General features: G+C 43.2%; 1 protein-coding gene and 3 long non-coding RNA genes across 11 annotated transcripts; 2 read left to right on the top strand and 2 right to left on the bottom strand.

The window, feature by feature from the left end:
- Positions 1-82,336: 82,336 nt before the first annotated feature.
- Positions 82,337-92,439, bottom strand: Gm33592. The gene is made up of 4 exons (XR_374032.2): positions 92,398-92,439; positions 90,577-90,689; positions 87,404-87,572; positions 82,337-82,725 (listed from the first exon to the last, which is right to left on the bottom strand). It is a non-coding gene; the product is annotated as a predicted gene, 33592 (long non-coding RNA).
- Positions 92,440-99,451: 7,012 nt separating this feature from the next.
- 4930426L09Rik (RIKEN cDNA 4930426L09 gene) lies at positions 99,452-100,937 on the bottom strand. The gene has a single exon (NR_024323.1). It is a non-coding gene; the product is annotated as an RIKEN cDNA 4930426L09 gene (long non-coding RNA).
- A 27-nt stretch (positions 100,938-100,964) lies between these two features.
- Pip4k2a (phosphatidylinositol-5-phosphate 4-kinase, type II, alpha) lies at positions 100,965-257,001 on the top strand. 8 transcript variants are annotated; one of them, NM_001355149.1, is made up of 11 exons: positions 101,135-101,404; positions 191,104-191,201; positions 192,931-193,027; positions 196,900-197,010; positions 210,052-210,204; positions 226,826-226,972; positions 233,106-233,144; positions 246,330-246,443; positions 251,579-251,822; positions 253,278-253,381; positions 254,796-257,000. In NM_001355149.1, exons 5-11 carry the CDS (start codon positions 210,175-210,177, stop codon positions 254,871-254,873), a joined length of 756 nt encoding a protein of 251 aa, NP_001342078.1. In that variant the 5' UTR covers positions 101,135-101,404; positions 191,104-191,201; positions 192,931-193,027; positions 196,900-197,010; positions 210,052-210,174; the 3' UTR covers positions 254,874-257,000. The 8 variants fall into 8 exon arrangements, with proteins under 8 accessions (XP_006497457.1, XP_006497459.1, NP_001342078.1 ...); NM_008845.4 differs by lacking the exon at positions 196,900-197,010; XM_006497394.4 differs by lacking the exons at positions 196,900-197,010; positions 226,826-226,972 and having other exon boundaries at positions 100,965-101,404; positions 254,796-257,001.
- On the top strand, positions 220,263-225,872 carry Gm33534. The gene is made up of 2 exons (XR_374031.3): positions 220,263-224,406; positions 225,016-225,872. It is a non-coding gene; the product is annotated as a predicted gene, 33534 (long non-coding RNA).
- Positions 257,002-288,358: the final 31,357 nt, after the last annotated feature.

Below are 288,358 nucleotides of genomic sequence, written 5' to 3'. Positions count from 1 at the left end.
CCAATGTGTGATCCCATGCCTAACCTGTGTGATCCCATGCCTTTTTTAACAAAAGCAAAGTTATTGTGACAGGTGACAGAGCTGTGGTTGCTAGGCTCAGGGCTGCAATGGAGGTGGAGGAGATTGATTCCAAGGGACACAAAGGAAGGTCCTGAGGTGACAGGAGCAGCTTACATCTCATGGGGGTGACAACACAGCTGTGTACTGTGACCAATGCTCAGCAAGGTATATGACCAAAACAGGAAACTGTAAGGGAGCTGAACCTCAAGGGGGCTATAAAAACTCCGTTATGTTCTGAAGCACTTTCTCAAGCAGCTCGTAGACACATGGCTCCATTTTCTAGTGTTAGATCAGCTTTATATTGCTTTCAATTCAAGTTTATATGCGATTCTGTGTGCGTGTTGTGTGCCTTTATCCCAGACATCTTTTTTTACCTGAGATCTAAGGGCATGCTTAGCTGTACCACTGTCCTGTTTCATGGGCGGGTATTCCACCAGGCAGGGGAGTTTCTAGATGTGCTGGGTTCTATTTGTTTTCTCTTTTCTTACCTAGGATTGGTTTTTTCCTGCTTTTTTCAAAGAGCTTGCAAGGCTGGCAGGAGAGGCTGGGTGGAGAAGAAAGGGTATATGGAGCTTAGGGTGAAGGCATGCCTGGAGATGTCTCCACAGACAGCACAGAGCATGGGCTGGTTGTGGCAAGAACACTCAAGCCAGTGAAAGAAGAAGAAAGAATGGAGTAGTGAGATACCATGATGCCAGGACTGTGAGATGGACCTGTCAGAGGGAGGACAGGAGGCTTCTGCTCCCAGGTATCCCAGCCTCCTCTGTGGGCTCCAAGAAGCATGTGTGCCATGTACATTAGGCTTGTCTCTGTAAAAAGAGAAAAGAAATGCATGGGTCTCTAGAAATGTTGTCCTTTAATTCTCTTCAGAACAGGAATATATCCTTAATAATGATCATGAAAGACAGGAAGACATCCTTAATTCAAAATTCCAAATTGTTCCAAAAGATGTAACTTGTTGAACACCACCAGGATGCCATAAGAGGGAAAATATGTTTAATGAATAAAATTATTTTTAAAAAGTACCCTTCAGACTGTATGTCTAAGATGTGTATGAAACGTAAGTATAATTCCTGTTTAGATGTGAGTCCTGAGATACATCCTTATGTGTGCACAACTATTCTAAACCTTGAAAGAATCCAAAATCTGTAGTACCTCAGCCCAAACTATTTCACAAAGGGGTATTAAACGTGTAAGTGAATTTTGGAGTTGTACCTAGGGGAGTGTAACTGCTATGAGAAAGGGTTAGTTAAAAATCCAATCCTTAGCCAGGCATGGTAAAGGCAGGAGATCAAGGGGGGCAGGGTTTCAAGCCACCCTGAGATACGAGAGGAAACCTTGTCTCAACAGAAGATGAACTCAATTCTTCTAAATTCTATCTTCATGTGCCCTTCAGGAATTCTCTTTATGTCCTTGAGACAGGGTGTCTCTCTCTCTCTCTCTCTCTCTCTCTCTCTCTCTCTCTCTCTCTCTCTCTCTCTCTCGTGTGTGTGTGCGTGTGTGTGTGTGTGTGTGTATGTGTGTGTGTGTGTGTTTGTGTGTGTGTGTGTGTGTGTGTGTGTGTAAGTTGAAAACTACAAGTCCTGTCTCTGTCTCCCAGACACAGACATAGTCCTGGAGTTACATCATACACTACTACACCCAGTTTCTTACCTGATTGGTGGGGATTTGAACTCAGGTCTTCATGCTTTTGTTGCAAGCCATCTCCCTAGCCTCTGTGCTAATTCCTATCCCAAATAATTGCACATTTCACCCTGATATTTGTCTTTTCACTAAGAGAGTAGGTCTCTGGAAGATAGGGACAACATACAAGAGTGTCAATGTTTCCAGTGGCCACTGGGACATCTTACCACATTCACTACTACCCCTAAGCTTTTTTTTAAAGGATCATCTAACTGGTTGTAGATATAGCTCAATGAAAGTGCCTGCCTAACATGTGTAAGGATTTAGGTTCAAATCCAAATACACCAAAAAATACTCATATCTCAGTCAAGTGGTGATGGGACACACCTTTAATCTCAGCACTTGGGAGGCAGAGGCAGGTAGATCTCTTAGTTTGAGTCTAGCCTGGTCTACAGAGTGAGTTTCAAGACAGCCAGGACTACACACAGAAACCCTGTAACAGATAATCAAAAAACAAATAATGACCAACCAACCAACCCTTATCTCTCAGTGGATTGATCTGGAATGACCATTTATGAGGGTCAGAGAGAACAGTGTGCATGGGAAAGCCTCTCTTTAGCCCTTCCACTAAATACCCAAAGGAGAAATATGAATGTCTTGAAGAGTAGATAATTCCCCAAAATAAAAGGGAACAAAAGATTTGAAGAGTCAAAGAGACAATTTGCCTTTGCTGTAGAGTTCTGGGGACTGCTTATTATCAGAAGGCTCAGAAGCCTGGAATGCCATTCTGGTCCTGCGCCAGGTGCCATGATGTTCTGGCTGGGATCTTCAGAGTTCTAAAGCATAGATCATAGTATGCTGAGGACATGTTTTTTCTCTGCATTTGAGGTGAGAGACATCTGTGTCACATGATTTTCCTTCTTCTACCAGGGCCCCAGTCAGGCAATAAACCAAACCATCGATCAGTCTGTCAGCGATGTGGATTCCCTAGCTAGCTCAACAAAATATTTCCAGAGTGTGGGATATAAACCAGGTCCCCACTGTTAGCAATTCCATGTCATTGACGTGTCTTTTATTTTTATTTTAAGTCACACTTAAATTCACTTGTAAACAAATCAGAGATATAGATTCGAGCTGTAGCTGATTAGTTTTCTGTGACAGTATTTGTGTAGCTGGAAGGAGGGGAGAAAATCTATTATGCTCCTGGGATATTGCTTCTCCACGGGAAATTCAATTGTGAAAAGGGTTTTAAAAGCAATGACTTTCATCGTGTGTGTCTCCTACACCATGGTTACAGTAAATGCTGCTAGAAAGTCCAGGCAAAGCCTCAGCCTGGGCTCACATGATATGGCTTCCCAAAGCAAAACAGGTGACAGGTCTGAGGGGGGAACCCTATAGTCACTCAGCAGCAGCCAGGAATCACAAAATGTGGGTCACAGTATTGTGGGTGGTCTTTACGGAAACAGCTTTTCAGATCCTATATGTTCTATGGCTTAAAAGGAACCATCTGGCCTGTGGGTGATGGTTCAGTAGTTAAAAGCACTGGTCACAAAATCCTGATGACTTGAGTTCAGTCTGGAGACCCAGGGTAGAAAGAGAGATCTCACTCTCCCCAAAGTATGTATGTCCACACTCACATACAAAGAGAGAGAGAGAGGGAGAGGGGGGAAGGGAGGAGGGAGAGACTGTAATAATAATGTTTAAATTTGCTTTTTTTTAAATTAAAGAAAAGGTGCAAAATTAAAATTAAAAAATAAAAGTCTCAGGTACAAGTTTCCAAGTAATAAAGTTTGCGCCTGTCCTCTGTATACTGATTGATAGTCCAAATCAACATCTGCTTTTGTTTGTTCATTTCCTGAAAAACAGTCTATCTTCCCAACCAACCAAATAAGGCATTTAAAAAATCGCATATTTATCCCTAAGCCTAGACCAGTGTTTTCTCAGTGCCACGATCTGTGAGAACATTCTCTAAAATGTTCACAGTTACATTGCCTGACTTCTTTTAGACTATTTGGAAGCCAGTGGGATTAAATTAAAATTAACTGTTACACATTTCTTTGAATATTTTATGCTCTTTTGTGAACTGAGGCCAAGTAACAATCCCAGGGTCCCCAGGAGCACCGCAGACACAGCCCTCCTCCGAACCGTACCACATCCTTCTTCTCTCCAAAGTAATTGGTTTCCAATTCATTCAATTAGTCCCGTCTCACTTTCTTAAGCGATGCCAGTTGCATCATGATTAGCAGAGACTTCTCAGAATAAAGTCAGGGGGGATAAGCTGGGATGCCCTCCCTGCGAGTTTAGGCACCTGGGGAACGAGCAAACTATCACAGCAAACCACAAATTAGCTGGATCAGTTGGCAAAAGGAAAAGTAACTTCCTCTCACAGGTGGGAACGCAAAGTTCTTCACATGAGAAGAGAACCTGATAGCTCAGGAAGACTCGGGGCCTGCCCAGAGCTGAGAGGAGCTAAGGCATACTGTAAGTTGAGTAGCTCTGTGGATAGATTTTGGTTAAACAGCTGGGCAGTCTGACAAAGAAGCGGGGAAACTTCTGAAACCCCAGAAACCTATCACCACCACCATCCCTCAACCATGCCACTACACCACCTCTCTATATCACCACCGCCGCCACCCCACACTTCACCCCTCACTTGCCATTCCCTGTGGTCCCCACAAGAACAATGGAAAAGCTGACTGCGATCAGGCATCAGCTTGTGAGCCTCCTCCCAAGCGCTTCAGTGAGAACTAACTGTTTTCACGGCAACCAATTGGAAGAATTCTTCCTGAGGGAAGAGGCCTTCTGAGATCTAACGTGAATCTCCTTGATCTTAATTAAAGCCATGCTTGTCTGCTTCACTATATGAAGTATTGCTTCCTCCAACCCACAACTCCAACACAGTCTTTGGAGGAAAGGGCCTCTACCTTCACCCCTGGTTAAGGAATGTAATTTCTGAAGACCTTAGCTTGCATATGGGCACATTTCACACAGCTGAAGGACCACTGTGTCTGCCTTGGACCAACCTTCCTCCATAGGGAACAGCAGGGCTCTTTGCTGCGTTCTGCCCTCCTACTAACTGAAATTCAGCCTGTGCCTTCCCTCCATGGATGCTTTAGAGCCTGGAAAGCCAAAAAAACTGAACTCAGAGCACTACTTTGGACCGCAGTTAAAATTACATTCTCCAGCACAGCTTTCCCGCACGGGAGGGGGGATCAAGCCATCGGACTGGCTATTTGAAAAGTGTCTATTGGTCCCCACAAGGTAATTCTTTATTTTAAATATTTATTTTTATTTTATGGGTATAGATGTTTTAGTTGTGCACAATGTCATGCTCAAGGAGGTCAGAAGAGGGCATGAGATTCCCTAGAACTGAAGTTATACGAAGTGGTTAGCTGCCATGTGGATATTGGAAATCAAACCCCAGTCTTTGCAAGAGCAACAGTGCTCTTAACCATTGAGCATTTGTCCAGCCAAGTCCACATATGGTAATTCTTGGGTCCTTTATAATGCCAAAATACCTAGAAAGATCAGTTTGGGTAAGGAACGGTTATTTTAGTTCACTGTTGATGCATTAGAGTCCATCAGAGCAAGGAAAGTGTGTCAGCTTGTCACATTGCAGCTGCAATCAAGAAGCAGAGAGAGAGAGATGAGTGTTGGTGTTCTGCTCAGGATCTCATCTAGAAGACAAAGACAGAAACACACACACACACACACACACATGAACTTATTTCCCAGTTGGTTCTAAATCCCATCGAGTTGACAATGTAGGTTAACTACCACAGGCCCCACATCTGCTATCAGTATACTCCTGAAGTAGTGTTTATTCCTTTTATGGTCTTATGGGCAGAATAAGGCTGCCTGCAATTGTCAGTCCTCAGGACAGTGTGGCTGCTGTCCTGTGGCATGGACACTCTGAGGGATAGGAAGCAAACATGCTGTTTTCTCTCTTTCCAGGAAGTTCGTTTTATCTCTGTTAGCAGGATGGCTCAAACGACATGTTTTTAGGCTCTATTTTATAAGTAATAACTTTAGTCTCCCTTCTAGATATTCCTGGTTTCTCAGCTATGATCCAAGGCTGCACAACACATTCTATGTGGTCTCATCCAAATGAAATGCTGATTCCCGTCTTACAGAATCCCAGATGTCAACTACAAAAATAGCTTCTTTGTCTAAACAACAGGCACCACTCTGGCTGGTCACCGAGCATGTGCCACTGTATGGGGAATTTCTCTTAGTCTCACACATCTAGGGCAGCCCAACTGAGTCTTGCTCATAGGTCCAAGAACAGATGGGGTACAAATTTTGCAATTTGATCCATCTTTTCTTGTCATTTAGATAAAGAAAAGAGTGCAGGTTAGGGGGCCTAGCTGTTAAAGAACTTTAGATCCAATGACTTTATTTCCTGCTGTACAGAATTTGGGGTGTTACTATAGTTCTGGATTTCTATAGTAAAAGCTTGAAGTTCTCTTAATAACGCATTGCAAAGATTATCTTGTTCCAACTTCTGGAAGTCTTTTTAAAATAAATTTATTTATTTGTATATTTGCTTATTTATTATTTTAATTTTATGTGCATGAGTATCTTGTGTGCATATATGTATGTGCTCCACATGCACATCTGGTGCCTTTAGAGGATGAATTATGTGAAGCAGGAAATGGAAAATGAGGAGGGTGCTGCCAACTGAGGGGGGCGGTGTGAGAGATCAATACAAAAGGAAAGAGAAGAGGGAAACACAACACAAAGATTGTTCGATAAAGCCTTAAGGAATCTTGTTATATTTACCTAAAATCATATACAATACATAGAAGTATATGTGTATACATGAATGTGTACATGTATGTGTATGGAAATTGTGCCACTTAAGCTGAAAACAACCCCCACTAAGAACTATAGACTAACAAAACTCCAGTACAAGGCACAAGAAACCTCCTTTAGCTTTGGTCAAAGCAGAACAAGCAAACTCCAAAACAAGATAGAGTGTGGCTGCTTGAAGTACAAAACATTTGTTATTTTATATGCATGATTTCCTTGCCTGCACGTATATATGTATACCATATGCATACCTGGCACTCTTAGAGGCCATAAGAGGACATCAGATACCTGCAATGGAGTTAGAGTTGTGGGTACTGAGAAATAAACCTGGGTCTGCTGCAAGAGCAACAAGTACACCTAGCTGCGGAGCCATCTTTCCAGACCTCTTGTAGTGGTCGGAAAGTTCCTTCCTTTTCCTTTACCAGCTATATATCTGACAGAGGACTAGTCCCCTTCTCAGCCTCTACCAGAGATGTTTATTTTTTTGCAGCATATAGTGATTGATATAAAACCCCACAACTGATCAATTTGTAGAAAATAAGAGAGTATAAAGTGCTCAGCTCTAAGTGTAGCAATTATGTCACTTCTCATCATCGCAAGGTCTGAGGATCATTATAGAAGGGAAGAGTAGAGAAGTTGCAAGAGCCAGAGGTAGTAGACAGTTGCAGTGAAACTGTGTTTTCTGAACATGACAAAGCTGTTGCTGACATGCTCTCAGAACAGCTACAATTCATGCACAAAATAAGTCAGCTAGAATTCCATCTGGGATGGAGGAGGGAGGGGCTCGCAAAGTCCCAACCCCAGCTAAGGAATTCTAGGCAACTGATGACTGCATAGGGAAGGGAGAGTCACTTTTCTCTTCCCTTCTCTTCTTTTCTCTTCTCTTCTCTTCTCTTCTCTTCTCTTCTCTTCTCTTCTCTTCTCTTCTCTTCTCTCCTCTCCTCTCCTCTCCTCTCCTCTCCTCTCCTCTCCTCTCCTCTCTTCTTCTCTTCTTTTCTCCTTTTTCTTTTTTTCTATTGGACATTTTTTATTTACATTTCATATGTTATCCCCTTTCCTGATTTTCCCTCTGAAAAACACCCTCCCCCATCCCTCTCCCTCATACCCCAGCTCATGAACCTACCCAATCCTGCTTCCTGGCTCTGACATTCCTCCACACTGGAGCTTAGAGCCTTCAGGGGACCAAGGGCCTCTCCTCCCATTGATGCCCTGGGGAATGCCTGGGCCAGGAAGCAGGAGTGGGTGGGTTGGTGATCAGGGGAATGGGGAGGGTATAGGAGGTTTTTGAAGGGGAAATCAGGAAAGGGGATAACATTTGAAATGTAAATAAACAAAATATCTAATAAAACCAAAAAAAGTAAAGCACACTGAAGAAGGCAGTTATATAGACAAAACACACTGAAATATAGTTTTGCCTGTTTTTCTCTTAAACCTAATTAAATGCTGAATATGAACATAATTAGGAATATCAGGAACTGAATATTGTCTGGGGATTGTCTAGGACTATATAAATAGTAATATTGGGGGCTGGAAGATAAATGGAGTTATCTAAAAAAGGAAGAGGAGGAGGAGGAGGAGGAGAAGGAGGAGGAGGAGGAGGAGGAGGAGGAGGAGGAGAAGAAGAAGAAGAAGAAGAAGAAGAAGAAGAAGAAGAAGAAGAAGAAGAAGAAGAAGAAGAAGAAGAAGCAGCAATAGTCTACACTTAAGAGGAGTAGACTGTAGGAAATAATCAAACTCAGGGCTGAAATCAACCAAGTAGAATCTAAAAGAACTATACAAACAGTCAACAAAACTAGATTGTGATTCTTTGAGAAAATCAACAAGATAGACAAACCCTTAGCCAGACTAACCAGATGGCACAGACAGTAGCCAAATTAACAAAATCAGGAATTGAAAAGGGAGACATAACAATGGAAACCGAGGAAATTCAAAAAATTCATCAGATCCTACTACAAAAGCCTATACTCAACAAAACTGGAAAACCTGGATGAAATGGATGATTTTCTAGAAAACTACCAAAGTTAAATCAGGATCAGATAAGCCATTTAACCCCCAGAGAAATAGAAGCAGTCATTAAAAGTCTCCCAACCAAGAAAAACCCAGAGCCAGATAGGTTTACTGCAGAACTCTATCACAACTTCAAAAAAGATCTAATACCAATACTCCTCAAACTATTCCATAAAATAGAAACAGAAGTAACACTGCCCAATTCTTTTTACGAAGACACAGTTAAACTACAAAAAGACCCAACAAAGAAAGAGAACCACAGACCAATTTTCCTTATGAATATCAATGCAAAAATACTTAATAAAATTCTCGCAAACCCAATCCAAGAACACATCAAAATGATCATCCACCATGATCAAGTAGGCTTCATCCCAGGGATGCAGGGATGGTTCAATAAAAGGAAATCCACCAATGTAATCCACTATATGAACACGCTCAAAAAAAAAAAAAAAAAAAAAAAAAAAAAACATGATCATCTCATTGGATGTGGAAAAGGCCTTTGACAAAATACAACACCCATTCATGTTAAAAGTATTAGAGAGATCAGGAATTCAAGGTGGATACCTAAACATACTAAAAGCAATATACAGCAAACCAATAGCCAACATCAAACTAAATGGAGAGAAACTCAAAGCAATCCCACTAAAATCAAGGACTAGACAAGGCTGCCCTCTCTCTCCCTATCTATTCAATATAGTACTTGAAGTTCTAGTTAGAACAATTAGACAACAAAGGGAGGTCAAAGGGATATGAATTGGAAAGGAAGAAGTCAAAATATCACTGTTTGCATATGATGTGATAGTATACTTAAATGACCCCAAAAATTCCACCAGAGAACTCATACAGCTGATAACCTCAGCAAAGTGGCTGGATATAAAATTAACTCAAGCAAATCAGTAGTCTTCCTCTACTCAAAGGATAAAAGGGATGAGAAAGAAATTAGGGAAATGACACCCTTCACAATACTCACAAATATCTATAAAATATTTTGGTGTGACTATAACGAAGCAAGTGAAAGATCTGTATGACAAGAACTTCAAATCCCTGAAGAAAGAAATCAAAGAAGACCTCAGAAGATGGAAAGCTCTCCCATGCTCATGTAGTCGCAAGCAATCTACATATTCAATGCAATCCACACCAAAATTCCAACTTAATTCTTCATAGGGTTAATAAGAGCAAGTCTCAAATTCATTTGGAATAAAAAAAAAAAAACAAAAAAACAAAAACCTAGGCTAGTAAAAACTATTCTCAACAATAAAAAACTTCTGGGGGAAATCACCATCCCTGACCTCAAGCTATACTGTAGAGCAATAGTGATTTAAACTGCATGGTATTTTACAGAAACAGGCAAGTAGATCAAGGGAATAGAATTGAAGACCCAGAAATGAACCCACAACCTATGGTCACTTCATCTTAGTCATAGAAGCTAAACCCATCCAGTGGGAAAAGACAGCATTTTCAACAAATAGTGCTGGTTCAACTGGCAGTCTGCATGTAGAAGAATACAAATTGATCCATAACTATCTCCTTGCACAAAGCTCACAATGCCTATAATACAACCTACCAACCATATGGAGAATAGAAAGAAGGAAGACCAGGGGGTGGATGCTTCAGACCTGCATTGAGGGGGAACAGGACGATTATAGGAGATGGAAGGAGAGGGGGACAGGAGAGGGAGAAAGGAGGAAGAGGAAATAAAAGTGGCAGTACCAGAAATAGGAAGAGATGTGAGAGGGGTACAAAGGGTCAGGAAATTGAATAAAAATAGGTAGCAGGGAGGATGAGGAACTCGGGATAGCCACTGGAAGGTCCCAGACACTAGAGTAACATGAGGCTCCCAGGATCCGATGGGTTTAACTTTGGCCATAATGCATAGAGAGGGAGAAATAGAACCTGAGGAGACTACTCCAGTAGATAGGCACGTCCCCTGGTTGAGGGATGGGGCCACCCACCCATCTCAAAGTTTTTTTAACCCAGAAATGTTCCTGTCCAAAGGAAGAACAGGGACAAAAAATGGAACAAAGACTGAAGGAAGGGCCAACTGGGAACGGCCCCACCCAGGGACACATCATGTCTGCAGATACCAAACCCAACACTGTTGCCGTGATCAAGAGGCACTTGCTGACATGAACCAATTTTGGCAGCTACTGGGAAGGTTGGGCCAGCAACTGACCAATGCATATGTGGATAATTGGGGCTAACCATCAGACTGAACTCAGGGAAGCTGGTGGAGGAGCTGGCAGAAGGACTGGAGGGGGATTGCAACCCCATTAGAAGAACAACACAGGAGAATAGACTACCCGGTTCTCCCGGAGACTAGACCACCAACAAAGGAGTGTACCTGGAGGGATCCATGGCTCCAGATACATACGTAGCAGAGGATGGCCTTGCCCGACAACAACGGGAGGGAAGGCCCTTGGTCTCAGGGAGGTTGGATGTCTCAGAATAAGGGGATACTGGAGTGGTGGGGCAGGAGAGTATAGGTGGGTGGGGGAGCACTCTCACACAGGCAAAAAGGAGGGGGAGGGCAGATGTAGGATGGGGGGTTTGGTGGAGGGGTAACCAGGAAATGGGGTATCATTTGAGATGTAAACAAATGGAATGATTAATTTAAAAAAAAGATGAACACATATTATTCACATAACACTTAAAATTTTAAAACCTCTGAGTTTAATAAAAGCAATATATAAAATACATATATTAATTCTAGATTGTTAACTAATTAAAGGACAGCTGGCAAGGTGACTTGGCGGTCACTCGCTGTTCTACCCGAGGACCCAGTTTTGATTGCCAGTACTCACAAGGTGGTTCACAACCATAAGATACTCCAGTTTCATGGGTTCAATGCCCTCTTCTGGCCTCTGGCCTCAGGTAGATATATGCAGACAAAATGCCTATACCATAAAATGAAAATGAAGCCTTTTTTAAATGTAGAAAAAGAGGATTTTAAGCAATAAATTAATAAAAGACCCACAAAGGGAACTCTCAGAAGATAGAAAAAAACCAAAAGGAAAGATCAGATGGTGACAGAAAGTGAATGCCCCTATCCACACACATCCACACATGCACACACATGTGCACACACATACACATAACCACATACACGCACATAGACACACTTAATACAACACACACACTCTCACATGCACGCACTAACAATATACACACATGCACACATACATCCACACTCACACACACACATGCACTCACAAGCACAGGCACACACACACTTAATACAACACACACACTCTCACATGCACACACTAACATATACACACATGCACACATACATCCACACTCACACACACACATGCACTCATAAGCACAGACACACACACACACACACACACACACACACACGAAAGAGAGAGAAGGAAGGTCATGGCATAAACTTTAAAAGATATCAACTGCAAACTATGTCTTAACTCATACTAATTGTGAGAACCAGTAATTAGCTTATAGGAATTTGGCACACCATGAATAGACACAACTATTACTAAAAATTAAGTCACCTGAACACATAATTAACCAATTACATTAATATCAAAGGTATTAGGTACAGAAAATGAATCATTTATTCATGTTTCCTACCTGAGATAACCACCTGCGTTCTTGTATTACTTTCTCCATTGTCCCTTTGCAATAGACATTTGGCAAGCAACCTCTGACCCCATACAAGGGATATCAGATTAGTGGCATATAAAGCACTGAGACTATTTACACCACGGAATCCGCTTAGTGTCTCAGAAAACAGGTGGTTAAATATTAGCTTGCCGTGGGATGGAGAGGAGAGACAAGCACCTCTGGGAGATCACCCAAAGAATATGCAGTGCGGTTACCACAGAGAGGCCACGGAGCAGCCCGCAGTATATTAAATATTAAATAGCTACTGGGAGCACCTCTGCCACAGCCTGCACTCACGGCAATTCTACTGTCTGTTGTGCCTTGTTGGTTCTCAGCCCTTCTGGCAAAACAAGCCCCATGGCCAGTCCAGAGTGCACACAGGATCTTATGACCAACCTGGTGTCAATCCTAAACCCATCCAACACTGCCCCACTTACTGCCACAAGAAATAACACCACAGTGCTCCCTGGGTCATGCTTCTCAGATGCCCTGCTCTTGTAGAATCGCATGACTGTGGATTTGTGAAAAAAAGCCAATGATAAAATAAGTCTAATAATATATATGAAGTAACCTATGTAAAATATTAATTTCAAATGGGCATGATATGATAACAGGCTCATTTTGTCCCCTACACCTATCCACCACGCTTTCTAAACATCTCATACTCTTCAATTTTTTTTTCCTTTTTAGAAACACTCTTTATTTAATTACCTCTCTATAAAGATATAATTGGCCAGACACACTAGAGAAATGGTTGATAGGTTGGTGCTAGATTGACACGTGGGTATTTGCCTCACATAGATAAATATTTTTACTCACTTTATCTCAATAGACTCTGAGCTCTCAGAAAGACTTCATAGAGAAGAGGAAGAAGGGGAGGGAGGGGGAGGGGGAGAGAGAGAGGGGGGGGAGAGAGAGGGGGAGGGGGAGAGAGAGGGGGAGGGGGGACTTAAAAACCCTGGACCCAGTACTTCATAAGGTGTTCCATCTTATTTATGAGACAGAGTCTCTTGTGGAACCTGGAGCTGAGGGATCATCAGATAGACTGGCCACCCCCAACCCCCATCCAACCCTGTCTGCTTCCCAGTGCTAGGATTAAAGATTTGTGCCCCTTGCTGGCTTTTACTGAGGACCACTTCGGGTCCCCATACTTCCACAAGATGAGCTATCTTCTCAGCTCTTGGTGCTTAGCAATTTTATCTTTACCAAAAATAAACAAACAAACAAATAAATAAACGTTTGCCTTAACTGAATTCAGACCTCAACTAATGACAGGTAAGCTAGGTACCCAGAAGGGGGAAAAACAAGAATGTCAAAGGAAGAGAAAAAAAGATTGAAAGAGCTATGTGGGGTGATTTTTTTTTTAGCGTCAACTTTTAGTTATTTTAAAATTTAGCTGAAGTTAATTTGCAAATTAACAGATAGTCTGCTACGTGGCACAAGCTTTCCTGTGGTGCTGCCCTCAAGCCTGCAGCATCACCGAGTATCCCAGGTTTGATGCCCACCCTACAGCTTGTGTGGGGTCTCAGAGGTGACAGCTGTGTTGAACTGTGCTTTTGGAAGCATGGTTTTGTCCAGTCATGACGTTTTAAGACATTGCAAGGAGAGCTGGTGTTTATCTCTCTTCAGGAGGAAGACTGGGCTATCAGCTGTAGTTCAGACTCCAAAATGTCCTGATGCCCATACAAAATTTAAAGAACAGGATCGGGGAAGATGACTCGGTGAGTAAGAAGACTTACTTTGCAAGCACGAGGCCCTGAGCTCAAATCTCTAACATGTTGATAAGAAGCTGGGCATAGAGGTGTGTGTCTTTAACCACAGCATTGGAGGACAGATACAGGCAAATCCTGGAAGCTCACTGGCCAGCCAGGCTAGCTGAAACAGCCAGCTTCCAGCTCAGTGATAAACACTGTCTCCATCCAATAAGGCAGTGTACACTAGACAAAGACACCCAATATTCTACTCTATCCTGCACACTTATGCATATGAGCACACACATCCCACATGCACATATACACGCAATACACACCATACACAATAAACAAATAAATAAAAATAAAAATTGAAAAACAATTTGGGAACCATATTACATTTTCTCTTAAAAAAAATAAAAGTTATATTCTTGGGCCAGTAAGGTGTCTTAGTGGGTTAAGGAGCTTGCTGCCAAGTCTGATGACCTGAGTTCAATCCCCAGGACCCACATAATGGAAGGAGAGAATCAATTCCTGCAAGTCGTCCTCCACACTTCCACTATCTGGCACATGTGTGAAAATGCAAAGTACATAAATAAATTCAATTCAATTTTGTAATGAAAAACTTGTTTTAAAAAACTTTAAAAGAAACATTGACTTCTTTGCTTTCTCAAAATGTTAGTTCATCAGCTTTAGGCAATTTATCACCTAGCTCTTTTCCAAGAACTTACTCCATACTCTCTCACCTCCTGCCTTTCCATTGGAGAAAACAGTAAATGGCAAGTCTAGGTGTCTGAAGCCAGGCATGAGGGTTCATGGAAGGCAGAGGCAGGAGAACTGACACAAGTTTGAGGTCACCCTGGTCTTACATAAAAATCCCAGACCTGCCTGGACAATAGAGGGAAACCTCGTATTAAAAAAGAAATGTAGGGCTAAGGCCAAGGCTTTCCTTAGCCATGTTACCTATTGCTCTCCACTTTCTACTAAGGAGAGGAAATAATTTGGCTCTCTCTTCTCATTGTGTTAATTCTGAATGAGAACTTATTTTTATCATAAATTACTCACATGAAGAAAAAGACGGTTTAAGTAAATAATGAAGAAAATTTCAAATAAGCTATCTGGCTTCCTAAGGATGTTCAGCGTTTTATAAAAGCAACATTGACTCAGACTGGCATGACCACTGCAGGAAATAGTTTGGTGGTTCCCAAAAAGCAGATTTTCACTGAGTGCATGCCCCAGACACTTCTGGAATCTCTCCAAAAAAAAAAAAAAAAAAAAAAATGAAGACATGTGTATCTGAGGATTCGCTTACAGATGGTCCCAGCAGAATTACCCATGCAAGCCCAGGAAAACAGAGACAAGTGGCAAGTCTGTCACCTTTAAATGATATACAAATGGCTGTGTGTGTCCACACAGCCAGAAACTCTCCTGTGATAGAATGAAGGAGTTCTCATGCATCCAATGACATGAACGGACCACAAGAGCACTGTGCTGAATATGTACGACCTCCTGATGTAGCATTTCATTTATAAGAAGCATCTGGGGTGAAGAAAACAGACTGATCAGTTTCTGTCTGGGAGTGGAGATGAGTTGAGCCCATCTGTGAATGGGAGAAGCTGTGGGATCGTAGTAAGGACCTAACCTGGAACGGCAGTACTTACTGTCTCATTGCCCTATCAGAATACCAGTCATTGGGTAATTTATAAACCAGTAAAGTTAGTTAGAGTTGTTCGAGACTCAGCCCAAGCTTGGGCAACCACCTGCTGAAGCCTTCATCCTATGCTGTAACCTGGTGGAGGTACAGAAGGAGAAGCTGTGAACCAAGAGAAAAAACACTAGGGTCAGCTCAGTCCGGAGCACTTTGTTCTCACACTAGTGAATGCCATACAATGAGAGATGGGATAAGCTGGAATACCCACCTAACTACCTCTTAAAGGACCTTTCTACCACCCAATATCCCACAGTGGCAATCGGTTTTCAACATGAGCTTCTGAGGGGCCACATCACATTCAAACCACAACACTACTTAGAGAGCTGTCAAAGCAAACATCCCAACAACATTCCAAATGTACTGTCACAGAGAAGAGAAGCCAAAGGGTGAATCCTGGAGGCCTAGGAGCTCCGTCTTTGACACTGCCCTCCAAGGCAGAGACCAGACAACGAGAACATTCCAAACAGTTCCTGAATTCTTTTCAAAGATTTGCTTTGTGTAGTGATTTTTAAAAAAAAATGAAAAAGTGATTCTGAAATGATTATAGATACATTATACAACTGAGCAACAAATTGCTTGTTATTGTGGAGGTTCAGGGGTCTGACTGAAAACATATATACATATATGAATATGCAAGAGAAGGCAAGAAGAAGGAAAAACCTGTATGTGGGGTGAGTAGAAGAAAAATATTGGGGCATGTGTACAACTCAGTGCGAGAAAATCCTACCTGCCTGCACTGGTCCCAGGTTCCATTCCTCACCCTGCGGAAACTAAAAGGAGACAGAACAAAAAGAAAAGAGGATGGGAAGAGGCCTCATTGCTTTAACTTCTAATTTGGAGAATGCGCAAACTCCATACGAATGCACACTTGCCTGTTGGTGGGGGGATTCACCTCCCCGCCATGAGAAAAGGGAAGCCAGTGAGTAGGGGCTTCATTAAATTTGGGCACTTAAATACTTCAGTATAATAGTAAATTATCAATTATCAATCTTTGGAAAACAGGTTTTTTTCTCATGAGTTTGTACCAATAAATATGTGTAACTATGGAAAAGGAAAGGGCTTCCTTTCAAAGTAACTTCCAAGTGTGCAGTGGTAAATGAGGAGAGAGCCGCACAGGCTCTGATAACTGTCACTGACCATGGCTGAGATCCAATGGGCAAGAATTATCTATAAGTAATAAGTAGGAAAAGAGATGAGGAAGAGGAGGAGCAGATGTTTGCTTGTGCCTCAAAGAGTGTGCCCTGGTGTGCTTTTCAGTTACAAGGAGAAACAGAACAAACAGTGGCGTCTTCAGACCAATGATCAAAATCAGCATCATAAATTCTGATTTTCAGTTCAGCACAAACTGTGTTAGCCGCTCGGAAGCTTGGATGTCACCATTCTGTCCTGACAATGAAAAAGTAAATTTTAAAAAATAACTCTCTTCTTATATTTTCAAGAGAAGAAGTTATCAAATCCACGGGGAACCCGGGCTCAGAGGACCCACAGGTATTTAAGAGTCTCACCACCTAGTGCTTTACCAGTTCTCACACTGAGTATAGGGGACACAAATCTCTTTGTGTATTCAGTAGGATGAGGGAAAAAAACATGAAACCTGCCAGAAAATTCTAATTTTAATATAGTTTGTCCTCTGAAAAACACATTGTATCAGAGCCTGCCTGACTATAGGGATAACCAGATGTAATGCCTCCAACCATCTCAAACACCTTGTCTTTCCTATGGGGATACTTAAGGAGTTGGGAGTCCCACAATCCGGGGACTCAGGCAGGGACTCAGGCTGGCTGTCCCTGATTGCTCTGCATGAAGCTGCCTCAACAGATGATAGTACTTCTCACTCAAACACACCTAAAGATACGTGTCAGCTCTACATCTGCCTTGCAAGAATTATTATTGTTCATTGAAATAAAGTTATGTAGGTTAGAGGCCGAGATCCACATAAAGAAAAGGCATTGAGAAAAATAAGTGACCTTATAATTAAAAGTTTCCCTGAAGAGCTTTAATGTTTTTCTTTAAGTTTGTTATACATGTGTACAAGGCATTGTACATTTGTTTGTGTCAGTATGTGTTTGTGTGTTTTTAAATATATATATTTAAATACACAAAGATGTGCATGCAGGTATGTGGAGGCCAGGCTCCTTTCCTGACCACTCCCCACCATGGATTTTGAGACAAGGTCTCTCCTGAGCCTAGAGATTACTGACTGGCTAGACTGGCTGGCCTTAGGGTTTGGGAATCCACCTAGCTCTGCCCCATCCCCACCAGAGTTGCAGAGTGCCACAGAATGCTTTTACCTTAGTACTGGATAGCTAAGTTCAGGTACCCATGCTTGCACCATGAGCACTTTACTAACTGAGTTATCTAGAGCTCTCTGTTACCTCATTTTATTAACATATTAATTATTAAAATAATAGTTTTTGTTATGGCCTATATGTACATGCATATGTGTTAATGAATCCCAGCACTGAGTCACAGGATGTCCGGAGCTAATTAGGATCATTTTATTATAATGGATTTTTACCACTTGTGAAGCAGTTCCCTTGGGCCTGTTGGCCAGCCAGCCTTGAAGTCCCAGGTTCAGTAAAAGATCCAACCTGAAAAGCCATGATGGAGCCTCATAGAAAAAGATATTGAGTTCAACCTCTGGCCTCCAAATGCACACACAGGAGCGAACACACCTACATGCACACATATATATACCACACACAAAGATTCATTAATAATTAATTAAAATCAAAGCAGGAAGGAAGATTATAGAAGTAGAAAAACATAACAAATAACAAATAGAGAACCAAACAAGTGTGAGATATAACCCAGTTATATCGATTATCACCCTGAATATCAATAGTCTCTTAGTTAGGGTTTCTATTACTGTGATAAAGTCCGTGACAAAAGAAACCTGGGGAGGGAAGGGTTTATTTTATCTTGTACTTCCAAGTAAAAGTCCATATCCAAGAAATGGCAGGGCAGAAACTCAAGCAGGGCAGGAACTGAAGCAGAAGCCATGGAGGAATGCTGCTTACTGGCTTGCTTACCGTGGCCTGCTCAGCTTACTTTCTCATAGACCCCAGTACCACCTTCCCACAACAGGGATGGCACCTCCCACAACGGGCTGAGCCTTTCTAGATCGATCATGAATGCAAGAAAATATCCTTCAGAATTGCCTGCAGGCAATCTGATGAAGTCATTGTCTTCATTGAGGTTCCTCTGCCCAGATAACTCTAACTTAAAAACAAACAAACAAACAATTAAGAGACAAGTGTATGTATAAAAAATGTGTATATATTTGTCTGAATAACAATCTTTAACATGTTTGCACCTAACAATAGTGCCAACATTTGTGATATAAAATCTGGTAAGACTAGAAGGGAAAAATAGATACATCCTCTGCTCTAGTTTGAGGCTCAGCATGTCCTTATCTGAGGTGGACAAGCCCAGTGAGCAAGATCAGTAAAGACATGCCCAGAATGACTCAATGCCATCAATCAACCGAAGGCGACTGTCTTCTAGAAACCTCTCCATTCAAGAGCAGAAACATGCACCTTCTTCTCTTCTCGTGTGAAACATTTACCAAGTTCAGCCGACATGGCACCATAAAATACACTCTAGCATAGCCAAAGCCAGGACACCATGCAACGTCTGCTCTCAGATCACAGAAAACCTCAAGCTAAACATCAATAGCAGAAATGCAGCCAGAAGGCTCAAATACGTGGAAAGGAAATAAGAAAATCTTATATAGCACCTGGGCCAAAGAAGAAATCTCAAAAGATTTCCAACTAGGTCCAAGCAAGCAGAAGCCGTGTGTGCTGTTGCACACCTGTCATCCTGGCTCACGGGAGGGGGAAACAGGACTGGGCTTAGGGACCCAGCCTGGGCTGCCTAGTAAGTTGAAGGCCAGCCTGATCTATACAGGGGAATCTGTCTCAAAATATCCAGGGTTGCAGATGTAGCTCGGTGATAGAGTCTTGCCTGGGGCGCAAAGCCCTGGGTCTGGCCCACAATACATACAGAAGGAGGAGTAGAGCAAGGAGGAAAACAGGAGAGAGCTCAAGGGAGCAAAGAAAAAGAAACACTGAAAACCAGGGCCAGAGGCAAGAAAGCTGAAAAGAAGCAGCTAGCAGAGAAAAGCAACACAACTGAAAGCTGGACTTCTTAATGAACTATATTTGTTCTACTTAAATCTATTCTTTTGAAGTTGACATAAAGTTGTATATACTTATGTATAAGGCCTGTTACTTTGAAATGTGTATCTACTTTCTAATGACTAAATTAAATCCATTAGCATGCGCTTTGCCTCCCATACTTTTTGTGGTAAAAGCACATAACACCCATCCTCTTAGCCATCTTCAAGTATAAAATTCCCTGTTATTAACTACAGTTACCATGCTGTATAATAGAGAACTTGAACCTAGGATTTCTATCTAAATGGAATTTTATAGCTTCTCACTGAAAGCTCCCAGGTTCTTCCTCACCATATAAAATCTAGTTCTTTGAAAATGTTAGTAAAATCACTAAGCCCTTAACAAAGCTAACTTAGACATATCAAAGGGAATGTGGCCAGATGTGGTGCCTCACACCTTTAACCCAAGCACTTGGGAGGCAGAAGCAAGTGCATCTCTGTGAGTTCAAGGTCAGTCTGGTCTACACAGTGAGTTCTAGGCCAGGCTATATAGTGAAACCCCTTTTAAGAGGAGGAGGGTAAAGATTACTTATGAATAAAAGAGAGAATGCCACATCAACACTAATGGACTTTAAAGGAGAAAGAAACATTATAAATACATCTCTGCCCAAAGCTTTTCTAACCCAAGTAAAACTGACCATCTCTCTGGAAGACACAATCCATCAAATCTCACATACAAGGAAACTGACAACTGACAATGTGAGCAGACTCGTATCTATTCAAGAAAATGAATTGATGCTAAATAACTTTCTCACCCTGAGGAAAAAGGGTTGCCATTTCTCTTGTCCTTTTCAGAAGGTATACAGAGTGATATGAACCCAGTGTACGGGACCAGCATGGCGTTGGTACCACAGAAAAATAAAACAACCACAGACATGCATCTTCTGAGTAAATGGAGAAGCTGGGTAGATGGCTCAGTGTATAGGCTGGCTTGTGTGGTCAGCATAAACTTAAGTAAGTCCCTAGCACCTATGTCTGTATGTGTCCACAGCATCAGCATCACTGGGAGGATGGAGACTGGCCTTGAGAACTCTCTGATGGGCTAGCCCTGTGAGAGTGACAAGTTTCTTCTTCAGCAAGAGACCTTGTCTTGAGCCAATAAGACAAAGAGCAGTAGAGGAAAGCCCCCAACACCCTCTTCTCACCCCTGCAAGCACACAGACAGGCACACACATCAGCACATCCTTGTACATGCACCAAACACACATGCACTATATACATGCACCACACATACACACAAAGAATATTGATGCCAAAACGCTAAAAACGTATCCATAAACCAAATTCAACCATGTGAAAGAACTATAAACTACAATTGGGTGAGATTTAGCTGATGAGCAGTCTGACTGATCGAAGTGTCTGAAACGTGATGGAGGGACCACACCAAAAAAATAAGAGAAAGAAAAATGGAGAGGTGCACACATTGAATCACAAAACTGGGGAGCAGGGGTGAACAGTCATAAGGAATGTAAGTTCAAGGCCAGCCTGTACTTCATAGCAAGTTCAAATCCAGTCTCAGGAAGAAAAAGGGATTAAGAAGTTCACATACTAAATTGTTTGCATTACAGGTGTCCAATAAAAAAGTCAGAATACAACCTACAAATGAAAAGAAAACCTATTTTTAAAATATTTATGTATTTATTTATTTTTAAAACCTTAAATGAGCTTTATATGAAACAGCATCTAATGGTCAACAACTATATGAAAAGATGTTCCATAACCTTACATTAAGAAAATGCTGGTTAGTTCTAAGAAGCCTTCAGACAGTTCATATCCACATGGTAGAGTTTGAATCGGCATAACCATATCGGAAAACTGTTTGGCAGAGTCTACTAAAGCCTTAGTACAGGTGTACTTAGTGCACAGCTACCCTGCCTCCTCCACATGAGCATCTACAGCAAATATGTTGCCAAATATGCTTAGCACCAGAAACCATAATAGTCCTGGGCAGGAACCCCCCAATGCCCATGAAGAGCAAAATGGATACATACTGTGGTGTCCACACACAGTGAGCACTGAGAAAAATAAGGAGGGCACACAACCACAAAAGCTCACAACAAAACCGCCCTGAGGGTGTCCAGGATGTGCGGCTCCATTTATGGAGAATAGAAAAGTGTCCAATCGAATCTTGACTGGTACTGAGCAGCTGGGGGAGGGCATGTTCATAGTGTGTGAAAGTCACATTTAAAACAGAAAGGAAAAACTTGGTGGATTGAAGTTGTGTAGTTCTACCAAAAAAATTAGAGGACAGAAAACACCCAAACCGGTTTTCTATACTGGCATTACACCAAAGTCAGACAAGAAAATTAAATTATAAGCTAGTATCTCTGACCAACTTAGATTTTAAAACCTTAAGCTAGGCAGTGGTAGTGCACACCATTAATCCCAGCACACAGGAGGCAGAGGCAGGCAGATCTTCAGGAATTGGGGCCTACCTGGTCTACAATGCTAGTTTAAGGATAGCCAAGGCTACACAAAGAGACCCTGTCTCAGAGGTGGAGACGGGGGGGGGGGGGAGAGGAAGAAAATTCTTAACAAAATACTGTCGAACCAAATTTAATGTGCATTAAGATGATCCTTCACGCCACTCCACTCGAGCCCCGGGCTACCTTGCCAGCAGAGTCTCGCCCAACACCTGCAAGGGCCCACACAGGACTCCCCACGGGATCCTAAGACCTCTGGTGAGTGGAACACAGCGCCTGCCCCAATCCAATCGCGCGGAACCTGACACTGCGGTACATAGGGAAGCAGGCTACCCGGGCCGGATCTGGGACACAAGCCCCTTCCGCTCCACTTGAGCCCTGGGCTACCTGGCCAGCAGAGTCTCGCCCAACACCTGCAAGGGCCCACACAGGACTCCCCACAGGATCCTAAGACCTCTGGTGAGTGGAACACAGCGCCTGCCCCAATCCAATCTTGCGGAACCTGAGACTAGGGTACATAGGGAAGCAGGCTACCCGGGCCTGATCTGGGGCACAAGCCCCTTCCGCTCTACTCGAGCCCCGGGCTACCTTGCCAGCGGAGTCGCCTGACACCCGCAAGGGCCCACACAGGATTCCACACGGGATCCTAAGACCTCTAGTGAGTGGAACACAACTTCTGCCAGGAGTCTGGTTCGAACACCAGATATCTGGGTACCTGCCCTGCAAGAAGAGAGCTTGCCTGCAGAGAATACTCTGCCCACTGAAACTAAGGAGAGTGCTACCCTCCAGGTCTGCTTATAGAGGCTAACAGAGTCACCTGAAGAACAAGCTCTTAACAGTGACAACTAAAAAAGCTAGCTTCAGAGATTACCAGATGGCGAAAGGCAAACGTAAGAATCCTACTAACAGAAATCAAGACCACTCACCATCATCAGAACGCAGCACTCCCACCCCACCTAGTCCTGGGCACCCCAACACAAACGAAAATCTAGACCCAGATTTAAAAACATTTCTCATGATGATGATAGAGGACATCAAGAAGGACTTTCATAAGTCACTTAAAGAATTACAGGAGAGCACTGCTAAAGAGTTACAGGCCCTTAAAGAAAAGCAGGAAAACACAGCCAAACAGGTAGAAATCATTAAAGAAAAACAGGAAAACACATCCAAACAGGTGATGGAAATGAACAAAACCATACTAGAACTAAAAGGGGAAGTAGACACAATAAAGAAAACCCAAAGCGAGGCAACACTGGAGATAGAAACCCTAGGAAAGAGATCTGGAACCATAGATGCGAGCATCAGCAACAGAATACAAGAAATGGAAGAGAGAATCTCAGGTGCAGAAGATTCCATAGAGAACATCGACACAACAGTCAAAGAAAATACAAAATGCAAAAGGATCCTAACTCAAAACATCCAGGTAATCTAGGACACAATGAGAAGACCAAACCTACGGATAATAGGAATTGATGAGAATGAAGATTTTCAACTTAAAGGGCCAGCTAATATCTTCAACAAAATAATAGAAGAAAACTTCCCAAACATAAAAAAAGAGATGCCCATGATCATACAAGAAGCCTACAGAACTCCAAATAGACTGGACCAGAAAAGAAATTCCTCCCGACACATAATAATCAGAACAACAAATGCACTAAATAAAGATAGAATATTAAAAGCAGTAAGGGAGAAAGGTCAAGTAACATATAAAGGAAGGCCTATCAGAATTACACCAGACTTTTCACCAGAGACTATGAAAGCCAGAAGAGCCTGGACAGATGTTATACAGACACTAAGAGAACACAAATGCCAGCCCAGGCTACTATACCCGGCCAAACTCTCAATTACCATAGATGGAGAAACCAAAGTATTCCACGACAAAAACAAATTCACACAATATCTTTCCACGAATCCAGCCCTTCAAAGGATAATGACAGAAAAGAAGCAATACAAGGACAGAAATCACGCCCTAGAACAACCAAGAAAGTAATCATTCAACAAACCAAAAATAAGACAGCCACAAGAACAAAATGCCAACTCTAACAACAAAAATAAAAGGAAGCAACAATTACTTTTCCTTAATATCTCTTAATATCAATGGACTCAATTCCCCAATAAAAAGACATAGACTAACAGACTGGCTACACAAACAGGACCCAACATTCTGCTGCTTACAGGAAACCCATCTCAGGGAAAAAGACAGACACTACCTCAGAGTGAAAGGCTGGAAAACAATTTTCCAAGCAAATGGTATGAAGAAACAAGCTGGAGTAGCCATTTTAATATCGGATAAAATCGACTTCCAACCCAAAGTTATCAAAAAAGACAAGGAGGGACACTTCATACTCATCAAAGGTAAAATCCTCCAAGAGGAACTCTCAATTCTGAATATCTACGCACCAAATGCAAGGGCGGCCACATTCATTAGAAACACTTTAGTAAAGCTCAAAGCATACATTGCACCTCACACAATAATAGTGGGAGACTTCAACACACCACTTTCTTCAATGGACAGATCGTGGAAACAGAAACTAAACAGGGACACAGTGAAACTAACAGAAGTTATGAAACAAATGGACCTGACAGATATCTACAGAACATTTTATCCTAAAACAAAAGGATATACCTTCTTCTCAGCACCTCATGGGACCTTCTCCAAAATTAACCATATAATTGGTCACAAAACAGGCCTCAACAGATACAAAAATATTGAAATTGTCCCATGTATCCTATCAGACCACCATGGCCTAAGACTGATCTTCAATAACAACATAAATAATGGAAAGCCAACATTCACGTGGAAACTGAATAACACTCTTCTCAATGATACCTTGGTCAAGGAAGGAATAAAGAAAGAAATTAAAGACTGTTTAGAGTTTAATGAAAATGAAGCCACAATGTACCCAAACCTATGGGACACAATGAAAGCATTTCTAAGAGGGAAACTCATAGCTCTGAGTGCCTCCAAGAAGAAACGGGAGAGAGCACATACTAGCAGCTTGACAACACATCTAAAAGCCCTAGAAAAAAAGGAAGCAAATTCACCCAAGAGGAGTAGACGGCAGGAAATAATCAAACTCAGGAGTGAAATCAACCAAGTGGAAACAAGAAGAACTATTCAAAGAATTAACCAAACGAGGAGTTGGTTCTTTGAGAAAATCAACAAGATAGATAAACCCTTAGCTAGACTCACTAAAGGGCACAGGGACAAAATCCTAATTAACAAAATCAGAAATGAAAAGGGAGACATAACAACAGATCCTGAAGAAATCCAAAACACCATCAGATCCTTCTACAAAAGGCTATACTCAACAAAACTGGAAAACCTGGACGAAATGGACAAATTTCTGGACAGATACCATGTACCAAAGTTGAATCAGGATCAAGTTGACCATCTGAACAGTCCCATATCACCTAAAGAAATAGAAGCAGTTATTAATAGTCTCCCAACCAAAAAAAGCCCAGGACCAGATGGGTTTAGTGCAGAGTTCTATCAGACCTTCAAAGAAGATCTAATTCCAGTTCTGCACAAACTATTTCACAAAATAGAAGTAGAAGGTACTCTACCCAACTCATTTTATGAAGCCACTATTACTCTGATACCTAAACCACAGAAAGACCCAACAAAGATAGAGAACTTCAGACCAATTTCTCTTATGAATATCGATGCAAAAATCCTCAATAAAATTCTCGCTAACCAAATCCAAGAACACATTAAAGCAATCATCCATCCTGACCAAGTAGGTTTTATTCCAGGGATGCAGGGATGGTTTAATATACGAAAATCCATCAATGTAATCCATTATATAAACAAACTCAAAGACAAAAACCACATGATCATCTCATTAGATGCAGAAAAAGCATTTGACAAGATCCAACACCCATTCATGATAAAAGTTTTGGAAAGATCAGGAATTCAAGGCCCATACCTAAACATGATAAAAGCAATCTACAGCAAACCAGTAGCCAACATCAAAGTAAATGGAGAGAAGCTGAAAGCAATCCCACTAAAATCAGGGACTAGACAAGGCTGCCCACTTTCTCCCTACCTTTTCAACATAGTACTTGAAGTATTAGCCAGAGCAATTCGACAACAAAAGGAGATCAAGGGGATACAAATTGGAAAAGAGGAAGTCAAAATATCACTTTTTGCAGATGATATGATAGTATATATAAGTGACCCTAAAAATTCTACCAGAGAACTCCTAAACCTGATAAACAGCTTCGGTGAAGTAGCTGGATATAAAATAAACTCAAACAAGTCAATGGCCTTTCTCTATACAAAGAATAAACAGGCTGAGAAAGAAATTAGGGAAACAACACCCTTCTCAATAGTCACAAATAATATAAAATATCTTGGCGTGACTCTAACTAAGGAAGTGAAAGATCTGTATGATAAAAACTTCAAATCTTTGAAGAAAGAAATTAAAGAAGATCTCAGAAGATGGAAAGATCTCCCATGCTCATGGATTGGCAGGATCAACATTTTAAAAATGGCTATCTTGCCAAAAGCAATCTACAGATTCAATGCAATCCCCATCAAAATTCCAACTCAATTCTTCAACGAATTGGAAGGAGCAATTTGCAAATTTGTCTGGAATAACAAAAAACCTAGGATAGCAAAAAGTCTTCTCAAGGATAAAAGAACTTCTGGTGGAATCACCATGCCAGACCTAAAGCTTTACTACAGAGCAATTGTGATAAAAACAGCATGGTACTGGTATAGAGACAGACAAGTAGACCAATGGAATAGAATTGAAGACCCAGAAATGAACCCACACACCTATGGTCACTTGATCTTCGACAAGGGAGCTAAAACCATCCAGTGGAAGAAAGACAGCATTTTCAACAATTGGTGCTGGCACAACTGGTTGTTATCGTGTAGAAGAATGCGAATCGATCCATACTTATCTCCTTGTACTAAGGTCAAATCTAAGTGGATCAAGGAACTTCACATAAAACCAGGGACACTGAAACTTATAGAGGAGAAAGTGGGGAAAAGCCTTGAAGATATGGGCACAGGGGAAAAATTCCTGAACAGAACAGCAATGGCTTGTGCTGTAAGATCGAGAATTGACAAATGGGACCTAATGAAACTCCAAAGTTTCTGCAAGGCAAAAGACACCGTCAATAAGACAAAAAGACCACCAACAGATTGGGAAAGGATCTTTACCTATCCTAAATCAGATAGGGGACTAATATCCAACATATATAAAGAACTCAAGAAGGTGGACTTCAGAAAATCAAATAACCCCATTAAAAAATGGGGCTCAGAACTGAACAAAGATTTCTCACCTGAGGAATACCGAATGGCAGAGAAGCACCTGAAAAAATATTCAACATCTTTAATCATCAGGGAAATGCAAATCAAAACAACCCTGAGATTCCACCTCACACCAGTCAGAATGGCTAAGATCAAAAATTCAGGTGACAGCAGATGCTGGCGAGGATGTGGAGAAAGAGGAACACTCCTCCATTGTTGGTGGGATTGCAGGCTTGTACAACCACTCTGGAAATCAGTCTGGCGGTTCCTCAGAAAATTGGACATAGTACCACCGGAGGATCCAGCAATACCTCTCCTGGGCATATATCCAGAAGATGCCCCAACTGGTAAGAAGGACACATGATCCACTATGTTCATAGCAGCCTTATTTATAATAGCCAGAAGCTGGAAAGAACCCAGATGCCCCTCAAAAGAGGAATGGATACAGAAAATGTGGTACATCTACACAATGGAGTACTACTCAGCTATTAAAAAGAATGAATTTATGAAATTCCTAGCCAAATGGATGGACCTGGAGGGCATCATCCTGAGTGAGGTAACACATTCACAAAGGAACTCACACAATATGTACTCACTGATAAGTGGATATTAGCCCCAAACCTAGGATACCCAAGATATAAAATACAATTTGCTAAACACATGAAACTCAAGAAGAATGAAGTCTGAAGTGTGGACACTATGCCCCTCCTTAGAATTGGGAACAAAACACCCATGGAAGGAGTTACAAAGACAAAGTTTGGAGCTGAGATGAAAGGATGGACCATGTAGAGACTGCCATATCCAGGGATCCACCCCATAATCAGCATCCAAACGCTGACACCATTGCATATACTAGCAAGATTTTATCGAAAGGACCCAGATGTAGCTGTCTCTTGTAAGACTATGCCGGGGCCTAGCAAACACAGAAGTGGATGCTCATAGTCAGCTAATGGATGGATCACAGGGCTCCCAATGGAGGAGCTAGAGAAAGTACCCAAGGAGCTAAAGGGATCTGCAACCCTATAGGTGGAACAACATTATGAACTAACCAGTACCCCGGAGCTCTTGACTCTAGCTGCATATGTATCAAAAGATGGCCTAGTCGGCCATCACTGGAAAGAAAGGCCCATTGGACACGCAAACTTTATATGCCCCAGTACAGGGGAACGCCAGGGCCAAAAAGGGGGAGTGGGTGGGTAGGGGAGTGGGGGTGGGTAGGTATGGGGGACTTTTGGTATAGCATTGGAAATGTAAATGAGGTAAATACCTAATAAAAATGGGAAAAAAAAAAGATGATCCTTCACTATGATCAAAAGGGACTTATCCTTGGGCTCAGGAATGTTTAAACATATACAAACCAATAAATGTGATATACTATACCAACAGAAACCACATGATCACCTAAATAAGTGTAGAATCGGGCATTGGACAAAATTTAAACCCTTTCATGATAAAAAAAAAACTTTAAAAATTACATATAGAAAGAATTCACCTGAACTATTAAAGAAAAGACTCATATGATAAGCTCACACATAATATAATACTTGAAGAGAAGAGCTGTGACACCTGTAACAGAAAAACGCAAGACAAAAATGCTAGTCTCACCATATCCACTCAGCACTGTGCTGGGCATCTTGTCCAGAATGACCAGACAAGGGAAAGAAATTAAAAGAATCCAATTTGCAAAGAAGAGGTCTAATTGTCTGTTTGCAGATGACATGATCTTATATATTAAAAAACAAAAAAACAAAAACTTCACGATTCCATAAAAAAAACAAAACAATGCAATAGTTACATGCTATAAAAATCAATTTAAGAAATCAATAGTTTGTATACACTGAGTAAACTATTCAAAAGAGAAATCAAGAAAGTAACCCAATGTACAATGGGAACAAAATTAACCAAGGAGCTAGAAGATCTATAGATTAAAACCTATAACACATTGATTAAAAAGAAATCAAAGAAGACATACATAAAAGAAAAATACTTTGTGTTCATAAACTGTCTGAAGAAGCAGTGTCAACCTGTCCACACTATCTGTGCTGGATAGTTTTATATCAGCTTGACACAAGTCATCTGAGAGGAAGAAACCTCACTTAAGAAAGGGCCTCCAGGCCATCAGAGGTAGCACATGCCTTTAATCCCAGTATCCAAGAGGTGGAGGCATGCCTACTGACAAGTCTATAAATAAAGAAGTGTCATAGGAGATAGAAGAGCAGAGCTGCGAACATGGATGAATCCACAGAACATTGCAATAGTGAAATAAGCCAGTGACCAGTCAAAAACTCCAGACAAAATAAGCAAACAGACACAAGATCCCCAAACAAAATTTTAGTGAGCTTAATCAAAGTACATATTTTTTTAAAAAAATCATCATTACTAAGTTGCATTTATCCTAAAAGTATAAAGTTGGTTCAGTATGCAAATAAAAAATAAACAAAACCCACCATGTTAACAGACTGAAAAGTGGTGTGGAATGAATAACTGCACAGGTGCAGGAAAACTTGGCATATTTCACATTCATCCATGATATTGAAGAACTCCCCTCAAACTAGGAAGAACAGTAACTCTTTTCAATCTGATAAAAATTCACAAAAAAAAAAAAAACTGGCTAACATTGTAACCTATTTTCCCCTAAGACTGTGGAAAATAAAAATAATTTCTTTTTTTTTTTTTTAAGGGATGTATTCTCTTGCCATTTGCCATAGGAGCTCCTGGTTAATGTGATAAGAAAGCAAAATAGAAGTCATGACATTTGGGAAAGGCCATCTAAACTCTGCAACCATCCATGTGGGAAACCTGGTGGAGTCTTCAAAAATGCCACAACTGCACATAAACAAGGCCATAGAGTGTAGTGTCAACCACACAAAAAAATAGTGTGTCTCTGTATACTAACAGCAAACAGCTAAGTATGAAAAAGTTTTAAATATAACACACACTTGTGTTATAAAATAACTATCTGGGAATTCATTTAACAAAATAATGATAATGTGTTCATGGAAAGTTTTCAAACGCTCTAGGCACTGTGGGTATAACTTGGTAGCTGAGCACCTGCCTAACATGAGTTCCAGATACAGTGCTGTGAAAGGAGAGGAAGCTGCACACAGCAGTCCAGCCCACATCGTTCAAACCTGGGTTCACTCAGCAGAATTCGGATGGCGATTGCCAGCCTGATGTAGTTCCAATTTATGCCAGCCATATTCACCTCCCTATGTTTTGTCTCATGGACTTTGTATCTCGATGGGGAGAGCACTCTACACTCTGGCTTCTGGAGACCAGGTAGTTGAGTTATGAGAGAGTTAAGAAAGCTCCTGGAAGTGGCTGTATGCATTTATTCATTCCTCTTGACCTCTGAGAGGTTTGAGATTGAGGCTCCCCCAGCCTTCCTGTAGGTTCAGACACCATGCCAGCACAAGCCCCAGGATCCAGTTCACTTGGTAGCTGGGCCAAGCTGTAGGTGCCAACATGCAATTTGGCTTTTGCAGTAGACCTGGCTCTTCATGCAGTTTGGGCTCATTAATATTCAAAGGCCTGTGAGAAGAGGATGCTGTCACTCTTGGGCACATTCCCCCTGGTCCCATGACCATGTCAGCACTAATAGACACCATCATCACTAACACCGGCCCTGATGCTTGCTATGTAGTCTGGGTTGGTCTCAAACTCACAAACCTCTTGCATCAGCCTCCTGAGAGCTGGGATTAAGGTGTGCTCCACTCTGCTCCACTCTGATGTTTTTGAGGTGTTCCTGGCTCCCTTCTGCATGAGCATGCTTTTCATCCTTGGGTATGGGCATTTAGCTTCCAGAGATGGAGACCTAGAATCCCCTGCTACCACGGAAGGCACGACATGTTTCGTAGGTACCTTTCATTTGGTTAAAAGTTTGTTCCCAGATCTAATAGCCCACAACAGTTACAAAGGACAGCAAGTCAGAAGTAATGCCCTTGTTAGCAGACGGTGGTGTGGTTCAGTGACCCAGGAGCCAAGCACATTGCTGCTTCTTGGGGAAGATTACTATTTCTGCTTGTGTGCTTTTTGTTTTGTTTTTCTTTCTTTGTTTTTTTCCATTTAGGTCTAGGTAGACTCATAATATAAACAAGCTGTTGATTTTCCTAATTCAGTAAATCCAGTCTTCTAGATAAGTGCTCTAGTTTCTTGCTGATCTTTGAGATGACATTAACTGGTATGTGTCTGTATATGCATGTCTATGATAGGTCAGTCTGCATGTGTATGTTGGTGTGCATCTGTGTGTGTCTGTATGTTTCTATGTATCTACATGTGTGTTTGTGCCTGTGTGTCTATGTGTGACTGACTGTGTTTGTGTCTTTGTGTGTGTATGTCTCTGTGTTTCTGTGTGTATTTGTACCTATGTGCCTGTGCATGTGTATGTGTGTATCTGTGTGTATGTCTGAGTGTGTGTATTTGTATCTATGTATGTGTATGTGTGTCTCTTATGTGTCTGGATGTCTGTATTCGTGTCTGTATGCCTATGTGTGTGTGCATGTGTCTCTCTGTGTGTCTGAATATGTGTATTTGTGTCTGTGCACCTATGTATATGTCTGTGTGTGTTTGAGTGTGTGTGTTTGTGTCTATGTGTATGTATGCCTGTGTATATCTATGTGTCTTTGTATCTGTGTGTGTGTGTGTGTGTGTGTGTGTATGCACGTGTGTGCACAAAAGCAAAGGATTGTGGGTAATCTCTATGGGACACACATTAGGGGGTTATAATATATGAAATTCTTGGGCTAGCTATGTAAAATCTTAATACCAGAATGTTCTAGAATAATCCAAAATAGCTCACATTTTCAGTACACGTTACATTACAGGCAATGTATTAAGTACTTTCCAAGGCTTATCTCCCTTACTATTACATACCCACATGAGGTCAGCTAACATGATCCCCAGGACACACAAGGATGAGCTGAGAATTTACCAAGGTGGAGCAACTATCCCCAAGGCACACCTCTGGGAGTAACAAGACTCTCTTCTGACCTCAGTAATCTGATACCAGAAGCAGGCTTTTTAATCCCTGCATGTGAGAGTAGGCATTAGTCCTAGGGCTGACACTATTAGATGAAGAGTGATAAATAATGACAACTCACTTCATATTGCTGACTATGAACAAGCCACTGCTCTCTGCAACAGCCAGAGTCTACACTCTGACTTGAGACACTGGCTCATTGTTTCTTGAAAGAAACCGTTTTGTCTTTTTCAAACATTCTCTAATCTTGACCCATATGAATTAAAGGAGGTTCCAATAAGGGTGAGAAAGACATTGGTGATTATCTAGGAGCCTGTGAAGAATGCAGCTCTGATAGGAACAGAGCCTGAACCATATCTGAGAATATCTAAGAACCCATTGCTTCAGTACACTGAAGCAGCTTGCTTGCTTTTTTGGTTCTTTTGTTTTGTTTGTTTGTTTGTTTGTTTGTTTGTTTTGAGTTAGAAAGGTAGCACCAGACTCTATATTCATGTAGCTCATTGTGGAAGAAGAAGGAAGGGACTAAGTCAGCAACTACAACATGGTAATGTGAGAGGGAAACAAGTCAGGGAGGAGGGTGTGCCACAGGCACACTGCACCTTAAGAGGACACTGTGGGCCAGATAATGTGACCTCAGGGTAGGAAGTCATAGAGAGAAGCACAGAATCAAACCCCAGGCTCAGTCCCACCCTCAAAACATGAGTAAAACTCAGGATGCAAAAAGCATACCTACCCCCCAACACACACACACACATACACACACACATATACACACACATATACACATACACACACACATATACACACACATACACACATACACACACACACATACACACACATACATACACATACACACACACATACACACACACACACATACACACACACACATATACACACACATATACACACACATATACACACACATACACACACACATACACACACACATATACACACACATACACACATACACACACACACACACACACACATACACACATACACACACACACACATACACACATACACACACACACACACACACGTAGAGGATATGCAGCTTAGTATTCATGTGGGTCCTCCAGAACTAGAGTGGGGGCTGTCCCTAAAGCTCTTGCCATCTGTGGATCTTGTCTAGCCTCAGTGGGAGAGGATGTGTCTGGCCCTGCAGTGATTGGTGTGCCAGGGTGGGGCATACCCAGAGGTGGCCTATACCCTATTAGAGGAGAAGGGAAGGGAGAGAGGGATGGTAGAAGGGGAGGATGGGAGTGGGTGACTGGGTTGTAAAGTAAATAACAGATTAATGGAACAACCAGAAAGAGAGAAAGAAAGAAGGGAGGGAGGAAGGGAGGGAGAGAGAGAAAGGGAAAGAGAAAAAGCGAGAAAGAGAAAGAGAAGAGAAAGAGAAAGAGAAAGAGAAAGAGAGAAAAAGAAAAGGAAAAAGAAAAGGAAAAGGAAAAAGAAAAGGAAAAGGAAAAAGAAAAAGAAAAAGAAAAAGAAAAAAAACCCTCAGGGTGCTGAAGAGGACAGCACTGTCCCCAAGGCCATGGAAGCTCTCTGGACACTGCCAGAGGAAAACACAGCGTGGCAGCCAGGATTCTGTGGTTTCTCTGACAGACAGCAGAGCCAAAACATTTGCTATTTCTCATTGCAAATGTCAACCATCGGGCTAGCTGGCTTATAGAAATGTGAGTGCATGCAACCATCCAGCTATTTAGAAAAAGGAGCCTCTTCACTTTTTTCTTACATGGACTCTGCTATATTGCTGGGGAGGGAAGTTCATTTCCAAAGTCGATTTTGCTACAAAGTAAACACTTGCTTTGAAAAGCTGCCACGGAGTGACTTGACAAATCCAGGAAATGCTGTAATAATTAAAACACTCGGCTCAGCTCAGCACTATCCATGTTGCTCCAGCACCACAACAGAAGGGGCAAAGCCAAGTCCTAAGAGACTCTGGAAGGTCAGTATGAGTATTCAAAAATCGCTTGGTAATGTCTCCTTGCAACTCGCTACATGAATTAGACATTAAGTGTATAATCTATCTGGAACTATTTTGATGCAAAAAGAGAACACTGCATCTGACTCCTGTAGCGATTACTGTGCCAGGAAAATGAGCAAGCTGTGCACACCAGAGCAAAAGAACTTCCCTCTGCACGATTACACATTGCCTTAAAAACACTCAATTTACCCAAAATTCACAGTGAAACTTGACAACATTCCACACAACACTTAACAATTCCTCCCTCCCTTTTGGCATAATGATCTCAAATCTAAACCAAAAAACTTGGTACTTGTCCTAGATCTCTTTGGATCATTTACTTTGTTTTTTTTCTCTCTCATAATTTATAAATTAGAAGCAGCAATATTTGCCACACAAGGATGCTGAGAGCTACACTGAGTGACTGTGCTTTCCATGGGTGCATTGCAGGGCAATTTAGAGGTCAGTTTAGAAGACCAAGATCTCTGCAAGTAACAACACTTAAAGTATAAGGGCTGAGGGTGTAGTTGAGGAGGACATAGCTCAGTGGTAGAACACTGGCCTCACATGCAGAAAGTCGTGGGTTCAAACCCAGCACTTCAAAAGCAAGATCAAACCACTCAATTTAGAGTGACTGTTTAAAGGTCTAGGGCTTCATCTTATGTTTGCGACCCCATGCTGATGTTACAAGTCATGAACAGAGTGTAGGGGGCTGTGTGAGTGTGCAGATGCGCATGTCATGATGAGAGTGTGCAGATGTGCATGTCATGGTGTGAGAGTGCAGATGCACATGTCATGGTGTGAGAGTGCAGATGCGCATGTCATGGTGTGTGTGTGAAAGTCAGAGGATATCCCACACTTCCACCCTCCCCTTCCATCTTGTTCGAGACACTGTCTTTGTTGCACACCACTGCATACTTCAATCTAGCTGTCCTGCAAACTTTCAGACATTCTCCTGTCTGCAACCAGCTTTGTGAGTTTCTGGGGATTTGAACTCAAGTTCACATTTTTGCACAGCAGATGCCTTTACTCACTGAGCCATCTCCTCACCTCCTAAAAGATAATGAATTATTGGTAGGCTGTGGTCTTTCAGCCCAAAGGTCGTAATAATAGTGCTAACTGTATGTAAAGTAAGACTGCTTTTAAAAAAAAAACAGAACAAGAAACAACAACAATATATGGTGCTGTGTAGTCCTTGGCCACGATTTTCTAAGTCCATTTGAGAAATGTGATGAGTGTTATTCGGATAGAATAGAGTTCCTCATCTCTTGGAATGTATAGGAAATAAGAGACAAGGTGACATAGTAGCCACTGAGCTGCAACAGGAGAAGAGCAATGCCCATAAAACCACTCAGCACATGTCTATACCACTAGCTAGGCCAAATGTTACCAAGCTAGGCCAGGGTTAGATATCTGATAAAAAACTCTTGAGTCCCCTTTTTAAATTTACAGAGCAGAAAGACTATAAAGGAAAGAAATGAGAATATGGTATTGGACTTCAAACCCATAGCTTTTTTTTTCAAATATTATAATGTGGAATCGTATATCCATAAATGAAATACAAATAGATACTCACTTCTTAGGTATATCAAAGGACATAAATATATATACCATTTTTAAAGCACAATAATAGCTTTAAAAGCTATTTGATATAAAAATTAAATATATTATGAGTATAAATGAATTAAATTAAAATTTAAATTTTATATTGCAAAATCTAGTAATGCTATCAACGAATTGAAACAACCCTTCAGGTATTATAGTAAATTATAATCTTTATCAAGGCTAAAATGGGGAACCATTTTATGTCAGTAACAGAGTTTTATTTTCTTTAATACTGTCTAATAAGCCCTTTGAAATATTCCTTTATTTAAAAATGATTCAAGATAGCATATAATGGGTACACTACTCTTAATAGCTATTTAATTCTCCTTTAATAAATAGTAGGCTGGATACACATGTTGACTGTTCCTGGTATTCACTGGATTCTCGTCAGCTATGTGCTAGCTGGCTTTGTGCCACAGATTACCTGTGTGTTTCGTCATCCAGTTTGTTCACTTGCTGCTTTTATAATGGCCCAGTGCCCTACCAGTGGATTCTCACAAACTGAATCTTTTATTATTAGATTAGAATCTTTTAATAGTACTTTCATATTTACTGGACTACGTGGGGGGAAAAACAGAGGAAAATTCTGGTATCAGATTGTCACGTGAAATTAAATCTATGTCCTTAAAAATGAAACGCTGTGCTTGACCTCCTCTTGTGTTCATTGTAGAATTCCATCTAACCTGGCCTCTGTTGGTTTTGTTGTTGTTGTTGTTGTTGTTGTTGTTGTTGTTGTTGCTGTTGTTTTGTTTTGTTTTGTTTTTCATGTTGCTAAGAACTACTTTTTGTTGCCTTGGAAAATTCCTTTCTGAAATTTTCTATGCACTGTTTCATTTAAATTTCAGACTTCCACATCTCACTAACGTGGCTAGAATTGCTATGTAAATAGGCAGACTTAGGACAGAACACGAGTTTCTATGTGTAGTAGCAGATAAGCAGACAAGAAGGTGCCATGACAATGCTCAGCCATCTCTTCCTGATGTGCATTTCAAGATCAGCACTCAGCTGATGAGAGCCGCTAACATCTGAAAATATATTTCCTGAAATTGGCTCCTGGTCATGAATATTAAGACATTGGGATCTCAAATAAGCCTGCAAGGACTAGCTGTTGGGTTTTATTGCCCTGCTTTTTTATTTGCTTTGTCTTAATTTGATTTACTTTGTTTTCCCTTTTTTGTTGTGGTTTGTTTTTTTGAGACAAGGTCTGCCACACACCCTTGATGGCCTTGAATTATCTGTGTAGCTCAGTCTGGCCTGAAGCTTCCTGCCTATGCCTTTTGTGCATTGAAAACATAGATGTGTATCACCACACCTTGCTACTATTTTAATTTTATAAGAATTAAAATTAGGTTGTCTCCATATGTGTTTGATATTGCATTTGGGTTCAACAGTCCTGTGCTCTCTATGTGCCAGGCCCCAACTCAGACTCATGACTTTAATCCTTATAACACTCTATGAGCTAACATTTATTATACCCATTTTGTATATGAGAAGACTGAGGCTTGGCACTATAAAAATGTCAGTTAGCTTTCAAATGCTGTAACAAATACTTAGACAACTTAAGTTATAAGAAAGAAAGACAAGTTTCAACTCATGATTTCAGAGGCTCCACCATTGGTTTCCTGGCTCTGTTGCCTTTAGCTCCATGGCAAGGCAACATATCATAGCGTGGCAGAGGAAATCATCCTTAATATCCAGGAATTAAAGGAAAAGGAAAACATTGGAATTCCAAATCCCCTTCAAGGCCATTCCCTTGATGATTCAATTTCCTTCCTCTAGATACTACCTTCTAAGGATCTCACCATCTACAAACATTGCAAGGGCCTGGAAATCATGACTTAAACATGCGGGACTTAAGGAGACTCTCCAATTCCAAACAATTACCCTACTCAGGGTTGTGTGTTCAGTGGAAGCCGATCTGAAAGGGGAGCCCTTCAGTTCTAGGCCTCATATATGCTACCATTCTACACTGAAATGTATTAAGGGGCCAGGGAGATGTCTCCACGGGGAAAGCCCCTGCCATACAGATGTGACAAGCTGAGTTTGAATCCACATAAAAACTGGCATAGTAGCACACAGCAGTAACCCCAGTGTTGTAAGGTGAGTGGGAAGCAGAGACAGGAGGCTCCAGTAGTTCCCAGGCTAGTGAGTCTGAAGTATTCAATAGCTAACAACAAAAGAGAACTGTCCCCAAACAAGACTGTAGGGGGGACAGGCAGGTACACCATGGCACACACACACACACACACACACACACACACACACACACACGACACACTCTCTCTCTCTCTCTCTCTCTCTCTCTCATACACACACACACACACACACGCACACGTACATGCACACACACATATATACACACATGCACACAATGCACACATACACACGCATGCACACACATAATGCACATATACACACACACACATGCACATACACATTCACATTTAAAAAAAATTGAGTGTGGCTTGGAAAGACTATGAGTAACAGATGCATAAGGAAAGTAACGGGGGATGGGAGTTTAAGTAGGGCCTGGAATTACCCTACTACCTGAAATGCACTGTGCCTGCTTAGACTGAGCTCTGAATCTATTCTAAGCTTCCCAGCAATCACTTCAAGGGCCCAGCAAGAATGCAGTGCCTACATTATAAAATAGAGCCATTTGCCAGGTGAAGTGCAATATTCTTCGTATAAATTAAGACTATGAAGACAGCCTCATAAGGATCTTCATAAAAAGAACACACTGCCACATAATGAAGGCCATTTCCAACAGTGTCCTTACAGTAAATGGATGACGAATTACACTGGGCTGCTTCTTACTGATTCGCTGACACGGGCAAATGGCCCAATTTAGTTAAGTCACAATGCAGTTAAAGCAATTGTCCAGGAGGCTGCGATGACATGCCAGATATACAAGGGCCATACGGAAGAATGAAGGTATTAGCAAAGCCCAGCAAATTGCTCAGGGAATAGGAAGCTAAGCCAAAAACACATCATAAATCCATCATAGCGTCTCCTCCCACTGAAGTTAATAACTGACTTTTGTCTGTAGTCATGACCTAGATCACAATATTTTTCAAGAAGTAAAAGTAATGAAAGGCAGACTTGCACCTCAGAAGTCTGTGTCTTTGTGCCAGGGCTTTTCAAGTGTCCGGCAGCTGTAGACCAAACTCGTTCTTCAATTTCATTCACATTTACTTCCCTTGTTATGATTTGTGCTCACTTTTCAACAAGATTTTCTTTCCTTTTTTTCCTCTGCCTGTTTTGATCTGGTTACATGATTCCTGTACAATGTGCTAAGCCCTGCTCACTACATGGAATAGATGGAGTCTTGTTCTGTGCTTCCATAGCACTGGGAAACAGTGACACAGCTTAGTGCACGCTGAACGTACAGTACTATACATGTGCAGTTTTGTCTTAGTCTTTGTGATTCCTGGGTAAAAAAGATGCTTGTAGTGTCTCCACTTTATGAAGATTAAGATACTCAAGGTAAACTTACATGTCCAACACCACACAGAGCAAGTGGCAGAGTCAGCGTTCATAGACAGAGAGCTTGCCTCCAGAGCTCCACATGTCAGCTGGAGCTCTCAACAATACACACACCAGTGGTTATCAGATGGCATTTAGTTGTTTATATTCTTATATCTCGCCTGTCAACAGCAGGCCGAGCTGCCCTCTGGCACCATTGTCAGCATCCACTTATTTATTGTGGTGATTTAAACATGAAAGCCTCCCCAGACGCTCATGTATTTGAACACTCGGTCCCCAGTAGGTGCTGCTGTTTGAGGAAGCTTGAGGACCTTGCTAGAGGAAGTCCATCACTTGGGGTGAGCTGTGAGGGTTTGTAGCCTTGCCCTACTTCCTGTTCTGCTCTCTGCTTCCTGCATCCTGTGTGTGATGATGAAAACGGGATCATCCCACTTCTTGCTCCTGCCGCCACACCATGCTTTGTCTGCCATGGAGTACTCAAACTCTCTGGACCATGGAGCCATAGGCCAAAAGAAACTCTTCCTTGAGTAGTTTTTGGTCATGATCTTTTATCACACTAACAGAAAAGTAACAAAGACAGTTGTCTTCCCACCAGAGAAGATGCTTGCTCCTTGTGACATTGGACACATTATTTGGCCTTGCACTAGAGCAATCACAGAAACGCAACCATAATAACAGCCATAACCTCAAAGTGGCCTGACTCCTCTCTCCCTGTGCACATAAACGTCTCTGCCCTGCCCTGGGTCTTGCCCACCTCTATTTTGTTTCTCTTTCTCTGCCATGGTCTGTTATTTCTCAGTCTCCTTGGTTCTGCTTTTCCTGCCTATCTTAGATTGTCACCTGCCCCTCTTCCTTCCCCAGTCCACACTTCCACTTCATTCTCCTGCATTCCAGGTTGCTCCTTTCCAGCCCTGACCTTTGTTCTGAGAGCAGAACCTGTACAACAGGTGCCCCCTTGCTTCCCAGCATCACCTGCACCCATAGAGCACATCTTCGTTTTCTTCTTAGCACCTGAAACAAGGTAGACACAAAATAAATGCTTTTTAAGAGATAGACACAAAATAATACTTTTTCTTATATGTGACCATTCAAAACAGGAATGCTTTCATGTCCAATCTCAGTGCTTGGCCCAAGCTTTGGGATGCTGTTTGACATAAAAAAACACATAGGTGGAGTCAATTCTTTATGATGTATGTGTGGCTACTTATTACTGTTCTTTGTTTCCTTCTAGTGGAAAGAGTTTGTTTGCTTTGACTAAAATCAACCACCACTTCCCTCCTAGGGCAAGGCTCCAAGCCCTAACATGGTGCCTCGGCATGAGGAGCGTTTGCAGGGGGGCTTTTCACAACTGCAGAAGAGAAATGAAGACAGATACATGAGAGATGATTCAGAAATGTTCCTCAAGAGACTGAGAGGAAAAATTAGAGGCAAGAACGGCACTCAGTATGTGATATGGAAAATCTGAATACTGATGCCAAGGGACGGCTGTACGAGGTAGATCTCAGAAGGGATGGATGCTTCCTTTCTGACAGACCCTGGAGTGGAAGAGGACTTGCCTGGGGCTGTGCAAAGCTCTGGATTCCGCCCCCAGCACTTAAAACCAACAGCAAAAGGGTGTGAGGAAGAGGTGCGGCTGTGCCTGACTGGGAAGAGGATCCAAAAATCACATCCTGCCATCATGTGCCTCCTCAGTGAATAGACCAGTTCAGACCAGCCAGCACCCCACACTGACCCACACAGGGACCCACACCTCATCTGGTGCTCTGTGGTGGGGATCCTCAGCCACAGTAGTGACGTGGGCTCCAGACAAGAGCAGAAAAGTGAATGGCTAGATGCAGTGGCTTCCTGTTGCTGCCTGCTTCTTCTTATAGATCCGGGGTGGGAAGGAAAGACGTGGTACAGAGTGAAGAGTGACTGGAGATGGTGTTAGCCTAAATGTAGTGAACCAAGGGACACCCTGGGCTATTTCTCTGTTAAATGAGTTCCTTTCTGAGACAGAAACAGAAAAAGAGAGAGAGACAGAGACATAGAGACAGGCAGGCAGAGACAGACAGACAGACAGACACAAACATAGAGACAGAGTTACAGAGAAACAGACAGAGACATAGAGAGGGAAAATGTTTAATATTTCTGTTAGTTTCTTGAAACAAGCAACTTGTTCCTTTTTCTAAGCACAAAGCCAAAAATAGGAATGGTTTGGCTTTCTCTTCCACAGCAGTAGGGTAAGTCTTGCCTGAGAAAATCCTCCTTGCCTATTAACTAACAGAGCTGTCAAAGAGGAATTCTGATATACGTGTATACAGAGTGTCTAAATGGGAAACAAAGCTTGACCATTTATTATTATTATTATTATTATTATTATTATTATTATTATTATTCAGTCACACATATTCCCACCCCTCTCAGTCAATCATCTCCCATCTCCCGAGCCTGTAATACCAGACTCTGAGGAGACTGAGACAGGTGGATCAGGAGTTTGAGGCCAGACTGGGCTGCATAGGGAGGTGTCACAAAGCAAACCAATAAGTGAACGAAGCCAGCTTGTAAAATTCACATTGCTCCCAGCTCCTAAACGCTCTGGCAATTTGAGTCTCTGAAAAGAACAAGGCCTGGGTTACGGCTGAAAGTGATGGCAGGTGTTCTGTCTTTGGTGAAAGTAAAAACCATCTTCCTTATCAAAATGGCAAGCTGAGAAACCCACTGATTTTGGCTGTAGCTCAGTGGCAGAGCTAAGCATGTACAAGGCCTTGAAATGCAAATAATTAGAATGATGGAAGAGGAGGGGGAGGAGGAGGGAGAGGAGGAGAGGGAGGATGAAGGGAAAAGAAGAGGGAGAGGAGGAAAAGGAGGAAAGGGAGGAGGAGGGAGGAGAAAGAGAGGGTAGGAAGAGGAGAGAGGGGGAAGAAGGAAGGGCAGGAAGGGAAAGGAAAGGAGAGGAAAGGGGAGGAAGAGGGGGAGGAGGGAGAGGAGATCGTGATGATGTGATGCTAAACTTTACTGTGTGCTTTCCCGGGTTTGTCACACTTCTAACTACTCTGCATACCCTCATTCAATCTTCACAGCAATGCTATAAGGAAGTATTATGATCACACACACACACACACACACACACACACAGAGCTAGGCAGAATCTTGGCGACATTAAGTACTGTGGCTTTGTAGTTAGCAGAAGAAAAACCTGCAGTGTTAACCTAGGCAATGGGCCTATAATCAGTGCTCTTGACCATGCAACTCAGTCTACAGAAGTAGGACACACATGAAATGAGTGAAATGAACCAGTAATGGTAACACAGGGAGAAAGATGCCGTCAACGGAGCAGAGACAAGACAGGAGGAGCCAGCCTCCAGGGAGGACTACTGAGTAGTGAAGAAATTATGCCTCATGAGCACTTTAAGCTGTTGCCTACTTTGAAGCCAGCTGTCTGAGCATGGAAGAGATCCCTGAAGACTTCTACAGAGGAGCCCAAGTCTGTTAGGTACAGTCACCAACCCTGCTTGGAATCAGATGGAGCCAGCTTTCACCAAGGCCACCACTGTCTGGACTGTTCATTTCTAAAGAGGACACCCCAGAATAAACATTACTGTTCACATATCCTAACCTAGCACCCCCACCCCAGCACACCTTCACTTAACATGGTCACGTCTCCGTCCCAGATTTTGGCAGATCTTTCAGGAAATACTAAGTTAGACTAAAAATGTAGACATCTGAGTAACGTTCTGGACTAATTTCAAACAGCCAGCCTACTACAAATATAACCAACATATAATTTAAAAACTGATGCTTCTTAATTTTTAGAAAGACAACAGCTGCTTAAAATATGAATTGAGAACAATAAATAAGAAAACAGATGGATTTTCACAGGAGCTAAAAGGAAAATGTCTGTGACAGACACATATATATCCACAAAGCACCGTATGACACTCTAACCCTGACTGCATAGGAGAGTGAGAACACTGTGCTGTATAACCGCCTCCTCCCTAACTTTCCACTTTGAATGCAAGACTCAAACCCGGCACCACTGGACAGGGTAAAGGAAATGCCTAGCATTGAGTGCTAGGACCTGGGCTGCAAAAGCCAGCTTCCTCTTCTCATGGTGCATTTAACCTATCTTTAGAGACCAGATTAGGAACAAAAGAAAAGGAAGTAGATGGGGACAACTTTACCTCCAGATGTTGCCACAAATTGCACATCACCAAAATGGGAACCCCAGAGGCCTTAGTACTACACAGAGAGTAGCACCCTTTGATTGGTGTTGGGTTTTGGTTTGTTTGGGGGTTTTTTTTGTTGTTGTTGTTGCTGTTTTGAGGAGTTGTTTTAATCCTTCCTTCCATTTATGCAAATATATTGTGATATCAGAATGGCCAGAATGTCAGACGTTTTAAAGTCAAGAATTCTCTCTCTGCATGAATTCAGGCCCATTTTAACTATATGCTTCTCTTTGATCTCTCTGTTGTGTGAATGTGGTGGTTTAAATGAAAATGGCCCCCACTGGCTCATAGAGAGTGGCATTATTTGAAAGGATTAGAAGGTGTGGCTTTGCGGGAGTAAGTGTGGCCTTGCTGAGGGAAGTGTATCACTGGAGGTAGGCTTTGAAGAATTCACACGTTCAAGCCAGGCTCCGTGGTTCATTCTGCAATTGATGCCTGCCAACCTGGATATGTAACTCTTGGCTCCTACTCTAGCACCACGTCTGCCTGAGTGTTGCCAGGCTTTCTGCCATGAAGATGAGAGACTAAATTTCTGAAGCTGCACACCAGCCCCAATTAAATGTTTGCCTTTATAAGAGTTGCCCTGCATTTTGTAAGTCACTAAGGTGACAAAAAAAAAAGTTCATACACTGTTTTCAGACACAGTATTTATAGAATTATTGAAAACACACTACTCTCATCTTCTCTCTTATAAGATGGAAATCAAGCAGTGTTATTTACACCATTGCGTAGAGGCAAGCACTTTGGGTCTGGAAGTTATTTGTATTTAAGACATACCATACTGCATCAGTTAGGTCCTTTTTAAGCACCATACATGTTTGGTCATCTTTTGGTAGCAATTCTAATTCTGTTTCACTATATAACCCAGGCTGGCCTTCAACTCATAATCCTCCTGCCTCAACATCCCAAGTGCTGGGACTATAGATGTGTGTCATCAAGCCTGCCTTTTTAGCTATTTCTTCCACAGAGTGGTGTAGAGGAAATAGACTGTGTCTTTATTGATTGGTACTATCAAAGTATTTGGTACTTTGAAGAGAGAGAGAGAAGGGGAGAGAGAGAGGGAGAGAGAGAGAGAGAGAGAGAGAGGAAGAGAAAGCTGATACACACATCTTCACAAATGTATACACATATACACACATGCACAGTGGAAGAGTGTCTCCATTTGGAATTAACTACCAGAGACCAAAACGTATACATTAGTTGGTGCTGTCATCCGTGCCCTAAAAGGACTTGGCTGCAGCCCTCCCTTCTCTGTCCTCACCCTTCTCTCTCCATTTACGCTGAAACAATGAGGAGCTGGGAAGTTCAATCTTTTTTTTCTTCGTAGAAAAATGAAGAGAAAGCAAAGAGGCACAGTCAAAATCAACTGAGTGTGCAACCAACTCAGGGTGGGTGAAAGAATAGAGAAAACTTCAGGCTTACATGTCCAGGTCAGGGTTGAAGGAGCACAGAGAGACATGTGACTGCTACCAGATATTGAAGGAGGGCTTACCTCTTCCTGACATTCCCCCATTCCAGCCCAGAGCCATTCTTTAAATAGGAGGGTTCCCCTTTTAGTACTGTTTACCAATATGTCATTGTCAGTGACACTTACACAAGAAGAGAATGGTGGGTGTATGAGAAATGTGAAAGAGATCTCAGGCCTCACTTTCCTTTTTAAAATCTCGGGATGAATCCAACATAGTGGCCCATGCCTGTTACTCCAGGCCACCAAGGAACCTAAGGCAGGAAGAACTCTTGAGCCCAGGTGTTTAGGACAACCCTGAGTCACACTCTCAACTCAAATTAAAACAACAAAAGAACGAAGCACAACCTCCTCACCTAAGGCTCAGAGAACATCTCAGAAGTAGGGGTGGAAAGGTTTTAAGAGCCAAAGGACCAAAAAAAAAAAAAAAAAATCTGCTGTGATATAGTATTTAGATATGACACAAAAGCCACATCCATGAAATCTCAACAACAAGGCTACAGAGACAAGACCTGAATAATGCTAACACCAGTTGACATGCCAACATGGACTGGAAAAGTCTCACATGGCCCAATCCCTCACATGACCCTACCCCTTCACATTGCCCTTCCCCTTCGCATGGCCCCGCCCCTCCACATGGCTTCGCCCCTCCACATGGCCCCTCCCCCTCCACATGACTCCTCCCTTAGATGAAAAGTACAGACAAAGGAATGCTGAGAGAGGAAAAACAGTCTTCCCCAGAGATGAGCCCTCTAATGGTTATTCAATAACAAGTGATCAGCCCTAAAAATACAGACATACCAGCAATGCTAAACTCAATGCAGCTCATTAGGTTACATTTATGTATTTGTTCATAAATATTTATAACAATATTTAAAGAAAAAGAGGCCATGATTTTGAAAAGGAAGAGAGAATGGTAAATACTGTAGGGAGAAGAGAAAGTGATATAATAATATTTTAATTAAGTTTAAAATATACATATATATATATATATATATATATACATATACATATACATATACTAAACAAATGAGGTGTTAGAAATAAGTGCACATGGATAAACACTCTTTAAATCACAGAAAGGTACCGCATACAGCACACATATGCACATACACACACATCCATGCCCCACTGCCAAAGAATACTGGAGCCAGGCTGCCCATTATTTGTCTTGAGTACCTCCTCCCCTCCGCCACTTTTGCGGGTTCTAGGAGTTTCTGTGCCTCAGTTTCTTCATCTTTAAAAGGGAAGTTAAAAGCAACCAATCTTCCAGAACTACTTCAAGGGTCATGTGATTTATGACCAAGCACTCAGGAGATTAAGTCTCAATAAATATTAGCTATTACTATATTATATAAATTACTTATTTTACATCTTTGTTTATTAATCAATAAAAATAAAAACAACTGATTGGCTATATAGTTTTTAGAAAAAGAGATGATGGGAAAGTTTAGAAAATAAATTTGACATGGCCAGCAAGTCAATTTGGGAGAACTATTAGAAAACTATATCATTAAGTCACCAAGCAAACAGGAAATCATCTTGTCCACTTGCCCTTTGCACATACCTCTCTTAACGCATCATTAGCTAGCTCTAACTGCTCTTTGCATTGGCAGGTTGAGAAAGGAGAGAAAGATTGTTTCCCTTGTCTTTCCAAATTCCAATGAAAGCCAAGTCTAGGAGAGAAACTGAGATTGTTAATGTTATTTTAGCTAACTGTCTGAAAAATTTAAAGTTAGCAATTAATTTGAAATGTTTAAGTGCATACTCTATACAATTGTGTTAGATATTTTCTTGCCCCTTGACATGACCCTTGAGAAAAAGAGCTATTATCACCCCATTACACAAGGAAGGCAAAGACTGTAAAGAGTTGGGGAAGGGACCTGGTCTGTCTGACCCTAGAATTGTTAGTTCAATAACTGCATTATGCTCCCATTTCCATCCTATGGAAACTGATATTATCTGTCATTAGCCATAACACTTCTTAATTATTAAATCTATATTGTAAAGATAAGTAGTTAATAAGTATATATAATAATATATAGATAATTAATAATAATAAGTATAGTTAGTAATACTAACTATACTTTCCTGAGAGAACCTGTCATTGTAAAATGGCATTTTTCCAACTTTGGGTAGAAAAGTGACCTTCTGAAAAAATAAAATCATAGTATTGGTAGATAATTCAACAAAAATAAACAAACAACAACAAAAACCAAATCTCTGGTGGGTCTTGCCAGTTTTTCTTTGAACTGATGAATTCTAGAATTCAAGCATGTACAACGTGTTTTGTACAATGTCTGCTAGATGTGATGACTGAAGTTTTGCCAACGCCGGTGCTTCATCTCCTGGAGCAGCAGGGATATGCTCTACCATTTTGCTCAGTCATAAGTTGGTTTTAACAAACAAAATGAGAAGAAAAAAGTTTTAAAGCAATTGGAATTAGAATTGAATCATATAATGTCAAGGAATTATCATTAACTTATTAGGTGCAAAAATGGCATTATTATTTTAATGTAAAGTCCATAGGTTTTATGGAGAGTAGCAGGAGAAGGAGCTAAAAGGCACATCTTGCATTTCCTCTAAAGTCCAGGAAATTTCAAAAGCTGGAAAATAAAAAAGAAGAGACCATTTGGATTTTAAAATCTGGGTGATGAAATGAATGTGTTTGGACTTTCTCAAATGACGACATGCAAACGTTCAGTGTTCTGCCACCATAAGCTGGCACACTTTCTCTGTGAGAGCTTGAACGACTTGTTCTTCTGTAAAACGCGATACCATCATCTAATCTGTGTAATTTTTTGGTGGATAACATGAGATGCTTGGCGCCAGAGACTCATCTGGTCCATGTCAGTGTCCTTGTTTCCAACTCTTCTCCCACTATGTGTCATATGCAAATGTAAGCGGTAAGGTGGCCCATGGTAACGAATCAGTCTACCAAATGTGCTTTGAGGGGTCTTAAACAAACCTCTGCAGTGCAATTGTAGGACTCCATTTATAGAAATAACACATACAGAAACATGCTCACAGACCCCACTTGCATAGAGCTGAGCTAGGAAGTGATAATCATTTGAAAATGGTTCTTAAAATGCTGCTCTGTAATTTTTTAAAATTTTGCATCGTTTCAAAGTTCTATTAGTTGGTTTGACTATAAACATATTTCATAAATTAATATGCATGTGCAAATACAACTTGCCTGACACTATCAAAATACCTCAGCCTGTGTCATAGAGACATTGCTTAAATTTCCAATTAACACAATTTTACAGAAATCCCTTAAAGTCAAAACTGCTGCTGACAAAAACTTCAGCCACTTTGTAGCCAAAACACTGTATTTCTATATTAACATAAATAACCCATAGGCAGATGCACTCTTTTTATTTGTATAACTCTGAGGGTTATTAACGAAATAACAAAGAATTATGTCTAAACTAGACGGTCTTTGAAGCTTGATGAATCCCAGCTGTGAGGGATACTTGAAGAAGAATGAGTCAGAGACACCTCTTCACCAGCTTGCTCTCAGGTCACCCCGTTTTCGCTTACAGAAACTAAGGGTGATGCCTTAAAAGGCATTTATTCTGAGACTTTTACACAAGAGCAAATTCTGTGCCACGTGGATAGTTTAAAATTTTAATTAAGAGCAGACATTCATCATTTTCACTAGCACACAACTGTACTCAGACTAGTCTAAAGGGCAGTGGAACAATTTAATACGTTAAATCCTGTCAAAAATAACCTATCAAGGGGACGACAAAAAGGAACTCCAGCTTTGAAGCTTGAAAAAGAAACTTACTTCTCTGTGAGACGTCATCTGTCTTTAGGGTCTGTTTCATGTTTCTTCAAACGTTCCATGTCAGCCCTTCCCCATAGCAAGATTTGAGAGAGAATTATGCAATTTATTGCCATGCTTTAAGCGTGTTATCGTACTGTTGTGCCTGCTCAGGATCAAGAACCCCAAAAGACCACCAAGGCGCCGGTTCCAATGTGATCGCACTAGGCTCGTTTTTACGCAAGCTCAAACTTGGACTCTCTGCCGACCCCGATGCAGCAGGGCAGGAGAGTGAAGCCCCGAGCCCAGTTACAAGGAAGCTATAGAGGCAACCACATAAGCAAAGGAGTTTTCAACTTGGCACACATTTGATTGGAAGGCTATCATTGCCCTTTAAAATGAGTGGCTAGTGCTAGGGGCCAAACCATAAACCTAACTTCTGCTTTTCTCTTGATTGGTGGTTGTTAGGGAGTGACCTAGAGACTAGAGTTAGGTACAGGCTTGTTAGTTAACTCGAGTTTGACCTTAGATCAGGTTCTTTTAGATGGAGCCTGAACCCAAGATAGAGTTCATCTGGTCTCTCAATACTCTTCTCTTTGATAGTTTTGGACTGTTTTTGTTTTGTTTTGTTTTTCTGGAAACAGTAAGAAGATGACTCTGAGGTGGCAGGATTTACAGAAATAGAGACTAATAGGAGTACTGATGGGGGAGGGGGGTGGGGGAGGGGGTGGACCAGAAGGGGATGTAAAAAGAACATTTTGCTACTTTGAAAGCTACAACCTAAAAGCTTTGTGTTCTGAACACAGAAACAGGATGTGCACTCATGACAAATATCAGTAGGGTCCGTGAACTCTGCATCTAATACAGTTTGACTAAGTCTGATAGCTACATACAAGAAGAGAAGTCATATGTATTGAGTGTCTCTTTGGTGGCATGAAGTACAGCAGGGAGATGCTTTGCACACTTCTGCTTACATTATCTGCCCCATGAGGTAGTGCCTCTTTCTCAGTGCATAGATCAGGACATGGAGACTCAAAGGAATTGTGGAGTCAGTGTTCCTACAGCAGAACTTGGTTTGCTGTAGCAGCAAGGATCTGGGCTCTCTGTGGCTTCCCAGTTGATCAAAGGCAGAGAAAGGACTGTGGGATGATCCTGTCCATTGAAGACTTTTAAGCCATAAATTAATGGGGACCAGTGAAGAAATGTCTCCAAACGACATAGACACAGCAGTTAGGAACTTGGGTGAGATAGCTTTAACCACACATCAAACATCTGGATCCAGTGCTCTTCATCTCCATGTGGCTCTTAGTGTTGAGATGCTGACAACAGCTAAGAAGTTGAATATTCACACAAACCTACAGAGAGCTAAACACACACACACACACACACACACACACACACACACACACACACACACACACATACACACACACACACACACACACACACACACACACTGATGGTTTGGGGGTCTTTAAATCCTCCCCCATCTTAGGCAAGAACATATTCTTGTATGCCAGTAAAGGACTCTTCAGATGCCCCTTGGGTACTTGGTAAACACAAATTGTCTCAGGGTTAACCACTGTGATGGCACAATCTTGGACTGCATCCATCAGTGGTGAGTATTCCCTAGGATCCTGGATGGTGAGTTCACTCGTGTCAAGCCAATCCATCAGAAAGAACAAAAACAAACAAAAAAAATTGTGTTGGCATGGAAAATCTATGGCATTATCCCATCCATTGGAGATCTGGGCAATGCACAAGGAACTAGTATTTATTTTATTTTTACCCATCAGATGAAATATATCTTAATTATTGTGTGTAATTTGGGGTCAGATGAGACTGGACAGTTATGAGACTCAAAGCCTGAGAGAACCACAACCTTCAGTCATCAAGTCAACCTCTATTAAAGGGGAAGGAGGTTGTAAGCAGAACAGGAACCTCACTACCCACCAGCAACTGTCTTTCCCTACAAAATGAGATGCTCTGAGAAAAGCCCAGTAGAGAAGTGAAGCAGTAGCTACTCAAGATAGCTACTGGGAGAATGTAAAGGGTTTCTTCTGTATGGAAGGGGCTGCCTGTGGATAAGGTGAGGTTCTTCAGCCCGCTAAGCAGGGATCAAGCACAGTCTGAGGTTAGACAGGGGGTGGGGCATAGACAGGGCATTTTAGGACACTGGCACTCATGATAAATTAGCTTTCTCTGGCCCTTGTTACTTCCTTTCTATGTTTTCATAATGCAGTATTTATTAGTTAATATTACAGACTCAGCAAGGTAATTTCTATTTGGGAACTGCTACCAATTTGCTCTGAAAATTGAAGAACGCCTCTCTGAGACTTAATGAAACTTCCTCAGTCTTTTTTTTTTTTTTAATTTGGATATGTTCTTTATTTAAATTTCAAATGTTATCCTCTTTCCCAGTTCCCCCACCCCCTATCACATCCTCCCTCCCCATGCTTCTATGAGGGTAATTCCTCCACCCACCCACCCTCTCCCACCTCCCCGCTCTTGATTACCCTAATGGGGCATCTATCGAGCCTTCATAGGACCAAGGAACTCTCCTCCCATTGATGCCTGACAAGGCCATCTTCTACTGCACATGCAGCTGGAGCCATGTGTACTCCTCACTTGTTGGCTTAGTCCCTCGAAGCTCTTGGGGGTCTGGTTGGTTGATATTGTAGTTCTTCCTGTGGGATTGCAAACCCCTTCAACTCCTTCAGTCCTTTCTCTAACTCCTCTATTGGGTACCCTATTCTCAGTCCAATGGTTGGCTGTGAGCATCTGTCTCTGTATTTGTAAGGCTCTGGCAGGACCCCTCAGGAGACAGCCATATCAGGATCCTTTCAGCATGCACTTCTTAGCATCCACAATAGTGTCTGGGTTTGGTAACTGTGTAGGGCATGGATCCCCAGGTGGGACAGTCTCTTCATGGCCTTTCCTTCAGTCTCTGCTCTACACTTTATCTCCATATTTGCTCCTGTGAGTATTTTGTTCTCCTTCTAAGAAGGACCAAAGCATCCACACTTTGGTCTTCCTTCTTCTTGAGCTTCATGTGGTCTGTGAATTGTATCTTGGTTATTTGGAGCTTTTGGGTAATATCCACTGATCAGTAAGTATATACTATGTGTGTTCTTTTATGATGGGGTTACCTCACTCAGGATATTTTCTAGTTCTACTGGCTGGTTTTGTGTGTCAACTTGACACAGGCTGAAGTTATCACAGAGAAAAGAGTTTTAGTTGAGGAAATGCCTCCATGAGATGGAGCTGTAAAGCATTTTCTAAATTAGTGATCAAGGGTGGGGAGGGCCCCTTGTGGGTGGTACCATCTATGGGCTGGTAGTCTTGGGTTCTGTAAGAAAGCAAGCTGAGCAAGCCAGGGGAAGCAAGCCAGTAAGTAACATCCCTCCATGGCCTCTGCATCAGCACCTGCTTCCTGACCTGCTTGAGATCCAGTCCTGACATCCTTTGGTGATAGACAGCAATTTGGACATTTAAATGGAATAAACCCTTTCCTCCCCAATTTGCTTCTTGGTCATGATGTTTGCATAGGAATCAAAACTAAGACGCTAATTCTATCTATTTGCCTAAGAATTTCATGAATTCATCATTTTTAATAGCTGAGTAGTACTCCATTGTGTAAATGTACCACATTTTCTGTATCCATTCCTCTGTTGAAGGACATCTGGGCTCTTTCCAGCTCCTGGATATTATAAATAAGGCTGCTATGAACATAGTGAAGCATGTGTCCTTATTAAAAGTTGGAGCATCTTCTGGGTATATGCCCAGGAGTGGTATTGCTGGATCTTCTGGTAGTACTATGTCCAATTTACTGAGGAACCGCCAGACTGATTTTCAGAGTGGTTGTACCAGCTTGCAATCCCTCCAGCAATGGAGGAATGTTCCTCTGTCTTCATATCCTCACCATCATCTGCTATCACCTGAGTTTTTGATGTCAGCCATTCTGACTGGTGTGAGGTGAAATCTCAGGGTTGCTTAGATTTACATTTCCCTGATGACTAAGGATGTTGAACATTTTTTAGGTGCTTCTCAGACATTAGGTATTCCTCGGTTGAAAATTCTTTGTTTAGCTCTGTACTCCAATTTTTAATAGGGTTATTTAATTTTCTGGAGTCTAACTTCTTGAGTTCTTTGTCATCCCATATACAGTTACCAAACCCAGAACGTTATATTGGATATTACCACTCTATCAGATGAGGGTTAGTAAAGATCTTTTCCCAATCTGTTGGTTGCCTTTTTGTCCTATTGACAGTGTCCTTTGCCTTACAAAAGCTTTGCAATTTTTTCAGGTCCCATTTGTCAATTCTTTTTTTTTTTTTTTTTTTTTTACTATTTCCGTCTTCATTTTTTAATTCATTTTTTATTTCTTTTTTTTTTTAATTAGGTATTTAGCTCATTTACATTTCCAATGCTATACCAAAAGTCCCCCTTACCCACCCACCCCCACTCCCCTACCCTCCCACTCCCCCCCTTTGGCCCTGGCGTTCCCCTGTACCGGGGCACACAAAGTCTGCGTGTCCAATGGGCCTCTCTTTCCAGTGATGGCCGACTAGGCCATCTTTTGATACATATGCAGCTAGAGTCAAGAGCTCAGGGGTACTGGTTAGTTCATAATGTTGTTCCACCTATAGGGTTGAAGATCCCTTTAGCTCCTTGGGTACTTTCTCTAGCTCCTCCATTGGGAGCCCTGTGATCCATCCATTAGGTGACTGTGAGCATCCACTTCTGTGTTTGCTAGGCCCCGGCATAGTCTCACAAGAGACAGCTACATCTGGGTCCTTTCAGTAAAATCTTGCTAGTGTATGCAATGGTGTCAGCATTTGGAAGCTGATTATGGGGTGGATCCCTGGATATGGCAGTCTCTACATGGTCCATCCTTTCATCTCAGCTCCATACTTTGTTTCTGTAACTCCTTCCATGGGTGTTTTGTTCCCACTTCTAAGGAGGGGCATAGTGTCCACACTTCAGTCTTCATTTTTCTTGAGTTTCATGTGTTTAGGAAATTGTATCTTATATCGTGGGTATCCTAGGTTTTGGGCTAGTATCCACTTATCAGTGAGTACATATTGTGTGAGTTCCTTTGTGATTGTGTTACCTCACTCAGGATGATGCTCTCCAGGTCCATCCATTTGGCTAGGAATTTCATAAATTCATTCTTTTTAATAGCTGAGTAGTACTCCATTGTGTAGATGTACCACATTTTCTGTATCCATTCCTCTGTTGAGGGGCATCTGGGTTCTTTCCAGTTTCTGGCTATTATAAATAAGGCTGCTATGAACATAGTGGAGCATGTGTCCTTCTTACCAGTTGGGGCTTCTTCTGGATATATGCCCAGGAGAGGTATTGCTGGATCCTCCGGTAGTACTATGTCCAATTTTCTGAGGAACCGCCAGACTGATTTCCAGAGTGGTTGTACAAGCCTGCAATCCCACCAACAATGGAGGAGTGTTCCTCTTTCTCCACATCCTCGCCAGCATCTGCTGTCACCTGAATTTTTGATCTTAGCCATTCTGACTGGTGTGAGGTGGAATCTCAGGGTTGTTTTGATTTGCATTTCCCTGATGATTAAGGATGTTGAACATTTTTTCAGGTGCTTCTCTGCCATTCGGTATTCCTCAGGTGAGAATTCTTTGTTCAGTTCTGAGCCCCATTTTTTAAGGGGGTTATTTGATTTTCTGAGGTCCACCTTCTTGAGTTCTTTATATATGTTGGATATTAGTCCCCTATCTGATTTAGGATAGGTAAAGATCCTTTCCCAGTCTGTTGGTGGTCTTTTTGTCTTATAGACAGTGTCTTTTGCCTTGCAGAAACTTTGGAGTTTCATTAGGTCCCATTTGTCAATTCTCGATCTTACAGCACAAGCCATTGCTGTTCTGTTCAGGAATTTTTCCCCTGTGCCCATATCTTCAAGGCTTTTCCCCACTTTCTCCTCTATAAGTTTCAGTGTCTCTGGTTTTATGTGAAGTTCCTTGATCCACTTAGATTTGACCTTAGTACAAGGAGATAAGTATGGATCGATTCGCATTCTTCTACATGATAACAACCAGTTGTGCCAGCACCAATTGTTGAAAATGCTGTCTTTCTTCCACTGGATGGTTTTGGCTCCCTTGTCGAAGATCAAGTGACCATAGGTGTGTGGGTTCATTTCTGGGTCTTCAATTCTATTCCATTGGTCCACTTGTCTGTCTCTATACCAGTACCATGCAGTTTTTATCACAATTGCTCTGTAGTAAAGCTTTAGGTAAGGCATGGTGATTCCACCAGAGGTTCTTTTATCCTTGAGAAGAGTTTTTGCTATCCTCGGTTTTTTGTTATTCCAAATGAATTTGCAAATTGCTCCTTCTAATTCGTTGAAGAATTGAGTTGGAATTTTAATGGGGATTGCATTGAATCTGTAGATTGCTTTTGGCAAGATAGCCATTTTTACAATGTTGGTCCTGCCAATCCATGAGCATGGGAGATCTTTCCATCTTCTGAGATCTTCTTTAATTTCTTTCTTCAGGGACTTGAAGTTTTTATCATACAGATCTTTCACTTCCTTCGTTAGAGTCACGCCGAGATATTTTATATTATTTGTGGCTATTGAGAAGGGTGTTGTTTCCCTAATTTCTTTCTCAGCCTGTTTATTCTTTGTGTAGAGAAAGGCCATTGACTTGTTTGAGTTAATTTTATATCCAGCTACTTCACCGAAGCTGTTTATCAGGTTTAGGAGTTCTCTGTTGGAATTTTTAGGGTCACTTATATATACTATCATATCATCTGCAAAAAGTGATATTTTGACTTCCTCTTTTCCAATTTGTATCCCCTTGATCTCCTTTTGTTGTCGAATTGCTCTGGCTAATACTTCAAGTACTATGTTGAAAAGGTAGGGAGAAAGTGGGCAGCCTTGTCTAGTCCCTGATTTTAGTGGGATTGCTTCCAGCTTCTCTCCATTTACTTTGATGTTGGCTACTGGTTTGCTGTAGATTGCTTTTATCATGTTTAGGTATTGGCCTTGAATTCCTGATCTTTCCAGAACTTTTATCATGAATGGGTGTTGGATCTTGTCAAATGCTTTTTCTGCATCTAACGAGATGATCATGTGGTTTTTGTCTTTGAGTTTGTTTATATAATGGATTACATTGATGGATTTTCGTATATTAAACCATCCCTGCATCCCTGGAATAAAACCTACTTGGTCAGGATGGATGATTGCTTTAATGTGTTCTTGGATTCGGTTAGCGAGAATTTTATTAAGAATTTTTGCATCGATGTTCATAAGAGAAATTGGTCTGAAGTTCTCTATCTTTGTTGGATCTTTCTGTGGTTTAGGTATCAGAGTAATAGTGGCTTCATAAAATGAGTTGGGTAGAATACCTTCTACTTCTATCTTGTGAAAAAGTTTGTGCAGAACTGGAGTTAGATCTTCTTTGAAGGTCTGATAGAACTCTGCACTAAACCCGTCTGGTCCTGGGCTTTTTTTGGCTGGGAGACTATTAATAACTGCTTCTATTTCTTTAGGGGATATGGGACTGTTTAGAAGGTCAACTTGATCCTGATTCAACTTTGGTACCTGGTATCTGTCCAGAAATTTGTCCATTTCGTCCAGGTTTTCCAGTTTTGTTGAGTATAGCCTTTTGTAGAAGGATCTGATGGTGTTTTGGATTTCTTCAGGATCTGTTGTTATGTCTCCCTTTTCATTTCTGATTTTGTTAATTAGGATTTTGTCCCTGTGCCCTTTAGTGAGTCTAGCTAAGGGTTTATCTATCTTGTTGATTTTCTCAAAGAACCAACTCCTCGTTTGGTTAATTCTTTGAATAGTTCTTCTTGTTTCCACTTGGTTGATTTCACCCCTGAGTTTGATTATTTCCTGCCGTCTACTCCTCTTGGGTGAATTTACTTCCTTTTTTTCTAGAGCTTTTAGATGTGTTGTCAAGCTGCTAGTATGTGCTCTCTCCCGTTTTTTCTTGAAGGCACTCATAGCTATGAGTTTCCCTCTTAGAAATGCTTTCATTGTGTCCCAAAGGTTTGGGTACGTTGTGGCTTCATTTTCATTAAACTCTAAAAAGTCTTTAATTTCTTTCTTTATTCCTTCCTTGACCAAGGTATCATTGAGACCATTTGTCAATTCTTGATCTTACTGTGTAAACCATTGGTGTCCTGTTCAGGAATTTTTCCCCTGTGCCCATGTGTTCTATCCTCTTCCCCACTTTCTCCTCTATACGTTTCAGTATATCTTGTTTTATGTGGAGGTCCTTGATCCACTTGGACTTGAGCTTTGTACAAGAACATAAGAATGGATCGATTTGCATTTTTCTACATGCTGTCTGCCAGTTGAACCAGCATCATTTATTTAAAATGCTGTCTTTTTTCCACTGGATGGTTTTAGCACCTTTGTCAAAGATCAAGTGGCCAAAGGTGTGTGGGTTCATTTCTGGGTCTTCAATTCTATTCCTTTGATCTTCCTGCCTGTGTCTGTACCAATATCATCCAGTTTTTATCACTACTGCTCTGTAATACACCTTGAGGTCAGGGATGATGATTCCTCTAGAAGTTCTTTTATTGTTGAGAATAGTTTTCCATATCCTGGGTTTCTTGTTATTCCAAATGAATTTACAAATTGCTCTTTCTAACTCTATGAAGGATTGATTTGGAATTTTGATGGGGATTGCATTGAATCTGTAGATTGCTTTTGGCAAGATAGCCATTTTTACTGTATTAATCCTGCCGATCCATGAGCATGGGAGATCTTTCCATCTTCTGAGATCTACGATTTCTTTCTTCAGAGACTTGAAGTTCTGGTCATACAGATCTTTTACTTGCTTGGTTAAAGTCACACCAAATTATGTAATATTATTTGTGACTATTGAGAAGGGTGTTGTTCCCTAATTTCTTTCTCAGCCTGTTTATCCTTTGAGTAGAGGAAGGCACTGATTTGCTTGTGTTAATTTTATATCCAGTCACTTTGCTGAAGTTGTTTATCAGCTTTAGGAGTTCTCTAGTGGAATTTTTGGGGTCATATATACATATCACCTGCAAATAATGATATTTTGACTTCTTCCTTTCCAGTTTGCATCCCTTTCACCTCTTTTTGTTGTCTAATTGCTCTAACTACTACTTTAAGTACTGTATTGGATAGGGAAAGAGTAGGCACTCTTGTTTAGTCCCTGATATTAGTGGGATTGTTTCAGATTTCTCTCCATTTAGTTTAGTGTTAGCTACTGGTTTGCTGCATATTGCTGTTACTATGTTTAGGTATGTTCCTTGAATTCCTGATCTTTCCAAGACTTTTAACATGAAAGGATGCTGAATTTTGTCAAATGTTTCATGAGCATCTAATGAAATGATCATGCGGTTTTGGTTTTTTTTTTTTTTTTTTTTTTGAGTTTGTTTATGTAGTTGATTACCTTGATGGATTTCCATATATTGAACCACCCCTGCATCCCTGGGATGAAGCCTATTTGATTGTGGTGAATGATCATTTTGATGTGTTCTTGGATTCAGGTGACAAGAATTTTATTGAGTATTTTTGCATCAATATTCATAAGGGAGATTGGTCTGAATTTATCTTTCTTTGTTGGGTCTTTCTGTGGTTTAGGTATAAGCATAATTGTGGCTTCGTAGAACAAAATTGCAGTGGTCCTTCTGTTTCTGTTTTGTGGAATAGCTTGAAGAGTATTGATATTAGGTCTTCTTTAAAGGTATGATAGACTTCTTCACTAACCCCATGTGGTCCTGGGATTTTTTGGTTGGGAGACAATTAATGACTGCTTCTATTTCTTTAGGGGTTATGGGGCTGTATAGATGGTTTATCTGATCCTGATGTTCAGAATTGAGAGTTCATCTTGGTAGATTTTTCTTTGTGAGTATGAAGTGTCTTTCCTTATCTTTTTTGATAACTTTTGTTTGAAAGTTGATTTTGTTTGATATTAAAATGGCTACTCCAGCTTGTTTCTTAGGACCATTTGCTTGGAAAATTGTTTTCCAGCCTTTAACTCTGAGGTAGTGTCTACCTTTGTCACTGAGGTGTGTTTCCTGTGTGCAGCAAAATATTGGGTCTTGTTTGATCCAGTTTGTTAGTCTATGTCTTTTTATTGGGGAATTAAGTTAATTGATATTAAGAGATATAAATGAAAAGTGATTGTTATTTCCTGTTATTTTTGTTGTTAGAGGTGGAATTATGCTTATGTGGCTATCTTCTTTTAGGTTTGTTGAAAGATTACTTTCTTGGTTTTTCTAGAGCATAGTTTCCTTCCTTGTGTTGGTGTTCTCCCTTTATTATCCTTTGTAGGACTGAATATGTGGAAAGATGTTGTGTAAATTTGATTTTTTTCATGGAATATCTTAGTTTTTCCATCTATGGTAATTGAGAATTTTTCTAGTTATAGTAGTCTGGGATGGCATTTATGTTATCTTAGGGTCTATATGACATCTGCCCAGGATCTTCTAGCTTTCATAGTCTCTGGTGAGTAGTCTCATGTAATTCTGATAGGTCTGCCTACGTTACTTGACCTTTCCCCTTACTGCTTTTAATGTTCTTTCTTTGTTGTTTAATATTGTTTCTTTGTTCATTTGGTGTTTTCATTATTATGAGACAGGAGGAATTTCTTTTCTGGTCCATCTTAGAGTTCTATATTCTTCTTGTATGTTCATGGGCATCTCTTTCTTAAGGTTAAGGACGTTTTCATCTATAACTTTGTTGAAGATATTTACTGGCCCTTTAAGTTGGGAATCTTCACTCTCTTCTATACCTATTATCCTTAAGTTTGGTCTTCTCATTGTATACTGGATTTCCTGGATGTTTTGGGTTAGGGGCTTTTTGCATTTTGCATTTTCTCTGACTGTTGTGTCAATGTTTTCTTTGTTATTTTCTGCCCCCAAGATTCTCTCTTCTATCGCTTGTATTCTGTTAGTGATGCTTGCATCTATGGCATCCTGATCTCCTTCCTAGATTTTCTAACTCCAGGGTTGTCTTCCTTTGTGATTTCTTTACTGTTTCTTTTTTTCATTTTTAGATCTTGGATGGTTTTGTTCATTTCCTTTGCCTATTTGATTGTGTTTTCCTGTAATTCTTTAAGAGATGTTTGTGTTTCTTCTTTAAGGGCTTCTACCCGTTTACCTGTGTTCTCCTGTAATTCTTTAAGGAAGTTATTTATGTCCTTCTTAAAGTCCTCTATCATTATCATGAGAAGTGATTTTAGATCCAAGTCTTGCTTTTCTGGTGTGATGGTATATCCAGGACTTGTTATGGTGGGAGAATTGGGTTCTGATGATGCCAAGTAACCTTGGTTTCTGTTGCTTATGTTCTTATGCTTGCCTCCCATCATCTGAATATCTCTAGTGCTACCTGCCGTCAATATCTGACTGGAGCCTGCCCTTCCTGTAATCCTGGTTGTGTCAGAACTCCTCATAGTCCAGCTGTCTCTATGATCCTGTGATCCTGAGATTCTGGGTGTGTCAGAGTTCCTGGGAGTCAAGCTGCCTCTGGGACCTCGACATCCTGATGTGACTAAGCTACTGGGATCCTGAGATCCTGGCTGTGTTAGACCACCTGGAATTTGTGCCTCCTCTGAGTGCTTTGGGACTACTGGCTGCAGAGTTTGCTCCCAGTTTGCACAGAGTAGAAGAAACCAGAGCCACTGGTCAGCTGGGGTTCCTGTGTCCCTGGATCCCTCTGGTCCAAGTTACTCCTGGTGGTGTTGGAACAGATGTTGTGTCCTACTCATCCCAATCCTAAGATCCTGAGTGTGCTAGAGCACCTGGGAGTGGAGTCTCCTCTTTCTCTGTCTTTCTAATAGTTTGGAAGACTGTGAGGGATGGCAGATAAATATGAAAAATTATCCAGTGGTGCAACAGAATCGGGAAAGAGGAAACTTCAGGGCGGAATCCAGTGAGGTTGCTCTCTGCATCTTCCAGCATGAGGGGAGGAAGTTGAAACCTTGAATGTAGCTGATTCTTTCTCTCCTTCTAAACTAAAACTGAAAGCTTGAAGAATTCACATGACCAGCAGGAACCAGTCACCAAGGAAGTAGCTTGTCCCCAGCATCCCCCAGTCCCTGTTTCAGCTTTGGCACTGTCCTTGGCACTGTGGGAGCTGTCTCCTTTTTCTCCCACAGTCTCTGCCGCCTGCAAAAGCCTGGCTTCTGTTCTGCAGGCCAGTCTCTGGCCTCAGAGTGACTGCACTGGGGGTGAGAGACAGCTCTGTGGCAGAACTCTCAGCAGGCAAGAGGGATGGATGCACCAATACATAGTGTTCCATAACCACATGAACTTGGGCCTCTTCCTTTAGGGACCCTTAAGGACACTGACATTTATGGAGCCAGTGTACACTAAGATGTGAGTGCCTAGCGATTCTTGCATATCCTAAAGTCATTTGTATCTTAAATGACATCCCTCAAGGGAATGAGGGGGAGGGAGAGAGAGACTGACTTTTGATGAACTGGAAAAATGGAAAAATCAAGTTTTTTTTGTTGTTGTAATTGTTGTGTTTGTTCATTATTCTTTGTTCATATCAAAGTCACGAGTTTAAGCAAGCTTTAAATTTGAAGGATGTCTGAGTGCACACAGAGGTCCCTATGAAACAAGATTCTGCATCGATTTTACAGAGTTCCTTTCATTCCTTCTTTTTTTGAAGCCAGAGAGAAACTTGGAATGTTCTTCCTGGCCCTCCCCTGCAGCCAGACAGATTCCCAGGGACCCGCTGAGACTCTGGCAGCTGAGATAAGGGATAAATATTTGTAACTGTCTGTTATTTTTAAGTCAGAAGCTGTTTATGTTGGTAAGCTTTCTAAAATTCCACCACTACATTTGTGACAAATGACACAAATGCCGAGTTAATGTTTAAAATCAAATCAAGAAATAGAACACATTCTTTTCTGAGCCACTTTACGCTTTGCTTGTTTTTGCTATTCAGAGAACATCAGAGAAGGAATGGCATGGGGAAACTAAGTATGTTTTGTGGTCCTGATGGTGGGTAGCCAGGATTTGGGGCAGGTTGAGCAAGTATTCTGCCACTGAGCTACATCACCAGTCCTGAAGGGGGTTATTTCCTTTATTTTTTATTTATTTATTTATTTATTTATTTATTTATTTTAGACAAGACTCGCTACAATTTACTGTTGTAGACAAACTGTCTGCTTCTGCCTCTTTAGTACTGGGATTAAAAGCTTGTGCCACCATGCCTAGCCTGAAAGAGATGGCTTGAAAGTTTACAAGCACATAATTTGGGAGGTTAAAAACACTGTGATATTTCTATGTCCTTTGAGCTTTACAAGAATGATCTAAAAATGATGAAAATAAGGTCTGAACCAATCCAGTATCTATGGAAGTTTGTGCATTCACATATATGCACAAGTAGATATATGAACATGAGACTATAAACACAAACACATATGTATCTATGTATAGACAGATATACATACACATTTATGTAGTTGGGTGTTTTTCTAAATCTATATCCTTCACCATTCATGACATGCTAATCTTAAGATTTTTAAATTTGTATTACATTTTGTTTAGTATATATGTCCATGCAAATGCCAGAGTGTTTATGTAGAGATTTAAAGGACAACCTGTGGGAGTCATTTCTGTCTTTCCACCATGTAAGTCCCAGGGATCAAACACTGGTGATCAGTGGTGGAATTTTAGAAATCTTACCAACATAAACAGTATTGGCAGCAAGTGTCTGTACTCACTGAGCCATTTTACTGGTCCAAGAAGACAATATTTGACTTTCTCACATTACAGTATTAACATTTTGCTATTGGTACAGGTGATCAGGAATAGCAACTATGTTTAGCACCACAGAAATGCAAAGCTAGAGTACTCATTCAGGCATGCAGCTCTATGAACCTACCCCCCTCACTTATTTTAACTTTCCAAAGAAGGAATAAATTAAGTTACTACTTCTCATGGCCTAATTTCAGAGCTAAGTCAACCAGGGACTCGACACTTGTTTTCAATACAGGCTTAGCAACAATAACCACATGCATAGCCTGCATTATTCCTACAATCATCCTAATCTAACTGTGAGAGATCCTAGTAGATGGGAAGGTGAATGTCTAGCCCAGAGGTGGTTAGGATGAGAGAGATGCCATAACAGAAAACCACGAAGCAGTTCTCCTGCTAGTATTTCTTGGAGACAGGGAATGTCGTCCTTAGTGATGGATGTTACATTAAGGAGCTGGGGAAATGACTGGCAGGAAAAATGTATTCAAGAGAGAAGAAAGAAAGACATGTGAAACCCAAGCACAGAATGGACCAATGGAAGGAGTTGATCCTACTGAATCCCAGGCCTCCATCGGCTGCTCGGGAGCTATATGACCAAGGACATGGTTCTGGCCTTGCAGAGAGAATCTCTTGTACTGAATGTAAGCGTCACCTGTCAATAAAAATTCCCTGCCACAGGGCACTAGGCTTCCTCTAGGCCCCATCACTTTGATATTGGACTCCCATCCTCTGAAACTGTAAGAAATAAATTTCTTCTCTCTCTAAATTATCTAGCCTATGACATTCTGTTACAGAAATATAAAATGGACTACGTTTAAAAACAAATCCACTTACATTGAAACCTCCATTTTCCTTATAAACTAATGCCATGCTCACATGAGAGCTCTCATGAAGATTAACATTAGATAATGTGTATAAAGGAGCTTTGTAAACTGAACATGCTAGATAAACGTGGCTGTACCTATTACAAAAATTAAAGCTGCTCAACAATGATGCTCAACCCTTATTGTAAAACTGCTTCCCTGTCATTAAATATAATATAAAGCAGATCTTTCTCGAAGCTCACCAAAGACCATTTACACAACGGAGTATCTCTGTAATGTCATTTTAAGGGAACGTGGAATGTGGATAAGGCCCGTTATCCAGGGAGGCTCCAATTCTCAGGTTTGTCATGCCCTACAGAAGACTTTTTCATATTTATACTTAATGAATCCTACAATCTCAGCAAGGATTTCACAGGACAGGACAGCTGAAATGTCCTTTAATAAAGCTTTTCTTATTTCAAAACACAAAAGGTCTATATGAATTTTGCTTCTCAGAGGTAACTGCTATAGATATTTTAGGTCATAAATTTCCTGTTTTTTAAGCATTTGTCAACATGAGGTTGAGGAGCGAGCTCAGCAGAGAAAGCATCTGTCCTGCAAACAGGATGGTCAGAACTGGATTTAACCAGCATAGTGGTGTGTATCTATAGACCTAACACTAGGCAGCCAGACACAAGCAGATCCCTGAATACACAGGCCAGGAAGCCTAGTCAAATGCTGCTCTCTAGGTTCAGAGAGAGACCCTGTCTCAAAAACAATCTGGTGGGAAATTATGAAGGAAGTTACCAAACATTGGTCTCCAGCATCTGCATGCACATATACACACAAACACACACAGTAATAATAATAGAAAGAAGTAAAACTATGTCAATATATACCTAGAAACATAGTAACTACAGAGGTTACCAAGCAGCTCTCTGGACTGCATGTTTCATAGTCCATTATTTTGCTCAATAATGTATCTCAGATGGTTTTGTGTCAGCACAGTAGCAGTAATTAATGACTGTGTAATATGACATTGAACAAACCTCCTGCTACTTATTCATCTAGCCTGGGCTGTGAGCTATGCTGTCTGTCCCCTTTCCTTTCTATTTTGAACAATGTTAAAAGCATTCTCATTGCTACATCATTGGCTCAGAACAAATTGCATATCACTCAAGGGCCACGTGAAGTAACAAAACTGGTAGTAATGACTGCTGAGCCTCCTTTCAGACAATATACCAGCTGGTGCCTATTAGAGTAGTTATTTTCTTCTGTTGTTTATACAGATACTGCTGGTTTGTAGTGTTATATATTTATTAAAGAAGGATTTAATGGCTGGAAAGATGGCTCCACAGTCAAGAACACTGCCCACTCTTCCAGAAGACCCAGCACCCACTTAGTGGTGAACAACCACCTGAAATTCTAGTTCCACCGAATCTGATGCCCTTATCCGTCTTCTGGGGATGCCAGCCAAGCCTGTGGTACATAGATACTCATGCTGGCAAAGCACTCATGCGTGTAAAATAATCCTAAGAGAGTGCTTTAACAACATATACAGCCCAAACTCCCACTACTTCTCTACCTGATTAATCAGATTAATCATCAACACGTTGCCGTACATCTGTAAGGTGTTTTGAGAATCTCTATGGTGTTTTGTTGTGTGTTTTCCTTGTAGCACTTTGGTGGATCTACCTTATTGATTTCTAAAAAGTTATTTTCTGAACTATACATTGCAAATACTTTCTTGTGTTTGAACATTCTTTCTTGTACTTTGGGGGCTGGGAATCAAACCCAGCCCACCCACATTTCCATCCACTGACTCGAGTTAATTTTGGAGTAGGGCTCAATATCATATCCATTGTTCAGACTTGCTCTTCCCAGACCTTCTGTGTGGCTGCACACTCTTTGTTAGCTCTCCCCTCACCTAGAATCAACTTGGCATCTGATGTGAAGCCAATAATCGGACAGAACCCCCAGACAGGTAACCAATTTTCATAAGATATTGATTTTCTTAACAAATATTATTTTATTCTTTATGGAAAAGTCTCCACTTCTGCCTTTAGCATAGTTGTGTTCTGTCTCATGTAGCTCTCTACTGGTACTCTGGTACCATTGGGAATAAATTATTTTGGCTTTGTTAGAAAATGTTTTCCTACTCCTGATTGGGACATTTTATTTCCTTGTAGCTGGTCTTTGCTACTTTGTGGGTTCTTCTTTTTCCCACCCTTTGTCCCCCCTGGTTCTACTCCCTATTACTAGATAAGAGAGAAAGGATAGAGGGAGAGGAGAGGGGAAGAGAGGGAGAGGGGAGGGGAGGAGGGAGAGGAGAGGAGAGGAGAGGAGAGGAGAGATTTCTAAATCTAATTTCTTTCATTTCTTCTTTGAGCACGACTGTAACAAACCCCAACCAACACCCCCTGAACAACCATCAACTGCCAAAGTTGCCCTAGCATTCACATACCCTCTAAAAAGTTCTCAGAATTCCATCATAAAAATCACAAAAACTATCTGCAGCTTATGCACGGCTAGAGCATAAGACAAATCAGAGTCATCTGTAACAGACAGCCAAAGCAACTTCATAGCCCCACACCTGGAATTAAAATAAAAGCACATTTTAAAAAATATTTTTATTACATATTTTCCTCAATTAAATTTCCAATGCTATCCCAAAAGTCCCCCATACCCCCCCCCCCGCCACTTCCCTACCCACCCATTCCCATTTTTTTGGCCCAGGTGTTCCCCTGTACTGGGGCATATAAAGTTTGTGTGTCCAATGGGCCTCTCTTTCCAGTGATGGCCGACTAGGACATCTTTTGATACATATGCAGCTAGAGTCAAGAGCTCCGGGGTACTGGTTAGTTCATATTGTTGTTCCACCTATAGGGTTGCAGATCTCTTTAGCTCCTTGGGTACTTTCTCTAGCTCCTCCATTGGGAGCCCTGTGATCCATCCAATAGCTGACTGTGAGCATCCACTTCTGTGTTTGCTAGGCCCCAGCTTAGTCTCACAAGAGACAGCTATATCTGGGTCCTATGAAAGCACATTTTTATAACACTTCTGTATTTTCTAAAGAAACCCAAATTCTCAAAACTGTCATCATTACATTTTGCTTTTTAAAAATACTAAAATTACCAAAAAATAGCTGCTTTTGCTTTTTTTTATATATAAAATTACAATATATTTAAACTCTGTCCTCCATGTATACAAGTGTGTGCATATATACACACATTTGAGTTTCAAGGCTGATGAATACATAAATTAATGTCTAATCACTAAACATCATTTATAAAATTTAATAAGTAAGATCTAGCTTTTCCTAGTATCATTTCTATTTGTTTGATATTTAAACAGATATCGTTCCTATCTCCTTTCTTTTAATAGACAGAAATGCACATACACATTTTACCTCAACATAGAATCAGGAGTGTATGTGAACAGTGATGTACCCCCAACTCCCATTTCCCTAAAGTAAAAAACTGTACCAGTCAGATGCAAAGAGAGTTTCTGATTGCAGACAAATCATCTGTATGTGGAAATGAGGCAAGTTTCTAAAGTTTCTAGGCGTTCCGACACCATTCATTTTCATATTGTTCCTCCATTGCAACAGAGCTGTGGATGACCCAAAGACTCGCCATGCTGACTTGGCTGGCACACAGGGCTTGGTGTTACTTGGCTTGCAGCCTCCTAAATGTTCTCTGGTTCTTTTGATTTCTAGTCACAGCTACGTCGGTCTTCCTAGCCATTTCTAATGATTTCTATTCTTTTTTTTTTTTTTTTTTTTTTTTTTTCCTGTCTCCTCATCCTACTGCTTGTCAAGTGGTACCCTGCCTTTAGTTCTTAAACTCCATCGCTGTGACAAAACATCCTGGCAAAAGCATCACGGGGGATAAAGATCATTCCGTCGCAAGTTCAAGGGCACAGTCTGCAGCGGCTGGAAAGTCAAGTGGAAACAGGAGCTTGAAAGAGCTATCACTTTGGTTCTGAAAGCAGGAAGCAGAGACGGATGAAATCAGGCTGCAGCTCCGTTCCCTCTTCATTTATACAGCTCAAAATGGTGGCCAGGAAATGGTATCACGCCCAGTAGGTGGAGCTTCACAGCTCAGCTCAATCAAGACAATTCCCGACAGGCAGGCCTAGAGCGGCCCATCTCCCAGGTGACTATAGATCCAGTCTGATCGACAACTAAGACTGTCCATCACAAGTCTCAAAAAAGAAACAAAATACCTAGCATTGTTCTTCAATGATTATACGTCTACTATCAACAGAGATTAGAAAATTACATGATTTTAACTATGTAATTTACGTATATGTCCTAGCCATAGTTTGAAATTCACCAAAACATTAGGTGAAATAATATTGAACACAAATTACCTTAAAGTGCAAAGGGGTTCCAACAATTTAAAAACTTTTACAAAACTTCGGTATTTTGATTTTAATATTTGAAATATAATACAGCACACGAAGCCAAAGTTAGATAATCCTTATCACGTGCCAGAAAGCATGTCAGGACTTCTCAAACTTGATCTTTAAGATAAACGCTAAGAATTTAAACCATCTATCTACAGGCACACAGACAGGAAGCACAGAGCCAGGCAGCTGGAGTTTACCGTCAAGGCAGGCATCATTACACTGACCATGAATGTTGCCTTCATTTCAGAGAACATGAAGGTGGTAAATCTTATTTCAGAGTATTGACTGTCGTATTCAAGATCAGTCAGCAATGCAGCATGGCTGATACATATGAAAGTTAGAATGCCTGCAGCTCAGAACTGAACACGTTTTACAACTGTTTTTCAACTCCTATGATAACTGTCTTGATCTGTTCAGTGCTTCTATAGCAAAATGCCAGAGACTTGGTATTTTACAAAGAAGAGAAAATTTTTAGTAATAGGTTTGGTTGTCTGATAATAAATGCTTTTTGCTTCCAAGATAGTTGCAATGTTAGTAAACTTCCCACCCCAATAACTGTCTGAAATTAATTTATGAAGAGAAAAGGTTTATTTTGGCTCCCCTGTTTTGGAGGTTTCAGTGGGTCATCAACTGACCCTGTGATGAGGCAGCTCAGCATGGCAGAAGTATGGAGCTGGACAGAGCACATCTGTTCAACATCTGGCCATAAAACAAAAGGGAAGAAGGAAGTGGCACAACCCCACAGTCCCATTCAAGGGCACACTCCCAGTGATACAAATACATTTCATTAGACCCAGACTCTTAAAGTGCTAAGCTGCAAACCCTTTATCATAAGGGTTTGGGGCATTGTTCAATATCCTAATCAAGGTAGGCATCTTGTTCCCACACCTGCAGGAGGAAACAGTATGGTGGAAGATGATAGAGTAAGTATACCCAATAGGACAAGAAACTCCTTTACTAAACAAAGAACTCATTGACAAGGAGGAGGCCTTCAAGACCTAATCACATCTTCAAGGTCCCAGCTCTTAATGCTGTTACACTGCCCATAAAGTTTCAATTTTTTGAGGTTTGGAGGAGACAGAATCAAACGTCTCCTAATCCTTCTAATCCTTTCAAATAATTCTACTCTCTGGTGACTAAGCATTCAAATATATGAGGGTGTGTAGTTCTTACTCAAACCATCATATCAACCATTAACTAAAGATCTCATAAGGCAAAAACGCATTTAAATCATCTAGTCATTATGATTTTAAGCCTGCTCAGGACACATTAGCCTGCAGTTGGGAAGAATCGTGAAGCAAAAAACTTACATTAAAAAACGTTCTGGCAGCATGATATCGAAACCTGTTCATGAGAGCACTAGCAACAAACTCTACCACAGAGAGAGTTGTTTCTGTGTAAGACTGCACAGCTCCTGGGAGACTGTAGCTCATATCATAGCCAACGTCTCAAGAGTGGGTTTATGTCTATCCCCATCCTCAAAATTTAAAATTCACAGTGCGCTATCTTCCGAATGTGCATCATAGAATAAAACTTCAGAAGTCAGGACAGTCTGTGTCCACATATTTACGTATGAAGCAGAGCAGGGGATGACTCAGTAGGAGCTGCTGCCAAGCCCGAGGACCTGAGTTTGATCCCTGGGACTCTCTTGGTGGAAGAAAAGAACTGACTCCTGTGAGTTGTCCTCTGACTTCCACACTGATGTTGTGGCATGTACATACACACGTATACAAACACACAAAAGTAAATGTAAGTTTCAACGAACAAAGATTTGAAATAATATGCTATGAGCAAAAAAGACAGGACCATTGTGCAACATGATTAATGAAGTTGATGTCGCCAAGTTTCTTCAAAGATATGAAACGAGTTAATGTCAGAGGAATGGAGATGCAGATGCTGGTCAATACCATGAATGCCCAGAACATCCCAAGCTGCAGAGAATCAAGTACACCCATTAGACTCAGCACAGTGCGCCTGGCTTACAAGGCTGTAAAACTTCTACAGTAAATGGACAAGATTTGAATTACAACAGATGGCTGCCTCTTAGGTGGGTGCATCAGCATGGTAAGGGCAGTTCAGGAGTAAGTGTAAGGAAGAGCCAAGGTTTTAAATAAACGTCGGCAAGCACATACTTTGAATCTCATCATGCCAGGGGCTTGTAAAGGTGTTTTAAAGTTTTAAAATTTAAAATGTTCCTTGTGATACCAACCCCACACAAACAATACTACCCCATCTGCAAAGATATGATCAAGTTTTTCAAATGAATATGAAATTTGTTTATAAAAAATAAAACATGCCAATGAAATCCTATTGGGTACTGTGCTGTTATGTTTTATTAGCTGTGGCTGAAGTGTCTGGAGATTATTAAAATCTTGAGGATGGAAGCCAAGGAGACGGCTCAGTATACAAGGTGATTGCTCTGCAAGCATGAAGACCTGGATCCATATTCATAGCACCTGCCCACAAAGAAAGCTGGGTGTGGCTCATTATTGGCACCTGTCATCTCAGAACTGGGAGACTGAAGATATCCTGGAGAGCTAGTCTAACCGCTCAAAGGGCCCAGGGTTTGGAAAGAAAAGGGGGAGGAGGTCAGGAGAGGGCTAGTGGGTTAGGGTGGATGAGAGAGCTCTTGGTATGCAAGCATGAGTTCAAATCCCCAAACCAAATTTTAAAGAGCCAGCTATGTTCATACCAGCATCTATAACACAACAGCACTCCTGCAGGGAGAAGGAAACCAGAGAGACCAGGACACTTGGGGGACAGTTATCCTGGCATCCACAATCTGAGAGACAAAAAAGAGACCTGGGCTCCAACAGGGTCGTGTTATGATCTCAAATACTTGCTGTAGCATGAGCAAGCCCCAAAGTTACACACACACACACACACACACACACACACTCCAGATGCACGCACAAAATGAATGAATGAATGAATAAATAAATAAATAAATATCACAGATAAAATTGAGAATTGTATCAGGACATTTTCTGAGAACTGTCTTTAAAATGTGGACTTAATTTTTGTTTCTAGATTTTTTTTTTTTGTTTTTGGCGTGTTTGTTTGTTTGTTTGTTTTTTCAGACAGGGTTTCTCTGTATAGCCCTGGCTGTCCTGGAACTCACTTTGTAGGCCAGGCTGGCCTTGAACTCAGAAATCCGCCTGCCTCTGCCTCCCGAGTGCTGGGATTAAAGGCGTGTGCCACCACACCTGACTTGTTTCTAGATTTTTATTATGTGTTAACTGTTATAGAAATTCTTTCTAAAGATCTTCAAAATGAAACCAAAGAGGCATTCTTTATGTTTTTAAACAAAAAGAGTATTCTGTGGTTTGGCATACAAAAACTAATTGCTTTTAACCCTTAATAATGACAAAGTAACCTGGAAAGTAAAAATAAATACTTCCTCTCAGAGAGAAAGAAAAAATATTTTAAATAGATAATACCCATTCATGTAAACATACTTTCATTACTTCCTAAAATGAACGGGATAATATTCCTGGTACCAACCAAGAACTGAGTGGCATAGTATGGAAGTTAACTATTCTTAGAGTACAATTATGGCACCATGAAGTAGATTCTGGGTTATGATTTCTTGTAGTCTAGATCTTAAAAATCTCCCTATGACTCTTACATTACAGGCTTGGGTCCCAAAGCCTTGGTCACCAGTATTCAGAAGTGATACCTCGGCACATTACAAGGGCTCAAACTTCATTGCTGGATTAACTCATTGAGTGACATAGTTTAGGGGATATTGGGAGGTAGTGGAAACTTTAGGAGGTGGGACCAATTAAACAGATCACTGAGGATTAAAAGGCGCAATCTCTCTCTCTCTCTCTCTCTCTCTCTCTCTCTGTGGGGATGGGGTGTGGGTGTGTGTGTGGGGGGGGGTGGGTGTGGGTGTTCCTCTCCCTTAATTTCTCCTTCCCTCCACACTCACATAAGCTCCACCACAACATTCTGCTTCAACACAGATCCCTAAACCATGATACCAAGAGACCACAGAGTGAATCCCTGAGCCAAAGTATTTCCTCCATTAGGCTAATCTCTTCAGATCTTTGCCACAGTGACTGAAAGGGGAGTTCCACACTAAATGAGATGAGCCATTCATTGCAGCATCAGCCACATTTTATAAGCTAATTTTATAAGCACAAGGTAAACATGACCCTGAAACTAACTCTAGTTGTATGCAGCTACAAAAACCAACCTACTGTCAAGTTCATCTACTGTCACGTGAGCCAAAGAGACACAGGCCGTTACTGAACGTGACCTTCCTAGCAGTGCTTTTATGCTTGCTCAAAACCATTAGGTCTTGCTCTGAGTTATCCAGTCATAAAAACAAGTGCAGGGTGTTTGAGGTTTTCTGACTAAAAACTTGTTAAAAGCATACTATATGTCAAGGAACTAAGAGCATCTAAGATGGGAATGGGTATAAAAGACCTTCTATATTTGGGAAGCACAACTTAGTGGCCAACAGGATGGAAGAGCCTGTAGTCAGGGCCAGAAAGAATTTGAAAGCTGTTCCAGAGTCCATTTTATCACAAGACCATTTCAGGTTCGGTTGGCATTTTAGAGAAAGCACTGTCTAGTGAATGGATTGCAAGAAAAAAATAGAGGCAAATGAAAAAACTTTAGAAACAGACTGAAAAAAATTTGTAAGAAAATGGGCTGTTTCAAAGAGCTGGATCATTTGGCTCTGTTAGATACTGGACTGGTGATTTAAACTGAAAATCAAAAATTTATGAGTCCTACTAATAAGCACTTTAAAGAAAAGTGCAAAAGGTATAGTTTGAATTACTTGAAAATCTTATATGAATATCACTGTCACACGTTTATTTATGTGTTTTATTTGGCTTGAAAATTTTTGAGATAGGGTCTCACTACGTAGCCCAGGTTTGCCTGAACTCCAGCAAGTTTTCCTGACTCCATCTCCCCAGTGTGAGTTATAGCTATAAGCCATCGGCACCATCTAACACCTATATTCATTTTTCCCTCAAGACTGAATGTTTTGTAAAGAGGAAAGAAGTCTAGCTCCCTTCTTTCCTGGAAAAGAAGGGGTGCTCTATGAACTTCACATTTGGAGATAGTTGATGGGAACAAAAACCCAGGAGCTCTCCAACCATTTCTGGATGCTCCTGGAACTCAAAACCACTAACCTAAAACCTGGCAAGTCCTCTTGAGGATACCGTTTCCAAGTCATGTCCACAGATGACTCAAGGACCAGGTCTCTAGTCATCCTACTCAGACCCCAACCTCTTGTACCCAACTGATTTAAGAACATCCTGGGAATATCATAAAGTCAACATACTTAAGTCCAAACTTGTGGTTTCTTTCCCCCACATTGACTTTTTCCATTATTATGTATTTCAGAGATTGGTATCATCCACCAAGAAAGCAAACTGGCTAAGAGTAACTCTGGTTATGATCCTTGACCACAGTCATACACAGGATCCTATTACACACTGGTGCCTGCAATCCTCCTTTTAAAGTGTCACCCAAAATTTTCCATTTCCAATGTCTAACATCAATACTGGACAACCTCGGGGTTTCCACTATCATAAGCCATCAAACAAATCGATAGAGAAGCCTCCTGGAGTGTGACAGGCTGTGGTCTTCACTATCACACCCTTGTTAGTGACTTCTGTCTTCATTCTTCCTGACTACTGCAAACACGCAGGAACACACACACACACACACACACACACACACACACTCACACACCACATGCCTTCTTCTCTTCTGGCCCATTGAATTTGTGCTGTGTATCTCTAAAAATATTAAAGTCTAATTCTGCATCTTTCCTGACTGAGATTCTTGTGTGGACTCCCACTGATTTTATAATTAAGGATCAAGTTTGGACTGGTAGGTATGGGTCAGTAATAGATGCTTGTCTAGAACAGATTTGACTCCCAGAACCACAGCAGTAAAAAAAAAAAAAAAAAAAAAAAAAAAAAAAAAAAAAGACTTAGGTATTTAATGTGTTCTAGGTCTAGGAATAGTGAATGTGAAACCCTAAGTTCAATTCTCAGCCCCACTCATAAAAGAAAAAAAAAAGTGTCCTACTTGATCCAACACATCCAGACTCTGCTAATAGAGTTTCCCTAAGCTGTTTCAAGATGCATCCTCTTCCTGATCTATGGGTTTGCACGTGCCTAGGTAATCCCTTCTCATTTGTTATTAGCCAACCAACAGCAAATCTCTGTCTCTTAAAAATCAATAGACATTGATTACAACTTAGAGACCTATGGTCAGTAGAGTGGCTCAGCTGCTCTGAGCCAGGCTGGCCTGCTCTGGGCCTGGATTTGTTCATTTAGCAGAGCAACTGTGGCCTGGCCAGTGTCTGGTGGTTACATGGATGTTAGTTAAGGTGTCAATGTTGGGGCACCCTGCCTGTGTGTCTATCTTCCCTCAGCCTAGCCCAGCTTATTTATATAACAGAATCAATTCTTAGGGAGTGACTCATCAAAGCTAATTAAAGCTGTCATTCCGCACGGAGTCCATGTTACTTCTTCCAGTCTATTGACTAAAGTAAGCCCTCTAGAGTCAGCTAGTCAGCTAGCCCACTAGTCAGCTAGTGTGATATCCAAAATAAGTTCAAGACCACCCAGCCTCTTCCCACTCTGAAGGGACTTTCAGAAACATAGCAGTCAAAATGACTAAGTCTACAGCTGCCAAATAAAATGAGCTGTTCTCAAAGAAATAACCATAACAAGATAGCAGTTCCTAGAGAAATCCCCTACCATACCCAACACTGAATTCTGAGAAAAAAAAAAAGAAAAACAAGAACCACAAACTGCCTTGACCTTGTCGATAGCTGTGACATTAATAGCTGACCCATAAGTGCAAAATGTACTATTGCTTTGCTGACCAAATCATAATAACCCACCATGGGGGCAAACAAAGTGAGTCACTAGGCCAGAGGTAGTCACTATACAAACCAACCAATGCCTGAAAAGGTTACTTGCTACACCAATGAGAATAAACCAGCTACCCTGTTGCCGAAGTCTGCCCTTTACAAGGTATAAAAAGTGTGTTCTTTGCTTGTTCTGGGTCTCTCCTTTGGCCTATGTGCTGAGAGGGGGGTCCCCAACATGTTGGATCAATAAAAAGCCTCTTGAAGTTTGCAGCAATGGCAGTCTTTGTGGTCTTCGTGAGTGAGGGTCTTTTGACGAACTCCAAAAAAGGGAAGGGGCGTAGAGTAGATGTGTCCAAGGGGAGGAGCTGCCACATGGCCTAATAAAAAGGCAGAAATAACTGGAAGAATTTTTGCGGTCAGTCTACTACATCGTCCTTTAGATTTTGCCTGGAGATAAGATTCTTCAGGGGAACCGTTGCAAGCTTCCTGCCTGGAAAAGAGTCACACCATGATACAAGGCTTGCCCTGGGAACTCCTTCCTAGCATGTGTCACAGTTGGAACTGCCCATGTATTTGTGTGATTTGTGATTTGCCTTTGGTTTGTTTTCCCTGTCTTCATACCCTGATTACCCAAGAACAGAAGTAGAGAGAAAGCTGACCTCTCTTTGTGCTTACTAGTGGTATTTCTAGCTCCTGGCACAAAGTAGCTTCTCAATAAATGTTAATTTGATGAATGGTCACACTTCCCAATTGTTATTTTCAGAAGATGCCCTGTCTCCTAATAAATTTAATTTTTTTTATTAAAAAAAATCACATTGAGGATAGGACTATAGCTCATCAGTATAACATTTTCTTGGTGTGTGCAAAGCCTAGGTTACATCATATTATAGCGGTATCCCTTCTCCCACCAAGTAACTAGTGTGTGAGAAAAACATTAAGAAGACATTGCACCCTATGCAGAGCAGAGACTGCAGGTGGTAAAGTGACTGTTAATGCTTTTTGTGATCTGGAATAGAGGAAGGACAGTAATCTGGTATTTAAATAGACTCCAGTGATTTTTAGCCAGGCATAGTGACATATGCCTTTAATCCCAGCATTTGGAAGGCAATGGCAGGCAGATCTCTGAGTCCAAGGTTAGCCTGGCCTACCTAGCAAGTTCTAAGGCAGCCAGGACTACACAGAGAAATCCTGTCTCAAAAATAAATAAATAAATAAATAAATAAATAAATAAATAAATAAATAAAAAAAAATAAAAAATAGTCTCATGTTGGACTTATTAGTGGAGGCCAAGTATGATGGCTAATGTTGGAACTCAGGAAGAGGGAACTCAGGAGAGGAATTGCCTCCATCAGATTGGCCTGTGGGCTCGTCTGTGGAGCATTTTTCGTCACTGCCATTTGGTGCAAGAAGACTCAGTCCGCTGTGAGTGACTCTGTCCTTAGGCAGGTTCGTCTAAGCTATATAAAAAGGTAGCTGAACTTAAGCCTAGGCAACACTCCTTTGTTGTTTCTGCTCTAAGCTCCTACCTTGCGTTCCTGCCTTGGTTTCCCTTAGTACCTGCAAGCCAAATCAACCCTTTCCTCCTCAGGTTGCTTTGGTCATGGTGCTGTATCATAGCAAAGGAAGAAAAATGATATTTCAGAGGACCTGAAGGTGAGGCTACAGAAAATGATCTGAGAAATGAAAACATAACTCAGAAAAAGCCAGCATTGGAAGGAAGAATGGAAATACTGTCGTGAAGGAAGATGTACTGTGAGCAGCTGGATGATCGGAGGACAAGGGACAAACACAAAATGACCTATGTATGCTGTGGAGAGCAGAGGAAGCCCCCAGAGAGAAGTCCCGAGAGAACGGGTATTCGAGACACTTGCAGAGCCACGTAAGGATCTCAGAGCCTCAGACCCACAGAGGAGTGGCAAGTCCTTCTCCCCCTGGTGAGGCTCAGAGACAATGGCAAAGCCTTCCCTTCTGGTCTGTAGGTAGATGTTACTAGTTTGTATAGAAAATATTCAGCAAAACACTCTCCTTCCAGATAGTCATAGCCTGAACACTGCTACCCCAGAGAGATGGCTCCTATATTGAGATTAACTAAACCTGCTCCTTGCTCCAGCTGTACACCATAATCCCTTCCTTCTTGTTTATCTGTATGTAATAACCACAACTTCCTATTCTATATAATAAATACCCTAGGCTTATTGGAGAGGGTTGGGGAGGCTGTGGTCTCACCAGCAGAGAACCCTGTCCTCTTGACCCCAGCATTCTGTCAGTCTGTCTGCATGCCTAACTTCCTGTCTACATTTGTATTTTCTTCATTACCTGGCCACTACAGTCAGGTCTATCCCTGGAGCCATGCTGGATGAAGCACATGCTGTTGGTGTTATGATTTTTTTCTCTCTCTCACACTGTCAGTATGCAAATTCAAAATTCCTTAGATGCAAGCTGTTAATGTACAGGCACTGCGGTCTACACTTTGCTACTCTGTAGATGAACGTCCAGCACAAACAGTTAAGGAAGACCTATTCAAGTTTCTGTCCCCTACCCCTTGTGCTGCATGGCCTCTCACATCATGCAAATGTGAGATTATTTCAATAACTGTCACTGCCACTAGTGATGATAAGAGTGACTAGTGTAGCTGGGCATGGTGACGTACACCTGAAATCCTGTCACTCAAGGAAAGAGAGTGATGAATGCAATCCCAGGCATGGCTACATAACAAGACCCTGTCTCAAGAATAATCAAGAGCTGGGATTGTTGCTCGGTGACAAAGCACATACCAAGCTATTTCCAGCACTAACCACCCAAAACAAAAGTTTATCTTAAGTATGATTTATTCTCATATTCCACTGAATTTTAGTAAAATATCATTTTTTTAAGAGCAAGACTATCTAGTGAAGCAAACTGGACATGTTAGCACCTAGCCCCAAGAGAGAACACAGCTGCCAAGCCTGGAACAAATTCTCTCATTTGCTAAATAAATGTTCATTATTGAGTGGCTCACTTGAACCAAATAGGATGCCTCCTCTGAATTCCATCTTTTCAGAGAATGACAACACAGATAAAGATAAGTGCAGTGAAGTGGTAGGGGGCCAGGGTACTAAGAAGAAAACAGTAAACATACAAAGATGGCTTGTGGCCAGTGCCTCTACCTAAGCCACCTCACGGGCCTGCAATGTTAGTTTTTTAGGGAGTGGATAGACGGCAAAAATGGCCATGAATTCTTCTCCTTCTTGCATCTACTACCTTGTGAAATGCCTTACAACTTATCCATAGGAAAATTGGCTTATTTCTTCACTCATAATGTGGACTAGCCATCTGAGTTGACTTTTTCAATAGGCCATTAAGCAAATGTCATGCAATCCTTGAAAGCCATTTGTACATAAATGCCTGCTCTCTTAAGATCCTGAAAATTCTTCCACCACACAGTGGGAGAGCTTAGAATGGTCTTCTAGAAACTGAGAGACCAGGGAGTGTCTCACTCTCAGTATCCCTTAGTCCCTACCTGGAATACCCTGCCCACAACCCTGAACTTTCCAGCCTGGAGCTGTGCAGCCCTTCCTCCAGAAGCAACAGAAGTTTGGGGGGTGAATGGAACCCCCGCTATTGGAAGAAGTAACTTTTTACAGTGATTTTATCTAAAGGAACTCACTTTACAATGATCAACCACCTATATTTCATAATTGAGTAGGAAAAGATGTAAAGTTTAAGGTTTCTGTAAAGTCTGAGGATATGCAAGCTTCTGAAGGTTGGAGGACATGAAAACCTTGGATGCTGATAGTAAAATGACTTACGGTACACGGGAGGAATGAAAATGCTTCAGATTTCTTCCCCTTACTATGTTACTGTAGTAAACTTCAAAGATTCTTATAAGCTTTGGGGAATCCACTCAAATCCACCTTTCCACCTCACTTCAAAAAATGGACTCCAAACAAGGCTGTCAATTAATAGCCTGTTTCCCTCCCCACCTCCCCACCTGCCTATTCCTGAGGGTGGATCCATCCCCTTTTCCCTGGTCCTAGGACCCCATCAACCTCCTCCAAATCCCAAGACCATGGGCCTAAGAGTTTCAAGTGTACACCCAAGAAAAGGGACTCCTTAACTTTATCTTCTGCCCCTAACACACATACATACATGCATACATACATGCAAACATAAATGCAAACATACATGCATACATACATACATACATACATACATATATATGTTCTAGCATCCTGCCAAGTACAGATGTTTCCTCAGAACTGCATCCAGGACAGCTCCAAAGCTGGCCCAGGTTCACAGACTACTTTAACTGGGCCTGCACAGTCCTACCCCGTGATGGTTCCACAGCCTGGACAACCAGCTCTTCCTGGACTTGACCAACATTCCAGCAACCCCCCCCCCCCCAATGATGTCCCAATGTCAGCAGAAAGTAGTCATTGATGATTATGTTGCCCCTTATTAATGCATTATCAACAAAAGGCTGGGATGTTTGATTTCACCCCAAGACAATGGACAAAGGTACATATTTTACACACCAAAGCAGTCCTGGCCTCTAGGTTCTCCCAGCATCCCTCAGTCCCTACCTGGCACACCCTGCCCCCAACCCTGAACTTTTCTGCCTAGGAGCTGTGCTCTCCTTCCCCCAGAGGCTCTTCTCTAGACATTTGGTCTCCTTTCTTCTTCTTCTTCTTCTTCTTCTTCTTCTTCTTCTTCTTCTTCTTCTTCTTCTTCTTCTTCTTCTTCTTCTTCTCCTTCTTCTCCTTCCTCTTCCTCCTCTTCTTCCTTCTCCTCTTCCTCTTTACCTTTCTCTTCCTCCTCTTCCTATTCCTCTTCTGTCTCTCTTGTGTCTTCTAGAGTGTTCTTTCTCTCTTTCTCTTCCCCCTCTCCTCTCTCTCTCTCTCTCTCTCTCTCTCTCTCTCTCTCTCTCTCTCTCCCTCTCTCTCTTCCCATCTCTCTCTCTCTCTCTCTCTCTCTCTCTCTCTCTCTTCCCATGACTACTTCCATGGCCTCCTTCTTTGGGGCCAGTGAACTTGTCCAAGAGCAGCTTCCCAATAAACCTGCACTTAATATAGCCTAATCTGCCTTGAATTGGCTCATTTCACTGGCAGAGAAATAAGTTATCAGGTAGTATGGTTGCAGCTGAAGGATGAGCTATCCTAATTGAGCCCCTAATGGCCACAAGCTCCCAGTATGTCTAGATGCTGGCCACAAGCCCCTGAGAACTCCCCAGCTGAGAGCACTCCAAAGTACTGAGTCACAAGCTAATGTTCTATAGAAATGGTTGGTTTTTGAGGACACTAAACTGGAAGATGGTTTGTTACACAGCAAAAGCTGACCAACACAGGAAGAAAGAACAAAAGCCTTTCAGAGATGCATTACCGTGTTTGATATAAAGGGTTAAATTGGAAACACAAGAACATTACTTGATCTAACATATGAAGCCAAACCATGGCAAAATTCTCATCGCTTTCTTAAGTTACATTGTTTAGTGAAGATTTTGTATAAAAGCCATCTAAATAACCAAATGTTCTAGTTACTATTTTGTAACTGCCTTAAAGAACCTAAGATACTGGTTTTCTATAAGATTATTACAATATGATTTTAAGTGTGGTGTACTAGTTCCCATTGTAACTACAGGTTCTAAATAATCTAGGCTACCGCTGGTAGGCTGTGAACCAGTTGAAAGGAGTGCATCCTCAGCAGAGAGAGGATGTTGCCACATTTAGAGTGTTAGTGGGGTTTTTTTTTATTGTTCTAAAATTGTGGGAAATATGGAAACCTTTCCTTGCTGATATTTTGAGTGTTCTAGAAAGTCCAAACAGATGCTCTCAGACTTTTTTGTTTTCTTTGTTTTGCTGTTATTCTTTTATGTTACAATGGTGCAAAAAACAAACAAACAAACAAACAAACAAACAAACAAACTTTCACTAGAAATCGTTATTCCAGGTTTGCATTTTGATCTTTTTCTGGGTCAGCCATATATGGCACAAGACTTTCTCACATCCCTGGGTGACACCACAGTCACAACCCATGCAGACCATGAGAAAGGAAGCCATCCTTTCTAGTGTACTCTCCTAAGTTATGGATCAGTAAAAAGTTTTTTTGTTTTTGTTCCCTCCCCCCCCCGCCCCCCCCCCACCCCCCATTTGGTGCTTCTGTTTTCAACTTCTGATACCTCCCCTTTCCCCAATAGAGAATTCTATTGTTATAACTCGGGGACCATGGGGGACCACTGGGCTATTCGGTTGTTTTGGGGTTTGGTTGGTTGGTTGGTTTACAGCAAAGGAAGCCCTTGGTCTAGATGACACTGGTTCTTGCTTGCTTTAAATAGAGTAAACATCAGCAAGACAATGGACAATGGGATTTGGCAAGACCTGAATCTGTAGCAATCAACCTTCTGTTTGGAATGATTTACATATTAAACCCTTATTCTCTGTTTGTTACAGAGGGTCACATGTCTGTTGAGAAATAAAGCCAGATCCCTGGCTCTCTCTGCCATTTAGCTGAACCCTTATCTAATTATTTTCCTCTCTTTTCTTTTCTTTCTTATTTTCCTGGTTTTGTTCTGTTTGTATTCTTAAAAGACTTTTATATTGTAGGGTGGTGGAATTGCCACAATGTGTTTATGTTGATGTGTTTTGTTTATGGGCTTACAAGAGTCAGCTCTTTCCTTACACCAAGAGAAGCCCAAAAATCAAACTCAGACCTTCAGCCCCTGCAGCAAATGTCTCAACCCACTGTGTTAGCCCCAGTTGTTTAAGCCTTACCAAGAATCATCACTTAACTGAGCAGGCAGCTTTCATAGTAATAGCTCTCCAAACTGGCAAAAACCATCTACATTTGTAATAAAATATTTAATAAGTATTAAATATTTAAGGTGTGGCAGTCTTCTGCAGCTTCTAAAATGTCCAACTTACCAATAAAATGTACTGGCATAGATAAGCAATACTAGGTTACTGTAAGCTTTGAGATTGGTTGATTCTCTTCATATGATCCTAGATTATAGGGGAAGGAACAACGTATTGTATATTGGATGAGAAGTCAGACCTGTGGAGGTAAATAGACACAGTGTATCTGCAGGGTGGAGCTCCAGAGCACTGCAAGCTGAATGGAAGTCAAACACAGAGAATGTAGCTCAGTGGTAAAGTCCTTGTTTAGCATATGTGAGGCCCTGAGTTCAAACCCAAAGTATCTCCAGAAATAGAAATAAATACAAGTAAAACAGCAAGCATTTCTTCTTCTAGAACCTCTTAATCCAAAACAAACCCTCCTGTAATGAATAAACTCAATTTGAAGAGATTATATCTGAATGACGTCTCTATTAAACACATGGAAACTGTATTAAATATCTTTCCCAAGCTTCATCTTATGTTTGATTTCCAGTATAAGCTGGGAGTATAATAGATCAGTCTAGACCTGCCACTGAGATCTTCTAAAGGTTAACTGCTTTGTTTCAATCATTTCCTTTTTAAACAATAAATGTTATCACTACAATAACCATTTCTTATCTCATTTACTTGTGTCTTCTGGAGAGCACAGACATCCTTATTAAGGCAGCAGATTAGGGCTAAGGTGTGGCCTAGTGGTAAAGCACTTACCTACCATGGGAGGCCCTGGGTTCAATCCTCAGCACTAGACAGACACACACAAACAGAGAGAGAGAGCAAATTTCAAACCCTATTTTGATATCTTTATTGCACATGTATGTTTGTGTAAGTAATTGCATTTGATGTACATTACAGGGAAGAAAACGCTTTCTCTCTGTTTACATAAGCAATGCATACACAGGAGAAACTCAAGGATAGGCAATCTAAGGGACTGTTCAGGACTTGGTCCTTAGTTAGCCTCTTCACAAAGAATCAATTTATGCAGAAGCAGAAGATGAAGGGAACAGGGTTAGGCCCTTTATGGCTGCAAGGTAGGAAGGGAAGGAGACAGAAACTAGGTCAGCAGCTGGGCACATGAACATGGACTCTATCAAAGAGTCTGAGCTGCAGATCACCTGGGGCTTGACACGACGGTGCAGCTGGTTCTCAAACATCTTCACAGTCAAGAACCCCAAGGCACCACTAGAAGATTTGAAAAACAGAAACTAAGACTTCAGCCCCTGCATAGAAATGGAATGGGGCCTGTTAGAACCGTCTGTCAGTCCATCCTTCAGAGTAGAGAAAAGCCAGAGAAATGTAAAGTTGATGACTGAAAGACAAATGATGAGCCGGATATTGGAAGAGGCAAACAGGGACGGCTGACACCAACTGCAGCTGCCTACTGTCTGAAGAATAAACAAGCTCAACAAATCTTTATCTAGAATAGAGGTTCTCAACCTGTGGGTTGCGACCCGTTTGGAGGCAAACTAACCCTTTCCCAGGGGTTGCCTGAGACCACTGGAAAACATATATAGTTGTATGTAATATGCCTTGACCAAATCCACCTCTACTGCTTCTTTCTCCTTGGACTTACAACACCCCTTTCTGCTTAAATTGTCTCTTTTCATTTTTTGTGTTAAAAGAAAAGTGAACAGATATTTGCATTGCAATTCATGACAGTAGCAAAATCCGGGTTATGAAGCAGCAACAGAAATAATGTTGTGGTTGAGAGTTACTGCGACACGAAGAACTGAATTAAAGGGTGACAGCATTAAATAGGTTGAGAACCAGTAGTTTAGTAAGGGGAGAGGGAGAGGGAGGGGGAGGGGAGGGGGAGGGGGAAAGGGAGAATATCAATCAGACAGCCATGTTAGCAATGCCTATCCTCAGGAAGCTGAGACAGGAGGATTGTAAGTTCACAAGCAGCCTGGAATATACAGCAAGTTCCAGGCTAGATTGGAAATTTAAGGAATTTTTTGGAAAGTCAGTTGTATTGGGGCAAACATGTGAAGGAGTGTTTTCCTGAGGTGGACCCAGGGGAAAGGCTAAGGCAGACTTGTGAAGGACACAGGTGAAAGCAGATGTTTTGTTAAAGCAAGTGAAAGATAAGTGATGAAGAATGTTTTGTTAACCACATATATGCCTTGGTCTGTCTTATGTTGTGTAGTTGAGCTCTATTTGTTGAGTTTCCATAGAGAGAAACATAGTAAAAAAAAAAATGGTGGTGTGTTATATAGTGTTTTGTCATTTCCTTGGACTTGAACTGGGTAATGTTAATTGGCAGTGATGTCAGCTGAGATGGACACGTGATGAGGCAAGACAAACTCATGGAGGACACGTGATGTTTGGAGGGAGTATAAAAAGGACTTGACAGACAGTAGTGGAAGCTGAACTTGGCTTGCTGGTACAGCTAGCTGCTTAACACTTGTTGGGCTTGCAACTTGCTGATCTTTGCTTTGCTGAGAGGCACTGCCAGAAACTTGTCCTGGTGTTCCTCCTGGTCCCTCCTGTTGACTTGTGCTGAGGCTGAGGCCTGGCTGTCTCTGCTAGGTAGTGCCACCAATATTAATTTGTGTTTGTTATCCCAACTCTACCTAACTGGATTGCTGGTGTATCCAAGAAATGTTTGCAAGTGTACCAAGCTATGCTGTTAACTGAACTGCTGATTTCCAGACAACACAGACGGAAGTTGCTCCAAAGAACCTTTCTAAACAGGTCCACTTCTCCCATATCCTTTCCTTTCCACTACCTCTGGTGGGTGGTAGATTAAAAGAGAGGTTAAAGTGTTTAAGAACCATCATTAAAAATAGACATTGAAAAAAAATCACACCAGGCCAGAATAGGATGTAATGGGGGCTTTCGGGGGTGGTGCGGGAGGGGAGTGAATCTATCCAGTCTTAAAATAGAAAAAAAATTAAAAAAAAATCCGGTCATTGGGAACAGTGTGGATGAAGCTGGAGGACATTCATGTGAGAAGCCAGGCACAGAACTTGGAAAGTAAGGAAGTTAACTCCAAGAGAGTGGAGGACTGAAGCTTCCCACGGGCTGAAGGAGAGAATTGGGGAAGGAATGATGCAGGTCAAACAGTGCAGAGTTTCAGGTAGGCAGGATAGAGACACTGGAGCTCCTGCACAGCAGGGTGACTACAGTCAGTGCTGTGCTGGGCAGCTCAGCACCAACACAATAGCAGCAACATCATATGGCAGACTTGGAACCTGCTAGAGAGTATATCCTTAATGTTTCTAAGACGTACACACTCACATACATACTCACACTCATATACATACACTCATACACACTCACATTCATACACACACACATTCACACACACTCACACACATACACTCACACACACTCACACACACACACTCACACACACACACTCACATACATACATGCATACATACATACATACACACACACACACACACAGTACTTACTCGGGGTGACAGGCATGCTAATTAGCTTATAGCATGTGCATGCAGGCAACAAAGATCAGATATATTCTAAACAAGTATAAGTAAAATTTTTGTCAATTTTATTTCAATGAGAATTGAAAAATGAATAATAAAAGTGAAAGCTAAACAAAAATTGAAAGGCAAAGATGGTCAAAGTGGATTCGTTTTCAAGAGCCCAACTTTACGCTGTCTGTGGTTTAAATAGAAAGATATATACAAGTTAAAAGCAAAGTAATGAAAGGCACCTTGCAAAAGAACACTGAAATAATTATATTAACTTCAGATGAAGCCAACTTTGGAACATGAAGAAATTGTCAGACAAATGAAATAAAATCATATATTCTTGCTAGGTAATTATTATTAAAGTAACCAATAATAATAGTGTATCATAAAAGAAAGCACCAGGCTGGCAGGTTAAACTCAACCCACATTTAAGAAAGGGGTGGTATTAATTTTCAACAAATTTTTCCAGATAGAAACAGAGGAAACATCTCCTAACTCACTCTGTGAGGCCAGTATGACCTGAACAGCAAGATTACATACAGATACATACAGACACTAGCTAGACTAGGAAGGTGAAGTTATCCCCCAGATGAAGGTTGGTTCAACATTGAAACACCAGGCACCGCCATCTTGATGTTAACAGGCTTTAAAAGAAAATCATACAACTATGTCAATTGATGAAGAAAACACTTTGGCACAAATTAAACCATTTTTCCTGGTTAAAAACTCTTGGTGCATCAGGAAAAAAAGAAGAGTATTTCCTGGAGACCATTTACCAAAATCTTGCAGATGCCATTATATGTAAGGCAAGGAGGGCCCCTCTTACTGCTCCCAGCGTTATACCGGAAGTCCCTGCTGCTGCAATTTAGTTAAAAGACAAATTAGTAAGAGGTAAGGATGGAGGAGACAGAAGTGACTTTGTTGACAGGGGAGATTTGTCTATGTAGAATATTACACTAGATAAAAATTAAAATGACCAGGTTTGGTGGCACATTCCTTTAATCGCAGCACTTGGGAGACAGAGTCCAGTGTACCTGTGTGACTTCGAGGCCAGCATGGTCTACAGACTTAGTTCTAGGACAGCCAAGGCAGCATAAAGAGACCTGTCTCAAAACAACCAAAAAGAGAAAACTGACACCTGGGATGTAGGATCCTGGGATAAGGTCCAAGTTCATGAAATGCAGGATTAACATATAATGGAACATAGAATGCACAATGCTTTCCCACAGCAGCGACGATTAATTAGAATATCAAGCCAAAATACAATATGGTCCACAAACAGCCTATCCCCCAAATGAAATACTTAAGTATAAGTGTACTAAACTATATTCTAAACCATGTTTAGAAAACTGCCAAGTTTTTGACAAAAAATACCTATTTGAATCTCTAAACAAACATTTCATATAAAATATAGCTTTGAAAACTCCACATTAACATGTGAGTTCTTCCCTACCTAGATCTATGGATTCTATACAGTTCCAACCCAAACCCCCAAAGCTCTTTCACAGATATTGACATAACTCCTTCTAAAGTTGACTCAGGGAGGCAAAAGACCCAGAGTGGCCACCAAAAATGCTGAGGGATGAAGTTCGAGACTTGATGCTGCCACCTAAAACCTTTCTATAAAATCTACAGTGACCATGACACTGTACTGTTGGCAATATCATATGTAGACAGATCAAAGAACACAAAATCCAGAGTCCTAAAGGAGACCCTACAAATTTAGTGACCTGAGTGTTGTCAAAGGAGCGGAGGAAGTACTGGCAGAAGGATGGTCACCAAGAAACGATGCTATAACAACAGACACACACATACACATTCATAAACACATATACATACATACATACACATATACACATATATTTACACATACGCATATATTCACACACACATACATGCACACACACACGTTATGCCTTTCACAAGAAATGAACTCAGAAAGATCAGCCTAAAGCCTACCACAGAAAACTCTAAAACAGCTAGAAGAAAACACACACCAGCCCTTGGTTTGGGTAGTAAGGTTTTATCTACAACATAAACCAAAAAAAAAAAAAAAAGAAAAAAAAAAAAGAAAAAGAAAGAAAAAAAGAAAAGAAAAGAAAAGGATAAAAAAACTTCATCAAAATGTAAAATATCTGCCATTAGAGACATTGCTAAGAATAAGAAGAGGAAAAGACAAACCATAGACGGGGGTGGGGGGAACGTGTTTAGAACATGTTCTTAGTAAAAGATTGTATCTAGAAGACACAAAGGATCTTAAAAACTCAACAATAAGAAAATGAACATCCCAATTTAAAGATGGTCAAAAAATCTGAAAAAAGAACTTGGCAGCAATAATTAGGGAAAGAATCCCCCTTTACCCCCCCCTCACTCCCTTACCTCCCCCCCCCCCGCACCCATCTTCGCATCCCCTCACTCACCTCCTTACTCCTCACCTCTCACACAGCCCCCCCCCCCCCAACCGGGGTTAGGATCCTTCAGTGGAGCCTCATTTGTCCATTTGCCCCATGTTATCGCTGGTGACTTTATAGAACAGGAAGGTCATCATCACAGAAGGTCTTGTGACAGGTGGGACAGAAAGATAAGGGCCTGCGAAGACGAAAGTACAGATTAGAGCTAGGGAGACTCCAAAATGCTAAGCTGTTGGCTGTGAACATGGAGGCAGAGTCCAGGGTCAAGAAATGCAGCATCTTCTAACGGCTGAAAGAGAAGAGGAAATGGGTTTCCCCCAGAGCCAGCACCAGGAGAACCCTGATAGACTTTGAATTTAAGCCCTGAAACCTATCTCAGACCGCTGAATTCCCAAGCCAGGAAAGAATCAACTTGGAATGCTTTAAGCTAACTTTTTTTTTCTTTCTTTTTTTAATATTTATTTATTATATGTAAGTACACTGTAGTTGTCTTCAGACACTTCAGAAGAGGGCGTCAGATCTCATTACAGATGGTTGTGAGCCACCATGTGGTTGCTGGGATTTGAATTCAGGACCTTAGGAAGAGCAATCTTAACCGCTGAGCCATCTCTCCAGCCCACTTTAAGCTAACTTAAATTGTTGCTCCCCTCAAATCCTAAGCCAAGGTCTTTAGAAGGGACCTTGCCCATAGTTGTATCTGAGAAAGGGGTGTGCCCCTGACATGCTACGGTGTTTCCTAAATTTACTGCAATGGGTTATGCCTGAAATAGGAAAGTCTTAGAAAGTCTATCTGTTTGGGTTGCAAGCTCCTTTTACCCGGTGGGTGGGTAGTATTCTTTTCTATTGTCTTTCCGTGGGTGAGGCAGGGTTTAAGCTCAGGGCTCGATTCTGGCTCTCAAGGTTATGACATTTAGTATTTACATCCTAAGCCAACCATCCCTCCAGCTCACCCTTGGCCAAGTGTCTTTTTCTTTATTTCTTTTGTTTCTTTTTGACTTTTAGAAATATATTTGCCATTTTAGTTGAGCCCTTTGTTGAAAATATTTTATATTTCTCATTTGTGATGGTTTGTATATCCTTGGACTAGGGAGTGGCACCATTTGGAGGTGTGGCTCTGTTGGAATAGGTGTGACCTGGTTGGAGTAGGTGTGTCACCGTGGGTGTGGGCATAAGATCCTCACCCTAGTTGCCTGGAAGTCAGTCTTCCACTAGCAGCCTTTGGATGAAGACATAGAACTCTCAGCTCCTCCTGTGTCATGCCTGCCTATATACTGCCATGGTCCCACCTTGATGATAATAGACTGAACCTCTGAACCTGTAAGCCAGCCCCAATTAAATGCTGTTTTTTAATAAGACTTGCCTTGGTCATGGTGTCTGTTCACAGCAGTAAAATCCTAACTAATACATCATTCATTCTCAAACAACTGTTTGGTTAAAAAGATTCAAAATGACACGACAAACTGATAAGTAAAGGGCAAAAATGAAACTCAAAATGAGACTCAGGCAAAGCTATACTTGAGTAAACATGCACAGACTGAAACACATCTATTATAGAAGAAAGATTAAAAAGAAAAAATAAATAAAAAACTATTCAATTCAAGAAAGTGGAAAAAGATAAATAACTGAAGAAGAGGAAGAGAAGGAAGAAGAGGAAGAGGATGAGGAAGAGAAGAAATTTTATAACTAAAATTAGAGTCAGATGTGGTGGTGCACTCCTTTAATCTTAGCACTCAGGAAACAGAGGCAGGTGGATCTCTGTGAGTTTGAGACTAGCCTGGTCTACATAGTGAATTCAAGGACAGTTAGACCCCATTGCAGATAAAAATAGAGGAAAGGAGGGAGAGGAAGAGGTAGGAGAAAACAGGAGCAGCTAGCAAGCACACTTACCAACTTGTTAAATGTATGTACAGCATGTGACATCACCAGAAGAAAAGGAAAAGACTTCGTTGACAAAAATGCTCATGAGAATAAAATGCTTAGTGCCAAACCCAACAAGAAACATGTAAGGTGTATGTGAAGGAAATGATAAGATTTACTGAAGACAATAAAAAATAACTTTGTAGCAAATAAAGCAGATGTCCATGGTAGACCCTTAGGTAAGGAGTCCCAATGTTACATAACTGCTTAGTTTAATTTTTGTCTGTAAACTTAAAGCAATCCCAATAAGAGAAGTTCACTCTCAAGTTCATAAGGGGGAAAAGAGCTTACACATAACCATTTTTTGGAAATAAAACCATGATGATTGAAGATTTGACCAACAAGTTAGCAAAATATGAAAATACAGTGGCTTTTAAAATAAGTGATTATGGGAAAATAGACACTAGGTGACTGGAAATGGAAAGACAGCACATTCTTGTCTAAACAAAAATTTATTTAGAAAGTAGTATTTTATATCAGTCTGCAGGGAAGAACCTATTAAAATACGCTGGCCTGGGATATCACCACATACCATGAACAAAAATCTCCAGTGGAATCAAAAAGACATTTAAAAAAAAATCACTAAAAGATTCAAAGAACACACACAATATTTGTATAATCTTAGAGAAGGGAGGGAGGTAAATGAAATGTAGCATATCTTTAACATAACTAGTACTTTAAGGAAAAGACCAACAATAGATTGAGGTAAGATACTTCTAACATATATAGCACATGGAGGATTAGCATCCAGGATAAACCCTTCTACAAAACAATAAGGGAGCTGAGAGACTGAAGAAGCCAGCCACAAACTAATGAGCACAGCTCAGGTGCTGGTGGCGTGAGGTTGGAGGATTTATTTCCCTGGCTGACAGCGCTCTGCTGTTGACCCTCTCTGGAAATGTCCTTCTGTGGAAAAGACTCTTGTCACCAAGAACAATGCAATCCTTGGCGTATCATAGAACTGACGGAGAAACTCAATGTTGAGTGTTTGGTAGGTCAAGGACACCCAGTGACTTACTTCCTTGGCACACAAAGAGAACATGTCTGTAGACTAGACCCATCACATGCTAACATGGAGTGCAGGTGGGGCTGATCAAGAGATGGGAACACTGGTCTTAAAAACATTCATCCAGTCTCTAACCAGCTCTGCCTGGCTCTTTCACTTCACTAAGCAGACTTTTGTCACTTGCAATAAAACCAGCTGTTTCTGAATAGAACCCCTGTAGCATAAGAAATAGCCCCCAAGAAATGAGAAATGGGATTACCTGAAATTCGAAGGCTCCTGAATAGCAAAATAAACTTTCAACAGAGTGAGCCGGAGAGCCCACAGTGGGGGAGAAATGCGTTGCCAGCTACACATCAGACAAGGGATTGATCTCTAGAATATATAAAGAATTGCAAAGAGGAAACACTCACATGACAAACAACAGCAGCACCCCCAACCCTGCCAATCAATAAGTGAGTAATTGACTAAACAGATAAGTCTCAAAGGAAGAAATAAAAAGGGTCAATAAATATATTTTAAAGGGTTCGATATTCCTAGCCATTAGAGAGCTGTAAATTAAGGCTTCTGTGAGATTTCATCTCAGCCCAGTCAGAGTGGCTATCGAGAAAAAGCACCCGAGGATGTGTGTGGGAAGAGCAATGGACTCTTGTCTGGTGGTGGTGGGATTGTGGCCACTCTAGCGATCAGTGTGGAAACCCCTTAGAGAAAGTGAAAATAGAGCTTTCATATGACCCAGCTATGGCACTCGGGCAGATGCCTGGAGAACTCTACCTAGAGACACATGCACACCGATGCTCATTGCTGCTCCTTTTTTACAATATCCAAAACAGAACCAGCCATCAAGAAGTGAATACGGAAATGGTCATGTATATACACAAGACTGTATCCAACTGTATTCAGCTGTAATGAAAGTGCAATTATGAAACTCACAGGAAAATGGATAGAAGTGAAGAGTTATATTAAGCAGGGTAGCCCAGATTGAGAGTGACAAATACCGTGTTTTCTATAATATGCAGATCCTAGCTTCCAGTTATTGGATGTGTATGTATTCAGATGGGAGTAACTGGAAGTAAAAGCCACGGATCTATGAAGGGGCTTGTGGAGCAGAACGGAGTCTTTTATAAAGGAAGGGAGCATGAAGGCCACAGAACACCTGCGCTATGAAAGTGGAACAGGATATGGGGTGGGGGTGGGGCAAGGAGAATGTGAGGGAAAGTAGACAGAGAGGGAGGGTGGGCTTGGAAATTAATCTAAAGGTAACATGGATTAAAATACCATAAGCAAACCTGTTACTTTGTAAGCTAACTTAACTGAAAGAATAAACAATTTTTTTTAAGAAAATAAAATGTTTTGTATGTGCAAGCATGCTGATCTTCTTCCAGGCAAAGGTCAAGTTTTAAAAGAAATATTCAAAACTTTCTCTAGAAAGGAAGAAGAGAAAAACGGTTGGCTTATGTCTTCTAAAGTGTTGCTTTTTTACCATATTTTAAATATTACACATTGTAATTTTTTATCCATTTTATTGTGGTACTAAGATTGACGCAAGTAATCAAGACATTTAATCAAGATAATAACACTCAAAAGAAACAAGCGAAAGCATGCTGAGTGCCAGGGATGTAGCCCAAGGGTAGAGTGGTTGCTTCATGTCTTCACGTCTTGGGTTAATTATATCCCTAGCACTACTTAAAAAAACAAACAAACAAACAAGCAAACAAACCTTAAAAAGTGCCTTAACTTTTTCACCACAAGAATATTAATGATTTGTTGAGCACTAGACGGTGACCTAAATCAACAGTAGCCCAGAGTATTTTACTGGGGAAAGGGCTTTTGCAGGAGAAAGGCAGAATTCTGTTTGCCAAGGAAGGCAGGGAAAGACTGCACAAGTCATCTACCCAGGCCCCAGCTGTGTAGCTGGACTACAGTGGGGGTCTGAAAACAGCCATATATAATTCCTAAACAGATAAACGTGACCAGTTCCCACTTTACCTACAAAGCCAGACATAGGCTGGTCCAGGGACCCAGAAAGCAGTTAAAAAATGAAGTTCATCGCTGCGGGAGTAGTATGGAGCAGGAGCCTTACCTAGCCTGAAGGCTTCATTCAGGTCAGGAAGGTGCAGGCAGGACTGGATTTGGAATAGCACTCGCTGATAGACTGAGGGTGATGGGAACGGCCTGGGCACAGCCTCAGTTCCATCATGCACTCCAGAGAGGGCGGAAGGGAAAAGTCTCTTGGAGGGGAACTAGATGGGGAGAAGACATTTCTAGAGCCCTGCGACTGAGTAGTGGAGATGGAGGTTGTTTTAGTGTATGGCAGAAGCTGAGCTAACAGCTGCCTGTTGTTTCCATCCCAAAGCCAGAAAACAAGCCACTGTCCCCATCTTTGTCACTCTTAAAGGGAAGGGAATTGAGTTTCATTCTCTGTGGAGACAGAGAATGCCAGCTTAACCTTGGAAGGTCTACATCAAGTTCTCCCTTATTGAGGAAACAGCCTAATGAACTTCTGGATGGGTGAAGGAAATCACAAGAGCTTTGTGTACATGGCATTTGTGATGATAGTGAGACCGTCCTGGTTTCTCCCTTATGCAAACCGCTCCACGCCTAGTGTGAAGGAGAAAGGAAGCAGCTCTCAGAACAGTGTGTGCAGTCTGTTCCTCTTTACATAAAAGCAATGCCTGTGAGTGCCTGGACATGTATGTGCGTAGAAAGGACTTTAGAAGAGTGTGCTGGGGTGCTAAGCCAAAGCCAAGGGAGCAAAGGGTAAATAGAAGGGCAGGAGGCCGGACGCCGCATTTTGTAGTTCATTCAAACTTTTGCACGGCTTTTTCTCTTTACAGGAATGTAGTTGACCAATTTAGCACAAAGGCCACACAACAGAAAAGCCCTAGTCAGGCGCTGTGAACGACATCACCTCAGGGCACCCTTCTTCGGCTTTGTGGACCCCTCTGTCCTTCCTTCCTCTGTCCACACTGGTTCCTCCTTCCTTTGTTTGCATTCAGAGCATTACCCCTAGAATCCCACTACGGCATCTACCAAACAACACTGAAAGCGCGGCCTTCCAGGTTCATCTTCTCTGCCAAGCTTAAAGAAGAGGCTAGAATGTGTCTCGTTCATCTCCACACTGAGAATCTTCTCAATTCTCGATGCATAGGCAACAAAGAAAGGATGAAAAGAGATAACGAACATATTTCTGTCTTCAGATGAGTCTCTCTGAGTTCTATTTTACTAAGGTTCTAAAATACCAGTTCAATGACCTACTTAAATTTTGATTTTGAAAGCTAAAACAGAAAAAGCCTCAATGAAGAGAGGAAGAACCAAGCCTCCACTGAGAGTTAGTTTTGACAAGTACCAACACACCCATGAAGTCTCCTGCCATGATTAAAACGGTGCAGGCAGGACTTGAATAATACCAATAGCTAACAGTCCCAAGCCCTTAAAAATCCAGATCTATAGTTTATGTAACGGCGACGTCTTCTGTATAATACAGACTGTTAGCTGGCCCTAAAACTGTTGTTTGTTTGTTTTGTTTTGTTTTATTTTGTTTTGTTTTGTTTTGTTTTAATTAAAAGGTGTTTTTCTGAGTCTAAAAGCACTGAAGCTCAACTTTGCCAAATTTCAAAAGACTTGAAAAACGACTAGGGCATGTCTGGGATACCGGGTTATTAACAGAAAGTAACTCGGCCTTGACGCCTAAATCCCAAGTGGAAAACATTCAGAGGCAGAATTTCAAGGTAAAGTTCAGGTTGGTGAGTCTCGAGTGCACGATAAGCCTCCCTCAGGAGTGAAGCCTGTGGGAGCTGCGGGTTTGTGAGTGTGGGAGTGAGTGCACAGGAGGGTCTGGGGTGCTGTGACAGCTGTGCCCCTGACCGAAGGCTCCAGAACTACTTCTGCTTCTGCAGGAGGCCACAGCAGCTTTCAGGAACTGAGAACCGAGAGGAGGAAGTGGAAGCTGCCCGGAGAGCAGTCGGGACCGCTTTGGACCCCTGGTTCCTCTTGGTGGATGGGAACTGCCTAGCATTAACCATCTCAGACCCTTGGCCTGAACAGGACGGAAGGGAAGTTCTTTGCTGGCTTGCCAGCTATTACTTTGACTCTTCCACTTAGTTCTCAGAAGCATGGAGACCATGGAGGACCTCGCCTATCACCACCATCCCCCCACCCCCGCCCCACCACGCCTATCACCCCCCTGTTCCCCATTGCTTTAGGTGTATCCCAAATGTATGCATCAGTAAATTTTCTAGATTTCCTCCCAGCCTTTTCTTCTTACCTTTCCCCTCCATCCTTTCTTCACTCTTTGCTGACCTCATACCCAGTCTCCTAGGGCTGCGTTATAGGTGTGTGCCACGGTACCAGGGCCTTAGATTTTCTTTAGTGAAGAATCTATGTGATGTATACTCTTTCTTAGAAAAAAAAAAAGAAATCCTAACGCTATTAATGAGACTTTTAAGAGGTGGTGGATTTCACCGTAGCCACCTTCTAGTGAAGGTGCTTGCATCAGGCCCTCTTGGTTGCTACTCTCTTAAACCCGCCATTAGACAGGGAGGTGGGGTTTGTAGTTTCACCCCACCCCCAATTTACAGCACTCTGCCCCTTGAAAACAACCACTTCTCATCATTGCCAAGACTCCGGATTTCTGTAACAGTTTCCTTGTTTGATTCCCTCATTTGACATTTAGGTGGCTTTAAACTATCTGTCACCCTACAGCCACTGGGATCTTTGAATAAACAAACCCTCAAATTCCCAAGCTCCTGCTGCATTTATCTGATGCCAGGGTCTTGGTCACTGGCATAGCTAGCTCCTTCCATCCTGTGCTTTGACTGCCTCCTCTCTTTTGTGTCCTTGGCAGAAGCTCTCAGGTGGCAGGCCCTTCTGTCCAGGCCACTCTTCCACCCAATCTACCTAGCTGTCCTGCCCCCCTTTCTTTTAGACTTACATACTTCTCCCTTGGAGAAGTTTTTCTATGAGCCTCCCCTCCCCAACTCACTCAGTGTCTTATGTATCCCAGGCTGAATTGGATTTGTGGTCCTCCTGCCTGCTCCTCCTGAGTGCTGGATTACAAACCCACACCACAAAAAGCTGGGCTATTCTTGTTTTCTCCCACTTCCCTGGGTTTATCACCTCCAGAGCCATCCTTGCAACTGTGATTATGTCATTGTTTACCTAGTTAGTCCGCATCTTCTCAGACTGTAAACTGTGAGGGAAGGAACTGTAGGCAGTACCTAGCATGTTATCTGGCACGTAGTAGGCACAATCGATAACTATTAACTGGATAAGTTTGTCTTTTCCTAAATGTAAATTAAAAACATCGAGGAAACACCAAGCTCCTTAATAGTAATCAGACTCAATTGCTGTCACTCACAGTGAATCAGACAACTTCACAGGCATCTTGTGGGACCGCCTCTTTCCCCAGTAGGGTCTTCTCTGGTTCCATAAAACGGGTCCACCTTGCTTCTTTGCTTTGTGGATACTACAGACTTTCCCCTTGGCCAGAATCTAATATCATCTGATATTCTTATCCACTGATGAAGATCAGACCAGTTTCTATGGCCACTGTTGACAACAAAGAGTAGAACCTCCCTCTTAATCTGCTCACAGGCTGTAAATAGAATACATGAAATAGGACGTTTATAAAGAATAGAAGTGTATTTGGTGCACAGCCCTGGAGGCTGAGAAGTCAACATCTGACGCCACACCTGCTGAGCATCTGGTGAGGGCCTCATGGTATTCAGTAGGATGAAGGGCATCAGGAGGGAGATGAGCAAACCTGCTGGAAGAGGGCCATTCAACTCCAAGCCTACTCAGTCTTGACAGACTGAGCTGTTCTTGATCCATTCACCTTTCCAAGATCCTACCTTTCATATAACTTTGGCATGTAATTTCAGGGGCTAAGTTCCAACATAGGAAATTTCGGGGACTATTCAAGTCATGCCACCTCCCTCCATCCTCCCAGAGGCATAAACAAACAGACAAATCAAAGACCTGATGTAGTGGCTAGAGAGATGGCTTAGTGGTTAAGACCGCTTGCTGGATACCACTGCCTTTGCCCTTGCTAGGAGCTGAGTTCAAGTCCCCTGCACTCATATAAAAAGCTGGGTGTACCTTGGAATACATATGTAACCCCAAACTGTGGCAGCGAGATGGCACAATGTCTGGAGCTTTCTCACTGTCCTCTGGGCTCATTGAGTATAAACGTGCACATACTATACACAATGTTCACAAACACAAAATCAAATCTTAAAAAAGGAATTTCCCCTTATTTAGCTCAGTGACAGAGAACTTGCCTAGTATGCTACTAAGAGGCCTTGGTTTTGATCTCTAGCGCCACAACAGCAAATAAAATCTTAATTACTAGACATTCTTTTGTTGTTGTTGTTGTTGTTGTGGGACAGTCTCACTAAGTAGCCCTGGCTGGCCTAAACCTTGCTAAGTAGGACCAGGCTGGCCTTGAACTCACAGGTGTGTCTGTTTCTGCCTCCCAAATCTGCCTAGATTAAAGAGCTGTATCACTAAACTGGGTTTAGGCATTCCTAGTAAGATATGAAAATGTATTCACAGTCTATATTTAATACAGTGTTTTTGTTGTGTCAGAAGAGTTTCATCAATCTTTATACATATTTGTACATTAAAAGAGCTAATTCACAAGTTGCTTGTGAATATTTCAAGTTTACATTAAACATTCCCCACTCAGCGTAACTGTGTTCTGCAGACCCTGAATGAAGCAGGTCTACTATATGTTTACTATAGCTATTGCTTTTGCACTCTTTTGAGTCAATTATTTTGAGCCAATTTCAACTTTTTTGACTGAGTGTGGTTGTACACACCTTTAATTTCAGCACTTGGGAGGCAGTTGCATGTGGATCTCTGTGAGTTCTAGGCCAGCCTGGTCTGCAAAATGAGTTCCAGGACAGCCAGGGCTTCTTATAGAGACCCTGCTCCAAAACAACAAAACCAGCCTTTTCTACATCCATGAAAAACTCAAAGGGTCTATGCATTGGGCAGATACTGCTCATTTATTTTCAATCTGTAGCTATCTTTTTTCTCAAAAACATTTTGCAGAGTGGGGGGAGGGGCAGTTCATCTCCTTTCTACATCTAGGGAGATCTGTTCCACAGTGAAGTTGACTCATCATAAATATTATAATAACAATAATAAGTGGCAAAGAGGACCTGAAAAGTCTCCTCCCCATGCTTTTCTGTGTCTTTGTGGGTGTGCATGACTGTATGTGCACACACTTGCATGCGTATTTGATGAGTAGACTTGTGTGCTGTGGTGTGTGTTTGGAGGAGTCAGACACTGCCTGCAAATGCCAGGTCAGCTGACCTCTGAGCTCCAGGCAGTTTTCTTGTCTCCATCTCTTAGGAGAAAGGGTTATAGATATCTGCTGTGTAGACCAGGCTGGCCTTGAACTCAAATATCAGCCTGCTTCTGCCTCCTGAGTGCTGGATTAAAGGAGTGCGCCACCACTACCTGGCCAGCTTAAATTCTTATCATGTGACTAGAAACTGGGCGATAGAAGACAATCCAGGAAATGCCTGGCTCCTGTGTCATAGTTTTTGAGCCCTAACTTTTCCCTACAGCAGACTAATCATATTGATAGCAACTCAATGGTAGATTCTTGAAAGTGCAGCCACTATCCAGGAATTCCTAGTCAGCTAGGTAAGCCAGAAGGCTGGCCATAGTTAAATAAAAAAAACCTCCAACTAGCTAGTAAAACTAGGGTTAAACCCCAGACAGAAGGAGTTCATGTATCCTAATTGGAGCCTGCTTAATTGTATTTGTATTCCACGTATTATCTTTTAGCTAGGTGTGACAGTATATTTTCTTTAATAACGGTCTTCCAAGTGTTTTGAATGACCATGTTATAGAACATACCAAGTAAGAGGGAATGGACTTATCTTACAGCTTGCTGTGATTTCTACCTAAAGCAGTCAAAAGGGCCTGGGGCTGTGGCTCAGTTGGTAGATTCCTTGCCTGCCACACACAAAATAGGGGTTTCTGGTACAGACCTATAATCCCATCAATTAGGATGTAGAGGCAGGAGAACCAGGAATTCAAGGCCATCCTTAGCTACATAACAAGTTTGAAGTTGACTTGGGTTACATGAGATCCTATTTCAAATAAAGGAAAGTCACAAATACAACCAAGATAAAATTAAACCAAGAAAGCTGATGATTTCTCCCCGCCTTAGAGAATCCTACGCAGAATTTTCAACTGAAATATTTTTATCAGAAGTGTGGTATATTTAAAGAAAATCAAATCATATGTAGTAATGCACACCTTTAACCCCACCACTCAGAAGGCAGAAGCACATGGACCTGTGACTTCAAGGCTAGCCTCCTCTCCATATAGGGACTTTCAGGCTCTGCAGGGGTGGGGTGGGTGGGGAATCAGAGCATCTACTCCCCCACAGAGTCATTTCTGGTTGGATGCCCGAGTCATTGTAAAACCTTTAACATTGTCGTTTTGATGAAGAGCTTCAAACTGCTTTATGAGAGTGTGCCGAGTTGGTTATAGTAAGAGAAGAAATAAAGTAACAGCTGCAGGAAGCAAAAACAACTCAGCGCCAGGAGCCTTTCAACATCATACATTTTCCTGTTAGTAGTTGTCCTTTGAATAATTCCTTGCTTAGAGAAGGACCTCAGCCTCAGAACCAACAGCAAAAGAGTTCGAAGGCAAATAGATGTGACTCCCTTGACTGTGGAAGCAGCTTGCGAAGTCAATGAGTCAGGATTCAGCAGGATGTTATCAATGTTTCTGATTATACCTTTGTTTTCCCATCCTTGTTTCTGCCCCTCCCAGGAGAGATGGTGACCTCTGGTGCATCTGTGCCCAGGTTTCTCTTTGAAGGGTTGCCTAACAATGCCCAGAGGTGTCCATTTCCTGTTCTTGTAGGCTCACCCAGCTCTTTGCTGTCATTGAATTCAGTTTTTCAGCAAGCCCATTGTCTTGCATTATTAATATACAATTAAGTACATTACAGCTATTGTGAACAAATAAAGAGATACAGAGGCATTGAAGTGGAAGGATTCATTTCAACCAGGAGGAAAGGGTAATTGTTTTCAAGGACAAGGGCTGGTACAGGTTTCTGTGGAGGGGTGATGAAGAGCAATAATCAATGATGATGTGAAGCTCTTGAGTCTGGGTCAATGAGAATTTATTAAATAAATGAACTCCCAACTGGTTAACAACAATATGAATGCTTATTTCCAACACAGGAAGAGAAATGAAACAACTTGTAGGCTGTGTAGGGTGCTGAATTTGGTTGTAGATTCTTGTGAAAGGATGCCTGTGGGCAAGCTATGAAAATTGGTTTAGATAGACTCTTTTCTGAGGTCAGGCGACAGTTTATGAGTTATCAGTAAGATAAAGACTGTACAGCCCCACAGCCCCTCCACCGCCCCCAGACAGGGTTTCATGGATACCTGGCTTGGCTTGAACATACCTACCTACCTGAGGATTATATTGAATTTCTGATCCTCTAGCCTTGCCTCCTGAGGGCCAGGATTACAGGTCTGCAACATTGTGTACTTTTATCTACTGCTGGTTTTGAGTGTAACAAACAATCTATAGCATAGTCCCTAAAGTGACCTTTGTGTCAGGCTATACCTAGTCACACAAATAACATCAGTCTCTGGTTAAATGATTTGGTCAACTAGTGGAACTGTGGGTCAAGTTTATGACTTCTCAGCATTAATTTAGGCTGGTTTTGTTATTATCTTCACCCCCTTTAGCCATTAACAATGGTGATGCTTGGTACCAGAAGAAGCAAGGAATCATTGCGGCGGCGGGGCGGGGGGGGGGGGGGATAGTATTAACAAGTTAGAATGACCAAGGGGATTTTGGGGGCAACCGTGCTGAAAGGTCAAATGAAGAAAAGGAAGGTCCGCACAGGATCTGCTCCCTTTTTGTTCCAGGCGTTACTCTTTGTCTTCTTGAAAGATCTAAGGACTGTAGACTTGCAACAACAAATGCCAGCGTAAGGACGACTAATTTCAGTGTGGGGTGGTAGTGGTGAAAGGCTAAACATTTTCAAATCAGAAGGTGCATGTCCAGAATAAGAGAAGGAAGGGGTGGCCTGCAAAATGATGGGTTCCAAGCAAACGGTCCAGACTGGGGCATGGCTGTCTTGACTAAAGCAGGGGTTTCAGTGAAGAATCCCAGAGTAGGTTGGGAATGACATTCTAGTATCCGATAGCATGGGAAGGCCCAACCAGGATACAAAAGGTTAGGAAGTTCAAGGCGGGGACTCCCTGGCAGACAGTTGACAAAGAGGAGCCAAGGTCCTTTCCCTAGATGCTGGGGAAGCCCGGGGCCCCGAAGAAGCGCTCTGGGTCCCACGAACTCGCCAGCCCTTGGCACGGGAAGCGGAGGTTCCCGGACATTCCTGGCTGCCCCATGCATCTGGGGGCTCCCTCCTCGGAGCTCCCTTGGCTCCGTATCCTTTCCTTGCTCCTCCCCAGGAGCGAGAAAGGCATGCTCACGCGAGTCTCCACACTCCGCAGCAGCCTCCCCAGACGGATCGCGGCCGCCAGGAGAGTGCTCGTCTTAGCACCGGTGGCGGAGCGCACAGAACAGCTTAACGGTCCGGCATCCGCATCCGCACCCGCCCCGCCCGTCGGCGCCGCTGCCCCGCCCGCCTCTGCGTCATGACGCTAGCGCCCAACGCGGAAGCCGCCCGCCGCCTGGACCAGCCGAGGGCTGTGCGCCGAGCCGCGACGGGCGGGAGCCGGCGGGGGCGCGAGGCGAGCGCAGCTGCAGCCTAAGCGGCCGAGCGCGCGGAGCGGGCGGAGCGAGCGCCCAGGACTGAGCGCGGGCGGAGCGGGGCTGGAGCAGGCGCGCAGCGGCGGCCGCCCCGGGGGATGCAGCTGCCTCCCCGGGCTGGCGTGTAGGGAGGGCGGGTCCCCGGCCTCGGCGGCGCGGCGGTGGAGGGGACCGAGACTGCGACCATGGCGACCCCTGGCAACCTGGGGTCCTCCGTCCTGGCGAGCAAGACCAAGACGAAGAAGAAGCACTTCGTGGCTCAGAAAGTGAAGCTGTTCCGGGCCAGCGACCCGCTGCTCAGCGTGCTCATGTGGGGGGTCAACCATTCGGTAAGGCTCCTCTGCGGCGCGCTCCTCTTGCTCCTCGGGCTCAGCCTCCCGGCTCTGCTCCTCCTGCTGCAGCGGTGGCAGGGCGGGGACCTCTAGCCGGCTAGCTCGGTCGGTCCCGGGCCCTCTGGCCACTCGCCTCTTGGGGTACCCCTAACCCCACGACAAGCGTCCATCTCCTGGGTTTCTCCGGCGGCGCTTGCGCTCCCTTTGGAACCCAGGGAGGGTGCAGGATGAGAAGCATTCTCTGTTCTGTGCTTCTGAGCCTCTCCGCGGCTGTCCTGTCCCGCATTCGTCCTCCCGCCGGTCGGTGCTCGCTGTCCGCGAAGTGGGAAGTTTGTGCGGGGACCGACTCTGTCTCAGCTATCAGTCCTGGCGGGGAACCGCTCAGGGCCCAGTCCGAGCGATCGCTCCACTTGTCTGGGACCGATGGGCCCTCCTGCCCTGAGCGGGTGGGCAGGTGAACCTGTCCCTGTCAGGAAGAGTCCGGAGCTTCTCGGAGATAGGACTGGAGTGAATCAGAAGATTTTGGGCGGCAGCTTGAGAGCTTAGCTTTCTTTTTTCCTTTAAAGGCAGTATTGTCAGACTCTAGGAGAATTTTTTTGGGGGGGTGGGGGGTGGGGGTGGGGAAGACGGGCAAAGGAAAAAAAAAAGCAACGTAAATATGGCCCTGGTGCTGAGCGTCTTCTCTTCATCCCTTCCCGCATCGCCCAGCTGCTGTGCCCTTTCCAGACCTCCTGGCGGGGAGTCTTCCTCCCTCCCCCTTGCTTCCTCCCCTCCTTGGGGAGCCAGGCAGAAGTCACAGACTTCTGCAGAAGGATGGCCTTGGTGGTGATAGTCGGAGGGGGTCCCGGCGGTCGCGAGTTCGAGGTGGTCTAGAGTTAATTACATCCATTTTGGAGGTTGTTTAAAAGACTGTCGGGGTGCGCGTTGGGGAGGGTTAGTCTAGCGCACAGCTAGGGATGTAAGGAGGTGCGCGGCTGCAGACTCTGCGGACTGCGGTGTGGGGGGCTGAAACAGCGTCCTGCTGATCTGACAGCGAGAAAACTCCTGCAGCTTTAATCTTCTTAGATGGGCTCAGGAAACGTGATAGGCGCTGTTGGCTGAGCCTTGAAAGTTTCAATGAGCTTGTGAATTTTGACCATGACCTTACCTACTGCAGTCAGCCAGCTTCAGAGAGAGAGCTTGAGCCTGCTGCTCTGCTTTTGTTTTCAGTGGATGCCCAGGTGTCCCTTTCAGCATAATGTAAGTGACAGAAAGCCAGCGTGGTTTTTGCACTCTTAAATTAACAGAGTTGTTTAAAATGGCTCAGTATCTTTTATTTATAGTTTTCCTCCCAAGCAGAGCTGGAGAAAGGTGAAGCAATATGAAGATGATTGTGTTTATCTGGAACGTTTTAAAGAGTTGAGAAATCTATTACTTTACTGCTGGGTCTACTGGGGTTCATTTTACTGACATCTTTAGCTGTTAGGAATGTCAACTGTTAAAACAGCAGACAACAATGCACCCCCCCCCCCCCGTTTTATTTCAGAAAGCAAAGTTACAGTTTTCCATTGCCATAAGTCTCTAATTTAGTTATGTTTGGTTTTGTAAAGTTCTTTTTGTTATTTACCTTACTATTAGCAACTTCCTAATTATTGCAACTGGGCACGCACGGTTAATGCAGGTTGGGCGTGGACCCATGTTTACGGCCCCTTTAAATCTCCTTTTGGAATTCTGGTGTTTTGGTTAGGAGTCTATGTTTAAGTAGTGGCAACAAAATGCTGCTGGGGGTGGGAGTGGTGGGAAGAGTGACTGAGAATGTCTGGAAAAAGTTGCCATTGGGCACTTCACTGTAACATTTGGGTTGCTACCTTGTGTTTATTTTTGAGTTGCTACATTTGTTTTCCAGTTACTCTACTTGGAAAATACCGACTGAAAGATGGTGGGAACACCGAGTGTTACTTACTGTTGCTTTTAAGAAGTTACTAATTCTAAGCTTATACACTGCTAGCATAGTGTATCATTTAAGCATGTAATTAATTCAACACAAACATGCAGAGCCTGCCACAGTGGGAAGGTTGCTAAAATGTCTCTCCCTGTTGTCCATGTGCCTTTATTTTGAGGAATGTGAGTTGACATAAGGCAGTTGTTTTTCTTCATTTTTCTAACAATGTACTTTAAAAAAATAATACCTCCCTCACCATGCTTGGAAGTCATGTATTTCTGGTTGGTTTTATTTTAGGAAATGATTATTGGTACCCAGAAGATGTTTTACTATGCTTTTTTTGTGCACCAAAGTTTATAGAATAATATTAAAGAAAGTAAATCCACATTATCAATAATGAGCGTGTATGTAAATGGGGGACATTTGAGAAAGGATGGTAGAGAGGCAGATGATTCAAATCAGAGCCTTTCCCCTGTAATTCTAATGTAACTAGGATTAGCAAGGAGAATCTTACCATGGGTATAACAATTTTTTGCTTTTAAAATTCCATCAGACTCTTTATTGGACATTTAAAGCAACCATAAATTTGGAGCACTGAAAGGAAACCATACATTTTTTATCATGTGAGCGTCTCGTGGTGAAGTCTGTGCTTGAATTTTTAACTGAGACTTGGCATAGGAGCCAGTTTTGGGGATCAGTGTTTGTAGCTGGGAAAGGGGACTGTCGAACTAGATGAGCTGCAATCTTCCTTTAATTTGATGACAGCTATTTCTACAGCGTAACAGTTGATAGCGGCATCCCAGGAGTCCTGGAGTACACAGTGACCCTTGGGGTCTTCTCAAAGCCTATACTGGAAGAGGAAGAAGGCTGATTTTTAGGACACTGAACTGAGTTTGCCAGGTTGATTATAGCTGAACTTCATTGCCATCTATTAAATCAAAGTCTATTTGATTGAAATGTAGAAATTTACAATTAAGATGAAAACTTCCCAGTCCATTGTAGTGGTAATTAAAAAAAAAAATCTTGATTTGGACAATGCTCGGTGTAGAGAATAAGCTTGCCATTGTGCACTTAATTTGCTATGTTACTGCTTTCTAACTTAAAATCTCCATCAGTGAGTGGATCCGTGCCAATTTTTATTTTAAGCATTTTAAGCAGAGAATATAATTGAATACATAAAGGAAAAGATGACTTAAGGAGGCAGTTTTATCTTGTTACATTCAAAATTAAACTAAAAATGATCAGGCAGTTAGCGTCTTAAAGTGGTATTTTAGTAGTGCAGGGAGCATGTCGAATGTATGAGCCAAGACTTGTTTTAAATAGATATTTTAAAAGATTTTTATACACTGTGAAATGTGAGCTCTTTGGAGATTAGTATTTCAAACTCTATTTAGGTATATGAAGGGAGACACAGTGCTATCTGTACAAAGTAACTTATGTAAAACAAATATTGTTTTTAGAAATAGCCACTTTATTGCTATTAAGCCATTGTGGCTTCAAGCCATAGACACACAAATAATTTACAGGAAAATTCTTAAGTATTATAGGAACTTTGGAGATAGTCACAGTGTAAGAAAGGAGGGGAACCAGCCATGGTAAGAACCAGGTACAGTCGCACTTTCCTATCCAACCTGGCTTTATATACCTTTCTTTGTTCATAGCTGCCTGAGAAACGCTGTGGGACTAGGAACTGTTGACCTCCTAATTTTAACCTGTCATTCTGCTCCCCAAAAGGATGGCCTGTTTCCTAATTCAGGCCTGGAAATACTACCAAAGATCTTGACTTGTCTGGATTCAATCAGTTGTAGTTTCCTCTTGGACTAAGTAGTTAAAAACTATTCAGGAAATGAGCCCCTAGAGAGAGTTCCCAAGAGCTGGGTGGGCGGTGAGGCAGGCATCTGTCCTAGGAATAGAGTTGGTGTTGATCTTCATGCCTGTGGGGCGTCTGCTCAGGTCAGTCTTCTGACAACATGCCTTGTCATGTGTGGATTAGAGGATGCCGAGTTTTCCACGTGGGACATCTGAAACATGCATTTTATTCTCAACAAGGTGGGGATTGAAGATAGGTAATATTTTATTCCAAAAATGTAATTTTTCTGGGTTCCATGGGTTGATATTTGGATACAGACAAAAGGAGGTGCAGGAGAAGCAGGAGGAGGAAGAAGAGGAGGAAGAAGAGGAGGAAGAAGAAGAGGAGGAGGAGGATAGGTTTATAAGTGGTGTGGATTATTACTATGGAATGAGAGTGACTGAAAATGACATGATGAGGCAATTAAAATATAAAGAAGTTAGATACTAGACAGAGCTCACAAAGTGGAACCCAACCAGCCATGCATTCCAGAGCTAGCCCCACACCGTTTTTTCCTTTACTTTTCTAAAGAAAGAAACAGTCACACATGGCAGTTTACTATTAAGGCTTACTTAGTGTTCCCTTCAAAGATTAGTATTATCTTTTTCCAGTGTTCAGAATGCCGCCCCAAGGCAGGATGATCTGCTATGCCTTTAGAAAGACTGCCAATAAGAACTGCAGTACACCAACAGAATTGGTGTTAAGTTGATAGAGCAGTTAATTTTGCCAGCATGAACTTGAAATACATAAATCAACACTGACAGGAGTTGGTGCAATTTGGCAGGATTGTTTGTGGTCAGGCTGATTAGGATCAATTCCTGCTTTATTGTTTATGGGTTTTTGAGCAGCTGGTTTACCCACTTGAATCTCACTTTACGCATCCTTAACATGGACGATTGCCTCAAGGAACTATTTTGAGTGTTAAATGAGACAATGTATCCAAAGCCTACTGGTAAGTACTAAGGATTCAGTCATGATTCCTTAAACTGACCAAATTTAAATCAGTTATGTAGGCTGCAATTTGTGGATGATAGCTTTATTTGTTCCTGGTCTAGCTCCCAAATAATCGACACAAAGATCTATTAAGTTTATTAGCAAGCTTTAAGCACTCTGACTGGGCAAATATGCATTTATTTTAACCCTCTAAGCTATCTGCATCCTAGCCATAGGCCTGGTGTTATTTGTACTGTGAGTCTTGCTCTAGCTTGCTCTGCTCTGTATGTCCTCATGGTGAATCCCTTGGTGACCTCTCATCATGACTCCTGGACCTTCTGCCTCATGGTCACCTGTCCCTTCTTTCCTCGTGGTCATTCTCTTACTTTTTTTCCCCCCCTTCTGGGCTCCCCAGCTGAGATCAGAAGTTCAGCCTTCTTATCTCCTCTGCCCAGGCATAGTCTGAGTCAGCTCTTTATTGAGCAATCAGAAACATTTTTTTACATGACATTGAAACCAGAGGTGCTTGACCGTGCCATGGTCGGGACTGTAGACAGATGTCTGGTATATATACAGCAGCATCTGAATACATAGTGCACAAGACCACCCCCCACCCCCCCAACACAGTTATGTTGGTAACATATTAGTAAGCACTAGATCAACAGTTTTCCAAATTTATTATGCCTATAAATCACAAGGATCACTTGGGAACTTTTCAGACACTGATTCAGCAGGTCTTGTGAGTATGATTTTAGGTGGCGATGGTCTGAGCCTCTGAGCTGGTCTTAAGGAAGCAAGGCAGAGGAAGGAATGACTTTAAACAAATAAATGTTAAGAATTTGTCTCCCAGCTGTGTGTGATGAATTGCTTTCGCTCTCAACCTTCCTAATGGTGCTAAGCATTATTAATGTAATTACTTATGTTGTGGTGACCCCAGCCATAACATTATTTCATTGCTACTTCATAACTAATTTTGTTACTGTTTTGAATTGTAATGTAAATGTCTGATATGAAACTCCTGTAAAGGGGTCAGGACCCCCAGGTTGAGAACCACTGCCTTAATATGGTAACCCTGTAATAGAAATAGAAAAGCTAAGAGAGGGGATTGTGCATTGGAAAGGGATTTTATAGTTTATGAAATACTGACTTGCTGGTGAAGATTGTGGATAGCCTGGTTATCACCTTAGGGGATTAGAACTCCAGAACAATAGGAGGGTGGGAATAGAGTTGAGACTCCTCCACACACAGTTGGTAATTGTGGTAGTTTGAATGAGACTAGCCCCCATAGGCTCATATGTATAAATGCTTGGTTCATAGTTCATGGAACTGTTTGAGAAGGATTAGGAGAAGTGCCCTTTTGAAAGAGTGTCACTGGGCATGGGCTTTTAGGTCTCCAAAGTCCACATGAATCTCATTTTTCTCTGCTTCCTGCTTGAGGATGTAGATTGAAACATTCTATCCTGCAGGGAAGCCCCTTGAGCAGAAAGGTAAACAACTCAAAATGCTTCAGGAAGTCCCTGAAACTGACTATATTCTCTAGGTCTACCTACTAGAGTGAACAATAAAAGCCAAGAGTTCTTTGCAAAGTCAATGTGAGCTGCAATGCAGATTCTGAGATTAGACCAGCTGCCTAGAAGGAGCAGAAATAATATGAGCTACCTAGAAGACATTTAGATCAATTGAGGTGCCAGGAAAGGACACTCTCTAACCTGTTGAGCTGCAGGTGTGCAGTGTTTCAGGTTCCTGGCTTTGTGAGCTGCCACCCAATGCTGGGGTGGGCCTTGCTGATACAGCTGTCTCTGAGTCATTTCTGTTCCTTTGAGTAATTCCTTACCAATATTCCTGTAAATAATCCCAATAAAACTCATTGGTTCATCAAATTGGACTTTGATGGTATCCACACATTGGTCTGTCACGGGTTCTCCATCTGAGATGAATAGATGTACGTTTTGTGTCAGATATAAGATCTCAGTTACTGTTCCTGCACCATGCCTTCCTGCTGCCATGCTCCCTGTCATGCTGTTCATGAACATACCCTCTGAAACTATAAGAAAGCCCCTAATTTTTTTTTAATTTTTTATTAGGTATTTAGCTCATTTACATTTCCAATGCTATACCAAAAGTCCCCCATACCCACCCACCCCCACTCCCCTACCCACCCACTCCCCCTTTTTGGCCCTGGCGTTCCCCTGTACTGGGGCATATAAATTTTGCGTGTCCAATGGGCCTCTCTTTCCAGTGATGGCCAACTAGGCCATCTTTTGATACATATGCAGCTAGAGTCAAGAGCTCCGGGGTACTGGTTAGTTCATAATGTTGTTCCACCTATAGGGTTGCAGATCCCTTTAGCTCCTTGGGTACTTTCTCTAGCTCCTCCATTGGGAGCCCTGTGATCCATCCATTAGGTGACTGTGAGCATCCACTTCTGTGTTTGCTAGGCCCCGGCATAGTCTCACAAGAGACAGCTACATCTGGGTCCTTTCAATAAAATCTTGCTAGTGTATGCAATGGTGTCAGCGTTTGGATGCTGATTATGGGGTGGATCCCTGGATATGGCAGTCTCTACATGGTCCATCCTTTCATCTCAGCTCCAAACTTTGTCTCTGTAACTCCTTCCAAGGGTGTTTTGTTCCCACTTCTAAGGAGGGGCATAGTGTCCACACTTCAGTCTTCATTTTTCTTGAGTTTCATGTGTTTAGGAAATTATATCTTATATCTTGGGTATCCTAGGTTTTGGGCTAATATCCACTTATCAGTGAGTACATATTGTGTGAGTTCCTTTGTGAATGTGTTACCTCACTCAGGATGATGCCCTCCAGGTCCATCCATTTGGCTAGGAATTTCATAAATTCATTCTTTTTAATAGCTGAGTAGTACTCCATTGTGTAGATGTACCACATTTTCTGTATCCATTCCTCTGTTGAGGGGCATCTGGGTTCTTTCCAGCTTCTGGCTATTATAAATAAGGCTGCTATGAACATAGTGGTGCATGTGTCCTTCTTACCAGTTGGGGCATCTTCTGGATATATGCCCAGGAGAGGTATTGCTGGATCCTCCGGTAGTACTATGTCCAATTTTCTGAGGAACCGCCAGACTGATTTCCAGAGTGGTTGTACAAGCCTGCAATCCCACCAACAATGGAGGAGTGTTCCTCTTTCTCCACATCCACGCCAGCATCTGTTGTCACCTGAATTTTTGATCTTAGCCATTCTGACTGGTGTGAGGTGGAATCTCAGGGTTGTTTTGATTTGCATTTCCCTGATGATTAAGGATGTTGAACATTTTTTTAGGTGCTTCTCTGCCATTCGGTATTCCTCAGGTGAGAATTCTTTGTTCAGTTCTGAGCCCCATTTTTTAATGGGGTTATTTGATTTCCTGAAGTCCACCTTCTTGAGTTCTTTATATATGTTGGATATTAGTCCCCTATCTGATTTAGGATAGGTAAATATCCTTTCCCAATCTGTTGGTGGTCTTTTTGTCTTATTGACGGTGTCTTTTGCCTTGCAGAAACTTTGGAGTTTCATTAGGTCCCATTTGTCAATTCTCATTCTTACAGCACAAGCCATTGCTGTTCTGTTCAGGAATTTTTCCCCTGTGCCCATATCTTCAAGGCTTTTCCCCACTTTCTCCTCTATAAGTTTCAGTGTCTCTGGTTTTAAGTGAAGTTCCTTGATCCACTTAGATTTGAGAAAGCCCCTAATTAAGTGCCCGTTTTTATAAGATGCGTTGGTCATGATATCTTCACAGCAATAGAAAAGTAGCTAACACAGGCATCGAAGAATGGATTATTCACTATTCTTGTTGCTGTGAGAAAATACCTGCAAAAAGCAATTTAAGGTTTTGCTCACAGTGTAAGGTGACAGTCCAGCATGGCAGGGACCACATGGTGGTGGGAGCATGAGTGAGACAGTCGCATCAAGTCCGCAATCAAGACATAGGGAGAAATCAATGTTGGCTGATTGAGTCTGTGACCCCAGGCCATGGGATGGTGCTATCTGCCTTCAGGGTAGACCTTCTCTTCTCAGTTAAGCCTTCCTGGAAACAGAAACGCCCTTGTAGACACAACCCAAAGTCTGTTTCCATGGTGATTCAAAATCTTGTCTTGTTCACCAAATGGTGAAGTAGATCTCAGAAGGGGAAAGTAGAACTGTGGGCCTTTGAGAGAGGGACAGAGGAAGAAGAAAGAGGAAATAAGAAACAAGCTGAGAGAGGATGCTGAGAGTACAGGCTTGTGCACCTTGAGGGTCATTGCTTCAGGGAAGGAGGGAGGGAGAGAGATAGTAAGATTAACTATCAAAAGCATCAGTGAATGAATTTTTATTTTTCTGGAAGATTGGGAATGGAGGTGAGAAATACCATCCAATTTAGAAATATGTTTTATCTCTCTCTTACTGTTTATCCCTTGATTCAGCCAAGTTTCCCTCATTTCTAGACTGTTGCTTGAGCTTTTTAGCTAAGGTCTCTCTCAGTGTCTCTCTCTCTTTCTCTCTCTCTCTCTCTCTCTCTCTCTCTTTCTCTCTCTCTCTGTACTTTTATTACCATTTCTTTAATTTATTGCTCCAGGGAGCCCTATGGTAGTGAGAGAAAGGCACTATTCCCTTCTCAAAATAATGCTCTTAAATGAATTCTGTTGAGTTCACTGTTTCCCTGAATTCTGTTTGTGGACTGTACAGGGATTCAAGGGGCCTAGTGAAGAACACTTCCAAGGATAAAGTGATCGTGGAGTAGGGAGATGATGCAGGCAGCAGTGGTTGAAGGATGAACAGAGAACTCGAGCAGGGTGACCTCATGAAGCCATGCCAAGTGACCTGTATCCTTACCCTAGGTCCAGGAGTCTTACCATTTCCTTTAGATCTTTCTTCCACAGTTCCTCGTGTTCAAAGCTGTTCTTGGGTAGACAAATTGTGAACTGTTGATATTGGGTAAAACTGTTTGAAAACACCCTTTTCCCACGATAGAAAAGAAAATCATTGCTATGTGAAAAGCATGTAGGCAGAGATAAATATATAATCTATTCATAGGAAAATGTTGTTGAGAGTTTTAAAACAGGGACTTAGTGTGTTGGTCAGAACTCTTGTCATTGTGATAACTAACAAGCTAACCTAAGAGTAACAGCCACAAGGAAGAAAGGCCTACTTTGGCTCCTGGCCTACGGGATGACAGTGCTGAGAGCATGGGGCTGATGCTGCAGAGTGGGAGTACAGGAAGTGGCAAGGGCCAAAATATTCCCTTCAAAGGCATGGTCTTAGCGACCCACCCACTTTTTAAAACTAGGTCCTGATCTTTTGGCTACTTTGTGGGTTCTTTTTTCTTCCACCCTTCTCAACCCCTTTTCTTTGATCCTTTCAACCCCCTAACACTAAATAAGAGAAGAAAAGATAGAGGGTAAAGGAAAGAGATCCTTAAATAAGGTCAGGAGTGAGAAAGGGGAAGACATTATTGTTAGATTACTTCCTGTTGATTGGGACATCAAGTTACTTGGGGGCAAGTTTGATTGCCACTGTCAGGATAACTAATTTCTTACTGTTTTTTCTTTGTACACTGCCACCTGGATCAACAGCAACCAACCAATAACCCACCCTTCCTTTCAGGGCCTTAGCATTTATATATCTTCTGAAAAGTCCCCAGAATTCCAACATCACCAATTGCAGAAACTGTCTGCAGTTGGCAAAATCACTCCCCGACCAGAGCACGAGGCAAATCATACTCAGCAATCCCATATCCTATACCTGGGATTAAAACAAAAATATATTCGTATAATATTTCTGTGGTCTTTTTTTTTTTTTTTAAGAAATCAGAAAGCCAAAATTCTCATTATACCTTCAGATTACCATCTTCCAAAAGTCTTTTAAAATTTGAACCTCTCAAGAGTTAAACTATTGAATATGCTGGAGCTTGTATGGTTTAACCTTCTCTGGAAACAAAGACTCAGTCATCTTCTAGGCTAGTCAGAATTAACTATCACACTTACCTAAAAGTTACAGTTGTTTGTCAATCTTTAATTTTTAAAGGTTTGGTTTGGCTCACAGGTTTTTTTTTTAAAGTAAATTATGTATTTATTGCACTATGTATGCAGCATGTGTGATTTATATATTCATTTCTAAGCATGTTGAATGTGTGGAGGTCAAAGCATAATTTTGTGCATTGGTTTTCTCCCTCCACCTTTACACGGCTCCAGGCATGAATATCAAGTGGTCAGGCTTGCTCAGCAGGCACCTTTTAGTCTCTGAGCTATCTTGCCATCCCTAGTTAAATGTTTCAATTCTAAGTATTCATAATTTTTCAAATGGAAGTAGTTAGGAGCTGGGTTGTGGCCTGGAGCACGAATAGTACTTCATAGGAAGGTAGTGACGCGGATGCAGTTAGGATAGGTGTTCTTTATCTTGTACTGGGTTATGTCTAGATAAACCTAGCATAGTTGAATATATCACTAGTGTATTTAATACCTCTAGGCATCATAGTTCAGGCTAGCCTATTTTAAGTATGCTTAGAACACTTATTCTTGCCTACATTTAGGCAAGATTGTGTGTCTTAGTTGATTTTCCAATTGTGATAAAATACCCTGATAAAAAGCAACTTGAGGAATATTTGTGTTTATCATTCTGTGTTACAGACCAGGGAGACAAAGAGGTAGAAATTTGAGATAGTTGCTCGCATTGTATCCTTAGCTAAGCAGGGAGGGATGAATGTGTGTACCCAGTTGACTTCCTTTTATACAGTCTGGTATCTCAGCCTAAGGAATGATGACACTCACAGTGGGTGCGTCTTCTTGACTCAAATTAATCACGATAATTCCACACAAGAAGCCCAGAGACCATTTTCAGAAGTATTTCTAGATCTCAGCAAGTTGACATTGGGATCAGTCTTCACACAAAATATATGAAATTTGTCTTTGTTGTTGAAATAAAGTCTTGACTATCATGCACTTTGTTGAATGTAGTCTGAAAGGAAAAACGGAAATGGGCATATGAGTATACTTTGTACAATTGGAGGTTGAAAAATTATAAGTCATGTTTGGACTGTACTTATAGACCGCCTAAGTAGCTGCTGGTACACATTCTTATTAAATGGTAGCTTCCATTATTATTTTAAAAACACTATGAGTGCTAAGACATACCAAGTTATTAGGTCATAAATAAATTAATTGTTACTTTATCCTGGCTCATAATATCAGATTACCATTGGATTTAGTATTATGTATTTGTGAGTTATTGTAGGTTGGCCTGATGTTGCTTGCATTCTAATGGTAATACTGATTCTTTAAGACCTGGTTGCCCCAGAGACAGGAGCATCTGCAGGTCGACCCAACTGACAAGTGATGCTATGAGACCTTGCCTCCAGTTACTTTTGATTGTGAATAAAGATGACAACAGCCAATAGCTGGGCAGAAAAGGCATAACTGGGTTTTATGGTTCCCTGGCTGAAGGTTAAAGGAAAACCACGAAAGAGGGGAGAAGGCCAGTAGAGGAGAAGCCACCATGGGTTAGGTGAGTCATGAAAACGTGGCCCTAAGAGCTGGCCAGTTGGAGTTAAGAGCAGCTCAGATGAAACATAGTAAATAATAACTTGGGGTTATCAATAGAAAAGTAAATTCTAGTAGCATAGAAAGTATCTGCTCTTGTGCTGTTTGTAAATAATAAAAGTTGTGTGTCTTTTATCCAGGAACTAGTTAATCAAGCCACAAACTGGGATTAAAAATTCCTACAAGTTATGAATCGTTATTTTAGAATTTTCCATTTGTCCTGGCTTTGCTTTATCTATTTTGTTACTGCATTCTTCTTCTTTTTTTTTTTTTTTTCAATCTTTAATGCCTCCACTAGTGACTTGGTGATTAGAGGTGTCAAAATCTAATTTACAGTCATTAAATATAAATTATATGAACTATTGAATTGATATCTCACCTTTCTGTTTTTTTCTTTAACATAAGAGACACTTCAAGGTGCTTCAGCTGCAAATTGAAGCAACCATAGAACTTCAGTGTGTGTTTCTTCCTGGTCCAATTACAATGTTCTTCCCTGGATTCTTGAACGGTTCCTGTGCAGATGGCCCCTCTAACCTAATGTACTTTATATACCAATCTCATATGCTCCTTCCTTTTCTCTATGACAAACACTGTCTAAAACAGTTGCTTACATGTGTATTATTATTCTCTCTCACATACATTCAGTAATTTGCAGAGAATGAAAATCCTGTCATATATATATACCCTAAAAATGCTTTTATATAGAGTTGGCATTCAAAAAAATACCACTGAATAAGTGGTCCATTTGTCCCCTCACTGGTGTCTCAGGAGCCCTTCCACATCCAGTCCTCATGGCCATGCAAAGGATGTTTGGGTGATGAGTGAGCACTGTACTAGAACATTTTGCTGAGCTGGTTGTGCAATGTCTTAAGATGGGGGAACTTGCTGCAAGGTATAAGAGGTGTGGGGAACCACAGGGCCGGACCCAAGGGAGAGCTGGGTTCACCGAGCAGGCTGGAGCCTTGCCTACACGCCCCACCCACTCCCCCAGCAGAGAGACTTCAGAGAAGCAACTTCCTCAGACGCTGGTGGAAGCAAAAGGCCCACCAAGTGAAGTGTGCGAAGACTGAAGTTGTTTCTAAATAAGAGATGCTACAGCAGAGATGCACACAGCAGAGTCACAGCCCAGTGTCCTCATGCCTCATGCCTCGTTCCATCGAGTTTGAATCTCTGGAGACCTTCAGACATATCTCTAAAATGTCCCATCCTCAAAAGATGTGCCTTAAGTTATATTCCATAAGCATATCAGATGGTGATAGCCCCCTGTCTCCGTCTTCCGGGTGTTTTCCAGCGGGTGTTGTTTCTTCTGGTTCTTCCCGGGCTCCTTACTGCCACACCTACGTGGTTCTTCTGAAGGAGGACTTCTGAAATCTTAGGGTGGAAGTATGACGCACGGAAAGGTGTTGTTTGTGTCACATGTCTCTGGGTACTCTACTTTGAACACACCCACATTACTTGGACCTCTTGGTAATGTGAATTTGGGCTGCGTCAGTCTGTCTTTTCCTTTTTTCTTTCTTAAATTAGTGTTTTGCCTGCATGTGTATGTGTGTGAGGGTGTCGGAGTTGCCATGTGAGTGCTGGGATTTGAACATGGGTCCTCTCGAGTAGTCAATGCTCTTGAACCATGGAGCCATCTCTCAGCCCCAAGAGTGTCAGTCTTTAACACAGCCACAGGGAAAAGGGATTTCTTGATGGACTCCACTTCTTGGTTGGGTTAGGCTCTGTCCTGAGTTTCTGTGAACACTAAGTGATAGGGACAGTTGACTGGCTTTGGCAGGCCATCTCTCCAGCTACCCTGGTTCTCCAAGCCTTTAAGAGGGTATTTTGAAAACCAGCTTGTTTCTGATAGCAGAACTAGAACCCCAGCTCTGCCCCCTCCCCTCCTATTCTCCCCCTCTGGCCCTAGACTAGGGTTGCAAGCTTGGGCAACCATCCATGTGTCTTAGTTCACTTTCTGTTTCTGTGATTTAACAATATAACCAAACACAACTTTGAGAGGAAAGGGTTTATTTTAGCTTAATGGTTCACAGTCCATCACAGAGGGAAGTCAGAGCAGGAACCTGGAGGCAGGAACTGAAGCAGAGACCATGGAGAAGTGCTGTTTCCTGGCTTGTTCCTCATGGCTCACCCAGTTTGTTTTCTTATTCCAGGACCACTTGTCCAGGGATAGTACCAGCCCACAGTGGGCTGGTCCCTTCCACCTACATGATTAAGCAAGAGAACACCTGCCTATCAGCAGCTGATAGAGGCATTGTCTCACTTGAGGTCCATCTTCTCAGATAGTGCTAGCTTCTGCTGAAGTGACATAAGCTTTTGTCGTCCTATATAACTTAGGTTGTCTTCTGGGAACTCAGTCTTACTGCATGCATGGCAGGCATTTTACTGACTGGGCTTCAGCCCTTCCACCATTGATTAGTGACCCTTCATCTGTTAAGTCTGTCAAGGCCCCTTCTAACTTTATTGTTGTGGGAGGAAAATAATCTTGGCTTTTTCAAACGTGAATATATTTCAGTGCATCATAATTCTTTATTTTCCCCCATTTTCAACCCAAACCAACTGCCTTGTGAGTGGGTTGTTAAAAGGGGAATGTCAAGAGAGTGCGATTGGTTAAGTCCATTTCTAGTATTGGGCAGGGAGCCTAGGCTCTTAAAACTAACCCAGCGATTCCTGTTGATTATATTGGAGAAGGGGGGAAATTTTTATTACCTTTTCAAGACTATAACTGTGTTGGCTTTAGTGTGCGTGAGCTCAGTGCCTGTTGAAACATCCGTGTAAGGAGTTTGCCATTGTGGCTCATCACTTTGGAGGGTTCTCTCCGTATTTGCCAGACATCACGGCAGTGCAAGGCATAGCAGAGAACAGTTGTTCACCTCAAGTGAACAGGAAGGAGAGAGCAACAGGAAGTGGCCTGGAGCAGTGCACCTCAGTGACCCTCCTTCTTTTGATAGCCCTGCCTCCTAAAGACTGGGAAACCTAAAGTAGTTACCAGCTGGAGACCAAGTATTCAGAATATTATCCCACGAGAGGTAGACCTTCCTGATTGACAATAGACTTTTTTCTCACATAATATGTCCTAATTAAGGTTTCCTGTCTCTCTGTTTCTCCAGTTCCTTCTCACCTCCCCTCATACCCCCACCCAGCCCCTTCTTGTCTCTCACTGGATGGAAAACAAATAGATTTCTAAGGGATTATAATAAGATATAATAAAATAAAATAAAAACTAACACAAGGTCTAAGACAAAACAGAAGGAACAGAGCCCAAGAGAAGGCACAAGAGGAGATGGATGCCGAGAGCCACTCATCTGCATGCTCGGAAGTCCCATAAAACACTAAACTGGAAGCCACAGATCATACCCAGAGGACCTGTAGGGGAGAGAGGGAGGGGAGAATATATATGTAACCAACATAAAATAAAGATAAAAAATAAGATTAAAAAAATAAAGGCCTGGCATGACATGAGAAAGGAACCCTCACAGAGGCCTTTGAGTTCCTTTTCTGTTGTCTGTCTACTGCTGGGCATGCAGCCTGTCCTTAGAGTTATTTGTTTCCGCAGTGAGACGCCCTTTGAGAAAACAGATTTTCATTTGCTGCTTGCTACCAATTGGAGACAGCTTCTGGGTTAAGCATAGGGACTTAACGATTACTCCTTTCAACTGAAGGACCTGTGCAGGCTCTGTGGGAGCTGCCTCAGTCTCTGTGAGTTCATCTGTGCATTGGTCCCATTGTATTGAGAAGGCCTTAGCGTCTTCTGTCACCTCTGGCTCTTTTATTCTTTCCACCTCCTCTTCTGCAGGGTTCCTTAGGCGAGCAGTGATTTGATGGAGACATCCCATTCATGGCTGAGTGTTCCAGGGCATCTCATTCTCTGCATGATGTTTGGCTCTAGGTCTCTGCATTTGTTCTGTTCTGCTGCAGGAGGAAGCTTCTCTGATGATGGCTGAGCAAGGCCCTGATACAGGAGTGTAACAGGATGTCTTTAGGAATCAGTTTATTGCTACATTCTTTTAGTAGAAGTGTTTGGTTTCCCCCTTGGTCCTTGGGCTACATTTTCTAGTCTCAGGGCCTTGGACCCAAGCAGTGTCAGGTGTGGGTTCTATCTCATGGCGTGAGCTTTAAGTCAAACCAGATATCCTACAAGCTTTGTGCAGCTATTGCACTAGCATTTCTTGCAGCCAAGGACACCGATGTAGATATTCACTTTTTTTTTTCCAGACAGGGTTTCTCTGTGTAGCCCTGCCTGTCCTAGAACTCACTCTGTAGACCTGGCTGACTTCAAACTCAGAAATCTGCCTGCCTCTGCCTCCCAAGTACTGGGATTAAATGCGTGCACCACCACTGCCCGGTGAAACAAATATTCTTAATCAAAACTTTAAGATAAATTCTTTTATTTATTCTACACAAAATTATTATCCATTTATTAAATATTAGATGCTGATCAAGACCTTAAGAAGAGCGGCAAGGTCTTAGCTTTGTAAGGAGGGAGTCTACTACATTCTGACTGGGAAGATAGGTATGGGATTGTAGGTTGGGAAATAGGTGGGGTCACAGAAATGCCTCACTTTGTGAATTTGGTGGCTTGTAACTGTGACAGTTACTAATCAGAGTAGCAAAAGGCAGGTGGGAGGAGGTACAGGTGGTGAGGCTGACCAGCTCCTGCCAGCCCCCAGATCAGGACCCAAAGCAGCTTTATTTTCTCCTGGAGTACTACAGTCTCTAATTGTGGTGTGTATGAGTGTGCACATGTGCATGTGTGCCCATGTGTGTTTGTGTGTTCAAGTGTGTGTTTGTATGCATGAGTGTGTGTGCAGGTATATATGTGTGTGTACATGTGGGCATGTGCATGTGTGTATGTATGTGTGTACACATGTGGGTATGCATGCCTCTGTGTGCCTGTATGTGGGCATGTATGCCTGTATGTGTGTGTGTGTATGTACATGTGGGTATGTGTGCCTGTGTGTTATGTGTGTGTATGTGTGCGTGTGCAGAGACCAGAGGTTGGGAGTCTTCCTCTGTTGCTGTCTACTTTACTGAGATAGGGCCTCTCTTTGAACATGAAACAGCATTCCAGCTAGACTGCCTGGGAAGCGTATCACCTTTCCTGGTATTTTTATAGATTAGAACTCACATACTACCTAGTTTACCTGTTCCCAGATCTGGGTACATCGATATTATAATCAGCCATTCTCAATCCCAGTTTCAGACTTATTAAGAATGAGACAAAGCCTAGGTATGTATCCGAAGACGACCCACTGTGGCTTTCGTAGCTGGGTAGCTGTGCACCACCTGAGTGGGTGTGGTCATTCTTCCAGACATCCTGCCCAGGGCACTCCTAACAACTCAGACCCTGGGGTGCACAGATGTTCCAGGGCAGCAGAGGAGAATTTGTAGTGTTCCAGTGGGATCTTGAAATTCCTTGGGGTTTGGGCTGGAGCTTATGTGGTAGGGAAACTAAGGAAGGTGGGTGTAAGCACGGTAATTAGCAAATAGAACAGCAAGAAGCATGAAGGGCCTTGGGACTGCTGAACCTTTCTTCTGGTACAAATTGCTTCTTCTACTTAAGTGTGTGTGTGTGTGTGTGTGTGTGTGTGTGTGTGTATAATGCATGTGCACTGCCTATGAAATTTAAGTGCTCTGCATGAATGCCCAGTGCCCTCAAAAGCCAGAAGAGAGTGTCAGGTTCCCTGGCATTGGGGTTACAGATAGTTGTGAGGCTCTATGTGGGTGCTGGGAAGTGGAGCAGCTGGTGCGCTCGGCCGCTGAGCTGTCTCCCCTTCTTCTCCTTTTATAGTTCTACTCATTTCCATTTTTAAGACCATACTGCTGTTTAAATGGTGTCTGTTTGCACTTGTTTCTGTAGGCTTGGTCCTTTATGGCTTGAATCCTGTCTGGAAGCTGCTGAATACTTTTTCTTTCAGCGTTCGGTGTCATCCGCAATTATACAGAGTATCGTTTGTAATAAGCATTGCTTGGCTTGGTTGTTTGCTCTGAAGGTTCAGTAGTAGTAACCCTAAGAGCGAGCTCTCTATGGTGCCACATAGAGCCCCGGCTGTGGGAATAGGTGGGAGCTGACTTGAGCATTGCCTCATGCACAACATGTCTAGTGCTACCTTAGCAGGATAAGCACTGTAACTCGCAGCTCACAGGGAGCTGACTTTCTCGTGCTTAGAGGGGCCAGTGTGCTGCAGTGCTCCGCATGCCTGGCTTTCTCAGCATGTATCAAACATTCCTCATCTCAGCTTCCCGGATGGAGTAATTCTTATTACTCTGATAAAATACCTATCCGAAGCAACTTAATGTTGTAATTATTTAATATCAAAGGGGGGGTTTCTGCCCCACCTTTACACATTTGGTTCCCAGATAAAAGGCATACAGCTTTTATAGTTAGAGCTGGGCAGATATCTCCCCTCTAAGTTATCTGACTTTACTTCCCCATCAACAACCCCAAGTTACAACTTGCCATGTTCTATTTGGGCAGCTCTTACCTCATGGCCATGTTTTCATGACTCCCCTACCCAAGGAATCTTCTCTATTTTCCACCTCCTCTTTCACCTCCTCTTGGTTCTCCTCCAGTTCACGAGCCTGAGAACCCAAACTCTGCCTACCTCTCTTCTGCCCCGCTATAGGTTGTAGGCATCTTTATTCACCAATCAGGGATGACTTGGGGGACAAGATTGCATAGCATCACTTGGGTCTACATGCAGATTTACTCATCCCTGGGAGCAACCAGGCATTGGGAGCAGTATTTAGCATTATAATACATAGAAAAAGAGCAAGCCTCAACAACTTAAGGAAGGCTTTGCTTTTGGCTCATTGTTTTGGGGCACTTCCCATCATGGCAGGGAAACTGAGGCAGCTCATCTTACATCTGTGGTAGGGAGGCAGAGAGTGAATGCTGGTGCTCACCTCACTTTCCTTTCTAAACACTCCAGTACCTCAGCCACGCTTCTTCAGATAGGTTTTCCCACTTCAGTTAACTGAGTCTAGAAATGTTCTCACAGACATGCCCAGTCTCTTTAGTGAGGCTAGACCCTGTCCAGCTGACAATATTAACCCATCATATCAAGTCTCTGTATCCTTGAAGAAGCTTTCAAGAGGCATACTTGCTGGAAAGAATCTTGGCAGAATTGATTCTGTTTTAGAAATAAATGCAGGGTTATGCAGTCTCCTTTGGCCTATGCTTGTTATGCATCCAAATTGATGTATAGGAGATAGGTAAGCAGGGGATGTAGCCAGCGATGCAGGAATCCATCCTTCCAGTTTCCTTTGAGTCTATCACTGCTCAGCACCTCTGAGTAGTAGGAGCTGGATACAGAGTGTATCAGCAGGGAGGACAGGAGGGGGTTGGCAGACTAGATTGTGCACCTTGCTCAGCTGGCCATGGCTTTCCTCCTGTTCCTGTGCCAGGAATTCCATCCCAGAATATGTTTTTAGAGTTTTGGGTTTTTTCATTTGCATTTTTTGTTTTTATGTTTTTCGTTTGTTTTGTTTTGTGGTTTTTCATTTTCATTCTGGTGATGGAGTTCTATAGATTTTTATGATCTCCCTAAAATTTGTGTGTGTGTAGAATTTAAATCTTTTGGGGAATACACAAATTACATCACAGCAGAAGGGGTCACATTTACAGGTTATTGTGATTAGCTGTGAGCCCAGCCCAGCATTCTTGTAAACACACACAGACATGGTTGGTTGGTTGGTTGGTTGGTTGGTTGGTTGTTGGTTGGTTGGTTCCATGGAGTGGAGGCCTTGCTGTCTTAAGTAATCCCTTGTCTAAAAAGTGTAGAGATATATTCTAAACATGAATGTTGAGAAGTGTGGAGACACTGTCTAAGCATGAGTGTGTCTTTAAAGGCTTTTAGCCTGGGGAGCGGAGACCATAGCCATGTGTGTGCTGGACGAGTGATCGCTCTACCATCAAGCTCCACCTCTAACCTGCAAACAGAGCTCCTTATGGGCCCTTTGAATCTCCTGGGGAATTTGCTTCCCGCCCTCCTGTATCCTGACTTCCTGCATTCCCCAATATATTCAGATCTCTCAAGGGTGTGCTCTGACCAGTTTCCACGCCCCTCTGTGCTAGTTAGTAATCCACTGCCTCCTTCAGCATCCACCCTTGCAGGCCAGCTTGCAAGTGTACGTTTGGAGCAGAACTCAGTTATGAGTTAGGTCCAAGTGCTTTGGTGTAGAAAGGTCTCTGCAGCAATGGTTTTGATAAGCCAGCGAGGTGCTTTCCCCCCACACTCAGCCAACACGGGAAGAGAGCAGTAATCTTAAGTGACATTCTAAAATGGAAAGAAAAGAAAGAGATGAAGGGAAGCTAGTGCGTCCCTTTGTCATGTTCTTCTCCTTTATGGTTAAAAATTCCGAGTGAATATTTGATCAAGTTTATAGCTAGTGGGGGTTATTTTCTTAATGTGTTATGTGTTAGTGAGTATTACAAAGCATATTCTGATGTGTCTTTGAGTGGTGTGTTCACATAGTTTCAATAGAATTTAAATTTCGCTATCACTATGCGAGGTCCTTTCTAAGAAGCGAGAAGATGAACATAAGCATCGCTGTAAAGAATAGTTACCGTAACTGTCCCACAGCAACCAGTTCACTGGCTCACTCTTTCTCCCCGGCAGCTTTTAGGACACTGACATTATATTGTCTTTGTATTTTCTTATCTTCCTGTGCATTTTTCACAATGAAACTTTAACTGTTTTGTTTTTGTTGTTGTTACTATTGTTGCTTTTGAGAAAAATACAAACCTTTAGCCTAATACTTGCTATGTAGACCAAGCTGGTTCACAGAGATCTGCTCGACTCTGCCTTCCAAGCTTGTGTGTTAATATCCCCTGCAGATTTTAATTTGTAATGCATAGTTTTATGTTAAGGACGGTTTCATGTTCTGTCCATTGGCTCTAGCCTTTACTGTTGTAAGTGCTGCTGCTGTCTGGGTAACATTTACTCTTATGTTGACTGACCCCCTAGGACACAGTGTCCTTCATGGGAATTACATGGTGAAAGTGTAGGCATACTATAGGGTCATGACATGTGCTACCCTACCACATTCTAAAAGATGTCTTCGTTTTAGAGTTAACTTCTTCACCCTGTGTCTTGCTTTGAATATTTCAAAGTTGAATACCAGTAAAGGATGCCTTTTGTTTATATATGGCATAACTTTTGCTATAGTTCTCTATTTCTAATGACCTCTGAAAGCCTAGTGTTCCTAGCTGCAGCACTGTGTGGGTGGTGGTAAAGAATTGAGCAAGTGCCTGATAAAAGGAAGTTTGGTCTGTGGTACTTGCCCTAGAAGGAGATTTTGTGGCCCTGGGTCCTCCTCTCTTAGCCTTTCCTCTTTAGTTTCTTCTCTTTCTCCCATGGAGGGAGCAGGTCTTGTACCAGATGCTAGGTAGAAATAATGCATCATGATGGATCGGCTCCACAGGCCCAGAGTAGCCAGGTAACCAGGAGCCAATAATCCTTATTTTGAAGTTGATTAATTCATATATTTTATATGAATGCAAGGGATTCATATATTTTCTCACAGGGATGCAAGGCTGACTCATAGACTCTAAGATCTCTGTTCATAGGAATTTTCTCCAGCTCAACAAAACTGGAACATATATGTGTGCTGTGGAGTGTCAGGGCTGGAGGTGTGCGCTCTGCTTCCGGGAAAGCAACCTGGCCTGAGGCTGACAGTGGAGGGAAGCTGCTCACAGTTCTTTTTGGGTTCTCCTGGAGACTCTGGGGGTCTTAAAGCCTGCTCTCCTCCCCTCCCCTCCCCTCCCTCCCCTCCAGTCTTTCTTTCTTTTTGTTTCCTGGCAGTTAGCTGGAGAGAACAGTGGTGGGCAGGTATCAGCCAGAGGTGGATAATCTTCCAGGCAGATGGTTCCTGAACCCCAGAAGAACGTTAGCAGCATTTACAGTTGGTGTGTGTTGCACTCGGGCCAGAGCATTTGATGGCAGGAGTTTGTAGCCAGCCTGACCACTCAGCCCTGCACTTGACCTTTGTATGATTCAGATGAAAATGTTCAGAAAATTTAACACGACATCCCTTTGGGTCCATAATTAGAGTGTGTGTGTTTGCTTTCAGAGGTTGGATGCTGTCATCTCTCTGTGGTCCTGTCAGCCTTGGCTGTTTGATTCAGTGTGTGCCTGCAGTGTTAGATACATCATCTGATGTTAATGAGGTAGTCATCTGATACCGCAGCTCCTTCCCCAAGCTTGGTGTGGCCAGACAGGGAAGGGGAAACAGTGAGAAAGACAAGTACATGCTTATAGACCAGAGCTCCATGGAGATCCACGCTTCCAGTGTGAGGATGTGTTGCTACAACCTGGTAACTGTCACTGCTACTTACAAGAATCTAAGAAGGGCTTTAAATAGAGCCCTTGCAAAACTTCTTTTCATAAAAGTTGAGCCTCAATTGATTCTCTTTTATTTTTAATTTCATTTAATTAAAATCTTTTCATTTTATATGTATGGGCATTTTGCCTGCATGTGTCTCTGTGTATCGTGAATGTGCCTGGTGCCTGCAGAGGCCAGAACAGGGCATATGACCCTCTGGAATTGGAGTTACAGATAACTGTAACTTGTGGGTTCTGGCAGTCAAACCTGGGTCCTCTGAGAGAGCAGCCAGAGTTCTAACCAGCTGAACTGTTTCTCCAGCCCCCTGATTCTTACTTTTTTATAGTTTAAAATTAAATAAAAACAAAATTAAAAGTCCTCTGTAAAAGATGATAGTATATATTTAGCTTGGACAATTCTAATAAAAAATTATACTTTATTTTGTTGTCACTTAAAAATACAAATGTTGGCATAAAACAGAACCTCCAGGCTTTGGGAAGCAGGGACTTTTCAGTGTGAGTGACTTAGGTACTTTTTCATTTGTTTAAAAGCAGAATCTCTAAAATTATGGGTCTAAATCTCTTGTGCCCTTTCTGTTTTTAAGAGGTAGAGACAAGAGTATACCTTGTTTCCTCCCACAAGACTTCCAAAAATTCTCATATTAGAGAACTATTTTGGATGGATCAATTTTCCTGTAGCTGGAATGATCAAATGCTACTTTAAAATAATATATTTCCATTTTTGGATCTTCCAAACGAGACACCATTGAATACTCAATTGATCGGGCTACTTATACAAAGCAAAGACCATTGCGATGGTGTGTTGTGTATATTAGAAAGTTTTCCGTAGAACTTTTAGATGCACCAATTGAGAGGAGATGTATAAGTGGCTACCTGAGCATGGACCCAGACAAGGATGACATTAGGAGACTCACTAATGTGTAAAGGGAGAAGCCCTGTGGAGAACATTACAGTCAAACTGTTACAGGTTCTTATCAAAGAGATAGCCCAGTTTTGTGACAGGTAGCCTAAATCAAGGCTGCTGGTACATTATAAATGCTGAGTTTCTTGCTGTTTTTTATTACATTTATATATTTTAGTGGTTCTTTACAGCTCCTCATGTTGTGGTGGCCCCCAACCATAAAATAATTCTATTGCTATTTCAGCTGTAATTTTGTTACTGTTGTGAATTGTAAAATACATATCTGATATGCAGGCTATCTGATATAGAACCAAAAAGGTCACAGCCCCCAGGTTGAGAACCAGTTATTTATTTAGTATGTGCATGGATGGAGGCATGTGTGCCTTCGTGCATGTATGGGGTCAGAGCACAACATGCAGGAGTTGCCTCTTTACACCATGTGGGACTTGAGACATTGAGCTCAGGCCACCAGGACTGACAGTAGCACCCTTACCAACTGAGCTATCTCACTGACTCATTTCTTACCTTTTAGGGTAAAATTATCTAGAAGTAGGAGTTCTGGGTGTTCCCGTCGCTTCTTCTTGCACCTGATAGATTGTTTTAGTCCTGATCTGATATGTTGCTTATTCCTCTTCCTGAAACACTCCTTTGCAGACTTTCAGACCCAGTGTGTGAATGAAGAAGTGACTGCACATGTGCATCTTACCAGCTTCTAGATTTGTTTCAAACGTCTTAAAATGTTAGAACAAGACAGTTCTTGTGGACTTACCACCCCCCCTCCCAATCCCTTTTCTGTAGATGAGATCATGGACAGACATTTTGGGACAGCACTCAACAGTGGAAGCAGGGCTGGATTGTATGCCTACTCTGGACCATGCTTATGTGTATGCTGTATTCTTCTATGGGTAGTGTGGCTGATAACTGTCCAGCTAACTAGTGGTCCTCTGCTGGAGTCTAACTTCTTGCAGACTAGTTTCCTTTTCACATTTGCTGAGTCAGTGTCTTTGCATCCAAACAAATGTCCTTGATATCACCTATCTGGTTCTTTTTTTTCCTTTTTCTTCCTTCTTGTCAGAGACATAATGTGTCATCTAGCTAGGACTGAAATGGATAGTGTTCTTATCGATAGACCCTCATTTCCGGAGAAGTAGCTATCTAAGAGCAATATGCACTTGTAGAATCTGGAATCAGCCTTAGGAAGATACAAAATGTTGCTTTTTTTTCCCCTCAGATGAAGTGATGAGATGAGAGCCACACACAAGCTGTGTGAAAACATGGCTTGGGCTGAGCCCAGAGTGCTTCCTTCTCTGTTGTAACTATCCTAGGCCTAGGCCTGGATGCTTCTAGCCTCCGTACAATCTAATCTTCCAAGCTGACTGACTCATTCTGGCTTCTCTTGACTTCTGACTGAATTGCTCTGTCTGGTTTCATACTAACTTTGGCTATATGTGCTAATATTCTGGCTCCTCCTTCTGTGGCTAGTTCTATTTTCACCTATGTCTAACTTATTCTCTCTGTAGCCTGCCCTGTAAAACTGTCCCAGTAAAACTGCCACACATACACAATACCACCACCTGCTACACTACTTTTTTCTCTCTCCTGCTCTTAAGTAGCCTCTCTTCCTCTGCTGTTCTCATGTGAATTGAGCATATCCTATCTCTGACTCATTTTGTCAAATCTTTCTCTGATTCGTCACTTTGTCTGCTTCCTTTTGCAAATTAATCTTACCATCATTGTTAGGAATTAAAGGCATGTTCTAAGGGTGTGTCTGTATTCCAGCCGGATCCTACTATAATCCAGGGTGTGTACATTCCAAGTGGATCATATCTTTGGATGTGATTCTTTGCCAGAGCAGCAATGTTACTAGATTAAAATTCTTCTACAGGAAGAGGCTGAGAAAGCACTCAATGTAACCCTCAGAGGGAGTCCCTGAATTCAGAGCTGTGTATTAGACAAGATATGTTAAGAGGAAGAGACTCTACATACAGCTTGCATATGTTTATGATGAACATTCTATGCTGCTTCCATCCCATATAGACTGCTGTGGCTTTTAGACAACTTTCCATTGTCTCAGGTACTGACAGTTTCTGATGTGTTGCTCAGACTGCCAACGCCAAGGAACGGAGTCTCAACTGTAGTTCAGAGATGCTCTGAGCAGCTTTTTAGTCATTAGAAATACATTGTCCACAAACCTTACTGCTGAGAAATTAGACTTACGGTGTGTTGAAGTTTGTTTGCTTGCTAGCTTTGAGACAGGGTCTTCCCACAGCCCAAGCAGACCTCAAATCTTTATCTTTCTGTCTCAACTTTCCCAGGTCAGCGTTGCACTGACAACAGGCTGCCCCTTTACGAGGGTCAGAGCAATGTCAGCAGACAGTAGCAATAGTGGAAGGCCCCAAGGAGGCCAGGTGTGAAGAACGAAACGTGGGAAGTGGGAACTATTTATGCTCTCCAAAACAAAAGCAAAAAATGGTATACAGATGTAGATTTTTTTTTTTATAAAAAGTAGTGAAATTCTTGAAAAAAAATAAAAAGATCCAGAAATCTGAACAAGGACTTGTAGAGCGAGCAGTGCTTCCTCACCTTCTGAGTGCTGTGACTCACAAACATAGTTCCTCATGCTGTAGTCACCCCAACTGTAAGATTACTTTCATTGCTACTTTGTAACTGAAATTTTGCTACTGTTATTAATCATAATGTAAACATCTGTGTTTCCCAATAGTCTTAGGTGAACCTGGTGAAAGGGTCATTTGACCCCCAAGGGGGTCACAACCCACAGGTTAAAAAAAAAAAAAAAAACCAATATGCTAGAAGAAAAAACTTTTTTTTTTTTTAAATAAGAACTTAAACAGAGTTTTAGGGCAAAAAGCCTGGGATTGGCCTCTCACCCAGCATAGGGAGAAAAGAGATGTAATTATGGATGGTCACACAGAAGCTCAGATAAAGGGGTCTTGTGATCACAGCTCTGTCTTCAGATTAAATAAAGAATTGTTTCATGGGGCTAATGGGGTTCGTGAAAGTGTAGCTCTGGTCAGGGTCTGGCCAGGCTGGCCATTATCTCAGCCCTGGCTCTGCAGGATTTTCTGTGTCGTTATCATCCTTACGGAATGCAGTCCGGTTCAGAGATGGCTCCTACTGCAGCACCTGTCTTTAACCTGATTTGCCCTCCATGACCCATTTCCATAGGCATGGTTCCTTTTAGATTCAAGGTGACAACAAGCTCAGGCTGGTGATTTATCGTTGTGCCTTGTGGGTCCAAAGGACCAGTTAGTGCTTTTTAGCAAAGGCAGTTTTTCAGGACTGTTCCTTGAAGATGCTTTTGCAAGGGAATGAGAACAGGAGAAAGAGGGCTTCATCCTGTAGGAATAGGTGAGAAAAGCCCATGGACAAGCACCCGAGAGTTTTAAACATAAGATTCTAGGAGCTTGGGCTGGAGAGGTGGCTCATTGGTTAAGAGCACTGTCTGCTCTTCTAGAAGTCCTGAGTTCAATTCCCAGCAACCACATGGTGGCTCACAACCATCTGTAATGGGATCCATGCACTCTTCTGGTGTGTCTGAAGACAGCTACAATGTACTCATATAAACTTAAAAAAAAAAAAAAAAGAAAAAGATTCTAGGGGCTCAGGAGGCAGGATGACCATGACCAACTGGGGACTGCCAGCTCTGTCCAGGCAGAAGGGAAATAGCACATCTGAGCTGTCTACCATCCTGGCTCCTGTCATGCACACAGCTCTGTGGAGAGAACTAACCACAAGCCAGCCACCTTCATGCTTTCTTACAGGACATTTTGGAGATCCATGCCTCTTCTGCCTTCCCCGGGGTTCTAGAGGTGCTCTGTGGGGGAGCACAGAGAGCCAAGTGCCGCAGTCCTTACTCTGAGCAAGCAGGGCAGGGGGAGATCTTTGCTCAGTGCCCCACTGCCCCCTTGTTCTCTTGTTGCATTTCACCAACCCTATGCTGTTTTTCCCTTGTTTAGAGGAAATGCAGATTATTGATTTCAAAACTCAAAGCAGCCAAAATGACCATACCATCTAAAACAACACTGACAAAACAACAACAACAACAACCCAAACAAACAAACAAACAAAAAAACCCAAACAAACCTCACATTAGAGTCAGACTGCTTAAAATTCTAGCTCTGCTGTTGCTGTGGACAAATTGCTGATTGCCAGTCTTTCCAAGCTCAGTTTTCTCCTCCACAAAGTGGGTGTTTTGTAGAGCACAAAATGAGGCAAGGTTACTCGAGTGTCTCCAGGGCTAAAGGTAGTGGCCCTCAGGCTTCTCTTGGAAGGAGACACACCAGTTTTGTGATAGTCCCTGGGGGTTGGAGGGAGGGAGGGAGGGGGAGGGGCAAATGAGTCAGTTATTCCTATTGGGAGTGAGCTCAGTGGTGCTGCTGCCTCGTTGACTGGTGGGAAGCAGTCCAGCCAAGTACCCAACACTTTAGGAACTGACAGGTCCTGCTCAGGTCCTGCCAGGTCTTCCTGTGTGACCTTGGGCAAGCCAGTTAACCTGTCTGTCTTGTGTCTCAGTTTTCTATTGTGAGGATAGAATTAACACATAATTCACTGGGTTGTTTTTTTCCTACATAACCAAAATAAGGTAGTTTTGAGTTTAGATGCATAAGACCCACAGAGCCCTTGGAGCCATGGCTGGCACACACCCATTCTCTTTGTTACTCTGCTACTGCTTCTAATATGAATAAAGTCAAGATGAATTCAGCTTTAAAGAAATGCCTCCTTAGAATAAAGCCTCTTCTTGGATAAACAGTTGTCAGGACATTTATTCTTTCTGTGGGATTCCAGCTTTGAAAATGGTGAGCACATTCTAGCACTACTGAGGGTTGTCCCAGTGGTGGCCCTGCTCTCACACACCGGTCTTCTCTGACACCCAGCGACACCCAGCAGGCTCCTGCAGTCAACCTGTTAGGTTCCTCATATACAACATCTGATCTTCCAACATAATGCCTTCATGTGTTGTTTACATTCCCAAGTGGAAGCCACATATTTCTTGTCTGTTCTGCACACTGAAGTGTGTGCAAGCACGTGCTGTTTATCTTTGGTGCTACAGCAGCATGGTAGAGCAGTGCATTTTTTTTAAGAAAAATTTCTTTAGATATGAAGGGCCTCTCCTATCAGTTGGGAGTAAACTCTGTATGTGTCAGAAGTGTGTACGTACTGGCTTGTGGGGAGTGAAGAGGGCTGAGTCGGGTGTGGAACCTCTCCAGGAAGAACAAAGTGCCAGGTCTGTGCTTTTGAACTTATAGACAGACTGGGGCAGGAGAGATGCTAAGCAGTTATGAGCAAGAGACTCTTTCAGAGGCTCAGGGTTGGATTCCCAGCTCCGGGACAGCAGCTCAACACCATCTGTAGCTCCAGTTTCAGGCAGTTCAGTGCCACCTTCTAGACTTTGTAGGTACCAGGTACACATATAGTGCACAGATATACATGCAGGCAAAACACAGTGCATGTAAAATCAGTAACTAAAATAGAATAAAGTTGTAGATAGGCAAGTGAGTCTATGTGTGGTTCCTCTGGCAAATCTAAATTTGTTTTATATACTTGGTTATTTGGAGGTATGTGACGGATTATAACAATTCCAGATACTTTGTTCATGCTTCAGGGTATGCATCCCTGTGAGGAGCAAGAACACCTTTTCACACACTAGTGCCAAAGTAGTGTTGATTCATTGTATTAGCAACTGTTTAGGGTCACTGCATCAAAGACTTGATTGTTGCAGATACATGTCACAACCTTGGTGAGTACAGAGTTCTGTGCACTAGAGACTAGTCCTCCAGCCCATGGGCTGTCTTTACTACTGGAGTGCAGATGAGGATCTTGCAGCTGGTTTTTCACCTTGGACTTGATTACCTGTGAGTGTGTGCACATGTGCTGATGGAGCTCCTCATGCTGAGCGTGTAGCGCCCTGGCCTCCATTGACACTATACATTATTAACAGCTCAATGTTCTGCCACCAATTCCAAGCTTTTCTGTTTCCTTTATTACTATTTTTTACAAGAATCTTTGTTTTAAAAACTGTTGTAAGTACTTTTCATGTTGTTGGAGTATTTATCACTGATTGTAAAATGAATAAAATGATAATTGTCTATATGTTTGAGGTTTTGGTTTTTGGGTTTTGTTGTTGTTTTGTTTTGTTTTTTGTTTTTTGTTTTTTTGTTTTGTTTTGTTTTTCCCCTCATGCTGGGGCTTCTCCTGTCTTTGTAAATCACCTATAGATTATTACTTGTCCTCCTCTTGTTTTCTTCTCTGCTTTTCTTTATCAGAACTTTAGTGTTTTATGGATTTGAGATTTACATCGTGGTATTTTGGGCTGTGTATACATAGTGAGGTGGTTACTATAGTCAAGCAAATTAACATATATTTGCTTCCACAGTTACTTTTTGTGACAAGGGCAGCAAAAAAAAAAAAATCATCTTGGTAAAAAATACTCTAGACTTGGCCTGTGCACCTGTGTCAATGCATCTCTCCCCCAGCGTCGCCTTATTTCCTGTCATCTCTGTAGTTTTGGTCTTTTGCAGAATTCTACATATATAAGTGAGATTTTATAATACTTCTTTGTCTGCTCTAATTCACTTGGGAAGATGTCCTCCAGGGGCCCTGTTGTGGCGAAGGTTAGGATCTAGGTACCAGTTTCTTCTCTGGTTTCATGAACTGTGAGTTAAAGAGCCCTGGGTACAATATCAGTGCAGCACATCAGACTATGACATTTAGTTGATGAGACCTTGATGTAGTAGAATAACACTTTTTCTGAGCCAGCCTGGGTGAGCTGGGTGGTGCACCTACAGGTTGGGAGGCTGGCTAGGTGCCTGCCTCGGCTTCTGGAGTGCTTCACAGCCAAGGTCTTTAATATAGTTTGATGTTTTAAGATGTAGAATTCAGATGGACTAACTTAACTGCATTGATGTACAAAACTTAAAACTCTGAAATGCTACTAACCCACATTGTTTCCATATTCTGCCTACCTGCCTGCCTGCCTTCCTTCCTTCCTTCCTTTTTCAAAGGATTAAGGCAGAAAATGGAGCTTGTGCAGTAGGAGACCTCAAAGCCTGCTTGCACAATGATGCACTTCTAACAAGGCCACATCTCCTAACAGTGCAACTTCCCATGGACCAAGCTTAACTTCCCATGGGCCAAGCATTCAAGCCAGCGCACCAACTTTATACCAATGACACAGTGGATAAATGACTTCCATAGTCACTGAAGTTTACACAAGGAAGATTGATGCCAAGGACCAGTCCTGACTTGGAGAGGGATTCTGAGAGAAGGGGTGTCCAGAAGCCTCAACACAAATGACTTGAAGTCAAATTGTGGGCTACAACCTGATGGCCTATGTTCTGCTCAAGACAGCTTTCCAAATTGCTCTCTTGCTCTTGCTCATGCTTGCACACCCCTCACCCCACCCCCACCCCCACCATCCGTCCAGTGTTCGGGTTTTTCACTATTCTAAAAACTCTCTGGATACTTCCTGTCCTGCAGATCAAAAAATGCAGTCTTTTATTTTACCTATCAATTCAGTCTTTACCCCAGGTTCCCTTTTGACCATCCCATGAATCAGCATCCCATGACATCAGCCCCTTGATTCTTAGAAAGAGACAGCATGCACAAGCACAGCCAATGAGATAGCTGGGTGGGACCACACCCTGAAATCATTACCATTCTGACCACGCCTGGACCTAAATTAGGTCGGCCCCAGGCTGACCTTGAACTCAGGACCCACCTGCCTTTGTAAGCATAAACAAAAAAAAATTACCTGGGTGGGCTCATGCCTTATGATCGATCAGCAGTCCCTCAGTCTCTTATCTCCTTCCTTAGTATCTTCCTGACAACTGGCTCACAGTTCAGCTATCTCTGTTCCTAAAGATCTGTGAAGCTCCTTATATAATTCATATTGTCTCCTTATATTTTGCATAGTTGAGCAATAATAAGGTTTTGAACTCATGTTTTCAGAGTTCTCTCCCACAGCCTCAAGGGCTGTCCTGAAGGTCATAGTATTCCACCATTTTGCTGAGATATTAGACTCACCCTCACCTCCTGGACACATGCTGTCTCTGATTATCATGGAGTCTTTAACCTTGATAGAGAGGACATTCCTTGAAGGAAGAACATGAAAATATGTACACTATTATACAAACAAGCCTTATGCCTACAGCAACCATCAACACTCATGGAGGCCCATGCCCTGCTGGCTCTGCTCCAGGGGCAAGGACCATGTCATGCTGTCCCTTACACATGGCCAAGCAGGACTTGGTGGATTGACATTATATAATGTCAGCGGCAAGGACCATGTCATGCTGTCCCTTACACATGGCCAAGCAGGACTTGGTGGATTGACATTATATAGTGTCTTAAAGACGGTTACTGTTGAGGTTCTCCACACTAGGTGGTTGGAAAAAATAAGTGCTTTATTTATTTATTTATTTATTTATTTATAGATAAGGTTTTATCATGTAGTCTGGCCTGGTCTCCTAACTAAGTGCTGGGGATTACTGGTGTTGGCTAGCATATCTGGTCCCCATCTCCCCCAGGACTTTGATTCTGTTGTAACCAGATTTCACCAAGGAACACTTCATTTTAGTGATTCACTTTTCTTTTGAAATTCGGTACCATCCATATGAGAGTTCAAAAAACGGAGGCTTTAATTCTTAGGCTTGAACATACTTTGCCTGTTTCACAGTGAACACTGCATCTTGTATTAGTTATGAAAAACATGAAGATCATATGAGACACGGTGTTCGTGTAATCTCATGCTGGGTAATTACAAGTTTTAATTGCTGCCTCAGAACTTTACATTCTCCTAAAGTCTTTTTGAAAGTGTAAACATCGAAATTCTTAAAAAAAAAACAAACAAAAAACAAAAAAAAAAAAAACGTGTATATGGCAGCTGTGCAGTGGTCAAAATTAAGTGGTTGCCATGATTCTAAAGCCCTTCCATTGTGTCTGTTCCATATGTGTGGCAGTAATCCTACAGACCCACAGTTGCACTCTGTCAGACCCTTGCAGAGGCTGCCAGGGTAGGCAGCTGTGTGTGGTATGCTCGGGTGGACAGCTGCAGGCAAGATGGCCTGAGAGGAGCTGCGCAAGGCAGAGCACTACTGCAGAAGGCTTGACTGGTCAGTGGAATGCCAGGCAACATCAAGACAGGCATCTCCCCCAGTGTTTCCAAGGGACCTTCCCAAGGTCACTGTGCATATGCCTGAGACAGTTGTTAGGGGGTGAGTGACTCTGCTCACAGAGAAGACTTCCAGGAGACTCTGCTATCCTATAGACTACTGATCCTTTTGATATGAGGAGTCTTGAGCCAGTAGAACTAAGGGTCCCTCTGATACACAGAAAAGATTTTTATCAACTTGGAGCAAGAAATATTTTTAAAGGCACAGGGCAAACCAGTTGAACATATTTTTCAATTGACTTTATTACACAGCCGTTTACTTAGACTTTATTATATGTATGTGTATGTGGAGGATGGAGGCCTCTCTCCTTCCACCATGGGAGTTACAGGGATTAAAATCAAGTGGTTAGGCTTGGCGGTGGTGCTGCCACCCATTGAGCCATCCCGAAACAATTTTTGAATTATGCAAAATGTATACAACAGAGTAAAGTGAAAAAACTACAAGTCAAAGAATAATGGTAAAGTGCATCATGTATGAGTACTATTTTTTAAAAAGATTTATTTATTTATTAGTATATGTAAGTACACTGTAGCTGTCTTCAGACACTCCAGAAGAGGGCGTCAGATCTCATTACAGATGGTTGTGAGCCACCATGTGGTTGCTGGGAATTGATCTCAGGACCTTTGGAAGAGCAGTCAGTGATCTTAACCACTGAGCCATCTCTCCAGCCCAATGTATGAGTACTGTTGATTAGCTGCACTGTCAATACTATAGACATCAATGCTGATACCGGTAAAGAAGATTTAGCCAAGTTTGGTAGTACATGTCTGGGCTTCTAGTACTAGATAGCTAAGGCAGGAGGATTGTGAGTTTCAGGTCAATTTCCAGAGTGTGAGTTCCTGGGCTATATACTAAGACCCTGCCTCAAAACAAATGAGAGAAAAGAAAGAATATCTATCCTGTAATACCTCTGAGAGTGTTTACATTTACATGGTGATGATAAATATTTATAGCTGGTAAAATTAAAAGTTGATTTGTCCCCCTCCTCAAACAACTTGGAGAATTTAGTGTATCAAATGTATATGAGTGATGCCATGCCTTAGGGAGTGGGGAAGGCTATATTCTGCCCATAAACACAGAGCTGCGTGTTTCCAACTGCATAGATACCATCCACCTTCTGCTAGGTTTGCCTGCTGTGTCCCTCAGACCCAGTGTCAGGACGATCCCTCAAAATTGTGTGCCCTGCACACAATCACGTGTGTGAACTAAACCACAAAGACTGCTGGGGAAGGTTAAGAGAGAAGGAGTCAGAAGAGCCACCATGGTTGTGAGAAGAAATTACAGACTAAAAAGATCCTGCAGAGGGACAGGACAATGGCTTAGGCTGTGGTCTGCAGCACAGGGAAATAAAATCCTTCTGAGGAACCTGGGTATTAAGTAACACATAGCCTGGTGGTTTCTGCACCAAATCCTGCAGAACTGAACTGGGAAGAGCTGTTGCTCCCCACGAGGGCTTGTGGGGGAAGAATGGGCTGTGCTTCGCCTTTTCAGCTCCTGTGTACCCTAGAATGAGGGAAGAGAAGAGGTGGGTTAGGGTTCACATTCGACAGCAGCATCCCGCTCATGGACAGTACCCTGCGCCTGTCCTCTGAGCTTCACTCAGGATCCAGGTGTCTCGGGATGAAGTAAGACTGTGAGATGATGTCACTGCTGCTATGGTTTTCTAGGCTTTGCTGCTTTGTGGCGCTGTTGAGTGCCGCCACAGGTGATGCAGAAGTGATTGGGCACAGCGCTCCTAACTGCTCAGCCTGTGGCAGACAGTTACACAGACCTCCCCTAAATTACATGTCCTCAGTCATGGCTGATGCCAGAATCTTCATGCAGTTGTGCCTGTGTAGGGATTACCGGTCCATCTGCATCTCCTCAGCCCTGGTGGGAATTCATGGTGTCCCGATGCTGCTGTGTTGAATTAGCCCTTCTCACAGCGGGGTACAGTTGGCCTCCTCACCCCCACCCCCAGAGACTCAAGGATCCAGGGAAAGGTGGAGGAATTTACTGTTTAGTAGGGTTTAAAGGAAAGGGCATGTTGTCTGCTTTTGAGACACTGTCATATTTTATATGGTCACCAACTCCTGCTCCTGTTTTTGCCCTTTACACATGCCATTAGCAAAACCATGAAATGCAGACTTATCAGCAAGGACTTTTTATTTGGCTTTATATAAAATATTAGGAATAAAATGGTCAGGACAGGGAGGCTTCTTAGTAAGTTCAGCCAAGTGTGTGGGGCTGTGAGAGCTGGCCTCAGGCAGCGGCAGAACCACTGAACAGCAGGACAGCAGGACTGGAAGGTAAAATCCACCCTTCAGTAGGACCACGGAGGACAGGAAGCCCTTAGCTGAGGTCAGGTTGTAACGTACAGGTTGTTAGGGTTGTATGTTGGGATGTTCTCTTCCAGCTGGTGGTTTGGTTTTGGGAGATGGAACCCCAGGAGATGGGCCTAGTTGGAGGAAGTGGGTCACCAGGGGTAGGTTTATAAAACCACAGGGCTTCTGGCCCAATCTCTGACTATCACATCCCTTCCATGGAACAAGGAGTCCTAGCCTCAAACCACACCCATCCTCCCCTGCCATGGGCACAATGCACCAGGAGTCCTTCTTGCCCTAAATTTCTAAATGCTGCTGATTTTTGTTGTTTATGTATGTGCATGTGGTGTGTGTGTGTGTGTGTGTGTGTGCACACACGTGTGCACACGCGCACTGAGCTGACACTGAGCTGATGTCTGATATCTTTCACAACTGCTCTCTTTGTTATTTCCTGAGGTAGGATCTCCTGCTGAACCTAGATGTCACTAATTCCATAATTCTTCCTAGTCTAGCTAGTCATCCAACATGTAATTCCTAGGGCTGGGATTACAAACTTCTGCCATGCCTGTCCCTTACTATGTGAGTCCTGAGAACCTGAACTCTGCTGGGCATGTTTATAAGGCATCACTTCACCCCCTGAGCCGATTCCCCAGCCCCTAACCTGTTTCTGTCAGGTATTTCGTTCCAACAATGACAAAAGACAGGTAAGTAGTGGGCAGAGTGCTTAGCATGAGCTGTCATGTGTAGTCCCTAGCACCAAACATAATGAGTCTTGGGTATATTATACATGTATTCTGCATTTCCATGAAGTACATGAGTGGATACATTTACATACCTGGTGCCTGTCTGCATACATGTGTAAAGATTCTGCAATTATTGTGTGCACTCATAGTATTAATCTTTTGGATTGGCTCTAGAGTAGAATATGAATCTGCTGTAGAAGGTTTTGCTATGCCACACATACATTGCAAAGAGTCAGGTTGCCTTTTGAAAGTAGCTAGTGAGAAAGTGCCCTGGTGTCCCTGCCTTTGGTCTGGACTAGTGTGATATTGTACATGTGATCATGTTCCACTATAACACATTAGAGTCCCCGAAAGGTGTGGTGCCACACTAATTGATGTTGAGGTCATGGAGCCACTAGGGAATTCAAGGCAGCACCATTTCTTTGCTGTGCTCCTGGACATTTAATTTACTGTGCATTATTGAATGGGAGATTGGAAAGGCTAAAACTTGGCTGATGTTTTTCACTTAGGCATTAAATAAAATTAAACATGAAAACTGGAGATATCCCACTCCCTGTGCAGTCTGTCTTTTATGGTAGTGTCCAGGCTTATTTGGAGCTCCTGGGCTCAAATGAGTCTATTTGATTCACCCAAGTAGCTGGGAGTGTATATGCATGCCGCTGCGCCTGGCTGGATGTCGTTTTTATCACTTATTTTTAGTGGTTTAAAAGGAGTTAAGGGGTCAGAGAAATGGGCGATAAATGGGCGCTTGCTGCTTCTACATGATGACCTGTGTTCAGATCCCAAAACCCACACAGAAAAACTGTGCATCACCGTGTCTACAATTTCAGCATAGATGAAGGGCAAAGCAAGAGGGTCACTCAGGCTTTCTGGCCACCAGATTAGCCCCAGGCTTAGTGAGAGAGTCTGTTCCAAGAGAAGACAGCAGACAGTGTTAGAACAGGATATCTGAGGTTTTTTTTTTTCCTCACCTGGCCTCTGATACACCTGCATATACACATGTAATGCCCTCCAAACCTCCACTGAATCTTAAAAATACGTAAGCCAAAAGACATAAACCGTGCAGGTACTTTAACTGATGTCCTGGTCCTATAAAATCTATGACAATATAATAACCATGGTCAGCTGTTCCTTTAGACGGGGCAGAATAGCCATGAGTGTTTCATATTTTTAGATCCCTTTAAGAGCCCTCGGTGGCCTCTCATGCTGACTTCATTATGCTCACTTAGCATCCTTTTAATAAACCTGGAAACTGCTGCCATTATTCAGACATTAGTGAGAGGACCACTTTAGTGCTGTAGCACTGGATTGAGACGCTGATTTATATTTTTGCGTTATTTTAGGAACATTTCCTAGTGCTCTGGGAGGCTCATATTGCTTCCCGTTAGCTAAACTCAGGCAAGGAATGTGCAGGAATCCGATAATGAAGTGGGGTTGAGGGTATTTTCAAAGATCTTTTTGTTAATGAAAACTCTTAAAACGTTTCAACAATAGAGAAAATGGTGGACTCCCTCCCCTCCCCCGAACCCCTTACTGAGTTTCTCAGAGCCCTCTCTGCCAGTTGTTCTACAGAGTCCTGCATGGTAGGAAGGTGCTTGCTGTTGTGTGGCCACTGCTGCTTGTATAACAGCTGGTCTGGACTGAGATGGGCTATCAATACCACCCCTGAGGCTGCCCCTACTTGGAGCTATCAGGGAACTGTTCTTTGGCCTGTCCTTCTAAATACCTAGATATTTTCCAAGGCTATATCTGTGGGGTCCCTTGTTTCTTCTTCTTTTTCTTTTTCTTTTTCTTTTCTTTGGTTTTTCAAGACAGGGTTTCTCTGTATAGCCCTGGCTGTCCTGGAACTCACTTTGTAGATCAGGCTGGCCTCGAACTCAGAAATCCACCTGCCTCTGCCTCCTGAGTGCTGGCATGTGCCACCATGCCCGGCTTGTTTCTTCTTTTAGTAAGTTGTTATTTTTTTAAGTTTCAGTCTGACCCCTTGCAGCCACTGTGAGTAGGGAACACCCCCCCCCCCCCACCACACACACACACACTAGGAGGACCCAGCAGGGATGAATTCCCACCAGTTAATACTATATGTGTTTGCTAATACGATGATACTAATTCATTTGCTGTCTTTCTTTTTGTGATGTTGAGGGTTGAACCCATGACTTTGTGCATAGCAGGTGAGCGCTTTACTCTTCAGTTACACCTCAGCCCTCATTTACTATCTTAATGTAATGCTCATTCTTTAAAAATGAATATAACATCCTACCGAGAACATAAAAGAAATAGGAGGAAAATACCTTGTGATAAAATATTGCCTCCCCCTCTGTTTCTAGTCCTAGTGGTTAGATTTTTATCAGACTATCCTGCAAGCAGATGCAAAAGAATCCGCTCTAAACACATGCAGGCATGCACATGTGAGAGTGTGAGGAGTGTTGTCCCTGGCTACATCACAGATCCTAGAAGTTACGAGGAGGTCCGTCCTAACCGAGCCCATAGACCACTAATGTCCATCTCCTCCCACCACTCTTGACCATGTCTTTGCCCTGGAGCATCCAGTGCCCCCTGCCCTGTGTCCCTTCTTCTGTGTGTTCCACTAAGTTTGTGAGCCCCCCAAAACGTTTCCGTCTTCTGTTCCTGACTCTAACCTCAGCACCTAGAACAGAGCCCAGAGCTCTGGGAGGTTCTGTTGGATAAATAAATCCGTTTCTCTGTTGCTCTCTGTTGCTCTCTGACTCTGGAGCAGCATGGGTTTGTGAATGGCTGTCTCGCTGACAGTTGTCTCCCAGACATTCTGTCTGCTGGGTCTCTGAGCCTCACTCACTCCTTGTGTTGTGGAGTGAGGTAGTGTGCATGAAGCGCTCTGTGGCTTCAGAACCCCTCACTAGGCAGCACGTCCACTCAGTACTGTTTCAGTTACGTCATAAGACACATGCAGAGGCAGTCAGCATGAAGACTGGAGGAGAGGTTGGTTCTTGTGGGCAACGAGTCACGTGGCTATCTGGAAATATCTGTTGGTACTGTAAATTCTCCTCAGTACTAATTCTTTAAAGATAGAAATACATTTTTGGTTGATGCCATCATAAGCCTATCTGCTGAAATGGCTTCTTGATGTAAAGTCTCAAAAAGCAATAGAAATCCTTGAGGAGACTGCATAGTTTCAGTTTGAGTTTCCCTAAGTCACCTAGGCAGCTTGCTCATGCTATCCTCCTGCCTCAGCCTCTCGAATGGCTGGAACTGCTGGTGCCCACCATAGTGCCGGGCTGGACCACAGGCTGCAGTGCAGCAACTCACTCTAAGATGCCGGACACAGAAAGAGAGGAGTATAGAAATGCTTTGAGGAAGAAGAGGAGCCACTTACAAAAAACACAGCAATGGACTGGAGGCCACCTTTGTGGTAACAGTCTGCCCACTTCCCTGGGAGTGGTGGTTGGAAAATGCTAGTCAGCAGCTCCGTGCTACAGTATTTTAGCAACAGAGAACACACAGCGTGTCATCTCATCAGAAGACAATCCAGTCTGCTCTTCTCAAGTTAGGAAATTAACAAAGAAATGGTGTCCTGGATTGACAACCCAAAGCCACTGAGGCTCTGCCATCACTATTTCTGTCTCCTGGTCTCTGAGTGGAAGGACGTGACAGTCCATGTGTGTGATATACTTCTCAGGTCCTAAGAAACACACCATATTGATCGCTAAAGTCCTTCTTGTTCACAGGACTATTTTCAGTAGATGGCTTGTCGATTTACTTTATGCCTTTCTGTGCTGGAGACCAAACCCAAGGCCTTGTGTGTGCCAGGCAGGTGCTGTGCCACTGAGCTGCACTTCCAGCCCTTGGTTTTAGAGGCCAGGTTTCATTGTGTAGCTTAGGTTACGGCAAACACATGCTCCTCCTGTGCTGGGGTTTTGTGCACCGCTGCACCCAGCAGACACTTGTTCTTTGCTGGATTCTACTCGGCGTTGTTCTCAGGAAAACTTTCAAGGGAAGCTCGCAGGAGCTGATTCCATTGTGCTGGCACCCATCTTTGCATGCATCTGTTGCTCGCTGCCGCCATCTCAGCTTTGCAAAGTTTCCAGCCCTCCGTGTTGCAGTAGTCAACACTGTGTGAAGAGTAACCAGTGCCGATCACAGGAGTTGCAGGATCAGGAAGGTGTCTCATGCCAGGGCTGTCAGTTCTGAGTCGTGTTCTCTTAAGGCAGTTAAAAAAAGTCTCCCCCCACCCCACCCCCCACCCCGTTTGTGTTTTGTTTTTGGTCTACTTGGGCTGCCTTCTATTTTGAAATTTTTTATTTTTGCTCTTTTAGTAAAACCTGGTCAGTAATCCAAATAAGCTCATTCTTTAATGCTATAATTATAAAATTACATTTTTAGAAAGCACTTCCACATGTTGTCAGCTGAGGCTAAGAAGGAACGTACCCGCCACGGGGACTTGTGTAGAGTAGGTGTGCCGTAGATACTTGTAGGGTGTGCAGGTGGTGCGCTGATGTAATGGACTGAAAGGAGTGAAGACAGCTACTCTCTCTTGGTCCCTCAAAACATATTCTCTCTTGGTTTCCTGTATCGTTTATGGGTCTTAGGAGGAGAAGTACATGCTAAGCTAGAAAAGAGGTGTTGTATGTGAGAGAGCGGGTATAAGGGTAGGGTAGGTTAATGTTGGGAGTGTGACACACTGGCTCTGTATCATTTTTTGACACTGATTGGTAAGTCTGGCTGGTTAGCCAGGTCTGGTATCTTGCTGTCTTCACGTTGCCAGTGGTAGGTTACAGATGCTTGTGACCATACTCGGCTTTTGTGCGGATGCCTGGGATTCAAACTCAGACCCTCATGCTAGTGTGACACAGTCTGTTCACTAAGCCTGGAAGAATGGGCTTTCAACAAGAAAGAGATGGAAGCTGAAAAGGATTATTAGAGCAGTATAGTGTCAGCTCCTATGCCCGTGCTGGTCAGTGCATCACAAGTGCCCCGCAGGCACACAACAGTGTTTCCTGGCTATTAGGGAGACTGGAAGTCTGTGTCTCCGTGGTTGAATGCTCCGTTGTTATCATGCTGCAGTAGATATGCCACCACCAAATTAGAAACAGGAAAAGCAGCAGCAAAAAGACAAAGGCTCTGTATAGCCCCAAAGACGGGGTAAAGGCACGTTCCTGCATAGTACATTTCTGAGGAAAATAAGTCAGTTAATCAGTGGGGAAACAACTTTTTCGTTTGGCTGTAATATTCCCCTGGGATGGCTTCATGAATTCAATAAAACAAAACTAAAGAAAACCCTCTTCTGTTTGTGGGAATATATAATTAACCCATAGAAATTAGTGCCATCCAGTAATTACTGAAGAAAGAGGATTAAATGTTGGGATGAATAAAAATAACCTCTGATATTGTTCTCCCTGGAAGAAGATTGTAAGGGGTGTCAGTCATTCTGCATGAGGGTCTGGATTGTTACTGGCTAGGTTGGGAACAGCACTTTCTGGTTCCCTATTACATAAGCTCAGCAGAGCATGAAGGGGTGGGTGTTGCTTTCCCCAGTTCTCAGAGCATGTGGGGTGAGGCGGAGTAGGACAGAGGGAAGTTACAGTCACCTGGACGATGTATTTAGTGTGTATCTAAGTTGTGCTGCAATGATCTTTATACCTTTGAAGTTTTCTTTCTTGCTGAAGAGAAAGCTCGGCAGCTAAGAGCACAAACTGTTGCAGAGGACCCAGGTTTGGTTCCCAGCACTCAGATCAGGAGACTCACAGCCACCTGTCTGTCACACCAGCTCTGTGGAATCCAAAGCCTCTGGCCTCTGTGGGCATCTTCATTCACATATGTTGTCCCCTCCCCATGCTCAGAGCCCCCCCCCCACCCCTCCCACATATACACACATACTTTTTAAAATGTGGTAAATCTTTAAAAAATATTTCTAGTTATGACCCGATTAGTTGAGTTCTGCTAGGGGCTTGAAACAAGACCTCTAGTTTTGATGGAGGACATCTGACCCAACCCGTCTCTCTGCCTTTGACGGCTGTGGTTATTTCCCCACTGTAAGTTCTGAACATGCAAAAATGAGTCCACTCCCATTCCTGGCATCAAGGAGCCTGCTTTAGAGAACCGTGGAGATAAGTATGCTATGAGGGAACATGCGTGTGCACGCACACGCATGCATACTCGCGTGCACACACACACACACACGGTGGGAGAGGACATTATGACATTAGTGATAGAACATCTCTGGTGTAAGGAACAACAGAGGAGAGACATAAACTTAGGGAATTGGCCACTTTAGGGATCGCAGCAGCAAGTCACGAGGTGCTCACACGGAGAGGTAGAGCTTGAGGCCACTCCCAGGAAATGTCGGGCAAGCTTCTGTGCCTGAACATGAAGCTGTGTTGGCTCTGCCAAGCTTTGGGAGACCTCAGAGTTCCTCAGCTTTCTCCACTGCTCTGGTGAATGTGAACAGCCGCTTCAGCTCTTGCCCGTCCATTTAGAGTGCTGAGGGGTTGACATTCTCTCTCTCCAGTTTGACAGCGTTTTAGAGAAAGACATCCCAAAGTCCGCTTGACTCAGGTTTGAGTTCCTTAAACTTGAAAAAGCACCCCACACTTCCAGTCTGTTGGTCCTGATCTCCCTGTCTACCTGTCTAGGTCTCTGTGTCGTACAGCTCCTTAGTAACATTTTCATTTTCTTAATGCTCTTCCCCATTTCCATCCATGTCCTACAGATGTGGCCCGCTTAGTCCCCATCCTGATACCTCTCCTCAGGTATACCTTTGGCAGACACACTATGTGTTTTCAAAAGCTGGCATTTACAAAAGATATGCATGTCTAAGAAACTAGATTATCTTTGTAGAGTCAGAGCACTAGAGCTGAGCATTAACATTTTGTTACAGTCTGGAGGAGTGAAGGTGCTGGGGCAGCTGCTGTGGTCCAGCTGCCCCACAGTCCCGCCCTCCCCTGCAAGCTGCCGGGCAGCCCGGAAGCTGTTCCCAGAGGGCTGGTCTGCTGTATTGCTCAGGGTTGTGTGGTGTTCACGCTTTAAGGGATTAGGCCCAACAAACAAACTAGAAACTACATAGTGACAATCAGTCTTTATTACCAGAAAAACTGCTGGGAGTCTTTTTGAAGAGAAGTACCTTTGTTTAGGCTCAGATGTGCCTTACATAGAATTTCATTAGCAGGGATGGAGTGCAGGTAAAATATAGCTGCACAATTTTATAATGCCTTTGTATTTGTCAAAATATTGGTTGTCAGAAGAAATTCTTACACATTAGCAAATTGCCAAAGTATGGCTATGTACTGCACTCTGCACAGATGAGCCCTCTCTGCTCTTCTTCCTATAGCTTACTTTTCACTGGCGATTAGTCTCCCTTCCATTCGTATGTGCACCCAAGCTCTGTCTCCAACCTCTCCTGTTCATTTTCTTCTGGTTATAATGGAAATCCATGACAGTTCCCTGTGAGGGGATTCACAACCATGAATTGCTTGAATGCACTGTTCTTAAGTCTCCCATGACACTTTGAGATGGTTACCTTAATGCAGTTAGGCTAAAAATGTGCCACATAATGATAATACTTTATTATCAGATAACAACAAGCTGTAGCGTGCTAAAACCACGTGTGTAGTATTGAAATGAAATATACTAAAAACGGGTAACAGAGCAAGTCATGTAGATTATGGCCCCAGTGCTTATTGTTAAATTTTCCTGTCTGTTTTTAGGCAAAACCCACCCATGTGTTTCTGCAAGCTTCAGCACTAAGGAAAAATAAAAGTTGCTTTTATAGTTTTAAGTATGCTGTTTAATGATCAGACATTGCCGATATAAGACTAGTATATAAAAGAAAATTATGTCTTAGTGTTTTCTGCACCAACAGACATGCATTGTATTTCATTCACTTTACACGTCATAATTTGTGGACTCGTTTAGTTAAATGGCTTTGGTTCGTAACATTGAATATTCTGGAACATGCAGTCTGCATTTTGAATAATGGGCTTAGAAATTTCACTTTGAGAGGCAGCCTAGCCATGTACCCAGTGACTGCTTTATAACTGGGTAGTCTGCTCAGATGTGGCCCAGAAGCATCCAGTTCATGCGGCACAGCTTTTCCTAAGCAGCCTGGGAAGACTGGAGTTTTGCTCTGAAATCAACTTACTGCTTTGTAGCATAGCCTGGGGTGCAAAGGAGTGCTGAGAGACATCTCTATGTGCTTCAGTGTTTCAAAGTGGCTTTTTAGAGAAAAATTAAACACATTACACAGAAATTCAGAGAACTTCACAAGTTCCCCCACACAGGAGCAACTATAAATTCTGAAAAATATGTCCTACTTCTGGAACGTTCTTTGGAAGGGTGTTAATGCTGTTCAAAGCTTTTTCCTGTGTTCTTTGTACAATTATTAGTCTCTGGAGAAAGGTATGTGAAAGACATAGTTTCTAATTAAGAAACAAAGGCCAGTATTAACTTGTCTAAGGGGAGTCCAGTTTCATAACTGATTATTTTGGGTGTGAAGAAAGTCCGTCCTGTGGATTCTTGCTGTCAGGAGTGTTCCATTTGTTAGATGTTGATGCTTTTATGACCACTGATTTTGTAAGTAAACCTCAGTCTGTTGGAAAAAGCAGTCAGGCGCTACAAACACGCTATTCCCTCCGTTCCTGTTCTTAGTTTTGGATGAACAGAACACATTGGGGCCAAGGGGTCAATAGTGAAATCTTAAGGTGTGTGCTGCCCTGGTTATGATCTGATAGCCATAGAGTCATTGTGCACTATTTCAGCAATGCTGTATTGTGTTTATACACACATCACAACCTTCTGTTGACTTTGCCCCAGGCGCTGTTAATTTGCAGCTGGTTAACAGAATGCCACAGAAATGACTTATTTTTCCTTTCCTTGCTTGTGGTCATGAGCAGTCTCTTTTCAGCATCTCAGGAAACAGGACCCACCTTTACCCAGTGAATTAACGTGTTTGACCTGATGGTTGAAGGTTTCATTCTGACTCCAGTGAGGGATTTTTATGCCAGGATTACATCTTTATTTTCTTTTCTTAAGTTATAGTGTGTTGGAAACATGGACTTTACCTAAAATTAGTTTAGTGGAGACATTATTATCTTTGTGCAGTTATGGGCTGTGGGTTTAAAATATGCTCTACTATAAATGAACAGCGAGTGGGTTCACCTGAACTCATAGAAGGGAAGAGGGAGAGGTAGTGAGGAGAAAGAGAGAAAACAGGACTGACTGAATGAATGCGTGCATGCATGAATGAACACCAACTGGGGATAGAACCCAGGTTCTAGTCCATGCTACATCAGCACTGCACTCCTGGCCACACCCCTAACCCCTCACCCCTGTCTGTCCTCCTCATGTATACCCCATAAAAAGACATCAGCGAAGGACTGAGTTTCTTGGAGAGAAGCAGCTACTGCCTGTTCTGTCATTCCCACCAGAGGAGCACTAATATCTCCAAAAAGCCCCGGGAAGATGTGTGTGGAGGGGGCTCATCAGCTCTGTCTATGTGAAGCTTTGTTTCCAGTGGGGCCTGTTTTAAAAGAGTGGATGTCCCAGAAAATGTGCTAAGAAGTTGAGAACATCACAGGCTGTGTGGCTGCATATAGCATTTGAAGACAAGCCAGCTGCCAACTGTTGCAAAATGGCTGTGTTCCTCCGTGTCTAGAATTTCCTTCTGAGATGCTTTTAGAAGCTTCTTTCTTCTCGTCTGTCTTTCCGTATTTGATGGTGGCTTTGGAGTTAGTTGATAAGTTTCCAAGGCAGGCTTCATAAATCAATACCATCCTGCTGCAGAGAAGCCCCCCGCCCCCCTTTTCCTGTGAGTTGGAGAAGGAAGCTTTGAGAGACTGCGGTTTTACTTAGGACTTTTATCTCAGGTCCCTGTCCCCATGGTTAGATGAAAAACATGAAAACTGCGGTTGGTAGTCAGGAAGTTTAATGTTAACGTCATTATAGCTACACAGTCTTGGATGCTTATTTTGAAATTCATACTAACAGTGGATAAAGCCCCACTTCTGCACTTCCACATGTAAACTAGCAGTTGTAGAACTTGAGATTGGGAACCAAGGCAATGAGAACAGAAACAGAACTGGGGTTGGAATTTGGAGAGAATAATTAAGATGTGTTCACTGGCAAATTGTTTTCCTTAATATACTTTATTAAGATTCTTTCTGGGAAGAAAAACTGTCAAAAATTTTAAATATGAAAAATGTAGTTTTAATTTCACAGTAATAATTGATAACCTGTTCCATAGATATAAAAGATATGGTCACTGGTTAGTAGGAAAATTTGTGTATATAAGTGTGTGTGTGTGTGTGTCTATGTGTGCGTGTGTGTTTCTGTGTATGTATATGTGTGTGTCTGTGTGTTTCTGTGTGTGTGCATTTGTGTGTGTATGTCTATGTGTCTGTGTGTATGTATGTGTATCTCTGTGTGTATGTGTGTCTCTGTGTGTGTGTGTGTGTGTGTGTATCTCTGTGTGTATGTGTGTTTCTGTGTGTGTCTGTGTGTATTTGTGTGTGTATGTCTATGTGTCTGTGTGTATGTATGTGTATCTCTGTGTGTATGTGTGTCTCTGTGTGTGTGTGTGTCTGTGTGTATGTATGTGTGTGTATGTGTGTCTCTGTGTGTGTGTGTGTATTTGTGTGTGTATGTCTGTGTGTCTGTGTGTATGTATGAGTGTATGTATGTTTCTCTGTGTGTACGTGTTTGTGTATGTATGTCTCTGTGATTGTTTGTAGTGTTAGTACATTGAAAGCAAAATAAATGATCTGTTAGTACTGAAGTAGCCGGTTAGGCTGCAGTGCATTCATACGATGGGAACATTTGTGTTAGGCTAGACCAACAATATAGGAGGGAGTCTATAAAATTCTATTAAGGAAAGGGAAGATCCAGAGAAAAATATGCCATACGATGTTTTAATATATCTCCAAGTCATATTTTAAAAACACAGACCATTTCCCTATGTTATTTAAGGATTAAGTCTAATTGTTTTGTTGTTGTTTATCTGCATCTTTGTGTGTGGATGTACGCACATGAGTGCAGAGGCCTCAGAGGCCAGACAAGGGCATCAGAGACCCTGAAGCTGGAGTTGCAGACAATTGTGAGCTGCTGGAAATGGTTTATGGGAGCAGAGCTCAGGAACTTTGGACGAACAATATGTGTTCTTAGTTGCTGAGCCATCTCTCCTCCCCCACCCCTGTTGTTTCCTCATTGCTACATTGGTTGTGAAGTAAAGTGATAAAGTCAGATAAAGAGACAGTTATTTAGTCATATAGTTTTATGTGTATTTGTGTTTTGGTGTAATAGATATATAAATGAATATATGCATATAAGAATTATCAGAATATTAATGGAGACTGTCTTCAATATTGGTAATATAGAAAGATGTTTATATTTTTCCTCATTTCCTTCTCTTTGAATTTTCGAAGAACCCATAGTTATATAATGCTAAAGAAAATAAAGCTTTGTGGATCAAGGGATGAAAGATCCATTATGGATGATTGTCGGTTCTTTGCTGTATATAAAACAAACAAAAACCAGTTCTGTGTCTACAGTGTTAGGAGACTCAGAAAATATCCATGGGCCTCCAATAGTAAGGTGGTATTCAATTCATAAAGTTAAATATTCCTTTTGTGGTGAATCTCTCAAACATCACCAGTTCGTGTCAAAAATCAAGGTAGCTTAGTGATACCAAACCTTTGTTTATAAAGCACACAGATAACAGCCTAACAATAGAAGGGAGACTGGAGATCGACCCACACAAAAATGGCAGTCAGAAAGAAAGAATGCAAACACATGGCACAAAAGCATGTTACTGTGTGTTATTAACACAAAGAAGTACCTGTGTAGAAAATGGGCGAGAAAAACCAGCGATGAAGACTGTAAATGGCCAATAAGCACAGTGATGCCAACATGAATGGAACAGTAGTTACCCATAATTGATGATAACTGAGCAGAAGCTGGGATGTATCCTACACACATGCATACATGCTCAGTCCCAGGAATTCCTTTCCTGGGGGCATATCATGACATGGTGAATAAGAAACTTGTTTACAGTGCAACCTGTTTGTAATGTAATGAAGGGAAAGTAAAATGTCTAAATATAAGATGACATCATGTTTCTTTGGTTGTTTTTGTTTTTGTTTTTGTTTTTGGTTTTTTCCCAGACTAGCCTCAATTGAACTCATAGAGATCTGCCTGTCTCTGTCTTCTAAGGGCTAGGACTAGGGTGTGCCACCACACCAAGCGATGACGACATTATGTTAAGAGCTACCCAATTGAGCCCTATGCCATAACAAATCACAAAATAATTATGTATGCATATGGAAAATTTAGTGACTTAATGTAATGTTTAAAAACAATTGAAATCAGTAATTGGTTAATAATATGCATATATGATTTTTATTAAAATTATTTGTAGGACATTTTATAAGAAATGTCTAGATGACTACATATCAAAATTTAGTAATTTGGTGACTCAGACAGAGTCATACACCCATAGCCAAACAGTGGATGGAGCTTGGGGACTTTTTATAGAAGAATAGGAGGGAGACTGTAGCCCCTAAGGTGATAGGAACTCCACAGGAAGACCAACAGAATCACCTAACCTGGACCCTTGGGGCTCTCAGAGTCTGAACTACCAACCGAAGAACTTACACAGGCTGGACCTAGGTCTCCCCGCACATATGTAGCTGATATGCAGCTCAGTCTTCATGTGGATCCCATAACTGGAGCAGGGATACCCCAAAAGCTGTTGCCTGTCTGTGGGATATGTTCTTCTAGCTGGACTGCCTTCTCTGGCCTCAGTGGGAGATGAAGCACCTAGCCCCACAGAGACTTAATGTGCTAGGGTGGGGGAACACCCAGGGGAGTCCCTACCAACTCAGAGGAGAATGGGAGGGGGGGTAAGGGGAAGGATTGTGGGAGTGACCAGGAGGGGGGCAGTGTGTGGGATGTAAAGTGAATAAGTATAATAATAATAATTAATAATAATAGTATAATTAGTGAGTTGGATTGGGAAGTTAGAAAGATGACCAAGTTTGATTCCCAATACCCATATCAAGCAGCTTACAGCTACCTGCAACTGCATTCCTAAGAGATGCAAGCCCTCCTAGGGCTCAGGAACTCATTCAGGAACACGCACAAAGGCATAAATAAATTAAATCCACCTTTAACAAAAATCCTGTGATGCAGGCTACTGAAGTGACTCAGGATCAAAGTGTTTGCTGCGCAGACCTAGGAAGTAAGTTCAGTTCCTGATACCACGTGGCAGGAAAGAAGCGGCCCTGAAAGTTGTCTTCTGACCGCCACACGCCTGCCATGGTGTGTGGGGGTGTGGGCCAAGTGTACAGTAGTAATAATCGTGATTAAGAATTGTGAATAACAACAACAATAATATTCACAGTGAGTATTTCTGGCTGATTTTTCCCCCTTTTTTGACATAGTTTGATCATTCTGAGAAAACTCCAAACCCTTAATAACTATGCTGCCAATATTCAAATAAATACATTTCAGAATTTATAGATGTCCCTCTCATAATTAGATTTAAAAAAAAACCATCATTTGATACATTAAGAAAAAGCTAACCTTCAGACACATAGAAATTTTATATTGAAGAGGAAGTTTAGTTACTTTAAAACATTTATTAGGCACTTGCTGTGTGTCCTTTCTCCACTTACATTATTCTAGCTAAGTGTTTGTTTATTTGCTAATTTAGTGACTTTATATTGGACATCTGTTGCTATGTTATAGTCCCAATAAACAGTCCTTTTATAGGCAAGAAAATAGTCTCATAAATATAGCCTTTGGAAATCACACAGCTCGTTAAGTGGAAAGCCGAGGTTAAATACAGCCAGAATCATCAGGATTCTCTCCCTGAGTTGCTGACTCGGGGCTACCATGGTTGGTCTGGCAGCAGTCACCCGGCTGTCAGTAGGAAGAGCAGAAGCCAAAAGAATGTGTATCCTAATTCCAAGCTGATTCCAGAATTTGGTAGATTCCCAGCTACTAGCATAACCTAGCTACAGAGCTCTGCACTAGGCCACTAGGCCCAGACTTGGGGTTTGCTGACGATATTTTCTGCATTTCCTGACACTACCTGAGAGTTTTTAAGTCATGCAAGTGGACATCAGGCTACAGGCTCCTTTTTCATTTACTCGACTTAACTGTCAAATGAGAACTGAAAAGTATATATTTTTTCCAATTGAACAATAGTGTGCCCTGCATATTAAAGGGTAGAGCTGAACACAGGAGGCAGGAACCTGTAATTATGTGCAAAATGTTTTCAGTTAAGTCTGTTGGCATGCACACAAATGGCAAATTGAGGCTGCCCTTTGGAATGCTTACAACCCAACACTTCAGAAACTATTTCCAGCATTCGGCAGACTCTCTTAGAAATTCTGGATCAAGCCAGAGAGAAAAGTGGAAGGCACTTGGTTCTTTGAGTTATTTAGGAAAAGGTTTCCACAGAGGGTTTAAAATGTGGGACTGTAGGTGTAGCTGATAGCAGAATTTAGTCTAATAGAGAAATGTTGGCACCTCCATTAAGCTAATGGCGTTTGCAGCATGAATTGGGGCATGTGAGGCCGGTGGAGCCAGCCCAGGGTTGAGGTGCCAACCTCTTCTCTCTGGGACATGAACTGTGGGTTTTCTTTGGGTCTTCCTCTAGCCATTTCTTGGCTTCACCTTTTCAATAAGTTTGTAATAAACCCCGAAGGCTACTGTGTTTTTTAGGTAGGGAATTTTAATTCTTACAAATTTGGTGTCTGGCCGAGTTCCTCAGACTTCCGTCTGTCACTTTCTCTGTCCTCATTTCTCAGAGTCACACTGTTTTCTCTGCCCCCTTTCTCTGCTCCTCACTGGAATTCACTTGAGCCAGCACCTGCAGCTTCCTGCCTCCAAACAGTGAAAGGCACAGGTTCACTCACCATAACCCATTTGAGCATCGTTAGTTGCATCAAAGGAATGCAAAGCAATAACAAGGGAGTCCTTTGTCCTCCGGGGAGCTTATGTTTTTAAAATGCACACCTCAGGTGTGCACCAGCTTCGACCACACTGTTAGCATGAGGTATGAAGACAGTGCAGCAGCACTTGAGAGGTGGTGTGATCTCTGTTATAAGGAGCATTTGGGAGAGGCTCACGTGTGAGCTCTGCAGCCATCCTGTGCTCCTGCCATTATCCTGGAGGGAGGAGAGAGGGTCATCTCCTAGAATGCTTCCCTTTGCTGGCCTTCACGTGCCACATGTTTCTTTTCTGTCTTTAGCAACATCATGGCGCATGGCTTTGATTCTTCCTACCTCTTTGGAAAATGTGTCTGGACAGGTATAATACCCATGGCCAGAGAACAAGATGAATTTTTCAGGAAGAATGTACCAGTCACAGCAAAACTCCATGATTAGTTTGTAGTGTTTGTAGATAACCACATCTTTGTTGAATGTGGTTTGCAAGGATGACTAAGGACGAAGGTTCAACACTCAACTCTCAGTAAGATAGTAACCAAGATGGTTCCTGTCCCTTGGCCCTCCAAACTTTATTTCTGAGAGTCACCTTAGGGTCACAATGAAATTGATAAAGAGAATGAAGAATTTCTTTGTCTCCTATCCAACCTCCTCCACAGGTTTCCTCTCTTCTATTTCCCACAGCACAGTGGGGAAAAAAAAAATCAATGATTCTACATTGACACCTACCACCCCAAGTTCAGAGTTTACATTGGCGTCCACTCTTAAATACACACAAATGCGAATGATGTCATCTCTCTACCCATTGAATGTGAAAGTCAAGATAATCACTGCATGCTATCATAGATTTTTTGGCTTGTGTGTGTGTGTGTGTGTGTGTATATATATATATATATATATATATATATATATATACATACATACATATAGTATATTGGTATGACAAAGGAGTGGCCACACAGATGATGAAGTGCTACAGCTGAAATAAAGGTGAAATTAATGGGAGTTACCACAAGGTTGGCTTAGCTCACAAAATTCATTCATTACCTTTTAGGAACTTATCTCTCATGCAGAATGAGATAGACCTGGTATTTGTTCAGTAGGATCTTGTGAGTCACAGAAGACAAAGATCTTTTCTCTAATCTAATTTCCTGCGTGCCTTTCAAAACAGAAAGTTTTGATCCACTAAACATTATTTTGGAATCCTGATTACGTACCTGGCATTGTGGCAAGGAGTAGGTGCCGGAGTCATAGGAGTGCAGGAGACACATTCATGCCTCCCTAGGAGCTAATGTCTGGGAGGCTGACCTTAAAGGAGAGTCAGGATAGTGTCTGAGACCTTGCAGCCACAGGGCTGAGGACTCTCTTGGGTGGCAGGGATGTAAGTCAGGGAGAAAGCTTTCTAAGGCAGCTCATGGCCAGCCCTGCAAACAGCCTCTAGAACCAGATCTGTCCTTTATGGAAACTGAATAAATAGTTTCATAGCCAGAATGGGCAGAGCTTGCCCATCACCCCTCTGTGCATGGGAGGGAGGGATCTGAGGCATGGCTCCACGTTTCTTGGACTCTCATGTCAGGCATGAGCTGTCCCTGGGAGCTTAGAAGGCCTGGAAACTTACTTAAGGACATTATGGAGCCCTTATGGAGAGGATATTAAAAGCTCAGTGCTAGATTGTCCAATATTCAGAGGATTAACTATGACCTCAGTGAGTTATTGAACTTCTCTGAGCTCAATTTTGTCTTCTGTAAAATGAAGATAAAAAAAATCCACCTATAATGAGATTCTCCTGCAGACTTCCAGGGAAAATGTATGTAAAACACCTGTGGCATTTCTGGGCTTATGATAAAGAGACCGCTGGGTCTACAGCTGGGTAGCAACTATGTAGTACCACAGGCTTGATGTGGCCAGAGAGGATAATCATTGTTCATTTGTTTAAAATCAAAAATTCGAACATTTCCTCTAACTGCTGATCTTAAACTCACTATCCATATATTTTAGTCTTTCGGTAGGTTAAATCTTATATTCTAACTATTGTTTTGAATTTATTGGCATTGCTTTAATTTGCATTTTTTAAGTTTTCAGATTTCTGTTAATGCACATAAAACATTACTAACCATGGTTGGCTTCTTCATCAGACTTGTAGTTCAGATGTCAAAAGTATTATTTTGCAAAATGTTTATATCCAGGGGTGAAAATGCTGGCCTAGTATCTTTTTTTATTTTTTATTTTTTACTTTTTTATTTTTTTGCTACCTTATGTCACCTCCAGCATCTTTGACTTTCTGTAACTTATGTTTTCTACTTGGCAGTGTTTTTCCAGAGCAACTTGTCATGGGCATGGCCTGTGCCTCCACATCTCAAAGAGCAAAGCTTCCAATGTTTAATTCTTCAATCAACACAGCAAGTTTTAGGAAACAGTTCTCTTGTGGTGTGAGCAAAGCACTTGCGTGGTTTATTCAGAGGTTGCTCAGGAACACATTGCCTGTTTCTTGTTCTGTCGGTACCTCTGCTGCCACATTATTTGTGTAATAGTAACCTCAGGAGAGGTTGTAGTCCTCCAAAATAGGTAAGCCCTATTTCTAAAGCCAGCTGAAAAAATTAGTTTTTAAATAACACTCATTTATATATCCATATCCACCCCAAAATACTGAAGGTAAAATTTAGCCTGGGTGCATCCACTCTATTGGTAGTAGTAATAGTAGTTACCATGCACCAGGAAAAGGAAGGGGGGAAATAAAGAAAAAACATTTTTCTTTTGAGAAAAAAGATACCAGTGTTAATGAGCTTTTCATCAAAATTGGTTTTAGTTTTTATTTCTCTTGGTTTATCTTTGTCTTTGCTCTGGACTAGGGAGAGTAAAAGCCCTTTGGAGCTCGTGTGGACAAAGAGAAAAATCTAAAGTTGCTTTTGGAGGAATTGTCAGAAGTTTACAAAAGCAAAACTACAGACTTTATGAAGTTCCTGTAAAGTCTGGTATGAGCCCCTTCAAATACAAAGGACAGAGGAAACATGGGTGGCTCCATTCCTAAAATTCATCATTGTCCTAACTGTTTTGGGATGGTGCCCAGACCTTCTTTGGGGACATCTGGAGGTGATGCTTCCTGTCACAGAGGCAGGAAGTGCTGTACTGCCTACAGGATTGTCTCTCAGAGGGCACAGTCAGTTGCTGCTTAAGAGAGTGCTGTGTTCCAATGCAAAGTGACAATCACTGTGTGCCATGCCACGCACCATCTTGTGCGTTAGGGCAGATTCAGAACAAAATAAAATCTGACCCTGGAGCCAGTGTACACTTGATCAGGCAAGTCATTTGGGACTCTGTTTTCAAAATCAAGTTTGCAAGTGACAGAAAATTAACTGTTTTAATCAGAAAGGGAAGTCCAGGTGTTGCTGCAGCCAGAGGCTCCCATGGGCAGCTTTTGCCGGCTTCAAGCTGCCCCTTTTGCCCTGTGTTCTATGCTCCATTTGTCTTTGCCCTTGAAATATCAAGATAACCCAGAAGCCCGGCATTTCCTTTCCCATCACTGAGTCGAGCAGGGCAGAGCTGCTTCCCTTAACTGTGGGAATCCAGACCTTAGGCCTGACAGTAGCTGGCCCAGTTGGATTTTATGTCAGTCGCAGAAGCAACCACCATGTTCTTGGTGGGCAGGGGTGCTTGTTTTCTGGACACAGGTCAAGTTCCAGCTCTGGGGCTCGGCTGGGTCAGGAATCAGAAAGGGCCTGATGCACCAGGTCAGACTGTGGGAAGCTGTTTTCTTAGCTGAGGAGGTGCCAAGGAGAATAGCTGGGGTCTAGCAGTTGGGATCCAAGAGAAGAACACAGTGTCAAAACAGAACATGACATAGCACACACTAGGTGCAAAGAGGGCCGCACTCATTGAGGATCAGCAGTTCATAGAGAAGATAGATGTACTTTTGGTTTGGCTCTCCCAGGAGGGTAACACCCATCACTTGGTGTCAGAATTGATGATGTCTCTTGCAGCCCCTTGTGACCCCTCCCATGGAACTTTCCAGTGGAACACTGCAACACTACATAAAAAAAAAAAAAAAGACTGTGCCCTTAAGACCAGCAGAGGAGCCAAAAAAAAAAAAAAACCAGAATTCTTGACTTAAAATAATGTCCCATTGGAATGGCTGGGGAGTGGTGTAACTGTAGTCCACCTGTAAGTAAGTACGAGGTACAGATGCATGCTGGGATATTTCCTGCCCACCCAGTCTTGTTTATGTTTCATAAATGATTGCTGAGCACCCACTCATTTCCACGTTTTGGAGAAAGTTTTCAAGGAGATAAACCAAGCTACAGAATTGCTTACAACATGAGTTCAGCCATCTGTAGACTTCTTAAAGGTGCCAAAGCCTAGAAACAAATACACCCAGAAGATAAGCAGTCACTTCTGCTCTTTATATTTTACCTGCATTTTCGAACAAAACAAAGACCACGCAGCTGTGAACCTGTGAAAAGATCAGCCTGCATTAGAAGCCTGGAACATTAGGCTTCTACAGGGCCGGGTCTAGAAGGCACGGCAACTGTCACAAGTGAGGTTTTAGCCTAGAAAATCTCCATGTGGACACACGGAAGCAGTGACTTGTGTATTGAAATAAGAACTTAGGCGTCCCTGAGAATCTCTGGAACCATTATCAGTATTGATCCAGGCTTTACTTTCCACTTGGTAGGTACCTCCCTCCTTGCCCCTATCCCCAAACCTGTCATCCTTTCTTCTCTCCGTTGAGGCACTAGCTCTCTTCTGTTTCTGTATTTTCCTCTAGTAGACCCCATGATCCACGTTTGCCATACATTTATTTAGATTTGACAGATGTCACCCCACAAGCTTTCTTTCAAATCTCCTATAATACCTTGTGATACCACATTATAATTCCCAATTAAAATCAGGAAGACTGACCAGAGCATGTGGGATTGCAAGTTCAAGGACAGCCTGGGCTACCTCATGAGGCCTATCTACAGCCTAACTACATAGTGGGATCTTGTTAGAAAAGATGAAAAGATACTGCATTGTGGTCTGAAAAATCTCACCCTTGCTGCCTCACTTCTGAGGAAAGGCTTGGGCAGAGCAAGCAGGAAGGTCGCATCCTGCTGGAAATTACATGCCTAACCACCCATGGATGCTTTAAAACTTGCAAGAGTTTGCTTCTTAGACACAACCAATTCTGTTCAGTCTCATAAGCGACCTCCATTCCCGCTACCTTTTATAATGGTGGCATATGAGGGATGCAAAGGCCAGTTATAGGCCAGCCTGGGCTACATAGACCTTGCCTTCAACACAAATAAATAATGAAATAAAACCTTTTCATTTAGGCTCGGGTTAAGAAACCATTCTTAGATAATGTTAAGGAGTCTCATTTTGGGATTATTGTCTGCCCCCAGACTCTGTGTTCTCACACCTTTCTCCTTCCCCATTATGTTTTTGAAAGTGAGCGCTGAGTTTTCCATTTTCTTAAGAATTAATCCTCTCCCAGGACAAAGCTCAGTAAGGGTGGAGTGACCAGCCTCGAGGAAATAAAGTCATTCATTCTCCAGGAACATTGTCCTAGCCTCTCTGGAAATAATTATGCGATTCAGTTTTCCTGAAAATTTTACTATAGCATCTGTTTTCACAATTAAGTTGGAATTATTAATGGCCTTGGGCATCTGTGCCCAGCAAAATCATTTACCATTCCAGAAACCCTCACTGTGGGGTTTCCCTTCCTGCTTATTATTATATCATGGCTGGGCAGCAGGCGGGAACACCGTCTCACTCACCCAGAAGCCAGTTGCTTCTTCAGAGTTGCTTCAGAGGTGCTTCTTGGGCACCTCTGAAACCACAGCTGTTTCCCCTTCATGTGAATTCTGACCCACAGATCTTGGGAATTCAGGTGAGTCTGGTGCTGTGGAGCTTAGCTGCAATCACAGCACTTGGGAGGCTGGTACAATAGCGTTCTGGAGACACAGATTCGAAACCAGTCATGGCACAGTAGTGAGACCTCGTCTCAAAGCCAGACACTGGAAATGTCAAACCAACAAGAGCCAGTCTGGGTGAAAATTTCCGTAACACATGATCTTGGGGCAAGATCACCACATGGTGCTGTAACCCACTGGACTGTGGGCGACAGGGCCCAGTTGCGTTCCTGTCCCTTCCTTTCACTGTGGACAGTTGTATCTGTGGCATGTAATGCAAGAGAAGAAGGTGACCTGACAGCCAGTGCTGCCGAAGGGAGATCAGAAAGAGCTGTGTAGGAGCTCAAGAGCAGATGTTCTCATCACTGTGGCCTGGGGGCTGAGGGGTCCTCAGTGGAGGGCTGGGACCAAGGGAAGGAAATGGCTTCCCTCGGGATGGAGAATTTGATCTTTTGACTTCCTTCATTCCTTATCACCCGCTCCGATGGCTGAGGCTTTCCCCTTTCCGTGCGTTCCTTCTTATCTCTTCCGGCAAACAGAAATGTCCGTGCAATGGCCCTGAGCTTAATTTACAACCCCAGGGATGGTCCTTGCTGGGACATGTTTTTTTTTGTTTTTAGTTGGAATTTTTATTTAACATAATGTTCACTGGACAAATACTATTTCCCAGTTCTCTGGGCTGCACACAAGTTTACCGGTCAGGAAGAGGGACTTTTTCCATGCTTAGTGTTAGTTAGTACACATTGACTGTTATAACAGTAATTATTATCATCAACTTAGGAAACGATATGCTTAGTGATTTTTTTTTTTAAATCACAGATAGTTAAACCTTCCAATATCGCTAATTTCTTAGAGTTACGGCAGCCACGTCATCACAAAGACATTGCTTCCCAGAAGTAGTTATCCCCTGGGATATCACAGTTACTGCATGGGATAGATAAGAATTGTCACGTGTAGCTTATAAACTCATGGATGCTAATTACTGCTTGTTAAGCACACATTTAAGCCCTGTGTCTCTGTGAGCTCAGTTATACAAGTCAGAGTCTATGGAGGAAAACTGACTTGACCCTCAGGCCCCCACATCTGTATGCATGCACACACACACACACATGCTCACACACATGAACAGTACATACGTAATGAACTACAGAGCATGCAAGACGTTTTTTGAGATCAGTACTGTGTAGATATACAAATGAAATGGTACTTAAATGAGAGAGAGGATGACTGAGACCAGAAACTCCTTAATCACCTCACTAACACTGAGGTGAGATCTGTCTTGTTTATAGACTGCTGCTGTGGTAAGTTCCGATGTTCCATGGGGAGGTGTGTAGGGCTGATCCTGTCTCCATTTTGTAATTGAGGAAACTGGGGCAGAAAAAGAACAGTATTCCAGTAAGGCATTTACAGCTGCCTGTAAATTCCCATGAGAGGTTGGAAATCGGAAAGTGCCATTTGTGCTGGAGGAATAGCCTAGAGAGGTTTGGGGCATCTTTAAAGCCAGGCGTGGTGGTCCACATCTGCGGGCCCCATGAGAGAATCAAAAGTTAGAGACTGCCTGAGCTACATGGTGAGACCTGGTCTCAACAAAACAAAAAGTGAGAAAGTAAACTTTAAACAAGAAAGAAACTTTTTTTTTGAGTGGGAAAAACACAGCCCAATGAGAAAGAGTCTTGCAGGCATTTATAGACCCATCTGATAAAGGAATACTGGAAAATATTAAATTATTCATAAGTTGCCTGATAACTAGTAAATAAATGCATGACGGAACATTTAGAATTTGGCACAGCCTTTGAGAAAAGCTATTAAACAAATGTATTGTGCGAGAACAAAAGGCTTTAGTGAAATTTTTACTCGGATAAATTGGATGACAGACAGCTAAACTCCCAACTAAAGCTACAAATGAACGTATCACAGTGATCTAATTAGTGAGTTATCTTATAGGGCCAGTTGACTTTAAAAATTATATTTTGAGGGAGCGAAGAGGCCTGGTTCTTGGAGGTGAGACGCTGCTGAGTGGGGCTTGCTTGCTGCCCCTGGGCAGATGGCATGTCCTCGGCCACACTCTGATCCCCACAGATAACCCTTCGGATTGCTTGCCTGCTGTTTGAAGACCGTGTTGCAATCTTTAGCCTTTATTGGGCAAATTGATCTCTTAAAGACATTGTGGTCTGGCAGGGCCACTTCTTGTTCATTAGGTCTGAAGTGTGTTTTAAATAGCTACATTCAATTAGACTCGCCACCTGAGAGCACGAGAAGAAAATGTGCCTCTTGCAGACCACAGGAGCAGGGGGAGGCTTTGTGTTGGATTGTGGTTAATCTGCCGTCTGCACTTCCTGGACAGAAACTGCTTAAGTAAAGAGCACGTGTTGGGGTTTCTTCCATAAAAATCAAAGTTCTGTGTGAAGTAACAGGGCAGTCACATATTCATGACTAAATTTTTCATTCTGAGTGGAAATCCTGGGAGAAGATAATGCTTATTATCTAGAGCCTGTGGTTAAATATTTTCAAAGACGCTTATAAAAATTGGGATAGGAGGAATAAGAGAAAGAAGCTGCCCCATGGGGTGGGGACACCTCTCTTTGGTGGGATCTTTGAGAAGGCTATAATAACCTAAGGCTCAGGTAATACCCGGGCTAAAAGTACACGCAGAGCGAGCGCCCACACCATAGAGGGTTAAGGAATTCACCGTCTCTCCTACATTTTTAACTGTTAAGGTTTTTTGTTCTTTAAGTATTCTCTATGCTTCATGTCAATTGTTACACATTTAAATTTTTTTTTTCTTAACTTGTGTATCATAAAATGGAATCTTTTTGAGGAGAAGGGAAACAAATACTAGATAACCCCCTGGATCATGTGATGTGACTGTGGAGAGGGGCCAACAGGAAGAGCAGGCCTGGCCACAGTTTTCCAGGAAGGCTTTGAGGATGAAGGGAATCCGATCTCAGCAGTCCTGAGGGTGTGCAGTCTCCCAGGGGGATTGTGGAGGGCTGTGGGTTAGGGGCCTTCAGGAGGAAAGCTGTGCCTTCAATGGCTTCCTTGGAATTTTTATTTTCTGTGTGTTTTTCCTAGAACATCACTCTTCTTTCCACATGTGGTAATTGTTGTCCCTTCCTTAGCCCTCTGCCCCAGGCCTGATGCTGGATCTTCCTGCGGCATCCTGGCAGTGCTGTTGAGAGAACTCCAAAGGGTCCTCATGGTCCCACATGAGTTCATGTTTTCATGGGGTCACTTACGGATTGCTTCATGCTCTTTCTATGGACCAGATGAGCAGAAAATCTCCACCATCCCCTGTGTCTGCTAGGGGTGTGTCTCTTAGTACCTGAGACAAAAGTGAGGAATGTGGTGGTGGGAGGAAGAGTTCTGGGCCAGCTGTCACCCAGCCATCTGATCTTCCTGTTGAATGTGGGCTACAGTAGCAGTTACAGTGGCAACATTGGTTTTCCCCTGCACAGGGTCTAGAGCAGATGCGTCTCCCACAGGGTGTACAGCAGGAGGCTGCCTGTCACTACCTCCTACTGCCTCCCTTGCCTTTCATTTTCTTATCTGTGTGTGTGCTTCCACTCCATCCCTGCTGCTTCTCATAAAATAATGACGTGTTTACTTTAAGACAGAGCAGGAAATACACATTGCCATTTAGATATGAAATTATCTGGAAAGACTTAGAATCTTATTGTCCTGCCCCCTGCTGTGCTGCTGAAGTCCCCTGTGGCCTCTTCCTTACTGCGTTCTCCTGCTCTCCCTTCTCTGCTCCCATGAGATAATTAATAATAATAATAATAATAAAATATTTATATAACAAAACAATATATGTACTGCTGTCACAGAAGGCATTATATTTCGTACTCTGCTAACAGCTTTTCTTAGCTTCTTATTTGACAATCTTTGGAATGTCTATAATAAATGCCTGGTTTATTTTTCTGTGGAAAAATGTCCCTTGGTCATCCAGGGCTGGCCAACATGCTGCTTTTCTCTGCTGATTCCTTCCTGTGACAAGAGTCAGGCTTTCCCCAGATGAAAGGTGGTGATCTCAACCCATTCACCTCAGGAATGACCTAGCTAGGCCTCACTACGTCTCTTCAGTAAGTGGTTAAAACTGGGTCAGACCTGGCTGTACTACACTACACAGAGTTCCATCCCACCCCTGTTCCTGAGACACACTGCCTGAACCACATGGGGAAAGGACAGCACCTGCCACTTCTAGTGTGACACAGGTATTAAAGCTCTTATTGAGGAGCAGAGAACATTCCAGAACTGAGGGTGGTCTTGGTTTTGTGCCATTCAAACCAGTTGGCTTCCTGTCTCTCAGGAAGGTTGTCTGTGAGACAAAGTGTGTGGACTAGAATCTACCACCTTTGAGAAGACAATGACCTGAGGAGACACAGAATGCTGAAGGAGGCACTGGGGTTGTCCGTACACTGTTTTCATGAGATGGAAGAGGAAGGAGACCTTCCACTTTTGGAAGAAGTGTCCAAAATCTTGATAGAATGTAGACAGAAGTCACAGCCTCCCCTCTGTCCTTTTGGTTTGTTTCTGGCCACATTTGGGGACTAGGGCTGAGAGACAACTCACCAGGCCAGAGGTGGGTCCTAGCCTTCCTTTGCTGGGCAAAGCACACTGTTCCTTCTCAAGCCAACCACGCCGGCTCCAGGGCGCCCCTCCTGGCTTCTGTGTACCTCCAGGCTCCCCAGTTTGCCTGGGTTGGTAAAGTTTTACTACTACAGCAGATGGGCCTATCGTTTCAAGACATTTTCTACTTGTGACTCGAAGCAAAGTTTATGTTGTTATCTTCTACATGTATATCCCAGAAAAATGAATCCCAAGCCCTGGTACGCAAGCGAGGCTCTGTGGGGTTTGCTGTGGGATTTGGAGTCCCAAAGCATATCTGGAAATTAACAGAAGCTGGTGTTTTCCTTCTGCAGTTAGGGGAAGTTACTAACACACACACACGCGCGCACACACACACACTCACACACACGCACACACAGGCACACACACACACACACACAATTGACTACTAGGTTGATTGGTTTAGTGCCTTTTTTCCATTTATAAAACATTGATGGTTTGATAGCAGTAGTCTGGTCTACCTCTTCCCTCCGCTCCCATTTCTTTTGATTCAGGGTCTCACTATGTAGCCCTGTCTAACAGAACTCTAGAGCTCACTAAGAAAGGCCAGCTTCATTCTTGCTGGTTTATGGTCCTAGTTTAGGACATCTTCCAGGCTACCTAAGGGGTGAGGCACTAGGCTTCTTCTATGAACTAAACAAGGGTCTTTGCTTATCTCTTTTCCTGAGATAGAGTCATGAACAAACCTTCTCTGTCAAAAGACAGTTAATGTTTTAGTCAGAACTCCTACTTGGTCTTATCAGTCGAATACCTCTGTGTGGATTGCTTGAATATAGCCAGAGATAACATGGAAACAGCTGTCTAAAGGTTGCCAGCCACAGGACTAGGCTGTGTATAGTTGGGTAGGGACAAAGTGATGGCCTGAGACTTGAGGTAGGGAACCTCAAGCTCTGGGCTCCCAGCCCTTGTTCTGGACCTGTCCTAATGAGGTGTCTGCTTTGGCAGAAGAAAGTATTTCCATTCCTTCACCCCCAGGTGGGGGAAGTCAGTATGACACTTAGTAAAAGAGGCAGATAACCACAGGGCTAGCAGTGACCGCAAGAAGAGACAGACCTGAGATGGGATAAGAGACACTGAAGTCATGTGAAGGAAAACTTGGGCAGTGATAGTTATAAAAACATAAGACTAGCTAGAAAAATATGAGGGTTATTAGAGTTGTAATGAATAAAACCAGTTTCCTTCTGTGAGCCGGTCCATAGACTATCCATTGGTCTAGTCACATTCTAGGTACTTCTACGGAATTGCTCTCTTCTAATTATTATTTTTGAGACATGGATTCCATGTAGCTCAGGCTGGCCTCAAACTCAACCACTGCCCCCGCCCTATCTTTCTGAGATGACAGACATATGCCATCCACAGAGAAGCAGATCTCTTGAAGGCAGTTATAAATGCATGTCACTACACACTTAGAGTTTCTCAAGTCACACATGGTCAGATTGTTTCACACTACTTTAGTAACAGTGTGTGCTTATGTTTCGAGTGATGAGGTTTGGTTTTGTTTTGCTTTTGCCAGCTTCTATACCTTTTACTAGTATAGTTTTATTTACTTAGATTTTATGCACCAGATGTTAAATGTCCTCAAAACAAAGATGCAGTGGCCCTAGACTGAGGGATAGAAACCTAAGAGCACTACAGCAGGTGAGTGTCTCTGCAGGCCCCAGGGGCTGGGGTGGTGGCCCTGCAGCTCAGGCTCAGGCTGCAGTGCAGCTAGGTTGGGAGGTGACACTAGTCAGGACCTCTCAGAGTGTCTCTGTCCCTGCAAACAGGGCTAGGCGCTGTATATTTCTGCCTTTGTGTCTCCCCATTGTGTGAGGACGACGGGCTGGAAGGATGGTCTCCACTACAGAAGCTGAGAAAGAGGACTCACTACACCTGCCTTCGCTTGCTCAGCCATGCGCTGGGCAATTTGTAGCTAGGGAATGAGGAGCTGTGCTGACTGGGGACACGGTGGGGGCCAAGAGTTATTATTGCTCCAGTGAGAACCACGTGGATTTGGGGGTTGAGAAGGGTGGGATACAAGGGCCAGGCTGAGCATTCCAAAGAGAAGGAAGGCCAAGTGAATATTTTAAGTAACCATGACGTCTTTTTTTGTTGTTTTGTTTTTTGTTTTTTGTTTTTGTTTTTGTTTTTCAAGACAGGGTTTCTCTGTGTGGCCCTGGCTGTTCTGGAACTCACTTTGTAGACCAGGCTGGCCTCGGAATCAGAAATCCGCCTGCCTCTGCCTCCCGAGTGCTGGGATTAAAGGTGTGCGCCCCCACTGGCTGGTTTACCATGACTTCTTCTGAAGAGTACCCTTTCTGTTGTCATCGCTGGTGCGGTCACTTTGGATCTATTTTCAGCCTTTGTCACAGGAGTGGCTTTGGTCAGCTCAGGGTCCCTTCACAGTTCACACCCTTGTATGCGTAAAAGCAGAGTCCTCTAGCTGGCAGAGTCTCTGGAGGGTTCATCTATCTTTGCCACCTGTGATCTCAAGCCTAGGTCCCTTCATTTGTAAAGCAAGGAGTTAGGGTAGATAATCTCCGGTGGCCCCTCCATGTCCAGTGGCTCTCTGTCGCTGTGCACCTCCATATGCCATAAAACAGAATGGCTTGTATGATGAAATATATATGGTGTTACGTGTAAGGTCACTGCAGCCACACCGCACACATTGCTTTGTCTTATTGCTAAGGCTGGAACATGACAAAATTTTGCATTTTCTCTGAATCGTTTATCATGCCTCTTAATGATGCTACTTGCCTTTTGTTTTGTTTGTTTTGTTTTGTTTTCCCCCAAGAAAACTAGCCTCCAAGTCTCTGCTGTGTGAGTAGAAAGAATATTAACACTTTCCTTCCATCCAGCTGCAGCAGCGCCTCTCTATTGCGGCTGCCCTTCATTTCTCTCTGCATTAGGGAATATGATGCCAAGGCATGTTTAAGCAACTTAGTGTCAATCATGGAGTCTAGAATCCATCGGCCCAGGCCAAGGAGGAGGTAAGTAAAATTGATCTAGGGAGAAGGCTGAGTATTAGGATGTGCCCGTCATTGTCGCTCTCAGCGGATCTCCACGAGGAGAGTTCCTGAGGCTCTGCATGGGTCAGTGGGCGAGCTGCCTCATTATACAGCATCAGCATAATCCACTCTTAGGTCCTTTGTGCAGCAGTGGGTCTCAGCCACCCCAAGTTCCTGCCCCGGCTGCTGCCCTGCAGCTAATTCTGATCTCTTTACTCTGTAATTAAATAGTCTTGGTCTCAAGAACAAGACCTGATAGCACTGAACAAGCCCAGCCCTCTACTGAAGGATTCCTAGTTAGCCCCAATCCACCCCTCCCTCCGCTGGGGATTATTACCCTTCTGTCCATAAAAAGAGCACTTGGTGGTCACCAAGGTTTATAGGTAATAAATTACCTGGTGCTACCAGGGGAGAAACAGGGAGAGAATTTCCCAGGGTGCAATGCTGTCGTCATCCTTCCATGATCTATGAGTTCCCGTTATGTCAGAGGAACGATTTCTTTCATTTTTCTCTAATTAATTTGAGAAATCTAGCATACTTCTTCTACAGGAGTGCGTGCTAATAACTGTGATGATTTACAACACCTGCTTAACTTGTGTCTTTAAATTTTAATCAAAGCTCACTTTGTCCTTTGCTTGGGATAGTTTCACAATTCTTTTTGCTTTCTTTCAACAAAGAAAAAGAAAAGAAAAGGAAAGGAAAGGAAAGGAAAGGAAAGGAAAGGAAAGGAAAGGAAAGGAAAGAAAAAGGACAGCACAACCAGTTGGTTGAAATTTGATTCTTCTTAGTAGAACTGCTAGTTTTAATTAAGTTTGGAAACTGGAATATGCTTGGTATTGGATGAAATTTGGCATAATGATTTTCTTGACATGTTCTGAAGCAAGGACTGTGAATCTGTATTGACGAAGGTGTTGTACAGCTTAATTGTTCCTGCTTTTATGAATTAAATAAGTCTTTCTTTTGTTGGTGCTTATAAAAATGTGTGTATGCTTATTAAAGGAAAGACAGAAAAAAAAAGGCACTCTGGTCCAGCCTCCTATTTCAAGGCCAGCCTGGTCTACATAACAAGTTCCAGGCCAGTAAAGGTTATATAGTAAGCACACACAAAAACACACACACACACAATTGTAATCTGTGTTCTTTTTTTGCTATAATAAATAGCCATAGGGCTTTTATGATTTTTTTAATTGGAAAGTTATATATTTATGTGACATGATATTTTGATATATGAATACTTTGTGGAAGGATCACCTCAGGGTAATTAATGTGTCCAGCTCCTTAAATACGTGTTATTTCTATGTAGTAAGAACACTTAAAATCCTCTTTGAGCTTGCTTGGGAGATAATTTACCCAGTGTATAATCTCATCGTGAATGCCAGTATTTCTCCCTTCCCTGTAGCTGGTTTTGCTTCTACTGACGGCTGTCCTTCTTGGGCTTGTCGTTAGGAAAATCAGACACCCTCCTGTAATGTTCTGATGCTGTGCTCTGATTTTGAGTTGACTCTCCTGTGACTTGTGCCTGCTGTGTTCTTAGCGGTTGGTATTTGTGCATTATCCATTTTTTCTCTTTTTCATCCCCCCCCCTCACTTTTGGCTTGCAGAGGGGGAGGAAAAGTGGGAATATGCAAACCTTTAAAGAGAAAGAAAGAGAAGGGGGGGCCCACAAAACTCTAGAGTAGAGAAGTTAGGAAAATACATTTTTGTGTTACTGAAGTAATTCAAACGCTTTTAAACTCCCTTGGACGCTTTTAGGGGTAAAATGAGTGCCTGTTTGGGAAGCTGGGCACAGTTGTGTGTGCGCATCACATTTGTAACACTTGTGCTGGAGGACAGAGCTGCCTTCTCAGTGAGCTTTCTTGGTTTGCTTAGCTGGCTCAGAACAACTCCACTGCTTTCTCACACCTTTGTTTGCTGGATACTTTGTGTTGAGGATGTTTTTTTTCCCTCCCACAGGACCACAGCTCTGACTCTTAATTGTTTTTCCTTTAAGTATACCCAAACTAATTGGGAGGTGTATAAGGTACTTCTGGCTGTGGCCTTCAGAATATGCCTTCAGGCTGAAGAAGTGAATGTGCCCCCTGGGGTGATGGCACCATAGCTAACATTTTTAAAAAGTTTTAGATGGGTACTGGAGGTCTTTGGAAACTGAAAAATGTAGCCAATGAATAGAAATAGTCTAACATAGGAATGATACATTTAGCACTGAAGAACTGTACCACAAATATTCTAGGGCCCCTTGAGTTTAAGATCTTCAGTAAACTTCATAGTTGAACATACTTCTTGGAAAACAAGTTTGCCAGAAAATTTCTTTCATCTATACGTAGACTACAATGGAAAAGCGTTTTCTCTCCCTCTTAAAACTTCATGTCTGCTTACTGAATATTCTATTCAGATAGTTCCTTTGAAAAGTGTTATATGGAGTCAAGAGAAAATGGGCATATGAATTAGTTCTACTAGAGTCTCTGTGTACTTCAGAATAATTTAAGAATGCTTTAATACTTTTAAAAATAGTTGAAGACAGGAGAATAAGAAAAGGGAGCCTGACAATTCTGAGAGAGGCTATAAGATTAGGTCCAAGTAACTAAAGCATATGCCCATATGTACAGCGAGATTTAGTAAAAAGGCTTATATAAACAAGAGAATTTTCAAGGCAAAGGGGCAGTGTGGTAGAGATGGGTGGAGGTCATTTAGTAGGATGCTCTTTTAAAATCCTTAACTCCAATTTTATGTGCCATAGGATGATTTTTATTTTAATTATATCCATTCGAAGCAAGTACAGCTAACCAGGAAGATGAGGCCTGGCTCAGAGAACAGACTCTTCGCCAAGACACAGCCTCCCAGAACCCCACTGGGGATCATTACTGCAGGTTGCGCCATAGTTCAGCTTCCAGGGAACTACTCAGGAAGTGGCACGTTGGGAGTGAGCTGATAGAATTGTAAAACACAGAATCTCCAAAGGAGTGGACTGTGCAGAGAGGATTTTCATTTACAGATATACCACAGAACAATCTTAAAGTTATCTATTAAGGTTGATTGTGTGGATTAGGAAACACTGTTTTGAAAGTACAGCCTTTGGGAGCCTGACTGAGTTCGGTGAGAGCTGTGTACCTTGCCCATCCTACAGCCATGGGCCGCTAGCAGCGCATCCTCTGAGCCAGGCCATCTTGGCAGCGGTGGGGCCAAGCATGAATGGTTCTTTGTCATTTCAGTCAGCTCACTGTGTTCTGTGCTGCTTCACTGCCTGGGTGCGTGCACCTGACCATTGAGCCTCCCTTGTCGAGGCCACATAGTCTACTGTGTGCTAGGCCATGAGAAAAGCTGGCTTCCATAGAGACGGTGACACCGTTGTTAAGAGTCCGTGAAGCCCATAATGCAGAGTGTGTGGCTGTGGATAGACATTGTCATAGACCCAGAGCACACTGGGCTGTGTGCAGTTGGGTCTGGATTCTTGTTTGGACACCAAAAGTATGCTGTCTGTTATTTTAAGAATGGGCCACATTGTCAGTTTTAATTTTATCTTTTGGGCATCCCTGGGTTCTTCCTACCTTTAAATTACATTACATATTTATTTACTTGCTCATTTATTCACTCACTCTTTGACAGTTTCATACATGTTTATAAGATATTCTGGTTGTTAAAAAAAAAAAACATCCCAAAACCCCATGTGTCTTCCTCCCCTTCCTATTTTCAAGTGTGTGTGTGTGTGTGTGTGTGTGTGTGTGTGTGCGCACGTGTGTGCAATTATGACTATTTACATGAACATGGGTAAGGACTTACTGGTATATAGACAACTTACCAATGGCTACACCACTGCAGAAAAAGACTCCCTTGTCCAGCAATCATTCACTGAACTATCTCCATTTATTGTGGACTATTGATGAGCCCCATCTTGCCAGGGCTTATGCAGATAGCTGCTGTGAGTTCCTATGTGCAGCAGGGGAGTCACGTCCAGAAGATAGCATTTGTCGGTGTTCCTCCTGATCCCTGATCTTATGTTCTTTCTTGCTGTTCCCTGGCTGTAAATCATGTGGATGGAGTCAACAATAAGGATATAGCAATGTTTAAAGCCCTACTAGGAAAAGTGCTTAAGGCTGAGAGGATCAATCTACGGGAGTATTTTTAGCCTCCTATGGTGTTTTATAATTTCTTAAATTTAGTTTTATTTTACCTATATGAGTGTTAGGCCTGCATGCATGTGTGCCTGGTGCCTAGTAAGACAGAAGAGGGCATTGGATTCCCCTAGAACTGAAATGGCTGTCGTAGACTACCTTTGGGTGCTAGGAATCAAAGCTAGATCCTCTGGAAGAGCAGCCAGTGCCCTTAACCAATGAACCACCTCTCCAGCCACCACTGTGGTGTTCTATATAATTGTCTAACCACAGCCTAGAGATTCTTTAATATTCTATGCCTTCTTACAAATACACACTTTGCTGCCATCTTTAAAATCCTCTGTACATGGTAAATTATCCTAACCCTCTTGTACCTTCAAAATGCAGAACTATTGACTAACAGTTCTTCTGGCTTCGTCCAGGTTGTAGCCACCTGTGGCCTCTAGGGTCCATGAATTAGAATGTCCTCCTCCGAACATGTAACATATCCGGTGGCCTGTTATCTGGGGCTGCCATAAAAGCAGCACTGTAGACACCATGTCTGGGCAGAGCTTCTCACACTCGTGCTTGGAGCCTGGTCTCCCATGTCTCACTGGCTGGAGCAAACTTCACAGCAGAGAGCAGAGTCCAGGTTGGAGGTCTGTCATTCCTCAGCAACTGCAAATATGCAGTGGGCCCATTTTAGACTGAGTTCTTGGGTTCTGGACGTCTGTCCTTCAGACCTGAAGTCAAGCATGTGTGTGTGTGCCCTGTTCTAGATTAAAAATTTACAGGAAGTAACAGTGTGTCCCTGTGTAGCAGTATCTATGTCCCCACAGTGAAGTAAGGAACACAAAGTGAATGGTTGGTGAAGGCAGGGAGATTGCTCTAGTCCCACAGCATGGCTGGAAGGGAACTGTCTCCACTCCCTCCTGGTTCTGTCTGGGAGAAGCCCTTTCCTTGTTCACTACAGGCAAGCATGGCGCTTCTTTATCTCTGAATCCCTTTGTGACTTTATCAGTTCCACTAGCACGGTTCTCCTGAACCTTAGCTGACATCAGGTTGCAGATTGCTTCCAAGTATTTCTAGTTGCAGAATAACATTTGTAATTGATTAGACATCTCAAGACCTGTCTATGCACACCCCAAAGTAATGAGTCACATACATACTCCACGTCAGCCCCTCTCCTGTTTAGCAAAGCTTCCCGTTTCCTGTCTGAGGTTTAAACATTCTCAGTCACTACTCACTCTCCCCGTCCCCGTCTACCCTCCCACCCTGCCGTGTGCCAGCTGGTACTCGGGCCAGCTCGGTAATGCCTGGCACCCAGCATCCTTCATCCTTCCATTTCACTCTGCTGCATACACTGAGCTGACTGGAGGGAGGTCCTCATTATGTGGCCCGTGAATTCATTCTCTGGTACTTCCTGTGCTCAGTAATGTGTTCTCTCGTCCCAACCCAAGTCCTCGCTCTTCTTCAGTATCTCTTTAACAGCCTCTGCTCAGACAAGCACAGCAGTAAGCAACGCCATTTTCTGGCCTAGCACTCCATGTTAATAATGCTAGACCCTTCCTGTGTTCATCTCTTCCTGTACTTAGTTGGCTAAGACCCCCTCCTCTGTCTTAGTTTGTTTGTTTGTTTGTTTTTGCTTTTGTTTTTTTACTATATATCTCTGTAAACACAGGAACACAGAGATGATATCTTTAAAGTCACAATCACAGAGCACAGAGCTGAGGGTGAGAAGGCACATGTGTAATCCCGGGGCACAGGAGGCACAAGTGGGAGTATGGAGAGTGGGCTACACGATAAAATGAAATAAAGCCGGAATTCTCTCTTAAAGAAAGGCTGGAGTTATTCAAATTTAGAATTCTGGAGGGGGATTTTTAACATGTTAAGTTTTGAAGTTGCTAAAACTTGACAGTTATGGAATTTTTTTTTCCTTTCAGCATTTCCCAGCAGACTAATAAGTATTTGGTAAAATTAAAAATGATTTTTTTCTTTCTATAATTATTATGTGCTCTGAATGGTCTCTCTATAGATTTAAAAGTTAAAAATTTATAAGACATTTAATTTCTGCTTGGTAGAGGAAACACCTTGGGAAAGGGCCCTTCAGTTAACCCTTTTAAAACAATCTTTTATAATTGGAATGATTGGCCATTAGTTAGCTTTACAAATCTGGACTTTTAAAATGTGCTATTTAAACAGCTGGAGAGATAGTACAGCAGTTACAACATGCTCTGCTCTTGCAGGAAACTTTACTTTGGTTCCCAGGAACCACATCCGGGGCTCACTGGTCCCTATAATTCCAACTGCAGGTGATCTGGCAACCTGTTTGGACCCCATGGGTACTTGCACTTACCTGTACATGTCTGTGCATGCACACATACACATAAATCAGTGAGACCTTTGAAGGATGCTGTTTCATTATAATAACCAAGAAAACATGGTAGCATTGACATATGCAGGATACAGCGGAGTATTACAGCCAAGAAGTAAACCAGAAACAGAACCCTAAGTCACTTGAGCAGTACTATCAGCAGGTAGCCCAGTGTTCCCAAATCTGCAGCCACGGAGGAACCAGAAGATGTAAGAAGTAAGAAGTAGGAAAGGCAAGCAGCGTCCCAGGGACACACTTCACACGAGTGCATGACTGCAAGCTGAAAGCTCATGGTTTGGATTTGATTTAATGACTTTTTTTCATTCAATAAAAGTCAGTAAAGATATCCTGGTGCTTGGAGTTTGGACAGCAGTCCTGTGGTAAGGCATGCTTCTTTGTGCACACAGCAGCCTAGAGCCCCTGAGGACACTGCGGTAGACACCCCATGGTCCTGAGAGTCCTCCTGTGGTTCCTTGCAAAGACTGAGGCTGGCTGTGCTGTGTGCAGACCCTTTGGTCCCTCACTTGCACTGCTTCCTTGCTGTCCTACAGGATGGAGATTGGAGGAAACAGTGCGACACCAAAGTAGTCATGATTTGCCTCATCTGTTGAGTGCTGTCAGGGAAATGTTTTAGGGCAGACTGTGAACAGCCTCTGAGTTGAGCATTAAAGAATGGCAATTCAAAGTAAGCATGGTGGCTCCTGCCTGAAACCCTTACACTTGGGAGGCCAGACCAGGAGGATTATGACAGATTCAAAACCAGCCTGGGTTATAGTCTGAGATAGTCTCTCACAAAAGAGAAAAGAGAGTGGTAGTCCAGAGTGGAGCATAGTAGTGCACATCTATCCTCTTAGTGCTCAGCAGACAAAGGGAGGGGACCCTGAGTTCAAAGCTCACCTGGTTACATAGAGCCCAACTCAGCATTACCAGACCTGGGGGTTGGAGTTCTATGATAATGTATTTGCCTAGCATGTGCAGGGCCCTGGGCTCCATCCCTAGGCAGCCCTTATCTTGTATTTGACCTGCTCCCTGCTGGGATTTGCTCCCTTTCCTCCCTGGCTGAGCTTTCTGCCTGGTACCTTCTCCCTGCTGGAGGACAGACACTGTCCCCTTTAACCCTCTCTCAGGAGCCCCCAACAAGCCCCACCCTATCCTCAACCATGACCACTGTGCACTCTTTCTTTGCAGCTGGGGAAAAGCATTGTTTTTATTTGTTGTTATTGTTTTATTTTTATTTTTTAATCAGGAACAGTTAAGTTTATAGAGTACAGACCTACAAAACGGTTTAAAAAGAATAAACTACAAAAAGCGAGTCTTTTCCTGAGGCTATGTGTGTGTGTGTGTGTGTGTGTGTGTGTGTGTGTGTGTGTGTGTGTGTGATCTAGTTGACATCTACCCCTAAGCATCTTTCTTCTAGTGCTGTAAGTAGCCCAGCAGGTTCTCTTCCTTTTCATTTATTTATGTGCATATGAATGAGAAACTTCTCAGCACCATGGCTCGAAGCCCAGGGTCTGGAGGTACAGTGGTAGGTTGTAGCACAGAGGCTGTGGTGGCCCTGAACCCTGGCTTTCCCACTTCCTTCCCAGTTTTCTCCTTGGGAAGGGGTGCCTAAGCTCGTTAAAATGACCCATAGGAGAGACTATAGAGCAATGAGCAGATTCCTGATGTTTGTAGTGTGCCCTAGATAGATGCTGGCCCCGGCAGTGCTGCACTCTGTGTTCAGAAAGGATGGATGCTGAGAATCACAAGTGCTACAGAGATAGAAAACCAAGGGGTGCAAGACGGTGTAGAAAGTGGAACTGGTTCCCAGAGGGAATGTCATCGCTTTGTTTTTGTCTGCTTTGTTTTGAGACAGTGCCTTACTTACCCTTCTGCTGCCTTCCTAAGTAGCCCAGCGTGGCTTCAGGTTCACAGTCCTCTTGCCTGTAGTGCCCGAGATGGGGTTATAGGCATGGACCACTGTGCTTGGCTATTTTCCCCTCATAATTTCTATCTAAAAAGAAGCTGTAAGGGTTTATTTATTCATTCAGCATTGAGCCTGATGTTCGGGAATGTGTGCTTCCTACATGAGTCCCAAGACCTTCCTTTGGACTAGAATAAGGACTGCTTACCCAGGGAGACCTGAAACAGCCGACTAAAATGCATTCTGTGGCCCAGAAGTTGCTCAGACCAGCTAACCCGTGAACTCATAAGCATGGTGTAGATCAGTAGAGAGAGAACAATGATATGTACATTAAAGATGCCAGTGGGATCTTTGTTTTCACTTTACATTTTCAAAGAATCTTAGTCAAGTAAACCTGTGACAAAACGAAGCCAAAGATTGTGCTAGCCTCTTATGCAGGTATCCGAGTCTTACATCACTAACTGTTAGGATGGCGTCAGCAGTCTCCATTGGGAAATTATTTTTCTCTTTGCTCTTGAGTGTCTTGAGAGAGTCCTAGAGGTGCCTGTCACGATCCTGCTTCTCATTGGACATTTGCTTACTAATTTTAACATCCATTGCTAACTCTTAGCCTGAAATAGTTGATAACTGCACAGTGCACATCTTCATATTTTATTATCTTCCCCTCTATCTACTTACCTACATCCATGAAAATAAACAGACATTCATGAATTCTCATTTTGCAGGTTGCCATGCTAGCCATGGTGGGCTGCCATAACAAAAGACCGTGTAGCCTGGATGCCTTAGACAATAGATGTTTACTCTTCGCAGCACAGGGCCAGAGAAGCCCAGCATTCCTGGGAGGTTGGGTTCTGGTGAAGTGGCCTGCACAGGCCACCTTCTGGCTCCGCTCATTCAGCCTTTGACTGTGTGCTTAGCACGAGGTATAGGAAGGAGGGGGACGAGTGAGCCTTGTGATACTTTTTCTTGTGACACAGCAGCCCCATCAGATTCCGCTCCCCCCAACTCCCGCCCACCTCTGTGACCTCATTTAACCCTAATTGCTTCCTAAATAGTGGTATTTCATCTCTAAATGTTAAGGGTTAGGAATTCAATCTACAACTTGGGGCTGGAGACAGACAAATATTAAGCCTGAAATAGCTATACCCCATTACCGTTATTATTCATAAAGAGGTCTTTTTAAAAGTTAGGAGCAAGGATTACTGCTAAAGGAAAGGAACTCGTTTGCCTGTCAGTACGAAGCACACGGAGCAGCTAGCATCATTTTCCTGTGGCGGTGTTGTGGTGGGAACTATTTTAGTTCCTGCCCACCTCCCACAGCCCCCATTTCCACATCTTTAGCTGCTAACGTTTGTTTGTGTGTGTGTATGGTGCTGTGGCTCCAACCCAGCGCTGGCTCATGTTACTGGAGCACTCTCCCACAGAGCTCCAACCTAGAGTTCACTAGTATAAAAAGAGGAGAACCGATGTGTCCTTCTGTGCCCGTCTGCTAGCTGCAGTAGGATGGACACGGGGTCACCCCTCCAAACTGCCATCTCCTTGCTGAGTCTCAAGGGTATTGTAGGTCTGGAAACCAGGACTTAGAGCATTGGGTTTTGTTGTTGTTTGGGGGCTTTTTCTTTCTTTTCTGTGACACGTTCTAGTGTTTTATTAATAATCTTTTTCTCGCTAATGTCTGAAAACTGAGCAGTAATGTCACTGGTCTGCAAGGAACAAACAACGGTTCTAGAAGCTGCTGATACAGTGGACTGTCACCCACAGGGGAAAGCAGTTTCGTTGCCAGATCTCCATCACACAGAAGAATAATTCTGTCCGGTCATATTTAAGCAGTTGTTTGGTAGTTCTTACTAAGTGGCTATTCCAGTATGCTCTGGATAACTACAGAATAGTGTATTTGACATGATGTTTATAACCTTGAAGTGTATAATAAGCATGGACGGGGATCACAGTATTCTGTGCCCTTGAGGTTAGAGGAAGCAGGCTCAACCACATAATAAATACTGTGATCACTGGGGCAGAATAAGTCATCGGTGGAATTAGAAGTTGGGAAGAGGAAATGGTACAGTGTCATTGACGGTTTCACATCATTCAGGGGGGCTGCTGGAGACTCGCTCCTGTAGGCATGCATCGGCGGTCACATGAAGCATGCTCACCACACTGAGAGAGCATCCTATAGGTGTGCCAGTCAGATGCCATTCATATGTCCTTGTGCTCTCCATCATCTATGTAATTGTTAAGTAGCTTCAGGCTCTTACTTTGGGTTCTTTAATGTATATTCCTCCTAGTGATTCAAATGGAAGAAGATTGGAGTGACTGAGTTAACTAGTCCACAGATTAGGATGCTCACACTCCCCAAAGCTTCGCTGGAGGCTTTGTCTCCTGCTAAAAGTGTACATTTAAGTTGTAGAGTATGTTATTTGAATCTTAAAGTTATCTTTAGGTATTATTTATGTATTGCTTAAAAGTCACTCGTGGCTAGGGAGGTGGCTCAGTGAGTCAAGGGTTTGCTGTGCAAGCTTTAAACCCCCAAACCTGTGTAAATCCAGGTACAGCCATGCTCATTGGAATCCCAGGGCTCTTGTGGCAAGATGGGAAACACGGAGAGTCACCAGCTAGCCTGGTATACATGAGCTGCAAACAGCAGAGATCCAGTCTCAAACCTGGGAGAAAGTGAGGATTGACATCCGAGGTTGTCCTCTGACCTTCATGTGTGCACTGTGACATATGTGCACTGTGACATATGTGCACTGTGACATATGTGTATGTATACCCACACAAATACAGATTAAAATAAAATAAAAACTTAAGTTTTTATTCCTGTTTTAAAACATATAGAGTTACAGAGTATTTGGAAAAGAATAGCTGTTTATAATGAGCTCCTCTGGTAGATTGTTTCTCTTTAAGTCTTTGCCCTACTTGAGCTATCTGCAGATGGCAGCGAACACTCAAAGATCTAGACAGCTCTTAATTAGTAATAGTAATAAAGCACATAAAAGCTAGTTATAGGTAAGTAACTGACCTTATGTATGCCAGTGGGTAAGTGAGATACTGAATTTGACTTTATGTATGCCAGTGGGCTGTTGGCAGTCACATTTTTGGTTTATAAGTACAGGACTTAGTTAAAACAGTGTCCTCAGGGATGGGAAGGAATGTAGAAAAAAAACAAATATATGTAGTTTTTACCCTTCCAGCACTTGTGATCTTAGAGAGAAGAAAGCCATGCCCAGGCCAGCTTTGCTCTCATCATGGAATGTTTTGTTCCTTCTGCAGCTATAGTCAGTGTTGAGTCTGTTCTTCCATTCATCATGTACTGTCTTTGCATAAGGAGTCATTATCCTCTGATAATTGCTGTCACTGAACACAGTAGGACTTCTTCAGCTCACATAGTCAGGGCTCTTGCTTGGTTTGATGGCAGCAGTGAAAATCTTAACTTCTCAGGCATCATGACAAGGCTGCACAAAGCCACACACAGCAAGTGGCTTCCTTTTTTACTAGATTTTTGGCTTAACACATGCAAGAAACTTCAAGTAAATATTTCTTAGATTTCCATCCTCGGTAACAGGGACAGTCCTGTCCCTTGAGGTTGCCTGGAGTTGATGCAAAAGAGACAGGTGTTACTAACAAAACACTGGGGAAACCAGAACTATTCAAACCCTGCATCATCTTCTGCATAAACCCTGAAAGACCTCTCAGGACATGTGTAGCTGGTTCTAGGAGTGTATTTGTGATGCCAGAGGCAGGGAAGGTTAGGTTAAATGCCTGCTGTTTGTTTTATCTTGACAAAACAGATTAGTTTTAAATGCCTCAAAAATGTCCCCAAAGGTGGTCAATCTATCATGACATGAGAAAGTTTTGGATATTTTTAATAGCTAAAGTACAAATTCTTGTTCAAACATGTAGAGATTTCCAAGTTTAAAATCCAAGGAATTGCCCGAATTAAGTCTGGGTAGATCACACCCGTAATTCGAGTTAGGAATTGGGATTCTTTGTCATCTAATTCTCAGCCCATCTATTTTTATTGTGATAGACTCTTTAGAATGATGTGTTGGAAAGAGGGGAGGAAAAATATTTATGGCACACTCATGTGCGGGCAAGTACTCTTTTTTCCTAAAATAATTAATACAAACAGTAGCATTTTTGTTCTTTTGACAGTTTGCAAAAAGGCATATTTGTGTCTCGGAGATATGCAGAGTGCTCTGGCATGCTTCTAAAAATGAATGAACCTTTAAACTACAACAGTTGTAGTGACTTTTGGTTTATTTTTTTCAAAAAAACCCACAGAAATATATTTTTTAAAGATTTATTTATTTATTGAATATGAGTACACCACCACTGCTCTCTTCAGACACACCAGAAGACCCCATTACAGATGGTTATGAGCCACCATGTGGTTGCTGGGAATTGAACTCAGGACCTCTGGAAGAGCAGTCAGTGCTCCTAACCACTGAGCCATCTGTCCAGCCCCCAGAGATATTTTTTTGTTTTAGTCCCAGCTGCAGTACGTGGGGGCTGCTTCAGACTGTCCCTGGCAGCTGAGTGTGTCAGCTGTGACTCTGCCTGATGGTCTAGCAGGTGTGTTTTTGCATTGTGTGACATTTGGAATTCTGGGGACTCTCTTAGGGTATATAAATGCTAGGGCCCGAGGCTGTTGGTTGGTTGTAGTTTGTTAAGTAGTCATGTGCAAAGAAGCAAGAAGAAGAAATTAGATATCCTGACTGAAGATCAAACTTGCCCCAAGGAAACTTGACACCCCTAAGCAGCAGGAAGTAGTCTAATGGTAAGGCAGCCTCCTCTCCCCCTCTATTCTTTTTTTCTCTCCTATCTAGTGTTAGGGTTGAAAGGATGGAAAAAAGAACCCACAAAGTAGCTAAAGCTGGCTGCAAGTTGATTTTTTTTCCCCCATGCTACTTGTTTGATGTATGTTATTTGCAAAGCACTTTAGTGCGTTATTAGTGTCTATGCAAGCATCTCAGAAAAAGTTTTCAAGTATCCGATTTGAGGCTAGGGCATATATAGCTCTGAGGTGGAGCACTGGCTGAGCATGGATAGAGTCTTGGGTGTGATCTCTGCACACAATCTTGTTCTATACTTCACACCAAAATAGAAAATAGGGGCTTGGGATGTAGCTCAGCCGTTGGAGTGCCTGCCTAGCATGCATGGTGCTCAGGCCCAGCCCCCAGCACCACATAAAACCATGCATAGTAATGTGTCCTGGTTTACTCTTTATTGCCATGATAAATACCATGACCAATAGCAACTTGGGGGGAGGAAAGGATTAATTATCTTACACTTCCACATCACAGCCTGTCCTAAGGCAAGTCAGTGCGGAACTCAAGCATGAACCTGGAGGCGGGAGCTACAGCAGAGGCCATGGTGGAGTGCTACTTACTGGCTTGCTCAGCTGCCTTTTTTATACAACTACTTGCTCAGAGGCAACACCACCCACAGTGAGCTGGCCCCTTTTACATCAATCATTAATCAAAAAAAATGCTCCACAGACTCGTGTGTATGTCAAGCTGATGGAAGCTCTTCCTCAAGCAAGGAGGACTTTCCCCGGATGGGTCTAGCTTATGTCAAGTTGACAAAAACAAACAAATAAATCTAACTAGCACCGTGCAATGGTGCAAGCCTCTAACCCCAGCTCTTAGGAGATGGGAGCAGAAGGGGCTCACGTTCAAGGTCATTGTTGGCTGCCTAGAGTTCAAGAGTAGTCTATCTCACATAAGTTAATTTTTTTTTTAATCTATAAAGGATTTTCTGTAGTCGACTGTATCTGACTGTGTGTAGGCGCGGTAAAATCTAAGCTGAAAGATTTTTAGAATACCTCATAAGAAAAGAATACCCTCAAAGTGCAGAAATTCTTTCCTTCACAAAGGCGAGTTATGTGAAACATGTCCTCTGAATGCCTGCCTGAGACTTGCTTGAATTCACAAGCTTGTGGAGATGGTTTGCTAAACAGTTATTTCTTTTTTTTAGATAAAATTTGAGTTGCTTCTCAGTTTGCTTGTTTGCTTTTCCCTTACAGTGCATTTATTTACTTACACATGGCTAAAACAATTTTAGGCCAAAGAATGTGTCAACCCCCCACCCCCACCCAAAAAAACCCCACAAAATTCCATGAATATCTGTTCAGCACACCATATAGGAAAGTTCAAAGCTTAATTAAAGTTTTTCAGTAGAAAATGAGGGATAAGGAACTATTATAGGCATACAACATGACTTATGTACTAAGAGTTTACCCATACAATCTTTAGCTCGTGCATGCATGTTGCTAGGGATAGACCCTAGCACACCACGCATGCTGAATGCACATGGCCACTGAGCTTCACCCCCTTGGAATAACACAGTTGTAGCCTACACACTTGGGGTTTTGAAACTTTAAATGACTGCTCACACAAGCCAATGGGAGGAGAGTACACTGGACTCTTGCTTCATTTTAAAATGCCACGAGAAAGGCTGGGCCACCGTGGTTAACACCTCTGGAGTCAACTTCAGGACTCCAGGGTCTTGGTGGAAAGGATGCCGGTGGCCTTACCAGACTTCAGAGCTGGGTATAGGGCTTGTTGGAAGGAGTCCTCCCTTTATTTCTCATGGCCTGGGAAATGCAGTTTTCCCTTGGTGCTGTTTCCACCCATTACTGCTTGGTTAGAACCAGCAAACTTCATGTTAACAGGGGAAAAGCAGCCTATGGGGAGGTTTTGACAGGGGTTAAACGGGTGATGTTGCCCTGACCACATGGCTGTGTGAAAGGATGGGCTCTCTGTCTGGGAAGGGGGAAGGGAAGGGGTGAGTGAGACGGGAAGGGGGTACCAACTCTACGCCCAGGAAAAAAACCTGTGTTAGAAAGATCCTGGAACTCTTTATTCCCCGAAGCCCAGCACCAGCTTTTCTGTTTTCCACCTAGAGTTTGATGGGTAAAGACACTGAAAATTCTCAAAACAAAGCACTGAAAGGTTGGGTGCCCATACTAACATGTACGCATTTATGTATACATGCTAATATATACTTTATAGCATATTTGCAAACTCTAAAAGTTCAATCAAGTATATAAATAATTAGAACACCAAAGAACCTGTAGCTTTCATTAAAGACTTTTTTCTTTCTTTTCTTTTTAGATGCAAGTATTATAATTATTTAATTATTTTTCAAAGTTGTATCCTAATTGTGACTTTTTGGAAGCTTACTTCTGAGTTCTGTGCCATTTGCTTCTTGGCTTTAATAGCTTTGTTGTTGAAAATTGCACCTCACAAAAATACATAAATCCAGATAATGACAGAACATCACCGCTGCCTGTATTTGGCAAATTATCACATCCTCTCTTATCAACCCCTGCCAGCTGTACTGAACTTTTATTTTGTTGACTTTCTTTTGTTGTTGTTGTTGTTGTTGTTGACTTTCAAATGATAAAATTATATTTTACTGAAAACTTCAAAATTGGCCAGGGGGTTTGTCCTTCTTTGGAAGTCCAACAGATACGTTCTAAAGCAGGTAGTAAATGGACCAGAGCTCTGGGACACACTTCTCACGGGCTCCGTAGAGCATTCTGTAAGGAGTTGTGGATGGAAGAGTTTTCATGGCTGGCCCAAGTGCAGTTGTTTTGGCAAGCTGGCAAACACGGAAACTTACAAATACCTGGTTTTTATACAACTCTGGTTTCAAAACTTCAGTTTCTCTGGAGGTGTTACTTTCTGACTTACTATAGAGTCTCACCTTTCCCTCCAAAAAGGAAGTGGAAGGACTATGTATGGGGGTTTTGCCTCTAGGTAGAATTCTGCTGAGTTGCCCCTCTGGGGACTGGCAGTGTTCACCAGTGTCTAAAGTGTCATGTGTGACTCATCCTGCTTGGCTTTCCACACACAGCCTTTCTTCAATGTAGCAGTCACTTAGCAATGCCAAGCCAGGGATTGCTAGAATCAACTTCAGTGCAACTAGGAAGCAAGCTTCCCCAGGGTGTGTAATTTATTCTATTTTTAAGTCTTGAAACATTAACCCTGCCCCAAGAGCATCTGCCAACAGTAGGTACTACCTGGCAGAGGGATTTGTGCCAATTTGATCTCACATTGGATTTTGTGCATCTTTAGCCACTTCTACGACGGTAAGAGTACAGAGCTTTTCTCTATAGTGTTGTACAGGAATCGTAGTGTTTGTGTGTTGGGGCTTTGCTGTTAATGGCACCTTGTATGAAGCATATGCACATTAACCATGAAGTTTAGTGAAGTCATTTGGTAGCTCAGTGTCACATGTGACACATTACTGACTTCAGGCCCTCACTGGCCATTCCTTCCACAGATCCTCAAGACCTCAGTGTGGATTAGGGGTGGGTTGTCATTACCAAATATAGTTGAAAAGCAACCCGTGTTTTACCTAAAGTCTTTCTAGTCATTTCTGTTGTTCTGAACAACAGTTCTTTATTCCACAAAGCATTTGTATTGACTGATCTAGAGAGAACCGAGCAAGGTCAGCTCCGCGGACCCCCCCTCCCCCGCCCGCGCCCGCTCGCTTGCTCACTCTGGGTTAGCAGTAGCTTGATCGGAGGTTTCTTTGCAGACTTCCCTTTAAGCACCTGCTTGCTTTGTGGGGTTTGTTTCACTCAGCTAAAGACAAGCACAGTGTGAATCTGAGGATCAGCCCGCTGATGCATCTGATGAAATGAGTGTACAGATCATGGCAAAGGCTTAGCATGTACACTTGACACATACACATGGGGAAAAACAAAGGCCAGCCATCTGGCAGCTTATTGATATTAGTTCATATTCCAGACTGAGTGAGGTTCTGGTGGCCAGTTGGTGAGTTCTGGGTGCATGGAGGGTAATGCCTATTGGCTGGTGGGTAGGTGGGTGGGTTACAAGCAAGGTAGCTCTTAATATTGCCTATGGTGGAATTTTTTCTCTAGGGCTTTTTCCCCCAAGGGGTGGGGGAGTGTCCTGGTGTCCCTAACAGAGTGGCCTGGACTGCAGGGAAGAGGGTGGAGGTTCAGGCCCAGGAGTTGGAGTACAGGTTCTGTTAACTCCTTGGCCCAGCTGGTATCCTGCTCTCAAACCCAGAGCCTCTTGGGACCTGGTCTCAAGGAATCAGCCCTTGTCTCTGCATGTGGAAGTCCAGCCGTGGAGACAAGGCAGGTGCCCAAGTCCCTGGCCCTTGTCTCTTCTGTCAGTAACAGTCTGCTTCCTTTCTGCCTGTTAAAGATTCTCTGTGGTTTCTCCTCTTCTGTCTGTGGTATGTTTGTCTTTGCCATGGGGTTGGAGTTTTTGTTGTTTTTGTTTTGCGTTGTTGTTGTTGTTTTCTGTTGGTTTGTTTTGGTTTTCATCCCCCACTTCCTCTTTTGTCATTCCAGTAGGGTTTCTGGAAGGGAAAAGAAATAAAAATGTAGTCAATTCATCAACTCCAAGCAGGAGTCTGGGAAAACACCATTCCTGGCATAGTGGTCGCTTTCCTCATTTTGTTCTGTGGGGCAGATCTTGGGTAGTGAAGCTGGCTGCGCTTCTGCTGTGTGCTTGGAAAGGAAAACAGGAGTCTAGCCTAAGAGACCAGGAATCCAGCTTTTCCTCTCTGGAATCTTAATGCTAGGCCGGCAGTGAAATCTCTTTTTTAAAAAAATCTCTCTGGGCGATAAATAAATAAATAAAACAAAACCAGACTCCAAACCGAATCCTTTCCCTTCATCTGCGGGTTTTACTAATGACGTCTGTGTGATTGGCAGGCTAAGATGCATGGCTCTCTTGCATTGCTTACTTTCTAAGCATATGTGTTTGACTCTGGAGGATGCCAGTGGGAACATGGTGTGACGAGCCAACTTACCTTCTGCATGGCCACTTGCACCTCATTCCCAAAGGACTGTGAGAGTTAGGATCCCTGCCAGAATGACTGTCAGCACCCCATTGTCCTGATAGAATCCTGACCTCACAGGGTACATGGAATGAGAGCATCCTCCTTACAAGATGGATTCACAGGAAGTCGTAAATTATTTGAGTATATTAGAGTGAGACCGAGAAGAAAGATGTGCTCCTTTGAAGCTTTCCAGATTCGTTTCTTTTTTCTTCTTCTTCTTCTTTTTTTTTGGTTTTTCGAGACAGGGTTTCTCTGTGTAGCCTTGGCTGTCCTGGAACTCACTCTGTAGACCAGGCTGGCCTCGAACTCAGAAATCCGTCTGCCTCTGCCTCCCGAGTGCTGGGATTAAAGGCGTGCACCACCACGCCTGGCTTAACCTGCCTATTCTAAAAGAGGCCAGAAATCCAGCTTTTTGTGTAAATTTTCTGAAGTCTGATAGACAAGTAATTAATTCAAGCACTTCCTAAATTACCCAGCTGAAAAAGTACATCATTTGACATCTCTTCTCAAGCTCATTTTAAAGGCAAAGGGTGAGATCAGGGGCCTCTGGGCCCTGAATGAAGAAGTAAAACCAGCCTCAGTCATGGGTCTCTAGACTCCAAGGCTGGGGTCCTTCTCAGTAGACCACGTTGTAACATTTGTTTTCATTGGCAACGTCTTTCTTAGATTTTTTTTTTAAACTCCATATGCTTCTGGAATAACTTACAGATTTCTGGCCTTAATTCTCAATTTAATGTTGGATTCTGTGTTTTATGGGTGGTAAATTTTAACATGAATCTATTCTTTGAGTTGGTAGTGAGCCAGCCACTGAGGCGTGTCCATCAGAAATCTCTGTGGTACTGGACTGGGGAGATGATGGCTCAGTTGGAAAAGTGTTTGCCTCACAGACAGGAAGACCTGACTCCAATTCCCAGGACCTACATTTAAAAAAATGTATATATTTATAATTGCTGTGTTAAAGGAGGCAGGCACAGGAAGAGCCCTGGCGTTTACACCCAGCTAACCTAGGTAACTTGACAAGGTCAGTGAGAGACTCTTCAAAACAACAAACTGGATAGCTCCTAAGGACTGACACTTGAGGTCGACGTCTGTATGTGCAAGTGTATAGATACACATGTGCACACACTACCCACCCACAGCATGTGGAGAGGGAACAGGTAGGGAAATGACTCTTGATAATAGAGCTTTGGGGCAATGCGTTGCCGGATGGTATACTGCTCCTGGTTTTATTATTATTTTAATCAAGTAGCCACTGTGCAAAAGATTGACTCGATTGCTTTTAGTTAAAAGGAAATAAAACCGTAAGTGACTAATTTAGGGTTTTGAGTTTGCAGGTGAAGGAGACAGACTCTTTTGTCTGTGCTTGTATCTGAGCTTTGCTATCAGAACAATTTCATTTGCCCTGTCATAATGAAACATTGTTTTCTAGATAGTGGAAGGTAGCTCACTCTTGGATCCTGTCATCTGTGTGATCTGTAATATGGAAGTATTAGCTTTTCCAAAATGGCCTCAGAAATGAGTATTGATGGAACGGCTGTAGGAAATTGGCCTCACCCAGTAACAAGTAAAGATACACTTTGCAAATACCTTCAGCTAGCCGCCTGTTATTCCTGCCCCTGTAATTGGCTCTAATTTGCTCTGCCTGCCCCACCGAAACCTCAGAACTTTCTAATTGGTATTCAGTTTGCAGGGTTAACTGTAACCAGAGCCACTCCAGCCCAAGTGTGGGCCATATGCCTGTGTCTGGACTGGTTTTGAAAGTTCTTAATTGTTTCAACCTATCTCTGTGACAAGGTTGTAAAAAGTATTTACAAATGATGTGCAAATTATTGAAGATTTGATTTCCCCTTGCATGGAACTTACTAGTTACAAGTGACTATCCAATTAATACTAAAATCTGATTTTAAAAAATTTAGGTTAAAAAAAAATTAGGTAATTCTTCCCAAAGTTAAGTTAGTAGGAAAGATGTAATTTGAAAATGTGTTACTGTTGTTGTTGTTGTTGTTGTGATTTTGTTCCCTCTCTGCTACTCTTCTGCTTTGTTTTGTTTTTATTGTTGAAACAAGATATCTGTGTTTTTCCTCATTAGTTTCAATTGCAAATTATTGTAACCTTCAAAGCTGTAAGTTTCTTTGGTCTGCATCCCCTGTGATAACAAATAAGGCTGCTCAAAAAGAGCTGGGGCAGGGATCTCAGTGGCTATCAGTAATAATCAGTGAACGTTCCCATTTGTGTGAGTGTGGACCCGTCATGTGTGGGAGTTGGTAGAACTGGCCACGGCCTCCGACTCCTGCCACACACTATAAATACTGTTTTCATTCATTTCCTAAGTGGAATGAACCTTAGGGCAGAAAAAAAAGTGCTTAAAGTAAATGATTTGGTAGAAAAATCTTGTGTGCTTTACCGGAGGGCTGCAGGGAACTTCTTAGGATGAGTCCAGTAAGTATGACGTATTTAGTTTTGAATGGTACTAATGGAAGGGGCGTTCTTTCTTTCTTTTCTTTTTTTTTTTTTTGGTTTTTGGAGACAGGGTTTCTTTGTGTAGACCTGGCTGTCCTGGAACTCACTCTATAGACCAGGCTGGCCTCGAACTCAGAAATCCACCTGCCTCTGCTTCCCAAGTGCTGGGATTAAAGGCGTTCGCCACCACTGCCTGGCGGAAGGGGCGTTCTTTAAAACAGTAACAAGGAATCAGTCATGCTGTTTACCTTCTGAGAAAGCCAAAAGCAATGAAAACCCAGGATGGGAACTCTGGCATGGCACTCTTAATGATGAGCTTTCCCTTTAAGAACCTTAGTAACGGTAACCCGCATTCTAATTAACCACACCCAGTTATGCATGCTAACTCTTTCTCCTGCTGGGTCTTTGGTAATGGTGACTCTTTGGCGCATATTCTGGTCCAGTTGCCACCTTATAGGTTTCTCTCTGTTGTTGAACTGTGTTTTAACGTAGGCATTCAGGTTGCTTCTCTTGAGATTGGAGAAGGAATGAGTGGACATCTCTGGGTCCTTCCCACTCTTCCTGTTGCCACCCCACATCCAGCCCTGATCTCCGGTAGACTTGGCTGCTCCCAGACATCTCTGCTCCCCAGGAAGCTCCTGATAGTGTGCCCACAGCTGCCTGCACACACCAGAGTCCTGTTTTAACTCAGTGAATCAGGATTTGTAGAGAAGTGTCTTTACTAAAATCAGATTAAACGTCTGGGTCGCCTCTACATGTGAGAGATTTTGGGGTTTTGATCCCTCCCCCATTTTTCTTGGTTGAATTAAAACCATTTGCTAGACAAGCGAGCTGGTACACTCCTTTAATCCCAGAGACAGGTGGGTCTCTGTGAGTTCGAGAGCCTAGTTTGTGTAGTGAGTTCCAACCCGTCAGGGGCTATATAGTGAGACCATGTCTCAAAACAAACAAACAGAAAAATAATTAAAAGCCCAAACATAATTATCTATTGGTCTAAAAACATGATGTTTAGGGTGAATGCATCTTACTTAATTGTCATAAATAATGCCTTAAAATTTATGATCTTATCCTTTAGTTGGCTTAAAAAGTATATATTAACTATATATTTTTCTTAATGCCTCGGCATGAAACAAACTTTGTGGGGTCACCTTTATGTGCCATAAGTTTTGTTTATTTCTTGTCTAGAATCTGCTCATTGGTCCTGATTTTTGAAGCTTAGATGCATGCTTGCAGTGTGAATTTACATACAGGGATGGGACTCACTTCAGTCATGTAACTCACAGGAAGCAATGGACCTGGGATTTCCAGTGTGGTAGCTAACTTGCACCTGATAGGAAGCCGAGCGTTCTTCTGTGGAGAAAAGTCAAGACCCCTTTCCCACAGAGAGCTGTTAGGAAAGCCCACAGAAGACTGCTGGGTAGTGGGTAAAGCATGGGTTTTCCCTGAGTTAGAGGAAAATGTAGACAATTATCTATAATACGTAATTGTTATGGAGACTGATTTGCGCCCTTCAGTGATAACTGTTTATGATTCTTTCAGATTTGGATGCAGCCTGGTGACTGAGTCACAAGTAGCTGCACAGAAGTGGTAACAGTTGAGGGACAAATCGCACCTTGGGTTGTGTGGGTGAGACCGCAGCTGGTCTAACTGTGGACAGCAGCACACATTCAGTTAAGCACACATTTACTGTTTTCTAAAAAAGAATTTCTTCAGTTTTTAACACAACAGAGGGTTAATTTTTAAATGAGCTTTCTATGGCTCTTTGCTGTGAATCCTCACCCTCTAGGCTGGTAGAAATGTAAAGAGATCCTGAGTTTGGGAAATGTAGCCACTTGCTAGGACTGCTGGAGTCTTCACGACGTGGGTTGGATTCCAGCTGCAGCTTGACCAGCTAATAGCGGGCAGCAAATCTCACTAAGCCTGCATTGCCTCATCTGGGAAATGGAACTGATGCTACCTACACTATTGGGTTATAAATATCAGATTAGATGCCATGTCTAGAGGGGTCAGCATGGTGTTTGGCAGATGCCCAGTAAGTATTAGCTATGGCATTAATCCCAAGTATTAAAGTGTGTTCACACAAAGCTGAACAGAGGCAAGACATCTGCCTGCCCCTCTTCCTCCATTTCCTACTTTGCCCATTCCCCTCTGCCCCGCCCCCTTCCTTAGCTCTTGAATTATAATGTGGTCAGGTCATTTGGGCACTTGGTACTAACAGACATTTGTACCAGCCCTCTCCACCGCACCATAGCCTTGCTTTCATTGATGTTGACAACAGAGCTCCTTTATTTCATGTCTGTGAGGCCTGGGTACTGTGAGTCTCTGTACCCAGTGGCTCAGCAGAGAGTAATACCTGTGTTTTAGGGGGTGACTGGTACGGCATAAACAGAACCACAAGGTCCTTCGCAGGGTACAGGGAGACCCAGCCGGTGGCCTCTCTGCATGGACTTATATCTGATACACTTAGAAAAGTGCTGAGCTATGTCCGATGGTTACTATGTCTATCTAAGCAGAGCAAAACTGACTTTCCCAGAGAGGTGTGACGACCATTAAGGGCTCCCCGTATGAAGGCTATGCTGTCCTTCTGTTGTAAGAGTTCATTACATATTTGCAACCCTATAGACTGTGCCCGGAATGGCAGGCTCATAGGCTAAAGGGAGTGAAGTCACCCAGGAAGTTGAATAAGCTTTCATTGTTCAAGCACTGCTGAAGTTAATACGTTTCAGTAAGGCTGGTGATGAGTCCTAACCTTAAGCACCAGAATGAAGCATTCCTACAGGAAACAGTCGAGGCTCAAGAGATGCTGTTGGAAACCTATTGATTACTAATTAAAAGTTGCCTTTGAGTGGCAGGGGCTTTGATTCACTGTGTGTTCATGGGTGGTTAATTCACTTGGCCCAGAAGTTTGAACGAATGACTTGGTAGGGGAAGGGAAAGACAATATAAAGCTACTATAAGTGAAAGACAATGTAAAGGACAGATGAAATGGCCTGTCTGATTAAACTCCGCATCAACCTATTCCTCAGTCATAAAGGGAGAAAGTGAGCTAGGGAGATGGCTTGATCTGGAAAGTACCTCCTGTACCAAGCACCAGGACCTGAGTTGATAGCGCGTGCTCCTGTAACCCCAGCAGTGGATTCAGACCACCGCTGAAGTTCTTGGCATCCTGCCTACCCTAATGGATGATCTTCCTGCTCAGTGAGAGGCCCTATCTCAAAAACAAAAACAAAAACAGAAGGGGTGGAACTACTCCAGGAAGACACTGAATGTCAACCTTGGACCTCCACACCCACACCCACGTACCGACACTAGAAAGTATACATCTCACCCAAACCCAGCACATACCTAAGTAAATAAATACACATGCATTGTCTGTGTAGTATGAAGGTGAATTTAATGTCATTCCCTTCAGCAAGCCGTTTATCCCACCTCTGCTCCAAGTTCCCAGTACACTCACTGTCTAGACTCAACTGTTTCTATTAGCTGCCTGGGGCTTGTGTTCAAGTGTCCTGCCTATCAATTCCTCCACAAGTGACTTGTGTGACACTGACTTCTCATTTCTGGTGATGGCCTTCACCCTGCAGCTGCCTTGCTCCTCTATCTACCACACCATGAGCAAGGATCTCAGACATAAAAGGCTGATCTGATCCATCCATCATCCATCCATCCATCAATCCATGTGTCCATCCAGCTCCATGCCTGCTCCCTGATCCACACTCCTCCAGCATCTACTCAATGCCTTTACTCTGACCCCTCCAACTCAGAATGCAAATGGACTGTAAACTCTGCCCCAGAGCCAAGCCCCACTTCTTATCTCATTTTCTACCTTTTGCATTAACACTTTTCAGGCTCTTCTTTTCTCTGAGCCACCAACTGCTATCAGCTTTACCTGACAAAATGTTGCAACCAGCAGCAGCCTGCAGTGTCCTGAAATCAAGCTCCTGTCTAAGAAGCCATTAATGCATTCAAATCCCCGTCCTAGCAAGAAACTCATTGCTTGTTTGCTTGATTTTGTTTTTGCTTTCTGCAACCAAGAACCCTTCAGAGTACCTTCCATAGTGCAGAAAGTACACATGTTTAAAGTGGTTTAATGTTTTTATTGAAATCATCAAGGGAGAAAATAGCATGGGGATCAAGTGCAAAAAAACAAGAAAAAAAAAAGGCAGTTTTCATAGTCATGCACAGATCAGATTCATCCCCAGCACCTCCCATGGTGTAAAAGAAATGGGATGCTGTGATTTGTCCTCTGAAGCCTGTATCTTTCTTTGCTTTTTGTTTTTTCTTGAGATAGCCTCACTGGGTAGCCCAGGTTGGCCTCAGACTTGCCATCCTCCTCGTCCAGACACCCAAGTGACTCCTAAGCCATATTTGAGCTTCTCATTCCCATGAAGCCATCTTCTCCCTGAGTGAAGGTCTCAACTTCATGTTCAAGCTCCATGCCAATACTTATATTTAAACTCAATCCCTATAATTAAGAAAAGAGTGAATGTGGATATCTGCACCATTTTTGAGGTGCTCCAAAATATAAATCGTATCTGCATTTAATAGATACTTACCTCACAGGTAAAATTCCTCTGTCTCTGATAACACTTTGTTCACCGAGGAAGTTGTCCTTGAAGTGGGATCAGTGGAGTTCTGTGTCTGGAAGGAGACAAGGAGACAGAATGAGGGTTGGGCATCCCTAAGGGACAAATGGCCTTATGGACTAGCCCCCTGTATTCCTTCTGCACCACCCAGGCTCAGTGTGGGAGGGAGAGAAGAACCTGGGCGGTAGCTGGGAGGGAGTGAGGACAACCAGGAAAGAGTTCCTGGTGGGAAGCAGAGGAAAGGCACAGTTCCTGTTCTCCCAGATTTTTTGCCACTATGTGGCATCCTCACCAGGATAACCAATGCTATCTACGTTGTGTTTTTCTAGATCAATGAACTGAGCCACGTTCAAATCCCTGTCATGTTGATGCCTGATGACTTCAAAGCCTACTCAAAGATAAAGGTTGACAACCACCTTTTTAACAAGTAAGTATGGTGCAGCCTCTCTGGAGACTCCCTGGCTGGGCAGATGAGGACTTTTCTGACTTTCTGTAATCACACAGTTTTTTCAATGGGTGGGAGTAAAGTTTTGCTGATGAAGTTTAGTCCTGTGATAAACACAGCCATCTGTCACATTCAGAGAGCAGCAGTGGGCCCCCTGGGATAATATCCCTTTGCCATATGGCATATTGTTCCCTATGAGTGTCTTATACATTAAGTGATATCCTCATTACTACTTAAATGTTTGGAGCTGTAAATTACTTGGGTTGTTTGAGCAGTTATGGACTTTTGCTCTTATACACAAAACTCTAAAAACAGTGGCTTTATGAATTGAAATGACTACATTAAAACAATTAACAATTAATGTGTGTTATTATAAAACATAACTGGATGTCATGTTTGGGTGTCAATAATGTTCTTCATGTGAATGGGATACCTTTGATGTCAATTAGTCAGTTTATTCAAAATTTAGAGCTACAGCATGGCGCTTCCTCCACAGGGACTGTAGCCAGGACGGAAGCTGGAAACTGACACATACACAAATTCCTGTCATTCCTGTATAGAGAACAGTAATAGAGGGGTGTCCACAAATTGTATTTATCGTTTCGTGAGAGCACAGAGGAGGGGCAGTTCTCTACGAGTCAGGCGAGCCTTAGAGTAACCTCTCGTGAGTGTGAAATTTCTTTCCTCCTCTTCTCTTTGTCGTAGTACTGGGGATTGAACCTAGGGACTCACACATGCTAGGCTCTACCACTGAGCTACCCCCTGCCCTCCATGCAGTGTGTTAACCATGGTTTTGTTCTGATGTGAACTCATAAATTCCCATGATCATGTTTACAGGTTGACTTTGTGTATAAACACACAAAGGTGTGGTTGAGGGGAAGGGCTTGATTGTAGGGATGAGGGAGAGAGTGCAGCCAGGGGCATCTAGGGAAGTCCAGAGCAGAGACAAACAGAACCCTGAGCATGGTCAGCAGACTGAACTGGGCCATGAGGGGTGGGAGGCAGGGAAGGGTGAGAGAAGAAGACAAAAGAGAAAGCCAAGAGAGCACAAAAGAGACAGTTGGACAAAAGGACCAAGAGAGAGGCAAGTGAGAGTGGGCCAAGAGAGCACAGGGCTGACAGGGCAGGGCTATTTAGGATTGGAAGCTGGGGGAAGGGAGCTGGAAAGGTTTAGGGTAGGGGTGGGGTGAGAAGAACTGAGAGGAGCCCTGGCACTGAGTGAGCCAAGCCGGGAGGCCAGCCTGGGCTTTAGTATGCTAATTGGCACCACAGTTAGCCATTTGGCCTGAGTTTCTCTTGGACCTGACAATGAGGAAAAGTTCTTAGTGTGAATTTAGAATGTGGTTCTTGGGTGTGAGGCAGCCTTGTTTGACAGCTGCCTCCATAGTGACCTTGCTGTTGTCACCTGTCCTTTTTCACTGCCATCCTCTCTGCTCTTCACTGTGTGCTTCCAGCTTGTCCCTCCCCACTCCTCTTTTTGGGGAATGGCTGCTATGTGCAGCCAGTGTTAGGGGGCGCCACAGTCTCAGTGTGAGAACAGAGGGCATTTTCAACCTGTCTCTCTGTCAGGTCTGATTGGGTTGTATCTAGTGCTTGCTGTGGGCAGTGAGCTCTCACAACCTCACTGCTACACACAGGTCCAGGTCGGGCAGAGTGAAGCCTGTTAGCCTCCAGTGTGTCTGAGCCTCACTCCACAATGTGACCCTTGCAGGGAAAACATGCCGAGCCATTTCAAGTTTAAGGAATACTGCCCAATGGTCTTCCGGAATCTGCGGGAGAGGTTTGGAATCGACGACCAAGATTTCCAGGTGAGCTGCTTATGTGAGATGGCTTTGCTCTGTCAGGTAGGACTTGTGTTTCTGTCCTTGTGAGAAGCATCCTTTGCAGGCTCAGGTTGCAGTGTTCATTCTGAACGGAGGCATTCTCTAAGGCAAGGGGTCTGTATGGTGTGATGTCAGGGATGTGTCTGTAGGAAAAGAAGACAGCACTGAAGAGTGAACACTCTCACTTCTAGAGCCAGTTTCTGCCAGCCATGCTGCTTTCTGCCTTCTCTCCCTGTACTTGGTGCAGTCTCCATTTTGACTTTCTAATGAGAGAGAACTTTTTAAGTAGCTGCGGCTCCTTGACCAGTCTCCTAAAGGAAAATCTGCTTTCTTAGTACTTGTTTGTTTGTTTGTTTGGGGGTTTTGTTTTGTTTGTTTGTTTGTTTTTCGAGACAGGGTTTCTCTGTGTAGCTCTGGATGTCCTGGAACTCACTCTGTAGACCAGGCTGGCCTCGAACTCAGAAATCCACCTGCCTCTGCCTCTGCCTCTGCCTCTGCCTCTGCCTCTGCCTCCTAGGTGCTGGGATTAAAGGTGTGCGCCACCACTGCCCGGCTTCTTAGTACTTTTAAGATGCTGTGATAAGATACCATGAGTGAGGTAACTTAGGAGAGAAAATGTTTATCTGGGGCTTACAGTTCCAGATATTGAGCCCATGACCAGCATGGTGGGAGCATGGTGGCAGTCAGGCATGATGCTGGAACAGTAGCTGAGAAATCACATAAAGCAGAAAGAGCTAACTGGAAATGGTGTGGGCTTTGAAACCTCAAAGCCTGCCTCTCAAGATAAACCCTTTCCTAATCTTTTCCAAATAGTTCCACCAACTGACAACCAAATATTCAAAATATCTGAGCCTGTGGGAGCCACTCTCATTTCAAACCACCACGTCTGCCAGTGATTCCCTGAGCTTCATATAGACAGCAGATCAATAAGTGCTAAAGGTTTGTTTTTGTTTGCTTGCTTGTTTTAAAGCAGAAATCTGACTACTAACTTGTCTTGCATCTCCTCAGATGGATAAGCACTCTCTCTAACTTGCCCTAAATTTGAAACCTGCATCAATGCCACATTGCCACCCCAGGCAACCTTACAAGTGCCACATGGGCACAGCTTGCTCTAAGGTTTCTCTTGAAGAATAGGCTTAGTCAGGCAAGCTGTGCTTGCTTAGCCTACTTCCCTAAAGATTAGGCTCCCATTCCCACCCACCTTTGTTAACCTTTCCGAGAGTTTTTGCTGTGCTTCATCAGGCATGAGACCGCTTCCCAAGTGACCTGTAGGCTCCTAGGGCTCCCCAGATGTCCAGGTTCTGAGCTGAAGGTCTGGGTATCAAAGGAAGGCTCAGTGGTAAAGGATGCGACCTGCAGAATCTGTGTATTCCTTCCCTCAGATGGCTCTGACGTCAGCACCAGGTTTCAACTTCATTGATGAAACAAGCCCTAGATCACAATTATGGGTGCAGTGTTCATGGTTGAAAGAGTGAGTGTCTGCTACAGAAGGAGTGAAAAAAAAAAGGGTTATGTGAAGAAGGAATAATTTTATGTGGCCTGAGAACTGTTACTGCATTTAAACAAGCCATGGAGTTTTTGAAATCTCTGCTTGACCCTGGAGTGTGTCCCTCCTGCATCCCACCTTTCCCCATTTTAATTAGAAAATAGCCAGGGCCCAGTGGGATGGCTCAGTCATCAAAAAGCCTGCTACACAGGTGTGAGGACTTGAATTTGGATCACCATGGTAAGCCCGATGGAGACAACGGAGACAGGTGGGGTCTCTGGAGCTCACTGGCCAGCCAGTCAGTTACTGAGCTATGGCTTTAGTGAGGAACCCTGTCTCAAAACATGGGGCAGGAAGAAGTGGAGGTGTGGCTCCTTATGTCACATCTAACACATGCATCTACATGTACACGCACCCATATGCACATACAATACACATGCATCTACATGTACACACACCCATATGCACATACAACACATATGCATCTATATGAATTTCAATGGCCCCCACTACAGAACCTTCATATGCTTCTTGATTGATTACTGAATTGAAATCTTTATGTTTCTCCTCATCAGTTCTATTGGAGAGATTGAAAGTGATCCCATTTTGTGGTGGCAGAAAAAAGTGGCTTTTAAAGTTTCCTAAAATGACAGTTGTGTTGCTGAAATACTAATGCAGCACGCTGTCCCCCTAAAAGTAACACCATAGAAGTTGATATTTACGGATGTGCAAATCGAGGCGCGCAGACTTTGAGAGGAAAAGAGGTGAGCAGAGGAAGGCTCACAAGGAACTAGTTGGCAAGTCTCTTGCACACTGAGCAGAAGCGCAGAATGGAGGAAGTTACTCTGAGTGTGATTAATCATCTGACCAGCTCTTTCCCTCAGCTCTGCCTGCTGCTCCGGGCATGTAAAGCATTGCTTTCTCTGTGACAACTGTATTTCTTTTGAAAATTATTTTTACTGAAAGTTCAGAAGGCCTTCAGTAAACCAGAGGTGGACTTTTCTCTCCACATCTATGTTCCTTTCCCAGAATCCTCATGCTCTAAAGCTGCCTCAGCAGACTGGGGTGTAGTTCCGTGGTAGAGCACTTGCTCAGCAAGCATAGATTTGTGGGACTGAGGCTTAGTCTAGTTGGCTGAATGGTTTGGCTGAAGGCAAGTCAGTTGACACCCTGGCTCTTTACTTGAACCTGGTAGGCTCCCTTGTAAATCCTAAAGTGGCCCAGGATCCAGGCCAGCCCATCAACTCAGCCACCAGCCAGCCCTGTGCGTCACCCTGCAGAGGCACTGGCTTGCTGATGGGCTGTGGCTGTTGTCTGACTGTGTGTTTTCTGAAGTGCTTGTATTTTAGATGGGTGACTTAGATCACTGTGGCAATAGAACCAGGATCATCTGATTAATTGTGTACTTGTGTCTTTCCTTTTACTCAAAATGATGCCTGTCTCACCTTGATCCTTCAGGGTTGTTTAGTAAAGGCTTCTTCGATAATGTAGAAGGGGGTAAGTAGCCAGCGAAACTGAGCTCTGTCTGTGAACTTTAACATCCTGACAGAGGCTGGAAACATTCGTCCCAGCCAGCAAACGTGTCTTTACTCTTGTACTGATTTCATGGGTGCATGGATGTCTTTAACTTCTTTTTTTTTTTTTCTGTTAAAGACAAATTTAAACAACAGTTCCATTATGGGCTATCTATCACTAGTTCCCAGTACCATCCATGATAAACACTTTTTGTTGCTATGACAGAATGCCTGAGAAAAATAATGTAAAAAGAAGAAGGATTTCGTTGGGCTCATGGTTTCAGAATGTATAAACCCAGGATGCTTGGGGCCTGGCCTAAGGCAGGATATCATGGTTATAGAAGCACATGATAAGACAACCAGGGAGCAGAGAAAGAGGGGGAGAGACCAGAGGAGGGAGAGGAAAGCAGAGGAGAAAGGAAGAAGGGAGAGACAGAAAGAGCCCCTTCAAAGGCACACCCCTTCATGACCTTTCATCAACCTGGTCCAGTCTCCTAGTTTCTGTCACCCCCCAATAAAGCCATTGGATTATGAGTCCACGAGTGGATTAAGCCACCCCTTAGCTTGAACTCACATAGTCCCATCAGCTCCCAGAAGCTCTTCCAGCTAGGGCCCAAGTCTTCCAAACCCTACACCTACCTAACATACAGATGTTGACGTGTGTGTCTGTGCATGTGTGTGTGTGGAGGGTGGGGGGAGGACGTGCCTGGACGCATGCCTGGTAATTTTAGGTTCAGTCTGAGTTTAGTGGCTTAGTATTTTTTTAATTATATAATAGGTTTGTGATATTCTCAGACTGAGTTCTGCTTTCCTGGTTGTTGTTGGTCCATGTGGTCCCCTGTCCCTGCTTCTTTTAGGATGCTTTTAAGGATGACACTGTCATTGAAGGTTCCACTACTACATTTTCTATATTTCCAGTACCACAAGCCCTGGCCCCTTCACTCTGATTTCGCTCAAGCTGATTGACTGTAAGTGTATCTATTTGTCCTGCTGTGTTTCAGATTCTATGCTAAACATTCCAGGTATCTTCCCTACCTCCTAAGTGCTGGAATACAGTCATGTGCCACCATGCCCAGTTCTATGCGGTCAGGATGGAACCCAGAGCTTCATGCCTGTTAGGCAAGCATTCCACCAACTGAGCTACATCCCCATATTTGATGCCCAAAGGCCTAGACATTCTTGGGAATACAGACAAAAGAGTGAAGCAGTGACAGTTTGGAAACATTCTAGATTCTATAGTAAATGTTAAGATGTTTCCTTAGCTTTGAGAAAGTCTGCCACCTCCTTGCTGGCTTTGCAGGACATCAGCCCTCTTAAGACAGTCCTGGGAAGTTGGATAGAGGTTTCAGTTTGCTTGTGGGTGTCCGGAGAAGACTACCCATCAAACCAAGAAGTTGCCCAGGATGGAGCCTGCAAGTTCAACCTAAATCCAAACACAGGGCACAGTTGCCACTAAGCCCTCTTGTTCATTGTGTTGGATAACACCAGGTTTTGCTCGCACCGACTGCTTCCTGGATCCGAATCCCTCGTTATTTGAGTTCGGTGCCCTTCTTTGTATCAGCAACAGAGTTCTGATTTTAAAACTCATTCATTTTAGATACTAACATTTTAAACTTCTGATGTTCTTGTTTTAAGTTTCAAGCTCTAACTTGAAGACCTTCCCAGCTTACCGCATTTTAGGGAGTAGGGGATTCTGCCAGGACATCTGTCAAATAAAGATGTTTGCAGGGCAGACTTTCAAGGTGACTTAAAGCTGTGTGAAAGAAGGAACTATAGTCTTTCCTATACTGCCTACCTTCCCGTTGACAGCTCTAGAAGAAGGGAGGGTCGGGGGTGTTCGTGCAGTACATCACAACTGGGTAGAGAGGGAGCTGCAGATGGGGAAGTTGCCAGGCACACAAGGAGAGCATGATATCAAGTCTGAAGACCTCACCTTATCTGCAGCTAGCAAGCAATTTTGTGGATTTTGTGCAGGGGAGAAGAGATGTATGAAGTCTGCTTTTGTTTTTTGTGAGTATATGTGTATATGATTTAAATACGTATGTATTTATGTGCATGTATGTATATGTGTTTGCATGCATGTGTGAATGCATGCAGAAGCCAGAAACTGGTGTCTGGTATCTTTCTGAGTTGCTATCCACTTTACACATGGCCTCTCCCTGAATCTGGAGCTCACTGGTTTCACTGAGAACCCCCGTCTCTTGACTTTATGTGGATGTGTGTAGATCCTAACTCAGGTGGCAAGTACTTTATCTACTGAGCCATGTCCCAGACCCTGAAATCTGGGAAGGGGGTAGTAAATAATTTTTAAAAGTCTTATTTTTTATTCATGTTTACGTGTGTATGCCACATGAGTGCAGGTACCCACAGTGGCCAGAAGAGGGCATCAGGTGCCCTCTTGTGATCAACCCTACATGAGTAGGAAGAGCAGCAGGATTTTGAGTCATGGAAGGGAATTGGGAGTTTAATGCAAGAAGAGAGGGGAAGATAAAGTTGAGTTTCTGACCTGTGGCTTGGAGATCATGAAGTACACACAAGACTGTTGGCCACTCAGTAGGAGTCTGGGGGAGAGGCCCAGCTCCAGGAAGCTTGGCCATAGGAACCCTTGTGGGAGCCTTCCTGGATTCTGTCTCTCGACAGTCATACCGAGTGTCCCCACCTGTATGTTCTTGCTCTGTGCACTGTTTCAACTCTTGTCTCTTCCCCTCTGGGCTGCTGGTATCTTAGTTGGGCTTTTATTGTTGTGAAGAGACGCCAAGGCCAAGGCAACTCTCTTATAAAGGCAAATATAATTGAGGCGGGCTTGCAGGTTCAGAGGTTCAGTCCATTATCATGGCAGGAAGCATGTCAGCATCCAGGCTGACATCTTGCTATTGAAGTTGAGAGTTCTATATCTTGATCATCAGCCATGAGGAGACTGTCTCCCACAGGTAGTCAGCAGGAAGGTCTCTTTTGCCCTGGGTGGAGCTTAAGCATAGGACCTCAAAGTTCACTTGTACAGTAACACACTTCCCCCAACAAGGACACACCTACTCCAACAAGAACATACCTCCTAATAGTGTCACTTCCCATGCGCCAAGATTGTTCAAACCACCACAGTTTTTGGGTTTGTCCAGCTCACTCTTGCAGTTTGTTCTCCCTGGATAGCCACGTTCCGCATTCCCATGGGGCCCTGGGTAGTTACTCCATCCTGTTCGTGGACACTTGGGCTAAAACACACAGGCATTCCATCTCGGATGCTCAGCCTTAAGAAGCATAAGATGCACTCCACATCACCCCAATCTGCATCCCGTTTCTTGGATGTTTTCCTCTCTTCTCTGAAAGTTGAGAAGATGATTCTCCTCCCTCCCCATCACAGTGTCTCTACCCCTCCTTCAAGCACTGTTTTCCTGCTGGGCCTGTGTTTCCTGCCTGGAACCTGCTGTACATCCCCGTGTGCAAGCAAGGTAAACACAATGTTTCCATTTCATGAGCCTCGGAGCATCTAGTGTTAGAGCTCCAAAATCAAGTCCACCAGAGAGTTTAAAACACTGTTCTCATAATGTTCTGTGAGGCCCCTGCACCGTGTTCTCTGTTACCGTTCATTGTAGTCTTTTTCTCTGATAGTTGTTTCATTATTGATAAGCATTAAATGTTTTGCTGTACTGTAAAACGGAAGCCATTCTGTGTTTAGGGTCACTGCTCCCACTTCCTTTAATAAGAACTTAACACCAGGCTTTGAGCACAGTCCACCTTTAATGACTCCACAGTGATGGTCAAGTTAGCTTGTTGGTCTTTAACATTCTCATGATATCAGAAGCCCACCTGTGCTTGCTCCCATATGTCCAAGGGAAACCCAGAATACAACTCTCTGAGGGATAATCGCTCTTTCCTTCTGACTCTGTGATCTGAGGCATGGAGTCATAATCCTGAGTTGTCAACAGGTGTCTAGGCTTCTGGTTCGTAAAACAGGTGCCCACACTGGGAAAAGAACGCTTCATGAGAGTCTAGATGAACCCTGGGTCTTCAGCCACTATGCCCATGTTCACCCACCGTGGTGGGTCTCAGTTTCATCTGTGATATGGGATAGGGGTGGGGCAACAAACTTTCCCAGGTCTCTCAGCTAAGCTCCATCTTCACTCTGTGTTTCCCGCCTGTCATATCCTCCACCACTCTCTGTTGCCATGATGTCCTGCTCAAGCCCTGGGTCCAAGCTGTACTAAGCACTCCCAAACCTCTAACCCAAATAACACCTTCCTACTTAAGTTGTTTTGGTCACAGTGACTTAAAGAGTTACAAATACAGCTTCTTGTGCATAATATTGACAGCTCCTCCTAGGAAGCTAAGTGCTTTCCCACATTGGAGCTTGGTAGAACGGATTGTTTTTCAAGTAGTCTTCCTTTTGACTAACGTTTTTTAAAGGTTCCGCATATGATTTTTTTAAAATAAAACCTACATTTATTTATTTATTTATTTATTTATTTATAGTGTGTGTGAATTATGATAAGGAGTGGGCTGAGGTGCCACAGTACACAAATGGCAAGTGTGCAAATGTGAGATGTCAGTGTCAATAAGTGTGTAAGTGTCAGAAGACAACCTCAGTTCTTTCTTCCATCATGTGGTTCTCAGGAATCCAACTCGGTCATCAGGCTTGGCTGCAAGCACCTTTCCACCCTGAGACATCCCGCTGGCCCTTCACAAGTGACTTTTGCCAGAATGTGCAAGCTACAAGTAGCAAAATAGCAAAACTATATGGAGATAGGAGATTAGGTCAAGAGAGTTAAGTGTGAAAAAATGCTTGGTATTTTCAACGAAGGTGCTGGGGGAAGTGACAGTTACTAAAGCAGGATGTTTTATGAGAACTATAAAGGACTGGTGATTGGAATGAGCTAATTAAATTGACCTTTATGATTTCTCCCCTTTTGGAGGCTCCACTAAGCCTGGACCTCCCACTGTGGAAGTAAACACCCTCGGTGCCCACCATTAGAGGAGGAGGGTGGGAAGGAGGGCACTGTTAATCCTTTTCTGAAAGCGGAAGGACAGTAAATTTCCAATTATAAATACGGGAAGACCATCGCAGGGGAACTTCCCTCATTAGCTTGCTTTATTTCCTGTCGAGGGCTGCCAGAACACCAGAGCCTCAAACACAGCTGCTGAGGCTTGAGACAGGATATCAGATGTCACAAGACATATCTATGGAAAAGGGAACTTAAGTACCAACTTGTATGATTGGGTTTAAAAGGGACGTCGTTTTATCTGCCCATCACCATAGCTTTGTCTTAGAACCGCAGCTTTCATCCAGATAGACATTTTACCCTCAGCTACCCAGAAAGCCAGAGTCAGCCTTAGAAGCAACATCTGCTGCCTGTGACTTGTCCCCCACAGTTACAGCTCAGCACTGGAATGAGCAGAGGTCACTTGTGTCTCCGTCCTCAGCCTGGGTCAGCCTGGGGTCTGTAGCTTTCACAGCTGTGCCGCCCATGGCCTCGTGCAGTGATACCTGTGTTTCTGGGCCATTGGATAAAAATGTGTGGGCCAACTGCAGCACCTTTTAACTGTGAAATGTCCAGATCAGGCAAATGTACCACAACAAGAAACCCTCAGAAGGGGACAGAGAAAGGGAATCGGAACAGAAATGTAGACAGGTTGCTAAAAATGCTGTAAAAAGGACAGGACAGTAGCTGCACGGCTTTGCAAACTCACGAAACCTTCTGAGTTGGACGCTTTAGGTGAGTGGTATGGTCTGTGAGTGGTTTCTAAGTAAAGCCACCGAAAAGGAATGTTTAGAAATTGGCAGGGCAGCTCTGTGGATAAGGGCACGTGGTGCCAATCCTGATGATCTAAGTTTAATTTCCAAAACCCACATGATAGACAAGAACAGTTACCACACAGGGCCATACACATATGCGCACAAGTGAGTGTATGTTTACTTAAAAAGTAAGAGAATGTCTAGGGGCACAGGAGATGTGCCTCAGTAGGTGTAGTGTTTACCGTGAAAGAACGAAGACCTGAGTTTTGATTTCAGGCAGCCACATAAAACAACATACTTCAGTAATCCAGATGCTGGAGAGGAAGAGGCAGGAGGGTGCTGGGGGCTTGGATAGCTAGCCAGCCAGCCTAGCCAAACTGGTGAGCCTCAGGTTCAGTGAAAGACCAAGACACCTGGCATCAACTTCCGTCTTACATACATGTACACACACACATTCACATGTATCCATGCATATACATTACACACAGATAAAATTCATTTATTTTTAGAAAAGAAATTCAGAGTTTAAAATTAGTTTATACTTAATGTGAGACTTTTTATCAATATTGATTTTGTCTGCTTTTTTCTTGGAACAAGTTAGAACATTATATCTACTTAGGACAACTTTTAAAGACTGATAGTTTATGATATGAAATTACCAAATGTAAAGAAGGAAAGCTATAGCCAATGAATATAGCATATTTTGTAGTTTGTGTACATTTATCATTAGTTTTTCTGTTTCATAAACTAAGAGGAAATCGTTGGCCATTTCCCAAATCTCTGGGAATTAACAACACCAATTTATCCTGATTAATAATTATAAAAGGAAGCCGGAGACCGGTCAGTCCAGCTGTGTTTCTCTGCAAATAAATGGGTCTGGTGGGAGTAGGGGCATTGCTGTTGGGCTGTGATTTGTACTGAGTTGTTTTTATTGCAGACCCTTTTGTCCTGCCCCGTGTTGCCCTGACTCCCATCTGTAGCCTTTAGTTTGAGAAGATGCTGTGCTGTAAGCACAGAAGGACCTTGGGTGGCCCTGCTGTGTCAGCTTTCCTGGGAGAGGTGGGAATATTTTCTTTTTCCAACAACAAACTGAAGAACCAGTCTGACCCAAGTCTAGCCCAGTAAAACACTGTGTTTATTAGAGCTACCTCAGGAGCATGGATTATCCTGAGACAGCTGCTTCACTGAAAGTCCCATCCCGTGGGTGACAGCTGCCCAAAGCTGCATGGGTGGAGTCCCTTCTTTCTCCTCTTGTCCTTAGCCTTCCCAAGGCTCCGTCCAGCTGGAGCAGGATTAATGACAGCTGGGGGAGGGAACATGTGGCAGAATCTCTGACCACGGTTTAATGACTCTCCCATCCCCTTCCCTCGCAGGAGCATCAACAAGCCCTTCTTGTCAAAGTCTTATTGGGAAGTCCCAGCTGCTCCGATTTAGATGGTAAAGGTCATACTGTGCCCCGAAACATCTCCCCACAGCTGGGGGTTCTCAACTTGAAGCTGCTCCTTTAAGTGGTTTGACTGCTTTGATAAGAACGTCTTGTAGGAAGGGAATATAGAAGATGATCACCTGTCACTTGGAACTGATCCGTGCAGAACGTTAGATTAGAATGTTAATCTTATTTCAGGGTGGATAACTTGTCCAAGCTTTATCTAAAGCTAGGAATTTGAATTTTCAAGGGAGCAGATCTCTCCAAACCTGGGGTGGGTTTCTGTGGGTTGATTTTTGTCTGATACCTTTTCCTGAGGAATCATGAGTGCATAAGAATCCTGAAAAGTAAGTGTTGTAATTTGGGAATGGAGATTATGAGTAAACCAAAAGTGGCGCTTTTCATCCTTGATTGGATCAGATCTGAAAGTTTTGCTTTTGTATCCATTAATTTAAAAGATTTTTAAAAATAGCACTTCTGTTGGCCGTCCTTCTCACCAACGTGCCTACTCCGTTTCCGAGGTCACTATTGTGGAGGATAAGCTACAGCGTGCCTTCCCAAAGCAGAGAGATGCAGTCCTTTCTTGATCTTTTCTCCTAGCAAAGCCTATGCTCTTCTAAGCAAAGAAAGTAGAGCAGGTGGAGCTCAGTGGTAGGAGAATTAAAATTCTCCAACAGTCCTCGGCTCATTTGAGTTAAGATGTACATGATAAAGTGACCAGAAACACGTGAAGAGGTCCTAGGTAGGCATGACCTGCAGCCCACAGGACTCCTGGGAAACACTAGAGCCTGTGCATTCTCCAGCTGCATCTTCACACTGTAAACTAACTCTCAAAGCCTATGCATCCTCCAGCAGCATCTTCATACTATAACTCCTATAACATAACTCCCAGGAGCAGCACTAGGCACTCTGCTCCTCATACTGTACCCCAGACACACAAGTGCCTCAGCTCTTGCCTGGAGAGAAGATGGCTCCTGTCCCTGCCCGTGAGGGTGCTGCCTTTGAATGAACCAAGGCTTCCTCCTCAGGTTAATAAAAGCCTACATAAAGTAGACTGGCTGCTTTAATACCATGGCTATTATCGATATTTTCCACACACTTAACTCAGCAAAATTGAAAACATAGGAACAAGTTTGATTTTTTTTTGCCAGCTGACTCACACTCTAAATTGATATCAGAAGGTGTTTGTCACCATGGAAAAATCAATATGAGCTGTCCTATTGAATATGCCTGCCACACTTTAGAGCCTGAGGCCTTGTGGGTGCTGGAGTAACTGGGTGTGCACCTAAGAACTTAGATGGGCTTTCACTGGCATCCTCTAGGTCTGTTTTCTTATCTCCAAGTTGAGGGTGTTGGGATAATCTTTGAAGCTGCTTCCAACTCTGATGTGAGATGGGCCCCTTGCAGCACCTATAGCCCCTTGGTCTCCCTCCAGTCCAAGAAATCCTATACAGTGTTGGGATTCTTGTTTCCTTTGCAATAGAACAAGGACCCTCAGATCTTCCATATTCTGTTTCATGAGATCACAGGCTTTGAACAGTTCTTCCCTTAATGCCAGTGCTTGCTCTTGCTGGGGCTGTCCTGAACACATCTGGCATCTGTGAAGTATAAGTTTTATGTAGACCTTTGAATTATTGTCATCTTTTTAATCTTGGCCTAGATGTCCTAAACTGTCACTATATACTTCCAAGACTACGATGGCCTTCCAGTCTCCTGACTAGAATCTCCTTGGAAGACATGCTCTGTGTTCTAAGACCCACACCTCCAGCCTTTGCTTAAGCAAAGAGCCATGTCTTTAGAGGAAATTGTATTTTGGCTCCGGATGGACTTTTGTTTTGTTTTGTCTGTGTGTGTGTGTGTGTGTGTGTGTGTGTGGTGTGTGCATGCCTGTGTATAGGCATATTTAGAGATGTCTGGGTACATGTGTATGGGGGTTCATGTGTAGGGGGAAGCTAGAGCTTAATGTCTGCTGTCTTCCTCAATTGCTTTTTGCTTTAATTACTGAAGCATGCATGAGGCCTTGGGCTCTAGAGTATGGCAGGCATTTCAGTAGGATCGTTCATATTGATTTTTCCATGGTGACAAACACCTTCTAAGGTCTCTGGCTGAAGCCAGCCAGTCGGCTTTCTGCACAAGTATTTTCCCACCCCTCTACCCCTGCCTCTGCCTCTGAGCACTGGGGTTATAGGCAGGCCAGTTCCCATACTCAGTTTGTGCAGCGAGTGTTTGATCTGTTGTCTTGTCTTACTACCCTTCATTTTACAGACCAGAAGTTGAATCTCAAAGAAGCCAAATGACATATGCAAAGGCCAAGGAATGCCAGGTGGTGTAGGAATGGCAGGTGGAGGTGTAGAGATGTCAGGTGGTGGTATAGGAATGGCAGGTGGTGGTGTAGGGATCGCAGATGATACAGTAATGGCAGGTGGTACAGTAATGGCAGGTGGTGGTGTAGGGATGGCAGGTGGTGTAGGAATGGCAGGTGGTGGTGTAGGGATGGCAGGTGGTGTAGGAATGGCAGGTGGTGTAGGAATGGCAGGTGGTGTAGGAATGGCAGGTGGTGTAGGGATGGCAGGTGGTGTAGGGATGGCAGGTGGTGTAGGAATGGCAGGTGGTGTAGGAATGGCAGGTGGTGGTGTAGGGATGGCAGGTGTTGTAGGAATGGCAGGTGTTGTAGGAATGGAAGGTGGTATGAATGAGAGAACATTCTGGATACCTGACCCTCACCTTCAGCGTTACACTGCATTGGACAGAAATTCAAATAAATTTATGTTTTTTAAAGCTTTATTTTTATTTGTACAAGTGTTTGTCTGAATGTATCTCTGTGCACCAAATTTGTCCAATGTCTCCGGAACCAGAGAGTGTGTTGGGTCCCCTGGGACTGGAGTTAGACATAGCTGTGAGCTACCGTGTAGGTTCTGGGAATCGGAGCAGGTTCTCTGGAAGACCAGCCGGCGACCTTAATTGCTGAGCCATCTCTCCAGCCCATGTTTATCTCATTACAAAGGCTGTAAAGGAGCTGCAGTTATGTTTTGTAATGACCAGTGATTATTCTTGACTGTCAGTAACCCTGTTCGGCTTCCCCAGGGGAAGTTGAAGGCAGGAACCTGAGACACGCATTACCTGCCTCCACTGTCCTTCAGTTTTGTTTTGGCTTTTTGTTTGTTTTGTTTTTTGCTTTCAAGTAAGGAAAATGATGCACCTCATGGCAATGCCATGGGTAAATACAAAATAATGAGTCAGACTTCTGTGAGGCTTGCCGTCACCCCAAAGTTCAGGCACTTTGTACAGTTGCACTACCTTCCTTCATTTTCCAGTTGTCTGTTGGATAAGACTTTTACTAAATATGATTAGTACTTCTATGTTAATTCTATAGGCACAGTCTTAAGTTTTGGCCAGGTATCCCCAAATTCACCAAATGCTTGGAAACTGAACCTTAAGGAACCGTTCTCATACATAGCCTGCAAGTTGGGAACACTCCTAGCATTACTAGAGAAGTGAGCTGAGGCAGAACCAGGATTAGAACATACACCATCTGTGTGTGTATGCCAAGGTCAAGACATGGCCAGTATCTCACACAAAGAATGCAGTAAGGAACTTCCATGTCTTTGAAGCTGAAGGGAAAGGAAGAGACTCCTGCATGAGGCAGACCCCAAGCTAAATTCTTAGACTATTTATTAGTGCAGGCTCCACACTTGTAAACACAGGCAGCCTCATCCCTGCTCGGGGTTGTTCATTAACTACTGTGGTGCCGGTTTGAGTTCAGCTTCCCATTTTAACTGAACTGAGAGTTGGAGGGAACTGGATGAACAGGGTGTCAGTGCAAGTGTGCATTACTGGGCACTAAGTAGGTCTTCGTGTACTGCAGCTATTCACGTTACAACCACCACCGGAGACCCTCGGTTGTCACGGTGGTCCATATACCAGCTCCACCAGTATCATCTACTTCCCAGAATGCCTCGGCAGCAGCCCTATTGGGTCAGAACCTGCTGCTCCATGTTGGCTGTCCAGTGAGCGTGAGCAGCATTGACTACTCAGCTTCTCCCACACTGGCTCCTGGGAGGATGCGTTACTTTTCTTGAGCTATGAAACTTGAGATGGCTGGTTTTGTCAGTTTAGTGGGTTGAAAGCTGCCTAGGAGTGAGTGTCACTTCTGGGTGAATGTGAGGGAGTATGTGGGGCTGAGGAGAGTGGACAGCACCATTGAATGGCCTTGTAGCCCAGGTGGAACACAATTTGGACTAAGCCGGAGGTGTGCCCACATATCCACACATACTCCCTGATCTGATGTTGTATGAACAGCCATGCTTCTCACATGTTCCTGCCACAGTGTTTTGTAAAGTCCTCAGGCCAAGTAGCCATGAGCTGAACCTACTGAAATCATGAGACAAAAAGTTGTGTGTGTATGACCTCTGGGCGAGTCCAAGTGTCCTTCCTATCCCTGCCCCCAGTTGTCCTGTATTGTCACTTCCTTTGTCTGTCAGAATTGATGGTCCTTGCTTTGATTTTATGTCTGAATATAATTTGTAGTATTAGTGGCATTTATAGTTCTTATTTATTTGCAGTAAATACCCTTTTGCATATTAATGTTTGGGAGGGGAAAATAAGACCATTAGCAATATATAATAATAATTTTTGGCTGGCATTTGTCCATAAAAAGGACATTCATGTTGATTTTTCTTCCTTTTTGTTCTGAGCGGGAAATGGTAAAAGAGGCTTTTTTTTTTAAAGCTTTATTTATTTCATATATGTGAGTACACTAATGCTGTCTTCAGACACACCAGAAGAGTGCATCAGATCCCGTTACAGATGGTCATGAGCCACCATGTGGTTGCTGGGAATTGAACTCAGGACCTCTGGAAGAACAGTCAGTGCTCTTAACCGCTGAGCCATTTCTCCAGCCCCCCCCCCCTTTTTTTAAAGCAAAGAAATAATTAACTGAGAATTAAACTCTTGCTAATGTCACCATTTTCATCTTGAAAATCCTTTCATTCTGCTTTATCTACCTGATGAATTTCAGTTGTCTTAAGAATGATTTAACACTGCCAAATCTTGATACTTAAAGTCCTGCTGGAATCACACTGGTTTTTTTTTTTTTTTTTTCATCTCGAGTTTTCTAATTACTAAATCTGCTTTTCTTAGCTTAATTGGCAGTCTTGCCTCTGTGCTTGGCAGGTGTGCTTGCTTACATTGGAGCTGAGATGCACTCTCTCAGGATGTAATTTTCCAGTGCCATGATGCCAGATGCATCCTGGGAAATCAAGATAAGCTGGTGGGCCATTTCCCTCAAGCTTCTGCCCTGCTGTGGGCTGAGTCTACCCTGGCTGTCTCAGCCCTGCTGTATTTCACCTGGAAATGAGGAAATTACAAAGTGACGAGAATCTGCTAAGCAGAGTCCCTTCAACTGAAAATCCCTGATATCACCCGACTCTCCAAAGTCACCTGTGTTTCCTGAAACTGGCTTAGTCCACGGGTTCTTGTGGGTGCTTTGTTTAGAGAAGAAATTGAAGGGGGAAGGTGACTTTGCCTTTGAATCCCCATACACATGGGCCAGCAAACAAGGCCTGGAAGGGGATGATGTCATTACTCGTGGGTACAATTAGCTATGATGAAGCCCAGACTTCCTCAGACGTGGGAGTTCGCTAATACCGTTAGTCTCTGACCAGTATAGAGAGAGTCATGCAGGCAGGGGGATTTTCTAGACAACTCTAAGAAAGAAGAGAGACGCTGGTGGGAGTGAGAAGACTTGTAGGGCTCTACACTAGCTGTAGTGTAGACATCCTGACCCAAACTCTTGGGTACGTCGTACTGCAGAGTCACTGCAGAGACCCCACTCCTCATCCACCGTCAGCAGTGCCTGACAGTTACTGCAGAGGAGTGGAAGATGGACTAAGTCAGAGGCTTCTAATGTGGTGTTGTAGAACACACTTTTCCACACTCCTCTTCCTCCACAGGCCGTGACTGAGTCTTTAAATACTTTCCTAGCTTAGCAGTTGAGAACTAGGTTCTGGCCCAGCCATACAAGCTGAAATTCTGATTCCTTCTTGACTGGCTATATGAACTTTATTCTGTCACGACCTCTCAACTCATCTTGTCATCTATGAAATGGCATGACAGCGAGGGCAGCACCACGTAGAATCTTACCAGAGTGCACAGAATCCTGGTGGCCTGCACTGTAGATAGATGCTCAGTGACTGTGAAGTGTCCTTTTGTGACTAAAACCTTATCCTGGTCAGAAGAAAAATGTGAGCTCTTGTCCAACTCTGAAAAGAACAAGGCAAATAAATAACTCTTTACAATTCTAGATGTGAGCCTGCTTGTTTATTTGTTTGCTTGGAGACAAGATCTTAGCATGTAACCATGGATAGCCTAAAACATGCTATATAGCCCAGGCTGGCCTGTGTAGGTTTGGTCTACATAGAATTCTAGGCTAACCTCGAGTAGGGTGAGGTTGTACATTCCTTTTTCCAAGCTGAGGCTGAGGCAAGTGGGTCTCTGTGGACTCAGGGCCAGCCTGGTATACTTAGAGAGTTCTAGGACAGCTAGGGCTACATAGGACCTTTATCAAAACAAAAGACCAAAGAGGATAGTGTAGAACTCACTGCCACCCTCCTGATTGCTCTGCACCAGTGCCCCTGGCACATCCTCCTCTAAGAACATTAAAATCAGTTTTTACCCAGCTGTTTTCATTTTGTTTAGGAGTCTTGCAAGCGGATTATTGAGAATTGTGAAATATTGCCAGCCATTACCAGTTTATTCCAAATGCAAATGCTCTTGCTATGATGAAAAATGATCCAAACCCCAAAGCCACACTTTAACCAGTTCTCTTCCCTTCTCCCTCCTCATCCCACCGGGAAGAATTCCTTGACCAGAAGTGCACCCCTTCCCAATGACTCCCAGGCTCGCAGCGGGGCTCGGTTTCACACGTCTTATGATAAAAGATACGTCATCAAGACCATTACCAGTGAGGACGTGGCAGAGATGCACAACATCCTGAAGAAGTACCACCAGGTAACTTCCCTACCTTATAGACTCTTGGAGCAGGTTTATCTTCATGCCAGGGTGTCTTCAAGGCCAACACTCTGACCTGTGCTTGGCCAATGTAACAAGACCACATCTGACATGAAGATCCTCCAGCCTCGGGTTCCAGAGTGATTGTGGCCCAATTACTGGCCCTTAACATAAGAATGCTATGTCCCATTTACATAATAGTCATCTAAATTATTTAAAATAAATTTAATCTAATTATGCTTCCAGTAATCCCCATTCTGGTTGTAAAAATCGCTTCGATAAGGATCTGGCATCTTTCCAGAAGATTCCTTCTGTGCCAGAAATTAGATGTTAACCCCAAGTCTGTATCTGTTTACACTACCGAATCCTGTGCTGTTCTCACTCTCTGACCCTTCCAGGACTCATCCGTGCCCAGTCAGACCTTGTAGAAAATTCTTTGTTTTAGGGAATTTTGTGTCACTTTCTGCCCCATTTGATCCCCAACTATTACTACTTTGTAATCTCCTGGGGAGATGCCCTTGGGAGCTGCTTTCTCTTTCCTGAGTTAAATGCCAGCATAGTTTTGCATGCTGGAGCACAGATCCACAGGTCCAACTGGATCAGTAGAAGTCGTCTCCCTATGAAATAGCAAGAATACCAGATGCAGAAGCAAGATAGTCCTCGACTTAGATCCCAGCCCAGTCACCTGTGGACTGTGTGGCTTCTGGATTTTGAGACCTGTCTCCTCACTGTTTTTTTTTTTTTTTTTTTCTGTCTCCTCACTTATACAATGAACGCATCAATACTTCCCAAGTCCTGAGAATTCAGTGAGACAACACAAAGCATCTGACATACACTCTGTGCTCAGCATATGACAAGTGTTAGCACCGGTGCTTGTCATGCGACTGTAAAGTTGAATGCCTGTCATGTTACCATAGCTAATAAGTCATAATATAATATATAATATAATATAAGTCAATAATATAATAATGTCATGTGACTGTAAAGTTGAACGCCTGTTATGCCACCATAACTAATAAGTCTCATTATAATATATAAGTCAATAATATAGTATATGTCGTGTAACTGCAAAGTTGAATACCTGTCATGTTGCCATAACTATAATAATATAACTCATCCTGAGAAATTGAGCTCTTGTTGCACAAATGTCACTGCTTATGCAGACATTTTAGTAATTGTCCTCAAATGAGGTATTTATAACACATGTATGCACATGCACAAGTATGTATGCATACACTCATGTGCACACACACTTTGTCGCTTTCAGAGTCTGTCTCAGTCTGCTTGGTTGTATTAACAAAACACAAATGAGTGGTTTAGATGGCAAACATGTTTTGTTTGCAGTTCTAGAGGCTGGGAATTTTAGATCAGGGAACCAATGTGGTAGAAATCCAGAGAGGTCTCTGCTCCTGCCTGTGTACTTAGTGTCTCCTCGCTTAGGGGAGATGGAAAAAATTCTATGCTACTTCCTGCTAAGTGCAGGAATCACATCAGATCCACAGAATCATTTACCACACACTGGTGATAAGGCTTTAAATGTTTTATTCGTGTGTGTGTGTGTGTGTGTGTGCGTGAGTGTGCATGCGCGTGTGGATGCTAACTAAGTAGGTCTGGCTGCCTATGGAGCCCAGAAAGAACATCAGAGCCTGAAGCTGGAGTTGCAGGGTGTTGAGCTGCCTGACTACAGGTGCTTGCTAGGTGCCAATCTGCTCTTCTGGAAGAGCAGCAAGTACTCTTAACAATTAAGCCATTATTCTAGCCTGTGATTAAGATTTAAAACTATGCATGTTGAGGGAACACAAATAGTCTAGATTTTTGCTTTGCTTTTTACTTAAATAGCTTTAAATTCCCCCTCAGCCGTACTTACTATCACAGAGAATGTTCAAAGTAAAGCTTTGTGAGCCCTGACTGCATCAGATTAGGATTCACAAAGGTTACGTCACATCTGCCACATATCAGCCTCTCCTACCGTGTTCTCTGAAGACAGCTCTCTGTATCTGTGAGCTCTGATGGCTTATTTAACGTGTTACTTTTGGTCATGCTCTACTCCCTAATGTGGCAGGTTGTTTCTTGGCAATAACTATTCTTCCAGTCTTTGCAAATGTGATGAACCAAATTTCACTTAGAGTGAGGTCTATAAAAGCCTTCACATTGTGTTCTGTCTCTGGAAGCCTGTGACTGCCTCTAATGTGCTTTCTGAAGGCATCAGTCTACCTTTAAATTCATTTAACATCTAATACATCTTTGATAATGGCTATGGCTTTCGAAATTTGTTCTGCCATGCTTATGCTATTGCCCGTTATAAAACAACTTTTGAAGTGCCCAGCTAATCCCTGTGAAAGCAAATGCATTGGCTCTGAAGCACCTGAGTTCCAGCCCAGGCTTCAAGCCCCTCACAGTTTCATATGCTCCCCTATCTGGAATAGGATATCACACACATGCATCTCTTTATGCTTTGGCTTGTTCTGGAACTGCTCAAAGCAAATTGGCTTTTCCTGACAAGTGAGAATATATTCTTCAAATAAACAGCAAGGATGCCTTTCTTTTGAAATGGGACATATGGCTCAGGTGTCCAGTTCTTGCCGAGCCTAGGCTCAGAGTGAATCTTTCAACTTTACAGAAATCACAGTTGGAGGTGTTTTCTGGTTATTTGGTATGATAAAAGATCCCAGCCAGCAGCAACTTAAGGAAAAGGCTTGTCTTTTAGTTCCAGGTTATAGTCTACCCCTGAGAAGAGGTCAAGACAGGGACTCAGGGTAGTTAGTCACATAATATCCAGTCAAAACGGGAGAGAAATAAATGCACCCCTGGAACTTGCTCATCCGGTCGGCTCTTTTCATATTTCTGTAGTTTAGGGCCTCTTGCCTAGGGATGGTCCTACCCGCAGTGTGCTAGGTCAATTAACAGTCAAGGCAGTTCCCCCACAGAGATGTCCATAGACCAGTCTCGTAAAATTCTCTTTCCAGGTGACGTTAGATTATGTTGAGTTGACCATAAGACTAACCAGCACAAGGTGTTTTCTGGGGGTATTTGCTGCGATGACACACAATTCAGACATATCCCCAGTATTATGTAATCACATTGGGCTTCAGGACAGTTGCTGACACACTTCAAGATCACTCACAGTACTGAGGTTTCTTTTGACTCCACTGCTAAAATACAAAACTTTTTTTTTTTTTTTGGTATGGTCTTCATTCAGAAAAGTCACATTTAGCCAACATCTGGGTTTTTCTCCCATCTTAGAAAGTGATACTTTAGAGATACTGTAAGGCATCTCATGACTGAGAACCACCAGTCTTAATCCAGTTTACTTAAAGGACACTAAATTGGAATCAGATGATGTAGAGCCTAGCTGGTTATGAACTGGCTGTTTAATCTGATCTGTGAGCTCAAATTTCCCATCTCTGTTCCATTTCATTAACTCATCCAGCTAGGCATTGACCCATGACCATGTTCCAGAAAAGATTTGAATTCACCTTCAGAGAAGTAAAGGTAAGACAAATTCAAAAAGCAAAAAAGGGCAGAGAGTGTGGATAAAAAGGAAAGCATCTAATTGCAACTTAAAATAAGCCTGAAACTTGTTGATCAGTCTTCGAAGCATTTTAGAACACTTGCCATCTGGAGTTCTGTCAGTTTGAGCTTAGCTGCCTGGTAGTTAAGGGGCACCCTGAGTAAGTCATCTGTGTAGCTATCTGAACATAGTTAAGCCTGTTGCTTTCTTAGAGTAGAGTAGAGTAGAGTAGAGTAGAGTAGAGTAGAGCTGCCCTTGATATGGGATACGAGGGAGTTGTTTTGTAAGACACATGACCCTTAAACAGCATCTTTACAGAGGCACAGTATACACAGGGATATCACAGATCAAAAACTCAGGTGACAGCAGATGCTGGAGATCTGGAGAAAGAGGAACACTCCTCCATTGCTGGTGGGATTGCATGCTGATACAACAACTCTGGAATTCAGTCTGGCGGTTCCTCAGAAAATTAGACATAGTAATACCGAAATATCCAACAATTCCTTTCCTGGGCATATAGCCAGAAGATGTTCCAACTTATAAGAAGGACACATGCTCCACTATGATCATAGCAGCCTTATTTATAATAGTCATAAGCTAGAAAGAACCCAGATGTCCCTCAGCACAGGAATGGATACAGAAAATGTGGTACATTTACACAGTGGAGTACTACTCAGCTATTAAAAAGAATGAATTTATGAAATTCCTAGGCAAATGGATGGACCTGGAGGGTATCATCCTGAGTGAGGTAACCCAATCCCAAAAGAACGCACATGATATGCACTCACTGATAAGCAGATATTAGCCCAGAAACTTAGAATATTTAAGATACAATTTGCAAAACACAAGAATCTCAAGAAGAAGGAAGACCAAAGTGTGGGTTCTTCGTTCCTTCTTAGAATGGGGAACAAAATACCCATGGAAGGAGTTACAGAGACAAAGATCGGAGCTGAGAGGGAAGGAAGGAGCATTAAGTACTGTTCTTATCCTTAATTTCTTAGATCCCATTTTTGAAATTGTGTGCTGTTTGGTCATTGACTCCTTTAGTCCACTAGGGGGGGTGGTTCCAGTAGTGGGTGATGCTGATGCAAACTGAGAGGTTTTAACCTTCAGTTCTTCTCGGTTCCATTGTTGTCCTTATCCTGCTGAGAGTCCACTCTGCTCAACTAACTGAATCTTCTCTTTGATTTTTCTCTTTTGTATATTTGGGTAAAAGATACTTTGTAAATATGCTTTTGTTCAACTCTCTGTTGACTCTGACACTCTCAGGTCTTACAAATGATGGTTAATTATCACCTGTTTTTGCTAAGCAGTGTCAGAAGAGTATGTAAAAATGAGGCTGGGGAGGTAGTGCAGGGGTGGAACATTTAACAGCTTTTTTTTTAAATTAGGTATTTTCTTCATTTACATTTCAAATGCTATTCCAAAAGTCCCCCACACCCTCCTCCTCCACTCCCCTACCCACCCACTCCCACTTCTTGGCCCTGGCATTCCCTCATACTGAGGCATATAAAGTTTGCAAGACCAAGGGGCCTCTCTTCCCAATAATGGCCAACTAGGCCATCTTCAGCTACATATGCAGCTAGAGACACAAGCTCGGGGGGGGGGGGGGGGGGTTCTGGTTAGTTCATATCGTTGTTCCACTTATAGGGTTGCAGACCCCTTTAGCTTCTAGGGTACTTTCTCTAGCTCCTCCACTGGGCGACCTGTGATCCATCCAATAGCTGACTTTGAGCATCCACTTCTGTGTTTGCTAGGCCCTGGCATAGCCTCACAAGAGACAGCTATATCAGGGTCCTTTCAGCAAAATCTTGCTAGTGTATGCAATGATGTCAGCGTTTGGAGGCTGATTATGGGATGGATCCCCGGGTATGGCAGTCTCTAGATGGTCCATCCTTTCATCTCAACTCGAAACTTTGGCTCTGTAACTCCTTCCATGGGTGTTTTGTTCCCAATTCTAAGAAGGGGCAAACTGTCCACACTTTGATCTTCGTTCTTCTTAAGTTTCATGTGTTTTGCAAATTGTATCTTATATCTTGGGTATTCTAAGTTTCTGGGCTAATATCCATTTTTCAGTGAGTACATATCATGTGAGTTCTTTTGTGATTGGGTTACCTCACTCAGGATGATGCCCTCCAGGTCCATCCATTTGCCTAGAAATTTCATAAATTTCACTCTTTTTAATAGCTGAGTAGTAGTCCATTGTGTAAATGTACCACATTTTCTGTATCCATTGCTCTGTTGAGGGGCATCTGGGTTCTTTCCAGCTTCTGGCTATTATAAATAAGGCTGCTATGCAAATAGTGGAGCATGCATCTTTCTTACCAGTTGGAACATCTTCTGGATATATGCCCAGGAGAGGTATTGCAGGATCCTCCAGTAGTTCTATGTCCAATTTTCTGAGGAACTGCCAAACTGATTTTCAGAATGGTTGTACCAGCTTGGAATCCCACCAACAATGGAGGAGTGTTCTTCTTTTTCCACATCCTCGCCAGCATCTGCTGTCACCTGAATTTTTCATCTTAGCCATTCTGACTGGTATGAGGTGGAATCTCAGGGTTGTTTTGATGTGCATTTCCCTGATGATTAAGGATGTTGAACATTTTTTCAGGTGCTTCTCAGCCATTCGGTATTCCTCAGGTGAGAATTCTTTGTTTAGCTCTGAGCCTCATTTTTTAATGGGGTTATTTGATTTTCTGGAGTCTACCTTCTTCAGTTCTTTATATATATTGGATATTAGTCCTCTATATGATTTAGGATTGGTAACGATCCTTTCCCAATCTGTTGGTGGCCTTTTGGTCTTATTGACAGTGTCTTTTGCTTTACAGAAGCTTTGCAATTTTATGAGGTCCCATTTGTCGATTCTCGATCTTACAGCACAAGCCATTGCTGTTCTATTCAGGAATTTTTCTCCTGTGCCCATATCTTCGAGGCTTTTCCCCACTTTCTCCTCTATAAGTTTCACTGTCTCTGGTTTTATATGGAGTTCCTTGATCCACTTAGATTTGACCTTAGTACAAGGAGATAGGGATGGATCAATTCGCATTCTTCTACATGATAACCGCCAGTTGTGCCAGCACCATTTGTTGAAAATGCTGTCTTTTTCCCACAGGATGGTTTTAGCTCCCTTGTCAAAGATCAAGTGACCATAGGAGTGTGGGTTCATCTCTGGGTCTTCAATTCTGTTCCATTGGTCTACTTGTCTGTCGCTATACCAGTACCATGCAGTTTTTATCACAATTGCTCTGTAGTACAGCTTTAGGTCAGGCATGGTGATTCCACCAGAGGTTCTTTTATCATTGAGAAGAGTTTTTGCTATCCTAGCTTTTTTTGTTATTCCGTGTGAATTTGCAAATTGTCCTAATTCATTGAAGAATTGAGTTGGAATTTTGATTGGGATTGCATTGAATCTGTAGATTGCTTTGGGCAAGATAGCCATTTTTACTATATTGATCCTGCCAATCCATATGCATGGGAGATCTTTTCATTTTCTTAGATCTTTAATTTCTTTCTTCAGAGACATGAATTTCTTATCATACAGATATTTCACTTCCTTAGTTAGAGTCACGCCAAGGTATTTTATATTATTTGTGACTATTGTGAAGGGTGTTGTTTCCCTAATTTCTTTCTCAGCCTTTTTATCCATTATGTAGAGAAAGGCCATTGACTTGTTTGAGTTAATTTTATATCCAGCTACTTCAGTGAAGCTGTTTTTCAGGTTTAGGAGTCCTCTGGTGGAATTTTTAGGGTCACTTATATATACTATCATATCATCTGCAAAAAGTGATATTTTGACTTCTTCCTTTCCAATTTGTATCCCCTTGGTCTCCTTTTGTTGTCGAATTACTCTGGCTAGAACTTCAAGTACTATATAGAATAGGTAGGGAGAAAGTGGGCAGCCTTGTCTAGTCCCTGACTTTAGTGGAATTGCTTCCAGCTTCTCACCATTTACTTTGATGTTGGCTACTAATTTGCTGTAGATTGCTTTTATCATGTTTAGGTATGGGCCTCGAATTCCTGATCTTTCCAAGACATTTATCATGAATGGGTGTTGGATTTTGTCAAATGCTTTCTCTGCATCTAACGAGATGATCATGTGGTTTTTGTCTTTGAGTTTGTTTATATAGTGGATTACGTTGATGGATTTCCGTATATTAAACCATCCTTGCATCCCAGGAATGAAACCTACTTGGTCAGGATGGATGATTGTTTTGATGTGTTCTTGGATTTGGTTAGCGAGAATTTTATTGAGTATTTTTGCATCGATAATCATAAGGGAAATTGGTCTGAAGTTCTCTACTTGGTTGATTTCGCCCCTGAGTTTGATTATTTCCTGCTGTCTACTCCTCTTGGGTGCATTTGCTTCCTTTTGTTCTAGAGCTTTTAGGTGTGTTGTCAAGCTGCTAGCGTGTGCTCTCTCTAGTTTCTTTATGGAGGCACTCAAAGCTATGAGTTTTCCTCTTAGAAATGCTTTCATTGTGTCCCATAAGTTTGGGTATGTTGTGGCTTCATTTTCATTAAAATCTAAAAAGTCTTTAATTTCTTTCTTTATTCCTTCCTTGACCAAGGTATCATTGAGAAGAGTGTTGTTCCGTTTCCACGTGAATGTTGGCTTTCCATTATCTATGTTGTTATTGAAGATCAGCCTTAGTCCATGGTGATCTGATAGGATGCATGGGACAATTTCAATATTTTTGTATCTGTTGAGGCCTGTTTTGTGACCAATTATATGGTCAATTTTGGAGAAGGTACCATGAGGTGCTGAGAAGAATGTATATCCTTTTGGTTTAGGATAAAATGTTCTGTAGATATCTGTTCAATCTATTTGTTTCATAACTTCTGTTAGTTTCACTGTGTCCCTGTTTAGTTTCTGTTTCCATGATCTGTTCATTGGTGAGAGTGGGGTGTTGAAATCTCCCACTATTATTGTGTGAGATGCAATGTGTGCTTTGAACTTTACTAAAGTTTCTTTAATAAATGTGGCTGCCCTTGCATTTGGAGCATAGATATTCAGAATTGAGAGTTCCTCTTGGAAGATTTTACCTTTGATGAGTATGAAGTGTCCCTCCTTGTCTTTTTTGATAACTTTTGGTTGGAAGTCGATTTTATTCAATATTAGAATGGCTACTCCACCTTGTTTCTTCAGGCCATTTGCTTGGAAAATTGTTTTCCAGCCTTTCATTCTGAGGTAGTGTCTGTCTTTTTCCCTGGGATGGGTTTCCTGTAAGCAGCAAAATGTTGGGTCCTGTTTGTGTAGCCAGTCTGTTAGTCTATGTCTTTTTATTGGGGAATTGAGTCCATTGATATTAAGAGATATTAAGGAAAAGTAATTGTTGCTTCCTATTATTTTTGTTGTTAAAGTTGGCATTCTGTTCTTGTGGCTGTCTTCTTTTAGGTTTGTTGAAGGATTACTTTCTTGCTTTTTCTAGGGTGTCGTTTCCATCCTTTTATTGTTTTTTTTTTTTTTCTGTTGTTATCCTTTGAAGGGCTGGATTCATCGAAAGATAATGTGTGAATTTGGTTTTGTCGTGGAATACTTTGGTTTCTCCATCTATGGTAATTGAAAGTTTGGCTGGGTATAGTAGCCTGGGCTGGCATTTGTGTTCTCTTAGTGTCTGTATAACATCTGTCCAGGCTCTTCTGGCTTTCATAGTCTCTGGTGAAAAGTCTGGTGTGATTCTAATAGGCCTGCCTTTATATGTTACTTGACCTTTTTTCCTTATTGCTTTTAATATTCTATCTTTATTTGGTGTTTTTTTGTTCTGATTATTATGTGTCAGGAGGAATTTCTTTTCTAGTCCAGTCTATTTGGAGTTCTGTAGGCTTCTTGTATGTTCATGGGCATCTCTTTCTTTAGGCATGGGAAGTTTTCTTCTATAATTTTGTTGAAGATATTTGCTGGCCCTTTAAGTTGAAAATCTTCTTTCTCGTCTACTCCTATTATATGTAGGTTTTGTCTTCTCATTGTGTCCTAAATTTCCTAGATGTTTTGACTCAGGATCTTTTTGCATTTTGCATTTTCTTTGATTGTTGTGCCGATGTTCTCTATGTAATCTTCTGCACCTGAGATTCTCTCTTCCATCTCTTGTATTCTGTTGCTAATGCTCGCATCTATGGTTCTAGATTTTTTTCCCTAGGGTTTCTATCTCCAGGGTTGCCTCACTTTGGGTTTTCTTTATTGTGTCTACTTCACTTTTTAGGTCTTGTATGATTTTGTTCAATTCCACCACCTGTTTGGTTGTGTTTTCCTGTTTTTCTCTAAGGATTTGTACTGTACCTCTTTAGCAGTGTTCTCCTGTATTTCTTTAAGTGAGTTATTAAAGTCCTTCTTGATGTCCTCTACCATCATCATGAGATATGCTTTAAAATCCGGGTCTAGCCTTTTGGGTGTGTTGGGGTTTCCAGGATGGGCTGAGGTGGGAGTGTTGGGTTCTGATGATGGTGAGTGGTCTTGGTTTCTGTTAGTAAGATTCTTACGTTTGCCTTTAGCCATCTGTTAATCTCTGGAATTAGTTGTTATAGTTGACTCTGGTTAGAGCTTGTTCCTCTTATGATTCTGTTAGCCTCTATCAGCAGACCTGGGAGACTAGATCTCTCCTGAGTTTCAGTGGTCAGAGTACCCTCTGCAGGCTAGCTCTTCTCTTGCAGGGAAGGTGCACAGATATCTGATGTTTAGATCTGCCTCCTGGCAGAAGATGAAGGCCCGAAACAGGGCCTGTCCCAGAAGCTGTGTTGCTTCTGCCTGTTCCAGAAGCTGTGTAGCTTTTGTAGTGGGCACTCTCACCTACACAGTCTAGTCTCTGAGAGTTCCCGGACCAGAGATGGCTCCCCCAGGTGCTCCGGCATAGCCCTCCCAGGCAGGGCGGACACCTCTCCTCTGGCAGGGAAGGTGCCCGGATGTCTGGAGCCCGAAACGGGGGTCTGCCCCAGAAGTTGTGTCACTTCTGCCTTTCCCCGAAGCTGTTAGCTTCTATAGTCCACACTCTCACCTGTGTAGAATAGTCTCTGAGGGATCCAGGAACCAAGATGACTCCCCCAGGTCAACAGCTTTTTATTATTTGCTTTTTTTTTTTTTTTTTTTACATTCTTTGTCTTGGATTTTGGAGACAAAGTTTCACTATGTAACTCAGGCTGGCTGTAACATCACGTATCCACTTTGGAGCAGAAGGCAGGACACAGCAAGCAGCAGTCACTTATGTTAGAAATGCCAGTTATAGCCAGACCTAATGGCTGCATATTAAAAAAAAAACTTTTGAGGACACTCTGAGAATAAAACAGAAGCCATGACATAATCCATAATGCAGGCAGGTAGCATGTTGTAAGCAGTGTTTAATAAAAATAATTTTAATGCAAGCATAGGTAATGTGATGAATTCCTATGGAGAATATAGAATCGGATCCCAGGAATACAGCAATTAAGTCAGCCCCAAGAATAGATGATAGAAAATTTAGTTGTTAAAATTAGGGAACCAGTATTCAGCATCTACTGATCCAAGCTCAGGTCATGGATGTGATACAAGCCCTGAAAACCACATGGGCCACAGGGGCTTCTTTGATGTTGCAGAAGAGTTTGATGACATTAGAGGCCAAGAAGGATAGACTTAATGGTTAGCACCTGGGCCCATCAAGAAATACCTCCCAGAGAATGCCAGCTTTGAGTAGCCACTGGGAGCAGCCCTCTCAACCTTTGTATAGATGGCACCTCAGATGTAATGTAGCCCATTCTAACCTCAAACTCAAGGTTTCACTTCCCAAGTGTGGGGATAACAGGTGTGTACCACCATACCTGACTACTTTTCTATATTTTAATGTGGAAATTAAGCATAAAGAAGAGAAAAAATAAAAGACTCCTCACATTGTCCCTGTACCTGTAAACAGTGGTAGGAATGATTGGATGCTAAAGATGTTTTGACTCATTTTTTTAAAGGCACTAAACAATAGATACTAAAGAAAAAAATCATGGCATGTGGTATCCAGTACACCTGCTTGTTGTTCTTGAAGCGTTTGAACAAATTATTTTCCTAATTCACCTGAAGTCTTTAAAGGGAAGTTCTTAGCTGTTACCTAAAAGTAGAAGAATGGAGCAATAAATTTTGAATATAAATTTTATATCTATAAGACATTGTCTTACCTGGTACATATACGGAGCATTATTCGTTTATGAAAATACCTTACAGATATTCCTTGAAACAGGGAACTCCTGCCATTTGTTTAAAATGTGATGTGACCATTAGCTGGACTAGCAAAAAGTCTCAGTGGACAAAGAGCCTGCTGTGTAAGCTTGTATTCCTGAGCTGCATCCTCAGAACCCATGAAAAGCCAGATGGGAAGGCACTTCTCTATAATCCTGGCAAGGTGGAAGGTGCAGAGGGGAGAATCCTCAGAAGTGTGCCAGCCAGCTAGCCTGGTACCCAACTGTGCTCGGGAGACCCTGCCTCAAGGATCCAAAGGAGAGATGCTGCACCTCTGCCTCCACACCAAGGCATGCTTATGCCTGTAACACGCATGTATGCAGGCATGCACACCATAAAAAACTATGTCTCTGTGTAACCATTTCCCTGAGAATGTTTTAGGTGAGGTCCCCTGGTTCTTTTGGGGGTTCTCCCCCTCTTGTTTCCTCTCCTTTTTTGTAAAAAGAAAAAATATATAATATTTACTTTATGTATGTGAGTACACTGTTGCTGTCTTCAGACACACCAGAAGAGGGCATCATATCCCATTACAGATGGTTGTGAGCCACCATGTGCTTACTGGGAATTGAACTTCGGGCCTCTGGAAGAGCAGTCAGTGCAGCACTTTTAACCGCCGAGCCATCTCTCCAGCCCATGTTTCCTCTTACTCCCTCCCTGCTAAGTCTTCTCCCTCTGCACATTTTGGTCTTTGTTCTCTGAGGCTCTCTGTCTTTATATTCAGTCTTCAGCCTAGAACATTGGTTTTTGTTTTGTTTGTTTTGTTTTTGTAAGGACAGGTCTCACTACATCGCCCAAACTGACCTTGAACTCAGTCTTCACGATTCAGCCTTCCTAGAGATGTGTACCACCACACCCACCTAGCACAGGGCAGCTCAAAAGCACCAGGTTTCTCCCTAGTTCCTGTGGAGGACAGAAGTTTCCTTCCTAGTCACTGTGAAAAAAAGCAAGGATGGAGAGGGAAAGGAGGTACCCATGGATTTTTCTACATCATCCTGTGGCTTGCAAGGTCATCATTTGCCATCTTAGTAAGTTTTTACATACTTGGAGAAATTGGGAAATTTTCCAGCATTAATTCTGTATAAGTCATCCAATGGTCTGTGACTCAGCTGCCTTTCCTTGCACATGCAATCTTCACATGATACCTACAATGCCCAGAATGAGAGCATACTGAGCAGTTTTCCTCAGCAACATAGCTGTACAACATGTAAGCTGTGGCTCTTACCAGAGTTGTCCATGGGATGGTTAACCAGAGTTAACCAGAGTTAACCATGGGATAGCAGTTTCCATATTCTTTGACCATGTTCTGTGATACTTCTAGAATGGTTAGTTTCAGTTGTCAGCTTGTCACAGTGTAGGATGACCTCGGAATGCAGTCTCAGTAAGACACTATCTAGATTAGGTTGGCCTGTGGGCATGTCTGTGAGAGCGCCTAGTAGTGAGTGCTTAGAGGGAAGACTCACCCACTATGGGTGGCACCATTACCTAGGCAGGGAATCCTGAATTGTGAAGTGGATAAAGTGATATGCAGGCTAGCATGCATGCATGCATGCATGTGTGTGTGCATTCATTCAATCATTCATTCATTCATTCATTGCTCTCTGCTTTAGAGTGAGTCGGGTATGGCTAATCACTTCCTCTTCCTGCTGCCTTGACTTCCCCGCAGTGATGGACTGTAACCTGGAACAGTGAGCCATGTAAACCTTTTCTCCCTTGAGTTACTCATGTAACTCTGGGCTGCAGAGTTACCGAAGGTGAAGCTGAGACGCTCTGTCCTCCTGTGGCTGACACAAACCTTCGTTTTCCTTATAGGATGTGCTTTATTTATTATGTCATCAAGAGATTCCTGAGCATTCCCCCTCGTTTATAAATCAAGTTGGACTTTAGCACCCCTGCTTCCAAAATCTAGAACATTCAGATTTCTAATGCCAAGTTAAGTAAGAATCCTAATGCAATTGTGAACAAAGAGTTTGTTTGTAGTGTATACGGCAGAGTATTTGTAAGATGTACCTGGGGTCATTTCTCTTTTTTTTTTTTTTTTAGTGTATGGGTGTTTTGCCTGCTTGTGTGTCTTTGCACCCTGTGCATGCCTGGTACCCACAGAAGCCAAAAGAGAATGCCTGAACCCCTGGAACTGAAGTCACAGATAACTGTTAGATGCCATGTGGGTGCAGGGAATCTAGCTTGGGTCCTCTGGAAGAGCACCAAGCACACTTAACCAGTGAACCATCTCTCCAGCCCTCTGTTTTCTGAATTTGCTCATTGTGTTTATTCATCAAATGCTCTTGACATGCTAGACACACGTGCTGGGATTTGATCATGAACAAAATAGAAACGGGGTCTCTTCACGGAGCTTATCGTGTGCAAAGATGCTACTTGACTGAGTAGAGAATCCTATGTGACTAAACCTGGAAAGATGACTGTTGGCTGGAATGATAAGCTTCTGGGCTGCAGAGAATGAATGGGGGAGATGAGGTGCCTACATATCGTGTGGAGTGGGAAGGTGAGAAGAATGACTTTTGTTGAGGCTCTGAGCCATATGTGTAGGCACACAATGGAGGAAGAAGCCAGACAGGAACCTGGCAAGTTGAGAACAGGCAGCAGTGCCCTTGCTTCAGCACCCGCACTGCGCAGCTATGGCGCTCTCTCAGATCCCCATCCAGAACTCCAGCCAGTGGGTAGAATGTTCTCTCCTTCAGAACTCCTGGTCCTTAGGTCTTTCTAGACTAATAGTATCAAATGCAGTTTGGCAACGCTGATACGGTAAAAGACAGGCTTTGATATAATTTGTGGGCTCGTTTGTTTATACACTCGGGAGTTGGAAGTTCATTTCATCTGTGTTCATCAAAGAGCCCCATGGGAAAAGTAAGTACAGCTGACACTCGTGAACAAAATGCATCCGAGTTGATTGTTTGTGCCCCACTATCTACTCTGGAGGCAAGGAAATTGTAGTGTATAACCTGTGTGGGCATATTTCCAAAACTGAAGCTTGTCAGTTCCCCGAGTACTGCTCCTTAGCATTGGTCACTATGGGTGGTACCACGGTGAGCCAGGCTGTCTGTGGCTGTGTACAGATCTCCATCTTGGCATTCCTTGTTGTTTGTGGTACTAGGGATGGACCCTTTGGCTGAAAGGTCATGTGCTTTATCAAGGATAAGAATGTGAGTGGAGGAGTTGATCAGCCAGTACCGGCCTCAAGGGAAAAATCCAGGTATGCAAGATGATGCTTGCCGTAGAGTGAGCCGCAGAGCAGACTTGACTGTTAGACGTTCCAAGCAAGGGAGAGATCGGTGTGATGTTCCAGTTTCCTACCTAGGTCTTGAGTGACAGCTAACATCACGTCATTGATAAGTGTTCAGTACAGACTGGTGTGGGGTCTTTTGACATCCTCTAACTTGCCATCCTCACAGCTGTTTGGGTACTCAGTTTCTGGAAGATGAAACTAAGACTGCTCATCCACCTTCTACTACTGGCAAACAACACACTTTTTAATCCCTTCAATTGCTGTGGGAAATTTCCTTTTCAACCGAGAACTATTAACCACCTGTTGTGCATTAGCAAACCTCAAGTCCATTTATTGGTTTGAAATTAAGCTCCACTCATCTGATTTCAAGTAACAAGCTGAGGAGAAACTCCGTGGGAAAAAAAAAAATAGACTGAGCTCAAATATACATCTCAGCTGTTACCTGTAAGGCAGGGGAAATCTGAAGCATCTTGGACATCTGTCAGGACTGCAGAACTAAAACCAGCTGCAGTGACAGATGCTGTGTAGCTCCAATGAGCAAGATTGAGAACTTTTTTCTTCTTTCGCTAATTAAATATTCCTAGAGTTGATTACTAATAATGTTTATCACTAAAAAATCCAATTAGAATGTTTTTGTTAAAGTGTTGTTGTTGTTGTTGTTGTTGTTGTTTAAATCAAACAGTGTAACCCTTTTTAAAGACTCAAAATAGGGGTTAAAGAGATGACTCTGTGACTTGTTTTGTAAAGATCAAGTTTGAATCCCCGATGCCCATGTAAAAAGCCAAGCATGGGAGCGTGTACCTGTAACCTCAGCACTGAGGTACATGTATGCAATACACATGCACATGCACACAGGCACACTCCCCAGAATAATCCAAAATACAACCCTTAAAACATTGGTAGTCATCCTTCCAGGCATCTGGTGCAGGCAAATGGGTAGGGTGTTTACAACATTGGATTTGGGGTGTTGGTACTATGCTGGAGGTTTAATCTGTGTCATGGGCTCATTTAGACACACACACACAAAAGGCTCATTTAGACACACACACACACTCACACACACACACCCATTTTAAAGGTCCCTGTGGTAGTTTATCAATGGCTACTTCCAAGAGGAAGTAGCTCCCTCTTGTGGCTCATTGGCGTATGACCCAAGTCATGCTGTGTTTTTGCAACCCTGGGACTTGATGGCACCTAGCACCTAGTCAAAGAAAGCTGACTTGTCGTTAACTCAGGGCCCCTTCATACCCACTGAAATCAAGATGGAAAGCAGAACACCCAAGCTTCCAGCACCAGACTCCCAGCATCCTCTTCTTCACCCTCTGCCTCACTACCCTCAAAGGTCTTGATCTAGTGGTGAATCATTCTCAGGGGAGGGGGAGGAGGACAGAGGTGGACAGTCCTTCACTTCAAAGGGGTTTCCTTTCTTGCCTTGAGCCACTGTGTTCAATTTTGACATTACAGATTAGTTGGGCTACTAGGAAAAGAATATCTTTAGTGGTAAGATTAAATGTTCAGATTTATATATAGAGAGAGAACACAGATCTGATAGGTGAGCAGCATAAAGCAGCTTAAATGTTTTCCGAAAATAAAACCTCAAGAATTGGACATTTCTACTTTATATAAACGATACACCACGTTTTGACAGCTACTTTTCCTTTCTCTCTCTCCTATACAGTATATAGTGGAATGTCATGGGGTCACACTTCTTCCTCAGTTCTTGGGAATGTACCGGCTTAATGTCGATGGAGTGGAAATATATGTGATTGTTACAAGGAATGTGTTCAGCCACCGGCTATCTGTATATAGGAAATACGACTTAAAGGTGAGGTTGACTTTGATAATTTTCAATAAGTTTCACGTTCATTTGCACAAGCCTACTCGCCCATATTGTTTATGTTATCATGTGAACAAAATGGTCAGGGTGCTTCAAGAGCTTGAATCTAGCAGGCAGTTGCCAGCACGTAGGATTAAGCAGCCCATGTTATTACAAGCATGTCAGCCACATGCCATGTAGTACCACATGCCATGTAGTAGCTAAGTGCTGGGGATAGTTTATGAGTTAAACAGACCAGGGACAGCAAGGTGGCCCAGCAGGTAAACTGGGGGCACTTGCCCCCTAAGCCTCATAGCCCAAGGTCACTCTTCAGAATCCAGGCTAGAAGGAAAGAATTGGTTCCCAGAAGTTGGCCTCCTGTCCTCTACTTCACGTGCATAAAACACACACATACGATGATAAAAGAAAACCGAACAGATCTTTAAGTAGGGATGATTACTATCATTATTATTGATTATTATTGATAAATAATGAGCGCTGTGGATGGAAATGAACGGGGGGAACGTCACACTAGTTTTTATTAACAGTAAACAAGCACTCTACTACTAAGCCACAATCTCAGCCAGTTTTCCTCTTATTTTGAGACAAGGTTAGCCCAGGCTAGCATTGAACTCATCCAGAAGCCAACACAGACCTTGAGTGTTAACACCTTGCCTCAGCTTGCCTAGTGCCTGGGACCACAGGCCTGTACCACCAGGCCTACCAAGGCATACATTTCCAGCTAGGATGTTAGGTAAGGTGCATCTGGAAGGGTGGCATTGGTCCCATCTCAAGAGAAATGACAAAGGGAAAAGCCTGAGATCAGACATACCAACAATTTAAAATGAGACCACTGGAGAATTCTGAATTCAGTGACATGACCTGACTTTTAGACAGCCAACTCTGACAGTGTATGTATGCCAAGACCAAGAGGGGTTGCATCTTTATAAAGTTCTGTTGCTGTGTCATCACGTGCATGGTTTCTGTGTTATCTATGCTCTCACACTGTACGGGGCACCGTGAGCAGTGACCAGAGATACTGTATGGACCATGAGGCTAAGATATTTACTCTCTGACCCTGAAAAAGTTCATCTTCCCCTGATCTGTGGTACTCAGTTCTAAGGATTTTGGTTTTTTGTTTGTTTGTTTGTTTGGTTGGTTGGTTGGTTGGTTGGTTGTTTTGTTTTGTTTAATCTTAGGATTCATTCACATGCACAAAAGAGCACCCTAAAAAGCTTTGCCTTCTGTTGGTTATGTCTAGATATCTACAGTATTAGAAATAGAAGCAGGGCTGGAGAGATGGCTCTGCAGTTAAGAGTACTTGCTGCTCTTCCAGAGGACACGAATTTAGTTCCCAGGATCTGGCGGCTCATAACCACCTTTAACTCCCACTTCCAGGGGGTCTGACACCCTCTTCTGGTCGCCCCCATAAACCCTTACATATAAATATATAGGCTCCCTTGTATTCCCTTACATATAAATAAGAATAAATCTTTGCTTGAAAGAAATTTATGAGAAACACTAAACTATTGATATTTATAGTTATTTTAAATAATATTAAACTACTACATATTAATGAATTTTTATGACAGCTGTATTTTTCAAAAGCAAAATATTAGTGAGTCAAGCCTCATGGTTTTACAGTTCTTTCTATTAATTAATTAATTTATTTATTCACCTCACATCTGGAATTCTGCACCCCTTCCTCCCCTCACACAGCTCACCCCCATGGCTTTACATTTTGTTTTAGTTAAATGTGTCCTTTGGCTTTCGTGTTTGTATATGGTGCACTCCTCCCGACGCCTCCTTCCCTCCTAGTCCTCTCCTGCCCCTGATTTCAGGGCTCTGTACTGTGTGGATTCATTAGGGACAGTTGAAATGTCCTGTCCGATCCTGCTGTCAATACTTAGCGGTATTTGCATGAGTAACTGGGAAAAACAGCTGAGTCCACACAAATGTGTAGTTGGGAAGGAGAGATGTGGAGTTTGGGGAGTAATTGTAGATATTCTTTAATAACACACCAAGACTTAATGTCAGTGCTATCTTAGTTAGCCTGGAGCATTTGTACCCTGTTCATTAATACCCGTGGTCAGTTGCAAGCACTGGTCCCAGTGTGTGGTTTTATAGTCATACCTGTTTCACTGGAGACATAGCGGTTCCTTAATTAACACAGGTTCTCTTAATGTTGACATATTGAATTACAGAGTATCAAAAATCATGTGACCATCCCTACTGGTCACATAGAAAGCCTTCCATGCATGGGAACCTGAGGGCAGATACAGTTTTCCAAAAGTCTGGTTTTCATTTGGTAGCCCATTACCACTGACCTCAAAGTCCCATCAGCCATGCTGGAAATGACAGAACCCAGCTCCTCCAGGGCACAGAGCCTTGCAGTTTCAGTCACTGTCAAAAAGTGTCCGTTTCTCAGGTCTGGACAAATACAGTTTATTTGTCATTTCTTTTTTCGGATACAAATGTTGCTTTATGGACGAGAAGGTGTCTGTTTCGGCCATAACTGTTCCTGTCAGGAAAATGACTCTGAGCAGCATTCATTGCTGAAACAGACATGCTCTCTGCATGGCTCTGTTCAGAATGCGAAAGGTGTGTGCTTCAGAGTCAAGACCCTTCACTGCTTTATCAGGGACTTTTCATTCAGTTGCTAGGGGTTTGTGGTATCTCCATGACAGATACTCCTCACTGCTTCATAGGACAGAGCCCACTGTGTGTGTGCAATGTCCTTGTGACTATCAAGAGTAAAGAGACAAGTAGTGCCTCAGTGTTACAAAAACAGTTTTGTCAGATGTGGTTGTTGTGCTGGTAACCTCAGCAATCAAAAGGCTGAGGCAGGAGGATCACAAGTTCAAGGCCAGCCTGAGCTACAAATTTCAAGCCAGATTTTAAATGCAGATGTGGTCCTGTCTCAGAACAAACATCAAACAAGCAAGAGCTTTGACTTGCAGGCCTCTGAGAGTACCTCAGGATTCTGAGCCACACTTGAAGAAATGCTAGAGTAAATCAAGAGCAGCCTTGTGTCTGCTCTCTAAATCCCAGACAGCGATCACAATTCAAGCCATTTTATTGCCTTGGGATTGCCTCCGGGGCATCCCAGCCACACCCCGTTCTCTCATTTGGCACCTGCTCTTTCCCAGTGTCTGGAGCTACACCACTCACAGGCTCTAATGGAAATTTCAGGGTTCTAGATGGTGCTCTGACTGTCCCATGCCAGAAAGCCAGTGTGGCCTTAGGAGCCTCATGAAGTTAGTAACTGTTCAGTTAGCAACTGTTGCAAGTTGCTGGACCTTTGAGCCTCTGTTTCCTGGTCTGTTGCAGCAGGAATAGTTTTATCTGCTCTTGGAGGATGCATTAAATAAGATGCAGACATAGCCTATCAGCATAAGGCACAGCATAAAGGAACTGGGGGCCTGAATGCCCTACCTAATATTCATTCCCTTGAAATGCCTAAGATAGCACTGCCTTCAAGTAAGCCTACCTAGATGTAAGTTGCATTTGTAGATTGGCCACAGTGCTGTGATTGGCGTAGCATCCCTCTTTGCTTAGTTATCGCTCTCTTTCCCTTACAGAACAACACACTGTTCCTGCCAGAGGCCTCGGGTGCATGGAAACCATGATTCCCATTCAAGGCCTTAACTTCTTAATGTTTTATTTTGATTTTTTTTTTTTTACTGTGCATTAATTCAGTTTTAAAGTCTGCCCCCTACCCCATGCACACACACCAGCTGATGACATTATTTTACATAGAATTAAAATATTTTCAAAAATGAAAAGGAGAGTCAATTTCATGTAGGAGAGAAAACATACATAGACCAACAAAAAAAAAAAAGGTACAAATGTAGGGATCAGGGAGATGGCTCAGTTAGGAACGAACTGGAGGGGCCTGGGTTTGATTTTCAGAACCCACATTTAAACGCCATGCGTGGCAGCACTTGCTTGTAAACCTAGTGTTGAGGTGGGGGAGGGAGGACAGGAAGATCCCTGGGGCGCCAAGTCCTGTCAGCCCAGCTTAATCAGCAAGCCCTCGGTGCCAGTCCAAAGTAAAATAAAATAAAAGGAAATGGCCCAAACAACCTCCAGGGTTACCCTTAGCCCCAGAAACAGTGCACACATACATACTTATACATACAGTACACACGCACGCGCGCACACACACACAGGTTACAAAAGTAGAATTGCTTCCTCCTCTGCCCAATACCCTAGGCAGTGCTCAAGAGTTACAGACACCTTCTCAGTGAGAGAGAGAGAGAGAGAGAGAGAGAGAGAGAGAGAGAGAGAGAGAGAGAGAATTGTTATAAGGCAGTGTACAGAGGAAAGAAAGATGTTAGTGACCCATATTCAGCAACCCTAACTAGACAGTGTCTTCCTTTGACGTTATTGGTTTGCAGTTCCAGGTTCCTCGCAGGCCTCATTGTGGGAATGCCAAGGTGACAGGCACCTGAAGTTACTGAACACATTACACCCACAGTCTAGAACAGATAGTAATGAATGTGTGCATGCGTGCACACTTCTGCTCAGTGTGCTTTTCATACAATCCAGGATCCTCTGCCTTAGGAATAGGGTCACCCACAGTAGGAAGGGCTTCCTATCTCGATTAACATAATCAAGATAATCTCCCACAGAGATGCTCACAGACAGTCCCTCGTTAAGACTTTTTCCTCAGATTTTTCTAGATTACGATAAGTTGACAATAAAGACTAGCCATCACTGGTAGAAAGCGGACCTGGCCTGGTGGTGTCGGAGCACGCCTTTAATCCCAACTGTGCTGGAATAGACCCTCATGTGGCAACTCCGCCTGGTGCTTCTCTGGCTTGCTCCCCAAGCAACTCTGGGCTACTCACCAGGGCCTTGAAAGCCACCAGTCCTACATGCCAAGTGCCAGGCAGTCATGAACTGACACTGGGGTGTCTCAAGCTTGCTCCTGTTCCCGCTTCCGAATTTTGGGACACCACACACCCACACCCACACCCACACCCTGCTGCTGCCAGTTTCTGCATCTGTGTGCACATATCAGTAGAGAGGTGTTATGGGGAGGGTTTTTTTTTCTCCTTATCTAACCAACTGCTCTGTTCAAATCAAGTATGAGTTCCCTTTGTGATTGGTGACTTTTATGATCCAGGATAATAGTTGTGTGTCTGAGCAGTGACCAAGTTAGCAAAACACTCCACTGTAGCAGTTCAGGCATCTGGTGCCAGGCAGAACAAGTCAGAAACTCTGATCCTTCTCCAGCCACTTGTCAGTAAACACAGAGTCGGCCATGGGTGAGCCACAGGTTGTTGAATTCACATATTTAGAAATCTAAAGTAAGACTCGACTTGTCTATGTGCTCCATAGCTTTTCTTTATGAATTAAAATCCCCTGCAAAAAGGAAAGTTTCTCTGCTTGAGAGCACTGCCTCCTGGGGATTTCAGAAGTGACTTCCTGCCTCCCATCAGGCATTTGGCCAGCACATCTCTGAGGATGCTTTTGAAAACCTGTGCCATAGACTAGGTGCTGTGGAGATCAAGGACTGTGTTTTATCCCACTTTGTACCCCAGTGCTCGGCATAGGGCCTAGAACAAAAGAGGTGTAAGGAAGCCTGTAGCTTTGAAGGAATCTCCAAAAGGAGTCAGTGCTCACAGGGGATGAGCTCAGAGCTCAGTGGAGCTGTCCTTCAGTAACACACTGGGGAGAGTACAGCGAGTGTGTGGCAGAGGCAGGATGGTCCACATCTGGAGGTTGGATATGGGGAAAGGGCATCCAATGCTTTTGTGGCCCCAGCCATCTGATAGCCTACCTCCCTTTTGAAGATAGTGAAACCTTTCATGTTTTGATCAATGCATAGCAAGTTTATTCCTCAAGTGATGGCAGGTTGTCCGACTTCCAAGAAGGTAGGTAAGAGTCTGAGAATGACAAGTCTGGCAACAGTGACAGGGATTTGGTTGGAGAAGAGTGGGCAGTAGACAGGAACACTTGCAGGGGGAGCCACAGACCAGACAAGGGCTTTTGGAACAAGGGGGGCATGCTGAGGCTGGACCTAGGGCAGAGCTAGCTTTTCTTCTCCGTTCTGCCCAGAACCACTTACATACTGTGTCCATGGGAAACCAAGCATCCCATGAAGTCCATTCTTAACCATTTCTTTGTGTTTCAGGGCTCGACAGTGGCTAGAGAAGCTAGTGATAAAGAAAAGGTAAGCATGGTGGTGCCCTCCCTGGCCCAGGAGTGGGGCTGTACAGTGTTTTTGTCCATTCTTCTCATACCCCAACAACGTGTTGCTGCCGCCAGCACAAGTAGCAATCCCTGCAGCCTAGGAATGCATGCCTTCATCCCCTTTCCTCAGTGGCTAGGGATGCACAGTTACTAGTTACTAGTTGTGTGTGTGGTTGACAGAAATGGGTCACATGCCACCTTCTCTGCACATACTGTAAAGTTAGCTGAAGTGGAACTCTGGCTCAGAGTGTGAGCTCTGGGCTCCCAAGCCCTCTTTCCCCCGTTAGACCCTGACTCTGACTGTGTTCTTTGCCTCTTCTTTGTCCTTTTTATTGGCCATTGCATACCAGTTTTTCAAGTATACAGTGGTAGGGTTGGTTTTGCTTTTTAAAATGAGAGATGAAAGACTGCATCTTTGTATCTCCTGACTTACTGGGAATCAAGTAAGACTTAAATCTCATTTGGTTTCTTTTAACAGAATTAACAGACTTGAAGGGTCAGGCTGTTAGGAGTATTATCAAGAGGTCTTTCCGTCTTAAAAGTTTCAGTATACAATGTTCAGAATTGGTAAATACGACATGAGATCAGGAAAGAAAATGGTTCCTGGTAGAGATGATTTGGACAAAGAGAGAAGGATCCAGAAGAAAGAGTGGCAAGTCCTGCAGAGGCCACTGGGCCCCTTAGGAGGCTAGCTAGAGGGACATGACACATAACAGGCTCCAGGGGGAATCCATAGGCCAGAGGCAAGACCAGTGCAGTAGCCCCTAGGTGGGGCCTGGGTTCGTTGGTGTACACAGCTAGCCACACCACAGAGAGATTTGGTGGTGGGAAAAAAAATAGAGAGCAAATTCATTTATTCAGATCAAATGCCGGAGGTGATTGGGACAGGGTGTGTCTCGAGGGAGGCTGTGAAAGACAACTCACCTTCTTCAGGTCTGACCAGAGGATCTTTGCACTCCCTGAACCACAGCAGCAGGCAAAGACTTTGGAATGCAAGTGTAGCAGAACAGAGGTGTCCACGGGCATTTGAGGCTGACCAGGGGTCCTGGCGAAGAAAGGGCAGTCAGCATAAGACGGGCTCAAATCTCCCAAGGAAGGAATGCTGGGTGCGAGAGAGTCCTGCTACTACCAGCCACAGCCAGACGAGCAAGAGCCTCAGTCATTCAGTCAAGCACCTGTTGGGCATCTGTGGTAAGCAGGTGCTGGCCAGGCTGTAGAGGGCATGCCACACAAGAAGGTGGATAGGAGCAGAAGCCAGACTGCAGTGGTGAAGAAGTGTGGCAGAGAGCAGGACACAGTGGCTGCCCCTTGTATTTTTACTGAGTGTGTATTTTTATGTTTCATCCAGGCTCCCTTGAAGATGCTAAGAACCAGCAACAATGACTCTTAAATTCCGGGTTGCTGAATGAGCGTTTCTTTCAAGCTCAAACACTCGAGCAAAGTATCTAACTTTTAGCATATGAGGAGTTTTTAGAGGTTGTACATTATTGAGACTCTATATTTTTGAGAAAAAATATGTAATTATTTAAAGGGCCATACATACACTCCCAAATCTTAGCCACAGAGTGGCCCAGGAAAGAAGACATAGACAAGGTAACATTTGTACTCCGTGATAGTTGCTTGGTTTCTTCAACACCACCACCCTGCTTCCATCACCAAGACCCTAGAGACCATGTCAGGCATTGGTTTTGATATCTTCAGCCTCCATCTATAAGGGGTGTTCCAGCAATAGCCAAACCTAAGAAAAACCCCTGTAACTCAGGGTTGGTGGCAAGCAGGTGTATATAAGGGAGAGCACAGACATTTTACTCTGATATTTTACAACTGTGACACTTCCTTACATCAGGCACCGATGTGCCTTAGGGCCACATGCTTTCTAGAAGCCAGCAGCAGCCACAGTTCCCCTGCCCTCCTCCCTAAAGCTCTTTAGCCCCTAGAATAGAGAATTTGGCTAAGCAGAGGTTCCTTGCCTCAAGCCTCCAATAGGACGTGCTTGGGACTTGGGAGTGTGGGAGGTCAGAACCCAACTGTGAGTAGCTGAGAGAAGCTGCTGTCCCTGAGCACTGTCACAAGCTGTTGTCACAAGCTGTTGTCACTGTCTTCCTCCTCCACCCCTCTTCAAAGGCCAGCCCCTCTCCCCAACCCTACCTCCTGAAAAGAGCTAGAGGGCCTCACCAGCAGGGTTCAGAGCTGTCTGGCTTCACTCCCTCAACCTCTGCCCCTAAACCTAGGCTTCTGGTTGGTGGCACAGCAGAAACTTTCCCTTGCCCTGGGATGTACTTCTATCTGATGTCATTATATTGGGATGCAGGGGACTGTCAAGCATTTGGTCAGATCCTCTTCATGTTAAAGACAGTGCAGGGGTTATTTTCTGAGTCAGTGGAATTATTTCTGAAGTCGAAACTTAAGGGTTCTTTGGAAAGTCATCTGTGTTAGATATTTTTCTGGGACAAACATGTAAAGGAGTGTTTTCCTAAAGTAGACACAGATAAATGACTAAGATAGACTCAGGAAGGAACATTTCGTTAAAGCAGACACAAGAGAAAGGATGCTCTGCTAAAGCAAGCATGTGAAGGACACGTGATGAAGGATTCTTCGCTAACAACACACATGGATTGGTCCGCCATGCTTTGAATCATTGAGCTGCATTTGTCGGGACTCCACAGAGAGAAACACACCGAAAAACTTCTAGAGTGTGCTGCAGTTTCCAACTGATTGGCAGAGTGATGTGGGCTGTACAGACTCACATGCTGAGGCAAGACCCGTGGTGGACATGTGATGTTTGGAGGACGCAAGCTGAGCTTGGCTTGCTTATAGTCTCATGGGTCTCTCGTCTTCACTGATCTCCACTTCGCTGAGAGAGGCACAGCTGAGAACTTCTCCTGGTGTTCCTCCTGGCCTGGCTGCCTCTGCCAAGGAGTGCCACTGCTGCTGATTCCTGTTTGCCACCCCAAGTCTGCCAAGCTGGACAGCTGGTATATCCATGAAGTATTTGCGATTGGATCTAGTTGCCGCCGCTGAAGCTAGTGAATTAAACTGCTGATTTCCTGACAACACAGATAGGCAAGACACTGCAGCACACCACCAGAAGTTCGTGTGTGTGTGTGCGTTTCTCTCTATGGAGTCCAGACAAATGGAACTCAACTACACAATGTAAGATGGACCAATTCATGTGTGATGTCCTCCATCACCTGCTTGCTTAAGCAGAACAGCCTTTCACTGTGGCTGCCTCAGCCAAACGTTCCTTCCCAAGTCTGCCTTAGCCTTTCACCTGTGTCCACTTCAGGAAACCACTCCTTCCTGTGTTTCCACTAACAAAACACCGTCCAACACAACTGACTTTCCAAAGAACCCTTAAGTTTCCATTTCAATTTCACACATGGGTTTGATACCTTGTCCAAGGCCATACAGTTAGTAAGTGAGTGTCCGAGAGTGAGCCCTAGGGACTCCTAGCACCAGAGCTCACATGTCAAATCTCTGTGAATGACGCCTTCTCAGTGTCTGGGATCCTACTGTGGCTTCTGTGGCTCCTTTTTTTCTTATTTATTTATTCACTCTACATTCCAATATCAGCTCTCCTCTTCCCCTCCCTCCTTGCACAGCCCCTCCCCCTCCAAGAAGCAGAACCCCCCCCCCCGCCCCCCCAAGTATCAGTCCACCCTGGGACAATCCTTTCCCACTGAGGCAAGACAAGGTGGCCTAGTTAGGGGAATGAGATCCACAAGCAGGCAGCAGATTCAGGAACAACCCATGTCTCCTTTTCTTAAAGGATCTATAAAAATACCATGTTGATCCCAGAAGCCATGAAAATGGATGAGAAAATTAACTGCATTAACCAGAAAGAACATGGTGTGAAGGCTAAAGATGGCACAAAAGCAGTCCACCCAGGATCTCGGCTTTTTTTTTTTTTTAAAGTAATTAAGGAAATGATCTAGTTTCAAACCATTTATATTTCCTCCACCTGAGGAGTCTGAGCATTTTCCATGCATGGTTTCAGGTGTGTGATTTGGGCCACTTGATCCATAATCTTTGGCCCTGTGACTCCTGTAGTACAAGCATTGCCATGGTCAACACTGTTGCCCTGAGGAAGGGTGAAGCACTCTCCACTCTGTTGGAGGTTTAGGGGTCTGGCAACTCATCCCCCAAAGGTCAGCTTCTATAGGGCTACCTCACCCATCCACATGTGTGTTTCAGAATCTCACTGGGAAATCGAGGAGAATTCCTTATAAAGGCAGTTAAAACTGATAGTCACCGAAGAGAGTATGGCTGCTGGAGAGGTGGGGTGGGGTGGCTCCACCATCTGCGAGTTTGCTGATAATCCAGAAATACTCAATTACAACCAGTTAACGGAGTGTGCTGCCAGAGTTGAACTCTGACCCCCCCACACACACCCTTTTTTTGTTTTAGTTGTTGATTTTTCTTCCCGTGATCAATTAATAGTTTGGACTCTTCTTAGAAAGCCTAGCATGGGAGGTTCATGAATAAAACCATAAACCCCTTCAGAAGAGTCACTGGTACCAGTTATTGAAACACTCTATTTCTTCTGTTTAGCCTCTGAGAGGAGAGCTAGTAACTATGGCTGTCATTGCTGTGCGTCACTGCCCTGCGCAGAATGGTCGCCTTTATGTAGACCCTCCTTCCCCGAGACTTTCCACTGGCGTGGTTAAGTTAGTGATCTCACCTTTGCTGGAGTCATTATTTAATTTCCTGTACTTTTAACTTGTTGATGACAAGTTTTGAAAACTGTCATTTTCAATGTTTAGTGATATAGGTGCAGACAAGTCCCATTCCCTTGGATTTCACCTTGACGTGTAATTAGTGTGGTTTCATTAGCATAATAATGGAGATGGAACTGGAGGAGGTAGGGCCTAGATTCTAACAATAATGGAATTAACTTTTATGGCAACAAGAATCAGAACATGTATGTACAGATGTCTAGATTTTTCTTATGGGAGTCCTTCCAAAAAAAAAAATTGTCAAATTCTGACAGCTGCTATGACTTCTTTGATTCCTTAATTCTTTGCTTTTTAGTGGAAGGGCATCTTCCATTCATGACTCCAGCAGTTTCGCCCCCTCTAAATGAGACAGAAATTCGAATCTCCCTGGTGGTCGATCTTTTCACAGCTTCAGTCCAATTCCAGTGTGACATCAAATTACTAATTATAGCTGAGCAGACTGCCTTTTACAAATGACAGCCTTCGCAAACTGCCAGCCGGCCAGCTCCACAGCAGGGAGTCTGGAGGAGCAAAAGAAAATGTAACTGGACTCGCTCGCTCTCTGGGGGATTTGACCTGACTCTCTAAAAAGCCAGTGTTCTTGAGAGAGAGTTCCAGGCATTTATACAGAGATGCATTTTGTACATCGCTCTGCCCAGTTCTCCCAAATGCAGTTCCGATTTCCTCAGGTAAAGTGAAGATGGTGTGAAGGAAGTAAGAGGGTCAGAAGACTGCTTTTAACACGTCACCTCTTCCCTGGACCCACTGGAAAGAAAGCAGCAGCCCTGCAATTGGCATTTACAGAGCTATATTGGCAATAATCATTGTTGACACTTTGATAACCTGCTACAAAAAGCCTCCTTGTTGATTCTTATGCATCATAAATTGCACTGGTGATTAAAAGGCTGCCACTGGACCTGACATTTTACCTATTACTGGCTGAAGGTTTGATAGAATTGATCATTTATACCCTCCCTTCTAAAACTCCTTTTCCAAACCCCTTTTCAGCATTTCTTCTGAGATCTTAAAATGGTCCCCCATTATAGTTAATCCCTGTCCCTGTCTGGTCTTTGGTTATATGCAAGATAGGATGGGTGCCCAGCCCCTGAGCAGGCACATAGTGTACCCTTTGGGAAACCTTTCTCCAGTATGCCTTCCCACTTAAGGTAAGCTGTACCTCAGGAGACATTGTGGGGGACTTCCAACTCTCTAGGCAGCTAATCCTTTAAACTTACTCTGTATCTTCCCTCTTCTCCCTAGATGGAAGGGAAATGGTTTCCTTCTTCGGTGGCCACCCAAAGGGCAGAGCGTGGTTTCCCTTCAGAGCAGAAGTAGGCTTCATTATTTCACAGGTTGCTTTCCCTCTGCAATCCTCCTGGCAGTTAAACTTAAGGTTTACATACGCAAAGCAAGCACTCATCATTGAGTTTCTTCCTCTGCCCCAGACCTTAGAAAGACTGCACTAGGAACTTCAGACCCGTGGGTCAGAGACAGTTTTTAAAAGGGAGTTTGGGACCAAAGGCATCAAGTCTGGGATCTGAGTGCAGACCAGACAGGAGAATCCCAGTGGGTTAATTGGGTAGTCTAATGACAGGTCAGATTTAAATAAGAAAAAAGGAAGGGTGTGGGGAGAGAGGATTTGATTGGATCATTGGGTTTTATAGAAATCTGTGGTTTTAAATCAAGCCTTTCTGACCCCTTGCAGAATTTGTGATTAACAGTAAACCACATTTAGAGTCCTGCACTTAACACTCACCAAAATTACACTTGTTCTATGCAAAGCTTGTAATGCTGATGTTGTTGATGGACATGTGTTCTGAGACATTGTATCAGCATGTCTCAGTAAACCCTGGGGAGACTGAGGAAACCCTGAGGTATCCTGGGAAGTAGAGATGGTTTGCTTGTGTTGCATGTGATGCTGAAGATGGAATCCAGGAGTGAGCCCCTTACATGTGAGGCAAGTGCCCTACAGATGAGCTCAGTCCTGTACTTACAAGAGGGTTTTCCAGTTTTCAATTTACTTGTGATTTTTCCAGTCTGGTAAGCCTGGCATATGAAAAACAGAGGATTCTTATGAACAGTTTTTAGATTTACATTAGCACTGAAATTGCCCAGCCTTTTTGACATGTGTGCTGTGTAAAGGCAAAGGTCCCTTAGGGTCTCTTGCCTCCACTGGACAGAACTCAGCTGCATCAGAAGCACACACAAGCACACGGGAACTATTGTAAACCAGCAATTCCTGGGCAGTTGCTTCTAGCTAAAATTAGGGTAGAGAGAAGATGTTCAACATGTATGTGGCTTAGATTTAAGCCAGCTTGCTGCATATGTGCTATTCTTAGAATGGTAGGCAAAGATCTTTGCTATGTTCATGTTAAACCAGAATCAAGAGGACTTAAGAAACCTCCCTGGAGTCTTCAGTCTTTAACATTTCTTACATTACCACCAACAATAGATATGAATATAGCAGAATCTTTAGACCAAATTGGAACACCTTAAACAAATACTCTTCATTTTAATTTTTATTATTTTAATTATATGTATATACAGGTACATGTCTCTGTGTGTGCTCTGTGCACATGAATGTGTCTGTAGAGGTTAGAGCTGTTGAGTCCCCCTAGAACTGGAGTTGCAAGCAGTAATGAGCCAGCTGAGTGGGTGCCAGGATTTGAACTCAGGTTCTCTCAAAAAGCAGTGCATGCTCTTTACCACTGAGCCAACTCTCTAGCCTCTGAAACAAACATATTTCAATGGTCCTATTTTTTAGATCTTAGAGACTGCCATATCATTGCTTATGGGGGAAGACCAAATCATTACCTTTTATATAGCTACTTAATATTCACTAAAATGTGAACGTATTTTAAGTAATATTTTTTTACATGTTAGCTTAAGATACTTAGAGAAAGAACCCATAGCCAGAGTTTAACAGTTCTCAATAGCAACATGACAGTTAAGCTTACCCAGTTTTGTGCTTTTAATTTCAGCACAATTTCACAGGTATGTTGAGATCTATTTTCTTTCCACGTTTTACATATAAACAGAGATTCTGAAATAAAATGTATGAAATGGTCACATCCAGATATGCACTCTCATTGTTTTTGTTGTGGAAATTAGAAGTTAGTAAGATGTACTAGGCCATTTCCCAAGCTAGGTCCTTGGGTTGCCATTCCCTTCTGTGGAGGTCATTGTACGCAGCCATGTGGGAGAGCTGTGTAGGAAAGCGCCTGTCATCACTGCCGCTTCTCTGTGAACCTCATCCTCATTGGCTAATGTTATCATTGCTCTTCTCTGTGAACCTCACCCTCATTGGCTAATTTGCCTTTTCTTGTATCAAATTTGTGGCTTAGCTGTTTGGAGAAGTGGAACTGATTTTATTATAAAGCCCTAGCATCTCTTGTTACCCAAAATTGATACCATGCATGTGATGTTATTCCATCAAACTGCTTTTATCCCACCCCCAGCGCAAGGATTACCTACCTCCGTTCCCTTACAGGGACAGTTGTGGGGCATTTTCTACTCTGTGAACTGATTTTCTGTGACAAGCACAGAATTCTATTCTTTTTTTCACAAGTTTATTTTCATTTAGCTGAGCTTCTGATAGCGAGTAAATGAGGGACGTAAGCAGTCCCTGGCACGAGGCAGCAGTGACTACATGCCTTTTAAGTTGTGTGTTGAGCTTGAAGGCTCATAGGAACAGCCATCAAAGACACCCCAAGGAGCAATCTTTGACACTGAGGCTTACAGTGGAAGAGAAATTTAGTAGGTTACTAAATGAGCACATCGAATAAAAACTCATCTCGTTCTAAAATACAAGTCCTTTAATCTCAGTGCACGGTGATACATATAATCCTCTGCGTTGAAACCTTCTGGTACCAAAGCCTGTTTGCATTATGCACTCAAGTGTGACCAGAGCGTTTCATCTTCCTGGTAATGTCAGGATGCAGAACAAAAGTGCAGCCCCATGTTGTGGGCTCCATGTTTTAGCGTTCAGAAACATGTATTTCTCACCTTGCTATTGCTGATAGTCATTTATAATACAATTAGCTGTTTTGTATACGATACAGACTAAAAATAAAACCCAATGTCATTGACTTAGATAGAGTTAGATTTGTTACTACAGACACAAATTTAATTTTTGTAGTAATTTTAACCTGTCGTCTGAAAGCTAACTTGATTTTTTTAATTGAACACAAAATCCTGTATAATTTCTGATCTTATAAGCCTTAAAATGGATTGTTTACTAAAGTGCACGAATGATAGTAGTTATGCCCACACACTCGCATGTGTGTTAGAGTTAACCCTTGCTTGAAAAAAAAAAACTGCTTCTGTTAAATCACTTTGGTAAAAAAACACTTTTTGTTATGTTTTTGGCTTTGGTTATTCAGAGAGTCTGTAAAAAGTCATAGTAATTTGATATTTTTAAGTATAGAAGCGATAAGTAATATGAATCAAATTTTGAGGCCTTGCTTTTTCCCTTGGGTTTACCCACTTCCGTGGGGAGGCATGGGAGTGCCCTCACTCCTTTATTCGAGGTGTGTTCGTCTCACGTCCACCTTCATCTGCTGAACCCGCCACACAGGCTGTGGCCACTTCTACAATTGAGAGTGGCGTTCTGAACATTTTAAAGTCTCAAACCTCTGGCTAAATCTCCCCCGAAAGGACCCTTTAACTCCGTTGTTGAGCCATAGAGAATAAGGATTAATTAGAAACTTGACCCTGAGCTGGCCAGGGTCCAGGTCCCCGCCCCTCTTCATTTGTCTCTCATATGTGCCGTCCTGACCTTGATCAATACTGTTGGACAGTCTGTTCTCGTAGTCTGTTTCTTCTTCGCTGTAGGAGAATACCGACATGCTGAGAGGGCTTAGTGCTGAGCGTGAACTGAATGAAGCCCAAAGCTCTTTAAGTTTCATAGCTCATAGCAACTTTAGTGTCCCAGTGAGTTCACTACCTCTTAAGAATCAATTTATAGCTCCCTGTACCTTGGTTATATGTTTTGGGGACTTTTGCTCTAGGTCAGAAAAAATCATAACCACTAAACCACCCACTCACCATGAAAACCCAAACCAAAGAAAAGTAACAGGGAAAAAAATTCAGCAAATTCCTGTCCTTGGCTGTGCATATAAAAGTGTTACGTTTTATTCCATAGATTCAACTTATATTCCATAAGTTTAAACAATTCCTTCCAGAAGTTAGAGCCAATTTTTAGTATACGGCCATATTCTAGTCTTATTTGAGTTTTCAGGTTTTACCATGGTATATTGGTGAGGGATTTCTACTGGGGTAAGCTCTGCTAAAGATCTCAGGTTTCCTAGACAGGCAGAGTTGAGGTTGACAAAGCAGTTTATAGATGTGGAATCACTGAGGCAGGCATTGAGAGAGCAGCCAGGGAGAAAGCAAACTCACCGGTTCTGATAGGCGAGCCTGAGTGCTGCCTTCCAGTCCACACACTAACCCCACTGCACAGCTATGATTATTTTCCCACTACTCAGCTGAAGAAGCAGTTGGGCAAACCAAACAGCTGGTTCAAGTCACAGCCCGTTAGGTAAATCTTAATGTGACACCTTTTAGAAAAACTTTGCTCAGGATTTCTCAGTGACAGCTTTGCCTAAAGAAACCATACTTAAAAACATGACAAGCGTCTGGAGGTGGTTACACGTGGCAAACAAACACTGCTCTCACCCTTTGACACATACGACTTGTGGAATTCACACAACAGCCCTCTACTTAGTAATCCTACTTAGAGACAAGAAACCAAGTCACAGAAAGAGCCACATGCTCAGAGACACGCAGCTAATAATTAGACGAGCCTAGATAAGCCGTAGCAGCCAGCCTGGGTCCAATTCCATCTAGAACCACGCGTTTTAATCTGTATCTCCTGGTTGGAGGTGCAGAGTCAGCCCAGGGTCGGCAGGCAGTGAGAGGACTGGTCCCACACTGATCTGTCCAGATGCTGGATACAGAGACAGGAGCGCTAGATGGTGGGGAAAGGTTTCCTCTGCTTCTACCTTTAGGTGTGCTTATGTGTTTGTACATCTCACAGTAGTAGAGATGCCTTATCTTGAATCCAGCCCTTGCCTTGCCTGTACTGACTAGATCCGGATTTGGGTGTGTTCTAAGCACCATTCTAGGGAAAGCGTCTGGGAGAGGGGCTTCTGCCAACCGTATTAGACTCCTCACCCACAGCTGCCCTCCTAAGGACTTGCCTCTTTGCCTCTTGATCCTTCCAATAAGCCCTTATAAGTTGCTTAACCAATCTGGCTGCCCAGTTTTGAGCTTGGTCCAACCTAAATACATCCCCAGTGCCTGTGAGGTTCACAAGCAAGCTTAGTGATGCAGGAAAGGGTATCCAGAGTTTTATGAGAGGGAGGATTAGACTTTGCCCTGTCACATGAGGGGATTCTGTTGGGGTGAGCGCGAAATGGCGTTCATCTTCATTAATGTGATGTGTGTTGCACACACACACACACCCAGTGTATGCTTGACTGCTTTATGTGTGGTGTATCATCTCAGTCCTCACAGTAATTTCTTACATATAGAAATGAGTTATAGAATCAAAGTGGAGATGTAACCCCCACAACCCCAAAGCAAAACGACACAAAAGCATTCAGCTCTCATTTCTGGCTTTGTGGGGAGGTCTGCCTGCTTCTTGGGGCCCCAGTCTTTCAGGGTATCTCCTCTTGCTACTCTCAGAATGTAGCTTGCTAAAACTCCAGGGCTTGTTCACTTCAAAACTTGGTTTGGGAATTTGTGCACTCACGCGCGCGCGCGCGCACACACACACACACACACACACACACACACACACACACTTTGCAGTTCTAAGTCCAATACAGGTGATGTTACTATTATCAACATATTCTGAAGGAAGTTGTTCATGGTTTCTATTTTTAACACTTACTACATTATTTTTAATATGCATTTTACTCTCTGAAGCTCTGTCCTGAGAGGCCCAATCCCATGCTCTTTGGGTGTGTTCTACTTCTGAGAGCCTCTCTGTCCCATAACCCTTATGCTTAAGGATGTATTAAAATATCTTTATTAATACTTCCCTTCTAAAAAGTGGGCCCTGACTCAGCATAAACGGATATGAAAACACATCTCCCTCTAATGTATCACAAGGATGTCTCCCACATGCACTGGATCCTGCTTCCCAAACAAGAATACCAACTCCTTTACATAGGGAGTTTACTGCTTGTCGTAGCATCTGTGTGTGTGACAGCAATTCGGGAACTGCCCATTGAATAGAACCTTTGAATTTCTGACACTTGCCAAACTTTCTTTATAAAGAGAACTATGTTGGTGACAATTTCATTCACAAAATGGCCAAAATGTTCTCAAAGTGAAGCAAAATAGCGAAGCTAATAATTTGGAAATGCATAATACACATAAATATATGAGTGTATATCATCGATGTATGTTTGCATACACATATACTCTTTTTAAAGTGAGAGAGAGATGCATACCATTCAGACATTTGAAGGGAAACTCAGTAGATAAATTCAGTGTATTTTCTTTAGCTGGAAACAGTGTGAGGAGCCAGGAAAGGCGGTATGTTTTTTCCATGGACTTTTTTTCCTTAGCAGAAAAAGGACCACTAGGGGCTCAGCATAAGGCCAAAGACAGGTAGTGTATTACATTGGATTCCTTGCAGCTGAAAGAAATAAGCTATGGTTAGCAGAAAGGAATTGGAGTGAAGGAGATGGTTTGGCCTTTGAACTTTCCCAGAGTGCAGCCTGCATGAAGTACAATCCACACTATCTTAAAACCCGGTGTCTGTGTTCTGTGTGCCATAGCACAGGCTAACGCCTCTCCTCTGCTGTAACCCACACTTGGAGTTTCTCCAACCCTCTTGCGTTGGCGAACCAAAGAGCAATTACTCAGCTGCTCATTCTCGTGGTAACTTGTGAAGGGTAGAATTTCCCATCTTAATCCACTATATGTTACAGTATTATTTGTTTGGACTTACCCAACAGCAACAAGGCTTTGAGGAACAACTGCCAAATCTCTGGTCAGATGTTCTCCCCATCAGCACACAGCTGATGGATGGATGGGACTTTGTGAGACAAGATGCTACAAGTAACCAAAGTTCAGTTTAGGCCACCCAGGAAGGTCAGAGGGTAGGTCGTATTGGATTACACAGTAGAGTGTTCTCATAGAGTACTCCAGGAATACATGTTCAGTACTCAGAAAATTTCTTGTAAGAAAGTGAACCAAAGAACTCCATCGTTTTCATTTCTGAAGTGTCACATGGGGAGCATGCCTCACCCCGATTCCTAGTGGGACTGCTTCCAGTGGTCCCAGCTCACTGGCTCACCCTGGCCGCATTAAGCTACCTTGTGCTTCATTGTCCCTGCCTAGGTGGGCAAAACCAACATCAGTGTCCTTTCGGGTTGGAGAGAGCATGTAGCTTTTTAGGCTTTATTCAAGCTCCTTCTCCTTCTCGTTTGTTCTAGGCCAAAGAGCTGCCAACTTTAAAGGATAATGACTTCATCAATGAGGGCCAAAAGATCTATATTGATGACAACAACAAAAAGATATTCCTAGAAAAACTGAAAAAGGATGTCGAGGTAAGTAAACCCGACTGGGAGGATCTGCCATGTTCCGCCTTGTGCTCACTCTCTCTTCGTCAACTGGGAGGATCCGCCATGTTCCGCCGTGTGCGCACTCTCTCACCGTCAACTCCGCTAGGTTCAAGGGGCTTTGAGCCACCTTTTCAAATCTATAATGAAGATTAGAAAGTCTATCTCCTACGTTACCCATGGCCCACATATAAACAGAGAGACCTCATGTTACAGGACCGGGTTTTAAGATGCGGTGTGCCCAGTCAGGATGACAAGAACCAGCGAGCCCTGCTGGCTTCTGTAGCATGTCCCCATTCTCAGGTGCCATGCCTTTGGGTGTGAAGAGGGCCCACCCACAGCAGCCAGCATGAAAAGGCAGGAATGCTGGGTTTGCTTCAACACCAGATCATGGGAAACAGAAACATGAGTGACAGAACGGGACGTCCTTCCCCGACTCCCACCCCTGTGTAGGTGTACACAGCCTCACCTTGGTTCACTGTTACCACCCGCGCTCACACCGGGAGGCAGAGAGCCAGCCGTGCCGAGTCAAGGGGCCAGCCTAGGAGCAGTTTGGGTTCACGGCCCTCGGTGAGGGTGGCAGACAGGACCCAGTGTTCTAGTGAACACATAGCCTGTTTTGAAAGAGGTTCATTTTAATACGCTTTTCTTTAAGAATAAATTTTAAAAAAAAAAAGGAAAGAAAGAAAAAACAAAATAAAAACCTCTTCATATCATTTTGTTTAGCTCTCCTGTTGGGCTTTCTTACTTCAGTCTTCTAGAAGTAAACTCGGGGTGGGGGTGGGGGGCAGTTATTTTCTTGTAATTTGTCAAGTTACAAAACAGTACAATGAGAATTTTAACTTAGGCGATTACTCACTAGGTTTCTCTTGGTCGTTACTTTTATGTGCCTTTGTTTTTCCTTTGAAATACTGTTCCCTGTGTACTAAATTCTGCCTCTTGGAGAAAGGCTTTAAGGAAAGATTTTCTTTCTCATGTCGTTAAACCAAAACAATTAGAATGACTGGAGGCAAAGGATGGGACCCCAGTTTGATTCCCCCTGAATGCAGGAGCAGTGGCAGCATCTGGGTCTTAGCCTCTGACGGCTCTTTTGGTTAGAGGACACACAGGCTCACCCCGTTTATTCGTAATTAATTATCTTTAGGTCTTTTAAATTTTTTTTTTTTTAATTTCATGTATGTCTCTGTGAGGGTGTCAGAGCCTCTAGAACTAGAGTTGACACAGGTGTGAGCCGCCATGTGAGTGCTGGGAACTGAACCCAGGACCTCTGGAAGAGCAGTCAGTGCTCTTATCTGCTGAGCCATCTCTCCAGCCCTATCTTTAGGTCTTTAATTTTTTTCCATCATTTTAGCCTCCATGGTGTGTGTGTGTGTGTGTGTGTGTGTGTGTGTGTGTGTGTGTATTTACAAAGGATACGAGTGAGTGGTTTGGTTTTGGTTTTTGTTTGTTTAACTAAGGTGTTTGTTTTTCTCATATAACATCTTTCTCTCATCTTTTATTAATAAGCAGTTCATTTTGCTTGGCTGCCAGTGCTTATTATAAAAATGCATATTTGTTAATGTTAGTTAAGTATCTTCTCTTTCCTTGAGAATCAGCTTGATCCACCTGGTACTTTAGAATTGTAGTGTAGAGGAAGCGCCCTCTTTTGGATTTTCACTTACTAAACAAGAAATTTTTGATCTTGAGAATAATATTGTTTTAGCAATTATAGTAAATAGCCCTTAGAGTGATCTGTGACATGCCCCCCCCCCAAAAAAAAATCCTCTTTTTTGCCTTCTTTCTGTTGGCCGCCCATCACTGAGATAGTAAGCATCTAGGAAGAATGTAACTGAGCAGCTCAGAATTGGAGTTGAGTACTGTGAGGATGCTCAGCCAGCGCTCATGTTGTCTCTAATGATTGATTGACGACTTAAATAGTTAATCCTGTATGCGGTTCTCTCACATGCATAGCTGCTGTGTGGACGTGGCGGCAGAGCAGGAAGTGTTTGTTCTTTGGAGTGCCTCTCAGTGGCTGATAACAGTGTCTTTGTCTTTGAAACCCGTGCAGAAGCATCATTAAATTGTTAAGCAGGTAATTACGGTGAAGCAGCTTGACATCTGATCTTGATAATGAGGCTAGCATTTAATCTAGTTTTTCTCCTTGAGTTCCATGCTTTCTGATTTTGATGACTAGTCTGACCGCTAAAATTTCAGTGTGTGTCCATGCCTGCATGCATGTGTGCTTGTGTGCTCATGTGTGCGTGCGCACCTGTGTGTGTGTGCTATTCTCATTTTCTATTTTCTCTCTATGAACTCTTTCTGAGTTTAAGACAGACAGTGGTGCATTCTTTTAACTGCAGTATCCAGAACGTAGAGGCAGGGGGATTACTATAAGTTCAAGGCCAGTCTGGTCTGCGTGGTGAGTTCTAGGTCAGCTAAGTCTCAAACGGGGGAAAAAACGAAGAAAAGAAGATCTGAGTTTGTTATGACTCAGTAAATGGTGTGTATTTTTCTTTGAAATGAGAAATGATTGTCATTTGAAAAATCTGTTCTAATTGGTTTTTTTCTCCCTGCAATAGGAATTTTTGTCTATATGCCAGTCGGACTCCTGTAGTTCTGATAGCGTTCATCTATACATTCAGTACATTTATGTAATCCCTTTTCTGCAAAAAAGAAAAAAAGAATCTTAGAATGAAACTCCCTTCCGTTTTCTTCTCTCTTCTTGTCAATTCTAACAGTAAGGAAAGCCACAGTGCACTGAGGGCGTGCACATACACCATACAGTTCTAATCTGTGCAGTCCTCAGAGTGTCCCCACTGAGCCCCTCAGCTCCATGTGCTGTGGACCCACAACTGTGGCTGTGAATAAAGGCTTCAGGATGCAGGAAGCAGGGTGGCTAGCATCTATGGAGCACATCGTCCTTCCCATAAAGTCACTGTCTTTTTTCAGTCTTAAAACATCTTCTTCTGTAGGATACTGTTACCATCCCTCTCTGCCCATGGGAAGGTTGAATCCAGGGATGCTGACAGACAGCGAGTCAGACCATGAGTTAACTACTCAGAGTCCACACTCCCAAACGCACTGACGTGGAATGTGAACTGACAATCTTGAGCACACAGCCAGAATTTTGTGTTCCACAAAACCTCTCAAGGAGGATGATTACAGTTTTCATTTTAATATAAATTTTTTTGAGAATCTTATGAGGTTTACAGTTTTTAACAGTGTGGTCAAATGTTGACTAGTCAGATTGGAGTGTTGAGAAGTGGGATTTGGGGAGGTAAGGAGGTTCTTTTCAACCTGCTGACAGGAGTCTATAACCTGCTCCTTGACCACATGATCTGGAAGAAGAGTTGGCTCCAGGACTCATCCAAATCATGAGGAAGGTCCTTGCTCAGGATGTAACCCAGGCTAAGGGTGTGGCCTTGTGATGGGCTGTGTACTTACACAACACGTACATAGCTGTGGACTTAGTACCCATAAAAAAAAGAAAAAGAAAAAAAACATAAACTACAGGAATTTAGAATAATGAGGAACTTCTTCTAAAGGAGTCAGATAGGTTGGATCTTGTGAGAGGAATAAAGAAATAAACCAGAGGCCCAGCAGTGTAAGACTTGTACAAAGACAGGCAGGGGTCTAGGAAGTTCTGAATCTATACATTTGGACATATTGCATATTTTCAAGATAAATATATGAGATAACCCAGGCATGGTTGTATATGTCTTTAATCCCTATACTCAAGAGGCAGAGGCAGGTAGATAGCTATGATTTTGAGACCAGCCTGGTCTGCACTACTGAGCTCTAGCCCAACCAAGGCTATGTAGTGAGACCCCACAAATAAACAAGGAAATAAACAAGTTTAAAGAGATCAGTGGTGGGGGTAGTAGGTGGGTAGATATGTCTTGCTTTTTCTACATTCACTGGCACCAACCCCAAAACTGAGCCTTGGTCCCTAGACTGTCTTTTCTTTCTACTTGTGGGCTCTCCTTTCCCCCACAGCGTTTAGGTCTTACTTGAATGTTTAGAATGAGCACAGCTCATTTCACTGTGACACCAAAGTGATTTGCAATAAAGTTAGCGGGAGACCAGTCTCTCCCACATGCTTTTCCTCTAGACTCACACTGGTCCCTACTGTACACAGGCGTGCCTGTAGTGTGTGGAAGTGCCCTTCCTCCAGGCTGCCTGGTGCTCCCCATCACAGCACCAGGATGGTGGCAAGTTCTCAGGGAGTTATAGGTTTTCACCTTTTGCAGGTGGGATTCTGCGAAGCCAGCCAGTCAGTCAGTAGGTTGCTCAGTCTGCTCTCAGCTAAGCCATCCATGCTTCAGTGAATCAATAAGAGCGTTGCACACCATGTATCCGTGTAGATCTAATTAATTAAGAAAAAGAACGTGAGAAGAAAGCAACATGCAAAGTCAAAGAACTTGACAGGTGGGAGGGAACACAGATGGGTCTTGCCTGGCTGGATTCCATAGCCATGACAGGAAAGGGAAAGGGGACAATACCCCCGAGACCTCATGGGAAATGTAGTACCTTAGCTTCATCCTCAGCCAGAAGTGGGTACAGTCAATGGGCTGCTCAGAATGGGTACAGAGGGAATGTGCTCCTTACCAGAGCACTGTCACCACTCACTCACTCAGTGGCTATGATAGAGCTATGTGGGCTTTTGCTGTTGGTGGCTGGCAGCATGGTATGTATGTGCTAGGAGTATGCTGGAGTCCCAAGCATCCTGGTGACTCCCTGGTTTTGCCCATTAACCAGTTTCATTGTTGGGATAAAACCACACACACACACACACACACACACACACTCTCTCTCTCTCTCTCTCTCTCTCTCTCTCTCTCTCTCTCTCTCTCTCTCTCCTGGGGCTCTTCTGTGACAGCAGCTTATACTCTTAGGAGTACCTCAACAGCTGCATAAGAAATACCAGTCTCAGAGGCCAGCTTTGCATTTGCTGGGTGGGGTGGAATGATCTTAGCACTGAGCCAGCCAGAAACAAGGAAACTGCCAAGAATGGGAACCACGTAAAGGATGCTCAGGGTCCTCGTTAGCCCTTGGAGCCTTCCCCAGTGTGTGTCCTTCTGATCCTGAGTTCTTCGGTTCTTAGCATTGTTAAGGTGTAACTGTCCTGTCTCCTCCTCCTCCAGTTCCTTGCACAGTTAAAACTCATGGACTACAGCCTCCTGGTGGGGATTCACGATGTGGAGCGAGCAGAGCAGGAGGAGGTGGAGTGTGAGGAGAACGATGGGGAAGAAGAAGGAGAGAGTGACAGCACCCACCCGATCGGGACGCCACCAGACAGTCCCGGAAATACACTCAACAGCTCACCACCCTTGGCTCCTGGAGAGTTTGATCCAAACATTGATGTTTATGCAATTAAATGCCATGAGAGTAAGCTTAGTGCTATTGACTCTTTTGCATGTAGAGTGGTTTGATTTTTGCACTGTGATCTATCAGTAATTCTGGCCCTAGTTCCAAGGGTGCTGCTATGTTGGGGGCCTCTGCTCAGTCAAATGCATTGATAGCAGACAGTGATGTGTGTTTAAAGGAAACAGTAATTCCAGATGTTAGAGGGAGGAAGAAAACTAGAAAGCATTGTTAATGTAATACACATACGCATTTATAGATAATGTATATTATGACAGATATGTCCAGTGTATTCTGGCAGGTGTGTCCAGCTTGTACCTCAGGATAGCAGTGGATGAAGCATCCAACATGTTTGCAGATCACAGAGTTATACCTCAGTGTGAAAAGGTTAAATACCCCAAACATTATTTTTCATGCCAAGCTCAGTGGTACAAAGCCTGCCTGAGCAGTTTAACAAGAGTCTGTCTCAAGATGAAAGGTGTTCTGTGGCTGTAGCTCACTGGTGGAACATTTGTCTGGCATGGGTGGGGTCTGGGGTTTGAGCACCAGAACAGAGGCTGGACAAAGCAGCTTGGCTCTTCTAAATAAATCCATTGTGTCATAGATCTGTTTTGGATAAGGCAAGTGTGTGCAGCCCACTGTGCCCTCAGGTGACTTTCTTGTGGTGCCAACATATCAGGGGTGCAGAGGCCAGGACCTGTGCACACAGTGAGAGTCACTGCCTCTTCTGCTGTAGGCGTGATGAGATCTGTGACCCTCCTCCACAGGGCCACACTCAAGTCAGTCCTCCTGGGGTTTGCTTGGTTTCTAGATACATGTCCATGACAAAAATATTTTACTGATATGGTAAAAGAGAAAAACAAAATCCATCCTTCTTACTTAAATAATAAAAGAGGCAATTTCTGCCCCTCCTCCCACATATCAGCCAATGGGTTTGGGTTGTATTTTTCTTTTATTTTTAATATTTTATTTTATAATAATTCTTTTATTCTAATATTTTTAATTTTACCCACCAAAATCATTCCTTAAACATAAGAAAACTAGGTATAATTGAATGTACATTTCTTACTATTCATAATTGAAACAGTGTATCTTTTGAAACTATGTAGAAAGTAGATAATGGAGACCTAGAATCCTTTATTCAGTTCTGATACTCTATCCAGAGAGAAAATGCAGTGTCTGAGAGTAGAAAGGGGTTAATTAATAGGCATAATTAATTCTACTTGTTTTACAGAAAATTCTAAAAATAGCATTTTTCTTTACATAAAACAATTTACTATCGTGAACGCAATGCAGATTAGGATTAAGCCCTGATCACACCTCCTTGCACTGCTCTGATTTCCTGACGCTTCTCTTTCAGTACAGGGAGCCCACCGGAATGCGGGTTCTGCATCCTTGGTTCCTGGCTCCCTCCTAGTAGTTTGTATTTTTCGGAGTGTTGTCACATGTCCCACAGTCTCTGTTCTCCTCCCTTTCCAGATGCGCCTAGAAAAGAGGTATACTTCATGGCGATTATTGACATCCTTACTCATTACGATGCAAAAAAGAAAGCTGCCCACGCTGCAAAAACTGTTAAACATGGCGTAAGTACTGCTCCTGCACCCCGCCCACACACAGCATGGCGCACCTCGCCACACCCCACAACTCCCTGGCATTGCCTGTGGACACTTCTTGGCCTTTCTGGCTCGCTGTTGTAAGTTCTCTGGTGATTGTTCCTGGGAGTGAGGTGTTAACCCAGCCCTGCAGCACCAGAGTCCATCGCTGTATCTGTAGGTTCTTCCATGTTTGAAAAACACCCCAAAGATGAACATCTGACAATAGTTCTGTTTTCATATGAAATGTTGCACCCTGAAGCCAGGTGCTCCAAAAGGTGCAGGGTTGTATCTTTTTTCTCACAATATTTTCTTCTCCTGTTACAGAGCTCTTGAGTATAAGATAAGCTTTGATACCTACCTCCTCACTTAGCTTGTTTGCTCTAAATCTTCACTGATCCAGGGATATTGTTGAATCCCCATGAAAAGCCTGTGAGGGAAATTCCATTGTGCTTCCCCTCTCCCCTTGCTTAGAAAGTACTCCAGTGTACTTTTACACAGAACCTTTTTTCTACATAGGGCTGCATAAGGCCATGTGTGTGAGAGCATGTAGCGTAATGTGGAAATATTCCCCTACACACTCCTCTCCCCCAGTGTGTTTTTTCCTCCAGTGGGAAAAACTGAGGCTGACAGCCCCCAGTAACTTCCAGAAGTTTGGCATAGTAATACATACCTGTAATCCTAGCACCTTCATGGCTGAGGCAGGAGGATTGAAGGTGTAAGAATACCTAGGGCTACACAGGGAGACGATGTTTTATTCCAAGAAAATGGGGCACATTGGAGGGTTTTGAGTAGAAAAGTAATAACTCAAATGTGGTACGTTGGGGTTGGGGTGTGTAGGTGTCTTAAGATTTCTTTCTTTCCATGTAATGTGTATGGGTGTTTTGCCTGCATGTATATCTGTATATATCGTGTACATGCGTGGTACCCACAGACACCAAGAAGAGAGTCTTAGATCCCAGGGATCCGTAGTTATAGACAGTTATGAGCTGCCACGTGGGTGCTGGAGGAGCAGTCAGTGCTCGTAAGTGCTGTGCCGGAAGACTGTGTTAGTAGTCTATGGTGTGCCAAAAGACTGGGCCTCATTTTCACTCACAGATTCCTAGAAGTTTAGATTTATTTGTCCAAAGGGCAGAGATCCTTTGAGTAGTGGTTTAAGAAGAGAGGCCGCTTAGCTGTGTTCTTAGCTTTAGGGTTGGGGGTGTGGCTTTCGTTGGTGAGGTGCTTGCCAAACATGTTCAAGGCCTTAGATTCAGTCCCCTGCTACCAGCTCCCCACAATAAATGGCTGTCTTAATGTTCAGCCGCTTTTGGAAATAGCTGTAGAAACTGAACGGTAACTTGGGGCGATCATGAGCATTCTTTATCCTTCACGATCAATATCCTTTTCCTTCACCACCCCCTAGGCTGGAGCTGAGATCTCGACTGTGAACCCAGAGCAGTATTCCAAGCGCTTTTTGGACTTTATTGGGCACATCTTGTAACCTTCTGCACAGCCCCGGATGGGCATGAACTCGGGAAGGCTGGTGGTGGCTTCAGGGTAGGAAGAAAAGGAAAACCGAACCCCAGGAAGCGCTCACCTTGCAGGAAGCAAGCCTTGTTTACATCTTCAAGCTGACATGACTGAAGTTGGGGGCTACTCGCTTTAACAGCTACCTGATATTTCCCAGCATCGCTATTTCTGACTCTGTACGTGTGCACACACGTGCGTGCACACACTCTCGCGCACATTTTTTTAAATAATTAATTAATTAATTAATTAAAACTGATCAGCTTGAATCAGAGCTTGTAACAGCCAGACCCCTCTGATTCCAGCTGTGGCCCCACGGATAGATGAAGAGATGAGCCCGTGGGGGAAGGGAACGGAAATGCACCTCAATGCAGCACCACAAGAGAAACTGTAGATCAGTTTGTTTTCTGACTTGAAAGATATGAGATTGTTCATCAGGGTGGTGGTGGTGGTGGTGATGATGATGATCATGCTCATAATGATGGTGATTAAAAGAAAGAAAATTTTATATCAAATGTTACACTTCTGGCCCACAGAAAGACTACTCTGAATAGTGGTTACCTAAGCCCACAGCCCTGGTAAAGGGATACAAGCATCTCCCTGTGTACTGGTTCAGGGTTCCCTCCTAAACTGTCAACATCCCCAGATGTCCCAGGCTAAGCCCTTCATCTTCCAAGAGTCTGATGCCAAGAACCTGTCAACAATTTCACCTCCAGGAAAACCACTTGCATTTCTCTTCTCGCCTGGAGCCCATCACTGTTACCATCCTTAAGTTGCACTGCAGAAAGTCACTCTGCAAAACAGATGTAAAACGTCCCTGAAAGGTGCATAGTTTGGGGCAAATGCGGCTACATCTCCCAATGCAGGAAGATGAGCAGGGAGTTCAAACCCTCCAGTGGCCGAAGGCAAACCCAGTTATGGTTTATGTTTAGCCATTGTTTAGGAATGGAATTTTGTTATGAATTATCCCTTTAACTGAAACCCTCAGTTTTACTGTTTACATGGTTAGAGAAACAGGGATATTTTTGAATCTAAAAATTTAATATACAGCATGTGATTTTTGAAGTTTACATGTAAAGCCATTTTGCAGTGTAGGGAACATAATGTTTGTTGTGTTTTGAGATATGTCTTGCAGTTGTGTTTCTGAGTGAGTGTTTTGTTGAGAGTACTTAGTAGACAGTCTATCACATAAAAGCAAAAGGATTTTGTTCCTCAAGATGTGTATTTATCAATCTAGTGGGGTTTTTTTTCTATAAAAAAATTAAACTCAAAATCTGGTTATGTAAGTTCATTGCCCTAAACTGTGCTGATCGTGTGTAACTGAGATTAAAAAACAAAACAAAACAAAAACCTTCCAGCATCAATTATGTATCTTCCAACTTCCCTGCATTCCTAAAAGGCCTCAAGTTACAGAGTCCTAGATTTGCTTAGAGTCCATTACCAACTTACACGCTGTTTGGCAGCTGTGCCTTTAAAAGCCCCTGTCTCAAATGTGAGATGGTTTCTGTAGGCAGTTTTAGAAAGGAAAAAATCCACCCTTCAATAATTACAAGTCAACAAGTCCCCTGCCAGGCTGCCTTCCCAGTCACTTTCCTTTTGGCCTCTCCAGGTCCAGCTGTGCCCAACATGTGTGGGCTGCCTTCTCAGCATCTGGAAGCCAGCATCAGCACCATCTGACTCCTGTGTACTGACCTGCCACAGATGCATTAGCGGATGATGCTAACTCACTGTAACATAGTTGTACACATCTGTACCTGATGCATTTAAAATAACCAGTTGACTCCGTTTCCGGGCACTGTTAACTGTGGTGTCCGATCCGTTTGAGTGTTCTGAAGCTCTGCTCTTAACCTTTGATCCCCAAACTTACAAACCCGAGACCCTAAAGTTAAAAAAATGAAGGTACATATACATGATCTGAGTAACCATTTCCTCTGTGGCCAATCTGTATGCTTTTAGAAGTTTACAAAACTGCTTTGGTTTTTGTCTGTAACCATCTCTGTCATCCCAATAAGCTGTTTGGACAAGAGCGAGAACAGTGCTAACAGTGTGCGCTCGAGTCATGATCCGGGCTTTACGAATAAAGCACTTTGATGACTCTCTTAGTTTGGCTTCTCTGTGCTGGAGACGAACTGTGATGGGACTGGGGTGTCCCCAGTCATTCTGTGGAAAGGTAAAGGAATGTGGCAGCTTTTACCTCTCCAGGGCCTGACCTTCAATCTACAGCGATGGATGAGACACATAAACAACACATGGACTTCTTACCCAGCAATCCCAGGGCTGGGGATAGCTCACCAGGGAAAGCACTTGGCGCACAAGCATTAAGTTCCAAGTTAAGATCTCTACCGCCCACATAAATGCCAGGTGGGCATAGCAGCTAACCAGTAAGTCCAGCACGCCAAAGGTGGGAGAGACGGCATCTGACAAGCTAGACTCGCCATGTTGGCAAGCTGTGGGTTCAGTAAGCCAAATGAGGTAGATGTTGAGGAAGACTCTTGATATCAGACCTCAGGTTTTCTCACACACACACACACACACACACACAGAGAGAGAGAGAGAGAGAGAGAGAGAGAGAGAGAGAGAGTCAAAACTCAAGGTTCTCAGTGCCCCTCCATAGGTAGCACTGAGCTTTTGTGGAAGTAAATTGTTACAGTCTTCATGTATTCATGTTTTTAACCACTTAGCATGTTTGAAACTCATCCGCTGTTTACATGCAACACTTCTTCTTTCTTTGTCCTAGATGTCTGACTAGTGAGGTTTGGGCCTTTGAACTTCTAGTTCCAATTTTCCCAGAAGTTCTGGGGTCGCTATGGTTTCCACTCTTGCCCGTAGTAATTTTGACATGCATTTTTCTAAGAACATAAGTGCTGAGTTCATGCTGGTCAGCCAGGAGCTTAGTTCAGGTTTGTTTGTTTGTTTGTTTGTTTGTTTGTTTGATCTGAAGGTGTGGCCATGCCTGGCTTTTTACATAAGCAATAGAGGTTTAAACTCAGGCCCTCAGCTGGTACAGCAGACGCATCCGTCTCACCCACACGTGCACGTCATTTTCTTAAGGCACCGTTTACTCAGCCCTAGTTACATAATGTGGAGATTGTTTTGTTTGAATCATAAAATATTTTTCCCACAGGGCAGATGCTCTGCTGTGCCTTTGGAGTTCCTATACTCAAGTCATCTGCTCCTGTTATTTGCATCTTGAATTTGCCACTGAGACCTGTGTGTTGAGTACTCGGTCCCCAGTCCGTGGCGCTCCTGAAAGGAGGTAGAAACTGTGGAGGGTGGGAGTTTATGTGAGAAACCCAAATGAAAGCTTCACTGAAATCGCATCTCACCCCAGTCAGAATGGCTATCCTGAAGAACGGAAGCCTTTCTCCTGTCTGCAAGCACAACAGAGTGGGATTAATAGTAAGTGCTGCTTGCCCATGGGACTTGGCTGGCCATTGCCTCAGCCTCTGCTCTCTCCCGCATGCCTGCATTACTTGTAAACTGGATAAATTTTGGGTTGAAAGTTTTGTGGGAGGGTTGGTGTTTCTCTTGCTCTACTGGGGCTCCTGTCTGGATACAGGAGGTGGCCTCTTCAGGTGCCATCGAAGACAGGAGCAAGTCATCCTCTGAGAGGCTCCACCCAGCAGCTGACCCAGATACAGACACCACAGCCAAACAGTGAATGGAGCTTGGGGAATCTTACAGAAGAGTAGAAGGAAGACTAACAGAATCAACTAACCTGGATCCTTGGGGCTCTCAGAGTCTGAACCACCACCCGAAGAGCATATACAGGCTGGACCTAGGCTTCCCAGATCATATGTAGCAGATATGCAGCTTGGTCTTCATGTGGGTCCTGAACAACTGGAGTAAGGGCTAGCCCAAAAGCTATTGCCTGTCTGTGGGATAGGTTCTTCTAGCTGACCTGCCTTGTCTGGCCTCAGTGGCAGAAGAAGTGCCTAGCCCTGCAGAGCCTTGAAGTGCAGCAGGGGTGGGGCCCAGTGAGGCCCCCACCCACCTAGAGGAAATAAGGGAGGGAAGGATTGTGGGAGTTAGTGACTACCGGGATGAGGGCAGTGAACAGGATGTAAAGTAATTAAAAAAAAAGACAACAAATATCAGTAAAGGTGGAAATGGACCCTGATATGATGCTAATGCAGCAGCTACAGAAATCAGTATGAAGGTTCCCAAAAAAACTGGAGTGGCCTAGCTTCCCACTCCAGGGTATATACCCAAAGGATGCTGGGTCAGGATACCTGAACTTCCTCTTTTGTTGTTGTTGCTGCTGCTGTTGCTGTTGTGGTCCCTGTTGTACTGTATGTACAGTGTGTGTGTGTGTGTGTGTGTGTGTGTGTGTGTGTGCGTGCTCACGCATGTGTATATATATGCATATATGTGTAAGTACCCGTGCATGTGTGTAGACACTCAGAGTTGACCTTTTTTCATCAAGCTTTTCTTTATGGATTGAGGATCTCTCGCTGAGCCTGGAGCTCACCAATTCTGGCTAGCCTCCCCAGCCAGCTAGCCTTAGGGATCTCTGGTTTCTGCCTCCTGAGTGCTGGGCTTACAGCAGCTGCCACCCCTGTCCAACTTTACATGGTTTCTAGGGATGCATACTCCAACCTTCATACTTTCACAGACACTCTATCCCCGAACCATCTCCCAGCCCCACCCACGCTCACTGCGCAGCTGCTGTTCATAATAGCCAAGATAACCACAACAGCCTGAGGTCCAGCAATTAGCTAATGGTTTTTAAAAAATATGCTGTCTGTACACAATGGGAGTTCTATTTCACAATAATAAAATGAAACTGTCATTTACAGGGAATGCAAGGGATTTGTAGACTACATTAAGTGAGTCAAGTCAGTCTCAGACAATACAACTTCTCATTCGCAGAGTCAGCCTTTGAAAGAATATTATTCTAGAAGAGGGATGAGAAAGGAGACCACTGGGAAGGAAGGGAATGATGCGATGATTGGAGGGTGAATATGACCAAAATATGTGTTATTCTTGAAAACGTCATAATGATTCTGGTTATTTTGTACAGCGAATATGTGCTAGTCGAAAAGAGAGGGTAGGGGTTGGCAAGCTGGCTCAGTGGGTGAAGCTCTTGCTGCCAAGCCTGTTGACCTGGGTTCGATCCCTGGAAACCACATGTGGGATAAGAAAACTGACTTTTGCAGGTTGTTGCACCTGGATGCCCTTGAGATGGGTGTGTGCCTCAGCCTGCTGGTCTCCGTGCTTCCCAGCCATCAGAAGGTAAACAGGCTTTCTACCAATGACACATAGACCCAAGGTATCAGGGCCCAGTAGCCATGAAACCAGGAGCTGAAATGTATCTTGTCTCATTTTAAGGTGACAGCCTCTGGTGTTTGTCCCAGAAATGGGAGCCTGGCCCACTCCTCCACAGCTCTTGGCTCAGCCGCTCGCCAGCCTGCCTTGGCGGTAGTCAGGTGGGCACAGAGCGAGTGCACCAGGGAGAGAGGAGGCGCTCAACCTAGTTCCTTTCTGAAAGAAAACCCCGTTGGATACAGTGGGTACCTTTCTATCAGACTGAATGTCCCCCAGAAATGTGTTCTGTTTGTTCATCACATGGGAACTGCCAAGGAGCAGTTACATGCCACCATCTGTAATTTTCTATTTTAAACACTGTTCAGCCTAACTTCATAAATGAGGAAACAGAAGATGATAATTTCATAGTCCGGGCTGCAGTAAATCTGTCTTATAAAATCCCAACACTTGTTGGTGTGACAAGTGAAGAACAATAAGGTGCAGCGTGACTTTAGTTAGCTATGGGAGGCTTACACCTGGGCTCTGTGGGAAGATCAAGGAAGAGTGAGAAGAATTTTTGAAAGTTGAACTAATGCAGATGGTACTTGTTTTTGGATAATTATTCTTGGATAGTGATCCAATGGCACCACTGGTCCCCAGTTGGCTTGGTCGTTACTAGGCCGATGTTCCTATGAATGAACTGTGTGTGTACGGTTGTGGTGGGTTGCTAGTGTTGTGGTTAGTGATTCTCGCAGGGGTATATTATGAAAGCCCCTTCTTTATGCTCTCCTTGCTCCAGTTAGCTAGGGTCCACCAGGAGTTTCTCTGTTTTCATACTGCCTTGTTTCACAAAACCTTAGACTGGAGAATCTGAGTGAGTTATTTAAGGTCACTATGGTGGCATAGCCAAGGTTAAAACTCAGCGCTGTTCCCATTCAGACTGGATGTCTGTCTCATGTATGGTGGTAGACTTGGGCCTCTCATAGCCTGGGATCCCACCCTCACTCTAAGGAGAGTACATCTACAGCACCACAGGTTTCCCTACCGTTTCCCTTTAGTCCAACAGTCAGTAATTTAATTTTTGCTTTTCTAAATCAGGGAGTCTCATTTTGAGTTTATTTTTCTGCTGCTGTGATAAAATACTCTACAAAGCAACTAAGGGGGCGAAGGCTCTTTCTTCTCTGGCTCATGGTTTGAGGCTCCAGTCCGTCATGGTGACGGGAGCCTGACTCATGCACAATCGGGAAGCAGAGAGTGGTGAATGTGCACGGCAAATCTCCTCCCTTTCTCCATTTATACAACCCAAGCGGGACACACAGAGTAGGCAGGTCTCCCTGCCTCGATGAACGCAATCGAGATAATATTCCCCTGGCATACCCAAAGGCCCATCCCCAGATGATTCTGGATCCTATCAAACTGACAACACTAACTGACCATCTTTCTGAAGCATATAAAAATATTCCTAAGCCTACCGAATGTCAGGCTCTAGAGGCAGAACTTAGATATGGCATAAGTGGTTGGTTGGGCTTGGAAACCACTGACTTACCTACCCCATTCTCACTGACCGCTCTCTGTGTGTGTGTGTGTGTGTGTGTGTGTGTGTGTGTGTGTGTGTGTTTTCATGTGTATGTGTGGGTTCACATGCATATGTGGAAGCCAGAGGACAACACTGGCTATCATTCCACAGGAGCAAGAGTTAATCACTTTAATGTTTGAGGCAGAGTGTGTTAATGGGATCTCAGGCTCACTTCTTAGGCTACATTATCTAGGCCAACAAACTCTAAGAGCTGTTTCCACTTACCCAGTGCTGGGGCTACAAGCAAACCCACCACTCCTAGCAAAAACTTTGCCAACATCTACCCTAGCCCACTCATCACACATTTCAAACACTTTTTCTAATGTGCATCTTTCTCTTCCCCTTTTTTCTAGACCTTCTCTTAATCGATGAACAAAACAGCTTTTTTTGTCGATTATAACAGAAGCCAGAAAAGCCCTGGCAGAGGGCTATTCCAACCCACTGTTTTTGTTTTTTTTTTTTAAATCATTAATAAAGTTTTATCAAAACATAGTCCTGTCCATTCATACAGTATTTTCTATGGCTTCTCTCAGACTGCAACAACAAAGTTCACGACTGAGGCAGAGACATCGCAGCCACAGTGCCTAAAGCATTCCCCATGTGCCCTTGACAGGAGAAATTTGTTCAGCTGCAAAGCAGAACTCATTTAAGTATTCCAGTGTCATCCCTTCAAAACCAGGGACACAGATGGCCATTCCTTCATTTACTTCTTATCTGTGGTATGACAGAAAACAGAGTTTGAAAAAAGCATCAAAGTCTGCCAGCAAGGTTCCACATTAATAGTTGTTGTGTTTTAGTTGTTGTGAATAAGGAGTATGTATTACCACTCTGGCATTCATGTGCATAGTGATTAACTCTGGTTTGTGGCTATTCTGACACCCACTGGCTTTCTCATTGCAGTGATAAAGGAGAATTATTCTTTTTTTTAAAAAAAGACAAGAGAAAATGAAACTAACTCCTAATGTTTGGCAAGCCTTCATGTGAGCCACCGTCTCTCTCCTGTAACTCCCTGTCATTCCTTTTCCTATGACTTTTCCTAACTCATACACCCACTGTAGTTAGATTTCCTGTCTTCAGCACATTCACGATATAAGACTCCGTATCTTTACTACATATGTGTATGTCACATCCCAGTCTCCCTCTGTCATCGCACCTGGCCCCAGAAACCTGCATGGACCATGGAGAACTCAGACTTTCTGTCCAGAGATACAGTCCCTCATGCTTGCACTAAAGCTGGCCCAACTGCACGCTTCTTACTGAAGGGAAAGGGAAAGTGACTTTGGGTTTCCTATGCTGAAAGCCACTTAGAAAGGATCTTAAATATAAACTATTCAGTCCATTTGTTAACACACTACAAAAACAGATGGTTACACTTTTTAACATATATGACATCTTATATTCTTATGAAATAATTTATATATACATATATGTGTGCATATAGAGAGGGAAAAACTAATGCATATAGATAGAAAAAACTAATATATATTGACTAATCTACATGTCACACACACACACACACACACACACACACACACACGTCAGTTTTTTCAAGATGCCCAGGCTTGTTCACCTGTTAGAAAAATGCTGTGCTCTTCTATCATCCAGTCTCTCTTATACTTTATTATTATTATTATTATTATTATTATTATTATTATTATTATTCCTCAGGAAGTTCTGGTTAAGGCTTTCATAGCAACTCATGTGTCCACTTTTCTCCCTAGTTCTGCTGTAATGGTGGGTAGGATGCATTTGGTGAGCACGCCCCTTCCTACTGCACTGGCAGTCAGTCAAGTAACCTGTGAGTCCAGTACACTACACAGCGTCAGAAACACCACGTTCCAGGCAGCAACTGCTTCCTGATTTGCCACACTTCTGCATTTTGAACGTGATGGCTGATCCAGCAGGAAAGTGGGTTTTCTGCTTAGCTTCTGAGTACGGGCCCTCCTAATCCCAGCTCCCTTTTCCAATTGATGAAGATGAGTTCCTGAGAATCAGCAGGTCTATGTTTCTATAAATAGCCACATCGAGTAAACAGAACATATGGCCACCGTGAATACAGACAGTCTTCAGGGCTGGCAACGTTGACAACCTTCCTGTTGTCAAGCTCTCGGTTCAGCCAAATTCAGGATAGTCAGTGAACCATACCTTTGTTCTTTTGGCGGTTCCTCACTTGGACTTAAATCTGGGAATTAGGACAAATCTAGTCAGCTTCCACAATCCCAAATGCCGATTCCATGCGACAAGCAAAAGGATAGATACCTCTAGGATCCTTCTGCACACGTTTATTGGGAGAGCTTGATTGCAGAGGCGAAGAGACCCCGAGCCCAGAACTGGTGCTGCTTATATAGGCCTAGGAGAGGCGTGTCTCACACCCAGATTGGTTATGCACTACGCCTCATTTGCATGTTCCTCATCTGATTGGCTACTCTCTCTCTCTGTACCTCACAGAGCCTCATTATCATACCTCATTTGCATGCCTCACATCTGATTAGTTATACTCTCAAAGCCTCATTATCATGCCCGGGCCAGGCAGTGTCTTTGCAAAAAACTTTACTGCATATGTACACATTGGTTGTTTGTCCAAACTTATGCGTGGTGGCCAGCAGTAGTCAGTGCCACTCTGCAACGGCACATGTGGCTTCCCACAGATATCCCTACTGTGTTTCCTCGAGAAGTGCTCCAGGTGCTTGGCGGGCTGTTCCATAGCAAGAGCAGGAAGCACAGTTGGATGGTGAAGTAAAGACCAGTGAGCTCGTCCCAGGATCCCTGTGTGTACTGTGGCTGCTGCTACCAGTGTGCTCTCTCTATCAACACCAATGGAAAACAGCCTTTGCCATTAGGGACACAGAGCAGCACTACCCTTGGACTTGGTTGAGTAAAGAGGACATCTACCTCAAAGACGTGGGAGAGGTCATGGAGAACCCATGACAGTATGTGGTCTCTGACCGATTCTTGGGAAATGAGAAGTAAAAATGCAGTTGGGGCTCAGGTGCATGGCTCACTGGGGTAAAATGCTTGCTGTTCAAGCCTGGTGGCCAGGTTTGAACCCTAGAATCCACATAGAAAGTCAGCTATAGTGGTGTGCATCTGTAATCCCAGCACTCCTGTCTGAAAGCTCATGGGCCAGCTAACTTACAGTACACAGCACATGGATAGAAACAATAAGAGAGACCTTGCCCCAAAACAAGGTCAGAAGATGAGAAGCAACTCCCACTTGTCTGACTTCCATATTATAAATGATTTTGATGACTTAAAAAAATGTCAATACTGAGTTGTATATTTTAAAATAAATTTTATTAGTTTAATAAATAAATAAAGTAAGTAAGCATGTACCCAACAGTCAACATAATTAATTAATTAGTTAATTACTTAACTAAAAATAAATAAATGAAAGAATAATAGAGTCAGATCTTGGCCAATAGTCTAGCCACGCTCTGTGAAGACATAAAAATGTGGAGCCCATATGCAGCTGTACCACTCTGGGGGCTGTGTCTGAGGCCAGCCTGCTAATACACAGGCCAAAATGGCACTGTGAGTGTGTTCAAGAACTCCATGGCTTGCCAATGATGGAGAGTTTGTACATCAAAAACAAAGATTCTCTGCAAATCCATGTGCCTGTGGAATTAGACCACTAAGAACACTTGTCATAATCAACTGTGACAGCGCTCTGGGCATCAACCGGAAGCTTGCAGCAGTTTATAAGGCTGGGTCAAGGACAGTTGACACCCAAGGAACACTGAGGGTTTTTTTGTTTGTTTTATTTTCTGTCCTCTATGTTCCCCTCCATACAGCCCACAACACCCCTAAAAACAAACATTCTCACAGCACCAATAACTGAAACCAGAACCCACTGGTGGAGACAAAATAGATTTGCAGCTCTCTAGAGACATGCACACATACACAAGCATATACATGCAAACATGCATATACATGTGTGTGTGCTACATATGCGTTTAGTCATATGTAGACAGGCGATAGATAGACAGACAAGGAATCTGTGCGGTGGGGTATCCATTAAGGACTGTGGAAATTCCCACCATTATCCTGAAGAGCTAGAAGGCTATTTACATGCAGTAAGGATAACAAAGTTTCAAGTGGATGGAACATTGAAGGTATGTGCCAAAAAACACAGAGCCTTTCAGGAGTCTCAAGGCATGTAAGGGAAAGTTCGTTCAGTCCTTAGCTGGCCATTACTCTAGGTGAGGAAGGGCAGCAGCTGTGCACACGAAGGACAGAGATTAGAAAAGTTAATCCAAGGGACTGTGAGCATAGCTCAGTGGTAGGGCTGGCACTCATCCACCCTGTGCCACGCCGAGAGTTCTATCTCCACCACTGCAGAAACAAAAATAGAACCTGAAATAACGTCACCATATCTCAGCACTGGGCTGGCAGTCCCAGCCGTGAGGACTAGGCCACAAAGGGAAATGGGGCATCAAATCAGAAGAAGGAAAGTACATTTTTCTAAGTTGCATATAGCTTGATAGTGTATATAAAATCTTAAATAATAATAATAATGTTTTATATCTTTAATTACAGTATTTGGGAGGCATAGTCAAGTGGATCCCTGTGAGTTCAAGGCCAGCAAGAGCTACACAGTGAGACTTTGTCTCAAAAACAAAAAAAAAATGTTTCTGCTGGACTCTGTTCTCCCTTGGGCATCATAAGATTGCATCTCTATTGCTGATATAATTTTGAACTTTTTTCTATTGTTTCTCCAAGTCCAATAGTACTTGCATCATATTTTAATTTGTTTTTGTTTGTTCTTAGTTTGTTATTTCTGGTTTAAGATGTTTAGTCAAGTCTCCAGATGTTGTTTGAAAACATTTAATGAAGCTCGAAGTGTTATGGCTGTGTTTAGTCTCATGGCTGTGTTCTGGAGAACATTTCACTGGCTGGATGAGATACTTGGACTGGGAAATGATGGAAGACGGGTCTCTATATACTCTACACTGTATATACTCTAGCGTGTCCACGAGGGCATCCACTGGAGCATTCACTCTCTCACCCCTGTTTTAGGAATTTACATCACTAAATTAAAAAGTCAGCATGAGGCTCCAAGATCCAGGAGCATAACTTGCCTTCCCTGCTCATTTCTAACTGCATGGCACTGAGGAATAGGCCAGAATGGTTCCTCATGCCATCTATGATCATAGCATTGCAGAAGCTAAGGCAGGAGGGTTGTGAGTTCTAGGGCAGCCTGTGCTAACGTTGGACCCTGTCAGTCTTAGTTAGGGTTTCTATTGCTGCAACAATGACCAACAGCAGGTTGGGGGGGAAAGGATTCATTTGGCTTACACTTCCACATTGCTGTTCATCACCAAAGGAAGTCAGGACAGGAGCTCACACAGAGCAGGAACCTGGAAGCAGGAGCTGATGCAGATGGAGGGTGTTACTTACTGGCTTGCTTCCCATGGCTTGCTCAGCCTGCTTGCTTATAGAACCCAGAACCACCAGCCCAGGGATGGCACCACCCAGAATGGGCTGTGCTCTCCCCCATTGATCACTAATTGAGACAATGCGTTACAGCAGATCCCAAGGAGGCATTTCCTCTCTGGTGACTCTAACGTGTCAAGTTGACACAAAACCAGCCAGTAATGTCTTAGAAACAAAACCAAGTATTCTTAGAAACAGTAAAAGTTCCATTTATTGGAGCCTGCTCTAGAGTAGAGAGAAACACTCAGTGCTGACAATTTAAGGGACATGCAAAGGACACAGAGGACATGAAGATATCCATCCCAGGTCCAAGTTAAGTAAAATTTTCCTTTTTACATATGAACTTCTGCAGGTGTGGGAAGAAGTGCAAAGGGCCGTGAGTCAGCCTTTTAAGTCTCAGTATTTATAGCAGATGTTGTAGCTTCATCTAGAGTAAAAATCTCACCTCTACCTTCTCCACAGCCCAGGCAGATTTCATAAATCTGACAACACTTAGACTCCAACTGGTTGCTGGTTGGACAGTGTCAGAGCTGGTCTGAATCGCCAGAGTCAGGGGTGGGACCAGATGTCAACCTACCTCCTCATTAGCTTTGTATTGATGTCCCTTCAGCACTTAACAACCTGTGAAAATAAGATGGTGAGACTACCCCCTACAAACCTCCCACCCTCTTCTCCTTCCTCGTTTTCATTTCTCACTTTTTTTATTTACTTATTTGCTATTCCTCAACCATAATTCTCACAGGGCCAAGAACAAGCCAGACATGTGAATCAGATGTCAACAGCAGCTCCATGTCCACAGACAGCAGCCATAACAATCAGCAGAGGGACGGGGCTGAGTAGGAGGCTGTGTCCAGGCTGTCAGGCAGGTGTCCCAGACACTTGTAAAACCAGAACTAACAGTACATGCTGCCAAGACAGGAGATCTCTAAATAAATGGGAAAGGCCGACCTCAGGACGTGATTATGCAGCATGTCCATCAGAACCTCATTTAACAAACCTTTATTAGGTTTCTATTATGTGTTAAGCTGTGTATGAATTGGTGACAATGTGGAAGTCAGCAAACCAAGAGAGCTTCCAAGCCAGCATGCTGGGTAACTCCAGCCTTGTGCCATAAGGCTCAGGCTCCTGCCCTCTGCCTGCTGCCTGCATTTACACAAACCTTAAGAGGACAGACTTGGGTTCCTTTAAATCTCAGCTTGAATTCGAGCCCTGTGACTATGGGTGGTCTTCAGAGCTTGAGTTTCATGCTCCTGGAAAGGGACCATTATGTAGATCACATGGTTTTGCTGGCAATGAAATAAGATTGTTGAATGTCAAGCCTTAGCACATGTCAGTGTTCCTGCCTCCCAGATTGTTCAGGACTGTGGGGTTGCACCAGAATCCTTAATTGATGCCTTGAAGATGAGTGACTGCATCCTCACGCCGTCATCTGACATGTCAGGTGGGTGGGATGCTATACACGCTATCTGGTTCTGACATCTGTTGATGCTCCATCTTCATTCCTAGTTTCTACTTTTTCCTGTTGTGAACGATATTATCAGGAAATTGTCCTTCCCTTCTCATCCATTCTTTCTCTCTGATGTGTATTTTCACTCTTTGCTTTGTGAAGATAAAGTTTCACTCTAGAGTTGAAGCTAGGCTGGAGCTATGTAACTCAGGATGACCTTGAACTCCCTGCTTCCACATGCTGGGGTTGTAGACAAGTTCACTGTGTTGAATCTTTACCTTCACAGGGTGTCTCTGAGTAAGACTCACCGTGTTTGCCTTAAAATACCAGTTCAGAATTGTAACCAGACTATGGCTACATTGTGGGTTATTCTTTCTTCCATCCTTCTCTACCTGTCTTTTTGTACCCTTGGAACTGCCTAACAGTAGATAGGAGAGAAAATGGGATGTAGGAGAAAGGGGACAATGATTACTACTTCCTGCTGAATAGGGGTGTTGAGTTTCAAAGGGCAAGTTTGAGCTTGTCCTTCAGGATACCTAATTTCTTCTTTTCGTCCCTTCCCACACAACCATTTGACAAACCACAACCAACAGCATCCAACCACCAACCAGTCAAACAGCCCTCACTATCTGAGCTCTAGCATTTATATATCCTCCAAAAAGTCCCCAGAATTCCAACATCACACATTCACATACTATCTGCAGCTGACAAAAATCACACCCTTGTTAGAGCATGAGGCAAATCATAGTCAGCTGCTGCCCCTGATCCCACACCTGGGATTAAAATGAAAACACAGTCTTTATCATATTTCTATGTTATTTATTTATTTATTTATTTATTTATTGTGGTTCCATGTGGAAGAGGTTTATTGTCCAGAGATAGAGGGGCAGCAAAGCAGGTAAAAGGGCAGAGAAGAGGAAAAAGCGAGAAAGAGGGGGGAGAGAAGAAAGAGAAGAAGAGAAAAGAGAGAGAGAGAGAGAGGAGGGGGTGATCCCCTAATTTATATGGAAAATGGTGTCACACCAATGAGGGTGGGAACTGAGCCAAGTGGATTGTGGGATTGAGGGCTGTTGGCCTAGCAGCACAGGTCAAGGGTCACATATTTAGGCTGGGGCTTGGAGTGTCCTGGTGCTAACATTCCTCCCTTCTTGTTATTATAAAAAGAAAGGGAGAAAAAGAGAGGGGAAACCAATGGTGAAGAGGGAATAAGGGCGTTGTGTCTCTTAAGCTACTTCCTGCCGTTTAGGGGCGTCGTCACTTTTCAGGGTATATCTGGTCTTCACCATCAGAATCTGGTAACTGTCTGTGGGCAACAGCTGGTAATCCTGTAACAGGAGCTGATTAACAGTTTGGTTAGAAATTTGTTGTACTTGTTGCTGAAGGAATATAGAGATGAGATTAATAAGACAAGGGGCGATGGAGACATATTTTCTCTGAATGTGGATAGTACTCACTGGAGAACTAGTCTGAGCTTTGCAGTAGAGCTTACCAGCAACTCCTATTTCCCACCTGGGATCCCATGGATCTCGAATGTAGAAAAAGAGTATCTTGCGGAATCAATAGAAGAAATGATTAATCCGTGTCCCTAGCATGTGTATCTCACAAGACCAGTATGGGAGCCCCCATACTCATCTGGCCATTCTCTGCAATAATCTTTTGTCTGGTCAAAGAGAAAACAGGTATAGAGGTCATAATATGCGGATGGAGGAACAGATCTGCCGGAGTGAAGCCTCATTCTCTAGGATGGCAGACAAGACGGGTGGTCTTGATGTCTTCCGGAGCTTAACAAGGCACGGTCCTGGTAGGGTCGACGTGTATGAAGAAGAATCATCTTTAGGTGGGGGAATGAAGGGTTTCGGGTGAGACAAGTGGACCCAATGAAAGAGTCCCTCAAGCTTGGCAGCTGTAGGAGTTACAAGGATTACCTTAAAAGGGCCCTGCCATTTAGGAGAAAGGGGTGAAGGCTGATGACCTGGAGGAGATAAAGGGACTTGGTCTCCAATATTAACAGGTAGTGGGCAGGAAACAGAGTGTGGTTGAGGTAGGTGATGGTCAGCAAAGATCCATAGGAGAGAACGGAGATGAGAAAGTAATGGGGTAAGCAAATGATCTGGGAGGGGAGAGTGCTTGGGCAAGAAACCAGGAGTTAGGACTGGACGTCCGTACATGAATTTGAAAGGTGAGATGAGGAGAGGTCGCTTGGGGAGAGCTCACAGTCTGAAAAGAGCCAGGGGCAGGAGCTTTACCCAATCAAGATGAAGTTCCTGTGACAGTTTAACAAGAGTAGTTTTTAAGGAGCTGTTAGTTCTTTCTACCTTGCCTGAAGATTGAGGGTGGTAAAGGATGTGAAAGTGTCAGGGGATGTCTAGGGCCTTAGATAGGATCTGAAAAACTTGGGAGGTAAATTCAGGTCCGTTGTCTGATTGGAGAGAGAGCGGGACACCAAATCGAGGGATGATCTCTCGGAGGAGAAGATCAGAGACTGTCTGAGCCCTTTTGTTAGTTGTGGGAAATGTTTTTAAAGAAACCAAAATTCTCACTACACAAAACCATTGTCTGGGGTTCCCGTTTGCTTACAGGTAAACTGGCTTGTGTTCTAGAAGAGAGGTCTTTTCAGACACACATCATAAACAGTGATGAGGTTTGGACATTTTACAACCAATGAAATAGACTTAGAAAGAAGAGCTCTGGAGGAAAATGGAGAAGCAAGGACAGGTGTTCGTCCCACACCAGCCTTCCAATTGGAAGATTCTAGAAGGTAGATGACATAGAAACTTCCAGCTACAGTGACAGAAGACCAACCTTGAGTATGTAGTTATTCATCACCCTGGTGGACTTTCTCTTGAGATAAGAGTTTTGCCTGAAGATTTCACACCACCACCGTGTGGGGTGTTGTGTGTGTGTGTGTGTGTGTGTGTGTGTGTGTGTGTATCTTCAAGTTGCCTCATCAACCTAATGTCTTTCTGTCATCTCAATAATGGCTTCTAGGGTCACTCTTCTACAAAGGTAAACTGCATGCAGACCCTCTGCCAAAGTTCTCCTCAGTGGATCTACAACATAAATTATTAAAATGAGCTGCATTTGATAGGAATTCAGGAAAGCTCATGGCAATTGTGCCTTGTTTTGGACTGATACGAGAATGAAGGGAGTTCTTGGATGAACTCCCAGCTTCTCGGATGCTGCGACTAAGTAATCCTTAGGTGTAACTATTAAGGACTTCAATAAGGAAAACATTTTCAAAGATAAAAGACAAAATAGCACATGGAAGGGGAAAGGCCAATCCGATTGCATTAGGAGTAGAGTCAAGGTCGAAAAGAGGAAGTTCAGGGTCAGAAATTTCACCTTTTTTCTTGTGGCTTAAATTGGGCCGTCCTTCTCACCTGCCTAGGGTGTCCTTCCCCAGAGCCTGACCTGTTCACCGTGGAGAATCCCACTAGGCAAACGTCAGACTTATCAACAAGGCCAGCTCTCTCAACCCACTACAAAATTATCTTCGTCAAAATTTCAAGTGCAAATTAGTTACGAGCATGTAACCTAAAAGCAAGAGTTAAGATACAAATAAAAGCAACACGGACACTGAGAATGTGAAGTTATCTGGAAACTAGAGTTTACAGAGGGCTTTTGCTGAACTATGCGGTGAGAAATGCATCTCCTGTGCGGTGTCCTACGGGCTCTGTGGCTCACCAGAGTCACATAAATCATGCTTGGCTTGCTCTGTGGGGCGTGAATGCCATTAAGGCCTTTAAAGGCTTTTTTATTTTTTAATTAAGTGATCCTTTTAGGACATATTCATCAACTTAACCAGAAGTCTCCACCTCAGACTCATTTGGGGAGGGGAGCTTCCTTCAAGAAAAAAACCGCACTGAACGACATTTTTGTGATGACAAAACCATTTCCTTAATCTGTCTGTCCAGCTATCCAAACCAGGCACCTTTCCCCATGCCTGCCTAGGTGCTGGGAGCTCCTCCAAGGAACTTCTCTTCCACCCACCACCTTCTTTCTTCCTGTGTGAGTGTGTGTGTGTGTGTGTGTGTGTGTGTGTGTGTGTGTGTGTGTGTTGCATACACTTGTTAGTGTGCATGTGTGCAAGTGCCTACCTGCCTAGGCCAGGGGTTGGCAACCTCTGTTTTTTCTCAATCATGTTCCACATTTATTTTTTGAGATAGAGTCTCTTACCGAGGATGAGTCTCTGAGGCTAATTGATTAAAACCTGCCTTGTGTGTTCCGAGCTTCAGGGATACCCGGCTCCATCCCTGAGCTTTTGGGGTACCTTCTCCATCTCGGTAGTCCTGGGTTACAGGCACTCACACACCTCCCATATGTGGGTGCTGCGTATCCAAACTCAGATTCCAGTGTTTATCTGGTATGGCTTGGCTGACTAGGCCATTTCCCAGCCTCTCCCCCCAGTTCCTAAAGACCTTAAATTGCGTCTCTTATGTACAAAGTTACTACTAAGTGCTTTGCACTAACATAGTTGCTCAGCTTACAGCTTTCTCTGAGAAATAGCAGAACTTTTAATGAAACAGCAGTCCACTTATACCCTAATTCTAGAATGTTTTTACAATGATTTCGTGCTCAGATCTGAAGCAGACTTCACCTCACTTGACCGCCAGCTGAGTTTCACCTGTGTGTGAGTCTCCGCTGAAAGCCTCTGCCTGGCCGGGTCTGCTTAGTCTCCCGGCACCTATCACATGCTCTTTCAAAAATGTGCTTACCAGAAAAATCCCACTTTTCTTTCATAACTCCTCAAATTAGGAGAAATAATTCATGATGCATGAAATCTGCCATAATAGGATTACTTCCTAAGCAATTAAACGTTTTCCCACTTTAACCCCAGGATGAGAATCCCAGCCAAACGTTGCTTTCTTTTTTTTTTTTTTTTTTTTTTTTTGGTCAGTCTTAAACTTTATTTTTTTTTTCCATTTTTTATTAGGTATTTCGCTCATTTACATTTGCAATGCTATACCAAAAGTCCCCCATAGCCACCCACCCCCTCTCCCCTACCCACCCACTCCCCTTTTATGGCCCTGGCGTTCCCCTGTACTGGGGCATATAAAGTTTGCGTGTCCAATGGGCCTCTCTTTCCAGTGATGGCCGACTAGGCCATCTTTTGATGCATATGCAGCTAGAGTCAAGAGCTCCGGGGTACTGGTTAGTTCATAATGTTGTTCCACCTATAGGGTTGCAGATCCCTTTAGCTTCTTTGGTACTTTCTCTAGCTCCTTCATTGGGGGCCATGTGATCCATCCAATAGCCGACTGTGAGCATCCACTTCTATGTTTGCTAGGCCCAGGCATACTCTGACAAGAGACAGCTATATCAGGGTCCTTTCAGCATAATCTTGCTAGTGTATGCAATGGTGTCAGCATTTGGAAGCTGATTATGGGATGGATCCCCGGATATGCTAGTGTCTACATGGTCCATCCTTTTATCTCAGCTCCAAACTTTGTCTCTGTAACTCCTTCCAAGGGTGTTTTGTTCCCACTTCTAAGGAGGGGCATAGTGTTCACACTTCAGTCTTCATTTTTCTTGAGTTTCATGTGTTTAGGAAATTGTATCTTATATCTTGGGTATCTTAGGTTTTGGGCTAATATCCACTTATCAGTGAGTACATATTGTGTGAGTTCCTTTGTAAATGTGTTACCTCACTCAGGATGATGCCCTCTTCCATTAACAGATTTGTTTATTTTTAATTGACTTAAGTCTTGGAAATTTCAGCCTCACTAAAAACCGTCCGTCCACACTCCTTCCCGTTCCTTGCCAGGGATTTCAAGTTACACATCAGTGTGTGCTCACTTTCTTTCCTCAGTCCGTACACTCTCTCTCCATACTTACTATTCAAGTTGTATTTTTCAGGCATGTTGGAAATGCAAAGCAGTATGGCCAGTCAGATTAATAACCATGATGAGTTTGGAAAGAGGAATTAATCACAGGAAACATAGTGAGAATTCTGGAATTTTGATGTCTTTAAAACACACACACACACACACACACACAGAGAGAGAGAGAGAGAGAGAGAGAGAGAGAGAGAGAGAGAGAGAGAGAGAGAGAAAACACATTTTTTTTTTGTTTTAATCCCAGGTGTGGGGACTGGGGGCTGCTTCGAAGCAGCCAACTATAATTTGCCTCCTGCCCTCGCTGAGGCGTAGTTTTGCCAGCTACTGAGAGTTTCTGTGATTTCAAGATGTTTCAAATTCTGAGAACTTTTCAGAAGGTACAAATGTCCCATTTGGTGAGCTGAGTGGTTGTTGGTCATTGGGGGGGGGGGGGGGTAGTAGTTGTGCTCAAAGAAGAAACAAAAATAAATTAGATTTAGACATCTCCCCTTCCCTCCCTTTCCCTCTTCCCCTCCCTCCCCTCTATCCTTCTTTCTTTCCTATCTGGTGATGGGGTAAAAAAGAAGAACCCACAATGTAGCAAAGACAAGATTCCGAAACTCACTGTTTTTAACCTCCTAGTGATGACTTGGAATATCCACACATGGTAAGCCTCTTTGATAAGAATCTAAACACACCTCCAAGAAAGTTTTTTCTTGTGTTTGTTGTGTAGGCTGCAACTTTAGCAAGGATATTCTTGCTAATGAACAATAACTACTATCTGTGTTTACTGTTGATTTTTATCAACACGCATGTCCCTGGCCTCTGGCTTAAATTTTTCTGTGTCCTGTGTGATAACCCTTTATGCTTTGTTAGTACTTTAACAAGCTCTATTACTTTTATGTGAAACTTTTGTTTTGTTTTGTTTTGTTTTGTTTTGAGGCAAGGTTTGTCTGCATAGCTCTGGCTGTCCTGGAACTTGCTTTGTAGACCAGACTGGCTTCAAATTCACAGAGATCCATCTGCCTCTGCCTCCCAAGTGCCCCCATGCCCAGGTCTATGTGAAACTATTACTAAAAGTTCCTCATAGCTCTCTTGAATAGTGAGTTCCCTGATTTATAAGCAAGTGGGACAGACAAAAGTAAAGGGTTTCCTAACTGTGAAAATCCTTTCCCTGGAGGGACAGGTTGCAATGCCCCGTCCCTGTTTCTACCTCCTGCTAGAACACCCTCCCTTTAGGCCAGAGAGTCTTATTAACCCAGGAATTGATGTTGCTATTCCAATATTACCATAAAGGTCACTTTTCTTAATGGGGAAAGGACACATTTGCATAGAAACCTCTAAGTCTACTGTCCTTTGAACGGGGCCAGGAGCTAAACAAAAGCTTTTGTGAGCAGAATGATCTCGAGGGACTTCAGAATCCTTGTCTTTCTTTCCTATCTTATCTATCCTGAATATACAGCCCAGACCACAGGATACAAATGCAGTTGTCAACTCAGGACAGCCTGGTGTTACTCTAAATACCACAAGAGCAGTATGAAGGGGGTGGGGTGGGAGGCTGGTAAGGAGGCAAAGATACTATTTACTATAAAGCACCCCTTGCATTCCTTTCTTGCACCCCCATTTCTGGAATTCCTGTTTCTGAAGGGGGGGGTGTCAGGATGGCTTGGGTGGTGTATAAAAAGGAGCCAGCGTCCATACCATCATTCTGAGCTCCAAGGTTGAGTTTGAGCTTATCCCTGCTGGCAGAAAACAATCTCTAACGGATTCCGAAGATAAACCTCGCTGGAAACCACCACAAACTTGTCTTTCCAGCAGTAGCCGTCATGCACAGAGGTGCTGTCAACCCCCCGAGAAGCCTAGGAACATTCGTCTCCCCTCAGCTGTCCTCACTCACATTGATTGGCCACCAGCCTCCGGGACAGGCCTGGATTGGCTCCCAGCATTGGAAACACTTTCCCATGATGGCTCTTTTATGCTCTTGGCAGGCGTGTACAGTAACCAGCAGAGAGAGAAATTCTGCCTGCAAGGGAAAATTAAAACCCTAACGTAACTGCACTGGCCCTGAGTGGGGTTTTACATGTTAAGCTTGCTCAAGACTTATGTTAAAATCAACTTTGCAAAAGAAGCCTTTTTAAAGAAAAAAAAAAGTCTATGGAGCTGCCAAAAGGCAGCAACGTCTTTACTGTCCAGGTGACAGTGGGTTTGGACAGCTGAAATGATCTGGTACAAACAAACTGGCATTTCCCCGTCCAGTAACCCATCTCCTCTCTCTCTTCTCTGTTTACCTTAGTTTATATTCTTTCCGTCTTAAACTTGGGTGCAGCGATCTCTCGAAGTGATATTTATTAATCCAATGTCATTGGAATTACTCTTTTATTAAGCGTGGACTACATGTGTAAGTGTTCTTTCCTCACCGTTTCTCCAGGCCTTTCTGCAAGGCCTGACATTGTCATTGATCCCACCGGGACCTCTGACTGCCCTGGTTCGCCTTTGTCATATTTCATGACACCTACTCTGCAGGTCAGGCTTCCCTTCCAGGGTCTTGCTGCTCTCTGCACCTGCCTTGCCCTGGAGTCAACTTCTCAGATCTGGGACCACTTCTGAGGAAATCCCTCTTGCCATGCACAAAAATACTGTCTAACTTTCCCCAAGTGGCTAATTAGCCCACCAGTGTCCACTTTCTCAATCACTTCCTGTCAGGGCAAGCGTCAGATTTGCTGAAAAAAGCAATCATTTCCATATAATCTCTCCTGCCCTCCCCCGCCCTGCATGCGCCTCTTCTCTCCTTTAGTTGTATTCATTGCCTTACAGCCCACAGGCCTCGTGCCTCCTGGAAGGCACAGAGGCAGCAGTCATTGTGGCAGTAATGAGTTTTCCTGCTTGCACGGCACCTTAGACGCCTGGTAAGTGACAAAGCACAATGCATACGGAAGGAAAATGAAACCGAAACCGGGCAGAACTCAATAACCACCTTCAAGGAAGATGGAGGCTGGCCAGCTGTTTCCCATTCAGGGTGAAGACAGGAGAGAGAGGAAGTGAAGGGAAAGGCAAGACTTTCCAATAAGCACCACACAGGGGCTGAGGCCACAGGGGGAACCTCAACCCGGGAGGACCCAGGCTGCTCCAAGCACAGGCTTCTGACCAGGGCTCACGGACTCCTTCCTGAATTGTGGCTTCCTCAAGGTCGTCTGAGTTCACGTTTTCTGTTTGTTCTGACAATTTATAAGCAATGGACAATGGTGACAACCGCTGGGGTCAGAGAGGCTGGGGGCCGCTTGGCCTTCACTTCCTTGTCCCCAGCAGCTACACGCTGTGTAAGGCTGTGTGAACAAGTGGTAGACTAGCCTTGCTTTTCTTCCCCACAGGTTTTGGACAGAGGAACATGAGGTCGGGATTTCTTGCTGTACTATGTGACAGTGATTATTCCCTGCAGATATGGCGGGTTTGAGGAGGAAGGCTGTGTGCGCCTTGTGAGGGTGTATCAAAATGCATTAATGTACAAGGCAGCATTCCTGTTCTCAGAAGGACCCACCCTTCGACTCACACCATCTTGGAACCCAGTCCAAAGGGGCTCCCACCACTTCTTTCAAGGAACCTGTGAGCCTCTGAGTGAGGCTTTGCTCACAGAGAGTAGCCTTGAATGGGCGGAGCTATATTCTTCTAAGCCCTCTGTCCACTAAGCCTTCCCTAGGTTCCTCCTGGGTCACTCTACTGATTGAGTCTTCTTATTCCTGTCCCCCAATATTCATGTGTGTGTGTGTGTGTGTGTGTGTGTGTGTGTGTGTGTGTGTGTGTCTGTCTGTACACATGCATGTTTTGCACGTGTGGGGGCAGTAAATGTTCACATATGTTCACATGGATCTAGAGGCCTGAGGTTCATGTCTAGAATCACCCTCAGTTGCTTTTCCACATTTTTCTTTGAGGCAGGAAGGTTCCTTCAATCAAACTTGGAGCTCTTAGACATGGCTGGTCCTGCTAGCCAGATTGCTTTCAGGAAGCCTCCGTCTTAACTACAAGAGGCTAAATTTTCAGATGGGCCTCCAGATTCAATATTTTCATTGGTTCCGAGGATCTGAGGTCCTCATGCGTGCCAGGCAAGTGCTTTAACCACGGAGCTGCCTCCCCGGCCCTGTGTGGATGTTTCTTTGTCTGTTGGATAACTAGTGTGGTGTGGATTTTTCTTTGTTGGATAACTAGTGTGGCGCAGATGTTTCTTTGTCTGTTGGATAACTAATGTGGTGCATAAACCTGGATTTGCTCTGCCACAGCTTTGCTCAATCCACTGATGAGGGCCTGGGAGGAGAGAAAGAAGTCAAGTCTGAGAAGACCATACAACATCAGAAATAGAGTCAAGCTATTGACAAACACTCGAGGAAACAATCTTCGGGAGCACAGGTCGGTCAGCTGCTGGAGGAGGTGTGGGATCACAGGCAGCCCACCCAGCTACTACTGCAGGTGTCTGTGGCAGCTTCAGAGCTGCCATAGTTCCCTGTCGTCACCCGCATTTGTCTGTCAGAATCTTTCCCTATAATGCTGACCTCATCCCCTTTACTACCTCATTAAACAGACATAACTAAATGACTCTGCCCCGACCTCAGAGTCTAGCCAGAGCCCTTGCATATAGTGAGGCTTTGAAGTACTTTGGAAGGAAGGAAGGAAGGAAGGAAGGAAGGAAGGAAGGAAGGAAGGAAGGAAGGAAGGACAGTTCTGCCATTCCACAGTCTGGAGCAATATGTGCCACTGTTTTTCTTCCAAATGCAAGTCAAGATTCCTTCAGAGAGAGAGAGAGAGAGCAATCACACCACCTTGAAGGAAGGCTGAGGCATGTTATAGGAGACCATGAGCCTCATCAACTGGAAACCATGTCAGGTCTTAAGATTCATGCCTTCATTTTGCCAGTAAACAATTTTACGCTCAGTGCTAGGTGTTGGGACTCAAACATGTAAACACTTCATTCTTCTACTTTCTAAACTTGGAGTTGAAAGAAGTCAGAGAAAGAGAGAGGGAGAGAAGAAAATGGAAGGGACCACATAAAAATGACAGACTAGAAACGGGTGCTAGGGACCAGTTTGGCCTGGGGTGGGCAGGAACTCACTGGGAGGCTGCCCCCTTGAGGGAGCAGCGCGAATCCACACAATCAGAACAGGGGCCATCTGGAGTAAAGGCCAATATGGTTTTTGACAGATTCCAAAAATCTTGTGCAATCCACAGAGTGGCTAAAATTCAACCTTTGGAAACAGCACATGTTGGTGAGGACGCCGCCGCACGGCTGAAATGTTCAATCACTGCAGTCACTGGTGGGGAGACTGAGCAATGGTACAGTCACCCTGGGGAACCATTTGCAAGATTCTTATAAAGTCAAATACACATTTGCCTATGACGCAGAAGTCCTAGTAGGTGCTTAGCAGAGGATTTAAAACACATGCTCACAGAGAGACATACACAGGCGTGTTCTTAGCTTTAAATAGCAAAGACACAGGAAATAACCCTGCTGCCTGTCATCTGAAGCACAAGAGTTGCTTTATGGCCACAGAGTAGAATACTACTCAGCCAAAAACAAACAAACAAACAAACAAACAAAGACCAAAAACAACAAAACAAAAAACCACTTCTCATTAGACAAATCATGCATAATTATCAAAAGATTATGGCACAACAAAAGAATCCTGGCTTCATACACTGTGGTTCCATTGTATGAAATTCTTGGCCAAAACAATGGCAAGATTACAAAGACCCAGAGCAGATCAATAGTCAACCAGGGCTGGAGACAAGAGAAGAGAGGAGAAATCAAAGGAACATGGGTGAAAATCTCTATACTCTGAATCTGGGGTGAAAGTTCCATGGATGACTGCATCTGCTAGGACTTACTGAAATGTACACGGAACATCAGAGCAGATTTTGTATGGAAATTTGACTCCAAGTAATCAGATTACTAACGGAAATCTCATGTGTCTGCGGAGAATGTACTTTATCTAGGAGTCTCTGGGAACCAGGAGAAAACATCACAAGCAGGGATGAGATGGGAGGTGTGTGCTGCAGAAGAAGAGTAAGCTGACAAGCTGGGTGTGGCAACCCTGGCCTGTAATCCCAGAATGTAGTGGGAGGTCTGAGAAAACACACACACACACACACACACACACACACACACACGCATGTACACATGCACACACATGGATAGATAGCTCAGTGGTAAAGGCTCACACAGTATGCACAAGACCCTATGTTCATCTCCTGAAGTTTTGATAGCCCCAACCTAGCCTTGGCTTTTTAGAGTATGAAAGGCCAGTTCATATCCAGTTTGCTTTCTCTCCTTCCCCAGAATCCTGAGCCCACAACCAAAGCAGCTCCATGAACTTCCAGTGCTGACAGGTTGCGGGCATATCTTCATTTCTTTTTCAGGCCCTTCACTACGCGCTAGGAAAGACATTGTGTCATAGCCTGCCGGTGGTTGTAATGATGGGGAAGATAGAAATTTAAAAACAAATGGTCTGTTTGACAGACAGTTCTGACAGGGGACAGGGAGCATGGGGCACAAGGACTCGTTGCTGTGCTTTCAATGGCTTCAGGGACAGACCTGACTGGGGTGGTAAGGGAATGGAGAAAGACAGACACAGAGATGCACAGGAAAGCTGGGTCAGGGTGGACTGGACTCTGATGGAGAAGCCCCGGCAGCACCCTGGAAGCTCAGAGTGTTTATTACATGAGTGGAATAGAAGGGCTGGGTTACTGCATACAGATAAACAAGGTGGCAGGATTTATGGTGTAAAGCTGGAGGTAGGATTAGTCAATCTGGGTAGGAGAATTCCCTACAGTCCATAAATGTTGGGGGGAGAAGACTGTAGTGGAAATCTATTTTCTGTACTTACACACTACCAACATGTACACAGGGACCACAGAAAGGCTTTGCCATCTGTCCCTTTGAGCCACATCCTGGAAGGTGGGAGAAGGCTTTGCCATTTTCCCATGGGTCTAAGACTGAAGTCTTTAACATGGCTATGTCCATGCCAACTGCACACATTCACTCAGGACTTCGCTAACTCAGGGCCTCCCCTTGCTCCCCACACCTTGTGGCTAGTGTCTCTTCTTTGTCACCTCACAGTTTCCAAGACAGTCTGGGTGGATCCAGTTATACAATGACTCTTTAGCAATGGAACCAGATGCTACATCTCACAAATCAATCTAAGCCATGGCTGGAGAGAATTGAAATTTACATGTTCTTAAGGGGGTGAAGGGAGGGGATGTAAGCATGTCCCTGCTTGTGTTTCTCTGGGTGTTTCTTCCTAATTAAGTACCCAGCATAAGCATCTGCTAGAGGCGAGAGCAGTGGATGGGCTACTGGTATAGTACACAGCCCTGGCAAGCATGAGGTGTGAGGATCGTGGTTCTATCTGTAGCATGGCACACACCCATTGAAATGTTTGCTAGCTTTGCTTTTCATGGTACTGCCTGAACCACTTAATGAAAATCTTGGGGCCTTTGGATAGATGATACTAAACACTTTCTGCTGCTGCTGGGTTTAGACCAGAGGAGGCCAGGTACAGGCTCCATCCACCTGAGATGGCTGATGTGAGTCCAGCAGACCAGGATGCATGCCGGGTACAACGCTGCAGGTGGAGCCACTGGACAGTGAGTCTTTCTGAACTCATTTGCATAAACCTGTAGATCACTGCTTTCTCTAACACAGGCAGCCGAAAGGCCTTGCTAACCGTGCTCTGACATTTCACGGCACGCTAAGGTTTCTGCACTAATTTGTCATCACAGTTTTATAAGTTCGTTGACTTTCCAGAGTTTACAACCAAGACTAGCACACTTTTCAGACATGTTTACCCAAACCTACTAAACTTTTCAGAATTTGTGCCTACAACTCAGTTAAAGGGACTTTGCTCAGGAGGTATTGTATAAGGAAAAGCACTTAAGTGCTCATTTCTGGGATGTTCCTTACTTGAGAAGACTGAGTGACCTGTAATCCCTGATGATTCTACTTGTCTGCATCTTCCAGGAAGTTTCTCTAACTTTGTTAATGACTTTAGTGTATGAATGACCTTAGTGCTGCTGCTGCTGCTGCTGCTGCTGCTGCTGCTGCTGCTGCTGCTCTAGGGTGGTGGGATGACTCTCACTTGCTAAGCAAGCCTCTAAGCCCTGACATGCAGCCACAGTCACATGCTGACATTCCTAATGCCATTCACGATTTGCATGGTTTGGTTTTGTTGGTTTTTTTTTTTTTTTCCTTCAAGAACAAATTTGCAGCCTGGAAAGATAGCTCAGTGGTTAAGAGCTCTGGCTGCTCGTATAGAGGTCATGCCCCCCCCCCCCAATGTGGTAGGTACATACTTCTGGCCTATGTAGGGACCAGACATACATATGATACATAGGCATACATTCAGGTAAAACACTCATATACATTTAAAAATATATATATGTTCTAAAGAATCAATTTGCATAAGTTTGTTCTATGGTTTGAATTGTCTGTCAAAAGTTCATGTGCGGGGAACTTAATCCCCAGAGGTAAGAGCCCTTGGGTGGTAATCAGTCCTAGGAGGATGGAGGCAGTGTCCTCCAGGCTACATAAGAAGAGGAAGAGAAAGTGAGCTGGCTGCTTCCTCTCTCTCACCCTGTCCTGCTGGCAGTGCCTTCTGTTATACTGCACTGAAGCAAAGGCCCAGATGCCAAGTCACGCTCTTAAACTTCTCAGCCTTCAGAACCAAGAGGGAAAAAAAATAAAACAGCAAAACCCTCCATTCTTTATACATTACCAGGTCTAAGGTATTTTGTGATAGCAACAGAAAATGGACTAAGATACTTTTACAGTATGAATTGTCATTTCATTAATAGTCGATTAAAAATAAGTTGATTTTCCAGTACCAAACTAACATTTTTAAAACACCAGGGTTATCACTTCCTTTATAGCTATACTCGTAGGGTCTGAGGTTCAGAAACTCAGTGAGTAGATCAATGGGCTGACAGGCAGAAAATCTCCAGGAACTGCCAGGCAAGCCCCAGAAACAAAATGGGTCTGATGTCATGCAAGGTTTGCCATCAACCTAGGCAAGTCAGTGCTGGACAACTGCCCTCCGCTCAGCTCAGCAGACTGCTAAACTGAGAGTCAAAGCCAAGAAAGAAGCTAGGGCAACGGTGGACCCCAGAGACAGATAAATTCAGATTTCCAATCCAAGCCATGAAAGGTTTTGTGGTAGTTCCCTGGCTAGAGACAGGTTTGCTATGGTTTAGACACCTGGCCAATTGCTTAGAATCTAGATGTAATCATTAAATGAATACTTCATGAGCACCCACCAGGTGATGGGCATCATGCCAGGAACCACAGATGAAGAACCAGACAGACGACCTCCTGCCTTCACGTACCTTGAATTATGTAAATTTTGTCTTCTATATCTGGAACTCACGTGTGCTATTTTTTGATCAGGTGTGTTTTATTTTTGCATTGGATTTCTGTGGGTTTTGGGTTGGTAATACTTTTGGGCTGTAGTTAGTAAGTGGGACCATTTAGAGATACTGGGTAACATTACTAACAGAAGAATGGATAGTGTAGCTGGTCTTTGTTACTTTGTGGGTTCATTCTTCCATCCTGCTCCACTCCTTTTCTTCCACCCTTAACCCCAGATAATAGAGAAAAAAATGATAGAGATGAAAGAAAAGAGATCCTTGAATAAGGTCAGGGGTCAGAAATGGGGTGACATTATTGTTAGACTCTTTACTGCTGATTAGGGGTGTCGAGTTCCTTGGGATAAGTTTGATCTTCGCTGTCAGGATATCTAATTTCTTTTTGTTTCTTCTTTGTATACAACCGCTTAACAAACCACAAACCACAAACAACAAACAAACAAGAACCCACTATTGGGGCTCTAGCATTTATGTAACCTCTGAAAAGTTTCCAGAATTCCAAAAGTCACACAGTCTCAAAAACTATCTGCAGCTAGCAAAAGCTTGCCTCCGCCAAAGCATGAGGTAAATGCTAGTCAGCAGCTGTGGACAGTCTGAAGCAGGCCTATAGCCCTACACCTGTGATTAAAATGAAAACATTGTATAATATTTCTGTGATTTTTAAAGAAACCTAAACTCCCAGATTCTCACTACAGAATAGCCCTCTCATGTTTGAATTGCACGATGTGTCTTGAGTTGGGGTGAGTTCCTGACCCTCTGTACACTGCTCAAAGGTCTGCCAGGTCTATTACAGTCCCTTGGGACAGCAGCTCTGTGTACCGTTCTTCCTGCAGCACACAGTCTCTGCGAACAAGGCATGTCTAGTAAGCGTTTGCTGTATGGCTGGCTGAGAGTAGGGCACTCACCTCATTCAGCTTTCCTTTTCACAAATATCTCTGCTTTACCTCCTCGTTTCTCTCCTGACTCTGCAGCAGATTTAGTGTGGCCATTTCTACTTTCCCATTGTGGTGATCAGACAGCAGGAGTCAGCACCAGAATGAGCGCATCTTTAGCAGAGAGAGAGGAGCTGAGTCTTAGCTGACTTGCAAGCGTCTGTCTGGAGTGGAACCCTTCATTAGGTGAATGATGTAATGGGGTGGATTTTCAAGGGCCTGACACTTCCATGATGAGTCCCATAAGCCTGGCTTCTTTCACAGGTGCGATCCCTGACTGACTCAAAACACCCTACAAATCAAAGGGATATTTGGGCGCAGTCTGATGACACATGGCTTTTTGAAATTTCACGGCGCTGCCTCTCTTCTAGTCCCAGGGGACTGGCCTGGGTCTGAATTCTGTGTTCAAACTACTGTTTCCGAAGTGGCTCATGATTTATCTGACAGGCTCTGTCATTTGGCTGTCGGTGACGGGTTTGTGAGGGAAGGTTCATGGTAACTTTCCGTGCTTCCTTGGCATTTAGAATTTGACAGTGAATTTGCTCATGTATTTTCCCCTGGAAATATTTGCCTGGTGTTTCTGAACTTGGAGCCTCTGTTCTCTTCGGGGATTAACAAGCTGACAGTGATCTTGTGCAGTGCTTTTCCACCTGCCTCAGCCTTGCAAGTCTAAGAGAACTGAACAAGTCCTGAGATTACTGGGCCCTTTCCACCTCTGTGGTTGTTCCAAAGCAGTTGCAAATATTGACTAAAGCTATGTCCTGGGAAAGTATTGAGGCAGGATGCAAAGGTATATGGAGGGATGTCCTGCCTCTCACATGACACTGTCAAACAGTTGGTGCCCAAGAAATGTTAGCTATTTCTGTTTCCAAGAGAAAAGCAATGAGGAACAGCATGGAGAGTTGATGGAGGCTGTGCTAAGTCCACAGAGAACTGAGTAACCAAAGGTGCTACCTAGAGGAGGGGTCAGATGGGGCTGAGCTGTGGGTAGAAGGTGATACAGGCAGGCAAAGACTAGTGATTACAGCCTGCACCAGCCAGTTCACTATCATTTTAAAGAGTGACAGATTCCTAAATAAACACACAGGAACCAGATAGTAATACTAAAATCTTCTCTGGGGATGCAGTGCAGTGGTAAAGTGCTTGCCCAGTATTACTAATGGTCAGAGTTCATTTCCCAGAACCTGGGCAGGGGGCAGGAAGATCAATTAAAAAACTTACATCAGTAGTTTCAATCCAGGTGACAATAAAGGCCAGATTTTAATTGGCCTTTAATAACACTTGTCCTGTTTTGGTTTTACACTGGATTCCAGCCCCCGCCCCCAACTCTCTTACCTTATTCCAATCTTAGTATTATTTCCATGTAGAACTTCTCAGGCATCTAACATAAACAAACTTGTATCTGGGGCAACTAGGGACTTGTCTCAGTTCCACTAATACCAATAGAAAAGAGACAAAACCTGTGAGGCTAGGCTTCCTGAAAGTTAAAATGGAGCTAACGAGCTGTGTGGAGTGTCCAGGGAGGAGCAGTGTTTGATTGTGCCAGCCTGGGGTCCTGAGTTCTGATCTATGACACCCACTTAAAGTGAGGTAAGTGCCTGTACCCCAGCACTGTGGACACAAACTGATAGCTCTTGGGGCTCACTGGCTAGGCAATCTAATGGAAACACCAAGCTTCAGGTTCAGGGAGAGACCTTGCCTCAAGGGAATAAGATATAGTGTGATGTCCCATGTCCTCCCCTATGGTTCTCTACTATCTGCATAATAATGGTGAGACACACACACATGCTCACTCACACACGCATATACACAGATGTGTATACATGCATGAAAGTGCACATGCAGACACAAACACATGTATACACATATACATATGAGCGCACATGCAGATACATTGCACACATGTACACACACACACAAGTACAAGCACATAAGTGTACATGCAGATATACACACATGCACACTCATAGGCACACATGCACACAGACACATATGCATTCACAGATACACGTAAGCACATATGCGCATGTGTGCGCGCGCACACACACACACTCACACACACACACACACACACATACGAAAGAGCAAGCTAATAACTCCCACCAAAACAGATTATTTAGAAGATGAACCCCTGGCACAGAGCTGACATGTAGGGTGTGCTCTACTTGATGACAGCCATTTCTGCTTGGATGGCCGATTCCTCTGATTTAGCAAGCATAGAGTGACAGGCAGATGTTTTGTACAGTGGACGCATACGATAGGCATGTGATAAATGTTCACTGAGTGAATGGCTGGATTAATTAAACAAGGTCTTTTCACTCCACTTAAAAGCTACCATCTATGAAATCAATATGGCATAGTTTTACAGCTTAGAAACACTGGAGGTTTATTATTTGGGGGTGAGGGAAATCCATAGTGCAGGATACTATAATTTACATGGCCTCCAAAAGATGAGCAAATAGTTCTGTTGTTTTATAGCAAAGACTGGCTGGTAAGCTCTTATATGTGAGGAACTCATTCATAATCAAGAGGACAATGGCTATTCAAATGCAACCAACAGAGGCTTCTGGATTCCAACTTGAAGAATTAAGAGTTTAATTGGTTTTCTCCTCCACTAAGGGCTTTTCTGAACCTTTGTTATAAGCAATAGACTCCCACCTCACCCCGTCCAATCCTTCCATTGGAAGGTGGCCAGGTGAAGCTTTAAAAATGGAAACCACAGGTTTGTTTAAAATAAATCTGCTTTCTTAGAAAGATTCACCACCCAGAAGCAAAGGGCTTCCCAGCTCCTCTTCTCCCCAAAAAGGAATTTGGAAGCTGGTTTAAAATATGCATGTTGTGATTTTTCAAAGACACTTTGAACCCGGTGCATAATGGCAACTTGTTTGCACATTATAGGGAGTGTCTCAGGGAAGGCATCAACATTGAAGGGCCAAGAGTAAACCGAGTTTATAACACATACACACTCACACACACACATGCAACTCACTCAGGCATGCACACACGCACGCACACTCACACTCACAGACAGGTGGTAAATGTGCTCCCGGACTGATGTCTTGAATTCTGGGCATATGGATTATATTAATTTCATAGATCAAGGACTTGCTGTTTTCTGAAGCTACTGTGCTTTGAACCCCATAATGGTATCCACAGAGTATAAAATATAACTCACTTGTGATTTTCATTTTATTTTATGGGTATGAGTGTTTTGCCTGCATATATGTATTCACACCCCATGTTCACATCCATGAAGGCCAGAGGAGGACATCAAATCCACTGGAACTGGAGTTACAGGTGGTTGTGGGCCACCATATGGATGCTGGGAAACGAACTCAGGGCCTCTGCAAGGGAATCAGGTGCTCTAACCACTAAGCCATCTTTACAGCACCCTCATGGACTTGCATTTTGAGAAGCTTTCCTCATATCCAGTGAGGGCACAATCAATCTGGGTGAAAGAATGATGGCCTCTGGGGTCATAAAGGACTTCTGCTGGTCGTTTCTTTGCTAGGCCACAAAAGAGTGAACATAAAAGCATGGCTGTGATTTCTGGGCCCCTCACAAGTAGGCCCTGCTCTGAAACCATCTGCTTCTCTTCTACTTCTT

The sequence above is a fragment of the Mus musculus genome, chromosome 2, assembly GCF_000001635.26.
Source record: "Mus musculus strain C57BL/6J chromosome 2, GRCm38.p6 C57BL/6J".
Classification (NCBI taxonomy): domain Eukaryota; kingdom Metazoa; phylum Chordata; class Mammalia; order Rodentia; family Muridae; genus Mus; species Mus musculus.
This window is presented reverse-complemented; position numbering and strand designations above follow the sequence as displayed.

What these genes read in the sequence shown, in the direction of transcription:
- Pip4k2a (NM_008845.4), top strand. Translation starts at nt 101,261, where the DNA reads ATGGCGACCCCTGGCAACCTGGGGTCCTCCGTCCTGGCGAGCAAGACC. An exon ending in TCGACGACCAAGATTTCCAG is followed by an intron (nt 193,028 to 210,051) that starts GTGAGCTGCTTA and finishes CCCACCGGGAAG; the next exon opens with AATTCCTTGACCAGAAGTGC. An exon ending in CAAAAACTGTTAAACATGGC is followed by an intron (nt 253,382 to 254,795) that starts GTAAGTACTGCT and finishes ACCACCCCCTAG; the next exon opens with GCTGGAGCTGAGATCTCGAC.